The sequence below is a fragment of the Camelus bactrianus genome, chromosome 16 (assembly GCF_048773025.1).
Source record: "Camelus bactrianus isolate YW-2024 breed Bactrian camel chromosome 16, ASM4877302v1, whole genome shotgun sequence".
NCBI classification, from domain to species: Eukaryota; Metazoa; Chordata; class Mammalia; order Artiodactyla; family Camelidae; genus Camelus; species Camelus bactrianus.
The window spans coordinates 33772634-34016426 of record NC_133554.1 but is presented as its reverse complement, the minus strand read 5'-3'; the positions used below and the strand labels follow the sequence as shown (position 1 = coordinate 34016426).

Genomic DNA, 243793 nt, shown 5'->3' with positions numbered 1-243793 from the left:
CCCTTCTCCACAGGGAAGGGTTGGAGTGATAAAGCCACTGAGAGATCACTTGAGGCTACGGATGATAATGTCACTAACATCAGAGGACTTGGACCTTTGGCATGAACTTGGGATTTCTCTTTCTGCATCTCTCCAGCCCAGAGACGCTTCCAGTCCCCACATCTCCCTCCATCCCCATTCCATCTCCCCTAGATCTGTCTGACACTCCCCTACATTCCTTAGCTCTGGCCCTCCCCCTACCAGGCGGCCCTGCTCCCGCTCCCACATTCCCTCTGGACACTCCCCTGGAGTGGAAAAACCACCCTCATCCTTTTCCTGCTCTGAGCCCCAGGATCGGACATGCTGGTCATTCCTGTTTGGGATGGCCAAAGAGATAACGCCTGGCATGGAACCCATCTGTCATCACAGGACTCTCAAAGCTGTTTTAGGTGAGACCCCTGCCCACACTCATGTCCACTCTGGCCCTTGAACTCCTGGCCCTGGATGCTTCCCTTTCTCCAAGAACGAGATGGGGGACCCAGCAGCCAGCTGGATGGAGAGCAATGTAACTGTTCCACTTCCATCCAAGTCTGCTTCCTGTTCCTTGCCCGACATCTCCCAACCCCTGGAGGCTCTGGGCCACAAGGCAGACCACCGAGAGAGGTTGGGCAGCTCTGAGAGTCACAGCTCAGGAACAAACACTGCCCTAAGGACAGACAGGGACAAGTGTCCTCTCTCCAAACACTGCAGAGAACGTTGCTGTTACAGCTGCTTTTGTTCAGGCATGTCTGGTTGTCTGACCAACATCTGCCTGGAGTTTGTCTCTTTAAAGACACAGCTGTGGCCTGTGACCTCCAGTCCAAGCTCTGCCTCCCATGAGCTGTGTGACCTTGGACATCCAGGTTCTTTCTTAAGTCAAATGAGAAGTCAAATGAGGCCAGGAGAATGAAATGAGTCTGCACTTGAAAGGATTCATAAGCTGTCAAGTTCAGCTCAAGTCCCTTCCTCTAAATCTAATTCTGTACTCCAAATTCTTTATCCTTTTCCTTAAAGAGGGCTCCAAATTGTACAAGCTTCAGGCCCTACCAAACTTAGATCTGCCCTGAGTCTGGCACAAATGTTAATTATTAGCATAAGTGGTCAAGAAGGGCTCTGGGGTCAGATAACACAGGATTAAAATCCGAGTTGTGTTGCCTTCAAGTTGCTTAACCTCCCTGAGCCTCGGTTTTCTCATCTTATAGCAGAGCTAACACCTCAAAGATTGTTGTGAGGATTTAATTTAATAATATTTGTAAAGCACTTAGCATAGTTTCTGCTGTACAAGCACTACTCTATGATGCTTTTTGTTTGTTTGTTTTTATAAACTCTCAGAGATAGGGGCTCTAAAATGAACTTCAAGGGAATGAGCTGCTAAGGACTGAACTCCTGGACCAAAATAGGAAAGCTCCGTTTGCCTAGAAAAAGGAATGCTCAGGAGAAATGGGTTTTTGTGCTGCAATAAGGGAAATCTGCGTTAGACTCAAGAAAGTACAAGTATCTCTCGAAGCTCCTTTTTCAGTTCGATTCTTTTGCAGATAATTAGACCTTTGGGCCCCGCCCTCCTACCTCCCCCTGGTGCCACCCACGATACACCTGTAGGGGCGGGAGTCCTCGCGCAGTCTCAGTTGGAGCCTGGGTGGGAGGAGGGGACCTTTGGGATTCTGCTGGGCTGGGCCCTTAAGGCAGGGGTGGATGAGAAATGGGTACAGTCTGGGCCGAGCTCTCTGGCCACGCACTGCATTTTAAGGAGAAGGGACTTATTTTCACATCGACGGGATAGAGATGATACAAGAGGTATCAGAAATTACATCCCTTCGGGGAAAATGCTATCTTGTTGTTAATTAACATTAGCGATGCTTGGTTATTCCCATTGCTAAATATCTGTCTAGCTTTGCTGAGAGACCATTCCCAGCACGGATTAGGGTGGATGGGGGCAGGTTGGCAAAAGAAATAAATCTTGACAAGGACGACGAAGGGGCTGGGTACGAGGAAGAACGCCCAGAGACCGCTAGCAGCCTCTCAGAGACTCACAGCGCAGCGGAGGCGAGTAGGGCATTCCAGCCAGTGGCTTGCAATGTCGGTTCCCATATGCGCCAGCGCTGGGACTCTCCACCCTGACCCGCAGAGGTGGCCGCGTCCGGAACCGCCTTTCCAGCAGCCGTAGCAGCCGCAGCAAAGAGGCAGGACAGATCCCACCCCCGGCCCCGCCTGTCCAATCCATCTTGCTCGGGAGATGACGCTTCTCGGGAGAAGCAAGGGGCGGGGAGGGGAAATCCAAGCCTTTGGGGGCTCCCGACAGGTGTCTGGGGGAGAGGGCGGAGCCGGGTTAGGGAGGATGAGGAGGGAGGGGCGCTGCTGCCCCTTTAAGAGGCGGCGGCGGAGCCGGGACCTTTTCTCTTTCCCCGGAAGGAAAGCGTAGCCCGAGCCGGGCGCGCAAGGTGGGGAGGTGCGGGGCTGGGCGTGGGGAGGCGGGGCGCGCGCGCGGGGCCCCCCTCCCTCCCGTCCTCCTTGCGGTCGACCGGTCTGCCTGCCCAGATCCGCCGCCGAGCCTGGATCGGAGGCGACAGTGGGACCAAGTGGGCGCGGCCGGCACCAACTGGGGGTCAGGGTGCCCGGGGCAGGGAGGCGGTGACCCGGGACTGGGCAGGCGGGAGAATAGACCCTCGGACCGCCGAGGTTCTCTGAGAGCGCAGACCCTGAGCGGACGTGAACACGACCAGGGCTGGGAGCCAAAAACTGATCAGCGCTGAGGGGCTCAACGAAGCGGCCGGCCCGAGTGTTCTCCGGTGGCGCCGGGGAGCAGGTGAACAGGTCCTCACTCCCAGCTCCACGCCCTCACGCACTCTCGCCCGGAATCCCGCTCCCGCCTGCAGCCATGGGCCGCGGCCCCCGCGGCGCCGCCCGCATCCTACGCCCGACGCTCTGCGCTCTGGTCTTGATAGTGGCCGCCGGCGGCCGCGTCGGCTCCGCATTCAACCTGGACACCCGATTCCTGGTGGTGAAGGAGGCCGGGAACCAGGGCAGTCTCTTTGGCTACTCGGTCGCCCTCCATCGGCAGACGGAGCGGCAGCAGCGCTACCTGTAAGTGAAGCTGGCAGGGGTGGGGTGGGAGGGAGAGAGTTTGTGTACCGGGCGCGGATCCGGAGCTGAGTCTGAGCCCTGGGCCCTCTGGCTTCCAGGCCCGCTGGCTTCCAGGCTCGAAGGCCGCCTGCTCTTTCGAGCGAGGATTAAGGGGGCGGGGGCCTGGGCAGCCCCACTGCTACCGAGGCTTGGCGGGAAGTGGAGGGATTGGTGCAGGATGGGGGGGCAGTCATCATTGGCAAGTGCCGACCAGACCAGAACCTGTCTAGACTCAGCCCCTCAGCCTTTCCAACCTCCCTGGAGAACAGAAGTGGAGTCCTCGTTTCCTGAGCTCCCTCCCATTCTGGGAACCGAGTACTCGGTGTACTGAATGCCTCTTGTCTCCAGGGCTGGGAGCTGGGGGGAAACTGCAAGATAAAACACCTAATGGATCCCTCTTCCCCCTTTCCTAGGAAGAACCTATGGGCATATGCATTTAAGCCTGCCCCCACCTCGCACTTAGTCTGCAGCCACACCAGCCACACCCTCTGCAGAACTAGACTTGGAGGGCCTTCTCAACTGCTTGGCGGTTGGAGAGTGAGGTGATGGGCAAGTCTGGGCGTTTGGAGCTGTCCAATCGCTCCTTCTGACCCCTTGAGGATGGGGAAGCAGAAGTGAGATGAGCAGCTGTCCCAACTTCTGTCGGGTCTCCTGCACCCACCCCAACCCCCAGCAGTGATGCCCTCCCACCAGACTTCTTTGCATTCCACAGATTCATGTTCAATCTTCAACCCTGAGTGTTTGTTTTGGTTGAAGAGGGAAATGGTATTTTTCTCTTTCTTCTGTTCTCCTTCTCCAACAGCTGCAAGGAGAAAAAGGGGAAAGAGCTAAGCGTAAGGGAGAGAGGGGAAGGAGACACAGCCAGCTGCTAGCACAGTCCCCCACCCCCCACTCCCATACACACTCATTCCCAGAGGGGCATGTCCAGGTTTCAGGAGTTTCTCTGCCATGGGCTCAGTGCGCTGAGGTTGGCAGCTAGGGGAAGAGGGCAGCTGCTGGGGATGAGACTGCTCCAGTAGGGAAGGTTGTTAGGACAGGCCAGGCAGACCCTCTTTGGGTGGTAGCTCTAATGGTTGACCTCCCGAGATGTCAAACCTTGCTGAGCAAGAGGACATGGTAAGGTAAAGGGTGTGTTGAAACCTTTCCCAACTCTGGCTGGAACCTGCAGAAACTTGAGGAAGTTGAAATGTCCAAAGTCCATCCAGACTCTGCCCTGCTGGCCCAGCCCCTGCCCAGTCTACCTGCCTACTTGGCCTCAATTCCATCTAACTTCTGCAGAGTCCAGGGTCACCACACCCTTCCCAGTTCAGCCCCAGCAGCTGCAGTCTGGCCTTAGCCCATCCTCCATCTTCTGGAGACCCTAAGTTACCATCAGAACAACTTTCTGTACTGGTGCTCTTTCTGTCCCAGCCCAGAAAAAGATTTTCAGAATTTTAATGCTGAATCTGCAAGATATAAGGCAACACAGTGCAAAGAGAACATCAGAAAAGCAAGAGTAAATAATGCAAAGCTGGAATAAATAGTGGATTCTGTAATACTCTCCCCTTCTTTTTGCGATGTGACCTTGAGCAGGATATTTCCCTTCTCTGGGCCAGCTTTCCCCAAGGAGGGGTTGGGCCAGGATCTATATATTCCTTCCTGTCTCTTTTGGCCTATAAGAGGCAACTTGGCATCATGGAGGGAGAAGAGGCTCTGGAGTCCCATAGCCAGTTTCCCGTTTTGGATCTGTCCCTAATAACTGAGTCTTACTTTCCTCACATGTCAGGGGAAGGGGAACAGTGCACCTTCTTCATGGGGTGATAATGGGGCTTTAATGAGACAATGCATGTAAAACACTCTGCATCTGCCTATTTCTCTAAGGAGCAGCTAAGGGTTCTCGTACTGAAGCCGGGACCAGGATGCCCCCTCACTACCCAAGGGCCTCTCTCAGGATTTCTTTCTGGGCAGCTAAAGATGGCATTAGCCCTGCCAAGAGCCCAGAAAGTTCTAAAACTAATGAACCTCGGAGAGGCAGGTAGATATCGATAGAGTTCCTGGTCACTGTCTTGGGTATCCTCAGTCTTTTCCCAGGGTGGTTCTACATCTTGGCTCGTCTCCTCATCTCACTGAATTCTGCCTGTGACCCTTTGGGAGAGCCAGCTGGGCCAGCTGGGCTTAGCTGCAGGCAGCTGTGTAGCCAGATGTGAACAGCTGCCAGAGTGCACAGCTCAGGAGAACCAGCAAGTCAAGTTGCGGTCTTACATTCTGTTAGCTTTAAAGTCCCTTTGGGAAAGGGTGAGGGTTCATGGACTTCACTGAAGGTTTTCATGAGATTCGGGGACTCTGGAAAGTACATGCGAAATCATATGTGTTTGTGCATTGTTCTGGGGCTCGGAGGAGGGGAGAACATAGCTTTCATCATATTGTCAAAGAAGGCCTTATTCCGGAAATGGTTAAAAGCCCAGGTGTGTCTTTGTTTCCTGTCACTTTCATCTCTAGACTGAGGTTCCATGCCCACAACATCGGAGGCTTACCCCAACCCAGGCCCCACTTCCCCAGTTTCTGAAGTAAGAGGTCAGGATCAGGACAGAGGACCAAGGTGCTTTGGGCTTCTTGGCCAGATACATGAGGACCCCAGGGGAAGCAGAGGGACCATTCCTCTGGGAGATGATCACTGACCCCCACTTCTCCCAGCACCTGTTCTGTCATTCCCTCCTGGGAATCCAGGTATCCTGGTGTCCTGGTCTGGCCTGACTTTGTGGGCTTTGGGAGATAACTCTGGGGCCCTTGCCTGGAAATGGGAGTCTGGGAAGCCTGGGGCTGGGGTGGCCACGGCTCCTGGAAGATGATGTCATACCTGAGGTAGGCAGGAACCAGGCTCACTTGCTCTCCTAAAACATGTTTCTCTGGGCAGGGCAGGCGCCTGGCAGCCTCCAAGGCTCGTGCCAGAGGAAATGGGCATAGCAACTGTGGCTGAAAGAAGGGTTGGGTGCGCAGTGTCCTCTTCCTTTGGCTCTCTCCAGTGACCATGCCAGGCCAAGGAGCTTAAAACCGGGCAGAAAGTAGGGGAAGCCTGATCTCGTAGAAAATGAAGTGAAAGGGGCTTGGTCAGAACCAAAGAAAGAAAGAAGACGATGTCAGTTACAACAAGAGAAATTGAGGTTAGATGACACAAAGAATGCCCTAAGGGATCAAATGTGGAAAAAATACTAAGGAGCCAAGGAAAGGGAGAAGAAATGAGAAAAACAGCCTTGTTCTTTATTACCGAAGCTTGGGCAAGGCCTCTTTCTCTTAGCTTCTCTCATTCTCTCGCTTCCTTCAGCTTGTTGCTGATTCTAGGGCTGAGTCACCAGAGGGGAGAGGGGGCTGGGTGGGCAGCAGTGTAGGATGGAGAGCGCTGCAGTTCCAGCTACCACAGGAGCAGCCTCTGGGGACATGGCTAATTTGGGCAGCAGGATTGGCACAGAGCTGGGATCCAGGCATCGAGAGCTGCCCCCACCCCAGGGCTTGGAGCTGGAGCAGGCCCCCTCCTCAACCAGCTTCCTGGCCTAAGGAATAAGGCATGGGGGCCTGATGCCTGAGTGCCAGCCTCTCTGGCCCCTCCGTGTTAACTGAAGTCTTCCTACTTGGGCCACCCCAGTGCCTCCCTGAGATGAGAAGTCTGGGAAGTGGAATCTTACAGGCCATTTCTCTGAGTTTCACCCCACCCCTGTGTCCCTCAGGGGGCCTTCTCTGGGGTGAGCCAACCTGGTGCACTGACACCCTTGGGCCCCCTTCCCCAGCCTCTGATTCTACTGTTTTCTATTTGGCTGTTCTATTAGCTTTGAAGAATGGTGGGGAAGGGGTGAGGAAGTGCTTCTCTGGAACTTGGAGCCCAGGGGCCTCCCTGGAGGCCAGGAGGGGCTGTCTGTCTATAGCCAAAGGAGAGGGTGAAGAGGCAGCTGTTTAAAGGCCCTTAAGAGGTCATTTCACCATCTCCCTACCTCCTGGAGGGGCACCTGACCCCACCCAGCCCAGCCCGACTTCGGGAGAGAAGTTTCCTTTCTTCCTTGCTCTAAGAGCAGGGCAAAGCATCCCACCTAGCATCTCACTTCTGACTGTTGCTGGGAGGGTGGCCTCAGTGGTGGTCTGGGAGGGATCAGCTTCTAGACTCTGATCTGGACCAGATCCAGCAGCAGGAGCAATGTTCTCATTTGCATAGTTATTTACATCTCATTTGCACACCAGTGAGGTCTTTCCCACCCTCTGAATTCTCCCAAACCTGGCTGTGGCTGGAGGAAGCTGGACCTGACCATCTGCACGCCCCGCTTCCCCCATCCACTCCCAGTCTTCTGGCTGTAGACCCATTGGATCCCGGGCTGGGAGCCAGAGGGCCTTAAAGGGCCTCTGAGCGAGCCAAGTAGGAGCTAAAAATACTCCAGGGGGCCTGGGGGAGGCTCCCTGTGGAATCTCTGGGGAGGGAGGGGCCTGGGATGCAGGGTTGGAATTAAGGCCCTGTGCCACTGCCCATCACTGGGCACAAAATTGATGTGGGATGAGGGCCGAGGGGGTATAGATGGTAAGGGGATTTATGTCAATCCAATTGCTGTTCATGCCCAGCTCTACCTCCTCAGAACCTCAGGAGGCTAAGAGGAGGGGTCCCTTAGGCCACTCCCTCTAAGATGAGTAAGCTGAGAAGGTGTGGCCACCCTGCTTCTCGGCCACTTCCTGCCTCCACATCTTGGGCCTGGAAGCAGGCATGGCAGCACTTCCCTTGGACTGCACACCCTGGAATGCAATCTGGGCTCCTCAAGGCTCCCTTGCCCACTGAGGCCTGGACCCATCCCTTCAAGGTCATTGTAGCCATCTCCAGCCAAATCTGAGCTCCCGCCCTGGAATGACTCTAGCTGCCAGTACCCTACCCCCACCTTAGTAAGTGCCTGGTATCCTTAGGCCGTAGAAGTGTTACGTCTGTCTCATCCTCTGCCCACCCTAAACCCCTGAACTGGTCAGCTTTTTGCTGTCTGCTCCTGGCCCCGTTAATTGGTAGGGTGGAAATTCCTGGGTCCCTGCAGCAAGGCCTGAGGGTGTGCTAGGACCAGTCCTGGGGCCACAAGAGAGCAGACGGACAGTGTTCATGTTGGCCTCAGCTTCACAGTCAGAAGGCCCTTTTGAAGAATGAACCCATTTGTTCCCCCAACAACCCTGGAGGTTGGTGGGACAGCTGCTGTCCCATTTTACAGATGAGACACTCAAAGCTCAAAGAGGGAAGGGCAATCATCCCCTGAGGCAGAGCAAATCTAGAAACAGGCCCTTTGGCTCCCAGGTTGAGCTGTTCCTTTCCCACAGGCAGCAGCTCCCCTCTCTTACCTGTCAGGCATACCAGGAGCAGATGTCCACAGGTGGACAGGTGGCAACTCACTCGGCACCCTCCCCAGCCCAGATCCAGGACAACTAATCGGCCTGGCCGCCACATTGACTCCCTGCCAGCCTTCCTGCCAGAGCTCCTAGCCCTGCTCTGCCTAGAGAAGCCACACCCCTGCCTCCAGGAACCCTTCCCCAGGGTGAGGTGTGAGGTGCAGGCAGAGGTCCCCTTCCCGCCACCCCTAGGCAGTGCATTCCTGACACCCAGTAGGCGGAGGCACCCAGGCCCTGGCACGCCCAGGCCCTGCCCTGCTCACTCCCTGCAGCCCTCACTCTCAGGTCCCAGGCAGGAGCTGCAGGCAGGGCTGTTGTTCTGCACGTCCAGACGCAGGCAGGAGGCCCGGCGCCCAACTTCTGAGCTGGGAGCCTCAGGCCATAGCCCTGCTGGATCCTGATGGAGGGGCACCGAGGAGGCTGGGCCCAGCAGGATTGAGGAGGCAGTCCTGGAAGAACATCCAGCGGCTGCAGGCAAATGATGCTGAGAGAGCAGGGGGTGGTAGAGTTGGGGTCTCAAACTGGGGTGCATGTTAAATATGCAGGTTCCAGGGCTCTACCCCCAGATTCAATTCAGATGGTCTGTGGTAGGCTGAGGAATTTGCCTCTTTGACAAAAATCCAGGAATTTTTGATGCTGGTAGCCAAGTCTTTTGAGATATTTCAAGGCCGACCACCTTTCTTCCTCTCCTCCAGCCACCTATCTGGTATGGGATGGGCTGCCAGGGCCCCAAGAACCCTTACAGGAACTTGCAGTTGGGGTCCCTCAAGATGGGTTCCACTCAAGCTGGGGCAAGGTGACTGACAGTACCCACCTATCCCCACTCTCACGCCCATCAACCAAGAATCTGCCCTGGGTCCACATTACGCAAAGCATCAGGTACCCAGCACCCCACCCCCTCCCCATACCTCGTATATCTGTCTCAAAGTGGTGGGGAGTAGACATCACCCAGGTCACTTAGGGCCCTGCTGACCCCAGCACCCAGTCCTGGTTAGGGGTGAGTTGTCACCTCGTGCTCACATTCTTTAGTGCCGACCCCTAGATCTAAGTCCTCACATGGCTTGGAACCCAGGCCTCCAACGACCCACCTCACCCCACCTTCACACACTGTCTCCTCAGGCCACGGGAATTTGAACCCTCCTCCAGTCTTGCTCTCTTCCTGTCTACCTTCATCTCAGAGGCCAAGCATTCCTTCCCAAACCCAGATCTGATTATGTCACTCAGATGCCAAAACAGTCCTTTCAAAACCTAGATCTGGCCAAGTCACTCCCTTAATTATCCCTCCATGGCTCCCCTTCCCACTCTGCCCTCTTGTCCCTCCCCATGTTTCGGGACTCTGGCTGTACCGAGGTCCTTGCAGATCCCTGGCTCACACTTCCTGGCTCTTGCACATTCCAGAACTTTGCCCAAAGTGCTCCTCCTCCGCCATCACCTGGTGTGCCCTGGTCATCATCCTCAGACTCAGACCGAGGTCCCCTCTTCTGTGGGCCTCCCTGATGGTCGCCCATGCATAGTCTGGGCTAGTTTGTTCCCTGCTTTCCTCTCATGAGGCATTGCCTGAAGGTGTCTGTCTCCTTGTCTGCCTTCTACCCTGGGCACTCCTAGAGGGCAGGGGTGGGGATCCATTCATCTCCAGACCACAGAGTCTGGCACAGAGCAGATGCTCGGTAAATGCATGTTGAGCAGCAAGTTGTTTGAAGCGGGCTTTGGGGAGTTTGAGGCCGGCTCCACTTACCTCCTTGTTTCCAGGCTCCTGGCTGGTGCCCCCCAGGACCTCGCTGTACCTGATGGCTATACCAACCGGACTGGCGCAGTGTACCTTTGCCCACTCACTGCCCACAAGGATGACTGTGAGCGGATGGACATCGCGGAGAAAAGTGAGGGGAGGGCCTGAGGATCAGTGCTGGGTCAGGGGCCTGGTGGAGGGGGTAGCACAGAGAGAATGGCTGGAAGAGATAGGAGCCTCACCTGTGCAGTTTCAAGTCCCTTCTTGTCCAGCTGGGAAGAGGGAGCCCTAGAGGAGAGGGGGACCATGTGGGATCGGCGGAGCTCAGTCTGTGATGGGCTGGAGAAGGGGAGGAGGGGGTGTGCCCTGCTGGAGGGAAGAATCCTGGAGGGACCAACCCCTGCCCTCTGGAGGCTCTGGACGCTGGGAGGATGGGGTGAGGTGCCCTGGCTCATGATTCCTCCTGTGCCCACAGGTGACCCTAACCATCACATTATTGAGGACATGTGGCTCGGGGTGACTGTGGCCAGCCAGGGCCCTGCAGGCAGAGTGCTGGTAAGTGAGCTCACTGTCAATCCTGCCCTCCAGCCCTCTCCTTCATCTCCCAGAAGCTGAGGACGGAAGCAGCAGGCAGGAGAGGGATCCTCGGTGCACACACTGGAGCCTTGAAAATGTCCATTTCTGTGGCTGTTTGTCTCCACAGACATGTGTGTCCTTTCATCCTGCACTTATGGTGGGGGGGTCTGGCTGTCTCCAAAGGCCCGGCCTGGGTCCCGTCTGAATCACTCACTCACCCCCACCCCCAGGGGGTGCTCACCCTTTGTGGGAAAGAGCTGAGGGAACTGAGAGAGGGAAAGGGCAGAGAGGGCCTCGGGCAGTGTGGCCTGGGTGCGCTCCTAACGGGGAGGCTGGCTGGCGGAAGAGGCACAGCCCTGCTGCCCCAGCTCACCCGGCTTGGGTTTGGGGGCCACTCCCTGCTGTCAGTTGTCACCTCCTGCCTGCATTCTTCAGTGCCGGCCCCTGAGAGCTCAATTTTTGAGTCCCAGATAGACAGTTTGTTTTTCATTTTTTAAACTGATGTAATATTTATATACAATGAACACACAGATTTTAAGTTTCAGTTGAGTTTTGACAAATTAAACATCTGTAACCAACATGTATTAAAGAAATAACATATTTGCATCATTCCAGAAAGTGCACTCCTTTCCAGTCAGTGTCACCCCAGAGCCTTCACTGTTGTGATTTCTGTCACATTTGAACATTTGTAAGCTCCAGGTTTGCACCAGTTCCCTAAAACACCCTTTCTAGTCTCTGTTATGGATGGTGTGGGTCTCAGATTCCACTTAAGAAAGTTCTAGATCCTGGGTCCTTCAGCAGTTTTCCACGCACCCTTCCATTCATTCCGTACTTTTTCATGAGCACGTACTGCATGCCCCACGCTGTGCAAGCACTAGAAACTCAGCAGTGACTTGGGACAGACTCGGACCAGAGCCTGGGTTTGGCTCACAGCTGGAAGAGCACATAAAAGGCAAACAAACGAGAAGATAGCCTGGGTCTGGGTTTCGCCTGGCCCTGCTGTTTTTACAAATACCCTTTTCTGATTGATTTGTCCAAGAACTATTTTTGGAGCACCTCCAATGTGCCAAGAGAAGCGACAGCACAGCCTGGTGCTTAAGAGCTCAGACTCCAATATCCTCTGCCTCTCTAGATGCGAGATCTTAAGCAAGTTACTTAGTTTTCTGTGCCTCAGTTTCCTTATCTAAAATGGGGAAGATAATCGCCCTTGCTCCATAGAGCTGGTAGGAAGCGTAAAAGGATTAATGCGTGAAGAGCTTAGACTTGGGTCTGGCGTGTAGTAAGTTCTCAGTGTTAGCTGCCCCTATCGTGGCTTTTCTTATTTTCTGATAGTGGTCCTTTCATTAAGAGGGCAGCAGAGAAGCAAGTTCATAACCTGCTATGTATCTAGCTCCTTTTATTTATTTATTTTTATTTTTTGTGGGGGAGGTAATTAGGTTGATTGATTGATTTAATGGAGGTACTGGGGACTGAACCCAGGACCACCTCATGCATGCTAAGCACTCACTCTACCACTGAGCTATACCCTCCCCTCATCTAGAGCCTGAACCCCACAATCCTTCATCCTTTTCCCATTTTGTTTTGCCAGGCTGTCTAAGCCACTCTCAAATCCAGTAGCTTTTGGTCCTCCAAAAAAAGCATTCCTAACTTTCAGAGCAGGTTTCTGAATTCTGGAAAGTCAGTGCCCGTCCAGGCATCACTGTGGCAAGAAAGAAGAGCCAGGAGGCCTCTTTCCACTCCTCTCCCACAAAGCCAGGCACAGGGCCATGGAGTCGCTGGCCCTGGGTCCCTGTTCTGGGCTCAGCTGTGTGTGCTGGGGGGTTGGGGTCCCCAGGTCTGTGCCCACCGCTACACCCAGGTGCTGTGGTCGGGGTCGGAGGACCAGCGGCGCATGGTGGGCAAGTGCTATGTACGGGGCAACGACCTGGAGCTGGACCCCAGGGATGATTGGCAGACCTACCACAACGAGATGTGTAACAGCAACACCGACTACCTGGAGACGGGCATGTGCCAGCTGGGCACGAGCGGCGGCTTCACCCAGAACACTGTGTACTTCGGCGCTCCTGGTGCCTACAACTGGAAAGGTGGGCATGGTGCAGGGGGAAGAGGAGGAGCAGAGACCACCACCCCTGCTAGCCCCTGGGGCAGCCTGCCAGAGCGTCCACACCGGAGGGCAGAGGAGAGCACCCCTTTGCTAACAGCAGCAACCATTACGACCTCCGCTATTTTAAAGCACTTACTATGTGTGCCAGATGCTTTACACATATGATCTTAATTAATCTTAAATATTCTACAAAGCAAGTACTATTATATCCATTTTACAGAAAATTGAGCCTCAGGAAAGTAAAGTAAATCGCTCAAGGCCAACAGTAGGTTCTGAAACCTGAATTGGAACGCAGGTCCGTCTGACTCCAGGTTAACTATTTAAAAACTTATTAAAAAATAAAACACATTCCTGGTACAACTACTAAATGGTACAGTAGGATTTGGTAAAATAACGAGTAAAAGTGCCATTCCTCTCCCCTATCTCCCTTGTCCCATTTCCCAGTGTACACTGCTAAGTGTCTTGTGGATCATTCTAGTCTTATTTTAGAATATATAGATATCTTAAGAAACACACACACACACACAAACAAAATCATATTAAACTTGCTGTCTGCTACTTCCTTTTCACTTATCAATAAATTGTGGGCATTTTTTCATGTCAGTACATATAAGGCCATCTTTGGGGCAGGGCTGCAGAGTACTTGCCTGTATCAAAACCCATGCTTGTAATGACCACACCACACACTGCCCCTCAGGAGTCTGGTGGCTTACACCCCCTGCATCTCTGCCCCTCGTTCCACCACATAGTGTGCAGCAACAGTGACCCCTTTTTCCTTACTGCACCCTACTGCTGCAGAATCAACAGGCAGAGGGAGCCCAGAATCTTGTCCTTTGTTTTAATTGCGGTATAGTTGAGGTATAATATTATGTTAGTTTCAGGTGTATAACATTAGTGATTCAACATTTAAATACATTACAAAATGATCACATGATAAGTCTAGTAGCCATCTGTCCCCTTACAAAGTGATTACATTATTACTGATCATATTCTGTGTGCTGTATATTACATCCCCGTGACATTTATTTTGTCCTCTTGACTAACAGGTAGCCTGAGGTTTAGTCATAGCTCTGGGCTCACCTGAGGCCAAGGCCTCTGCTCACTTCTTTAGTCTTGCCTCCCACCCCCTGGTCTTTAGAACCTTGGCATTCAGCAGCTCTGAGGAGCAGAGGACAGGTAGGCAGCCTGAGTTTGGGGGCAAGATTAGGAGATGATGGTGTGGAGTCTGACTTCAATGTCTAAGGTGGGGGAAATCTCATCTAGTTTCCAGGTGTCAGGATGACTGGATTCCAGCCACGGCTGGACCAGCTAGCACTCCATCCCTCAGCCTCACTTTTCTCATCTGCAAAATGGGGGTCATCATTTTACCTCACAGAACTGTTAAAGAGGAAGTGGTTTGCAAGTGGCAAAGTACCCACAAATAAATGGGGTTATTATTATCCTTATCTGGGAGACTTATACTCTCTCTTCTCAAATCCCTGTGAAGGAAACAGCTACATGATTCAGCGGAAGGACTGGGATTTATCCGAATATAGTTACAAGGACCCAGAGAACCAAGGAAACCTCTATATTGGTGAGTCCAGTCATGGTGGCCCATTGGGTGGGGAGGAGGAAGGCGGCTCAGTCCCTGGCACCCTGGCCCTCTCACCTTCAGTGCCTGATGGAAGAATGAGGCCAGGTGCAGTGTGACTAGTGTTAGTTCAGCTCGCACACACTCGCTGACCATCACCTCTGTGTACTCAAGATAGAGTCTCTACCCTCATGGAGCTCACAGTCCAGTGTGCAGGTAGGACTGGAGGCTGGGCAACCAAGGTCCACTTTCTTGGCCAACCTAGAATAGGGAATAGAAGATAAAGGGGGGACTTGGGGGGATGAGTCCAGAAGGGGACAAACCTTACTGGGGCCTTGACTGACCATCTTCCCTCCATCCCAGGGTACACAATGCAGGTGGGCAGTGCCATCCTGCACCCCACGGACATCACCATCGTGACAGGTGCTCCGCGGCACCAACATGTGGGCGCTGTCTTTTTGCTGAGCCAAGAGGCAGGTAGAGACCTGCGGAGGAGGCAGGTGCTGGAGGGCACGCAGGTGGGCGCCTATTTTGGCAGCGCCATTGCCCTGGCAGACCTGAACAATGATGGGTGAGAATCCAGGGACGTTTCTCTGGGGCCAGGGAAAATGGCGAGGTGGGTTGGCTTGCCCAAGCCAGGGTGGAGAAGTGGAGGTTTGCAAATATGCATTTTTTTGCCATTGTTTGCAGGGATTTGCAAGTCAATTTTGCATGTTGATTTGCAATCACATTTATGAGATTCTGGGTGTTTGCGTGTCAATTTCATGACACCTGCATCTCCTTGTCTATGCCTATCACTTGTATGGCCCTAGTGGATGTGGGCTGTTTGGGTGCCTGCATGGCTTCTCCACAACATGTGTTTTCTATTAGATGAGTCACTTTGACACTTCCATGTCCTTCCCATGACCTATGGCCAGAGGCGCCATTTGTACATCGTGTGCCCTGGCACAGTTTTGCCGGCTAAGTAAGACTAATGCTGCATGTCCCATCTCCCCCTCCTTCTCTCTTCTGCAGATGGCAGGACCTTCTGGTGGGTGCCCCCTATTACTTTGAGCGGAAAGAGGAGGTAGGGGGTGCTATTTATGTCTTCATGAACCAGGCAGGCACCTCCTTCCCGGCCCACCCCTCCCTCCTTCTTCATGGCCCCAGTCGCTCCGCCTTCGGCTTCTCTGTGGCTAGCATTGGTGACATCAACCAGGATGGATTCCAAGGTATGAGCCAGCACTCCTACCCCAGCACCCGCTGACTGAGAGCCAGCTGCATACCAGGCTTGACAAAGCTCGAAGACGAGACGGGCTACGGCCCAGTTCTGGAGAGCTCACAGCAGTGCTGGGAAGATGATGTGCAGAGGGGGTCCTCAAGGCAAGCTCGATGAACCTCCTGGAGGGGTGGACCGACCATTGGGCAATGAAGGCTGGGCTGAGTGTGCACAATGGAGGGAACAGAAGGGGCGCAACATGAGTATGGTACACTTGCCTGATGTGCCCAAATCTAATGAATGCGGGGTGTTCACATCAGAGATGAGGCTGGAGAGGTAGTATGGAGGTGGGGTAGACACTTTGAAAGCTGGGTGGAAAGACTGGCACTCTCTATTTGGGTAATGGTAGAGGGACGTCCAAAAAGGTTTGGGGGCAGAAATATGATATAATAGCTTGGTACCTTGAAAGATGATTCTGGAGGTAGATGTGGGATGGATGGAGGGAAGAGCAAGTCTGGGGGTTGTTAAGATAAGGAATATAGTATATCAGGTGTGGGGTGTTAAGTGCTGGGACAGGGAGGAAGTCCCAGATACAGGGGGCGTCACTAATGCTCTGCAGGACTTGGGGACCAATCAGACCTGGTATGTCAGGGAGAGAGGAACAGATCAAGGGGTCGAGCCTGGCTGCCACAGGAGCACCTGGCTTATCTGGAAGTCACTTCTCTGACAGCCTCAACTTCCCAGAACATAGCTGAAAACTAAAAGGAAGGCAGAGGAGCCACTGAAGAGCCAAAGCAAGTGCTGGAAAGTTCAGTTAATGGAGCCTAAGAACTTACGATACAAGATTTGTCCGGTTGTCACTCAGGACCTATTACTCTTCCTTTATATACTTTTCTAACAAGCTTGGCTTTCTAGTCACCTAGACCTTATCGGTTCAAAAGCAGCAAACTAGCAAGTTTAAGAAGAGAAATCATTTTGGATTTATGTGTGGAAATAATGGTCAGAATTTTTTAAAGTCTGGACATTTTAACAGTGTCGTGATTAAAATCCAAGCCCCTAGTGTTCGACATGGGCTCAGACAGCCTCTTCCCTACTCATTATCTGTGAGGCTTTGGGCTTTCTGAGCCTTTTTCCTCATCTGTGAAGTGCAGACTGTAGTAACTACCACCAGCGCTCTTGTGAGGATTGGAGAGATGAGTGCTTAGTAAATACCTGGCAAAGTCACCAGCAGGGAACACCTGCTTTTGTGACCCTGCTGGTAAATGTCATTAGAAGAACCAGGTGTTCAGAGGGGGTGGTTGGTGGGGGAGAAAGAAGGTACTATAATAAGAGAAAACAAACAACAACCAGTGGTCAGGAATCCGGGCTTTAGGCCTGCCTGAGACATTATCTTGCTGTGTGACTTTGGGTAAGTCACCTCCCTCTCCTGGACCTAATTTCTCTCATATAAAAGGAGGTAATCAGGCACCCAATGGTCCCAGTTTTAATCCTGTGCCACAGAGCTCTGTTCCCTGATGCTCTGAGCACTGCCTGGCATGATGAGATCAGTGCCATGCTGGGCTCATGGCTGTGGGACCCACAGTATCCACAGTACCATGACCCATGTACTATCTCTCTTCCCCAGACATTGCTGTGGGAGCCCCATTCGAGGGCTTGGGCAAAGTGTACATCTACCATGGCAGCTCCGGGGGGCTCCTCAGACAGCCCCAGCAGGTATAGATGGACAGGGATTAGGGGGCCTTCCTCCTTTCCCTCACCCATCCCTCCCGATTCCCCCTGGGCCCCACTTCCCAGAGCCTACCCCAGAGCCTGTCCCCACCACTTCCCCCTGCTCCCAGATAATCCACGGAGAGAAGCTGGGACTGCCTGGCTTGAACACCTTCGGCTACTCCCTGAGTGGGCAAATGGATGTGGATGAGAATTTCTACCCGGACCTGCTGGTGGGGAGCTTGTCAGACCGCATCGTGCTGCTGCGGTGAGCCAGGGTGACGTGGTCGGAGCCTTTCTATCCTCCAGCCCTGTCTGTATGGAGCCCCAGCTCTGTCCACCTTCAGCACCAAGTCCATGCAAGCCTGAGCCCCGACCCCGGCCTGGCCTGGGGCAGGCCAGAGGCACTGATGTCTGTGTGTGTTCTGTGCAGGGCCCGGCCTGTCATCAACATCCTCCACAGGACCTTGGTAGCCAGGCCATCCGTGCTGGACCCGGTGCTCTGCACGGCCACGTCCTGGTGAGACTCTCAGGGCCCACTCTGCCCACCCATTCCTCCTGATGTATGGGCAGGCTAGGGGGCACCCTGGCTCCCCAAACCCTCCCTTGGCAACTCTTCAGAACCTACTGTTAAAGGGTTGATTCTTGGGTAAGCATTGCCCTCCCTTCACACCTCATTAAAAAGCAAAATTCTGTGAGGAGTATGTAGCTCAGTGGTAGAGCACGTGCTTAGTATGCACAAGGTCCTGGGTTCAATCCCCAGTACCTCCATTAAAGAAAAAAATTTGAAAAACTAAAAAGCAAAATTCCTTGCAGGAGGTAATGGGTAGACTGGGGGCAGTAGAGCATGGTAGGTGGGATTGGGAGCTCTGGACTGCTTGGTTCAAATCCCAGCTCTCCCCACTGCAGTGGTAGTGGTGGACTCTGGGGAGTGAGATCCTAGAAGAAGAGAGAAGAGGAAGACACTTAGGTGGATAGATGTGGGGAGGAGAGAGAGCCATCTTCAGCAAATTATTAGTCTGAGTCTCAGATTCCTTGCCTATAAAACAAAATTAATAATAATAACCAGTTCACAGGGTTATGATAATCAAATGAGGTAATGTACAAAAAGCCATTAGTATGGTGCCCTGTATACCGTTAAGTGCTCAAAAAATATTAGTTGCTAGGATGGTGATGATAACGATGGTGATGAGCCCAAGGTCGGTTTGTGAATGAGGATACTGGATCAGAAGGCAGAAGGAGACAGAGCAGGGAAGCAGAGGGCGGTGGGGAAGGAGATCTGGGCTGGGCCAACAACTGACTAATGACTTCAAGCAACTCCTTCTGCTCTCATGGCTTTAGTTTCCCCATTGGTACCCTCTAACCATGTTTTCTATGGCGCTAATGAAAGTGGGGAGAGAAGGAGCCAGGGGCGCCCCATACCAGCTCTGTGGTAATGCCCCTGCCTTTCCCCTGAAGGGCTCTGTTTCCCCTTGACCAGTAAAAGGGATGAGAGCCAGGACCTGGATATCTGGGTCCCACTGTGACCAAGCCCTCCTGTATGTCCCTCACCCCTCAACAGTGTGCAGGTGGAGCTGTGCTTTGCTTACAACCAGAGTGCCGGGAACCCCAACTACAGGCGGAACATCAGTGAGTGCTGGGCGGCAGGGTGAGGGGGGCCGTGCTCACCTGGTCACTTACTGACCACCCTGTGCACCTGCAGCCCTGGCCTACACGCTGGAGGCCGACCGGGACCGCCGCCCACCCCGGCTCCGCTTTGCACGCAGCCAGTCAGCTGTCTTCCATGGCTTCTTCTCCATGCCCGAGATGCGCTGCCAGACGCTGGAGCTGCTCCTGATGGTGAGGGAGGGGTGAGGGGCAGCATATGCTCTCCACGGTCCCAGGAGGAGGTAGCCAGAGTTGCCCAGGCTAAGGGTGAGGGAATGAGGTCTCCCCAGAGACAGGCGGTGGGTCAGCCTGGAAGGTCATAGGTAAGTAGAGGGTATAGTGCACAGTCCCCAGCCCGTGGCAGAGAAGAGATAGAGACCGTCGGAGTGGGATGGGGGCCAAAGTGAGGGGTGTGAGACTCAGCTCACCTTGGAGGAAAAGTGGCCCATTAGTGAGGGGCAAGCTCAGGCCCTCTCTGGGACATCAGGGTGAAAACAGAGAGCTCAACCTGGGGACCCCAGGAATAAAGGGAGGCTCAACCCTCCCCCTAGAGGGATCTCTGGAGAGGAGGAGTCCCATCTCCTCACTTGTGGATCAAGGCGGTAGGAAGGGGGTCAATTTGGTGATCAGACCAGAGGGGGTTCAGCCTTACTGGGGGTGTTCAGGGTGGAGGAGGGGTGCTCAACTTCTCCCTAGGGGCTTAGGATGTGAGGATTCAAACTTGGTTTGCAGTGCAGAGCTGGATTCATCTCACCTTGCTTTCCCAGGACAACGTCCGAGACAAACTCCGTCCCATCATTATCTCCATGAACTACTCTTTACCTTTGCGGATGCCTGAGCGCCCCCGACTGGGGCTGCGGCCCCTGGACGCCTACCCAGTCCTCAACCAGGCACAGGCTCTGGAGAACCACACGGAGGTGGGTGGGGCCGGGGCCGGAAGAGCGGGCGCCGGGAGAGCGTTGGGTGAGAGGACGCTGTGGGTGGTGGGCCCTTCACACCTCCGACCACCCCCAGGTCCAGTTCCAGAAGGAGTGCGGGCAGGACAACAGGTGCGACAGCAACTTGCAGATGCGGGCGGCCTTCGTGTCGGAGCTGGGGCAGCGGCTGAGCAGGTGCGCTGTGGGCCGCGCTGATTGGCCAAGGGTGCGGCGGATGTCATTGGCTATCGGGAATTGAGAGGCCAGGCCCTATTGGTCAGGGAGCCCCGAGAGACCAGATAAGGTCTGATGGAAGGGGCCTCAGAGCTCTCCGAGAGGGGCTTTCTTCTGAGGGGCGGGGCCTAACGGGGGGGAGGACCCGGGGGCGGGGCTTTGGGCTCAGTCCGGGACTCTTCCCTTCTCAGGCTCCAGTACCGGAGAGACTTCCGAAAACTGCTCCTAAGCATCAACGTGACCAATACCCCGAGCAGAGAGCGAGCTGGGGAAGACGCCCACGAGGCGCTGCTCACCCTGGAGGTGCCTCCTGCCTTGCTGCTGTCCTCAGTGCGCCCCGTGAGTGCCCTCTGCCCCCTCAGAGCCCTGTTCGGGCTCCACCGTGGATTTACATCCTTACGTACCTGTCATCTACATGTCCCCCCACTCCTCTGGGCTGGGCTTCCTCAGGGGCCTGCAGCGTCTCTGCTGCTAAGGGAACCTAGTTCTCAAACCTCTAGGGCTTCAGGCCCTGTGCCACAGGAGAGGGGAGGGGCAAGCCCTATTCTGGCCACCCAGACCTGATTTGTCTTCTTTCTTTAGCCTGGAGCCTGCCAGGCCAATGAGACCATCGTTTGTGAGCTGGGGAACCCCTTCAAACGGAACCAGAGGGTGAGTGCCAACCACACCCTCCCAGCCTTGTGGGTCCCAGGCTGCGCATCTGATGCATTCCTTATCCTTGCTTCTGCCTTTCTGCTTCCCAGGCTTCCTTGAAGCAAGGAGCCAGAGAAGGGGAGGGGGAGATACCCAGAGACTGTGAAAGTGGGGCCACTAGAGAGCTATGCATACAGCTAGAGCAGATGGAGGTGAAGAAACCAATTTTGTTGAGTACCTACTACGTGCCAGGTCCTAAGCCCAATATTGTGCTTCTTTTATATGATATAATTCTCACAATCTTCTGAAGAGACACATGCTGTTTTACAGAAAGGAAGCACAGGCTTAGAAAGTTTCAGTGATTGCTCAAGGTCGTGTAGCTCAGAAGTATCAGAGATGTCACTAACAGGAAAGAAGGGGAAAAGGGAAACAGATGGGGCAGGGACGGTGGAAGAATGGAGACATACGGGAGGTGGAGACCTCACCCAGAATGGGAGGAGGAGGCTGGAGAACCAACTTCCTAGCGTGGTAGTATCCCCTCTCTCCCCCTTGGTTTCACCCCTGCCTGGCCGCAAACACCCCTCTCTGCCTCCCTGACCCTCATGGCAGATGGAGCTGCTCATCGCCTTCGAGGTCATCGGGGTGACCCTGCACACAAGGGAACTCCAGGCACAACTGCAGCTCTCCACGTGAGTGACCTCGAGAAGCCAGTCTGTATAGGGGTTGAGGGGTCCTGAGGCCCTCCCCCAACCCCAGCCTCAACTGAAACATCTTCTCCCCTACGCTCTGCATTCCTTCCTCAGCTCAAGTCACCAGGATGACCTGTGGCCCATGACCCTGACTCTGCTGGTAGACTACACACTCCAGGCCTCGCTCAGCATGTGGGTACCACTCCCCCAACAGCCCGCTAGACTAAGCTAGGGCTTCCCTGTCCCCTAAGGTGTCTCTCAAGCTCCTCTGACACACCTCTCTTGGCCTGGTATCTCAGGCTAACACATAACAACATCACTATCATTATTGTTACTATTATTGTTATTATTATTGCAAAGCAGGTAGCAGTGGAGGGATCAGCAACCCTGGGGCTAAGGTGTTGGTGTGGCCCGATAATTACATGGGAGCTCATCGTGCTAAGGGTCTTATCTACTTCATCTCATTGACTTCTCACAACAGCCCCATGATACAGTGACCCCACTTAACAGATTAACTCCACTTTACAGATGAAGAAACTGAGGCTCAGAAAAGATAAATAACTTGCTTGAGGTCATACAGCTAGTGAAATGCTAGAGCTGGGGTTTATCTCAGGTCTGCCTAATGTCAGAGGAGCTGTAGTTAACCTTGGTGCCCACCTTCCCCTGCCAGGGCTCCTCCTGTCCCCTTTGACTCCTGCATCTTTCTTACCCCTAGGGTGAGTCACCGGCTACAAAGCTTCTTTGGGGGGACAGTGATGGGCGAGTCTGGCATGAAAACCGTGGAGGATGTGGGAAGCCCTCTCAAGTACGAGTTCCAGGTACCAGTGGGTCCATGGTCTGAGGGCGTGAGGGTTGGGGTTGGTGAGATGCAGGTGGTTTTCCAGGAGACAGTGGCCATGACCGACCCCAATGTGTACCCACAGGTGGGTCCAATGGGGGAAGGTCTGGCAGCCCTTGGGACCCTGGTCCTGGGGCTGGAGTGGCCGTACGAAGTCATCAATGGGAAGTGGCTGCTGTACCCCACGGAGATCACCGTCCGCAGCAATGAGTCCTGGCCCTGCCAGCCACCTGGAGACCTTGTCAACCCTCTCAACCTCACTCTCTCGGTAAGGACACCATGGGATCCTTCACTCCCATCTCACTTCACTTGCATGCCTCAGGGCACAAAGGCCAGCATCTTCCTCCTCCTCCCCTCTGGGGGCTACCTCTCCCCTTGCCCTTTCCTCTCCTCTCTTCTGCTCTCACTCCTCCCTCCACCAAATCGCCTTTTCCCTCTAGGTTCCTGGGGACAGGCCACCATCCCCACAGCGCAGGCGGCGACAACTGGACCCCGGGGGAGGCCAGGGCCCCCCGCCTGTCACTCTGGCTGCTGCCAAAAAAGCCAAGTCTGAGATCCAGCTGGTGAGTAGCCAGGGCAGAGTTGGAGAGGCTTGTGACCCCCCTGTCACAGGGCGTGTGGGCACCTGGGGGCACACGAAGCAAGGGAGAGAGGTGCTACTCACCAAGAGACCCTGGTCTGATGAGGGAATGCGGCCTCTGCCTTCAGGAGCAGAGCCCCTAGTCAGTGGGGAGACACTCATCTCCTACCCTCAGAGGGACCCCACTGCCCTTGCCTTCTGTTGGGGAGCAGCCAAAACAGTTGGCCAAAGGAAGAGACACTGGTTTTATTCCCAGGAGCCCCAGCCTGTTGGGGATGACGTAGCTGCTCAAAGCCCTGGACCTTAGGGCTGGGGAATGAGAAGGAGTAAGATGAAGGGTGGGCAGGGAGTCCTGGGTGGTGCAGGGCACCCTCTGTTAGAAGGGAGAGGAACGGGCCTTGGTAGCAAGTTGAGGCCTATCTGGATGGAGGGGTAGGAGTGGCATCCCAAGAGGAGGGAACTGGGGTGAACAAAAGGGGTTGGAAAAGGAGTGTCTGGGATTGGGCCCCGTTTCCATGAGCAGGGATCAGGTTTCCTGTTCTCCATGCCCCTGGCATCTAGATATGCTCGGCTCTTAAATGTGTAAGAGCAGGGTTGGCAGGGAGTCTGCATGAGTGAAGGGATGAGGTCAGGCTCCTTCAGGTCAGCCATGGGTGGGACAAAGCCAGAGGCCAAGCGGGGAGAATCTGGAGACCCAGCCTTGTCTCATGTCCTGTGTGCCTTGCCCACCTCAGAGCTGTGGCAGTGACCGCACCCGCTGTGTGTGGCTGGAGTGCCCCATTCCTGATGCCCCCATCATCACCAACGTGACAATACAAGCACGAGTGTGGAACAGCACCTTTATCGAGGTCAGTGCCGGGGTCTGGAGGTCTCCACTGCCACCCACCCGAGTGGGGAGAGCAACAGGGAGAGGGTGAGGCCACAGTTGCACGTGTGTGCCCGAGTGTGTCAGTGACAGCACTGAGATTTATGCATGATAGGTTGTATGCCGGTTCTTCTGTGCTGTGCCAGCGTGAAATTGTGTGCGCACATGACATCATTTTGGCTCTGGCCAAGATGACCTTCTCTCGTGTGTCCTTCGTTCTTTTGTGTGTCCATTACTTTTGCACCTCCCTGCCTTAGCTAATGCTGTTCCTTTCCCCTGGATGCCAGTTCCTATCTGTTATCTCTGCATGTCAACCCCTGCTCATCCTCCAAGATCTCTCAGATACTTCACCACCAGCAAGGTCTTTTCTGACTTTTCCAGCTGAAGATGACCTCTCCCCCTCTGGACACCCCCAGAACTTTCTGAGAAGCCATGCATGGCGCTTACCACGCTCTACTCTGGGTTGCAGTTCCAGCTTTCTCATGGCATCTATACCAAACCTTTTCTATAATTGACCTGATTATGCATCTTTTCAGCTTTGTGGGCCAGGCAGTTTCAGTTGTAGCTACTCAATTTTGCGACTTAGCACAAAGCTGCCACAGACAATACGTGGATGAATGGTGTGTCTGGGTGCCAGAAATACTTTATATACAAATCCAGGTGATGGGCCAGATTTAGCCCAAAGATGGGACCTAGACTGTGTGACCTTCATTGTCTCTGTTGTCCCAGCATCCTGCACAGGACGTGATGCACAGATGAATGAATGATGTGTGTATGTGTATGGAGGAGAGACCTGGTGTCAGGTCCTCTGGGGTGCTGCTTAAGGATGCTGTGTAGCAGGAGGGTGTCCTGGGGTGGGGGGCTGCTTAGGACCAGCAGGGAGGCTCAGAGGGTTTAGCTGCTTTTTTTTGACTCATTCTTTTCCCCTTCCAGGATTACAGAGACTTTGACCGAGTTAGGGTAGCCAGCTGGGCCACCCTGTTTCTCCGAACCAGCATCCCCACCATCAACATGGAGAACAAGACAGTGCGGGTGAGTGAGCGTGTTAAAGAGACCCCAGTGCCTGCCTGGCTAGGGCGTGGGGGCGCAGGGCATCTTCTCAGAGCACTTTCACACACTGTAGCTATGTGGTTCTCAATCTTGGCAGCACATTGGAATCCTCTGGAGGACTTCCGGTGTCTGGACTGCACCACTGAGCAATGAAATCTGAGTCTGTGGAGGTGGGACACAGTATTGGTATGTTTGAAAGTACTCCCCAGTGATTCTACTGTGCAGCCAGGGTTCAGAATCTCTGCTGGAGCTTATTTGATCCACACAGCATCTCTGTGAATATGTTCCATCTCTGTGGAAACTCGCAAAAAGAGTTCCCAAACGTGGGGGAGGGTGTAGCTCAAGTGGTACAGCACGCGATTAGCATGCACGAGGCCCTGGGTTCAATCCCAGCACCTCCTCTCAAAATAAAGAAGTGAATAAACCTAATTACCTCCTCCCTCGAAAAAACAAAAACAAAAAAGTTCCCAAACTTGATCCTGAGTTACATCGGGAAGAATAAATATGACAAAATTGCTAATAATATGCTGTGAAAAAGATAGAAGTGGAGATATGTAGGAGATTTGTATAGGAGGTGAAAGAAGAAAGCTCGCTACATTATGGTACATTTCCTAAAATAAATTAAGGTAGTGGAGGAAGGGCCAGAAAGATCAATGGAACAAATACAAATTTATTTTATTATACAGATGGCATTTTTAATCAGTAGAAAAAGGTAGATGATTAAGTAGTATTGGGAGAACACATTTGGAAAGAAGAAAGAAAGCCCTGCCTCACACCATAAACAAAAACACATTTGAGTTAGATTAAATATTTAAATACAGGAAATAAAATCTAATATACCAGAAGGAAATTCAGGAAATAATTTACTGATGATCTTTAATTATGCAGAGAGGGAGTTCTTTTATTAAACCCAGAAGTCACAAAGGAAAAATTTGACAAATTAGACAATATGAAATTTTAAATCTGTAAACAGCAAAACAGACGGTAAAAAAAACTAAAAAGGCAAATGATATATTGCTCTTTGAAAAGTTTATAGCATTTATGACAAAGCGTTGATAGATATATTTTTAATATGTAAAGATAAAGGGCAGCATAAAGACAAACAGGCAGTGCACATAGGGTGAAAGACAAGTGTTCAACTCAATAGTAAAGAAATAAAAATAGCAGTAGTAAAATCTTTTTCCTATCAGATTAGAAAAATATTAAAAAGAATAGTGCTGTCTGGTGCTGATGAGGAAGAAAGAAATGCTGTTGATTGGAGTATAAATTGATGGATTATTTTTGGAGATGAATTTGTCGATATCTATTAAATTTTAAAATGCACATTTCCTTTCATCCAGCATGATAGTATATCTTGAGGAGCTAATAGGACAAGTATGCGAACATAAATAAATGGGGATATTTTAAAGCATTGTTTATAATGGCATAAAATTGGAAACGATCTTAATGTCTTTCAGTAGGAGATTGGTTCAATAAATTATGGTACATTTCCTCCAGTGACTATGCAGTCATCAGAAGAGTTAGGTTGATCTTTATTAATTGACATTGAAAGATGATGAAAAAGGTCACAGACGAGTGTGTATAGTACACACGGATCCCATTTATGTGGAAGAAAAAAGAATATATGTTTAACATATGCATTTAAAAATACAGAAAGAGATTCAATGAAATGCTGAAGATAGCTATTTCTATAGAATAAAATTACTGGGAACCTTCAATTTTCTTTATATCATCTATATTTTTAAAAATAATCAAAATAATTTTTAAAGAAGTAATAGTCATGTATAGTCAGAAAAATACTTTTCTATATATAAATATATATAAAATATAATATGTAAATATTGTAATATGTTACAATAATATGTATTATATATATATCTTCATTGTAGGGAAAGAAAAAATGGTACTATATACTATGCATTTTTTGGTGTTTTGTTAAATATTTATGGAGTGCTTGCTGGGTATCAGGTATTGCTCAAAATAGTTTACTCATATTAAATGCATTTAATCCTACCCAGCAACCTATGAGGTAGGTATTATTATCATAATCCCCATTTTACAGATGAACAACAGAGAGGTTAAGTGACTTGCCCAAAGTCACACAGCAAGTGAATAGCACAGCAAGTGAATAGCACAGCTAGGACTTGAACCCAGGTAGTCTGGCTCCAGAACCCATGCTTTTGGCCACTCTACTATACCATGAGGTAGGCATTATGATCCCCTTAGAGAGCATGAAATGGAGATTCAGAGACGTGAAATTACTTGTCCAAGGTCCCACAGCTCATGAGAAATGGAGCTGGTACCCTAGCCCAGATGTGTGGGTCACAAACTCAGACTCCAGGCTGCCTCCCAGATCTGAGGCTGCTCCTTTGGAGTCAGCTCTGCACCCAGGAAAAACCAGGGAATGGAGGAATTTGCTGCTGTCAGTGGGCGAGCAGGGGCTTTTTCCAGTCTCTGAGTGACCCCTACTGGCAGTAGGTCAAACAGCAGGGTCCTGGGCCTAGCTGGAACAGAAGGATGAGTGAGCATTGTGCTAAGGGGCCCCTTCTCACCTCCTCCAGTTCTCAGTGGACATTGACTCTGACCTGGTGGAGGAGCTGCCGGCCGAGATCGAGCTATGGCTGGTGCTTGTGGCTGTGAGTGCCGGGCTGCTGCTGCTGGGGTTGATCATCCTCTTGCTGTGGAAGGTTAGGACACCCAGCCCCGCACTGGGTCTCCCCCTCCAGGACCTCCTGCCAGCAGACCCTCACCGACTCCCCCTTCATCTCATTCCTCACTTCCATCTTGTCCCACCCTTCCCCCATGTCCTCCCTACCTTCTCCCTGGCTTCCAGTCTCACCCCCTGCCCCATCCTTACCATACCCACTGGGATGCTCGTGCCTGGGTTAATGGGGGGACCTGCAAGCCAGAAAGGGGAACCAGGAGCTCTGGTTCCTGCCACGCCACCAAACTGGGGCTGGGACCCACGTATCCAGGCTCCCCGGCCCTAAGCCCTAGTCCACGAGTGCTGCTGGCAAGGACCACCCCCAGCTCCCCCTGATGGCCCCTCCCTACCTCCCCCCCTCCGCAGTGCGGCTTCTTCAAGCGAGCCCGCACTCGCGCTCTGTATGAAGCTAAGAGGCAGAAGGCGGAGATGAAGAGCCAGCCGTCAGAGACGGAGAGGCTGACCGACGACTACTGAGGGGGGCAGCCCCCCACCCCCGGCCCACCTGGGTAACGCGGCCTCTGGGACCCCCTCCCCAAGCCCCCAGCTGGCTGGGGCCTCTGATTCTGTCCTGTCTGCTCCTCTTCCTTTATGGGCCCTCTCTGCACCTCACTCTGTCCCCAGCACCACCCCAGAGAGCAGGCCACTCTGTTGGCCTCCCGTCCACACCCTGGGAGAGCTCAGGCTGTATGCTCTCACCAGCCCTCCACTGAGCCCCTCAAGGACTTGAGACCCCGAGAGGGATCCATTAAAAAACCCTTCTCTGCCCTCCTCTGCTCTCTGGGGATTGGAACTGGGTTTGGGCCAAGGCTAGGACCCACCTCTGTAGGCCACCACGCAAACTTGAGAGTGATTCTACAGGGAAGGAGGGGACTAGTAGAGACTGCACTTTTCCTCTTGTGAGCCACCCTCAGGGTGACAAAGTGACCCTCCCAACACTGTGGTAAGGGTAGACCACCACCCTCCTAGCTACTCCGGCAGCAATCTTGGCGACTGCCCCTCTGTCTCCATCTGCCTCTCCCTCTGCTCTCTGCCTTCCTCAACTCCTCCTTCCTCTGGGGCCTGGGGTGGGGAACCTCGTCCTCCCCGTCTCAGCACAGGGAGCTGGCGTTGTGTTTGGGTCCGGGGTCCTAGCTTGGCGGACCTCTGGGTGGGGAAGGAAGGGGCTGGGCATATCTTCCTGCTGGCTCAAAAGCTGGATGCTAATGGCCTTCGTCGTCTCCCCCACCTCCAGTGTGACTTTTTCAAGCGGACCCGCTATTACCGCATCATGCCCAAGTACCATGCCGTGCGGATCCGGGAGGAAGAGCGCTACCCACCTCCAGGGAGCACCCTGCCTACCAAGAAGCACTGGGTGACCAGCTGGCAGACTCGGGACCGATACTACTGACACCATCCCTGATCCCACCCCCTGTTCCCCCTGTGTCCCTTTCTTCTATTTATCGTAAGTTATGCCCCGACAGCCCGCAGGGGCTGCTGCCTTTGGCTGGCACCAGCAGGCTCAGGCACACACACCTGCTCAGGTGCACACATGTGCCGCCCGGTCATGGCCTTCTCCCTGAGGGAGGGCTGGGACCATGGACCTTGCATGGCTGAGCACCGCAGCCCTGTGCCCTGGACACATATGCACATGTGTGGGTCGCACTGCTTGTGGACTGTGTATGTGCACTCTGGATGGTGCGTGGACCTACATGTCCCAGCCTCTGCCAAAGGTGCCAAAACCAAGCCAAAGGGGCTCCACCAGAGCCAGGAGGAAAAGGCCCCCAATGTGGTGACACCTCCTCTGTTCACACTGGACCCATCATGAGCCATAGTCACTGAACTGACTCTGCCCTCGAGATGAAAACTACTGACAGGGAGCCAGGCAACCAGGACCCCGGCTGCAGCTCCCAGGACCCATGCCAGAGAGTGGGGCGCCTACCTGAGGTTGTCCCTGGGGCTGCTTGCAGGATCTGGCATGTGCAGACCCAAGAGCAGGATGAACTGGAAAGAAGGTCCCCAGGATGGCTTTCTTTCATGCATCACTGCAAAACCTTTGTCCTCAGCCTCAGCCGATCCGAGCACTAGCAGGAAATGCAGCCATGAAGAAACAAAGATGGACATGCTGCTAGACAGCCTCGACACACTGCTGGGACTGCCCTGGGAGCATGTTGGAATCCTCAACAGAGGAGGAGACCGGTCCTGAGCCAAGGAGATGTTGGAAGGATACAGAGGAGAGACCACTTCTCATCCACATTAACCATCCCAGCCTCTGAAGGCCTGGAGCGACCCCCACAAGATCACAGAGGGAGCGACACTTGAATGTAGAGGAGGAATGGAGCCCTGTGCCTGCTCTATCAGCCAGATTCCACTCTGCCCCCAGTGACCACGGGCTGGGGACCGAGAAGTGGAGCTCTTGGCTGTCCTTGGCTTTCAGAGCCAACTTGGCTCTGCCTCCTCCCCTGTGACCCATTAGATGTTGAGGCTGGTTCCAGAAAACCTCTCCTGACCCCTGCCTGTTGGCAGGCCCCCTCTCCAGCCTCTACCCCCTTCCACGGTACTGTAGCAGGGGAGTTCCCTCCCCTCCTTGTGCCTTCTTTGTATATAGGCTTCTCACGGCAACCAGTAAACAGCTCCCAGTTTGTACACACCGCAGCTGCCTCCATCCACCCCCACCTTTGCAGCCCCATTCAGTCTGATGGATCATGATATCTAGCTGACCCCCAGGTGGACAAAGCCAGGTGCAGGGGTCTTAGACACTGGGAGGGTGAAGTTCTGTGGAGGAGATACCTGCTTCTGTTCCCAGGGGTGCCCCTGTCTAAGGGGTGGTCATAGACACGTAACTGAGATCCAGAACATCTGAGGAGGGGAAAGACCTGAGTAGACTGGATGGAATCCAAAATGGCTTCTTGGTGGACAGTGCACTATCTCTGGGGAAGGAGGAGGGCGTAGAGGTGGTGGTGTGAGGGTCTGGAAGAGGCAGGAAGCGTCTTTGCTATAGAAACCGGTAGTCCTGGGTAATGATGGAGGGAGGCTGGGTGCCTGGCTGGAGAGATGAGAGTCCTAGTCTGGAGGCTGAATTTAGATAAGAACCTGCTTTACTGCCTCGGTTTCCCCATGACCACCCCTAGGCTCCATGATGAGTAGATCAGAAGGTGAACCAGTGACCCAAGACTGGGAAAGCTGAAAGGTCATAGTATCCATTCCCCAGCCTCCGGGCAGGAGTACCTGGAGCGCTAGTCTGCGGCTGTTCCTCCAGGAGTGCTCTGTACCCAGCCCACAGCCACCATATCGGGTCCAGTTCTCCACTGCCTTCTCTGTGCCAAGGTTATCTCTGCCACACAGACCTGGGGGGTGGAGCGAGGCTGTTTCCCTATGACTTCTTTGTCCTAAATTGTGGCACATTTCTTCTGTGAATTGTTCCCAAGGCTGTGACCTTTGGCAAGACAGAAAGCTGGAAATTACTACCCAGAGAAACCTGGAGACAGATCCTTGGGTCAGCTACTCAGAGTGCACAGACCCAGGCCGCTGTCCCGGGCCCCTCCTGAAGCTGCCTTCCGGTGGCAGCTGTCTGCCCTCCACCCTCTCTACCAGAACCCGCCTCCCGCTTTCTGTGCTGGGATTTGTCCCTTCCCAGGTTGACTGACAGTGAAATGTCCAGTTTCTCCAGAAAAAACCCCAGCCCCTACCCAGAGCTCCCAGAACCAGTCATTGGAAACTTCAGTTTGTTTTCCAGAATCTGAGTTATTCACTGGGTCAGGAATAACACACGTGTGGGTTGTCAAAGCAGAGCTCAGTCCATCTCAGTCCAGTCCTTTGCAACCACTTCCTGTGGCCAGCTTCCCAGGGGCCCAGCCCATCTCCTGTTGGATGAGAACTCACAGTCTGCTGTCCCTCTCTCTCTCTCTTTCTCCCTCTCTCTCTCTCATACACACACACACACACACACACCCCGAGTAAGTCATTTTCAGGACTGGTTCAGCTATACTTTAATGAAAGATACCAGCAGAGATGCAGCAGTGCCCACTTCTTATGAAAGGACCATTTATAATGCCAAGCTTCTTGAGCTCCTTGAAGCTGTAGCACCTCCAAACTGTTTCAGAAGAGGTCTTGGCTGTTGTATCACTGAAAGAACCCATAAAGTGATTCTCCCTCTTCTGGGCACGTGGCTGGATTGCACTTCCTGGGCCCCCCTGGTTGGATGAGGCCATGTGACTAATTCTGGCCAATGAGTAGTCGGCAGGAGAGAAGTGGATCAGTTCTGGGCCGAGATAGTTAACTGCTGGATGAGACTCTCCCAGTTCTGCTTCTGCTTCTGCTGCCGCGGCAGCCTGTGTTAAGATGAAGCTTCTGCCAGCCTGAGTCCCCGAGAGCCCCCCAACCAGCCAGTGTCTTACATGTAGTGGGAAATTTGGGGGTTCATTATCTCCCACCCCCCAACCTAGCTTGACTGATACACCACACCGCTCCCATTACCATCCTGCGGAGTCTCTGCAGGAGGAGTTTGACCCAAGCACGGAGCCCCTATTATGGAAGTCTAGCCCTAAGGGAAGAGTCATAGGAAATCTCTTACACGTAGTCTCAGAGATTACAGCCTTTTCCTTGTTACTTTAATTTTGACAATAATAGTAATACCTGCCATTTATTGATTATATACTGTGTGCCAGACACAGGGCTCGGCTTTTTACATACACTTTTCTGTATACTCTTCCGGGCAACCTGAAGACTGCACTCACCAGCATCATCAATGACTTAACTGCTAGCTGGGTGGATGTTTGTTGGTCCTCCCTGATATCCTTGTGGCATAGCTCCCTGATGACCCCCAACTTCTTTTTTCACCTTCATTTCCCTTCACTGTGCCAGATGCTGAGACAGAGCAGTGAATAAGACAGACATAGCCCTGCCCTCATGGAGTTTAAAGTCTAGTTGGGAAGACAGGTGAGTCAGCAGATGATTAACACTCAGCGTGATAAGAGCTAAAATGGTGCCAGATCAGGAGGCCTAAGGAACTGTGGAAGGAGCCCATAACCCAGCCCATAACAGTGCATCAGGGACCTGAAGAATGGGCAGGTGAAAGAGAGAAGAAAGAATGATCCCGACATAAGAGACAGCATTGCAACAGCTTAGAGCTTGGAGACAGGTTCAAGGCAGTAGATAAGTATGGCTGGGAGCTGAGCAGGGGAATGGGAAGAGATGAGGCTGGAGCGGCAAGCCAGAGAGCTTGTGTAAGAACTGGAAAGGCTCCAGTAAGAAGTGGTGAGGTGGGAGGGTGTAGCTCAAGCACTAGGATGCAGGAGGTCCTACGTTCAATCCCCAGTACCTCCTCTAAAAATAAACAAACAAATTTAATTATCCCCCTCAAAAAATAAAATAATAAAATGTAAGGACTGGGAAACTTGAAAAAAAAGTGGAGCACCATCAAAAGGCTGTGAGCAAGGGAACTAAACACGTTCAGATTTCAGTTGAGAATGACCCCTGAACCTGCTTCTTCATCTATAAAATGGGGATAATAATAGCATCTGGAGAATTAAATGAGATAATACGTGCAAACAATGTCTGGTACCTAGGTTATTATTCATTCAGCTAAGAAAGTCCCTTCCATTGTAAAGCCTTGCCCATAGTTCAGTGTTGACTATAATAGCATTTTGTTATAACCATTTGATTATTTACTTATGCTGCTCTCTCCCTAACTGGGAAATGAAACGACCCAGGAAAAAGACCATGTCCCAGTCCGATCTGTGTTTCTCGTTTCCAGCACAAAGCCTAGCACCTATTAGGCACTTGGTGATCGTGCGGCCAGGACCAACAGTGAAAAACACTTCAAAGGGCTAAGTCCGAGGACAGGACATACCACTTTCTACCACAAGAGGGCGCGCCATGTTCCCACGAGAGAGCCAGGCTGCTGGGGAAGGGTGGGCTCCCGACCTCCAGCACAAATCACCTTCCAGGACCTTTCTCGAAGGAAGCCTAGTGCGAAAAGGGTTGCTTGCTCAGGTCGAGTAGAAAATAATAAAATAAAAGTGTTTTGAAAACTTCACTTGTAGCACTGATGGTAGGGGTTTCCTCCGCCGAGCTAGGCGTTAGTTAGGGTTTTGACTGCGTGTTTTTTAACCAGAAAAGCAAAATGCCGTCTTTTCCTGAGCCGCTTGAATCTTTGTGCAAGCGTGTGGCTGCACGTCTACATAAAGGATTAACATGGTCTCGCATCCTGATCCCGAAGTTTGCAAACATTCACAGTCCCAGCCACTGTCATCCGGACTGGGAACCCACCAGGCCTCCTGAGAGAACAGATGGAGATGAGAACAAATGAAACAGGCCGCTTTGGGAGGAAAGGGATGCATTGAAAGCTACCCGGGCGATCTCAGGGAGGACTAGTGAAGGAGATTCGGGGAGGGAGCGGGGAAAGGAAGGAGTGTGAGAGGAAGAGGAATAACGGGCCTCTGGGGAGGGAGGGGTTAACCCAGGCTGCGGGCCCGGAGGAAGAAAGGGCGGAGTGACACCCGGGAGGCGGGCTCTCGCCGCGGCCTCTCGACAACAACAGGCCGCTCCAGGCAAACACGGGGTTAAGGGGGCGGGCCCAGCGGCAGCCACGTGCCGGGGCGAGAGACTATTGGCTCTCCAGGAGTTGTTTGTGAGCCGCCATTGGCGCCGTCGGGGCGCCGCGACGAGCCGAGGGAGGAGGCGGCCTCAGCGGCGCGGTGCCGGGCTGGGCCGAGCCGAGCGTCGGCGCTGCCCGCGCGAGGACCGGAGTCTGAACCCGAGCTCGAGGCGCGGCCGCCACCGCCATGCGTTGGGTCCGCGCGCTGCTGAAGAATGCGTCCCTGGCAGGGGCGCCCAAGTACATCGAGCACTTTAGCAAATTCTCCCCGTCCCCGCTGTCCATGAAGCAGTTTCTGGACTTCGGTACGAGTGGGTGAGAGGCGGCTAACAGCGGGGGCCCGCAGAGGGGGTGGGGGGTGGAGATGAAGGGGTCCTGGCCGGAAGGGTTAATGCGGAGGATAAAGGAGGCTGAGTGGCAGGGAAGTGTTGCTTGCAGGGATCCAGGCAGGAAAGGGTTAACAGGGAGGCAGGGGCTGGCCGGCCTTGAAAGAGTTAAGGGCACCCCGGCTGAAGATGCTCTCGACTGGATTGTTAGCGGGGAAGTGAGGGCACTGAAAAGGAGGGGTCCAAGGTGTCTTCCCAGGCTTTGTGAGGGGTCTTGGAGAGGAATGGGCAGTGAGGCAGTGATGTTAGGGCAGGAAGGGAGTAGGATGTATCCAGGCACTAAAGGGTTACTGGAGGTTGTTCTGGTGACTGGAAGAGTGAGGGTCAGAGAGAGAATGGGAGCGATGCTGGTGGGAGTAACAAGGCAGGGTTGGGAGGTGCAGCCATCTGGAAGGAGACGTGGCCTAGACATGGGGTCAGTGAGGGAAGGGGGCACTTTCAGAAGAGTCAACAGGAGAGGCCCTGACTAGTACACCTCAAACCACTGGAGGATCTGGCCCCCAGCTGTCCCAGTGGACAAGGACACTTGAAGATCAAATCTGCTGCGGCCTGGCCGTCTGTCCCCCGCTGAGCAAAGGCCTGGGGCACCATGAGATGGAGTCAGGCGGCTTGTACCCACCCTTGGCTGCCCTGGGTTCCTGGGCCCCGATCGCATTCTGGGGTTAGCTCTGGAACAAGAGCAAGACTGTGCCAGCGTGGCGACTGAAACAGGCATTGTGTGGTTCCTATCTGTTCATACAGTATTTCCATGGTGCCAGCTGGGGATTAGGAGGGAATACCCAGGTCTCTCAAGAGTTGAGGAAACAGTGCCTGGCTCAGGTTACAGCTGTGTCACTGATGGGAGGGGGTGGGGAGGTGGCAGCCAGAACATAGGGCACCTGTTCCCCAGGACTTGTCTGCCTGCCCCCCTGCCTTGTTTGCGCCCTCCATGTAGGAAAGCCCAGTCCCAGCCCCTAGCAGCTGTCCAGTCCTGACTGGACCCCCATTACACAGCTGGGAGGGACTCACAGTAGGGTTTGGTCCACTGGGAGTTTAGTGGGGGAAACAGACCTTCAGAGGATGACAACGTGCCCTGGGTGACAGAGTTGGAAGCAGAACCTGGACCAGAACCTCCTGACTCTGGGCCATGGCCTCATTCAGTTCTCCATCCCCTCTTTATCGTGAAGCCAGGGCAAAGACTGAGGTATTGGACCCCAGTTCTCAGGCCCTGTCTACCTCACAGGTGGGTGGGCATTAATGTATGGGCAACTCTACCGTAGCCCTAAAGACCAGCTGGGCCAGAGATGACACCGGGACCCTGCAGCTGTGGAGGTCCAGGCATAGCTCCCCTCGGCCAGGGGGAGCTTATCCTAAGGTAGGGATGGGTTTCCCAGGCTCTTTTGCCCAGCTGGACCAAAGTTCGTGTCTGCTCTGAGGAAAAGAAAGAGAAGTGAGATAGCTTGGGCTGGAGGCAGCTCCCAGTTGGCCCGGGGTGGCCCTGGCCTCTGTGGCTGAAGGCATGCGGGGTTCAGCTGGGGGTATGGGGAAGATGCAGCCTCCCTAAGGGTTAGGCTGGGTGGTGCGGTGGTTGGTGCACCGTAGGGATCAGGAGAGACGCCTTGTCCTGTGCCCCTGGTCTCTTCTCTGAACCCTCAGGAAATGAAAGATTTAGTCAACCTGACCCCCAAGATGTCCTCTGGCTCCAGTGGTTTGCGACTGTGTGGGCTCACCCTTCCCTCTCCCACCAGGGTCCAGCAATGCCTGTGAGAAAACCTCGTTCACCTTCCTCAGGCAGGAGCTGCCTGTGCGCTTGGCCAACATCATGAAAGAGATCAACCTGCTTCCTGACCGGGTGCTGAGCACACCCTCAGTGCAGCTGGTACAGAGCTGGTAAGACCCCTGGCTAGGTCTCTGCACCTCGCATTCCATCGCCAGGTGCCCCCTGCTCCCAGCAGCCTTGAGGGAGGTGGGGACAGCGAGGCATGGGCTCGGAGCGGTAGAAGTCCCGAGGTCAAGTGGGAGTCCTCGGCCAGGGCAGGGACAAAGACCAAGCTCCTGGCTTCCATGTCTGTGGGACAGGTCCATACATACCAGCTTCCATTCTCTGGAAAGCCAGGATCCGCCAGGTTCCACCTAGAAAACCATCATTTTCACAGCCAAAACCCCAAATCAGGCTAACGTCAGCAATTGCCATCAGCCCTGGTCCTGAAACCGCAGCACCTGTTGGATAATATTTACCTGGGTTAACTGTGGGAAACTGAAACAGGAAGAAGCGAGTCTTCACATTATATAATCCAAACAAGTCAGCCGGTTTGGGATGTTGGAAAACACTCAAATAGGCCCAGAGATGGCACAGTACCAACCCCAGAGAGCTTTGGATGGGCAAAGATCGAAAGTTTATTGCACAGAGCAACACTAGCAGGGAGAAATCCTCAGTAAACAAAAACCCTGTCCAGGGATAACTAACTGAATGGCATTAGCCAAAGGCCAGTCACATGAAGAATATAAACAACAATTTGCTCTGTCACTGGGCATGTAAATGGCTAATGATGGTTGGTCTTCAGTGGCACGTGTGCAGAAATCTTTTGCCTGTTCTTCTGGCTATAGCTGTGGTTTTCTTTTGGGTTTAGGGTGTCCACATCTACTTGGAGCCCAGTGCTGTGCTGGGTCTAGGAGGTCGGCGGCGGCAGCTGCCCTCGGGGAGCCCACCATCTCACAGGGAGAATAAAAGAGGGCAAACTAAGAGCTACATAGTCAGTGGTAGGAGCAGTGAGCTGCTAAAGAGTTCGTTTTATTTAAATTAAAATCAAAATATTATTTTAAAATAACATTGACTTTTTTTTTTTTACTTCGTTGCAGAATTATAACATGTTCACTTTGACATTTGGAGAACACAGAAAAGTAGATAAAAGAGAATGCCAACCACTACCCTCCACCCCTTAAACAAACACTGTTAAGGTTTCATAAGGTTTGACTGGTGCCTTTCCAGCCTTTTTCTATGCGTGGATATGCAAATGCATAACTCATTCTAATTAAATGAGGATAAGGGAAGGCTAGGCACGTGGTCTGTGCACAATGAATTTTAGTTGAATCAGAAAGTTGTGGGGCCTACTATATATAAAATAGGTAAATAAGGATCTACTGTATAGCATAAGGACTTACATTCAATATCTTGTAATAACGTATAATGGAAAAGAATCTGAAAAAGAATACATGTATATGTAACTGAATCACTTTGCTATCCACCTGAAACACTGTAAATCAACTGTACTTCAATTAAAAAAAAAAAAGCCCCTGCTTGTGCAAAGGTGTGGAGGCAGGAAAGGGCCGAGCTAGAGCATCTGAGCACAGGCTTTGTGGACATAGTGCTGTTAGTGCAAGCTGGCAAGGGAGGGACGGGGAGGGCAGAGCCCGATTTTCATGTAACCCAACGAGGTCACCCCTTGCTGGGCCCTGTCCCTTAGAGGTCCAGGACCTCTGAGCCAACCGGCATTTCCTGCCATCGGGCAGTGTGGAAGGCATGGGGAGGAGACAGAAGGTGCCATCTGTTGTCCCCAGCCTCCTCCAGCTCTATCCAGCTGAGTGACCTAGCTGCCTCTCCAGCTGGTCCCTGACTCTGGGGCAGGGCTTCTCAGGCCTCTCCTTGGACAGTGTGTTCCTAGGAGAGTCAGAGGATGCAGGGAGGGAGGGCAGGGAGCTGCTGAACTGCCTGTGATGCCCTGGGCCCCACAGAGCCCCTTCCTGAAAATCAGTTACATGTGTGGGGGCTTGGCCTGACCTCATTCTTCCCTCAAAGATGGGAAGTGAGTAATGTCAAGCAACAGCAGGAGGGAGTGAAGTTAGACAAGAGAGAACACTTCCCAGTGGATGGTTCCACTTAGAGGAGAGCAGGCCAAGTACTGCTTGCTAGAGGGTGCTGACAGTGAAGAGACAGCCTGCTGAGGTTGTTTCCGGAGAATGGGCATCAGATGCAGCGAGAGAGACTGTGGTCTGAGGGAAGGAAGGACTTCCTGACAGGGACAAGGCACCTGACTGTGAGAGAGGGCAGACCTCCCTCTCTCCAGGAGAACCACCTGCCAGCCTGGATGATGGAGGCAGTGGAGGTGGGCAGAGTTTGCATGAGAGGAGGGGGACAACCTACCAGGGAGACTTACAAGAGGGCCACTAGCCTCAGAATCTAATGAGTAAGGAGCGAAACCTCTCCTTTGGGAAACGGGCAAGTCCTGTGCCAATGCTATTAGTAGTAGTAGTGGTAATAGTTAATATGTGGTAACAGCTAATGGAGTTTCTACTCACCTAGGGGAGAGGTTGTAGGCAGGAATTACTGTGGGCAAATGAAGAATTCCTGGCTCCGTACACTCTTGATAAATGATTTCAGGTGGATAGACTTGGTGTAGTGGGATCCTGTTTTGGAGGTGACTGGAAGGTAGCGGAAAGCCCCGAATGTGGCTTCGGTGTGCCTGACTGCAAGGCTTGGCTTTGCTGCTTGCTGGACGCTTGCTGTTTGCCCAGGCACATGGTCTCTCTGAGCCTCGGCTTTCCTCTCTGTAAAGTGGGGTCCATTCTGTTTGTAAAGGTCCGATGTCACTGCTGGATGTGAAAGTGACAACTCTAAACACAAATGATGTGCCTGAGCTTGTGGGCGGCAGCACCTCCAGGTTTTCTTAGCCCGTGTAGTAATGGTCACGATGACAATGACAGAAGTGGATATACGTGGAGGGCCTGCTGGCCGTCAGGACCTGTTCCAAGTGTGTCCCCCTAATAACTCATTTAACCTTCACAACAAACAAAGTTATGAAGTAGGCCTTGTTATCCCCATTGTATAGATGAGGAAACTGAGGTTCTGAGAGATTAAGAAACTTGTCTGAGCTCATTCAGGGCATCAGTGGTCGAGCCAGAATTCCATCCCAGGCTGTGTGATCTGGAGGCTGCCATCTCGAAGGGAAAGGGAAGTGCCGCGTGCTGGGGCAGTGACCTGCAGTCAGAGATCTCTGAGCTCGTAGAGCAAGTCAGTGGGAAAGTAGATTTTCTTTACCGAGATGGGTTTGACGGCTGGTGTCACGGGGGCACAGAAGGAGTAACCTTGACAGTGCTCAGGAGAGAAAGGAGACAGACAGCCTGAAGAGGGGTGTGCAGTCCGCAGGATGTACGTGTAAGAAATGGAGTTGCAGAGTAGAATTAGATGACAGTGAGTCACTCCTGTCACCTACAGGGTCTTTGCAGGGCTTGCAGGGAAAGGGGCGGGAGGTGGTATGGCCAGCACCTTCTCCTGCACCTCTCTTGTCTATCAGCAAGGTGTGTGCACCCCAAACCAGTCCTTGTCCTGGAAAAGAATGACCACGCACGAGTTCTGGACACCTAGGGCCTGTTCCGCGCCAGGCCCACTGCTGGGCCTTTAGCCAGATCCTGCCACTAAATCCCTCAGATACCTCTTACCTAATCAGAGTGGAGACTAGCCACCCATGTCATCACTAGTCCATGCTGCGGTCCTACCAAGTGCCTGCTGCTTCCAGCCCCACTTCACAGATGCAGACGTGAGAGGCTCAGTGGCCTTTTGAGAGCACAACCAACAGCAGGACCCAAGTCGGCCTGGCTCAGGGCGGCGCCCGCCACCCTTCCACAAGCAGCTCCCACATCGGTCAGCTCTCCCCCCTCACAGGGCCTCCGCCTTGCTCACAGCCCTTGTCCCCCGCAGCTGTACACACTAGTGCACGGTGCATACACACGCACACACCCACAGACGCACACTCACTCCCCTACTCACTCAGTGCTCCCTCTGCCCCCACACAAGCCTGTGCACCCCTCCTCCCCATCACCACACACTCATTCCAGCATCCCTACGCCCACACCCACATACACTCACACTCTCTCACACACACACACATGCACTCTCTGCCTCTCCCCTAATTCCACCCCTCCTACCTCTCAAATCCAGGGCTCTGGACTAGCTAGAAATCTCTAGAAGGCAGGGTTCGAGGCTTCCACGTTACCTTGAGTCAGGGGAGGAAGTTCCAGGTCTCACCCCAGAGTCGTGGGCAGCCTTGCTCACCGCTGAGGTCAGCAGGCCAGGCCTTCCCTAAGGCGTCACGTTGGGCCCCACTGCCTGCTCTGCCTGGCCGGGGGCAGGAGACGCCTCTGTCATGGCACCACTGATCCAGACCAACCGTGTCTAAGCTCAGCTCTTTCTCTGGCCCTCTGGGGTGGGCAGCCCAGGAGCCAGCATCACTACCTCCCCAGTGTCTTTCCCTTTTTAGGGCCAAGATCTGGCCCAAGGATGAGGTCTGGTCTGCCAGGCCCATGGTGAGCTTCAGTCCAAGGCGAGGTTCCCCTGGAAGAATCATTGTCATCTTCTCTCTTCCAAGAGGACACCCAGGTCCACTTCCCTGAAGGAATGGCCCTGAGAGGGAGACAGGCGGAGGCTTTGAACCCTGCCTCACAGTCCGGAGCCGGAGGCCTGAGGCTGGCAGCTCTCCTCATAGCCGTGCTCGCAGGCACTGCCTGGTGCCAGTCTATCCTGGTGCCCTTTGCTCTGCTTCATTGGCCATGTGACCCGGCCCCCATTCTGCCCTTCAGGGTTCATTAGGCAGCCACAGAGGGGCGGTGCCAGCAGCTGGAGCTCTCACCCTACCCAGGGCGGGGCCGGGTGCAGGGAGTCTGTCCCTGCCCTACTCCCGGCCCAGCTGCTCAGGCCCCCCAGCTCCCACCCCCTCCCTCTCCGCTTGGCCCCCACTCAGCTGGTCTCCTCCCTTTCCTTCTCTACCTGTGTCCAGCATTGCATCCTTGCAGGTCCTCTTCCCAGATCCCTTCTCCCTCTAAGAATCATGTGAGCATGAAGCTTTATTGTGGGCATGATCAGGGGACGGGGGATGTGGAGTGACGCAGGCCTGTGAGAGAGAGTCCCAGCTCAGCATGTGAACTGTAAAATGGGTGGAGCTGTAGCGCCCACCCCACAGGGGATTGTGGAGGTTAAAGTTGGGGAACAGGTAAGCACAGAGCAGAGCCCTGGCACAAGGCCGGTAAATGCTGGCTGCCCTCACCATCGACACCAGCAGCATCACTGTTAGGACAGGTGTAGACAGTGAGCACTTGGCCATGTGATGTAGACTTGGCATCAGACCAACCTGGGTTGAATCCCAGCGCAGCTGCTTACTGTGTGGCCTGGGGCATATTACCTGCCCTCTCTGAACTGGTTTCCTTGTCTGCACAAAGGGGAAATACCACATGTTTGTGAAGGCTACTGGGAAATGAGAGACCCTGTGCAGACTGTGAACGCAGGTGGGCACTGACAGTGACTGGGTAAGTGCCAGCTGTTGTTAGTCTCCAGGGAGCCCGAGGTGAGGCCGTAGGAGGGCCACTCTGATTGTCTGATGGGGAGAGGGTACTGAGGGGAAGCTGGTCTCTTTTGCTCTCTGGGCTCCCCCTGCCGTGAGTGTGATGCCTCCCGCCGGGCGCTGTGCCCGGCCCTGGGTGGGGAGGGCAGGCAGGACCAGCAGGGCTGGGACAGCCCCCTTCCTGCCACTGGTGGCTGTCCAGAGCATGAAAGAGTCAAACATGGTGTGATTCAGAGCCTGTGCCCAGTTGGGAGGAGTGCGTCACGTGCCACCTGGGGACTCAGAGGGTGCACTCAGCTGTTGACACTGTTTGAACCACGGCTCATGTCAAGAACAGACATTTAGAGAGTGCTCGCTATGTGCTGGGCACTGTGTTAATTATCATATTTCTCACCAAAAAGTAGTGATAGCAGTAGGTACAAGACCCTCTCTTTTTCTGATGAGAAAACTCAGGCCCAGAGAGGTTCCATGACTTACCCAGAGCCACACAGCTCAAAGTTGGAAAAGCCCAAAGCTGGGAGCAGAGGCAGCTCCAAAGCTAGCTCTTCCACCCTCTTCTCTACTGGCTTGAGCAAGAGAGGGAAGAATAGCAGTTAGGAGGTGAAGGGGCAGAGCGCTTCGGGCGGGGGGAACCGCGGGCCCAGCGGGTGAGCACTTGGAGCAGCCCAGCACTACGCGGTGCAGGAGCACTGTGCGCATCGGACTGCTTCTGACTGTGGGGGGCCCTCTCCAGAGAGCCCGTTAGGCCCCAGGGGCCCTCCACACTCAGGGTTCTCGCAGCCCCTCCTTCCTGCTGGCTGGCAGTGTTTCTGCCCGAGAGAAGCTCAGCTCTCTGCCTTCCCCAGCCCGAGCTGCGGGCCGAGCGTGTTAGCAGGGGAGCCGTGGGAGTCCTGCCACACATTGCGGGGCAGGGGACAGTGGCTCCAGGTGGGCGCTGTCTGGCCAGCCCCGGCCCCTTTGGGCTCTCCATGGGCTCCAGTCCCACCCAGTGTCAAGCTGGGCATGCCCACCCCACCCCCGAGCCTTCCCACCCATTTAAAATCCAGTTCCCTAGGCAGACTGCACAGCTCCTGGGGCCCAGCCCAGACCTGCCCACTCAGCCCGGGCCCAGAGGGTGTGAGGCTATTACCTCCCTCACTGAACGCCTACTGTGTGAGGGCCCTCCACTGGCCACGCCGCCACCTGTGCCCCACGGGATGCAGTGACAGCCTTGCAGAACTGACATAAAGATCTGTTTCCAGGAAGGGCCCAGGGAGGTTGAGTGCCCTGCCCCAGCCTTCTCTCACTGCTGGCCTTGGGCAGGCCCTCCCCTGCTCAGCCTGTGCCTCAGTCTCCTAATCCAGGAGACCAGTGGTGGGGGTGGTCACTCAGCCCCTTGGAAGACTGCTGTTGTAGGATTCCAAGGCAAAAGTGCTCTAAGAACCTACAAATCAGAGGTTTCCTTGCATAGCCTACTATGTTGTCGGGGAGGCTCATGTTCAGACTGAGTGGAGGGAGAAAATCGGTGATGCAGCTTGTCTGCTGTGCAGCCCAGCTCAGCGTGGTGCCCACTGGAGGCGCAGAACAGAAGGGGGGTTGGGCGGGAAGGGTCCCGGCCCCGAGCTGAAGTGATGTCCCCTCCCCTTCCCACACACAGGTATGTCCAGAGTCTCCTGGACATCATGGAGTTCCTGGACAAGGACCCTGAGGACCATCGTACCCTGAGTCAGTGAGTGAGGCCCTGGCCGGGGGGGGGGGGGGGGGGGTGGGCAGGTGTAGGTCACAGCCCTGGGGGCAGAAATGGATATCCAGTCTGACGGGGAAACAGCCCCCGTCCTTGGTGTGCCCTGAGTCTGCTGGGGGGTCCAGGCCCTGCCCCTGCAGAGCTCCCAGGCTGTCAAGCAGGCGGTGGGAGATTCGGGGTGGGTTCTGGGAGGAGTGGGCTCAGAATAATCAAGTGGGTGAAGACACTGTGGAGAGGAAGTCAGAGTGGGGAGAGTCTGAGGGTGTCCCAGGGCTGGGGTGGGGTGGCGGCCAGTGTCTGTACCCTCCACAGGTTCACCGATGCCCTGGTCACCATCCGAAACCGTCACAACGACGTGGTGCCCACCATGGCGCAGGGCGTGCTGGAGTACAAGGACGCCTACGGCGACGACCCCGTCTCCAACCAGAACATCCAGTACTTCCTGGACCGCTTCTACCTCAGCCGCATATCCATCCGCATGCTCATCAACCAGCACAGTGAGCGGGCGCGGCGGGCACATTGGCTGTTCAGATGTTTACAGAATGCAAACTTCTGTCACCTCTCTGTGTGTAAACTCTTGTTACACTCAGAAACGGGTTGTTGTCTAGAGTTTCTCATTCCAGAAGTCTTCACTATGATAAGTTCCTCATACTCAAATAATTTCAAACCCAAGATGGTAAAAATTATTTTTAAACGTATAGCAAAAGAGGGGGATAAATGTAACATGGGATGTGTGGGGACAAGACTTCAGAGAAGAATTGTTCAGGCCTACAAAGGTCCAAAAATGGCCTGAGCCGGGGTTAGAGGGGTCGGGGCCAGATGGCAGGAGGGTTAGGAATAGAAGTGGAGAGCTGGGGAGCCAGGGCACGAGGCAGCAGTGAGGCAGGCTCTGTGCCCCCACCAGCAGCGCCCTCCCTTCCTGCCCACAGCCCTGATCTTTGATGGCAGCACCAACCCAGCCCACCCCAAACACATCGGCAGCATCGACCCCAACTGCAACGTCTCTGAGGTGGTGAAAGGTAAGCCGTCCCCACCGTGCCTGACCCACAGAGGTGCCCCAGTGACCCCTCCGAGCTTACCTGGCCAGAGGGTGACCCATTCCCCAGGGGGAGGGGGCAAGATCTCCTTGGGTATAATGTTGGTGACACCTTGTGTCTGTGCCAAGAGGACTGGCTGCTGGGGGGAGCCCCCTGTTCCCTGAATGGCCCCTGTCTTCTTTCAGATGCCTATGATATGGCCAAGCTCCTGTGTGACAAGTATTACATGGCCTCACCCGACCTGGAGATCCAGGAGATCAGTGGTGAGTAAGTGAGGCTGTGTCTGTCTGTCTGTCTGTCTCAGGGCTGGGGGCACAAGAGAGGAAAGTGAAGCGGGAGTCAGGAAATGAATTGTTGCCTGGATGAGGGAGAAGCCAAGCTATTATTGTATTATTGTTATTACTGGTTTATCTGGGAAATATTTATCAAGCAGTAAACAGGCAAGGTCCCTGTTCCCACAGAGCTTACATTCTTGGTACTGGGGAGGTTGGGGAACGGGGGCCCTTTAAGCAATGAACGAATAATAAACAAGGTAATTTCAGATCATGATAAGTGACAGGAAGGAAATAAAACGGGGTAACATGACAATGAAAGGCAGGGCCCAAGAGTTGAGCATATCACTTCCCTAAGTCTCCTGGCTCTTCCCGGCTGCAAGGGAGGCTGGGAATTTAGTCTCTAGCTGGGCAGTCCTGTACCAGTTAAAACTTTAAGGGACAGAGGCGTCTGTTACTAAAGGAAGAAAAGAAATAATGGATACAAGAGGTTGGCTATAGGGTGTTCCTACTTTGGATGGGGTAATCGAGGACCAGAAGGACCAGGGTGGTGGGGTGGGAGATTGAAGGTGTGATGGGTGAGAGAAAGAGACAGGTGTGCAGGGCCCATGGGCCACGGACAGGAGCTGGAATTTTGAGAGCAAGAGGAAGCCACTGGAGGGTATGAAGGATGGTAATGACAGGATCTGACTTCCATTCTAAAGATATTTAGAGGTTGGAGGAGGCAGGAGAGGACACAGGAAAAACAGTTAGGAGGTCATTGCAGGATCCAGGCAAGGGGAGGGGAAGGTAGCAGAGATGGAAAGAAGGAAATGGACTGGATCTTGGATCTTAGAGGTGAAGGGGCCAGGACTTGCTGATGAACCAGGGGCAGAGGGGAGAGGACCAGGGACCTGGAAATGACCTCTACCCTCCCCATCACCCACCTGCTCCTCAGCCACCCCAGGCCTGCGTGCCAGAAACCTGAAGTGTTCATGCCCCTGTACCTGGACGTCACGCTGCCCATATCCTAGCCTTCCCTTAAGACCTGGTTCAAGTCCAGCTCCTCAGAAAAGCCTTCCTGGATCTCCCAGAGAAGCCAGTTAGGCACCCGCCTGCCCCAGGTGTATCTCTGTATATTGCACGTTTGAATTACTTAGGGGCAGAGACCAAAAGGCAGGCCACTTAATTTCAGGGTCCCCAGGGCAAAGCCCAGGACCTAGCACACAGCTCTAGGTACAACAGCTAATGTGAAAGTCAGTTGTGCATTTCTCTGTCTAGACTTGAATTTCCAAAAGTGTAGGGCTGAATTTTATTCATCTTTATGTCTCCACTGCCCAGCACAGGACCTGAGATCCTTTCATTTATTGATCCATTGCTCCTTTAGTGAGCTGCTGCTGCATACAAAGCACTGTGCCAGGCAACAGGAAAAGACACTCAGTCCCTAAAACCAAGAAACTCTCTGAGATAGACTGATTCTTGGGAAGTAGGATGCTGGTGTCAGGAACATCTGGGCAGCCCCATTCCCTTTCCCCTAGGTGAAAAAGCATTCCAGGAGATTCTGGTAGCCAGATGAATGCTAGTAGACTAGATATAGAATAGACAGATACTATCGGAGTAGATGAATGATGGATAGATGGATAGATGAATCGAAGGATGGCTCTGTGCTCTGAATAAATTGATAGATGAGAAAGATAGATGTTTGAACAGATGCATAGAGTGAAGGATGGTTGGATGGATACTGAATGGGTAGATAGAGGAATGAATGGATGTTGAATGGATATGATTGATGAATGGATGGATGGATGGATAGATGGATGGATGGACAAACAGACATTATATAATGGATACTGTATGGGAATGGAACAGATATTGCATATGGATAGATAGTTGAATGGACACTGAATGAATGGATAGATGGATGGGTGAATGAGCAGATGGATGGACACTGGATGGTGGTTGAGTGCTGGGGGCTACATTCACCATTCACTCACCTCTTAACAATTTCCTGATCTTTGGTCTTGATCTTCCCTGGCAGCATCCAACTCCAAACAGCCAATTCACATGGTCTATGTCCCCTCCCACCTCTACCACATGCTTTTTGAACTCTTCAAGGTGAGGAGGCTGTGGGGTGGTCCTTTGTGAGGGATGGGGGGCAGTCAAGGCTAGGCTGCACTCACCCATCTCCTACCTCCTTCCCTGCACAGAATGCCATGCGAGCAACTGTGGAAAGCCATGAATCCAGCCTCACTCTCCCACCTATCAAGGTCATGGTGGCCCTGGGCGAGGAAGATCTTTCCATCAAAGTATGTGACCCTTGACTTTGGGGTCCAGAGAGTGTGGGGTAGAGACTTTTCTCCTGCCAGGAGGTGGGCTTAGGGAAGACCCTGGGGGTAAGGAAGACCATGAGAAGGTCAGGGGTGGGGTGTGGAGGAAACTGAGATCTGGAGAGCCCCTGACATGTCCCATCTTCCCCAGATGAGTGACCGAGGTGGGGGCGTCCCCTTGAGGAAGATCGAGCGACTCTTCAGCTACATGTACTCCACGGCACCCACGCCCCAGCCTGGCACCGGGGGAACCCCACTGGTGAGACGGCTGCACTCCAGTTCCACCACCTCCCAAAGAATGCCTGTTGTTTTTTTCGTCTCTTTTTGTCAAATTGTCTCTCTTCCCCATCTCTTGCTTCCCTGTCTCCCATGGTCTCTCCATCCTCGTGTGGCCATGTGTGATGTCAGTCTGCTGGGCCTCCCTGCTCCTCCCATCTCTCCCCAGTCTGCACCCACCTCCCTATCTGCAGGTGCCTGTCTGTTACCTTGCCTCAGTTCTCCCTGCCCCTCTATCTCTCCATAAGGTTACCACCTCTCTCAGTATTGTTCAACTCACCTCACCTCCCTGTCCATACCCAACGGAGTAGGCAAGGCTGGGTGTGGGAAATTGAGACTAAGAGGAGTCTCGTGATCTGCCCAGACCCCTGGCTTCCAGAGCTCCTCTCCCTGCCCTGCCTGCTGCTCCCTACCCCCAACATGCTCTGCAGCCTTCCTCCCTCCCTCTGCCAGTGATTTCCCTCATTCCATGGCCCACATCTTGCCTCAGATCCGTCCCTTTCTCATGTCCCCTCCCCACCCCATTTCCAGGAGTCCCACTGCATGACCCCAGCTCAGCATTCCTCACTCAGCACACCATCCCTGCAGCTCCAGGCGCCAGCGTCTCATCGCTCTCCCTTCCTGCCCCTTTGCAGGCTGGCTTCGGGTACGGGCTCCCCATTTCCCGCCTCTATGCCAAGTACTTCCAGGGGGACCTGCAGCTCTTCTCCATGGAGGGCTTTGGGACCGACGCTGTCATCTATCTCAAGGTGAGGGCAGAGCCTGGCTGGGGTTGGAGGGGAGGCTTGCTGACAGGTCAGGCAGGATTGGCCTTTTAGGTGTCTTTTCCATCCCTCCAATCTTTCCCTGATTCCGGACTGAGAATCAGAGCAAAGCTGCAGTTCCCCAACCACCAGACCCCCAAGTTGGCAGGCAGTTTCAGGGAGTCATGGCGCATGACTACGACCCCTGTCCTGGGAACCTTTGACTTGTCAGACTCAGAAGGAAGGTGGGGAACCACAGAGAACTTGTCATTCAGCTCAGGGGGAGACTGAGGCCCAGAGTTGGTGACCTTGTTCAAGGTCACACAGCCCAGCCTCCTCCCTCGCTCTCCCTTACCCTTGGAGTGAGCACCCTTTTTGAATCGGCAGAAGTGAGCCACAGGAGGGACAGACCCTTTCATGGGTCTTTCTGGGTTAGTTGTCTCAGCCAGTGTCTGGCACCTGGGTGGCTGATGTGTGGGCCACAGTCAGTAGTCACCAGAGCTCACGTTGGGGCAAGGGTGGTCTGCCAGACAGTGGGCAAGGCGCAGGGAAGCGGGAGAGGCTAACCCTGCTGCCCTCCAGGCCCTGTCCACGGACTCAGTGGAGCGCCTACCCGTCTACAACAAGTCAGCCTGGCGCCACTACCAGACCATCCAGGAGGCCGGCGACTGGTGTGTGCCCAGCACAGAGCCCAAGAACACTTCCACCTACCGTGTCAGCTAAAGGCCATCCACTCATCTGCACCCAAGAGGATGGACTGCTGTCTCTGGGACCGGCCACCATGGTGACCCTCCCCATCCCCCCCAGGTGGGGGGAGGCTCTCCTTGATGACCAGCTTCTGTCTCTGTGGACATCACTGTGGTGATCCGTCTGTGGTGGCCCCTAAGTGCCAATCTTTGTGTCCATGGTGACCCCTAGTGGTCTCCCTGGGTTCAGTCTCTGTGGACCGTGCCTAAGGATTGGGGGATGTCTCCATCCTGATCGGGTGTCCCAGTGATATGTTTCCATGGCAGGCCTCTGCTCTGAGCCCAGAGCTGCCACTTCTCTGCCGGGGTCCTAGGTCTCCCACACTGCCTCCCACAGCCCTGACCTCCCAAGCGGATGTCCTGGCTTGCCTTATTCCCCTGGCCCTTGCTGGTACCCTGGCCCAGGTCCAGTGTCAGTGTTAGAAAGGGACTGGGTACCCTCCAGATCTGGGGTAGTGAGAGGTCCCTGGCAGGGACCTGGTCCTGCAGTCTCTCCCTCTGCTCTGAGTTTAAGGTCAAGGTTAGGAGGGAGGGGTCTCTCACCTGGGGCTCACCCCTAAAGCTGAGGAACCTAGGAGGACCCAGAAGTCAGCCGCCCAGCCAAGCTGCTCAAAGCCCGCAAGTGGCCCCAGCAATGTTTCTGCCACCTCCCAAACCCTTCCCCTGCATGTCTTCACATGCATACACCTGCCTGCCCCAAACCCACCAGGTCCCCCTAAGTCCAGACCCCAACTCCCACTGTGCCCGGACACACACGTGCTCAGGGTGGCTTCCTCCCTAGAATGTTCTGTGTACATAGTTTTATAGCCCCGAATGCCCCCACCCTTCCCCTTAGCACACAAGGGGTTAAAGTTGTGTGCTCCTCCCAGTGGCTATAATGGTGACAGTGACATCCACAGTAAAGAAGAGATCGAATGAGACAGTGGCTTGGCTACTTTCCTGGGGGAGGGAGATCCATATGTACAAACACACGCAGTCTGCAGTCCCTGTGACCAACACAGGACGTGCTCCAGGCACCCATCGCAGCTCAGGACACGACACACACATGCCACAGGTACAACAGCGGCTGTCACCATCCATTCAGAACACTTGACAGTGCAGCACCCAGTGATCGGCCTGTTGCCCCACACACACACTTGGGGCCCAGCCCAGCCCCCAGCTGGGGCAGACTGAAAGGTCTCTGGCACATCGTAAGCGTTTATTGAAATAAACTGAGTAGTGCCTCCCCCTCCACATGCACGTGGGCACTTGGATAGCTCCTGGTGGCTTCAAGGACCTGGGAGCTTTCCACCCTCCCCACCAGCCCCTCCTCTGGGCCCAGATGGTTCTGGTGCCCCCATATCTCAGTTCCCTGCTGAAGCCCCTCTCCCAGAACAGACAGTAGAGAGGAAGGAGGAAGGGACTGAGACCCAAGGATGGGGTGGCCCTCAGGTCACAGCCCCTGGGCAGGAATGATGAGAATAGGCATGCATTGGGGCCTGTCTACCACTCCAGGCAGATGGGAGGAGGTGGAGGGATGTTTCTCATCAGAGGCCCCCAGCCCTACTGGTAACTCCGGCCAGTGCTCCAGAAGGTGGGCTAGCTGCTGGCCAGCACCATACCTGGATGCTCCCTCCCTACAAGGACAGATGCCATGTCTGCAGGGATAGACTCCACCCCGACCCCTCCTTGTGTCCCGCGGACCAGAGCCTGCACTGTCTGCCAGTTCTGGAGCCCACTGAGGCCCCAGTGGGGACAAGGACAGATGGGAAGGGTGAATGAACCTTTCCAATTTAGTGACTTCCAGGGGACCTCCTAGATTTTGCCTCTGCCTGGCTAGGGTGCGGATTCACCAGTTCAGTACTGCCTAGTCATTGGTAGGTGGTGTCCTCAGTCCCCATCAGCTCCCAAGTTTACTTTGTCCTCAGGGAGGGCGCAGGCAGCCTCTGAGGGAGCAACAGAAGTGGGCAGGGCTTGAAGAGTGGGTCAAAGACCAGGCTTTGAATGGGCCCTGGGAGGGGCAGACCTATAGGGGTGTCATCTCACCACTGAGACCCACAGGACAGGGAAGGGGAAAAGGAGGAGCTTTTCCTCTTCCCTTCCTTCTAAAGTCCTTGCAGAGGTGATGTGGGATAACCATGCTGCTTTCTCTGCTCTCCTGTTGAGGAGTGCAGACTGGGAGTCTACCCTGAGTGCAACCAACTTGCCGCAGTGCCCAGCGGCCTCCCTGGGGAGCAGACCAGAGCTCTCCCAATACCCAGTCACCCTGGAGGGTTGGAAAGGAACTACTTTCTCTACCTGCTCCTGCAGGGATGCTCAGCCTACCTCTCTGAGCCCAGGGCCTCTGGAAAGCAAGCAGGCCTCCTAGTTCACTGGCTGCCCCAGCACCACCTTGGCCTGAGGGCAGAGGGTCAGAAGGAGTCAGGTGCCTCTGGGCTTCCAAACTTGATTCTGCCCTGGCTTCTCTGCCCATAATCTGCCACGTCCCCCAGGAACCCTATGCCAAACAGTTCTTTAAATGGGATTTATGACTGGGCACTTTCCCTGGGGTCTCCCTTTCTCAGGGACCTGGGTCCAGACAGATGACAGGGTGAGAGGGCGTGTTCCTCCTGAGAGCAAGGGGCCTGACCAGCCCAAGCCTGGTGCCCTGGCCCTGCCTCCCAGGGTGGCCTGTGCCCGTGGGGCCCAACAGCTGCCCGTGCCGGGTGCCAGCGCCTCCCCGCCCCCCTAGCTCTTCTTGGCCTCCTGCTCCCTGCGCCGGAGCTTCTCACGCTGCCGCGCAGCCTTCTCCTGGGCCTTGCGCTCCTTCTCAGCGGCCGCCGCCAGCTCCTTCAACTTCCGCTTCACTAGCGCCCGGTCATGCGAGTTGCTGAGCCCCAGGCTCTGGGGGAGGAATCCAAGGGTGAGGGAAAGAGCCCCAACCCCCCTGGCCAGCCCAAGGTGGCCCAGGTGGATTCTGGAACTCAGCCAGGTCGCCACCTCCCAGACTCACTGATGGATCAGAGCCCTCAGGGCAGGAATTTGGAATGGGAGTGGTTGGGAGAGAGAAGGATGGAGGGTTCCAGGCCCTTTGCCCCTCCCCTTCCTCTACTCAGGATTTCAGCCTTAGCGTGACCCTGCCTGACCCCCTGAGACCCAGAGATGGGGAGCAACGTGCCCAAGGACACACAGCTAGTCAGTGGCTAAGGCCCCTCCCCACTCCGGAGACTTCCTGGGAGACCCTCACCACTGCTTCCCCAAACAACTCAGCAGAAGGTGCAGAACAGGCCAGAAACCTCCCAGCAGAGATCAGCGCACCCCTAGCCCCACCACCCCGCCCACTTCCCTCCCACAACCACCAGCCTCCAAGACTGAGAACCAGATGAGCTGACCGGGGGAAACTCCTTAAGAGTCGAGAGTCAGAGGATATGATAGTCTGAGAGGTCAAGGTTAACCTGGAGACTTGGGCTGGAGCTTGAAAGTCAAACTGAAGAATTTGGCTGGGGTCACACTGGGGACTCCAAGTTAGACTCGGGGGCCCATCACAGAGTAAAGATCAGGCCAAGGGCCTTGCCTAGAGGTCAGAGGTCAGGGCAGTGGTCTTAGAGGGAGCGGAAAGGTCAGGATGAGGGGATCCCAATCCTTGAAGTTTGCCTCAGGCTCCGGCTGCATCGGGGCCCTTCCACTCAGACCCACCTTAAGTTTGCTTCCGTCCAGCTGCAGTAGCTGCGGCCCATCCACCTGCCGTGCAGCAAACTCAGCGGCATACTGCTCCAGGTTGAGGCTGTGCAGCCACTGGCCTACCTGCTGACTGGTCCAGTGGTAAACAGTGGGGAGAGGTTCATCCAGGAACTGGGATGGAGACCAAGGAGAGTGAGCGGGGAAGACGTGGCGTGTGCCCTCATACCTGGCAGAGTCAGAGGTCAGGGCTTGCTTACCTCATCCGAAGACTGGGACAGTGTGTGGTAGGGGTAGGAACACTTGGTCGCCTGCCGGGGACCACTGGGGATCTTGGGGCTGCTGCTGGGGGGTGTGGAGTCATCACTCAGGGTGGATTCCTAGAAGGGAAGGGAGTGCATTCCACTGAGGAGTGCGCTGAGGAGAGCGCTCACCTCTAAACCCAAGGGAGTCACCCTTGACCCGCCACCCTCACCCAGATGGAGCTGATGTCCAGGCTTGGCACCAGGCTCAGTGCCCCTGAGCACGAACCAGGAACTGGAGGACACAACTCATGGGAGGCATCAGGGTCTGAGGCCTCAGGGAGGATGTGGGGCTAGAACTGAGCCAGGCAGAGTAGTTAGCGGGAATGGAGGAGGTCAGACTAGGTATCGCTTCCTAGATAGCTGACCGGGGTTCCCCAGGCGGGGTCAGATGTCCCTGTCTTGCACCTCCCCTGTGGCCTCTAGCACCCTGGCCTATAAATGCCTGGTTAGAAGTCCTTGTCCCCACTGGACTGTGAGCTCTACAAGGGCCTGGGCTGTGTCTGTTCACCATGGTATCCCCAGGGCCCAGGCCAAGGGAAGGAAGAAAAAGGGAGAGATGGAAGGAGGGCATGGGAGGAGGGATCCCCTTCTCCCCTGAGTTCCCAGCTTTCTGATCTCCTCTGCCCCTGTGGCACATGAGTAACAGAACGACAACAAGCGTAGGCTGAAGGACATAGGGCCTGGCACCTAAATCCAGTTCGGTCTGTGGGCAAATCCCTTCTCTCTGGACCTGGATTTGCTCATCTGTACAGTGGGGGCGAGCGTGCCTGCCCTCCCTACTTCACTGAGCCTTTGTGAGAGTAAAGCAAAAACATGCATTTGGAGTTTTGTAGACCGTGGAGCCTGGTGAACAGAAGCAGATGCTCACTGTTGCTTCTGTTACGTGGTATCATTTCTCCCAAAGGGTTGTGAGCTTTCTGAGCACTAGCTAGGTTGGGGTCCTGTTCACCTGTTTCCCCCAAGCCTCACTGCATGTATGTAGCTCAGCTCCTAAGACAGGACGTGGGGCTAGAACTGAGCCAAGCAGAAGTTAGCAGGAAGACAGGAGCCCCCAGGCTGCATGTATAGTAGGGATGATGGTGCTCAGTGATGTGTGTGGAATGGAAGCAATGAATGAACTACAACATATGAATGAGTGAGCAAGTGAGTGTATGAACTCAAGAGACTGGATGAATTAACGAATCTCTGAATGGCTCCATGGATGGACAAATGGACTCCAGGGATGCCTGGTCGCAGCCCAAGCTGGGGTGAAGTATGCTGTTAAGCCACCTGAGTCGAGGGGCCCGTATGGGGGCTAGAAGGCCATGGACTCACCTGAGAAGCTGACTTCTTAGGGCTGAAGCCCTCGTGTTTAGGGGAGCAGGCCGGGGAGGTGGTGCTGCCAGAGGACGCCGAGCCCTTGCCACTGTCTGTGAACCAGGAAAAGGGCAGGAACGGGGAGCCCCCTGATCTGCTGGACCCCTCCACCGACTCCCTGTGGAGAGAGCACCCTGCGTGGGTGTGGACACCAAGGCGAGGGCCAGGGCCCGGGCCCACAGGGAGCCATGGGCAGAAGCTACGGTTGAGGGGCTGTGGGTGCCTCTTACCTGCTGCCCATGGACAGGCGGTTGCTGCCCTTCTCCTTCCGGCTCTTGCTAGTGGATGCTCGGCGTAAGGTGACCCTGTGGAAAGGGCAAGAGGGAGGGGGACAGTGCTGCCCCCTGTGCTACCCCCATTCCCAAACCTTTTGTTCTGGCCCCTCCTCCACTCACCCCAGGTCCAGGAACTTTCGGCGAGTCTTCTTATCCAGGCCAATGGTAGGGCTGGCGGGCTCAGGTGGGCTGGCATCCCGGCTGTCATCTTTTGAGGAAGAGAAGGAAGGAAATAGCCCATGTGGTGGCTTGTCTGCCTCCTTCAGCTGCCAGTGAGGTGGTAGAAATTCTCTTGACTTAGAATCAGGCAACCTGGCTCTGGCGCCCTCCACTAGCCGTGTGATCTAGGACAAGTCATCACCTCTCTGAGCTTCCTGCATCTCAAACATGGGGATAGTAACTGCCTATTTCATGGAACCTAACAGGATGTTGATGACAGCCTTATACAAAGCATAAATCACTCTGAAAAAGGAGGGACCACTACTCCACTGTTAATTTTATCATGGCCAACTTTTAACCAATTTCCAATCATGGCTCCCATGTCACATCCTCAGAGAAGCCTTCCAGGATGCTCCCAACTGGTTGCTTTCACCCTGATACATGTTCTCCTGCCCTGCTCACTGTTTCTCGCGTAGCACTTACTACACCTTGTAAACATATATTTAATTAACGGATAAATTGGTTTCTTCCCCCTCTAAACTATAAGAAATTATTCGTTTCTTCCCATGAGGACGAGGACTGCATCTGCTTGCTCTTTTGTGTGTCCCAGTGTGCAGCAGTGTCTGGCACCTATTAAGGCGCTCAGGAAACGAGTGAATGAACCGTGGCCTTCCCCCACCCTCCCCCAAGCCACCCTGTCCCTCGGGTCGGCCATGCGTGCACTCCGGCGCCCACCCGACCGCTTGCCGGCAAGGGGCGCCGCGCCGGCCGCCGCTCACCTTCGCTGTGCGGCTCGGCGCGGGGGTGGCGGCGCGCGAAGCTGGGCGAGCTGTCGGACGAGGGCGCCGAGCGTGGCGGCGAGCACGAGGCGGCGGCCAGGCCCTCGTGCGAGGCGGTGTTGTGCAGGGGCCGGTAGCGTGTGCGCGGCGAGGGCGGCGGCTCGTCCTCGTCCAGGCTGCGCCGCAACCCAGGAGGCTCCAGACAGAAGGAGCCCCCGGCCGGGGACCCTGGGCTCGAATGCAAAGGCGAGCGCAGCCGGTGCAGAGGGCTCCCGCAGCCGTCGGTCACCTGGGGGAGGGGCAGCTGCTCACCGCCAACCCGCCTCCCCTTTCCCCCGAGGGGAGCCGGGACTCCTAGGTCCTTCTGGGGCCTGGAGGGAGGGTTTCTTCGTGGATCCTGCCTCCTTCACTTACTAACTGTGTGACTGTTAGTGAACCTCTCAGAGCCTCAGTTTCCTCATCTGGAAGATGGGGATAATACCTTCCTTGAGAAGATGAAATTAGCCAGAAGTGAACTACAGCTATTATTTTTTAGCCTTATTAGTCAGAAGTCTGGGGGTGTGGTTTCCCCGGAATTGTGGTTTGAAGGGATTATCCAGGGGCAAGAAGGGTGGGTGGGTTATGTGGATTGCCCCAACCTTGCCTCCGGGCCCATCGGAGCCTTCACCATCCTCTGCAGAGCTGGCACTGTCCCGAAGCCTCGAGCGGGAGGGCCGGTGTCTCCGGCCCTTAGCCAGTAGTTGGGCCCGGGCCTTGTGTAAACTGCTGTCCAGTCTGACGGTCTCTGGTACAGCCAAGTCCAGGTCTGCAAACCGGGGGAGTGGGGCAGAGACCAGACACATGAGGACAGCAAGCCCAGAGGCCCACCTCAAGCGGCCACCTGCACTCACACCCAGACATTCAACAAATGTCTCTGAGTGCTGGGCACTGGGAGTACAGATGAGATGGAAAACCAGGTCTCTCACAGTCTCCTGGGGAGCTGGACACGTCTGCTCATATACACAGCAGCGTGATGGAACCACTCACAGGCACAGAGGAGGACAGGGCGGCTCTGTTTGGATGAGTTGGAGGAAGAACCACCAAAACTGGGTCTTAAGGTCTGGACAGGAGTTTATAAGAAGAGGTTGGCAAGACTGGTACATGACATGCTGGGAAATAGGGAGGCTGGGGGCAGGGGCGGGGCACCTCCAGGGCAACGGGAGGGCAGGTTTGTGGAGGGAAGAACAGGAGAATGAGGCCTGAGAGAGCACGGTCATCATGGCTACTGGTGAAGAAGTGTCAAGTACACACCAGGATGTACATACATCACCTCGTCTACTCAAAACAGCCCCTGGACTAGGGACAGCTATTACGCACATTTTACAGTGGAGCAAACTGAGGGTCAGAGAGCAGTGGTCCAGGATTTGAGCCTGGCTAGTCTAGCTTCAGGGTCGCACTGAGACAGCACTGCTGAGCATCTAGAGTGCTCACGGTTGAACTGGAGCAGAGGGACCCCCCACAAGCCAGTGGCAGCAACAGAGAGGAAAGCCCACAGACCCCGAAGCCTGTCTCTCCCACCCTGGGTTCCGTGGCCCAGGGCTAGGTCCTGGATGAGGACAGGGAGGAAGAATATGCAAACCTAACGGATCATGCCTAAACCCTATAGAGTCATTTGCTCCACGTGAGAACTCAGCCTTCGCTTTGCAGTGTCCCTGAGCTTGCCACTGGGAGTCTCCAGGCAGAAAGGTTTCTTCCCAGACCTTAGCATGGGTTGAGACCTTTCTTCACCACTCTGTCCACCATGATCTCAGGGATGCCACCCCAAAACTCATGCCCGCCCTGCTTTGCCTGCTCCTCTTTCTCTTGTCTGCAGACACCCCCTAAGCCATCCCAGTGGCTGGACTACCACCCATGTCTATTTCCAGCCTGATCCCTCCCCTGAACTCCAAGCCTGGGCACCTCAGCACCTGCCAGGGAACTTGCCAGGTCAAAAGCACCCAGGCACCGCAAACTCAGCCTATCAAACAAACCCACCAACTTGCCTCAAGTGGATTCTCCATCCCCTGGCTCAGTGAAAGGCCCCTGTCCACCCAGTCACCCCACTCAGACAGCTCTGAGCTACCTTTCCCTCAGACCAGACCCGGTTGGTAATTCATGAATCCATCTGCCTATGTGACACCCCCACTTGGATGTCCAATTGGCATCTTTAACCCAGATGTGAAAATTGGACCTCTGCACTCCCCAAGCTGCTCTTCATAGTCTGCCCCTCTCGGTGAATGGCAGCTCCATCCTTCCAGCTGCTCAGGTCAGACCCCTGAAGTCACCCTTGACTCCTCCCCTCCCCTCCCACCCTACAAACTGATCCACCCACAATTCCTGTTAGTTCTACTTTGGAAATATATCTAGACATACTGAAATATTTATGGTGAAATGACATGATGTTTTGGATTAGGTTCAAAATAATCCAGAAGACTAGGAAGGGGATATAGATGAAATGAGACTATCCGTGAGTTGACGATTGTTGAGGTTGGGTGATGAGTACATGGGCGGATGATGGAGTACATTGTGCTAGTCTCTCTGCTTTTGATTTCCCACAATAAAACACTGTTTACAGGTGTCTGTGTACACACGCTTACACACATGCATACATGTGGGGAGAAAGAGGAAGGGAGGGGAGAGGGAGAACTCACAGCACCCCTGCTCTAGGTCACCATCACCTCTTGCCTCGATTATTACAAATCCTCCCAGTGAGTCTTTCCTCTGCCTCCCTTTCCCATTTACAGTCTATTTTCAACACAGCAGCCAGAGTGATCCTGGTAAAACATGTCAGCTTGTGTCACTCCTCTGCTCAGAACCCTCCAGTGACCTCCATCTCACACAGAGCAAGAAGCCTCCAGACTCAGGCTGTTAGGTGACTCTCCCCGACTCTCCCCATCTTGCTTCCTCCACTCCAGCCACCCTGGCCTCCAGGCTCTTCACACAAGCCCATCCTGTGCCTCAGGGCCTTTGCATTTCCTGCAAGGCCCTTGGCACAGAATTCTGCATGGTTCTCTCTCTCACCTCCTTCAAGTCTTTGCTTAAAGGCTTCCTCTCATCAAGGACTCCCCTGACCCCTCAATTTAAATACCCCCAGAACCCCCACTGCTAATTTTTTCCTGTATCATTTATCATTCTCTAGCATACCATTTATTTTACTTATTTAATTTATTGTCTCTCTCCATCCATTAGAATGTCAGCTACAGGAAGGCAGAGTTTTGTCTATTTTGTTCATTGCTCTAACATAGGCATCAAATAGTGTGTGTGTGAAAGAGACTGTGTGTGCATGAGTGTTATAAATGCTTTACAACTACTATTTCATTGAAAACTACCCCCAACCCAAGGAGGAAGAGACTCCGGGAATCCCCAGGGCAGCCTGAATTTCCCTGAAGGTCTATGAAGAGCAGGCCAGGGTTATAGGGAGTCTGGCTCCGAGACTTGGTGTGTAACTAACCAAGCTCGCTCTACTGCCTCTGAGGCCGAGATGGGAGCGACACGTGAGTCCAAACTCTTATTTTACAGATGGGGAAACTGAGGCTCAGAAAGGGAAGTTTGGCCCAGAGTTCAAAGGGACTTAAGGACAGCAGGCAGGTCTCTTGGCCAGAGCTCTCGCTGCTCAGGGGGCTGTGGCGGAGGGTGAACTGATGGGCACCCTCTACCCGTCCAGCACCGGGCTGGTGCCCAGCCACTGGGGCCAGGGGGATGGGCCCTTTGCACCTGGATCTGGGCCACATCAAGACCATGGTCTTACCTTGAGGGGCTAGGGAGCAAAGGGACTCCTAAGTGGCTTGGGGGATTTTCATGCAAAGTGGGGCCAGCCTCTCCTCCAGTCCCTTGCTCTACTGGGCCCCCCTCACCTCCTTCCATCCCTCTCCCATCTCTCTTTCCCCCTGGGAGTTAGCCCGGCCCTGGGCAGTGGGAAGCCATGAATATTTAATTGTCTTTCTCTTCAGGAAGCAGGCCAGGCGAGCTGCTACCTCAGCAGGTCCAGGAGAAGGAAAACAGGAAGGTTTGGGGTGTCGGGTGAGGGGATTGGAAGCTGAAAAGCCCAAGGACGGGGTAGCTCACCTCTGTCAGGCCAGGGGTCAGGCTGGGCCTGGATGGGGTTGGAGAGACTCAGTGTCTGAGGCCCAGAGGCAGTTCAAGGCTGGGGGAGTCCCCAAGGCAAACCCTTCACTCCACAGGCCCCGGGGAGACCGGGGAAAGCAGCGTTCCCCAGGAGCCGGGAGGGGGAAGCCACAGTTCCAGGCATTGCCAGGGCTTGTGGCTGTCACAAGGGAGAATGGGGTGAGTGGGGGAGGGGGAGGAGGAGAGGGTAAGGAAGGTGGAGATGAGAAGGCTGGGGAGGAGAAGCTGGGGGCCCCATGGCATTCGGCACATAGGAGCCCCTCCCGGCTGAGTTCTTTTAAAGCCTGCACATACAGTACCGGCTTTCTGTCTCCACCTCTCCCTCATGTTCCTCCCTATTCTTTTGCCCACTGACTCCTCCACCAAATCCAGTCAGGAAACAGCCTTTCCACCCCAGTGCATGCTGGGAACTCTGCCCCATCAGTGGTCTTTCTCTAGTCTACACAATAGAAAGACTGCAGCGGGTAAGTGATGGTGCAGGAGGTGTGTCCATGCACCCCAGTGTGTACAGAGGGTCAGCCTAGGGGTGCTGACGCTGAGTGTGTGTTATGCATTTTTTATTTTCTTGCACACTCATCACTGCAAGGTAAGTTCCCTTATTTATGTGACTTGGAGGTAATGTGTGTCAGCTGTGCTAGGGGATCCAGGTGTGCAGCACAGTGACTGTGAGCAGGGAGGTAGGCAGTCGGGATTTCTAGTCCTCGCTCTGCCACTAACCTGCCCTGTAACCTTTAAAGCAAAGTCATTTCCACACACTGTGTCCTTGGCTCACTGTCTGCAAAATGGGCACACTTCTTAGCAGTATTGTGAGGGTTAAATAATGCAGCACATGTGAGATGGGGGTGCTAACCTGGTACCTGGCCTGAGACAGGCACTTGATAATGGGCATCCTTATTATTATTGTTGTAGTTGGATATCACTCAGACAATGGTGACAAAGAAGGCCACAAGACACACACACACACACACACACACACACACACACACACACACACACACACACACACACGACTCCAAGGGACTCCTCCCTCCCAATGCCCAATAGCCTTGGCTAGAGATAGAGCCAAACTGAACTTACCGAAAACCTCATCCGCAGGTTCTCGGAGCTTTGAAGAAGCCATGACTCAAGAGAGCTGAAGAGGACAAGGGAAGAGAGAAAAAGACCTGGATAAGAGGTTCCATTTGGTGGAGGGAGGCAAGGGAGGTGCCGATGACCACCAGCTCTGGGCCTTCTGGCCTCTCATCTTCCCTTACAACTCTCCCTCTGGCCCCTGGAAGAGAAGTCATCTGAACCATACCCCAGATGTGGGGTTGGGGCAGGAGGCAGAAGCAGAAGGGTAGGGGCAGAAGCAAGTCCAGGGTGTAGACACAGGCTGAGTCCTGTGGTCCGGGTTCAAGCTGATTTGCTCCACATGGGTCATGGAACTTCCCCCTTCACTGTCTTGGGCCTTTCCATCATTAACATTCCCTAAAACTTTTAATCATCATAAATTGTCCAACATCAAATTTGGGAGAAAACTTGGAGATGATTAAATCCAATCCTCTCATTTTACAAATAAAGAAGCAGATGAGAGAATGACTGACCTAAGATCACATAACAAGTTAATGGCAAAATCTGAATCAGAACCCAGTCTCTTCCATCTGCTCATCTATCTCCCTCCCTCCTTATCCATGCACCTACTTGGCCATTCACCCATCCATTCATTCGCCCATTCATCATCCATCCAGCCAACCGTCTATCTTTCCAACCACTCATCCAGCCAACACCCAGCCCCACCCAACCATCCACCCATTTTTACATCCATCAGTTTATACCATCCATCCATCCATCTTCCCATCCATCACCCAGTCCTGCCTCCCCCGACTCCCATCACTGGTGTGCTCACCACCTGCCTTCCTGAACATGAGCTGTTCAGGAAGCTGGCATCATCAGCAGGGCCACTGTTTTCTTGACAAACTCACAGTTCTCACAGTTCTCACAGTTCTCGACAGACTCGCAGATGCAGAAGGGTATGAGAAGTACTCACAGCAGAACAGTGGATAGCCAAATCTCTGTGATGCGTCAAATTTGTTCTGGGAAGACGTATGGATGGGTAGGGGGTTTGTTTTGTTTTGTTTGTGGGAAACAAGAAAGGAAGGGCAGGTGGGGAAGCAGGATAGATGTAGCTGAAACAATTCGGGCAGGCTTCCTAGCAGATGTAGGATTGCAGCATCCCTAAACCAAGGCCTGCGGGTTAGAGGGGAAGGGGAATGCCAGATGAGGGGAGAGAGCGGAAGCTCAGGGGCAGGGGCACACTGCAAGGTTGGGACATGATCTCTAATTACTTCTTTTTTTTTTAACGGAGGTACTGGGGATTATCTTCATGCCTGCTAAGCATGTGCTCTACCACTGAGCTATAACCTCACCCTCTCCAATTACTTCTAACGCTTAGGTCCCCATAAGAAGGGCAGGGCACTGGACTAGGCCATACCCTTGACAGTTATAGGGAAGCTAGGCCACATGCCTGCTGGGTTCTTTTCCAACTCTCCTCTTCTGTTATTACATAGATGTCATCTCATTGTGAGTTGGCCAGGCTTGGCGTTCTTTGTATCCCCACTTTACAGATAGGGAAAACTGAGATGCAGGAGATAAGAGGCAGAACTCAACCTTGACCCCAGTCTCCTGCCTGTCAGCTCTATCCTGGGTGGTAATCTGCAGTCCTGAAGGCTGCTCATTAGAAAGGACATTCCTAGGAGAAGGGACAGGGGTCAAGGGAGGAGAGCAGCTCCATACTTGCTAGGACTGGATAAGCTTCAAAACTACCCCCACCCCAGGCTGGAAGCAGGAAATGAGCTGCATGAAGGGGCCTGGGATATGGGCCCTCCAAGAACACTCCTACCATTCTTGAACTCTGGGTGCTAGTAACAAAGAAGTTCTAGAATCTCTCTTCCTGTCCTGAAGAGGCCAGTGGGAAGAGAGGCTACCCCTAAGAACGAACCAAATTCCCTCATTCAATCGCAAAGCCTCATCTGATCAGGATCCAGCTTCCACCTCCTCCAGAAGACTGTCCTAGATGGCTCTCCTTCCTCTTATTTGTCTACATAATTTCTAAATCCACCCTCCCCCACCACTAGGAAATGAGTAATTTTTCTTATTTCATTGATTCCCTAGCTAGGTCATATCTCCCCCACATGAGATGAGAACTCCAGGAGAGGGACCAGTATCCCCATCAGACTAGGGACTCCCTGATGACAAGAAATGCCTCTCCCATCAGAAGGGAGGCTCCCCCAGGGCAGTAGCAGTGCTTCCTCCCTTAGTCGACCGACCAGAGAATGGAGAGCCCTGGTGTTCTTTATTCAAGGTCCTAGTCTAGGGTGGAGACTCTCTTGTGGATGTAGTCCTCTTTCAGTTACCCTCTGGGGTGAGCTGGAGCTTCTAACTCACACCAGCGCCCAATCTATCCTGAGTCAGCACAAATTGAATCTTTCTTTCTCACCCTTCAACAACTAACTCCCTGGGCTGTGTATGGGGGGGGGGGGCCCTCCCTACACTGTCCCATGGGAAACTCTGGGAAGCATCACATCAGGAGGTCACCAGGCCCTTCCCACCCAACCCCTCCTTCTTCCAAAACTGCATCTTGGAAAATTAAACAACCCTCATTTACACTCCTACAACACTACTCATCCCCGCTCCCCCCCCCCCACACACACTCATCCACACACATTCAAAGCAGGTAACTGCGGCAAGGTGGAAATGAACCTATTTTCTGGACACAGTCTGGGCTCGGACTCTACCAGGCCAGAGTCCACTCCTTCCTCCCAAAACTTCCTCATTCCCAGAGGAGGAGACGGAACACCAACAACCTTTGACCCTTCTGTGGGAGAAAGGGAGGCAGGTGAACTCCTGGGATCCGGGGAAGGAGAAAGAGAAAGAAAGGGGGCACAAACCCTGGAGAGGGAGTGGGGAGCAGGTCAGAGACAGGTTGGTGGAGAGTCCATTCACAGAGCTGCAGAGAGGAGGAAGAAAGAGCAAGAGAAGAGCCTGGAGCTGTGGGGCCAGGGGACACAGCAGTAGAGACAGGGCTCCAGCAGCCCTGAGTGAGGCCCAAGGGAGAGGTGGAGAAGACGGCACCAGCTGCCTGCCTGCCAGGACAGGGGCGGCCCCTGGAGGGGCAGGAAAGAGGAAAGGGGCCCTGGAAGAGAAGGAGCCCAAGAGAGAAGTGCAACTGCGAAAGGAAAGCTCAGGGAGGGATGGACGGCAGAGGAGGCAGTAGGCGAGGTAGGCGAGGCAGTGTGGAGCTAGAGAAAGTGGTGATCCCCTCCCGTAAGGCCCAGGCTGGGGGCATCTGGCAACAGTCGGATCCTCCTCCAAGCACCGCTGGAAATGGGGTGGGGTGGAGGACAGGGCACATTCTGCACTCCCAGGGCCCCTGTCCCTCAATCAGAGCCAAGTGGCTAGTTTCTGTCCAATCCATCAGTCCAACTCTGCACCAGACAAGATGGAGTTAAGCTCTCCCCCTCCCCCAACACCAGTTTTTTTAAAAAATTAATTTCTGCGGGCGGCGGGCAGAGGGAGAGGATTAGGGACACAAATCCTATCTCCATCCCGTCCCCTGACAGCCCAGCACCCCAGCTCCAGGCGGCCCCCCTAGGGATAGGGAAAGAAAGGCCCTTGTCGCTTCTCCCCAACCAATCCCACTCCGGGTCCCACCGCGAGCCCAAGTGATCCCCAGCTCCGCTTCCCTATCCACCTCGGGGTCCTTGGGGTCTCGGCCTCTCACCTCCAGCATCTGTCATCTTCAGCGTCCGGCGCCTCGGGAACCCCTCAGGCCCATGGTGCTGGGGGCGGAGGCCAGGCGGGAGATGGGTGAGGGACTGTCACCCCGGCCGCGGGGGGCTCTGGGCTGGCTCCATCCACTCCATCCCGGGAGTAAGGGTAGGGGTTGGCGAGGTGGGTCCTGGAGTCGGAGGGTATGTGGGGGGAGTGGAGTTCGGAGAGAGAAGGAGAAGGTTTGCAGGAAGCAGGAGGTGCGGCGGGCGGGGCTGGACCAGGAGACCTAACGGGAAGATGCTCCGTGCGTGTGTGAGTGAGAGAGAGAGAGAGAGAGAGCGCGCGAGAGGAACGACCGCCCCGCCCGCTCGCCAGGCCCAGCCGGACGCGGGGTCCCCCGCCTGGCAGGCGGATACTCGTAGCGTCGTATCCGCGGGGATCCGCTGGGTTCACCGGGGAAGGGGCGATGCGGGGGCGCGTGGCGGGGAGGCCAGGCGCCCGGGAGACAAAGAACGGGAGGGAGGGAGGGGCGGACGCGGCGGGAGTACAGGGGAGGGAGGAGGCGGCCCCGCGCCGAGGCCGGGCGAGAGGATTCTAGCTGCCGCTACTCCTCGGCCGGCCGGTGGCAGTCGGGCAGGTGGGAGCAGACAGAGAGGTGGCCCCATCTTAAGACCCACGGGGCTTCTGACTCCTCTGCAAGATCTGTGAGGGTTCCTGATTCAAGCAGTCAACAGAGCAGTCGGGTGTGCCGAGGCCCAAGGGAACCAAGGGGAACAGGACCCATCCGGTGTAGGCCCTCGGGGCTTGTGGCTTTGTCAGGGTGGATGGACAAGTCCGGGGGCCCTAAGGAGCCCTGGTGCTGTAAGCCCTGGTTCACAGAGGACACTTCAGCCCCGGGAGAGCACATTGGAGGGCACCCAGTCTGCGGGCTGGGAGGGCAGTGTGTGTGTGTGGAAGTGATCCAGGAGGATTCCTGGAGGAGGTGATGTGCTGGCTACTTCAGGCCAGGGAGGGCAGATGTGTTAGTGGCGCTTGGCTGGGGTTGCGCGGTGCAGGAGAGTTAGGGGATGGATGTGTCAGAAGTGGGGTAGTGGTGAAGGGAGGGCTTGCACTTTATCCTACCAGCCTTAGGGAGAAAAGTAACAGATGAGGGAGGGGCTCAGATTTGCATTTTAGGACAAACCCCTGAGCTCCTTGGAGAAGGCAGCCTGAAGGCTGGGGCATCCCTCAGGAGGCTGTTGAGAGGTGGTGGGGGGTGGGGGTGGGGGAATGAAGATCTATGATCACAATAAGAACTACTCGGGATGTAGAACTGGAGAAATTGACAGGATCTGGGGACTGGCTGGCCACTGCCCGAGGAGGGGACTAGATGGCTGCAGGTCTTGGCCTGATGCCCTGGAGATGGAGAGGCGGTGGGGGGATGAGGTCAGACTTGGACTCGGTGAACTGGAGGTGGTGGCAGGCCAGCCTGGGGAGATAATGTAATAATCAACACTAGCTACTATACTGCGCTGGTTCAGGAGGTGCACTGGTTAGGCACTGCACTAAGCACTTTCTCAGATTATTAATGTTGCCCTCATGATAAACCCATGAGGTAGGTGTTTCTATTACCCCCTTTGTTTGTTCAAGAGTGAGTGGTGAGGTGGGGCAAGGGGGTGTCCAGAGCTCAAGGGAGAGGCATGCAATCTGTAAGGACAGAGTTTCTTGATGGCCTGCCAGAGTCTCTGAGGCCCAGGAAGAGCTGTGGGAGGTGGCATGTTGAGCCAGGATGGTCTTGGGACCATGGATGAGGGCAGAGCTCATAACCTTTAGGTGCTCAGGTATCTAAGGAGATGTGTGTGAGTTTTGGCATCTCTGGCTGCCTTCAGAATCTGCTGGCAGCCATGGGTTGCTGGCTAGATTATGGAGATCTGGGGAGGAGAGTGGTGACTCTGGAGGTCTTATTGGGGCTGTGTCTGGGGTCTTTAAAGCAGACAGTTTGCAGGCATTTGCTGAGATCTGGGTGGTAGGTTGGAATGGGGGTGTTGATTGTTTGGACCCTGTAGGGAGTGGGGAGATGATGTGTATGTAGCACCAGTGCTGGGGCGGTTTCTTTGGGAGGGTGTCTGTAGGCCACAGAATCCAGGAGGACCCCCTGTGTTCCTAATGATGCCCAAGCTTCTGGGAGTTGAGAAACCTCCTTCATCTGATTTCCCTCCCCTGTGGCAAGTGTTGGGGCTCTGGCAAACCCGCTCAGGCTCCTAAGAACTGGGGAGGTGGCAGGGCAGGGCTGGGGTAACGCCTCACACAGGCTTGCCCATGGCCACTTGTCACAGCCCCAAACACAGACATACTTCACAAGTGAGTCACATCTCAGGCCTGAAAAACTCGCAACAAAGCTACACACATCTCCAGCCCCACACCACTCAGGCTTAGACATGGGGGGGCTACTTTCCAAAAGGGTTCTGTCTTTTGGAACATAGAATGGCCCAATACATAGGACAGATGAGGTTAGGACCCCATCCTGGATACTTAGCCCCAGTGATATTAGCAGACTCCCACGTCTGCCTCCCCATCCAGGAAGGTTCAGCCACTTCACTTCTTGGGAACTTCTTGGCTAGGTTGCCTGTGCAGGGTCTAAGTCACCTCTAACTCTGTAGACATGACCTGTGACCTTGTGGTTTGGTGGTTTCTGATCCTGGGATTTGGCCGCTTGGCTGTCTTCCCAGAATTGTTCCAAGGAAGGACCATCCACTTGTAAAAGAAAATGCCTTGAGAGACATGGCCACCATTTCCAGATTCCCGGGTGAGTCTCAGGTGGGTGGCAGGACTGGACTGGTCCTATACAACCCTGAGGTATAGAACGAGGGGTTTTGAGAGGAACCTATGAGAAGCCAGAATTTGGCTTGACATGAATGAGACTTGTGTAACAGAGCCATCCGGAAGGGAGTGGCCACCACAGGAGCTGACTGTCACTGGAGTTCTGGTGAAGGCCACTCATCTCGGGTTTGTCAGAGACCCACCAAGGTGACCCTGAAGGGCCCTAATATTGGGACTTCCATTCTTTAGGACAAGGGGGACTGGGGGAACCCACTTGGGGGCCAGGCCACTGAACACGAGTGCCTTGTGTGCACTTCAGCTCTCACACAGCACACAGTACCTGGAGCAAGGGAAGGCTGGTGTTGGGGGATGGTCCTGCTGCCCCCACTTTCATCTCTCTCTGGGACTTCTTTCAAATGTTTCCCTGGAACCCTGGCATCTGTACTCCCAGACCCACTGGTATTAGAACTGGTGAGTTAGCAACCAGACCTGCTGGCACAAAGTGGGAGATTATGACTACTTAAGGCCTTTCGGGCGACCCCTAGAGGATTCTCTAAGACCCTGGGGATAAAACTGCTCTATCACCTCCTACCACCAGCTGCCACCTCCAGGAAATCTTTGATCCTTATGAGTACCTTATACAGGGTACCTTGTGAGAGAAAGGCCTAGGTACCTCCATCAGGTTAAAGGACTTCTCAGGGGAGGGTCCTGGGGCCCAACTTACCATATCTAACCCATCCTCTAAATTCCATTAAAGGTCTTGTAAGAAAAGTGATGAGTCTAAGGAACACTCCAGAAACCCTGGGCTTGCCCAGAAGGAATCAATAAAAAAACAAAACAAAACATGGGTGCTGATGCGGGGGGGGCGGGGGGGGCGGCGGCGGTAAATGGTGGCAGAGAGGGAGTTTTCGGGAACAGGGGCTCTCTATAAAGATCCTCAGCGTCAGATGTAGCACTGGCAGGAGACCCCTGAGCTCAGACTGGCATCTCTGCCCGCCCCCAACACGAGTCAAGAAACCAGGCAGCGAGGCTCTAGGGACTGCTTTTATGGGGACGACCTGACAGAGGGCATGGTCCGTACAAAACCGGGAACAATACATACATATATATATTATATACAGAGACGCAGTCCTGCGGAAGGCGGGGCGGTGCCCCCGGCTAGGGAAACCGGAAGCTCCCCGCGGCCCCGCCCACCGGCCCGCCCCCTCCATCTGCCGAGGCCGAGGAGGTGAAGTTCCCGGCCTCGGAACTATGACAGCCAGCTCTTTCAGGGGTTAGGCGCACGTCTGGGGGCAAGAAGGGGTTGCTGAGAAATACTGATCGATGGCAAGGTCTATTTACAGGGGACGAGGAGAAGCCAAAACGGATGGGACAGGGGTTGTCTGTTTTTTAAAAAAAGAACAAAAACCCAGGCTGAGGCAGGGGGCCATAAGAAAGAGGCAAGATGAGAGATGGATTCTGAAAGGGGAGGGGACCTGGGGGGGGGGTCTCACTTCCCTTGGTCCAAGCCCCAATTTGGGGTTAAAGTGGGGAAACGGAGTCGATTTCACTTAGAAAGCAGGCTGCCAGCAGAGCAGCCCTGGTCTCCAAAAGGTGAGTAGTAAAATTTTGCCCTCCGGTCAAAACACTGGACAATGCGGTGTGGGTGGAGTGAGGCTGAATCTCTGATGTTAGTACAAGGCTTCCAGGTGGGGCCCTGGACAGGGCAGGACAGGGCCTGACTCTCCAGTGAGAAGCGCTCCCCTTGCCTAAAACCAGGCCCCCTAAGCTGATCTCCTCTCCTCTCTTGCATTCCCAGGCTTGGCCAGGGAACCTGGACCCCAAAGAGGCCACAGAACAGTTCCAGGAGGAGGTTATGGCTATTTGGCACCTGGGGGAGGGGAGGCACAAGGAGAAATTTAGGGCTGCTGCCCCAGTAAAAGGGGGAGCTGGAGACCAGGTGTCCTGGACTCTCCCCCTTTCACAAAGGATACATGAGAAATCAGTGCAGGGCCAGGCCCAGCCTCCAGGCTCTGGGTGGATTCTATCCCTCCTGTTTGGACAGACAGAGATGGGAGAAGGTGTGGAGGCAACCCCTCCCAACAGGAGGTCAGAATGCAACAGAACAGCACAATGATGGGGGAGGGGGTAAGGACTAAGAAGGTAGAATCTCAAGTCAAGAGGCCCAGGGGCCCCTCAGGAGCCCCATGAGTAGGGAGCAGCCTCCAGGTGGTGAGATGCTGGGAGAGCCCCCAGCCCTGCTGCAGTCCAGAGACAAAGGCTGGAGGTTGTAAAGTCTGGCAGTTTGGTCTGCAAGTCCTTGTGTCCATCCACCACCCAGGCCAGCCCTTGGCATCCCATGGCCTCTCTGCCTCAGCCCCATGGGCAAGAAGGAGGCCATCCTTCCAGCCACCTGTCTGCCTGGGCCACCTTAAGGGGGCCTGTGACACAAGCCCTCTGGTCCCTGAAGCTGGGGAAGGTGGGGTGGAGGGGTGGGGGGAGTCGGGGCACCTGTCCCCAGGCTGGTAGGGGGCGGGGTGAAGTATTGAGGACAGGGGAGGGAGGACAATAGGAGGGGATTAATATTGTCCGGTCAAGGAATGATTCCTGTTAAGTAGAATTGGAATTCCTCAGTGTTTGCAGGTTTCCTTCCAGTTCCGAGATCTAGAAAACAAAGAAGAGAGAGGGTCAGGCCTGGACACTGGGCATGGGCCCTGCCCCTTCTGCCCTCAAGACAGAGATATGACCCTAAGTTCTCAGCCAGCAGCATGACTCCCCCCTCTCCCTCAAGGATCCACAGATCCTGCGGTGCTAGAGGTGGGGCTCACGTGCTGCTCCCTCCTGCCCGCAGTGCACCTCTGGGCCTACCTTGTCCAGGAGCTTATCCATCTCCTCCTTCCTCGCCAGCTCTGACTCCTCCAGAACCCGGCGCTGGGCTGTCTCCTTTTTCAGGAACTCAATCTCCCTGGGGATCAGTGAGGGACAGACGGCAGGTAAGGGTCTGTGGTTTGGATTCCATCCAGAGAGCCCAGAGTCCTCTGTCTTCTCCTCAGCCCCACCTGAGTTCTGCTCCTCTCCTTGTTCTCAGGTCAGGAGGTCCCAGGCTTCCCAAAGCCTCTGGCTTGTTGGCTCTGGCACCGTCATTACAAGCCCAGGCACCCCCACCACGGGGCCCTCCCACTTCTGTGCTTCTTGCCTCCCTACTTGGCTGGGATGGGGAGGAAATGCCACCCCAGGCCTCTTGCTCCTCCCCGGGCCCGGGAGCCCCGGCCTCCGGAGCTCCGGCCCCTGGTCACATACTTCTGCTGGTAGTCCTTGATGAGGCGCTTGGCCTTGCTGTACTTGCGCTCCAGGGCTTGGTACTGGGCCTGGGTCTCCCGCAGGTGCTCGTCCACAGCCTGGCACAGGCTCTGAGCCTCACCCCAGTAGCCCTCCAGCTTCTCCATGCGCTCCTTGTTCTCCTCCACACTCTGCTCCAGCTGGGCCTTCTCCACCCGCCAGCGCCCTTTCTCCTGCTCCAGGCTCTGCAGCTGAGAAAGGAAGGAACAGCCCTGGGTGGGTGGCGGGCAGAGGCTCTGGATGATTTTTGCAGGAAGGAGCCCACCGCCCCCCCAACTACTAACTCTCCTTGGCTGAGCCTGAGAACCAAAACCCAGAGAGGGAGGAGGTGGGGCCTCAGCTTCAGAGTTTCCAGCCAGGGGCCTTGACACAGTGCCTCACTCCTAGAAGGTACGAGGCCCAGGTTAGTCACTGACTAGCTCAGTCTAGGGGTAACACCACTTCAGTCTTAAGCCTTAGTCCTCCCATCTGTAACGTGGGGCTGATGCCTTGCCAAGTTCACAAAGGCTACAGTGAGATGGTAGATGTGAAAGAACAGGGCAGGTGAGGGTCACCATTGCCCTCTGGGCCCTCTCTGCAGCCCCGGTCCCACTGACCAGTCCCTACTCTATGGCTTCCTAAACAATTCTGGTTCCTGTCCCGGCTCCCAGACCACCCCAGTGCAATCCTGGGGCCTCCCTTCTCTCTATACTCACCTCCCTCACGGCCTCGTGCGGAGCCCAGAGTCTCCAGACCACCTCCACTCCCAGCTCCTCAGAGGCACCCTGCCTCAAACCCTGCCCCACCAGTACAGACCTATTCCTCCTTTCCTGACTAGCCCACCTCTGTCCACAGGTGCCATCATCTCACTGCCACCCCAGTGCTCAGCCTCAAGCCTCTGCCTGCCGCCTCAAGCCTCTGCCTGCCCCTCCAACCTTGTTGGCTGCAAACACCCCTTGCCCTCTGTGTCCCAGCCACACAGGTCTTCATGCAGATCCTCGGACCTGCCACATTCCCTCTTGCTGCAGGGACTTTGCCCTCACCGTTCCCTGTGCCGGGAATGCCCCCATCAACCCACCCACTGCCTCGTCATCTCCCACTAGTTCACCCTTCAGCTCTCCGCTCAGTGTGTCACTTCCTCAGAAGTCTCCCGTGATCCCCTCCAATGGCACAGCCCACACGCACCCTGGCTGCATCAGGGGCCATCAGCTCTAGGAGCTCAGTGGCCCTGTCCCCTCCTCCAGAGCCTGAGTCAGATATCGGTGTGCAGACTCTAAGCTGCACAGGGCAAGGATCAAATCTGTTTCTGCCCATCACAGGGACTAGATGGTTCTGGGTACCTACAGGGCACCCAATAGATGTTTATAAATTGAAACACCTTTGACTTGCTTCTCCCCTTTGTGCTCTGCATCTACCCGGGAACATGACCAGTCACCTCGACCTGGGAAACGCAACCCAATCCGCTCTTCCTATCTGTACCCTCTCCTGGTGCCCTCGGCAGCCCTGCCCACCCTTGCCAGGACCCCACCCGGGGCCTCTTAACTGGTTCACGGGCCTCCAAGTCCTGCCCACCCTCATGCCTCCCACTTTGTCGGCAGTGCCCTTCCCCCTAGGGCCCCCATATGGCCACAGGACCAAGGCTGGAGTCTTAGTGGGGAGTCAGGATGCTGTAAAAGGCAGTCCAGCTCTGCCTCCCCTTTCTCCCCCAGGAACGGCTGCCACGGCCTGTGGGCCTCCTTCCAAAGCCAGTCTCCAAGCTCACGCTTGTCTCCCTGCCAGGAATGCCCTTCTTCTGCCTCAAACATCTCAACCCTGCCCTCCCCTGGGGCTCAGCTCTACACTTTCCTCTCTCCACATGTGCTGGTCTAAGCCCACATGTGGGAGTGCACACGTCTACCTGGGTGCACTATGTCTGCGTGGCCCTGTGTACCCCACCTTTCCCCGCCACACTGGAAGCCCCACGGGAAATGGGACTCCTAATGTCCAGGCCCAGTAGGGGTCCAGGACAGACTTTTGATATGAAGTCTGTGTATCTATGCCTGCAAGCGTGTTGGCACCCAGTGTGCCTATGTGGGTGTCTGTCCATGGCACACATGTGTGATTGTGGATGTCACGTGTGTGCACCATCTGGTAGCATCAGCGTCTGTGAGAACGCGCATGTCCTGTGACACTCTTCCGGAGCGATGGTCATGCCTGTGCGTCTCACAGCAGACGGACACAGAGGTCTTGTCATGTGGAGCAACAGGGCCAGGGTCCCCGTGTTATGTCTAAACAGAGTGGGTGTCTCTAGGTATCTGGGTGAATGGGTCTGCGGGTACTGTGAGCCTCGGGCCCAGGCTGGTGTGTGCCAGTGCGTGTCTATCTGGGGGGGTCTGCATTTATCGCTGGACTTGTGTGTAGAGCACACGTGAACGTGAAGACACCCAGAGTACTAGTAGCTAATAGCTCACCTTTTAGACACTGCACTAAGGACCTTACATGGATTATTCCATTTCATCCTCACAACAATCCTATGGTGTTGGCACTATCATTACCCCATTTTATAGGTGAAAAGACTGAGGCACAGAATAGCAAGTGAATGGTGGAGAGACAGGTCCAGACCTTGAGCTCTTAACACTACCCTCCCTCACCTCAGAGCAGCTTGTTCTATGTCTGTGAGTGGTAGGTCAGCGTGTGCAGGTGTGTGTGTGTGGGGTCGTCCCCCCAGCCCTCAAACCTCACCCCCTCCCCTTACCTTTCTTTTCAGCTGCTGGATCTCTGCCTCAGTCACAGCATGCTTGATCTGGAGCTGTGGGGGCAGAGGCGCAGACACTCAGCTCTGGCTGGGGCAGGCAGTGTTGCAGGGCTGGGTACTGGCCTGCCCTTGCCCTCCACCACCCCAGGGACCCCGCCTCCCACCTCCTTGAACTTGTGCACCAGCTTCTCGGGCTCCATGTCCACAGGAGACAAGGCATCCTCATTCTCTGCCAGCTCGAACACCTCGATGGCCATCTCGCCGCCCGGGAACGTGGGGCTCAGCTCCTCATCCTCGTCGGTGGCATACTCTCCCGTCTGCGAAGGAAGACAGGAGGCTGTGCACCCTGCCCACCCCAGCCTCCCCCAGCCCTGATGACCAAAAGGCTTAGAACAGCCGCAGTCTGGCCGTGTCAGACTGGCGGCAACCCTGGGATGTGGTTTATGCCTCCTCCATCAGACTGGGGCCACACCAGGGGCATGGTCTGTGTCTACCCCCAGCAGCCCGGAGAGTCCCCTGAAGGCAGGGGTAGTTCCCCTCCGAAACTGAGACCTCTGAAGAAACAGCCTCTGCTTTCCCTCACCACCAGCAGGTCCCCTGAGGTCTGGGGCTTTCTCCTTCCTCAGACCAAGGTTAGGGGTATGCCTTTCCCTCAGAGCGGGGGCTCTTTGAGGGAACTGTTTCTTCCTTGTAGGACCAGGAGGGATTTCTGAAGACAGAGGATGTGACTCCTCCATCAGACTAAAGGTTCTTTGAGGGAACGGTCTGCATCGCCTCCCTCAGGCAGGGGGCTCCCTCAGGATAGCAGTGGCCTGGGAAAGCGGCAGAGGCAGATGGCTGTAATACTGTATCAGCCACCAGGGGGCGATGATGCTGCCAGGCAGGCAGAGTCCCTACCTCCTCGTCATCCTCCCCGTACTGGGCGTATCTCTGCTCCATCATCTCCCGCTGCCATCGCTCCTGTTCCAGGGTCTGCTGAATTAGCTGGGCCACCTCACTCTGCTCACCTGGCCGCTCCCGGCCAATCATAAACCTGCAGGGGTACCAGCAATGTCCCCTTTGTCTCTGTCCTTAGCTGGATAATGCCACCATCCTCCCTGCTGGTATTCCCCTCTCCACACCCAGGTACTCCCAGGGGAGGTGAAATGAGAGGGCTGAGTCCAAAGGCTGCAGAGTGTTAATAATGAATGGGGGAGCTGAGGGCCTTTACTGGGTTTCCTCCCCGGGAGAGGCAGAAGCCCACTAGCCCTCCTAGCCAGTTCTGGGGGAGGGGAGATGTCAGTCACTTTGGGCTGGGCTGCAGGGGACATGACTTCAGGAGGTGCCAGTGTAGGCACTCTTCCCCCACCACACAGGGGAAAACGAGGCAGGGGACTGCCAAAGCTGACCCCAGGGCTGTGGAGAGGTGTCTTGTATGAGCTCCAAGGCCCTGAGCTTCAGGAAGGGGCGGGATGATGGCGACTGGAGATTAGGATGGAGAGGAAATAGTGGAACTTCCAGGCACCAGCCCCTCCTCTCCGTGGCCACCCACATCCTGTTTCTCTCTACCACCCTTTCCTGGGGGCAGTGCCCCTGTTGGAGGGGGCAGGAAGTGGTCCCTGAATGTTATGGCAGAGAGGAACACAGGGAGCATTCTAACCCAACCCCCTCAATTGACAGGCCCAGGGAGGAGAGTCCACCTAGGAAGACACTCGCCAGAGAAGAGGGAAGGATGAACCCCAATTTGGATGGCATTCTCCTCACACATCTGGGATCTTCAATGAATGAGTCGCAACAGGCAGGGGGAAGGAGATTAACCCTAAGAAGTCAGTTTGGAGGTGTGCTGGACAGTGGGTCTTGAGCCCAAGAGCTGGTGGCTAGCAGAGGTCAGCGGCTGGAGATGGGAAGGCAGACGAGACAAGGGATATGCGCACAGCAATTCCTTCTGGCAGGGAGACAGTGGAAGCTTCTCTGTAAGCTGGGCCACCCAGAGCTTTAACTCGGTGTGGGCAGGTGGGCAAAGTGTCCAGATGAAAACTGAGCCTCCTGTGTGCTCCCACTCCCCACCGCCCCGGCCTCCCGGGCCTCACCGCACGCGGCCCTTGGTGTTCCGGAGCACGGAGGCTGCAAAGCTCTGGGTCACTCCCACCAGACTCGTTCCATCCACCTCCACCAGGAGATCATTCACCTGGATCCTAGGGGGAGTGACATTAGTTAGGGGCCACGAGGGGAACTATGGAGCTGGGCTTGCCATGGTCCCCTTCCCATCAGAAACTCGAGACTCAGTCCCCACAGGGACCTGACACTTTGTCTACCTGCATAAAATACATGAGGCCAGAGGATCAGGTATCAGCCAGGCTCACCTGTGGGCAGTGAGCCCCAGGCAAGCACACCAGACACAGGCATCCGGGACCAGGAAGCACTTCTCATGGTAATCACACACTAGTCCCCTCCTCCATCACACCGGACAGACCAGTGTGACATCCATAGAGCTCATCATGGCCATGCACACAGGTAAGGGCCCGCCTACACATAGCCCTCTTACACGTCCATTTCTGCAGAGACCTGCAGATTTCCTCCACACACACACAGTCCCAAAGGGTCACCTCCCCTGATACAGGTACACAGCCCCCAACACCTCCAGCTGTGGCTCAGAGAGCCCTTGTTCTCCACACAAGGAGAGAGATGGCGGTGGTCTAGCCTGGTCAGCTGAGGGAGATGAAGGAGTGGGAGGGACCCTTAGCCACCTCCTTCCTCCACTCCTACCTCCCCGGGAGCGCCAGGCCTCTCTCAGGGCTCCCACACGGAAATGGAGGAAATGGCCTGTTGTAAACAGCTCGCTCCCACATGCCCCACACGGGGGCATGAGCTCTGGGACAGCGGACACTCTCATATGCACACACACTCTCCAAAAGGCCAAGAGACGACCATGGAAAAGCCTCTGGAAAGCTCAAATTAGGGGGCAAGTGAAAGAGCAGGAATGGTCACCTTTTCTCTGCCCCCAGCTCCACGCCAACTGGGCTGCAGCAGGCAGAAGCCCCCGAGCAAGGCAACCCCACCCTGCGCAGCACAAGCCCAGTTCTCACAGGGATACCCACTCTTCTCTGTCACATGGAGGGGTCTGGGTTTAGAGGTACCACAGATACCCCTGAAATCAATCTTCAATTCACAACAACCCAGGAGGGCCCTAAAGCCATTCCCACATCCCCTCTGCAGTACACCCCCAGAAAGGTCACTGGGCTGCGCAGGACTCCAAGAGGTCCTCCCTGAGCCCTCTGACCCACAGAACTCATGCCCTCCAGCCTCAGATGCCAAACACAGGTACGCAGGCACGGAGCAGCCTCCTCTCCGGCACCCCCTCTACCTCTGGTTCTGCTAGCACCACTCACCTGGTCCCATTCGCTTTCTAGGCTCCAGCATACCTGCCTGCTTTCAGTCCCCTGCGTGGGACGCCTTGCACACCCACTCCCTCGGCCTAGCTAACTCCTGCTCGTCCTTCAGCTCTCAGCTCCTACATCACTTCCCTGATACCCAGAGAAGTCAAGCCCTCCTGTTGTAGGCTTTTCCCCCATTTCACCATTTTCTGTGTGTCCACTTAAATGTCCATCTGCCTCACTACACTACACATTTCCCAAGAGGAGGGCCCTCATCACTGATTCCTCAGGGACTGGCACCAACCTTATGACAGAGTCAGAGACTCCTATTTGCTAAACAAACAAAAAAGCTCATATGTACTCCACCAGGCACAGAGCCTCCACACCCGCACTCTCCCCACCACGGCCCAACAAACACTCACAACCAGGACACGCAACACCCACACAGCCCCCCAGTATGCAAGCCCCAGTGGGGTGAGGGCTCCATCCGTTTGGTTCACTGTCCCCCCAGGGCCTTGACCAGCACCTGGCACAGCAGTGCTCCACCGACATCTGAGCCCCACACAGGTAGTGGCCCGGCCCGCAGGACGGTGGCTGATCAGGGAAGCGGGGGCGGTACCTGCCATCCCGATGGGCCGCTCCGCCCTCAGTCACGGTCTTGACGAAGATGCCCAGCTTCTCCAGGCCCATGTCCGCCCCGGCCCCCATGCCAATGATGCTGATGCCCAGGCCCTCGGAGTCTGTGGAGCAGAGGGTGATGAGAAGCCAGTAAGGGGTGGGGGGCTCCAGCCAGGGGCTTGCAGGAGACAGAGACCCCCCACCCCCAACCCTCACTCTGGGGTACGTACAGCCCCACCTCAAGAAGCAGCCTCCATGCTTAGAGGATGTCCCACACCTGAGGAAGGTTCATGGTTCTGTCCACCCCCTCTTTCCCAAGCCAACTAGGATACTCTTGGGTCACTCCCTGCCCTCTGCCCCACCTGCAGCAGGGGGTGCTAAGGGGAGTACTATTTGTATGCAGATGAAGGTGTGGGGTAGTCAAGGGGACAGGGCCTTCCCCTCTCTAAGCAGTGTCATCCTTGCTCAGAGCCTCAATGACTCAAGACCTCCTGCTTTTCTCTCTCCCAAGGCCCACTCCTCTCTCCATAGCTGCCCCTGCCTGTTTCATGGGCTTCTGACATCCAATATCATGATCTTCCCCTATGAACAGGCTTTTCCCATCCGCCACTCCCTGGCGCCTGGGAGTCACCTGGATTCTTCCCTCCCCCTCATAGCCTCTGCTAAAGCCAAATAACCCCAAGACCCTGCCGTTCCCACCTCCCAAGGATCTCTCAAGTCCACCCACTTCCTGTACCGCCATCATCTTGTCTACCCCACAGTGGTCCCTCTCCATCCACTTATGACCCTTTGCCCCACATCACAGCCTGGTATGGAGCAGGATGGAGAGAGGCAGAGGGGCACCGGGCCCCAGCTGACCTCTGGAACACCTTTCCCATGCCTTGCATGCTTCCAGTCCATCTTAGAAAAGAGTGGTCTATGAGGAGTTGCTTACACACCCCTCTTCCCCCACCATCCAAACCCAGCCAGGTCTCTCCTCTCTCCCACATACTGCCCTGATCTCCTCTGCAGAGCTCAACTCAAGCATCACTTCCTTGGGGACCCCCCTGAGTCTGGTCAGGTCTCCTGTTCAGTGCAACCCCTCTCTTCCTTTCCCAGCCTCTATTACTGTGCATTAGGATGCAGTTCAGCATGACCGTTCCATCCATGCCTGTCTCCTCTGTCGGTCTCCCATCATTGTTTGGCCCACATAGCCCAGGACTCAGCCCAGTGTGCTCCTGGGGACCTGGTAACTGCAGAAGCATGTGGTGCAGCATGACAGACAGGGGTGGTGGTGGTGGGCGCTTGGGCTGGGCTGAGTCCACATGGCTCTGGGGCACTGACACGGGCCCAGTCAGAGGTAGAAGCACAAAGTCCCAGTGGAAGCCCGAGGGTCCAGGGCAGAAGCTGGCATCAGGGAGGAGTCCCCTCCCAGGTGACCTGGCTCACCCTTCTCCAGCTCCACAGGGAACAGCTCCAACCTCTCCACCCGCTTCTCCAGCTCGTACTCAGCAGAGGCTGCCATGGGATCCACGTCCTCGTTGCGACGATCGTAGTCCTCGTTGGAGTAGGTGCTGAACACCTGGGGAAGAGGCCATTTGTCAGAGGGGCGACAGGAAGGCAAGGGCTGAACTGGCGTGAAGAGGCCGCCAGGGCAGGCTGTGCCTGCCACCCACCGTGGTCCCCTCCTGCCGCAGGCCTCTCCCACCCCCGGACAGGTGGCGATGAGGCCTCCCCTCCAGCCACGATGACCCCAGCTCGGAGTGAAGGCCCTTCTAGCTCTGGAGCTGTGGGGCAAGAGACAAAGGGAGCATTGCCCATCCACACCACAATTCTCTTCTGCAGCCTTGACCACATGGGCATGGCCAGCTGGAATAGGAAAGGAAGGTCAATGCTGGAGAAATTGTCAGACGCAGGAACCCAGGTTTCCAGGTCCCCAGGTCACAGAGAGACTGACACACAACCCCTGTCCCAGACAAAGGCGAGGGTGCACATGGACACAGACGGCAGGAGAGAGAGGAAAGAACAAGCTGAGCAGAAGAGGGGAAAAGGAGGAGGGAAGAGTGGGGAAGAGGCTAGAGGATGCCAGATGGGGAGAGAGGGGGGTGCGGGTGTGAGACGTGGGGAGGGGTGGGGGAGGGGAGCAGGGGAGAGCAGGATGGAGAGAGGCAGAGGGGCACCGGGCCCCAGCTGACCTGAACCTGAAGTTGAGGCGGGGAGGGGGAGGAGGGAGGCAGGAAGGACCACCTCTGCCCTCAAGGAGGAAGGGCAGGCCCTCCACCTGAGCTGCCCCTATGGCCTTGCCTGCCTGGCCAGGCCTCAGTCTCCCTCCAGAGCCACAACTCTCTGGGGTCTCCCTTTATCCCCAGCACACTATGAGGTCCAGCAGAGGTCCTGGCCCAGTGCCCTGGAGAGAGTAGGGAGATCGGGGAGGTGGCAGCCTCGGACACTGTCCACAGCAAACCTGGCCTCATTGTCCCCTTCACTCCTCTGCTGTCTCTCAGCAGAAAGGGGAATCTCCCAGCCTGACCCTCCTGCAAAGAACAGGGAAGGTAGGACAAGGCTCTGCAGGAGCGCCCAATTCGGGGCCCAGGCAGGGTGCCCCCAGTGGGAAGTTAATGAGCACCATTTGGGGTACCATGATGTGTTCCTGCTTCATTGCCCGCAGCGACAGGTTGGCACCACTTGGAGCCAAGTGGGGGCGACGAAGGGTGGCAGCAGCTCTATCAGATGGCTGGGCCTGCGGCCTGAGGAGCTGGAGTGGGGCACCGTCTCCACCGAGGCCCCTGCCAGGGCCCCTCTCCTCCAGGAGCAGACCCCATAGGCACCCAGGCGGGCAGTAGCATTCTTGTGTCCCAGTCTTGGTTTGGTGTCACCCCTCAAGCCCCACCGCAGACGCTCACTCCTACAAGGTGGCTCCTAACTGGGAAGGGCCTATGTGGTCACTTAACTCACTGGCCTCAATTTCACAGCATCAGAGAAAGCTGCGGTCAAACCCTTAAAGCTCCTCATCAACAGTGCAGTGGTGGGACTGCCCTCTTGACATCTGGCCGGTGGCCCCCAAGCTCCTGGGAGGGACGGGTCACTTTGCACATAGTGCAAGATGCCAGGTCCACTGCCCAAGGACACAGGGGTTAGCTCGCGGCAGGGCAGGATGATACTGCGACCAGATGGGCTCTGGTGGGTGGGCCACTGTGACTTTGTCCCCATTGCACAGGTGCCCCAGGACAAGGGCTGGCGTGTGCCTAGACCCTGCAAACCAGCTTTGGCCCACTTTTGCATTTCAGTCCCCTGACCCTCACCCTCCCATTTATCAGAGAAAGTCCCTTCATCCCTCAGTCTGTGTGGTGGCTTGGGTAAACCAAATCCCTCCCCTCATGCATGAGCGCATGCAATTACACATACACACACACACAAACACACACACACTGTGTGACCTCCAAAACACCCCCACAGCTTGTTCTGGGCTTTGCCCTCCCCTCTTTTCTCAGCCTATCAAATCCTGCCCCCTGCAGGAAACCCAGGCCTCTGGCTTAGAGGCCCCAGACCACTCCTCATGGCCTACCACCATGTATCCAGCCTATCAGAGGGCCCTGGACCCAGTCTCCCTTCTCCAGGTGACAGTCTGGAATTGAGCTCTCTGTCCTCAGCAGAATCCTCCGTCAAGGCAACAACTGGGTCATCTGAGAGGCACCAGACCCTGGACTTAGTATCAATGCAGGGGTTGGGGCAGAGAGAGGGAAAAACTGGGTGAGAGGAGGGAGTCCCCAACAAGGTCAAAAGTCAGACATACAAAGGTGGCGCTACACACCACAAGCTCCCACACTCAGGCGAGCAACAGTCACCAGGGAGTTAGGGAGCACTGCTCCAAATCATGTGCTATTTTTTACCCAAAAATCAGGGTAAGGTGTCAAATATAGACAGTCAGAGGTCCAGGACTGAAAGACGAAACTCCACCTCTGAGGGGATCAGGCAGCTCAGGGAACTGGTTGTGGTGGTGGTGGGAGGTCCTGATTGTCACAGTCGTCCCCATCTCTGTCCTCAGTGTCCCAAGAAACCCCCCATAATGCTCAATTCCCTCCCTCCAGGATCCCAGCGTCTTCAGAAGGGGAGAGGGGAGGGGAAAGGGCTTGTGAGGTCACAGCCCTGGTGAAGGGGCTAGCCCTGGAGGGGAGTAGCACTTTTCAAGCCTCCTGGGGTGGGAGATGGGAGAGGAACAGAGGAACTGGGGCAGGTGAGAGGAAACGTGGGTAGCTTCAGTGTCCAGTAGTTATGGCAAGTGCGATCAAACAGATGAGGGTTTGGCTAGGGAAGGGTAAAGGCTTCCTTCCCCGGGCCACCCCCAGGAAGCCAACTTGGGCACATGAAGCACAGCTGAGCCTGGGGCGGTAAGAAAGAGCCATTAGGCTGAATGTGTCAGCCAAGAATGGAGGGTACTAAGAAGGAGGGGGTGGTGCTAGGGTTCTTCATTCTCCCAGGGGATATCCCCCCATCATCAGCACTGTTCTGAGGATCTCAGAGCAATGGTACAACCCACAAACCAATCACCAATAGTGGGGGGGGGGCAGCTGAGGCACCCCTCAAAAAGGGACAGCTCCCACCCCTCCTTCAGGGAATCCAGAGAATGTGGCAAGAGCGCCTGCGGCCTGCCAAAGCCAAGAGCAAAAGCAGGAAGGCTGCTGCCAGGCACCTGGGGGTTTCCTAGCCCCACCTCCTTCTCTTCCACACCCTGCTGAAGGCCTAGCCTCCTCAAAACCACAGAAAGTGCCTGCTCGCTGTGGAACCCTACACCCCCACCTTGGGAGCTGGCCCAGCACAGACCCCAGGGAACCGGCCTCCAGTCACATGGCTCCAGCCCAGCTCACCCTCACAGACATGCTTCCCTCTTTCACTTCTGCAAAGTTGGGGTGAGGGCTACAGGCAGTCAGGAGGAAGGGCCACAGTGGGTCCCCTGCACCTTCGTTTTGGGAAGTTCCAGGTTCCTCCCCCACCCCTATGCAACTCCAGTGTAGGGGGAAAGCAGGGGGTGTTTCTAAGCTCCCCTGGCCTCTCCTACCCAGAATGGAGTAAGGACCAAAGTGGGGAGGCTTTCCTGAGGACATACACACACACCTTCCCACCGACCAAGCCGTGGCCTCTAGCAGCCTCTGGAGGGAGAATGACTGGGAAAGGAAGGCAAAGCAGGTGTCCCAGGGTGTGCGTGGGGCAGGGCGGGTGCGTCTAAGCGCTGGGCAGGGCAGCAGGCAGAGGAACCTGAGGGCAGGTCAGGGCAGGTCACCCTGTCTCAAGCCTGAAAATTTTCCCCTTCTGACAAACACCTGGAAGTCCCCCATGCCCCCCTCGGGGTGGTAACTTATGGGAAGGGGGCTGGGTGGCAGGGCTGACTCAGCCTGCCAAACCCGGCTGGCTGGTTGGCGAGGTGGGGGCGACAGCGTGCACGTGGCGGGGGCGGCGCGGGGGCGGGAGGGGGCTCACTTACTTGGATGGGCGCCGTGCTGAAATGGATCTTCCGGCTAGGGGCCGGGTCCTCTTCCTCCGAGAGCCCCGGTATCTCCACGCAGCCCGATTCGGGCTCGTAGGGGGGCTCCCCCTCATCCTCGTCTTCTTCGTCGTCCTCCTCCAGGGCACTGCCCCCAGAGTCCTCCCCCAGCCCACTGTAGGCGCTCACGTCCACCAAGTCAGCCTCCGAGAAATCCTCCTTCTTGGACTCGTCCGCCTCCTCGGGGGCCACGTCCGGGGCCCGGCCACTGCCTACCCCTCTCTCATGTGCCGCCACTGTCGCAGCCTCCTCCTCCTCCGGGGCCGCCTGGGCCTTCGGCTCCTCGGGCGCGGGGCTGGCGGTGGTTGCCAGGACGCTGCCATTCTCCAGGGCCGCGTGGACCGTCACCTCCGCCTGGATCACCTCTGCGGGCGCCGCCTCGGCCTCTGACTCCCCGCTCTCCTCCACCTCCACAGGCTTAATCTTGCGCACCTCCCGGGGCTTGGGGGGAGGCCGGGCGGGGGCCACTCGGTGCTGCGGGGGCTGCTGCCCCCCGGGGCCGCGTTCCTTCTCGGCTGGGGCATCCCCCGACGGGGCGGGGGGCGGCGGGGGCGGCTGGAACACCCGGGACCGCTTGCTGACCAGCTTCGAGTTGACCTGGGGAGCCCCGGCGCCCGCGACCCTGGGCAGCCCAGGCCCGCGGTGGAGGCCGGTCCTCGAATCGGCCTTCTCAAAGACAGCACTGAGCTGGCTGACCGTCGGCGACACGGCGTCAGTGTCCAGCTTGTCCAGCGCCTCGGTGCTGCCGTTGAAGCGCACCACGACGTCCAGCTTCCGGTCCTGCAGCCCGGCGCGCTCCTGCCTCAGCAGCCGCCGCGCCGCGGCCTCCTTGTCGCCGCCCGCGGCCGCGGGGACACTCCGTTCGAACAGCTTCCGCGTCTCCTGCAGCCGGGACGGCGGGTGCGGTGGCGGCGCGGGCTGCGCGGAGGGAGCGGGCTTGGAGTCGAAGCGACTCACGCGTTCCGACACGCTGGTGCCCAGCTTGAGCAGGGCGCTGTGGTCCACGTTCTCGTTCAGGCTGCTGGCCCGCGGCAGCGACAGGCGCACGCCGCGCTCCGGCGCCCGCAGGGCCTCGGTGGGGCCCGCGCCGCCGCCCGCCTCGCCCGGCGCGCCAGCCGTCGTGCCCATCTGCAGGAACATACTTTTGATACGGTGGACGTTGGAGCCATATTTCTTGTGGTGGGCCGCCTTGGGTGCCTCGTCGGGCCCGGGCGCGTCGGGAGGCTTCAGAGCCTGGATGCCCGCCTCGTAGGCGCTGCGGTGCGGGGAGGCGCTCCGGAGGGGACCCCCGGGCCCCCGCGGCTCCGTCTTCATCATAGTGGGGGGAGCCGGGTTCACATCCCCACGCTTCCCGCTCCCCCCTTCCAAAAGGCGGCTGGCCAATTCGAGACCACCGCCCCCTCCTCCAGAAAAAAAGGAACTCCGAAAGGCCTTTTTTAGGCTCCCCTCAAACCAAGCTGCCAAAAACAGTTAACCTCGCTTTAAAAAAAAAAGGGGGGGGGGAATCTCCGAGCGCCCTGTGTGGGTCGCCACCCCCAATCAAGCTGCTAAAGACAGCCAGCTCCTCTTACCAAGCCCGAGCGGCCTGGTATGGTCGCCCCCACCCAAATTAGAAAAGCGGCCGCCGGGGCCGGTGGGACCGCGCGCCCTGCCCGCGAAGCAGCGTCGGAGGCGCCGGCTCACATCGTCCGAGGCGGTGTCAGCGGGGCTGGTAGCCCGGGCGCCCCCAACCCCGGCCGGGGGCCTTGGTTCTCGGGGGGCCCGGCACCCAGGCGCCCATGGCTGTTCGGCCGGCCCGGACTGCTCCGCCGCCGCGCCACCCTCCCTCCCTCCCTCCCCCCCGCGCCCCGAGCCTCGGTCTTTCTCTGGCTCTGCCCGAGCGGCGGCTGCCCGAAACCGAGCGGCTGCCCTTCTCGCCGCCGCCGCTGGGGGACTGGCACGTCTGGGTCCTAAAGGGATCGGATTTCCGGGGCCCGGAACCTGTGAGCCCTCCCCTTCCCCTCCTCTCGACTGTATCTCCTCCCCTGCCCCTTCCTCGCCACAGCCTTCCGCTGACCCCAGACTCTGGCCAGTCGTCTTCAACCCTTCCATCCCAGCCTCTTACTGCGGCTTTTCAAGACCCACATAACCGCACGCCCACAAAATACTGGGGGGAGGCAATCCACAGTGGTCTCAGTGTGGCCCTTCACCCCAGAAGTGAAGGGAGAATAGTGGGGAGGGGCACAGGATCATTTCTTTCAAGATTCCTCGAGTTCCCTAGTATGGTTCAAGGCTAACAGCATCGCTGGGCTTTTTGAAATTTTTAAAAATTCAGATTTCTGAATCCTTCCCCAAATTATGAAGCAGAATCTCAGAGGCTGGCCCCGGAACCTGCATTTTAACAATTTCCCATAGGGAACCTTTTGCACCCTTTAAGGTGTGAAACCTTGGCCCAGTTTTTCTGGCCTTGTGGTGGAGGAGGAAGGGGAAGGGAGAAAGGAGATGATCCTTCTCTCTCAAGTGGCCATTCAGACCTGGCCTTTGCCTTCTGGAAGTCTGAAGAAGTGTCCTGTCACCTACCTTCCCTGCACCCAAGCTGGAAAGCTGGGGGCAGAATCCCTGTCTTTATGCCTCTACTGGGCTTTCTTCCCTCTCAAACAGAAAGAAGGAATTTTGGGGGAAGAATTCTGGAGGCTTGGGGCCAGAATATCACCAGTGAGAGCTCTAGCTTGTGTCTCTGACCTAAAGGATCCTGGCCACGGTGTGTAAGTGTGTGTAGGGAGGGAGGAGGAAGAGTGGTGGTGACCTACACATCCCCTGTCCTGGCAACCCAGAAAGCTGTTTTGATGCTCCCCCCAACCCCTACATACACAACAAGGGGCCTGGGATTGCCCTCTATCCTTCCACAGCTGCCAGGGCCTCGGAGTGAAGGTCTACCCCCAGACCATGACAGGCCCAGACGCACTGCTTCACTCCACAGATCAAGAAAATGTTGAATATTGTGGACCCTAGGACCCAGAAAACAACTCAGGCACAAAGCCTCCCCCAACTCCCAGCTGCTTCCTGCATCTCAGGCCTTCCTGCGGCCTCTGCCTCCTCCCTCCCCCCGCCCTCTTCCCTTCCATCCTCTTCCTCTTCTTCCCAATTTTCCCACTCCGTACCCCCCTTGCCTAGAAGGGCTGTCGAAAAGAAATCCTCTCACCTCCACTGTAGGGGTGTGCGTGGGTTTTGTGGGATATAAACTGGTTAGCACGTGCAAAAGAGTGTGGGGGATGGGGTGTGGGAAGCCGCCTGGGAACCCTGAATATTGGGACAAGGAGGGGCCAGGAACCACAGGACTGGGTCTTGAGGTTGGCAATTCTGAGGCTAAGGGAGAGGGACATTTGGGTTCTGGGCAGGAGCTTTGGGACTTGGATTTCCAAGCTCAAATCTGGGACTTGAACCCCTCCCCCAACAGCCCCCCCCCTCCGCCTCACTGTGGAAGTTGGGTGAGACAAGTCTCACCTAGTTAGGGGTTGGGAGGTTGAGCAGAGTGTCCTCAGAAGCTCTTGTGTGGACTGAGGGAGGGTGCAGGCCCCTGGGTGTTCTGCCCAGAATCTCCCACACCCTTCAGTGAGTCATCTTAACTGGTCCCAGCCCAAGGGGTCTGTGCCCACGCTTCAGGCCAGGTGAGGAAGCCAGCTTCTAAGGATGAGAGGAGCTGAGAACCAACTGTCAGGCCTAGAGACCCTACCCCTCACCCACCCCCACCCCCACCCCCAACCCCCAACAACGTCTCCAAGCAGCAGCTTGGAGTGAACTAGAATTACTGGGATGCTTGGGTTTCCCTTGTCCAGAGACTTCCAAGAGTGAAACCCCTTTTAAGTGCTTTGGGATGCAGGAGGGTCAGAGCCAGCCCAGAGCTTGGGTGACTGAGGCTAATGAGTGGGATCATTATTTCCAGGGCTCCTGGTTAGCTCCGTGACACCCCCAGCCAGGATTCCTGAAGAAGCTTTAATGGAGCAATGAGTGCTTTACCGTCACTCCTTCCCCTGGGGTCTGGCGCCAAGCCGGCTGGCCCGTGAGAGGCGTGGGGAATGGGGTGTTACCTCCTCCCCTCCATCCAGTCCAGTCCTTGCTGAGGTAGCGATCCCACCTGCAAGGAGGGTGAGGAGGGTGGTTACTTGTGGGAGGGTTACACCCAAACTGATGAGTGTGAACCTAATTTTCATTCCTTAGGCTGCGATCCTCACCCTCCTAGCTCAGTGCCCTGGGGCAATCTTTCTCTCTTCATCGTCCTTTGTAGAGTTGCCTGGTGTTTTTGAATGGTAGTTCCTTCCTTACCTCTGCCATGGAATAGAGGGTAGAGTGGTCCCCACAGTTGGCCCGGGAGCCAGGCTGCCAGAATTCAAATCCTGGCTCCACCACAAGCTGTGTGACCTTGGACAAATCCATTTCCGTAAACTGAGGAGAAAGTGGCTGGAACACAGAAGACAGGGTGTGTGCCTTTCCCAGTTTTTGCTAAAAAGGCTGGAGGCTTCTACAGGGAGAGATAATCCACCCCCAGCCATCTTCCTGATAAAGCCTCTCTCTGTTTTCCCACCTACCCCTAAATCTGATGAGGGCCCTCTGAGACTGTCCCTTAAGGCTTGCAAGTTTTAAACACCAGGTGTTAACTGCAAAGACGGGTGATGAAGGCAGAGAGAGACCTGATTTGTGATATATCCCAAGCCCTCAGCGCCCTGGGCTCAGGCCCGGGCTGGGCGCCAAGGCTGGCTTCTCTTCCCAGCCCTGGGGCCTTGAGACTCAGCGTCTGAAGTGGTGTTTCCATGGCCAGGGTCATCTGAGCAGAGGCTGGCCTAGCTGAGCAGAGGCTGGCCTAAACCCTGCTCTTTGGCCGTTTTGTGGTGAGCCAGTGGTCCCTGCCCCAATCACTCTCCTTCATCTGGTCACCTGTGCCAGGGATTTGGGCTGATCCGAGGGTGCTGGGAAGGCGTGCATGAGTGTACATGCTTACATATACAGAAGAACTCAAAGCCAGGATGTCAGTGTTGGAGGGCCTTCCCTGGCCTTTGGCTGACCCCTTCCCAGGGGGAATGAGGAAACTGAGACAGTGGGAAGTGACTTACCCAGTTTGGGAGGAATGAGACCAGGGTTCACAAGGTCTGAATTGAATCTGAGCTCCACCCTTTTGCTGGGTGACCTTGGGCTAGTCATTTCTACTCCCTAAGCCTCAGTTATCTCAAATTGCTCAAACTTGAATGTCTGAGTGTGTCTCCTGACCATGGACGATCCTGGGTGTCCCCAACTCTGTGGAACAGAGCAGAACATGGGTTTTGACGTTAAAACATCTTTGTTAGAATCTCCAGCCTGCCTTTCCCAGTTAAGGGACTTCAACAAATTTTCTTCATCTGTCAAATGGAGATAATAGACCAACTTCACAGTGCTGTGAGAATTAAGCAAGTTTTAAATACATAAAGCGTTTAGAACAGCTGCTGGCACGAAGTAGGAGCTTGGTGAGCTGGCTGTTACTGATTACATGTATATCTTTAACACATGTGGGTATATCTTTAACACACGTGTGCATGCGAGGGGAAGTATGGCTGAATTATGGGCACCAGTACTCGCATCTCTTGCATCTCTATGTGTGTCTTTCTTGGACTTTTGGACCTCTGGTTTCCTTTTAAGGTCCATTATATGAAATTCTGACACATAAGCACCCCCTGCCTGTAGCTCCTCCAAATATTTTGGGAATGAAGGTGACCTTTCTTCTCTACCTCCCAAAGGGTTTTTCATTCCCTCCTCTTAGTGTCTCAAGTCCCCCATTGCCCCTGCAGGGAGAGAGGTCCCTTGGGGTCCTCCCATAGCTGGGAGACTGCCTTGCCTGGATCCCTCTGCTCTGACCCCCTTTCTTTCATTCACCCTTCACCCTTCGCTCTAGTGCTAGTTGGAAAGTTCAAATACATCTTGGGGATTCAGGAGGGAGACCAAGAAGGAGTCGGGGTGTGTGTGTGTGTGTGTGTGTGTGTGTGTGTGTGTGTGTGTGTGTTGGAGGGCGGGGAATGGGTAGGACAGAGGAGAGATTTCTCCAAATCATCAGTTGCTTTAAAAGAAAGCCTATATTTAGCCAGGCTTGGAGGGCTTGTAAATATGTATTTTGCAAAGCAGACAGCCATAGCCATGGGAGCGCCAGGGAGGTCAAAGAAAAAAAAAAAAAACCGGAAAGATTGGGCAATATAATTTTGTCATCAGCAGATTCGAAGAACTCTTTCTCCTGCCTGCTGCAGCTGCTATTATTACACATCCCTGTGTTTTGATGATGGTTTCTATTTTTCATCTGCTCTGTGGATCTGCAGTGGGTGCCCAAGGAAGAGACTGGCTGTCAGAGTCAGCCTCCTCCATCAGCCTTTGCCTCACCTTCCCAGGTCAGGGGAGAGAGCATCCTGGCCCTGGACGCTCCACCAGGCTCGGCCAGGCGGGCGTGCACCTGGCACAGGAGGAGCCTCTGCAAGGAAAGCCAGCTCCCTAGTCTCCCCTAGTCAACTCCATGCACTTCAGGTGGCCTTGGGGGTGAGAGCTGGGGTGACAAATCTTGCCATTTCTGGGCAGTTCTACTTTAAAGAACTCTTCTTTCAGGGGAAAATATATATATGTATATATATACACTTTTTTTTTTTTTACTTCTAGTTTGAAAAGTTTCTTTAAAAATACAAAAAGTTCAGAGAATCACATAACAAAGAGAATTTACAAATGCTATCATTGGGTCATGTTTGCTTCAGGTTTTTTTATGTAAAAGAAACAGAACAGGAGAGTTTGGAGTTGAAGCCACTTTGTCTTTCTCTGCAGTCCCGCTGCCCGCCCTACCCACTCTCACCAACTGAGAATGCATGCTTTATAGCCCATAATTTTTTAATTACCATTTTTAATTGTTAAACACACATAACACAAAATTTCCTGTTTTGACCATTCAAAGTGTGCAGTTTGTTAACATTAAGGACATTCACACTGCTTTGCAACCATCGTGATTATCCATCTCTGCAACTGTTTCATCTTCCCAAACTGAAACTCTCTACCCATTAAACAAAAACTCCTCATTCCTCCATACCCCCAGCCCCTGGCAACTACCATTCTACTTCCTGTCTCTATGAATTTGACCATTCTAGGTATGTCATATAAATGGAAACATACCGTATTTGTCCTTTTGTGACTGGCTTATTTTGCTTAGCATAATGTCCTCAAGATTCATTCATGTTGTGGCATAGGTCAGAATGTCCTTCCCTTTTAAGACTAGCGCATAATTTCATATTTTCCTTACATACTTAAGTATTCACAAAGCAGCATATAGTAATGCTTTCTGTACTGTTAAAATGTGTATAATGACCATCCAACGGGTGGGTATCATTCTGTGTCTTTTTTCACTTGATACGCTTTTCACAAATGGAGCCACACTGATACATATAGCTTTGGTTCATTCATCTAAACTTCTGTTTACTATTTCATCATGTGAATAAGCCACAGCTTATCAGTTCCTCTACTGACAGGCCTTGGCGTTGTTTTTGTTTTGCTGTTATAAGCAGGGCTGCAGTGAACACCCCTGTGCTTGTCTGAACCCATCTCTGGAGTGTACACCTCGGAGCAGGAAGCCACAGCTGCAGGGCAGGCACCCTGCCTACTGGGCTGGCGCTGCCGGGCTGCTCTCTAGCGGTCCTGAACCACTTTACGCTCCTGCCACCAGCATTTGTACAAGATGTCCTGTCTAACCACATTCTTGCCAACATCTGCTCTTGTTAGACTTCCTATTTTTGCCAGTCTGATGGGTGTGAAGTAGTCTCTCATTTGACTCTGCATTCCCTGCCTCTGAGATGGAACATCATATCTTGTTCATTGGCCATCTGGGTTTCCTCCTTGTGAATTGCTTATGCTCATGTCCACTGCAGCTGTTGATACAGAGAGCCCAACTAGAAGTGGTTAGGAATTTTATTATCTCACATAACAAGGAGTTCTAGGTTTGGTTCATTCAGAGGCTCAACTGTGACACTGAGGAAGAGGTTCTTTCTATCTTTCCGTAACACCATCCTCATCATGTTGACTTGCCTCCAAGACGGGCCCCCTCATGGTGCAAGATGGCTCCGGGCAGCTCAGGCAGACAACAATGTCCAGAGGCAGAAGAAAGTGGATGCTTTCTTCTCAGTGTCTTTTTCCTAAAGACCCCGCAGGAGATCTCCCTTTTGGTCTCACTGGACAGAACTGCATTTATGTCCACACCTAAAACAATCATTGATTAGAGGAACCGTATTATCCTGCTATATTTAGACCAATCACTGTTACCCCTTTGGGAATGGGGAAGGTCCAGCCTCACCCAAAGCCTTGATCCTTGATTACTGAATCAGGGTTCTAGTAACAAGGAAGAAGGGAAAGAATACCGTCTAGGGTGGCACTCAAAAGTTCTGTGCTTTTTTTTATTGACTTGTAGGAGGTGTTTATATACCCTGGATACTAACCTTTTATCTGTTTCATGTGCTGCCAATATTGTCACCCAGGCTGCTGGTTGTCTTTTAACTTCATTTGTAATGTCATTTTCATAGAAGAAAGCGATTTTTTTAATGTAGTAAAATCATTCAATCTTTTGTGACTTATGTCATTCATCTAAGAAAACGTTTCCTACCCTGACCTCTCCTATCTTTTCTTCTAAATGTTTTAAAATTTTGTTTTTTACTTTTAGGTCTTTAATCCAGCTGAAATTCATATTTATGGCTGATGTGAAGATTGCTTATACGAAGGGGGGAAGTGTAGCTCAGTCGTAGAGTGTGTGCCTAGCATGCACAAGGTCCTAGGTTCAATCCCCAGTACCTCCATTAAATAAATAAATAAACCTAATTACCTCCTCCTCCCACCAAAAAAAAAAAAAAAAAAAAAAAAAAGACTGTTTATATGAGAAGTCAATTGTCACAGAACTTTTTTTTTTTGAATTGTCTCTTCTCGCTCACTGAGTTGCAATGCCACTGCCATCATAAATCAAATTCCCACATATGCCTGGATCTGTTTCTGGGCACTTTATTCTATCGATCTCTTTGTCTAGCCAAGCACCAAGACCACACTGTTTTAATTACTATCGCTTCCAAATAAGTCTTGGTATCTGTTAGGGGCTAATTCTTTTTCAGAATCGTCTGGTCTCTTATTAGTCCTCTGTTCTTCCACATGAATTTTAGAATCAGTTTGCCTAGTTCTCTGAAAAAATCCTGTTGGAATATTTAGTGCACTTGCATAGAATTGATAGATTTTTATGGAGAGAATCGTCTTCGTGACACTGAGGCTTCTCATTCTTGATCTTAACACATCTCTCCATTTCTCGATTTATTCCTTTTATAGCCTATAGTTTTTATAGTTTTATAGCATATAGTTTTTCTTCACAAATATCTTTTAATAACTTTTCTAAGTTTTTTTCTGGGCTCTGTACAGTTTTCATTTTATTGTAAATCATTTCTTTTTAAAAAGATATTGCAGTTTCTAATAAACGATTGCTCATGTGTAGACATACGGTTGAATTTTGTATTTTCTTTAAATTTGGATGTTAAACTTTGCCCAACAACCTCGCTGATCTCTCTTAATAACTCTGACAACATGCCTATGGGATTTTGGGGGCTTTCTATATAAGTACTCACACCATCCACAAAAAAAGTCAGTGATTTTGTTTCTTTTCTTTTTCCTAATCCTCTGTCATTGAATGGTGGCTGCTGCATCTGACTTCTCCTGGCTCACAGGCTGTGCCACTGGGCTGGCCCTAGGCAGCTATTGCCTTGCACTGTCAGTTATAAATAAATAAAAGACCCCTTACTTTCTCTAGAGCTTTACAGTTTACAAAGCACTTTTGCTTCCATTATCTCATCGATGATCCTTATTGCCTCCACTTTACACAGAGGGAGTGTCTGGATAGGAAGGGCCCTGGGCTCCAAGTCCAGAGATGGAGCTGTGCAGAATACTGTGCTGTGGGACCTCTGACAGTCCTTCCCCTTCCCAGTTTCTCCTGTAAGCTGAAAAGTTTGGCCAGGGATGGTCTCTGGCATTCTCAGACCCATGATGGATAGCTTTGGGCCCTAATGAGGCTCAAGGAACCCCTTTGAGGACTGAAGTTCACCAATAAAAAGAGGAGGAGGATTCTGGGTATACTTAGGTCCTCAGGCTGGTGCCCCCAAATGTCGTGGGGGTAGGGAAAGATGAAAATATCCTCGCAAGTCGGAGGGATGATACAGATGACAGGGAGGGTGGGGAAGACGGCATTGTGTCCAGCCCCCTGCCTCCATGCGGCTTCTCCTCCTTGTTTGGAAGAACATCCTCTGGACTCGGAACGGGAGGATGAGGCAGAGCTAGAGGCTGTGAGTCCCCTCCTCCGTCGCCTTCTCTACCGTCGCGCTCAGCAAGGACCTCTGACGCGTATCCCTGCCCTGGGCGGGGCGCTCTGGGGCCATCCGGACTGGTTACACGGCTCCGGCCCAATATTGCGCAGGCGCAAGTTAGGGCTGGAGCCGGCGAACGCGCCCTCTCGTGGCAGATTGACAGATCGCACCCTTTGTTGTAGGGCTGGGGGCGGCGAAGAGGATGCAGGAGAAGGATGTGGGTGGAGTCTGGGAGGCAGATGCGACAATCAGATAAAAATGACGAGAATCTCTTTCCTTTGTCCCTCTTGACGACATCTAATCCTCCGTTTTAGATGCAGATGAAGAAAATATGGCCCTTAGAGATCAAGAGACGGGTTCATAGAGATGGGAGTGGAATGAGCCAGAGTTGGGAAGATGATATATTATTCAATCAATCATTCATTTATTCAGTAAACATTCATTGAGATGGGGAGAGAAAAGGACAAAGAACTTAAAGTATTAAACTGAGACACTGATGGGCCAAGATGAGGCAGAAACCTGGGGAGACAGGTGCGGATGGCAAAGCAGTAGAGACAGAGAATCAACTAGCTGAGGTCAGGGCTGGGGTAGCAGAAGTGAAGTAGAGGCATTAGAACCTGGACTGGGCTCGTAGAGACAAGGCTGAGAGACTGAGATGCAGAACTGACCCCCCTCTTCTCCCAGATGGATGCTCCAGCTGGGTAGGACCAAATCAGGACCTCAAGATGGGCTCCTATGACCACCTACGAAGTGGTCTTGCCAAAGAAAATGGAACCTACACCTGATATGGCTCTTGATCCAACTACAATTTATGAGAAATAACAATGTACAGGAAATACAATTTGGAAGAAGTACAGCACTCAGAGGAACATGTTAAAGAACACCGTAGAGATGCCATCAGCAAAATCCAGACTGGAAAACTATACAGCAAATTACATGGTTACCCCAAGGAAAGAGAGAGAGAGAGTTAGTTGGAGGACGAATCTATAGATTTAAAGAGATTTCAAAAGGACCTATCAATTGCAATGTGTACATATTATTTGGATCCTTATTCAAACAAATACACTGCAAAAAGAAATAAGACATTTATGAGAAATTGGAAATTTGAACACTATAGCTCAGATATTAAGGAATTATTATTACCCTTAAGGTAAAATCATGTGATTGGGTATATTGATTGTGATTATGTTAAAAAAAAAAGTCATTATCTTTCATAGATTCACAATGAAATATTGAGGAAATTAACTGGGGGGGAATTGGGAGGGGTGCAGATGAAACAAGACTGTGAGTTGATCCTTGTTGAAGCTGGGTGAGAGATATATGGAGGCTTATTGTATTATTTTGTATACTTTAGTTTTATCTTACATTTTCCAAAATAAGGTTTAAAAAATACCCATGACCTCCCCCTCCCTATCCCCAGGCCTCAAGGAACAGAAGGTCCTGAGGGTTCCAGGAGCAGGTTGCAATCCAGACAGCTCGGAGGTGGGGCGGTCCTCTGGTGGACCTGAGGAGACTTTCAGGGGACTTCCGGTTGGCTCCTGGCAGAGTCCCTGGTTCTCCTGGTTTTGGGGAGGGGGAGACGGGTCAGTAAGGAAGGCTGGCCTTGGCGGGCCTGGTGGCCACTGGGTTTGGGCAATACTGAGGCTGAGGGTGCCAGTGGGTGGCTGTAAAAATAGCAGCCAGGAGAGGGAGGGGAGTCACATGGAACCAGGGAGGGGCTGAGGCCTGGGCAGGTGGCCAGGCTCTGGCACCTCGGCCTGCTCCCCCAGAGCCCTCTGACTATCCTCTACCTCAGACTCTTTCTTCCTCTTGCCCTCCACCTCTGAGAAGGCAGAAAGGTGCCAAGGTGACTCTGGGACGTACCTCGCTCTGTCTGAGAGCCTGAGCGGCCACTGACTCTGGAATCTGCTGGCTATCCACGACGGAAGGGATGGCCAGGTGGGGAGGGAGGAAGGGACAAGGATTGAGTAACCTGCCCACTGGTCACCCCAGTCTGCAGGCCAACCCCTTCCTCCTCAGGCCCATTCAGGGCAGGTCCCTGATGTCCTTGCCTGGGGCATTTGGTTGCGGGGGTGAGGTGGCAATCCCTTTTGTCTCAAGGCCCAGGAAGAATGCCTGCACAGGCACCAAGAGTTTTGGGACACATGGTCCCCTGCCTCCTTCTCAGGACATTTGGGGAGAGTGCCCCCCTGCCTGCTCTGAATGGGAAGCCCAGAGAAAGAAGGATGCCCTGCCTCCTTCACACCTGGACTGAGATCCTTTGGCAGATGCAGGGAGGAGGGGGCAGTGATGCTCCCCCTGACCCCCACCCTGACCCCCACCAGGACATTGGCAGGACCCTGGGTTGAGTCAAGCACCATGCTAAGAGCTTGCCATGCATTCAGCTGTCTGTCAGGTGGCCTCGGGGAAGTTACACACCCTTTATGCCGCTTCTCATCTGGAAAATGGGGACAAAGATAATACCTGCTTCATGGAACTGCTGTGGGGATGGGATGAGTTACTATATATAAAACCTTCAGCATAATACCAAACGGGGCAGCTCCCCCGGGGCAGAGGCCGCTCATCACTGCCCCTTCAGTGCCTGGGACATAGTAGATACTTTGTAAATATGTACTGGATTCATGATTTTGTGGATTCCTCAGGAAGACACCAAGAGGCCAGCATTATTCTCGCCCCTTTGTAGTTGTGGAAAGAGAGAGGCTGATGGATTTTTTTCAAGGCCACATTCTCCAGTGAGGGGTCAAGGTGGGATTCACATCCAGGGCTGTAGGCCTGCAGGCCTGGGCCACCTCTTTTACTCCCCTGTCTTGACCTGGCTGGTCCCACCCAGGGCTCTCTACCCAGACCAGGGGCAAGTGCTGGAGTGCCTGGTCTGAGGACTGGGCTGGGTGAATGGGCACCCTCATGTGCTCTTAAGGAAGCCATCGCCTTGCCCCCTACACCTGCTAGTTGCCGGGCCCTGTGGCAGGTCCAGGGATAAAAGGATGGTAAGATCCCAGTCCGCCCTGAAACACTGTGTGATTGGGCTGTGCACAGGGGCTTAAGGGGGTCCCAGCCTAGGGGAGGAAGGGAGGCCAGACAGGCTTCAGAGAGGAGAGGAGGCCTGCGCTGAGTCCTGAAAGGTGAATGGAAGTTTGCTGGTTGGGTGCAGGCTAGAAGGGAACTCCAGGCAGAGGGACCTGCTTGTGCAAAGGTGTGTGGACTCAGGAGAGAGTATTAGTTTGTGGGCAGCAGAGTGAGGCTGGGCAGAAGCCTGGGGTAGTGTGTGTGTGTGTGTGTGTGTGTGTGTGTGTGTGTATGGGGGGGTAGGTGAGGAGAGTAGAAGGCGGAGGGATTCTAGACCGGATGGCCCGGTACAGGAGAGGCCTGCAAGCCTTCAACAGGTGGGGAATTCAGGACAATGGGAGCCATTCGGGCTCTAAGAGGGGATCAAGGCAGTCAGGTTGGTGGTTGAGAGATAGACTCTGGCCCCCAGGAGGGGATGATTAGATGGACCTTGTCACACGAGGAGGGTGGCCACCCTAGATTTAGTGCCTGCTCTGGGTGGGGAGGGGGAGGGCCCCGCTGGCTGAAGCCAGCGCAGCTGCTCTGGGACACCTTCCCGTCCCTCCCTCCTCCCTGCCCCCGGCTCCTGTCTCTGTCACTCACAGGGCAGGGCCGGGCTGGGGCAGCCATGGCAGCCACGCTAATCTGGATTCCTCTCCTTGTAGGCAAGTTGGGATCTTCTTCAGGGCAGAGGCCCGGGATGGGGGTGTGGGAAGTTCCTCAGGGGAGGAGTCAGGGGTGGGGATGAGGCCAGGACCAGAAGGACTTTGGGGTGTAAATTCCACAGCCGGTGGGAGCTCCCGGGAACTAAGGCTGGGATCTCTGAGGGGTGGGGTGTCCTAGGCCCAGCCGGGCCTAACCGCACAGGCCCAGAGCGTCGTGGGCCCTTTAATGGGCTGGCTGGGCTGGCTTCTTTCTGGGTCCAGGCTAAATTTGGCCCTGGGAATGTGTGGGGGCTGTTGGGGCAGGTCCTCTCCCGGGGGATCCCCTTCACTCAGTTCCTACCCGCCTCTAGTGTGGGCCCTATTCCCCCTATATGTTGTGGGGGAGCCCCAGAATGGCTACCTGCCACCTCCAAGGGGTCCTGCCCTCCCTCCCCCAACTCCACTCTCTCCAACCTCCCGACAGCATGGGTTCTTTTCCAAGTGCTCTTAATACACACACGCACACGCACACGCACACGCACACTCAGACACACACCCCTCTCAGCCAGACATCAGTCCCTTCCCACTGTGACCCCCGACTGAGGGCCTAACATGAGGAGTGAAGGGGCTTCCATGAATCAAAACCAAACCAAAGTCTGGGTCTTGTCACTGATTAAAGTGTGTGGCACAGCCAGGACCCCACCGCATCCTTGCTGGGATCCAGCAAAGCCATCTGCCTCCTCGCTCACATTTCTCCTGTCCCTCGGGGACGCCAGGGGCTGGGTAGACAAGGCGAGCTCATTCCCTGGCCAGGACTGAGGTTGGTTTTTACGTTTGGGGCTCATGAGTTTCCACAGGTCTCCTGGCAGGGCTGGTGGGCACCGAGGCCCAGGAGACCACCCTGCACCCGCTTGTGGGCCGCGTCTTTGTACACACCCTGGACCATGAGGCCTTCCTGCGCCTTGCTGAGCATGTCGGTGAGAGGGGCCTGAGGGGCGCCAGGGTGGGTAGGGGTGCCTGGTCCAGGTCTGGAGAAGGCCCTCGTCGTGTCTCCAACCTTCTCTCCTTCCTTCCACCAGCTGTCCCACCCTCTGTCCCTGTCACCTACCATGCCCACCTCCAGGGACACCCAGACCTGCCCCGGTGGCTCCGCTACACCCAGCGAAGCCCCCATCACCCTGGCTTCCTCTACGGCACCGCCACCCCAGAAGATCGTGGACGCCAGGTCATCGAGGTACCAACAGGGACCCTGGTGGGCTGTGCCACTTGCAGCAGGGATCCAGTGTTCATTCATTGACATAAGTCACGTGCCTTTAATTTGGGGCGGTATCTCCGTCCTCTCCTGCCTGCCCAGCTGTACCACGTTTCTCCCCTAACCCTGGCTCTCAGCCCTCTACCCCATCCTCCAGGTCACAGCCTACAATCGGGACAGCTTCGACACCACCCAGCAGAGTCTGGTGCTATTGATTGGGGATCCAGAAGGTACCACCAGCCCTGCCCCACCCCACCAATGCCAGTCTTGGAGGCTCTCCCCTGGAAAGGGGTGTAGAAGGGGAGATTTTGGAGTACTGGGGAGGGGCAGGGCATCCTGGAAAGACTCTGGAGCTGTATTCTTGGCTGCTCTGCTGATAGGCTATGGGGCTTTGGGCAAGTCGTTGAGGCTGTGGGTGTGGGGGAAGAGCTTTTGAGGCTTGTGATGTGTGGGGTATTGAGGAGGAAGGAAGGGAGCTGAGGGGATACAGGGAGGAGGTTACGTTGGGAGGGCTTGAGAAGGATCCATGCAGGGCTGGGGGCAGAGCTGGGGGATGGGTGCAGCCTCAGGCACCCACTTGGCCCTCCCAGGCCCCCTGCTGCCATACCAGGCTGAGTTCCTGGTGCGCAGCCATGATGTGGAGGAGGTGCTGCCCTCAACACCTGCCAGCCGTTTCCTCACAGCCCTGAGAGGGCTCTGGGAGCCTGGGGAGCTCCAGCTGCTCAACATCACCTCTGCCTTGGACCGTGGGGGCCGAGTTCCCCTTCCTATCGAGGGCCGCAAAGAAGGGTAGGCATGCAACCCAGGAAGGCTTCTTGGAGGAGGAGAGGGCAGCTTGTCTTTTGTCTGGGTGGTTGGCATAGAACATGGGTCTCCCTAATTTCCAAGTGGGGCTTTACCCACCTTTTTTCATGCTCACCATGCCCATCTTCACTTCGCAGCATCATGACACTGTCTCCTTTCTTCTGGTCACCCTCTCATCTCTTGTCCTTCCTGGGCCCAAACCCTAGTTACCCTGAACTCTGCACTTCCTTGTGCCCATTAGGACATGAAATATCCATCCTTGTTCTTTCCTGGCGGGGACAAGGCCACCAGAAGACTGAAGTGCTCTGTGTACTCTCATCATAACCCCAGATCTCGGAGTGGTCGTAACCCCCAAATCTCCAGTGCCCAGTGATACCCTCCAATTTGCTGATGGTGGTTTCTATCTGGGCCCAGGGTGTACATCAAGGTGGGCTCTGCCTCACCCTTCTCCACCTGCCTGAAGATGGTGGCATCCCCTGACAGCCACGCTCGCTGTGCCCAGAGCCAGCCTCCTCTTCTGTCCTGCTATGACACCTTGGCACCTCACTTCCGCGTTGACTGGTGCAATGTGTCCCTGGTGAGAAGGGACCCTAGCTCCAGGGGTGGGGTGGGGCATGGCATCATGGTCTCCTGCATCCCACCTTACTCTCCCATCTCTCTGTTTCTCTTAAGTTGTTTCTCAGTTAGACACACACACACACACACACACACACACACACACACACCCTGAAGTTCTACCTTCTTCCACAAGAGGGCGACAGAATCCATGATCTGGACGAGGGATCGCTGTAGCTCCTGGAGCCCCAGAAGTGCCCAAACCAAGAGCCAGAACAGTCGCTCTCACGGGGCAGTTCTGAATCCCTTTCTCCACCAAAGACCTCTGTGTGACAGCTCTGTTTTTTCCTCTGAGGTGTCACCTAGCAAATCGACCTGCAATAAGGAACCGACAGTTCTCACCCCCGTGTTAGAAACCAAAGACGCTCATTATTGCTCTTTGGGATCCTGAGCTGAGGTGGTTAGGGCTCCTAGAGATCCTATTCCCAGGCCTAGGAACCTTTCCTGAGACTTGACCAACATTACGGGGACTGGTAATCCACATTCTTGAGCACTTGCTCTGTGCTAGGCACTATGCAATCAACAGATTTTATCCTCACAACCGCCCCGGGAGGTAGGTACCACTATTAGCATCTGACTTTACAGGTGAGGAAACCGAGACACTTCAAAGTCATTGCATCACAGCACTTGCCCGAAACAGAATTCAAACCCACGCAGTTGGACTCAAGAGCTGTGCCCTAACCATTGTACCGTCTCCTCGGATTTCTCTCCTGGCTCCTAGTCCTGCTTGGTCACAAGAGCTGGGGGAGGCCAGGCAGGAGGAATCCCTGTGGTTGCACAGAGTAGGGTGGCCCCAGAACTCCTGCCCTGTGCCCTGGGAGTCTCCGTGTCCAGCCACCCACCCCTGGCTCAGCCCTGGGCTCTCTGAGCAGGTGGATAAATCAGTTCCAGAGCCTGTAGACGAGGTACCCACTCCAGGCGATGGCATTCTGGAGCACGACCTGTTCTTCTGCCCTCCCACCGAGGCCACAGCCCGAGACTTCCTGACCGATGCACTGATCACCCTCCTGGTGCCCCTGCTGGTGGCTCTGCTGCTTACCCTGCTGCTGGCCTATGTCATGTGCTGCCGGCGGGAAGGACGGTGAGTGTGGGGAGCTGAGGGCAGGGAGGGCACTGGGGCTGGTGCTCACATTGGTGGGACTTCTTGTGGCACTTGTGCTGTCTGGGGACCCAGACCCCTCAGGGAGGAAAGGAGTGAGGAGCTCCTGGCCTGGCCTGGCCCCAGGAGGGGTTGTGGATAATAGCTAATCCTCTCCTTTGCTTTCCCACAGGCTGAAGAGAGATCAAGCCACCTCTGAGTGAGTATGAAAATCTGGGGGCTGGGTGGGAGCTCCCCTGGGTTATCAAGCTGGACCCTCTGACTTCCCTGAGCAGCACAAACAAACCAGATTACTCTGGAATGATGGGGACCATCCTTGACCTGTGAGCTCCAGCCCTGAGCTGGCTGGGTGCTGGCTTAACCTATCCTGACTTGGCGTTCTCATTTTCTGGTCTCCATGGAAGAATCTAATGTGAAACAGGAGAGCCAGGCTTCAGGGATCTGCTGCTACCCTGGGGTGAAGGGTTTGAGAAGCAACTTAAGAGGTTTCCAGCACACACACGCACACACACACATTCGTACACAACCACATAACTACACTTCCAGGTGAGTCAGACACATGGGGGTTCTAGGCCACGTTCTGCCTTGCAATTTCTGTGAACCTTTCTGGCCTCAGTTTCTTCACCTGCAAGCGGATGTAGTTGAATGAGCTAATGTCTATGGATGCTTTCAATTGCTCCAGCCCTCCCCCTGGCCTTACTTCCATCTCACCTGTATTTTGCCCAGGTTCCACCCCCCCATAGCCTTACCTCTCCTCTGTGCCCCCATACCTCTTTGTCTCCCCACCTCCCCTGAACCCCAGAGATTACAGGAAGCAGGTGTGAAATAAGTCAGGCTCCTTTTATTCGCACCACACTGAGCCCATGGCAGGCCTGGAACCCCGGCCTGCTTGCCCAGCCTGCCTGGTTAACTGCGGCGGCATTTGGCCATCCTGCGAACCCCCTTGATGAGCCGCTTGTGGCCCTGTTTGGAGCCCCTGAGCAACCGGCGCTGCCCAGGCTGGCGCTGTCCAGGCTGCCGCCGCCGCTGCAGTCTCTTAGCCTTGAGCCTGAACTTGGAGGCGTTCTTTTTGACCATGAGGAAGGAGGCCGAGGCCCCCTTGCCTGTCACCTGCTTGAGCATGCCCTTGTCCACTAAGCCCCTGAGCACTCGCTTGAAACGCCAGGCGTTGCGTGTCATGTTGTAGCCCCTGGTGGCAATGGCCTTCTTCAGAGTGGCCAGGGAGACGCGATTGCGTGCCCCCTTTTCCGCCACAATCCCCAGGATCACCTTGGATATGCTGGGCTTCCGGTGGGCTTTGGTGTAGGCACGGCGCCCAGCCTTGCTTTTGCCAGGGAGCCCCGACATGCTGGCCTGCTGGCCAGGACCCAGGACACTGTTGGAGGCCAAGGGTGCAGATGGGAGCGGCAGTGAAGTGTCTTTCTGCATCTCTTCCTGGGGCAGATGAAGGGAACTGGGTGTGAGGACCTCCAGGATGGTGGCTGGAATTCTCTACTGGGTTGCTCCTTGGTGGCTTAGGTGTGTCCCAAGTCCTGGTGCCCTTAGAGGCTTCCTTGTAGGGCTCTGGCCCGAGCCTTGCCCTGGGCAGCCAGAAGGAGGACCAGGGATGCTCACCCACGCTGGCCTCAGCAGACTTGTGCCTCAGGTGCAGGGGGTGGTGAGGTTATCTCTGTGGTGACCTCAGGAGGACAATGTGAGGCCATCAGAATCCTGTGAGGGTCACAGTGGCCTCATTGTTCCCTCCAGGGAGGAGCAGACAGAGATGCCTGGTAGTGTGGGCATCTGACATGACAGGCAGCCTGGGAAGAAGGGCTGTGGCTGAGTGAGCCTGTGGGTGGACCCACATGGTGTGTGTGTGCCTGCCAGCTGATTTAAGGGTGTTCTGATATTCCCAGTTGTTTTTTTGTTTTGTTTTTTTTTTTTTGAGTAAAGGTAGATTTATTTAGAGAGATACATACTGCATAGAGTGTAGGCTGTTTCAGAAGGCAAGAGAAAGGCCATGAGGTGTTGGGGTTGGGTGCTCAGGTTAAAGTAAAAGTAGATACACACTCCATAGACAGAGTACGGGCCATCTCTGAAGTTGAGGGACCGAGAGAGGCTGCCACGTGTCATGGTGTTGCCAGTTTTTATGGGCTCAGTAGCTTCATATGCTAACAAGTGGGAAGATCATTCTAACCACCCTGGGGAAGGGACTGGGATTCCCAGGAATTTGGCCACTGCCCACTCTTTGACCTTTCACGGTTAGCCTTGGAGCTGTCATAGTGCCTGTGGTAGTGCCATTTACCAGGATATATTACAATGAGCATATAATGAAGCTCAAGGTCTATGAGAAGTCAAATCTCCCACCATATTGAGCCTCAAGGCTCACTGAGGGGTTGAATCTTCCACCATTTTGGTGTTTATTGCTGTGTCATTCCTTGAATGGCTGTGCCCTGCTTCTTTCCCTCCTGTCTCATTCCACCCCCTCAGAGATTTTACTCCCAAAATCTTATGCGGGTGCTACTTCTGGGCTGAGTAGGAGCGTTGCCCCTGCTTATCAGGGAGTAAAAATCTCTGAATGACTAACCTAGGGGCCCCAGGGGCAGGACAGCCTTTTGTTTTTGCATCAGAGGGCAATATGGGCTAGAATCCTCACGTAGCCATCATCGGATGTGAGACTGTTGCAACCTGGAAGACACAAACTTTACCAAGAAATTAGAAAAAGTTTAAGAAGGAAGAGTAGGCTTATCACTATTAACAGTAAATGAGACCAGATGTCTTAATGTACAGGTTTTTCTGTGCCACACATTATCGATCTGAAGATAAGCACTCATAGGGGCCGAATTTTTCCTGGGCCAATAACCTCAGTTTTAAACCCGCCGTTTTGACCCCACCATCTCAACTCACTGGGTTAAGAAGTGCAAACATTTTTAGAATCAGAATTACACCGACATTTATGAACTTTTATGGGGACTAAAATTTCCAAAGTGAACAGAAATGTAGTTCCTTGATCTATCCAAGTTGATTTAATTCCTCAATCAACATTGATACAAAGCAATGAAAAGGATTTGCTTTTTTTTTTTTTCTATTTTCATTTTTATTTGGTAGATTTTTCCCCCCATTGGGATCAGTGATTTTTCTATGTAAATTTTACAAGGCTTAATTTTTTTGGCCTGAGCCAAATTTGATCAATTTTATCTTCTGCCGTTGTGGGTGTTCTCTTCTGACCAGCTATTTCCACCACGTCTAGCTTTCCTGGGGCAATTTTCTAGCTCTGATGGTGTCAGGAAAATCTGCTTCCTCTATCAATTTTGAATCAATAACCAATTTTACCATGTGCGATATTAGCCCTTGTTGGTTTGGATTTTCTGTTGATTTATTTCTACAAAATCCAATTCTTTTTTCTTTTTTTAGCTTTCTCAAGGCCTGCTATTTTCCAAAGTATCCACAAATTGTGATTCTGCTCCCTGTTTTTTGCCTATGTCAGATTTTAGTGGTCAGAACATCCTCCAGCTCAAAGACCCGCCCCTGGGATCTGTGTGCCTGAGGCAGGGCTGTGGGTGCCTGCGTGCGTGCGTGCGTGCGTGCGTGTGTGCATGTGCGTGTGCATGTGCGTGTGCATGTGTAGAAATGCCTGCCTGTCCATTTGTCTGCCCAAGTGCTGATGTGGAAGGACTATAGAGGAAGGCACTGTGGGTCTGGCTTCTTCTCCTGCTCTGGAAAAACGTCCCCAAAACATTTTTCCACCTGTGTGTGTTGCCAGAGTAATGAGACCCAGATGTGGGGCTGGGGGTGGGAAGGGGCCCTTGAACTACCCCCACCCCCACCAGGGGAGCATACCTGTCTGGCTGCCTCTGCTTCCATACTCTTCTCGCCCCCTTTCCCTCTCAGCCTCCCCTTGCCTGGGAATGGAAAATTGTGTTTTGGACAACTCAGTTTGCCAAATTCCAGACTCAATAGCTCATCTTGACCCTCCCCTAGCCTTAAGAGGATGACTCCACCTCCTCCTGCTGTTCCAGGAAGTACTTGGTCCTACTCCCCTGGGAGGAGTGTGGCTCATTCAGCAGGAAGCTAAAAAGTCTTTCCTGTCTAATCTTTCAGGCTCTAGCTGGAGTCTGTGCCCACTACTTGAGACTTGGACATGGGTGGGGATTATCTTCCTTCCCCAACCTGATCAGTAATCCAGTGCTAAGCATGATTGCTTCCGCCCTGCCTGGGAGACCCCCCCCCACACACCCCTTTAAGAAAACCAGTTCTTATGGTTTGTACTGAAAAGTCTGTGCCGTCTGCCTGACCCAGCAACCAGGTTGTCTAAAACAAAACATTTCCAGGCTGAGCCCCAAAATGTGGGTGGTTTCATGTGAAAGGGTTTGAACATATCCCTCTCCTGGAGGCCAAGTTCAGCAGTAATCACACTAAAATAAAACAACACCCACGATATTAATAGCAACTGAAGTTTCCCCATAATAATAATAATAACTACCATTTGCTGCATGCTGACCGGTAGACTTGTAAATGTTTTTCCTGTATGAACTCATTTAATTCATACAACAACTGCATGACAGTGGAGGAAATGGTGACACAGAGAGGTTAAGGAACTTACACAAGGTCCCACAGCCAGTAAGCTGTGGAACTCACATTCAAACCCAAAGCTGATCCTCATGCTTAACCATGCTTAAACCCTCCTTCTCAGAACGAACCAAAGTTGCCTCTGGACAGCAGAAAGCAAGCCCATGGGAATGTCCCATGAGAATGAGGCTCAGCCTTCTTAGGAGAAACTCAAGCTAGAGCTCAGGAAAGACTCCCTAATGGGTGTGGTGGTCGGTGCATTTGGGAGCTGCTGGGGTTTCCAGGGCGGGGCCTGGTTCCACTTCAAGGAGCCTTGGTGTGAAACACATACAGGGAGGAAGACTTAGTATCCTGAGCTGGGCAATGCTGGGGGCAGCCTGGGGCGGGGCAGGAGAAGGGCAAGGTACAACGGGAGCGGAACACGGGTCTGAGGATCCGAAAGATAAGCAGTCAAAGCCTTGCAGGAAAGAGCTCCGGCAAAGGCTAGGAAAAGGTGGAGGAAGTAGGTCGGCCCGACTGCTATGGGGGTGGTGGGGAGGGAAGGGATGCTCAGGGTGAGGAGAGAGTATTAGAAGAGGGAACCGATTGCTAGAAGGGACCCAGGAGGTCATCAGAATATAAAAACAAGATAAAGCCCAGCAAGCAATGGCCTCTGGAAATACATATCCTCTGTGGGTATCTATTCAAGTCTTAGTAGCTCAGGAACTCTTACCATGTGCCAGGCACTCTTCTAAACACTCAGCCTGCATTTTCTCATTTACTCTCAACAACAACCCTAGGAAGTAGGTTTTATTATTATACCCATTTTACAGTTGAGGAAACTGAGGCACAGACTGGTTAAGCAACTTGCAAAGGACATCCAGCTTTGAATCCAGGCTGTCTGCACCCAGATCCCATGCCTTAGTCACTGGACACTGAGCTGGCACCATAGAACTTTCTGTTTGTCCTTCCCCACCCATCATGTGTGTGCATCTTCCCCCACATCACAGGTGGGGAAGACTGGGGTGGCTCCGAGGTAGTGCCAAGCTGGGCCCCAAGTAGGGGCTGCCTCCCAGAGCTGATGACTGCTGGCCCTGTGCCCACAGCATCCAGATGGTCCACCACTGCACCATTCGAGGGAACACAGAGGAGCTGCGACAGATGGCAGCTAGCCGAGACGTACCCCGGCCACTCTCCACCCTGCCTATGTTCAACGTGCGCACCGGTGAGCGGCTGCCCCCCCAGGTGGACAGCGCCCAGGTGCCCCTCATCCTGGACCAGCACTGAGGGGCCTGCACAGGTGGGTCCGCAGGGAGATGTCAGCCTCATTTCTGGGAATAAGGTGGCCTCCATCTCAAGGCTGGGGCAGGTAGGGGGATGGGAAGAGATGCACCTCCACCTCCACGCTGCCTTCTGGAGGGCTGAGGGGTTCTGGAAGCAGGAGATCCAGGCTCCAGATCCCCTGGAGGGGGAGCCCCTTTGTAAGCTGTGTAGGGTGATATGGAGACAGGGTTGGGATTCAGGACTCCGAATGTCCAAGCTTGGTGGGCTCCTCATGGACAGGGCCAAGGTCCACAGGACACTGCACAGCCTGCAATCCTTGTTGAGCTTAATGTCACCGGCTTAGCTTGGCCCCATGTGAGCCCTGGAGAGCTCGGCTGGCCAGGAAGCAGCCACAGCTTGTTTTCCCCAGGTGGCCACCACCAGCACAGGCTGGCTCTGCCCCTCCCCCAAGGGCACACTCAGTCTCAATGCTGATGCTCCCTTGGGAGGACAGGCCAGAGACTAAGCCCCAGAGGGGCCATAGTTAAGGAGGGGGCCTCTCAATCCCTTTCTGACTCCTCACACTAGGCCTGGACCCTCCCCCACTGACCTGGCGCTGACGCTCAATTATCCCTTCTCCCCATGGTGGGGGTTGGGGGTGCGGGGGGGGGGCATGGACCAGAGTTTTCCCTCACCTGGAGGCAAAGGCCCAGCCTTGGGGCTGAGGGGAGGCCAAAGGGGCCGGAGCAGCCCACAGTCTAATGGTGGTGTCCCCAGGGCCAAGGACCCTGAGGAGGGCTGAGTATCTGAATATGGCATCCCATTGTTCAGAAATGTATAGGCGAGGAGTCATGAGGGCCCCAGGTTGCCCGTGGACCTCCTCCCCTTTGTCTCACTTTCCAGAATCCTTACCTTTGTACTGAATCCATCCACTTCTCATGGCCTCCACAATGACCTTCCCAGGCCAGCACCAGGATCTTGCTCCCGGACCTGCACAACAGCCTCCCTGTGGCCTCCCTGCCTCCTCCCTGCTCCTTCAGTCTCGCCTCCAGCAGCAGTCAGGCCCATCCTTTAAAAGGAACAGTCAGGGAGTCTCGCCTCTCTGCCCTCAACCCTCCAGCGCTTTCCCTTGACACCGAGTGAAGCCACACTCTTGGTACAGACCCGGTCCATCCCTCTGACCTCATCCCCTCCTTCCCTCCACTTGCCTGCTCCAGCCACACTACCTCCTAACACACCCTTGTTGCAGGGCCTTTGCTCCTGTTGTTCCCTCTGCTGGGAACCCCAGGCCCCTCCATGTCCACATGACTCCCCAATGAGTGCAGTGCAGACCCAAATGGCAGGTCCTCAGAGAGCCCCCTCCGGCCTGGCCTCCAGGGCACCCCGCACAGCCTCCTTGCTCTCTGAGGATGTGCTTTGTATGGGTGCCTCCTTGGGGTCAGCCACAGCTCGGGAATGTAAGCTCCAAGGGGGCAAGATTCTGTGTGCCCCCAGTGGGCGCAGTGCCTGCATGTGGTAGGCGCTCAGGAAGGAGAGGCCAACAGGGCTGGGCTGCTCAGAGCCCTTAAGGAACTTGACCTCCTCTCTGGGCAAAACGGGTGAGCAAGGCCATTGCTAAAGCTTCCACTATTATCTTCTGGGTCCTCTCCCCACCTCGATAGCCACTCTCCACCCGCTAGTCCGTTAGTTAATCCCAGAGCATCCGTGGAGGCAGGAGGAGGCTTCGCCAAGCAGTGCATGTGCTCAATAAACATTTGTTGACTGAAGGGCTCTTTAGGTAACCACCCCCTACCACACAGGCTCTCTGACAGGAGAGTGCCTCTGACCTCCCATTCACAATTTCTTCCTTTCCTGGGGGCCCCTCGTCTGGCCAAAACCAGGACCTGCACCGAGTCTGCTCTGATTGGAGGCTCCGTGCAGTCAGCCCGCTGTCTGGGGTGGCTCCTGTTTGATCCTTGTCCTTGTGAAGCGGGGGCTCCCGTCTCCCTGTCTCGTGCTCCCACCTTGGACCTCTGTGCTCTTCCCATGCCGGCCAAAGATGGGAAAGTCCGAGGCCAGCCCCGCTTTGGACTTTGCCTTGGGATATTGGCAGCGCCTCCCTCCCAGCTCAGCTACAGGAGCACACGGGAGCCTGGCTGCCAGCCGGGGAGGAAGTGGCCCAGACAAGGAGCTGGGAGGATGGCGTGACTGCGGAGGACAGCGGGCTGTGCCCGGGCACAGACACCCGCCCGACTGCACCTGGCAGCACGTGGGGACGGTGTGGACACACTCAGCTCCCCGTCTACTCCCCGAGGGGCAGGATTCCATCTGGCAGCCACACCCCAGCCCCTCACAACCGAGAACAAATAGCAGCTGTCCCCTCCATCCTGACATTTGACCTCACTCCTCTGTCCCCTCCAAGTGCCACAACCACACTGCCCACATGACCCCATGTGTCCACCTGCATCCCAGACCCAGCCCTCATGCATGGCCTGACTCTAGACATTTCCTCACCACCTCAAGTTGGTGAGGAGGCCCTCTGCCAGAAGTGGGGACACAGGGCACCCCTACAGCTAGCCTCAGCCCCCTGTGGACTCTTCTCCTTTATTCTTGAGACACGTGTACACACGTTTCACAGAGAGCTCCCTTGATGTATCTGTTGGGATTTGGAGTCATAGTGAGCAGGGCTCCGATCATGGCTCTGACAGTTTACTCATAGACATTAATTATAACTGTCTTGGGGCTTTTGTGAGAATTTGAGAGGACCAGGAGAGCGCCTGGCAACTGGCAGCTCACAAGAATGGAGACTTTAATACATACAAGCACTCCCATGGTCACCCCAAAACCAGAGGTTCATGAAGTTTCCCTGTCCCCTAAGATTCCAATTAAATGAGCTCAGTTTCCATTCTGCAAGTGGAGGCTGAAATTCACCTGGTCCTCGGCTCTGATCTGCTGTTCCATCCTGCTCTGTCGGGTATGGCAGCTACTGGCCTCCTGTGGCTGCTGAGCACTTGACATGTAGGTTCCAAATTGAGATGTGCTGCAAATGTGGTGATGAAATGATAATAGTTGGGGATATTGGAGTCAGTAAAAATATCTTATTAAAATTAATATCTCCTGTTTCTTTTAATTTTTTAATATTGCTGCTAGAAAATGAAAACTTACATATGTGGCTCACAATATATTTTTCTTGAGCAGTGCTGGTTTCATTTTCCTTCCTCTATCTCCACTGCAGATTGATCCAAACCCAGAACTCAGCCCGCTTCCAGAACACCCACTCACACCAGGCCTCTGCATGTGTCAGGGTTTTCCGAAGACCTGAGGAACGAGAAGGGTTTGCCTCACAGCAGTGAAGTCATCTCACACTTGAATATGTGATCTCCTTGTTCTAAAATGTGCTTTGGTCCCCACCCCACCCCATCTTCCTTTTCCTCCACTGTTTTATGCAGAGAAAACCCCGCTCTCTCCAGCACCCAAGTGCACAAACTCACCTTCCTCCCGGCCTTGCCGTGCACATCTTCTGCAAAGCGTTGGACTCTCTGTGTATGTAAGGGCCTGATTACCCTCCGAAACAAGGGCCATCCTTCTTCCCGGGTCTTGTCTCCTGGTCCGTGGACATTTCTCAGACCAGGAAATGGATGCAGCAACAGAGCTGCTCAGCATCACCGGGGTCCCAGCGGCCCTGGACTTCAGGATGGTGGCCTCCTCCAGCACGCAGCTCCTCCTCCTCTCCCTTCACTCCTCCCTGCTCTATCTGTCCCTTCATCCTTATCACACAGACCCTCTGGTGCCCTCTGTCCTGCCTACATGCACATACGGCCCAAATGCCTAGACACACGCATTCTCACAGCTCAGAGAGCATCTCTCCGGCTGCGGGTGTGTGTGTGTGTGTGTGTGTGTGTGTAAGCTGTCTCCACATGCACAGATCCTGCCCACCCCAAACACCCACTCATGTGCAGGGCCCCTCTGAACACAGACGTGTTTGCTCCTGGGTGGGTGCGTAGTCACAGGACGACTGAGGCAGACCCACCTCGCTCACCACACAGACTCCCACAGTCGTGGCCTTGTCTCTGAGAGCCCCATGTTCTCACGCGCCCCCACTCAGCCCCACCCGGCCCTGCATGCCCCCTCACCTGAGGCTCCCTCACTCCAGCTAGAAACCCCTCTCAACCTCACCCAGCTCTGTCTAAGAAGGTCTTGGAGGCACCTGGGAAGTTGAGGGTTAAGGAGTTGGAAAAAAAAAAAAAAAAAGAGGGAAAAGCCACCAAATTTCGGTTCTAGAAAATCCTGCCAGGAGTTGGGCTCCTGCCACAAGAGACCCAGGCTTCTGAAAAAGCAGCAAAAGTAAAAAACAATTCCAAATGAAGTCTCCTCCTTTTCTAGAATTATCCATCTGGATTTGACTGAAAAATCAGCTACAAGGATGTGGCCCGTCCTCTCAGAGAGAAGGCAACAATGAGCCAGCAGAGCAGGGTGGGGAGGCCACGCGGCGCCTCCGAGCGGGCAGCGGGTCTGGGGGAGCGGGCGTGGGCAGCTGTATTTAGGGCAGCAGTGATGTCAGGGGAGAGGAGGGCTTCAGTGGGGAGTGTGATACAATGGCCCCTTTGTCCCCCTCCCCTCCTGTCCGGCGTACACACTGGAACCACAATCTGGCCCCGCATCATGTGACACTGGGAGGGCCGCACAGCGGGGCTCTGCCACCACTCCTGCCCTGACGTGCGTCGTCCCCTTGTGTGCCCTCACACGTGCGTGTGCACACACTGCCTGCACATGCGCGTGCCCACCAGTAGATTTGCACACATGCAGTGTGCGGCGTAGTCACTGCTTTAGCTAGAGCTTTGCTGCCCAGCACCTTCGCCAATAGCTACGAGTAGCTAATAAGATAAATTACAATAAAATTTAAAATTTAGGGAAATGGGTATAGCTCCCCTAGGTAGAGGGCATGCTTAGCATGCACAAGGTCCTGGGTTCAATCCCTAGTACCTCCATTTAAAAAAAAGAAATTAAAAAAAAGTTTTAAATTGAGTCCTTCAGTGGCACTATTCACATGTCAGGCACTCGATAGCCACCTGCGGCTAGTGGCGACCGTACTGGACGGCACAGATAGAGAGCACTTTTGTCACTGCAGCAAGCACAGGCCCAGAACCTTCCATCACTGTCTGCTCCCACGCGGGGGCTGGTCTGCAGTTGCTCGTCCTCTCACACTTGCCCACACCTTTTCACATCAACGCTCACACCTCCACACTCTCACCTAGAGGGGCCACCTCTCCACCTCACCTCCCCTGTATCTTCGCCCGGACCCTGCGCCTAGCCCTGCATCACAGCACCTGGCCTCCGACCTCAGCTGGCTCCGCTCGGCCTGGAGAGAATAACACAGGGTGAAAACACGTCAGCCTAACGGTGGCACCGAGGTCTGGTCTTAATGCCAAGGTGAATTTCGCAGATGTGGATGGCTTTGGAAACTCCAAGGCGAACTCAGCCCCGGGGTTAGGCAGGAGAATGAAGGCACAGTGAGACATGTGAAACATAAAGGAAGGCCTGGAAGTTGAGAAGGGTGGTGCATCACGGGGAATTTTGTTCACCCTTTTTGGCTGGTATGACAGGTGTGGGCAGGGGAGGAGACAGTGACTGTGAACAGGTGGGTAGTGGCCAGGTAAAGCCTTTAATGTTAGGCTGGGGGTGTCTCTGGATCCCCCATGGAGGCAGATAGGGATGGGGCCAAGACAGCCAAGGGCCCCAGGGAGCAGGAGGTCCAGGTGGATGGGAGCTACCTAGGCTGGTGTCAGGCAGGCATCACCCATCAATCAACAGACTGATCAGAGGCTCACCAGGCAACTTCGGGTAATGTGCATATGAATAAACTTTTGTTTACCTGCCACAATTTCTAACTCTCTCTAGGCTAATTCTATGCTGTCCTGAATGTGGTAGAAGAGTGAATGATGAATTATTCAAGGCTGTAATTAACAACCATGACAACTTAATAACAGCCACAGTACTAGTATCAAAGGTGATGACCTCTGTGGACTCGTCCATCTCTCTGTGGACCCAAGGGTCTTTCCTGCCTTTGAGGCTTAGGCCCTGAGACCTTGGGAGAGAGGCAGGACAGCTTCTCCCTGTTTCTAGGTCTCTGGGTGCCTGGTCTGCTCTAGAGTTCTGACTCTCTGGATCCTCTGTGTCCCCTCGGACCTCACACTGCTGTCCTCCTTCCCTGTGACTGGGGACCTGACCAGTCACCTTCCCTCTGGGCACTTCAAACTCTCAGGCCAGCAGGGAGGGACAGGCAGAGGGAGAAGGAAAGGGAATGGAGAGAGAAGGAGGAAGAGGAAGCCAGAGGTTTTTAAAAGGAGAAGAAAGGGGCAGGAGGCAAGGGCTGGGCGAAATGACATCCCCAGGCCATTCCAAACCCTGGGATCTTATGTTTTGGGGACCTAAAAGGCCAAGGGAGACCTGAGGGGTCAGGGCCTATTGCTTTCGTGGTGGCACCAGGTACACGCCTGGACAGCAGCTCTCCAAGGTCCTGGGGAGGCTCTGCTGAGGGTCAGTGGTTTCCTCTCTCCTTCCCTGGGGAGCCCAGGAGAAGGAGAGGAGGCATTTCCCCCTCCAGGTCTTCTCCGGCTCTCAGGGCAGGCTCGGTACAGCCTCCTTGTGCTGCACTGCTGGCTGCTCCCTTGGAGGAACTCAGAGAGGGCGGGCGAGAAAGGAGACGAGGACAGATGACCCTCTGAGTTTCCCCAGGGAGAGGCTTTTCTGGCCGGGATCGAGGCCCTAGGTACTCCTTGCTGTCCCTCCTCCCTCGCCCAGCCACGGGCCTCCCAGTGCCCCTGGGGCAGTGCCATCCACAGCCCTCCAACCTTGCGGGGTGCTCACAGCAGAGGAGGGGCAGTAAGAGTTGATCGCATTGACAGGCTTGGGCATGAGGCTTGGGCAGCTCAGAATCTGAAGGGAGGCGTGTGTGTGTGTGCATGTGTGTGCGAGTGTGCATGTGTGTGCACGTGTATGCGAGTGTGCTGCACAAGTGGGTTGCCTGTATAGCACTGTGAGGGAAAAGAGGGGGTGGGAGAAGATTGCAGGAGAGAGTAGAGAGACAGGGTTAAGGCATGAGAAAGGCAAGAGGAAGGGGGAGGGACCATCGAGGATGCTAGATGAGCAGGGGGGAAGGGGCATAAACCCAAGGAGAGACGACCAACCACCCCAGAGCTCCCTTCCCAGGTCTCCCCTCCCCCGACTCCAAGGTAGGAAATTAGGAGGCCACTGCAGGTCTGTTTGGGTCATTTCCACATGCTTTATTCCAGCAATCAAAATAATTAAAAACATCTCAAATTATTATACACATACAAAATAGGTACAGAGTCTCTTGCTTCCTCCCACCCTTAAGGGGAAAAACTGCTTTGTGCTTTGGGAAATTGTGCTCTGAAACCCAGTGAGAGAGGACGCAGGACAGACGGAGAGAGAGGCCATGAGGATGGGATGCAGCTGAGAAGGAGAGGGTTTCAGAGGAAAGGTGGGGAGAAAGAGGCCGGAGGTGGTGAGAGGCGGCCGAGGGGATGAAGAAGAGGGTGGAGAGTGAGTGGCTCTGTCTAGAGCCAGCACTCTCTCCCTTCACGATAAATAGCACCTTTAGAAAATTCACAGGAGTCCCCATCCACAAGGAAAAAAAAAACAAAGAATAAAAAAAGACTTTGAACAGAAAGGAACATTTGCTGGCCTGAGGGGGGTGCATCTCGACTTCTATAGCACCAGTGATTCCCTCCCCACCCCACCCCATCACAGAGATGTAGCACCTTTGATATAAAACGGGGAGCCCCTTCCACCCTGCCCCCATCCCCGCCCCCACGCAGTTGCCCCGGTGACACACAAAGACAAGAACGAGGTAGTCCTTTAGGAACACAATTACACAAGGAACAGAGCAGTCTCTCCCACCAGCCAGGCTGCACAGGGGATGGACACGTTTCCCAAATCCGATGTTTCTGCTCTGTCTTGGCCCCTCTGACTTTCCTCCAAACCCGGTGGTGAAGGGCCAGTGGTCCCCTTGGCACACTCCCCTCAAAAACGAAGAGGAGTATGTTGCAGGGGCCATGGGGATGCCAGATGGTAAGGCTTCTTTGGCAGTCTGTGAACTCCAGGTCCCCCCAGGGTTTGGGGGTGCTGGGTGAAGGGAGTGGGCTAGGAGTGTGGGGGCCACTTGGGTGTTTTAGCATTGCCTTTGGTTGCTGGGCAGACAATGCAATGTTTCCTGTGTCTTTTGGGGAGACTCAGATTTGGGGAGCAGTGGAGGGGAGGCCCCAAGTAGGCATGGAGAAAGGAGCAGAAAGGGCAGCGTTGGGGTGTCATAAGCCCAACGGGCAGAAAAGGACTTACCCCCACATGGGTCTTCAAGCAAGTGGACCAAGCTTCCTTTTTTAAAAAGTTATTTATTTATTCTTTTTTTTTTTTTTTGGTAAGGTTGAATGCACTTTTGGTTTTTGGTCATGTTCAGTTGGTCAAAGATAAAAACTAAGTTTGAGAGATGAATGCAAAGGAAAAAAATATTTTCCAAAGTCCATGTGAAATTGTCTCCCATTTTTTGGCTTTTTGTGGGGTTCAGTTTGGGATGTTTGTCTGTTTCCAGGGTCAGGGGCGAGTGGACTGGGTGGGAGGGAGCCAGGTTGGAGTGGAGGGAGTTTACAGGAAGCAGACAGGGCCAATGTCGATGCCGAATTCTTGGTCTGGGGCGCCAACGTCCAAGGGGGCCACATCGATGATGGGCAAGCGGGAGGTCTTGGTGGTTTTGTATTCGATCACTGTCTTGCCCCAGGCTCCGGTGTGACTCTGGGGTGAAGGGGAGACAACGGGAGAGGGGTGTCATCCAGTGGGGCTGAGTTGGGGGAGGGACTGTGGCCGGCCTGGAAAGCCAAAGGCCAGAGTGGGGGCCCGCTGGGCTCACCGTGCAGCCGTCGTAGGTGACGCTGTAGGTGAAGCGGCTGTTGCCCTCGGCCCGGATCTCGATCTCGTTGGAGCCCTGGAGGAGCAGAGCTTTCTTGAGGTTGCCGGTCTGTTGGTCCATGTAGGCCACGCTGTTCTTGCAGTGGTAGGTGATGTTCTGGGAGGCCTCGGTGGACATCAGGCGCAGGAAAGTCAGCTGGATGGCCACGTCGGCGGGGTCGGAGCCCTGGCCGCCATACTCGAACTGTGGGGGCAAGAGAGGGAGGTGTGAGTAGCTGTGCTGGAGCTTCTAGTCCTGGCCGCCCTCCCTGGAGTCCCCTGAGAGAATCCCCATGAATCCCTGCCCACAGGCACCCGATGTCTGAGTCAGTATGACAGACCCAGGTCTCCTGCCTCCCAACCCAGCTCTGTGCATCCAACTGAGCAGTGGTCTGGTCCACCCATCCACCCAGGACCTACCCTCAGGCCCTTCTGAGCCCTGGGCCAGCCCATCTTATAAGAGTGGCTACAGGGTCCAGTTCCCGCACCTGGAATCCGTCGGTCATGCTCTCGCCGTACCAGACGTGCCTCTTGTCCTTGGGGTTCTTGCTGATGTACCAGTTCTTCTGGGCCACGCTGGGCTGAGTGGGGTACACGCAGGTCTCACCTGTCTCCATGTTGCAGAAGACCTTAATGGCATCCAGGTTGCAGCCTTGGTTGGGGTCAATCCAGTACTCTCCTGTGGCGGGGCAGGGCGAGATAAGAGTCAGGGGACACTGGGGATGGGGGCCCCTCAGGGCTCAGCCCCGTCACGGCAGGAGCAGGAGGCGCAGCCCGTGGCGCTCACCGCTCTTCCAGTCGGAGTGGCACATCTTGAGGTCACGGCAGGTGCGGGCGGGGTTCTTGCGGCTGCCTTCAGGACTGCGGATGTTCTCAATCTGCTGGCTCAGGCTCTTGAGGGTGGTGTCCACCTCGAGGTCACGGTCACGGACCACGTTGGCATCATCGGCCCGGTAGTAGCGGCCATCTCCCCCGGCCTTCTCTTGAGGTGGCTGGGGCAGGAAGCTGAAGTCGAAACCACCGCTGGGAGGACCAGGGGGACCAGGGGGTCCAGGAGGGCCGGGGGGACCCTGTGCAGAGAGGGAGGACAGTGGAGTTACCGGGGTTCAGCACTTTCGGGGCTGGAGGGCATGGGCAGACAAGGTGGAGGGCTACGTACAACAGGGCCAGCATCACCAGTGCGACCACGAGGACCAGGGGGACCGATGGGACCTGGGAGGCCGTTGAGTCCATCTTTGCCAGGAGCACCAGCAGAGCCAGGGGGACCCTGCAAGGAGGAAACTGGTTGGAGAAAGCCTACCAGAAAGCACGGCCCCACCCCTGCCCTGGCAGAGAAGCCCACCATACACTCTGCCTCCTCAGCCCCATTATGGCTCATTCTTACGGCCGGGCCAGGAAGCTTTGTGGGGTGAAGGACAGGAAGGGGGAGACTGAGGCCTGTGTGAGGTTGTCCAGAACCTCTCTTCCCTTCTTTCATCCCCTGCCCCAGACCCTTTTCCAGAGAGGCCAGAGACGCCTGTGGCCCAGGCAAAGGGCCCCGAAGTGAGCCTGGGCTTGGGACCCAGAAAGAGCAGGTAAATAGAAGACATGACTCACGCGGGGACCAGCAGGACCAGAAGCTCCGGAGGGACCTTGCTCACCAGGAGAGCCCTGAAGGAGAGATGCAAAGGCAGTTCAGGCTGAGTGTGGGTCAAATTCAGCCAGCAACCTCTCCCCGCTGGCCACCTCAGCATTCTGGAAGTCTAGCCCCAGGGTGCCCATAGGCTGAGACCCCGCCCCCCACAATCCCTTTTTGTGCACCCCTCACCCTCTCAGAAACTACTTGGAAATGCCCATGACTCTTCAGACCCCAGTCCCCACTAGGGAAGAGAATGCCTGTCCAGAGAGGGAAACTGAGGCAAAGTGCCTGCCACCGACCCATCACACAGCAGGGCTTGGGGAGATGATGAAAGGAGATGCAGTGGCAGCTGGGGGCTGGGGAGGGGCTGGGTGTACTCACGGGAGGACCAGGGGGACCCTGGAGACCAGAGAAGCCACGGTGACCCTTAATGCCTCTGTCGCCCTGTTCGCCTGTCTCACCCTTGTCACCACGGGGGCCTTGGGGTCCCTAGAAGAGAGATGGGGACAGGCTGTCAGGTGGAAGTTCCATTAGCACTGAGTGGGGTGCAGTTCACATGTGGACAAGGGTTCTGAGGACATGAGGGCCAGAGCAGCGCACTTACAGCGGGACCACGGGCACCAACGGGGCCAATGGGACCAGCAGGACCAGCAGGACCCTAGGGAGAGCAGAGAGAACATTAGATCCTGGTCAGGGAGAGCCCAGCTGAGGGCTGGCACAGCCTGAGATGCAGGATGAGACCTGCCCTCAGCCAAATTCCTCTTTCCTCACATCTTTTCCTACCATAGCCATCTCTCCCGAGCCCCAGATGAATCTTCATATAGATTCAGGCTTCAAGTAAGCTGGGGCAAACCTCACTCCCTGGGGGAGACAGGGTACTGTCCAGTGGGAGGGGCCTTAAGGTGGAGCTGTGGCTCAATTTTTTCAGAGAGGCCAAGGGCCCAGACATCCTGGTAGACTCCCTCTCCTCCCCTGCCTAGGTGAAGTCAGGTGTCCATCTGCAGGCCCACCGACAGGCCTGGAGAGTCCCTGGCCTGACCAGAGGCAGCAGGCCAGAGCCCAGCGACTTACAGTCTCACCACGATCGCCGCTCTTGCCAGCAGGGCCGACAGGGCCGGGGGCACCAGGAGCACCAGGAGCACCAGGGGGTCCAGCAGGGCCGGTCTCACCACGGTCACCCTGAGCGGGGAGAGGAGAGAAATCCAGGTCAGCCCTTGCTGAAGGGGTCAGGTCTAGTGGCAGGTGGGGCTGTGGCCCTGGTGTGCAGCCGTCTTACCTTGGGGCCAGGAGAACCATCTCGTCCAGGGGATCCTTCAGCACCAGGGGCTCCCTACAGAGAGGGAGGAGAGGTGAGCATCAGGGGGAGGGAGGCTCAAGCAAAGGCCAAAATGGCTACACTGAGGGCACTGGAATGGGGCTGGCAAACTCACTTCACGTCCAGACTCGCCAGGGGGTCCAGCCAATCCAGGAGGGCCCATGGGGCCAGGGGGGCCACGTTCGCCGTTTGGTCCAGAAGGACCTTGTTTGCCGGGTTCACCCTGAGGGAGAAGAAAGGGTCAGGCCAGAGAAGGGGTGGGAGAGGGCCCTAGGGCCTCCCAGCTCGTCTACCACATCTGTCCTCGCTGACGCCACCACCCTCATCCTGTGCCCTCCAAGTCCTGCAACAGTTCATCCAGGGGTCCGCAAGGTGAAGGGGCACTCACAGAGGGGCCGGGAAGACCAGGGAAGCCTCTTTCTCCTCGCTGACCGGGCAGGCCGACCACACCACGTTGTCCAGCAATGCCCTGAGGGCCAGGAGTGCCAGGAGCGCCCTGTGGAGGGGCAGACGAGGTTAAGATGAATTCTGGCGGCCAGGGACAATGCCCCATCTCTGGATTCCTCAGCCCCAACACTTACAGCAGGTCCATCAGCACCAGGGGCTCCTTTCTCGCCAGCGGGGCCAGGGGGACCAGGAGGACCGACTTCACCGGGACGCCCAGCAGGGCCAGTCTCACCACGAGGACCTTTGCTGCCTTCTTTGCCAACAGGGCCGGGAGGGCCAGGGGGTCCAGCATTTCCCTTGGCGGGGAGAAGAGGGGCTGTCAAGGTCCAGTGGATTCTGGAGCATCACTGAGAACTGTCAGGCCCACCACACTCCTGACAGCCTGTGGCCCACACCCTCCCAGACCAGCGGAGTCTCCACCACAGACACTTACAGAGGGGCCGGGGGGACCGACTCGGCCAGCAGCACCAGGGAAACCAGTAGCACCCTGTCAGAAGAGGACAAACAAGTCATCAGAGGAGAACAGCCCCCTTACCTGGCTTAGCCGCCCCTACCTCCAAACACAGGCCAGGGAGAGCCTCAGTGGAGAGTCAGAGCAAGGTACTCACAGGGGGACCAGCGCTGCCACGAGCGCCTTTGGGTCCGGGAGCACCAACACTACCCTGTAAGAGAGCATAGAGGTGTCAGGGACAGGCAAGTCCTGGGTCCAGCCTGCCAGCAGTTTGGAGCCCAGAGGGTGAGATACTCACAATGGGGCCAGGGGGTCCAGTGGGTCCAGCAGGGCCAGGGGGACCAGCGTCGCCTTTAGCACCAGCATCACCAGGTTCACCTTTAGCACCAGGTTGGCCGTCAGCACCCTGGGGGAGGAGGGAGTGTGGTGAGCAGAGGAGAGGGCTGTGCCAGCCCAGGGAATCGGGCGGTTCCACAGGGCTGAGGAAGGACAGGAACTCCAGGCGGGGAGATGCTTGAAAGGGAGACAATTCCACCTCCACCCTCCTTCCCTGAATCTCCCAATGCCTCTGTCCTCATCCAGTCACCCAAGGCCCCGGGTCCGCCTGGAGATGGAATATGAAGGGGATCTTGGTACTCACAGGGGGGCCAGCGAAGCCAGCAGGGCCGGGGGGACCAGGCTCACCACGGTCTCCCTAGAAGAAAAGGAGGCAAATGGAAAGATGCCCTGATCTGGGAGAAGGCGGGATGGGGTCGACTGGAGGGCAGCAGAGAAGCCTGAGGAGCACTCCCCAAGGACCATAACAGGTGGGGGCCAAGGTGGAGGAGGGACAGAAAGAGGGCCAGGGTGCAGTATGAGGGAGAGAAGGGCTGAGTACGGAGCCTTAACCAGGTCTTCTGTACTTACGGGGGCACCACGAGCTCCAGTGGGACCAGCAGGGCCGCTAGGACCAGTTTCACCCTGAGAGGGAGGGACAAGAGGCTCAAGGTCAGGGGTCCACACCAAATGGTCCCAGTAGATGACTCCAGGAGAGTCCCCCTCCCTCCTGGTTCCGCCACTTCGGGTCACCAGCTTGGAAAGGCAGGAGCTGCCTTGCCCTCAGAATCATGCCCAGGCTTGCTGGGGAAACTGTGTGTCAGGGAAGAAGGTGGGGAGGCAGCCACCTCACCTTGTCACCAGGGGCACCAGCAGGGCCAGGAGGACCAATGGGGCCAGTCAGACCACGGACGCCATCTTTGCCAGGAGAACCATCAGCACCTTTGGGACCAGCATCTCCCTAAAGACAGGGGAAAGCCTGAGACTTCCAGTGTTGGGCAAGGAGGTGACCTATAGCATCCTGCTTGTGTGACCCCTCTCCAGCTCTGCCCTGCCCCTACCTGTGCCAAGGACTCAAGATCTTTCAGTGGAAAGGTGTCTGTGTGGGGATTCTGGGGGAACCTAGGTTAAGTAGCCCCACGCCTTGCGTGGAAGGATGAATGAGGGAGCCGTTATGTAGGAGGCATTCCACCTCTTGTTGCCATGGTAACACAAGGGAAGGGAAGGGCCTGGACTGCAGGTAGAGGATTCATCAGCCAAGAGGCCAGAGAAGAAGAAGGGAGGTTAAGGAGAAGAGGGAAAGGCCCCAGGGAGGGGAAGGAGAGATGCAGAGGAATCCACAGCAGAGAGATGGGAACCAACAGGGCTCAAGGGAGGGGGAGTTCAACTTACTCTGTCACCCTTAGGGCCTGGGAGACCAGCTGCACCTCGTTCACCAGGCATTCCCTGAAGGCCAGGGGCTCCCTGGCTACCGGGGGCTCCAGGAGCACCAGCATCACCCTATGTGACAACCAAGAAGACTGGAGTGAGGCCTGGGGTCTCGGAAGTGGGTCACAGCTTTGAGCCCCCTCTCAGTTTCTCCCAGCCTTGGTTCTGAGGCCAAGGACAAGCAGTAGCTAAGAGGAAAGCTCACAGCCCAGAACCTTAGGCTGCACATGGACCCCACCCCAGTCTTGTCCCCAGTCCCTTCCCAACATCTAGTTGGCTGTGGTGACAGCCAGGCATCCACCCCCCACAGGAAGGGTGAGGCCTGGTCCTCATGCTGCCCTCACCTTAGCACCATCATTGCCAGGGGCACCGTTGGCCCCGCGGGGACCTGCAGGACCAGGGGGACCTTGCACACCACGCTCGCCAGGGAAACCTCTCTCGCCCTGGAAAGGAAGGACAGGGCACATGATGGCCGCTCCAGAGGCAGGGCCAAGCGCCGGACATCTTTGTGGAAGCAGCAAAAGGCTCTACTTACTCTTGCTCCAGAGGGGCCGGGGGCACCCAGGTCTCCAGGAACACCCTGAGGAGGAGGGAAGGACAGACAGTGAGTGAAATCCATCTTGGCCCTCCCAACTACAAAGGACTCCTGTCCTCCTCCGGGGGGCTGGCCCCCGGGGTCTGTGATTAGAGATCGACCCCCTCCTCAGCACTAAACTGGGATAATCCCTTTACTTCTTCTTAGGATGTGCCAAAGCCCACCCCTCTCCCCAAACTTGGGGTTGAGGGAAAGTCAGAGTATTTAGCAGCTCTAAAAAGAAGTCACCCAGACCAGCAGCCATGCAGCTTCTTCCAGGGCCTATCGGGCAGAGATGCAGCTCCCTGTTTCCCTCTGTGTAACGCCCTTCATGATGGGAAGTCCCTCCTCGTGTCTAACCTTGATCCCTCTAACTGATGGCTGTCCGATTAGCGAGGAGGGTTGGACTCTCCCTCTGTATTCCCTGCACTCCTCATCTTTCCAGCTGGCTGCTACCTCTTACCTGTTCACCAGGTTTGCCTGCTTCACCAGGAGGACCAGCAGGGCCAGGGAGACCCTATAGGTGGGAAAAGGGGGGAAGGAAGAGAAGGATTAGAATCTGGAAGAGTACAAAGGGGTGTTCCCCGCAGCCCTCTCCCAACACCCTGACAGTCATGAGGCCTCACCTGGAATCCGGGGGAGCCAGCGGGGCCTTGTTCACCTCTCTCACCAGCAGGGCCCTGCGTAGAGGGAATGCCATGGTCAAGGGAAGGCCCAGGAGAAGGGGCACAGGGGGATGTCTCCCCTTTCCTGCTCCGCAATGCCCCCTCTCTAGGCCTCCCTGTCAGGGACACTCACAGCAGGTCCGGGGGGTCCCTGAGCTCCAGCTTCTCCATCTTTGCCAGCAGGACCCTGTGGGGAGACAGTGAGAAAAGGCGTAGGGTGGTGAGGCAGTCGGGCAGCTGAGGAAGAGCGCATAGGCCCGGGGTGGGGGGGCCTGGGCCTGGGGCTCTGACGCCCTGGTGGTGGGCTGCAGCCTGCTGCATCCCCCCTCCTGCAGGATGTCGGGAGGTGACGTGGGCAGAGGCAGAAAGGGGACAGGGACCAAAGAGATACTTACAACAGCGCCGGGGGGTCCAGGAACACCTCGCTCTCCAGCTTTGCCGGGCTCTCCCTGTGGGGAAAGAGAGTTAGGGCTGAAGGGGCTAAAATGGGAAACTGGGGCGTCCTGGGTCCCACCTGCTTACTTTGAGTGGAACTTTTTTAACACCTTTATTGGGGTATAATTCCTGTACAGTGAACTACACACACTTCAGATGGACAATTTGGTGAATTTTGATAGATGTACACACCTATGAAACCACCACTGACTGGAATTTTTTAAAGGAGCTTTTTATTACTTTTTAAAAATTAACTGCGCTGGCAGCGGGGGAAGGCCTTTGCTGGCTTCAGCTGCTCTGTCTTTTGGCCTCTCCCTGAGCCCTCTCCTCTTAGACCACCTGCCTTTAGGCTTCTCTCTCCACCCTCTCCCCCCTTTCTTCTCTCCATCACAAGCCTGTGGTGATCTGAGCTGCAAAGGGCTTTAATCTCCTCTGATATCTCCTTTTGAACCTCAAAGAACCCACCAAGATTTAGGGGTGACTGTCATGTAAAAGGCCCATCCTCTCCCCATGTATGTATGTATGTGGGGCACCAACAAAACTTATTTGCAGGGATACAGCAATGGCAGTGGAGCCAGGAGAGGTTTCTCATTTATTTTATGGATAAAATTTATGGACTGAGGCCCAGAGAGGGGCAGTGAGTGACAAACAGCAAGTCAGTGGCAGAGCTGGCCCCAACGCCAGGACTCTTCTCCCCACCCCCACCCTGAGTGTGTCTGTCCCCGGCTCTGAGATTCTGCGTTACACCTCGCTGAATACTCACAGCAGCACCTTTAGGCCCAGGGAAACCCATCACACCAGCCTGACCACGGGCACCAGGAGGGCCTGGGGGTCCGGGGCGGCCATCTTGACCAGCGGGACCCTGAGGATGGAAGGTACAAAAGTAGAGGTGAGGACGGAGGGTGGGAGGTCAGGAGAGTGGTAGGGGGCCACACAGGAGAGTGATACTTACAGGGGGGCCAGTTTTGCCATCAGGACCAGGGCTGCCAGGGCTTCCAGTCAGACCCTAAGGGGAAGGCAGAGAGATGTGAGTAGGTTGGGGGACAAGGGTGGAGGACACTCTAGAAGGCGGATCTGTGGTCCTGCTCCAGAGTGCTTCATCCCAGAGCCCACAGAGAATGGGCAGGGTCCTGGGCCACGCTGGGCAGAGGGCTAGGGTCTCACCTTGGCACCAGGCAGACCAGCTTCACCGGGGCGACCAGCTTCACCAGGAGAACCTTTGGGGCCAGCAGGGCCAGGAGAACCACGTTCACCAGCGGGACCCTGGTTGGGGGAGCCACAGCAACAATTAGGGTTCAAGTCTGGGCCTCTTTGCCAGGGGCCGGCGTCTTCTTTCCTGGGCAGTGGACTGGGTAGGCGGGGCAGCGCTTTGAGGGGCATTGGTGGTGGTGGGAAGGTCAAGGTGAGGCTGAGTGTGAAGAAGGAGGTCTGCAGCCCCAGGATGGGGCACTGATGACTGGGTGGTGGGAGAGGGAGTGGGTGACTACACCTGGAAGAGGAAGGTAAGGTCCAGGGAGGAAGAGAGGTTACCTTGGGACCGGCGACACCATCTGCACCAGGGAAACCACGGCTACCAGGTCCACCCTGTAGGAGGAGAGGAGGTCAGTGAGCTCAGACACGCAGGCGCCAGGCTGCACTGGGGGTGGAGAAGGGGGCACTTACACGCTCGCCAGGGGGTCCAGGAAGGCCAGCGGGTCCAGGTTCACCTCGGGCTCCTCGCTTTCCTTCTTCGCCAGCAGGGCCAGGGGGGCCTTGAACACCAGTGGGACCCTGGGGAGGGTAGAGAGCTGGCTTGAGGCTGAGCCTCCAGCACCAGGGGCTCCCATTCCAGCTTGGGCCTCCCCCCAGGGGCTCCCAGGACAGACAGATGGAGCTGCAGGGGACTTACAGGCTCTCCCTTGGCACCAGTGTCTCCTTTGTTGCCAGGAGCACCAGGTTCACCCTGTGTCGGGGGAAAGAGGATGAGTGGAAAGTGAGGGATGCTCAGTTGGCCTGGATCTTCATGCTCCCCAGACGAGGGTCACTCCAGCCAGCAGTGCATGGGGTGGGGCAGGAGGGACAGGTGGTACTTACGCTGTTACCCTTGGGACCAGGGGGGCCGCTGGGGCCCTGGGGTCCAGAGGGGCCTCGGGCACCAGGGAAGCCAGGAGCACCAGCAATACCAGGAGCGCCCTGCGGGAGGCAGAACAAATTGAGCCCAGGAGTGGAGGTCATGGGATGGAGCAGAGGAAGGTGGGTACCAGGGGCAACTCTGAAACCTGCAGGATACTTACATTGGCACCTTTAGCACCAGGCTGTCCATCAGCACCGGGGTTTCCCTGTGGAACAGAGAGAGGTGGGTGAGAGACAGGCAAGGACTCTGAGTTGAGGAGGGTCACAGGGCACTGAGGAGGTAACACTTACAGCAGGGCCAGCAGCACCAGCAGGGCCAGGGGGGCCAGGCTCACCACGCACACCCTGGGGACCTTCAGAGCCTCGGGCTCCTTGGGGACCAGCTTCACCCTGGATTAGAAGAAAGAGCATGTCAGGAGCCACCCTGGGAGCCCAGCCTTACCTCCGGATGACAGGGAATAAAGTGTCGAGACAGAAGATCGAGAGTCAGGACTCCAAGATCAGAGAAGGGGACCCCAGGACAAAGGTGTTGGGGACTGGGCATTTCTCTTGCCACTCTGGGTCCCTCTGGTTTGAGGAGCAGGGAGACACCCACCCCTTGGCCTGTGGGATCTGTGCTCAGAGGAGGAGGGTAGGGCGTCTCACCTTAGCACCAACAGCACCAGGGAAGCCAGGAGGACCAGCGGGGCCAGTGGGACCCTGAGAATGAAAGAGAGATGTTAGCAAGAAGATGGCAGCTTCAAGTCACACCCTGGGACAGAAGAGGTCTTAGGGTTCAGACCTGCCCCCGGAATCAGCCCCAAGAGCTGGCACTGAGACCCCTCCCCACTCCCAGGCGCTGAGGTCTAGGGTCTGTACTCACAGGGGGTCCAGCAGCACCAGTAGCACCATCATTTCCACGAGCACCCTGCAGGAGAGAGGGGAAGCCAGGGTTACCTTCACTGAGCACTGCCCAGTCCCTTTAGTTCCTGAGGAACCCCTTCCAGAACCATGGGAGCCCCCAAGGGGCCAGGAGTACTTACAGCAGGGCCAGGGGCTCCAGGGCGACCTCTCTCACCAGGCAGACCACGGGGGCCCTGACAACAAAACCAAGAGAAGCCAAGTGAGATGGGAGACACAACCCTCTCCTCCAAGTCCCCGTCTTGCCCCTACACCCTGCTTCATCTCTTCCTTCTAGAACTGGACACACTTACCATCTGACCAGGAGCTCCATTTTCACCAGGGCTACCAGGTTCACCCTACAGAGCAGAGAATAGCGTTAGGAATTCATTCGTGAGGGGACCAGGGGCCAGGCAGAGGACCGCAACATTCATACAGCCACTTACCTTAGGACCAGCGGGACCAGCATCTCCCTTGGCACCATCCAAACCACTGAAGCCCTAAGATAGGAAGAAGGGCCAAAGTGAGATCCTATGGAGATGGTGGATCACCTTGACACCCTCCCAGACCTGAGGAGAAGCCTCAGCGGGCCATTACAGCTAACCCGCTGTGTCTGAGCTAGACTAAACCCCAAGTGGCCCAAGATCTCACTCCATCCCTTTATTGGGATTTCTTTCCCAATGAAGGGAAGTTCTTCTGGATGTCTACTCTCTCTACCCCTTGGAACTTATGTAGCTGCCACCCCATCAGGACACCAGGATCCTTTGGGGAAAGGGCTGGAATGGTGGGATGCTGGGACTTTGGGAACTTAGATGATGCAAAGGGGACTCACTCTGTGTCCCTTCATTCCAGGAAGGCCAGCTGTTCCAGGCAATCCCCGAGCACCCTAGAGAGAAAAGACAGACAAAGGCAGAGCCATTAGAAGGCAACACCGTGGACACAGCTCCCAAACGAAGTCCAAATGCAGCAAAACTAGGGGGCCAGCCCCACCATCCTGCTCACCTGAGGTCCAGGAGGCCCACGCTCACCAGGGCGACCAGGCTTTCCAGCTTCACCCTGAGAGAGAGAGAGAAAAGGTCACTGTGCCTGTGTCCCCTGAGTTGGAAAACCAGGGAAGGTCCAAGCCCTCCTGGGATTGGATGATTGAGAGTCAGGCTTAGGGGCTCAGAATCTTATCTTGGTTTATATCTATCGTGAAACACTTGCTTGGTGAATTTTGAGTCCCTCCAAAGGAATTTCTCTATTTCTGTCACCAGCATCTTAATCTCACCATATGGAGTGCAAATCTGAGGTGCCCAGAGTGGTTAAGCATAAGAAAGTCATTCACCCCAAGGGACGGGGTTGGGGACTGCTTTAAGGTGGCTGGGATGAGGGGAGGGACAGCCACCCCTGTTAGGAAGATTGGGAAACATCCCAGGAGGATGAAGATCTTTGTTCAAGAGCAGTCCCATGCATCAGGGACAATGTGCCCTCCTTCCTCTGGGTATCAGCTCTAAAGGTGATGGGGCACTGGAGTGGAGATTATAGGGACCTAGCCCATGGAGGTGGTGGGGGTCAGGTGACCTCTCCTCACCAGGGCTACTTACATCATCTCCGTTCTTTCCAGGGGGGCCAGGAGGACCGCGGGGACCCATGGGACCCTAGAGGAGACAGGAAGAGAGGATGTTAGGATAACCAAGATAAGAAAATAAGAAGGAGAAGGCTGGGATCAGAAGGAGGAGTCAAGAAAGATCCCAGATGGGGGTCCTTCAATAGGAGAATCCATATGTTTGCAGAGGAAGGGTGTGTTTGCATAGAGAGTACAAGTCCGTGGCACTTACGGAGGATCCAGGCTCGCCAGGCTCACCAGGGGGGCCTTGGAAACCTTGGGGACCCTGGAGAACAAGGAGAGCAAGATAGGGTAAGAAGGGCAGGTCCCTGCCAAACTTTCCCCCCATCTCACCAAGAAATCTCTGAGCACTTTCCCTACGCTCATCCCAATCCTCCCTCCAAAAGACCGAAGCCCAAGGTAGTGTAGACATCCTGGATACTCACAGGTGCACCAGGGGGGCCAGGGAGACCACGAGGACCAGAAGGACCCTACAGAAAGAAAAGAAAGGGAGGCCACAGTGATGCTTGTGTAGGAAAGGTTATCTCCCATGGTCCCTGTTCGAACCACCCAGTTGCCTTGCATCCTCTCTGGATTTTGAGGTCTCAAAGGTCATCTCGACCTCCTATATTATCTAGGCCACCCCGGATGCCAGATGCCTTCATTAGCCCATCTTGTCTGAATCCCCATCTGCTCCTCTGTCATCTACACCTCCTGCTGGTAGCTCACCATGGGGCCGGGCACGGAAATTCCTGTTGATTTCTCATCATAGCCGTAAGACATCTGGGGAGCAAAGTTCTAGAAGAGAGAGTGCATGAGAAAGCAAGGTCAGGATGGTGAGCTGAAAGGCAGAAGATATCACCAGTAATGGGGAAACCGATGTCATGTGCCTCCTGATGTGATGCGCTATGCAGACGACATTATGTGTGGCATAGTCCTGCCCAAAACGCATCACTTGTATCTAATCATGACACATCCAACCAATCCAAACTGAGCGACAGTCTGCAAAACAACTGGCCTCTTCAAAAAATTTCAGTGGCATAAAAGACAAAGCCTAAGGAATGTTCCAGATGAAAGGAACATTCATGACAGTGAAATGCAATCTGTGATCCTGGATAGGGGGAGAAAATGCTACAAAGGACGTTACTGGGACATTGGTGAAGTTTGAATACGGACTGCATGTTAGATAATAGTATTGCATCAGCTAGATTTCCAAAATATAATTATTGTTCAGTGGTCGTGTATGAGAATGAGAGAATGTTCTTGTTCTCACGAAATAACATGCGGAAGTATTTAGGAGCAAAGGGATGTAACATCAACAACTTCTCTCAAATGGTTCAGAAAAACATCCTGATAATTATATGTGTACATATAGACTGATAAAGGAAATGTGATGAACCGAAGGAGATGTGTGAGTTCTTTGCATTATTCTTGCAACTTTTCTTTTTTTTTTCTGTAAGTTTAAAATCATTTCAAAATATAAAGTATGCCATCTGCCCCTCAAAAACCCCAGCAAAGAAAAACATCCTGGGCGGGGGGGGGGGGAGGCGGCGGGATGTGGTGATGCCCAGCACACAAAGCCTTCCACGAACGCCAGGACTATCCACTTACTCCTCCGAGGCCGGGGGGTCCAGGAGGTCCGGGAGGTCCAGGAGGTCCGGGAAGTCCAGGCTGTCCAGGGATGCCATCTCGGCCAGGGGGGCCTGCGGGTCCCTGCAGCGGGAGAGGGCGGGCGGGGTGAGCGCAGGCCAGAAGCCACGCCCACCTCCAGCCCCCAACAGCCGAGAGAGGGCAACGCTTACCCTTGGGCCTCGGGGGCCAGTGTCTCCTTTGGGTCCCTATGGGGTTGGGGGAGAAGAAACAAAAGAAGCCGAGTTAGTGAAGGAGAACTGTGAAGAGTCCCGGGCGGGGTGGCGAAGTTGAGGGCAGAGGATTACCTCGACTCCCGCGGTTTCTTGGTCCGTGGGTGACGCTAGGGAGGGAAGAGACGCGGCTTAGAGGCAGGGTTTGCTCCAGATGCTCCCGGCGGCAGTGGCCTTGCCCGCGCGGGGCAACAAAGTGCTCCCCTCCAGCCTCACCCGCCCCGCCCCAGGCCCGGAGCTATACCCTCGCCATCGGGGCAGACGGGGCAGCATTCGCCCGGAGGGGCTTTGGCGCCGGGACAGTTCTTGATTTCGTCGCAGATCACGTCATCGCACAAGACGTTGCCGTTGTCGCAGACACAGATCTGGCAGGGCACCGGTTTCCATACGTCTCGGTCATAGTACCTGAGGCCGTTCTGTACGCAGGTGACTGGTGGGACTGTGACAAGAGGGGGAAGGTGGGGGCGGTCAGCGGCTCGTGAGTCTTGCACCTCGGGGCTCCAGGTACACCAACCCCATCATCCCTTCCCCTCTGTCTTAGAGGCATATTTAGATTTGCCATTTCCCGCCCCCCCCCCTTTTTTTTCTTTTTTGGTTTTTGTTTTCCCTTTCCCCAAATCCTTAGAAGCTCATCTGCTCCTCATCAGCGTCAGTGACAGGGCCGAGGCGCCTGGCCAGGGCGGCTATAACTCTTTCCAGTTCTTAGGAATTTAAACAAAGCTTTAGTCCGGGGTTGCTTCCAATCCCAACCTCAGTCCATATGCGCTGAAGCCAAGTGAAATAAAAAGCCATTGGGTGGGGGAGTAGGGGTGGGGAAGTGGGAAGAGAGAAACAACAGTAAGCGCTCCATCCAAAGGTCAGGCTTGTGGGGTGTGGTTTGGGTGGAGACAGGAGGAGGGGATGGGAGGAGAGATGGGAGGTCCAGCCCAGATTCCGCCCCATTCCCGGGGCAGGTGGGATGGCGTGGGCGGGGCTAGAAGGATGGAAAGGGTCTGGTTGGGTGGGATCCCACCCAGAGACTTGAGATGTACCCGAAAAGTAGGATACGCCCTAATCTCCGGCGCCCAGACATCTCAAAGGGCCTCTCTCGGGGACAATCTCCATTTCCCAAAGCCAGCCAGTGCCTCTGGTCACTCCTTAGCCAAAGAACTAGAAGTCCGCAAACAGTAAATGCAATAAGTTAACCACGCCCACCACGGAGCGTCTACCCAGACGGCCACTAGATGGCGGGCAACACTAAGCAATTTCCCTCAACTGGCCACTTCTTTCAGAGACAGAGGTTACCCCATCCCCAGGTTTATTTTCCAGGTCTAGGGGTGGGGTACACACCCGGCAACCACCCGGGTCTTCTCGCTCTAGCTCCTGAGCGGGGAAGCGCTGGACAGGGAGGCGTAGTGCCTAGTGTTGATCAGCAGAGGGCGCAAGGACCCTGCCTGGCCAAGTCCGCGCCAAAGTTTCTCATGCTCCAACCCGCCCACTCTACGCGCCCCCTCCCCTCCCCCCTCAGCCCAGCACCTCCGCTGCCCCCGGAACACTGTCTATCCTGCAGAGAGAGCAAACAATCTTTCCTTATGAATCATCCCATAGCCTTCGTGATTGCTTTTACATCTTGGGCTCCAAATTCCCCACTCGTCTCCCCAATCCCATCTTCGATGTACTTTCCCCCCACCCGGGGCCCAGACCCCATTTTCCCCGCTGTACTTCACAGTGCGAGTTCAAGACTCCTCGCGTGCCAGCTCACGCGGTGCTGCATCTTCCTCTCCCACTCTCGTGGGGAGGTGTTCATCCACACCCCCACCCAGAGTGCACTGCCTTCTATCCCAGGACGCCAGGAAGAGCCCTCACCGTCTTCCTTCCATCCCTGAGTCTCCGGAGCATCCCGAGTCTCAGTTTAAGCGGCGGACCCTCAGGACCAAGCGCAGGACAAGATACCAAACAACCCTGGACTCCCAAAAGTTTGGGACTTACTGTCTTCTTCTTGGCCTTCTTGGCCTTCTTGGCCCTCCTCTTGGCCGTGCGTCAGGAGGGCGGTGGCCGCTAAGAGGAGCAGGAGCCGGAGGTCCACAAAGCTGAACATGTCTAGACCCTAGACATGTAGACTCTTTGCGGCTGGGGTGGGGGTTAGCGTCCGCTCATGCGTGGCCTCACACTCCGCGTGCCTCCTGCTCCGACCCCGAGGAGAAACTCCCGTCTGCTCCGACCACCGGCCCGGGCCCTTTTTATACGGTCCTGATGGAGAGCGGGGAGGAACCCCGCCCCTGGGAGAGGGGGAGCCGGCTGCCCGTCCCCCAGCCAATCAGAGCTGCCTGGCCCGGCCCCCAATTTGGGAGTCGGAATGGAGAGGGGGAGGAGGAGGGAAGGGAAGGGAGTCCACCGCACATCTCCCCCCTTCACAGCAGCTCAGCCTCCCCAGCCCCCCAGCTCAGCCTGGGCCAGAGATGCTGCCGCTAGGGTGCGGCTAGGTCCTCAATGTAGTGTGGGCTAATGAGTGGGCAGGGGCATCTCTTCAGCTTTCTTCCTGGGTCCCCCAGTCTGGGGAAACTGGAACTGGGGAGCTGGATGGGTGCCTTCCAAAGATGGAAGGATTGGGGGTGACTGAGAGAGGGTCCCCTGGTCATGCCCCACTCACCCTCCTGACATCCTTGGCAAGAGCTAAGGGATGGATATGAAGAGACAGGCTAGGGACCACTCTAAAGCAGGAGAACCAGAGAACTAAAAAGATATGCCTGTTTAGGGGTGTCTTCTGGTGTGGCTGGGGTATAGAACTTAGAAATATTTAAGGAACAAATTAGAGGTTCATTTATAGGAATTAAGAATCAGATACTTGGTGGTGGGTGCTGGCAAGAGGATTTTTATTTTGAAGATGTCGTTTTTTTTCCTGCCAGGTCTTGAGGCCCCAAGATGGACTCAAATGCTCTCCCCTAGCATGATTGAGAGATGGGGTGGGGAACCCGAGTCACTGGGTGAGAAATTTGACTACGAGTTCTTTCCAGGAGGAAGCTCTGGTGTTGAGTGATGGGGCAGCAGGCTGGTGATGGGGAATTGCTAAGACTCTTCCACCGGAGGGGGAGTAAGTTTGCACGAGGAGGGCTGTGCTCTTGGCAGCTTAGAAAAGGGTCTTGTGTTAGGGTCTGTTGTGGTTGTGGCTGGGTTTGGTTACAGACCCTCCTACCCAACACAGTCAAACCGGAGAGAACTCCATCAGAGAACACTTGACCAGAGAGAGGGTGCTCCTTCTGGGAGCTGCGTAAAGCCCTGTCTCTGTCTGTACCTGGACTCAGGGTTGGGGGCTTATTGGGGAATTTGGGTGTCTGGAGGAGATTTGCCTTGGGGGTTTGGTATGGAATTACAGGGAACGATGAGTGACTTTATTTTAGAGGATGTTTCCCTCTGCCTTACCTCTTTCCTGAAAACCTAGGGCATTGCTATTTGTACCTGAAACCAGGAAAGAATCATCTATACCCTGAAAGGCAGTGGAGACCCTAAGAACAACAGGCTACCTTTGGAGAAGATGCCTCTAGAAGCCAGTGTCCTCTCTTCTCCAAGTCGTAGCTTCCCAACCATGCTCTACCCCCAACCCCAATCTATCCAGAGCCTGGCCCTGCCAAAATCCGTGGGCCCAAAGGAAGGCAGTGAGGGTCCCTTTGCAGCACCCCATCAACTCCAGTCCCTCCTGCACAGCTCCCCTACCCCCATCACTTCAGAGCTGCAAACGTGGAAGCGGGGAGTCCCGCCTCCCCCAAACCATCCAAGATTCCATTGCCTCCCCCCGCCCCTCTCCACGCCCTCCCCCAGCTGGTTTTGTGCAACGAAGGCAAAGGAAAAAAAAAAAAAAAGACCAAGAGAACAGAAGGGGAGGGAGCCACGTCGGCTGGCCGGCTGGCCGTGGGCAGCCAGGATGAGCGGTGCGGGTGGGGCAACAGAGGGAGACTGCAGGGGCTATAATTAAAGGGAAAATATAGAGTTTCCAGAGAGGCAGGGCTGGAGACAGCAATGGAGGGACGGGCCTTCATCAATTATCCCCACCATGTGGCAGCAACTTGTGGCCCAGGATCTGCCCCCGCCTAGTGCCAGCTACTGCAGGGCAGGATAGGGGGCTGAGGTGCTGAGATGGCAGTTCCTGCACCCTCCAGTGTGGATCAGGGACAAGGAGCACCCCCCTCACCTCAACAGGGGACAAGGGTCCTGCCCCTCAGAGTGGTCACCCTTTTGGAGTCGTTGTCTGGGGCAGAGGGTCACAGGCTTGGGGTGAGGGTTGGTGCGACCTGCCCAACCCCTGCTTGCTGAGTTTTTGCAGCCAGGAGGGCTGCTGCCCACAGCCCTCTCCCCAGATGCTCTCTGTTCAGGCTGCTCCTGGACCACCTTAAAGGACAGATTAAGAGATGTGGATTGAAAGTTGCTACATCTTGGGCCTGGGGTTCTGGAGAATGGCTAGGGACCCCTGAGATTGGGGGGTGAGCTTTGTGTGTATGACAGCCACTGCCCCAATGTCCGGTTTCAGACCTCCATCCCAGGGGCTGCAGGCAGAAGGTTTCCAAGCATGCTTTACACGTGGCAGAGAGCTGAGGCCCAGGGCCCCCTCTGCCACTTTTTCACTTGAAATGCGTGGCGGGCACCCAGCCCGAAGATGTGTCTTTAATTTCTGTAGCATGACAGCGAGAGGAAGAATGTACTTGGGGTCTCCTCCCAGCCTGGCTGGGCCTCCTTGGCCAGAACTGAGGGCTTGAGACTTGGAGGGAGGAGGGAGGAGGGAGAGGGCTGAGGCCGGAGAGGGGAGGAGACGCCACCTCATCTTTAGGAAACTCTGAAGCCCTGACTTCTTGTGGAATGTAAGACTTTGTCTGGCATTTGGAGTGGGGGGAGCAAAAGCCAAAATCTGCCCCCCCACCCCTAAGAAATGGTAAAGTCATCAGTGCTTAGGGAAAAAAAATTCCTCAAGAAGAAAAACAGAAGGAGGAAAGTGCTGAGCTCTGACTTCTCTCCCTCTCCAAATTTCCCCGAGTGCCCTCCCTCGACGCCGGAGAGTCAGGCCTGTGCTCCCCTTCCCCCTGGAGCCCCTCAAGCCCCGAGTCTGGACTCCGTGATGTGGGGTAAGGGAGGAGAGGCTACCCAGGTGCTGGCGCACCTGGCAGGCAGGCTGGTCAGACGGTCCTAGCTCTCTGCCCCCTGCTGAGGTCCTGTTGCCCTCTTTCCCATAATTGCCCCTCCAGAATGTTCTTCTGCCCCCACTCTGGCTCCAGACTGGTGACGGAGAGAGGGTCTTTGGGAGAGGGGTTGAGGAGAGAGAAGGGGAGGGGGCCTAAGAGTGAGGCTGCAGTGGACTCGGTCTCCGTGCGTCCCCATCGTGGAGCCCTGCCCAGTTGCTATTGAGGATCCCTAGGGGCAGAGTCTGGGGACAGATCCCAGGTGTGGGGGTTCTCTCTTCTTCCCTTTCCTCAGCATCGCACTGCCTGGGTCCTTTGGTCCTTAGCTAAGTTCCTTAGCTTCCAGGCACTGCTCTGCTCTTTCTTGTCTCAGCCTCAACCCACGTCCTTTGACCTGGGAGTTCCCTCCATCTCTTCATCCTTTCCAGGTTTAGAAGGAAGATGATGAATTAAGCTTGTCCATGTAGGGAGTTAGGTGCCTATGAGACATCCAGTCAGAAACATGGAGGGAACTCTCAGGTGTCTGGGTCTGGAGTCCAGAGAAGAGACAAACGTGGGGACCTCCCCCCACCAACCTACTCAGGATGTTGGTGTAGATGGAGCTGTCCCCAGAGAAAGTATGGAGGGAGGAGAGCTGAAGGGCTGAGACTAGGCCTTGAGGACCCTCGGGGTTTAAGGGTTGGGAGGGGGAGGAGGAGACTGCACAAAAAACAGGACAAGAGTAGGAGGAGTAGGAGGGCAAGGAGGAAGTGATCGAGGGTGTCATGTATGCAGAGGGAAGGTTGTTCTGGAAGGAGGAAGAGTTCTATGTTGCAGGGAAAATTAGTATGAAGGGAGCATAATGGTCACTGGATTTAGCAACATGGCAGTGACTGGTGCCCTAAGTGTGAGCTGTTTCAGTGGAGTGATGGGCAAGGAAGCCAGACTAGAGTGGGCTGAGGAGTGAGTGGGAGGCCAGGAAATGGGGTCAGAGTGCAGACAACTTGGAGGAGGAGTTTAGCTGTGAGGGGGAGGAGAGCGTGTGGACTTCCCCCCTCCCTCCCTCCTTTTCTTTTTCTTTCTTGCCTCACATCCCCCCACCCCACTCCTGTCTGTCTTTCTGTTCCCTACCTCCCTCCTCTTTCTCTCTCGTGGAACTCTGCTTCTTTTTCTACTCTTCCTTCTCTGGAGCTTCTCTTCCAGACCCCATTTGCCTTTCTCATTCATCCTTTTCTCAAATATCCACATCCAGGACCAGCCTTTATTTCATTTTCTCCATAGAGTGAGCCAGTGGTCCAGGCTCTTGAGGAGAAGGATTGATTTCTATTCCTGCAGATCCTGTTACATTCTCTGGGACCCCTCAGTCCAAGAGAGGGGAATTGGGGCAAAGAAACCAGGGAAGGAGCTGGGACAAGCTGGGAGAGAAGGGCTGGGGTGTGGTCCTTAGGTGACATTAGGACGCCCAGGACCACTCCAGCCCCACCGGGTCCACAGCCAGGTCCCAACTGAAAATAACGTGCTGGATGGGGACGTTGTCAGGCTTGGGGGCCATAGCCTCCCGTCTGTTCTGTGGTGATCACAAGGGAGGGGTCAATGCCCATCTTTCCTGCTGGAGCACAAGCTCCCGGGACAGGGACCTGTCAAAGTCATTATTGGATCAATGGCCCCATTCAGTGTCTCAAGTCAGAGTAGAGTCTCGTTAAAGTTTGAGTGAGTGAACTAACGGAATTGTTATTTCTCCTTTCTGGTTTCATTTAATTCTGCCCTTGCTTTATCTCATCCCCACTTCTTTTCTTTTTCTATTCTTTTTTTCCTATTCTTTTATTTCTCCCTTTATCACACTCTTAATCTTTTTCCTTTTGGTGTATTTTTCTTCCATTTCTAAGTTCTTTTCTTTCCTTTCCTTTTCTCTCCTCTGCCTCTGTCCCATTGTTCCACCCCTCCACCCACACACCCCCTCCCTCCCTCTTTTCCTCTCATGTTCTCTTTTAATATTCTTGGTGCTCCATCCCTTCCTGGGGGGCGGTGGCTGACTCCTGTGGGCATGCGCTCCAGCAGAGGAGAGAGCTGCAGCAGCCTCGGAGGGGCGGGGTTAAGGGGGGGCTAAGGATTGCATCACAACCAGATGTCAGTCTTGCTGAAGTGTTTAGGAGATAAATGCAAAGGTTTCTTGGAAGCTTGAATTTGGGGGGGGGGGGGGAGAGTGAGGACGCAGCCTGTGTGAGCCAGAGGCACCTGTCCAGACCCTGATCTCCTCCCTTCATCCCCACCCCCTCCCCTCACAGGTAAGCCTCGGCCACAGAAATCTGGAGTCTCTCCCTCTTCTACATTAGCCACCAGTTCTTCCACCTGGCAAACCTGGGAGTCTGGAGTTTCCTGGGCGGGAGGGTGAACAGGGGCGATCCCACTGCCCCAGCCCTGGGCAGAGCACCCCTCTGGACAGAGTCTGGCTTGGACAGGGAAAGGATCCAGAATTATTCATTCAGCATCGTTATATGCCAGGCACTTTGCTGGGCACTGGACATACAGTGCCTGCCCTCATGGGGCTTACATCTGGTAGAGACAGACACGAATGAAATCACATAAATAAACGTGTAATTGCAACAGTAGAGGTTATGAAAGAAGGGAACCCAGAGAGCCCTGAGTGGCAGGCATCCCAGGCAGGAGGAAGCATGGCAAGCTCTAGATGCTAAGAGAACCCAGAGAAGGCTCATGTAGCTGGAGCACAGGGAGCCAAGGCCAGGCAGGCCGAGGAAGCCACATCAGGAGTTTGTCTTTATCCTTACAGCTTTGGGCCCCAGTAGGAGGTCCAAAGCAGGGAGGGTCACAATCAGGTCTGCATTTGTCAAAGATCACCATGGTCACTCAGTGGAGCAGGTACTGGAGGATGGCTGTGGTGGAAGGTGGCTGCTGCAGGCAACCAGGTGAGAGCTGATGAGAGCCTGGGCCAGGTTGAAGGAGATGGAGACAGAGAAGGGGAATGGATTCAAGAGGTCTTTGGGAAGCAGAATTTACAGGCATTGGGGTTGGATGAGAAAATCTGGTGAAGAGCAGGGATGACTCCTGGTCTTCTGACCAGAGAGCCTGGATGGTGTGGTACCCTGGAAGAGAAGAGGCTGGGCGAGGACCCTGTTTAGGGAAGAAGATCCTGAGCTCAATGCCTGTTGCAGACACTCTAGTTAATTGTATTCAGTGGATGGTTATTGCAGACCGCCTGGGGCCAGCCCTGGGCTGGACAGAGCTCTGGGGACAACAGCTCCTGTCCTCAGGGAGTTCAGAGTCAGGAAGTAGGGTAAAATAAATATAAAAATGTCTTTCACCCAAGGCAGCACTGGCTGTGCTTTTGAGTAAGTTAGTTCATCTCTCTAACCTTCATTTCCCCAACCTGTGAAATGGGGTAGTAATAAGATCACCTTGCTGGCGCACCCAGCAAGGTAAATGGAAGCCTCCAGAGAGATGCGAGGGACGGTGAGAATGCCAATGAGAGACAAGGCAGGTTTTGTGGAGGAGGCTGCTTCTGAGCTGGGCCTGAGAGGGTTTGAAATGCAGGATTGGGATGGGAGGGAAGGCATCACCAAACCTGGGAAGCCTGACACACACAGAGACAGAGGCAGAGAGAGAGAGCCTTGGGCAGAGGAAATGTGGAAGACAAGGCTGGAAAGAAAGGCTGGGGCCAACTTCTAGAGGCCTGGAATTCAAGGAGAGAAATTTATAATCAATTTGGTGGCCACAGAGAGTCAGTGACCGCTTTTAAGTAAGGTATACTAGTGAGCCTTTTGCCAAGTTCTTGTCCAGAGAACCAATGCCTTGAAGGCAGAAGAACTCAAATGAGAAAGCTAGGGCCTTTGGGAGGAGGGGGAGACGCAAGGAAACCGGATGGAATTTGTGGCTCTTAGATCAACAAGAAAATATGGTGTGGGAGCAGGCAAAGAGGTAAACCAGATGATCCCTCCAAAGTTGGAGTTCAACTTTTTACTAGATTCCAGAACTCTGTCGTTTCAAGGTGAGAATATCATAGAACAATAGATGTTCAGTTGGAAGGAAATGGTGAACTCATTCTGCCTTGTCCTCCTCTCCTTGCACAGAGGAGAAAACCAAGGCCCAGAGAAGGGAAGTGACCTGCTTAATGTCACACAGCTGAGATTCAGAGGTCAGAGGTAAGATCTCTGCTGTACTTCAAGATCCTGAGTTTGGGGAGGGGAGGTGGGAGTTGGGGGTCAGGGGTCGAGGGGGTGGGGAACTGGAGGGGCCAGTGGAGCAACTGGGGATGGGGGCGCCTGCATGACACAGGGATCCCACATAATCCCTGCCCAGGCCTGGGAAGTTGCTCTCCAATTCTCTGCTGAGCCATGTGGCCAGAGGGGGGAGGGAGCCTGGTGGGCAGGGTGGAACTGCCACATGGAAGAGGCTTGATGTGAACCATCTGGCCTGGGCGGAGTGTGGGCTGCAGAGAGGGGAGGAGCAGGAGACGGGAAAGAGGCCACAGTGGGCGGGTGGACAGCGGGCTGGGGCTGGGAGTGGCCCGGCCTGGAGGCCCCTACCTTCCAGCCTGCTGCAGTCCAGATGCCTTCACAGCCCCGGCCTGGCCCATCCAACCCGCTGACCTCATTCCCAGCTCCCCTCCCTCGCAGGCCCCCCTCTGCCTGCCACGTAGACTGAAGCCTTTAGCTGCATCTCCTGCTGGGGAGAGGGAGGACAGAAGGACACAGGCACCCTGAGCCCGGGACTCTGCCAGATCAGGCAGACCTGGGGGAGCAGTGGTATTCCCTGAGCCCCCAGATCACTCTGGGCCTCAGTTTCCCTCCCCAAGCATGAGGCCCATAATGGAGGGGAGCATGACGTGAAGCACATTGGAGTGGGCGAGAACCAGGGGGGAAGTCATCAGGAGGGTGACCTGCTTCCTCACGACAGGAGGGTGTCATTCTCAGACCCAGGAAGACATAGGGCAGGACATCTTCCTTTCCTAAAGTGGTTCTCATCAAAGGGAGTTTCCTGAAGGTCTGCGTGCGGGCATCTTCTGTTCTACGGAGACTTTCTCGATCCTGCTGCATTGGGAGTGCGATTTATGACCAGGATGGCAGTGGGGAGGCACGTTGTCTCGCCTCCCTCAGGCCCCTCTCAGTGACCTCTCCTCCCATCCTGGATCCAGTCTCCAGGCCAGAGCCTCTCTTGGGCTCTGCCTCTTGACCTTCTGCCTTCCCCTCGCCTCCCTGCCCCCCGGGTCCTGGGTCCTCTTCGACAGCAGAACAGGGGGCTGTCCCACTGCAGCCGCCTCTCCTCCAGGCGTTCCCGGCCTGTGAGTCATCGGGAATGTCTGCTCTGGTTGTAGCTTCCTCCCAGGCTGTGGACCCTCCGGCCCCCCCCCCCAGGCAGGGGGCTCTGGACGAGGGGGAGGAAGGCTGTGTGTGAATCTGTGGCGAGGCCTTGCTTCCCCCGGTGCGGTGAGGATGGGCTTAAAAGAACTCCCCCAGACTCCACCTTGCCCATCGCAGATAGAGTGTCTCGTCCTTTCTCCCATCCCCCAGGTGGGGAAGCAGGCAGGGCAGGCAGGAAAGACCAGGACTGTGGGGGGGCTTAGGCGGCTCCCCTCCTCTGGGTCAGGGCCAAGCTGGGAACCTGCCCAAGCCTCTTTCGGAAGGGCCCGCCCCACATTCAAGGCCGGGTCTGGCAAGAAAGCTGGAGAGAGGCCCTGCTACCGCGGAGGACTCCAAGGATGACACGTCCTGGCTGGGTTGGGGAGTCCACGTCCGCAGGAAAGGGGGAGGCTGGTGCCTGGCCCCTTCCCACGGGGCCCCTGCACCCTGTGAGGCTGCCTCTGGTCCTCTCCTCCTCTCCTTCTCCCAAGCAACCCTGTCCTGCCTCCTCCTTCTCCAGCCTGAAGAAACAGCTGTGGGCGGAGGGGGGATGGAGGGGAAGGGCTGGAGTTAGAAAAGTTCCCATCTTTACTCCAAATGTGTCTGCTGCCCCCTTGTCCCCCCCACCTCCCCCTCATCCCTGGATTAGTTGTATAGAGACCAGATGTCTAGGACCAGACTTGCCTGGTGACTTTGGGCATTTTTTTTACTTCCCATTGCTGAGCCTCAGTTTCCTCATCTGTAAAATTGGAGCCTAGATCAAAAAAGTCCCTACTGGTGAGGTTGGACTAGGATTCTGTCTCTTCCCAATCAGATACCCGGGCACTCACACACATCCTCACCCATGCCCACCGGCTCACATGCTCTCTCTCACACACATGCATTCATCCACTGTCACACCTGCATTTGCATGTGCACGCACTTCAGCTTACTCTGGGGCCAGCAGATCCCCCACAGCTTCTCTGACAGAGCCCTTTCTTCCCTCCCACCCATCACACTGCCCCCGCCTTCCTGCCCCTTTACATTTTCTCCTCCCAAGGTCACTGGCAGGGCAAGGGCAAGAGGGAAGAGTGGGCCGTGAGATGTGAACCCGGAGTGTCACACCTCTGACCCCTGCCAAAGACCACTCCCGCCATGCCCTCAGGGCGGGGCTGGTTGAGGTTGGGTGGGAGGGAGATGAGATGGAAGAGGAGTGGAGCAGAGAGGCTTCGCTTCTCTTCCCAGCTGAGCCTTATTAACATTTACTTGCAAAAATGTCCGTCCATCCTGGGGCCTCCCCTGAAGTGTGATGATTTTAGCAGCTTGCACTGGCCGCCTTGCCCCAGGCTGCACCCTTCTAGGAACTCCTGCCTGAGGGAGACTGGTCAGAGCTCAGAAAGGACAGTTCCAGGGGATGAGCTATCTGTTGGCCAGGAAAGGCGTGGGAACTGGGCGGCAGAGCACACCCCGCAGACCCAGCCCGACCAGGAATAATAGCAAATGCCTCTACCAGGCTATGCCCTAAGCACGCCACACGTTTCAACTAACGTTCTCCTCACAAAACCCTCTGAGGTGGGTGCTATTATTGTCTCCAATTTCAGAAGAGGAAAGGGAGGCACAGAGAGGCTTGAGTCAGTTGCCTGAAGTCACAGAGCCAGGAAGTGGCTGAGCTGGGCTTCAAACCCAGGCAGCCTGGCTCCAGAGCTCACAGGCTTAACTGCTATTCATGACAAGTCCAGGAGACCCAAGATGGATGCAAGGAGTGCTCTCCCACCTAGTCTTAAGAAGTGACCATTTGCACAAACACACGCTCCATCTGTGTGCATGGAGGCTAAGGATCACAACATCGCATGGCTGGAGCTGGACCACAGGCACCGTCACAGCTGGAAAGCACTCAGGCGGTGGTGCCACCTCCCTCCCATCTGCCGAGGAACTGTTGTGAGCTGACGGCACCACACACATCATCTCATCTAATCCTCATAGTAGCTCTGGGGGTTGGGAGGTCAGTCTTAATACCTTGATTTTACAGATGGAGAACCTGAGACCCAGAAGGGACAAGGCATTGTCCCAAACCCCCTTCCTAGAGCTGAGAGGGAGCCCACATGCTCCAGCAGCCAGATCAGACTTCTTTTCATTGCCTCGCGTGGACACAGGAAAATCATACCCATGGTGCTCCTGCACAATCCAGGCTAAGAGTTACCGGGCATTTTCTGTGTGCCAGATAGTCAGTAGCAGCTCACTGAATGACTACAACAATCCTATGATGTTGTTTCTGTTAATATCCTTACGCTCATTTTGCAGATAAGGAGACTGAGGCTCAGCGAGGTTAAGCAACTTGCTTAAGGTCACACAGCTCGGCAGTTGCAGAAGAGATCAGGATCCAGGCTCTCACCACTATGCTATAGCCCATTCTCTAATACTGACTGGCTACTACCCATTCAGTCAGTCAGTCAGTAGCCGCTACTGACCGCCTGTTGGGCCCAGCACACAGAGATGAACAAGCCTGGCGCCCCAACCTGCCCCTGCCGGGTACCACATGGCAGATGGAGACTGCACCCGCTCTCACTCTCCTTCCTTCCCAGAGAGTCTCCTCCCTAGCGAGCTAGGACACGCGGTGCCAAAACCAGTACGGGAGGCAGGGCAATGCAAATGGGGTGGGGGTGGGGCAGAAGGGGGCAGTGCTGGGAGGGGGCAGGGACACCATTCTGCATCTTCCCCCATTTTGGTCTCCTGCTCACATCTAATCTATCTCAGCTCTTGTCTTGGCGTCTCTGCTGATTCTCTCCGTATCTGTCTCTTGGTGTATATTCATTTGTCTCCTGTCTTTCCCTGTCCTTTTATTGTTTATCAGCTGCTGTGTGGGCTGTGGATCGAGGACTTGGTCACCCACCACCAGAGTGGACATCATGTCTAAGCTGGGCCCACTTCCAGGGGACCCATCAGCTCTGTCCCAGGACCCTTCCTCCTGGCCTTCTCTCTACAAAGGACCACAGTCCTCTTCTCCTCAAGCCTTCCTCCCAGGCTCTCTCTGTCCATTGTCTGAACACTAGCCTTGATATCACCAGTCTGTATGTCTGGGATGTGACCTGCCTGCCTTTCACATGGGGGGAGGAAGCCATGTCCCTCCCATCAGAGGCAGAAGCATGTCTCCATGTTCAGACTTAGGGCTCCTTGAGGACAGGGATTGTGTCTCTCCCACAAGACTGAGGTTCCTTGAAGATACAACCTGAGCTTTCCTCATGAGTGGTCCATAAGTGTTAGAGATTTCTAAGGAAAAAAGAACAGAATAATTTTACTTATAAATTTGGAAATGCAAAATTGATTTAAGATTTTCATTACAACCCCATTGTGTTCTTAATAACTTCACATTCTTCAACATTGTACGTGATACAGGGTTTGCATTTGGTTGATCTATCTTGGCAGTTTGTCTCAGACGATATATTTTTATATCATTTATGGATTTGGGGTTATTAATTTGCGATGTGTAATGTCCTCAACTCAAGTAAGGAGTCAGTGGTTCAAAAGTGGCTTTCTGAAGCTGAAAAAGAGTGATGAAAATAGTAACCCAGATACTACAACTGAGAGCAGTGTTATAAAAGTAAATAATGAACCAGAATCTAGTTCCCAAAAATGCAAGTCTCGAAGAAATCGGACGTGTATGATGATTTCACACACGTAGCTGAGAAAGAAAAGTGTAAATAGTGAGTGTGGGATATTGAATTCCGACACTGCGCTCCATTGGACTGGATATCCATCCCATCCTAATCCCCAGAGTGTTGTGTGTTATGAAACTTTGTCAAATAGTGGCATAAAGCCATCAAGCCTTTCACATCATTTTCAAACAAAGCACAGTGACCTTTCTGGTAAACCATTAGAGCCTTCTCTCTCTTTCTTTTCCAGAACAAGAGTAAAATAAGCTTTTCCAGGACAAAATTGATGGATTCCCCCCCACCCACCCACTGAAGGCAGGAAGGAAGAAAAACAAAACTACGTAGGCAGCATTTAAAACTGCATTCCTCTTAGTAAAACACAGATACGAGGAACTATCTGAGAAGCTTGTAAAACAGCTGTGTTATTAATGACACACATTTTTCTCAGAGAGAGTGCAGAACCAGCTTTTGGTAAATTTCCTTTATCAAATGACAGTGTTGGGCATCTCACAGTGTCAATGGTATGCGCTATGAGAAAATAGTTTTGTTTTATTAAATCCTGCTGTCTGAGACTCCTCATGAAAGTTGTATATTTTTACTCTTCTAAGTTTAGGGTTGGGCTATCACAGGCAGTGAACATACTGGCATCTGAACAAGCTGCTTGAGATCTCAGAACTGTTCTCAAGTGGCATAATAAATGACTTTAAGAAATGGTTTTTATCTCATCTCTCTTTCCTAAAAGAGATGTGGGCCAAGGGAGAGGGACGGTATAGCTCAAGTGGTAGAGCACATGCTTAGCATGCACGAGGTCCTGGGTTTGATCCTCAGTACCCCCTCTAAAAATAAATAAAACCTAATTACCTCCCCCCACCAAAAAAAAAAAAAAAGACAGATGTGGGCCCAGGTATGTAAAGTTGGTTACAATCAATGATGTACAGAGTCTAAACACACTTAGCTTATATGTCATTCGTACATCAGAGAAAAGCATTCAGTAACTGTTAGTTTTATCACTTAAAACCCACGCTTCAGGAAAAAAAATTCTTTGCTTATGTGGTCATTTTGTGAATCATGATCTGCACTGAAGATTGTTTGGCAAACACTACTGAGGGAGAACCAGAAAGGGCTCCCTTCGAAGGATGAAAAAAGTTGTACCCGAAAGCTAATTCCATCTGTTTCTGGAACTTTCCTCAACATTTTGGCAATGCCAGCTATTGCCCCCTAATATTCCTTTCCCCCCTTCTCTCTCATGGTAATAGTATTCCCAATTTTTAGCTGTTTATGTGACCACTCAGAGTAAAAACTACATTTTTTTAAACTTCTTTTCAGCTAGATGTGGTCATGTGACAACGTTCTGGCCAATGAGATGTGAGCTGAAGTCTGACTTTCAGGTCCCTATGGGGACATGCATTTCCACCCACTTCCCTCCAACTACTGCTTGGAACTTCATTTCATTGTGAGCCGCCTTGGATCCTGCCCATGAGGGCAAGACCTAAGTGTGGCAGAACAAGAAGACAGAAGGAGCCTGAGTTTCTGAACAAGCTAGTGCAGAAGAACCACCTTTCTAGCACTGGACCGCTTGTCTCTGGACTATTAGATGGAAGAGAAACAAACTGCTGTTTTGTTTAAGCCACTATTTTTATGGATCCCTGTAACGAATGGCCAAACCTAAATCCTACCCAATACACAGTTGAAGGAAATACTGAAAATAGTGAGTATGATTCAATCTCATTCACTGAGCATACTTCTCAGCATCCTATGCAAAGACAAAGACGGCAAGTTCAAGAGTTCACTTTTCCACCCTGAGATATTCTAGCTATGGAGGGAAAAGGTTCCCACAAGGAGTTTTGAAAAGAATGATGAGATAAAACCATTTTTCATGTCACTGATAATGCCACTCAAAACCACTTCTAGATCTTAAAGGTCCTGCTCAGATGGCAAGATGTTCAGCATCTGTGTTGCCCAGACATCACCAAAGTGTTACATTTCCTGTTGAGTATCAAGTTAGCAGAATTCCTTAAAACCAAACTGCAGTGCGACTGCTCCATTATGAGAGTTTGATTCTTTCTCAATACTTGATGGTTTTTGTTTCTGAGCAGGAGAAAGGAATCAGTGACATATTATTAAGATTATTTTTAAAACCACATCCAAATATGACATCAGAACTTAAAGAATTCTTTCCAGAATCAAATTCAACCAAAAAGAGGAGTATGTTACTCTCTTTCTCAAAGTGAAGCACTCAGTCTTCTAACTTTTGGAAGCTTTGTACCTGTTGACCAAGTAGCCAAGAGAATGGAAAATAGTCTTCAGGGAGAAATAGCTCTGTGAGTTCTAAATTCTTGTTTGGTCTGAATTCACAACCATCTAACAGCCACCAAATATTTGCTGCCATTTCTAATGACCTGCTATTGAGGTTTAGGATTTTCTAATTTAGTATGAATAAAGAGTAAGAAAAGAAACTGACAGGATGTGAAAATTCCTCATGGCTCCTCTTTGTCACACAGAACACAGAGACCCTGCTGGAAATTTTCAGACAGTATCCTCTCTCACTGATATGAAACAATTATCTTTCATACTACTTTTGTGAAGTTACATTTTTAAAATGACTTTAGAAACACAATGTTGTTCCTAAATTTGCTTAAACTTGGTGGTTGGTGCATTCCTCAACGCCCGTTAAAGAACTGCTAATACTAACAGTGTGAGAAACATTCTTCCCTACGGCCTAACGTGGCTGCATTCCACAGCAGATAAAGAAATCCCTAAAGGGAATCCAAGGGGCCCCCTAAGATCTGGCAGCCCTGCTGGTCCAGTGCAGGCCCATGTGCCAGCTGGACTGACTACCTCCATCACAGCCTCTCCCAGTGGGTCACAGGCTCCTGCTCACACAGTGCCCGTCTGCGCCATCCCAAGTCTGGTGTGGGAGGTCAGAATGTTCTCACCGTCCAGACAGGACCCAGAAGTCCAGGGAACTTCTCTCCAAAGCCACTCAGCTTGTGGGGGAGGGGCCAGGATAAGAATCCAAGCCTTTTTATGGCCCTGGAAAGGCTCTTTCCTCCGCACTTAAATGTCTGCAAACAACCTAAACTGCAAAATGATAATGGCTACAGTGTACCTGGGACTCACTGAGTACCAGGCCCCGGCGCTCACATTGCCTCAATCTTCTCAACAGCCTCCTGAGATACTCCATATGCGATATATCATTAGTTCCACTTTACAGATGAGAAAACTGAGGTTCAGAGAGGTTAAGTAACTTACCCTGTCACATTGCTAAGGAGTGGCAACGCCAGCCTCAAATTGAAATCCGACAGCCAGGAAGGGGCTTTTAACCCCCACAACAAAAGACCATCGCACTGGACGCAGAGTTCTCCATCCTTAAAAATCTCTCCTTCCACTGGCTCGGATCCAGCTGCTCTCTCCTCACCTGCCTCACCACCTCTGCGAAGCTGGGCAGCAGCCTCCCTACTCCTCTCTATGCCCATGCCTAACTGCTTCCTCAAAAGGCCAGGGCAGCCTTCCGAATGCATGCGGGCTCCTTCCACCTGGCTCTGCCCCTGGCGCAGCGGCCCCCCTCACCTGGGCAGGACCTGAGCCCCCGGCCACCTTCCTGGGCTCCGGGACTGGGCTTGTCCGGCTCCGCATGGATCCACACCCTGCTGGCCCGACACCACCGGCTCTTCCCACGTGTGACTCTCCGGCATAGACGACTCCTGTCGCTCATGCTCACACACGTCTGCCACGTGTGCCCCTCCCCGGCCACTCACTGTCCCCAGTCACTTCTGTAGATTCGTTTTCCTCCGAGTCTCTAAAATCCGGGGCTTTTCCCGCCTGTCCCCAACTGTCCTGTTTCTGGTCTACCTTTCTGGAATGGGTGCCCCACCCGCTCCAGGCCAACTCCCAGGCAAGCTGGGAGGCAGGAGCCCCCTTAACTCTGCAGCCTTGACAGGGCTTTGGACCACGAGTTCTAACGCTCTTGGAGGCCTTGGTGCTGGCGCCCCTCCTCTGCCCAGAGCATTCTCCTCCACCTGCTGCCCAACTCCTACTCTCCCTTATGTGTCTCCAACTCCTCATCCTGCCCAGACTCACCCTGTCAGGGTTCTCCCACAAGACTACCAGAGCCCATGCCCTGCCTGGCTGGTGGCCCCCTCCCATCCCACCCTCCAGTGGAGCCCTGGTCTGTCATCTTCATCCTGGCTCAGGGCCTGGTGCAGAGTGGATGCTCGGTGAATATGCTGGGAGAGTAACTGGAACTCTTGAGAGTTTGGGCCCTGGGCTTAGACTTTCAATTCAAATCCCAACCTTTCCTTCTTATAGCTGTGTGACTCTGGGCAACTTACTTACCTTCTCTGTGCCTCAGTTTCCTCAGCTCTAAAATGGGGCTAATAATAGATCTTTTTTGAGGTGGTTGTGAGAACTTAAAGCAGTATCCGGCATAAATAATATTTGGTACTTTATAATTACTATTAACCTTATTTTTGCTGTTAGTTTACTGTTTCATATATGTCTCTTCCACTAAACAGCAGACTTTTTAGGTGTGGGAGGAATCCTCAATTCCTAACTCCCTAGAGCACTGCCCAAAGCATGCCAGCTGTCCCTTGGGTCCTGCCCTGAGAATTCAGTATTCTGTGAAGCTCCCTTACCTGGCCCCAACCAACATCCTGACCCCTGGCAGTGTTCCCACCCTACTCCCCTGTCCTGAGGGCTGATGTATCCCTGAAAGCCTGGCCCTCTGCTCACTCAACTTCAGAACAGTCCCAAAATCCAAAGGGAGAGATTCTGTCTTCTACCACATCTCCCATCCTGCAGCCCCTTCTCAGAAATTTCAAAGCCCAGAGAGCTGTTTCTAGAGCTCTGGATTTGGAGAGAGGAACCCTGTTCAGGAAGCCATTGAACAGCTGTGTGACTTTGGACAGGTCGCTTTACCTTTCTGAGCTTTACTTTTTCCACACCTGTAAAATGGGAATAAACCCAGTCCTGCTTCCCTCATAGAGCTGTCCTGACGCTCAGTTGCACAAACTGGAGACAGGGTGCTTTGTAAACAGGCAGTGTGAAGAAATGCAAGGCACAGTTACTATGGAGTTGGAAGTGTGGATCAGGACCAAGCCTGCAGGCGTCTGTGGTCAAGGCTGTGCCAAGGGTGTGACTACTGGGCTCTGGGTCCTCCAGCAAACTGTTGTGAGGTGGGGTTGACTGGGGAAAAGCCTAAGCCCAAGCTTTGTCCAGAGTCACTCAAGGACTACTGCTTGGTCCCTGTGTCCCTGCCACCTGCTCTCACCACTTCTCCAAAGTACCTTCACATGCCCCTGAGGGCCCCAAGATTCCTACTGAATCCTGATGCTCAGAGGCGCTGCCATGTCTGACTGTCAGCTCCAACTCTCCTTCCCCGCCCCCTCCCCCCGCCCCCGTGACCCAGTCCAGCTGAATTAGGAATTTCCTAACATTAGTCATGAATCTTTCAGTTGCAAGTGCCAACAGCTTAACTCAAAGTGGCTTAAGCTGAAAATTAAATCTATTTGGGTTGTTTAACCAAAAAGTCAAAACACAACTGGGTCTCTGGGCTAAAATGATACCAGGAAGACTCAGTTTCTCGGTCTCTTTTGCTTTTCTTTGAAATGGCTTTTTATTCAATCCGGCTCCATGTGGTGGTCTCAAGCAGCTCCAGGTTTATTTTCTAAAACCTAAGCAACCCCAGAAGAAAAACAAAAAAGCCTCTTTCACAATAGTTTCAGAAAAAAAAAGTCCCAACGTTGACCTATATTAAGCTAACTTGAGCCCTTCCCTAAACCAATGACTGTGGCCAAGCAGATGAAATATGCTGATTGACCTGGGCACACGCCCACATCAGTGACACAGAAACCGAGACTTGGGGGAGGGGAGGGCATAGCTCAGGGGTAGAGTGCAGGCTTACCATGCACGAGGTCCTAGGTTCAATTCTCAGTACCTCCATTAAAAAATAATTAATTAAGCCTGATTACCCCCCCAAAAATAAACCAAAAAAAAAAATAAAATAAAAGTTTATAAAAAGAGTTGGGGAGGGGCAGTTCCCCTAAATAAAATCTGGATGCTATTTCTGGAGGAAGAAGGAATGAATATTAGGGAAGCCAGAAGCAATGGATGTCCAAAACATTCCACACCTTGGCTGGTAGCATATACACACACACATACATATATATTTATATATATATAAAATACTTACATATACTTATGTACATTCTTATATATTATATATACTTATATACATACACATAATATTTACAAACTTTTTATCACCATCTTGTCTTCTCATTTGGAAATCATTTCAAATTTACAGAAAAGTTCCAAGATTAGTACAAAGAGCTTTTTTTTTCCCTGAAGCATTTGAGGGTAAATTGCTAACATGACATCCCACCATCCCCAAGTACTTCAGCATAAATCCCACAAACAATGACATTCTCTGAAATAACCACAAGGCAACTATACAAATTATAGATCTATTACTATAATTTATTCATGTTTCACCATTTGTCCCAATAAAGCTCTTCATAGCAAAAAGACCCGAGTCAGTATCACGCTTTGCATTTGGTTGCCACGCCTCTTCAGTCTCTTTCAGTGTGGAAAGAGACCACATTGAAAGCAGTCTTTTCTTGCCGATCATGACTTCATAAATTTTGAAGGTTATAGGCCAGCGATTTCATAGAGTACCCTTCACTTTGGGTTTGTCTGTTTCCTCATGATTAGATTCAAGTTATGCATTTTAGGCAGGAATATCACAGGAGTAATGCTATGTTCTCACTGCATCTTATCAGGTGATTAGTGACTTCAGTTTGCCCCATTAATGATGATGTTAATTTTGATCTTCTGATTAAAATAGTGTCTACCACATTTATCTACTGTAAAATTACTTATTTTTCCATTATAATTAACAAATTTGGGGGGGTACTTTTGTAAGGTACTATGTAAAGTCCCATTCCTCATCCAACTTGGACCCATTAATTTTTGCATCCAATGATATCTCTTGGCTGAAATATTCTGTATTATGATAGTGCCCTAATGTTGATTATCTAATGCCATCATTCCTTTTGTCATTGTACTCAGTGGAAAAGCTTTATATTTCCTTCTTTATATCAGTATTAAGATTATTATTTTGATGCTCAAATTGTCCAGATTCTACCAATGGGAGCCTCTTCAAGCTGACAGCTGTCTTTTTTGTTTCTGATATGGGCTGAATCATGCCCCCCCCCCACCAATTTATGTTGAATTCCTAACACCCAGTGTGACTGTACTTGGAAATTTAGCCTTTAAAGAGGTAATTAAGGTTAAATAAGGTCATAAGGCTGGGAGTCCAATCCGATAGGACTGGTGTTCTTATAAGAGGAGGAAAAGACACCAGGATGGCCAAGGGAAAGGCCGTGTGAAGACACAGCCAGAAGGTGGCCATCCACAAGCCAAAGAAAGGAGCCTCAGGGGAAACCAAACCTACCAACACCTTGATCTTGGACTTCTGGCTTTCAAGAACCCTGAGAAAAGTAATTTCTGTTGTTTAAGCCGTTCAGTCTGTGGTATTTTATGTCAGGCCTAGCAAACGAATATAGTCCCTATCATTCTTTGAGCAATTGCTTACTTTCTGGCATAAGATGTTCCTGGCTCATTTTGTATTTTACCTGCCCCAGCCCTGGGGCCAATAATTTCTCCAAAGAGTTTTAGTTCTTTTTAGCGGAAAATGGTACTTAGAAACCAAGGTACGAGTGCTAGGCGCTCATTGCTATTGCAATGCCACTGTTCCCAAGACTTCTCAAGGGATGGACCTGGGGAAACACAAAAACCTACACATATTCAGGTCAGTATTTATTTCTTTATCTGTATATGTTGAAAATTACGGGTTCATACAGATACCTCCAATTCTAATCCAACACAATAGGATTCATTCTAGTTTTCTCCCTTTCCCTTATTTGTAACATCCTCCAGCAGCAAGAAACCTAGATTCCATTATCCTTAATATATTTATTTATTTGATCAGTTCTCCTATTTACAACCAGTTTCTGTCTCAGCTGCCACTTCATTCTTGGTAGATACTGTCCACTCTCTGCTTGGACTCTGTTATCCCGTTCCAGGCCACCCATCTGCATGGATGCCCTCCCATGCTAGTGAAGCTGACTCCTCACACTGGGCCACCCTTACTCTTCTCAGGCTGACACTTCACCCCTGGCCACTCTATATGCATGGAACCCTTCTTAACAATACTGTGGTTCTGACTTCCCATGCCAGATCGTCCCTGTGCAGGGATACTCTCCTCCACTAGGCTCTAATAACCTGCATGGACCATTCCACTGCATGGATGCCCTCACTCCCATCAGGCTGACTAATGATACCACCCACCCCAACCTCCACAGTGGATGCCCTCACTGCCCAATGCTGGCTCTGATTCTTTGCTCTGGACCACTGTGGCTCTCACCAGCACCACCACAGGCACTTACCTTGCTCTGGCTCACCCAGTGGCTATAGGGCTGAATTGTTCAGGTATGGAAGGAAAGGAAAAGAAGGAAATAAAGGGGAAATGAAAGAGGGAAGGGGAAAGAGAGAGGAAGAGAAATTTTAAAAATTGAGCTGTAGCATATTTGCTATATAAAATGCACAAATGTTAAGCTCATTCACACCTCAGTGAATTTTTACAAAGCAAAACATTGCTAACACCTTAGAAGTCTCCTTCATACCCCATCCAATTATCGCCCTCCCCAGGATAAACCAACTTCTGTCACTCTGGAATAACTTTTCTTATTTTTTAACTTTATGTAAATGGAAACATATAATATATTGTTTTGTTTGTGACTGGCTTCATTTACACAATATTATATTTATGAGATCTATCCATATTGTTGCATGTAGCAGTAGTTTGTTCTTTAGCGTTACTGTATAGTATTCCATTGAATGGATATGCAGCTATTTATCTACCCATTTATTATTGATGGCTCTTTATCACGAGGAGTAATGTGGCTACTAATAAACTTGCAATGCCCTTTTGGTATATATGTGTGTGTGTGTGTGCACTTCTGTTGGATATGTACTGAAGAGTGGAACAGCTAGATTATACAAAATGCATATGTTTAGCTTTAGTAGTTATTGTCAGTTTTTTCTAAAGTGGTTGCACAAATTTACATTTGCTCCCAGCAGTATGAGAGTTCCAGTAGCCACATCCTTGTCAACACTTAGTATTGTCAGTCTTTTTAATTTTAGTCATCTTGGTAAATGTGTAGTGGTATCTCATTGTGGTATTAATTTGAATTTCTCTATGTTGAATATCTTTCCATGCATTTATTAGATATTTGGATACTTTCTTTTATGAAAAACATGTGAAGTTTTTGTTCATTTAAAAAAGGGATTGTCTGCCTTTTTCTCTTATTTTGTAGGATAATTTTAATAAATTCTGGATATAAGAGCTCTGTCAGATACATATGTTGAAGATATCTATCACTCTGTGACTCGACTTCTCACTCAATGATATCTTTTGATAAAAAGAAGTCTTTTATTTTACTGAAGTACAATGTATTAATTTATTATTAGCTATGTGTGTGTTGTTGTTCAAGAATTCTTTGCCTAATGTCAAGGTCATGAACTTACTGTCTTTTGTTATTTTCCATGGTTTTCTTCTAGAAGCTTTCCTTTTCTTTTGCTGTTCACATTTAGTTTTTATAGATGCAATTTTAAGTTTTAACAAAGATATATATGAACATGGTTTAAGAGGCAAAGAATTTACAAGGCATGTAAAGAAAAGCAGCAGTCTCATACCTCTTCAGACTTAATTTCCTGCTCCCCAAAGTCAGTGATTTTCAACTCACTCAGCTGATGTTTTTGAGAAAGCTTCTCCTTATCACTAAATAACAAGTTTTGTTGCCAATTCTTGATTTTTCAGTTTTGGGCATTCTCTTTTGACTTCCTTGTATGGAAGATGAGGAGTTACTTCTTTTCAACTCCTCCCCTCTACTACACTCAGTCCCACTTCCAGTCTCACTAACCTCCCAACATGTAATGTTAATTTTGGTTAGGCCAATATTCAGTGTTTACTCTGATTATGCAATTGGTATTGGTGTCTGAACTGTGCAGTGTACTATGATCACTTCTGCTTTTTGTTCTCCTGGAGTTAATCTTGCTTTGTTTTTGCTGACATTCATTTAATTTTCTATGGAATGACCACTATTTCAACCTCAGTTGTCCAAATTCCCTGTCAAGACATTGAGGCACAACAAGTTTTCTGTCAGTTTCCTCTTCCTGAAGCAACTTCCTCTGCAGCCTTTTTGTTTGTTTGTTTGTTTTTTGTTTTTGTTTTTGTTTTTTTTTTTGATCAGAGGGAGGGGTGATTAGGCTTATTTATTTATTTGGTTATTTATTTATTTGTTTGTTTTAATAGAGGTACTGGGGATTAAACCCAGGACCTCATGTATGCTAAGCACACACTCTGCCACTGAGCTATATGCCCCTCAGACCTTTGATTCACACCAATCCTGACTAATCGCTCCCTAGCTCCAGTGAACAACTCTCATACTGGAACTTCCTTTCACCATCCTCTTTAGGATTCCCTTTGCCTTGTTCTTACATGTGATTCCCTCATTTCTTAAAGCTCATGTCTTCTTTTTTTCTTGTTTTATTCTCTTGTTTCTTAGAATGTACCCTCCAATAAGTTCTTGAGAAGGAGTACAAAGGGATATACTTCCTGAAACTCTGAATATTGTAATTGCCTTTAACTTACCCTCATACTTGATTGATAATTTTGCTTAGTATAGAATTCTAGGTGCCAAATAATTTTCCTTTAGAATTTTGAAGGTATATTTTGATTGTTCTTCACATGTGGATTAATGATTCATCTAGGACTAGTTCTTCTGTACAGAGTGAGGTAGGAGTCAAAGTTCATTTTTGTTCCCATATGGGTGTTAAATTTATCCAATACCACTTATTAAAAAGAACACTCTTCTTGCTCATCATACCATTGGACTATATGGGTGTGGGTCTGTTTCTAGACTTTCCATTGTGTTCCATCAGTCTATTTGTCAACAAGTTTGCCAATACTACCTGTTTAAATTATTGTAGCTTTGTAATAAGTCTTACTAACAGATAGTTTAAATCCTCCAACTTTGTAGTTCTTTAAGATCATCTTTGTCATTCATGGCTTTTTGCATTTCCATATACATTTTAGAATTAGCTTGTCAATTTCTACCAAAAAAATTCAGGTTTTTTTTATTCAGTTAAAAAAATAATAGATTTGAGATTTATTTCACATGCCATACAAATCACCCGTTTAAAAGTGTATAATTCAATGGACTTCAGTTTTTTTTTTTTGCAGAGTTGTGTAACCATCTCCACAATCAATTTTAGAATACTTTCATCACCCTTCAAGAAAAACCTCATGCTCATTAGCAGTCACTCCTCTCCCCAACCCCCACTCCCAACTCTCAGTAATCATCAATTCTATTTTCTGTCTTTATAGATTTGCCTATGCTGAAAATTTTACATAAATGTGAAATGGGTGGTCTTTTGTGACTTCTTTCATTTAACAAAATGTTTGTAAAATTCATCCGTGTTGTAGCATGTATCAGTACTTCGTTCTGTTTCATGGCTAAATAATATTTCATTATATGGATGTACCGCATTGTATTTATCCATTCTTGAATTAATGGTTATTTGGGTTGTTTCAATATTTGGGCTATCAAGAATAATGCCACTGAACATTCATGTGCAATGTTCTGTGTGGACATGGTTTCATTTCCTTTGGGAAATTAGAATTGCTTATTAAATATTCGAATTTCTGGGTCACATGGTAATATTATATTTATCCTTTGGAGGAACAGCCAAACTGTTTTCCAAACAGATTGCACCATTTAACATTCCCATCAGCAGTGTACAAGATTTTATTGAGGTTGAATTGAATCTGTAGATCAATTGGGGGAAGAACTGACTACTTTACAATACTAATGCTACCAATCTGTGAATACAGTATATGTCTATTTTTTTTTAAGTCTTCTTTTCCTCTCAGTAATATTCTGTAGTTTTATGTGTAGAATCATGACTATACTTTGTTGGATTTGTTTCTGTTTTTTTTTTTAATTAAAAAAATGCTACTGTTGATGTAATTTTTAAAATTTTCTAACTTCTTACTGTCCACTTACAAAAATACAATTTATTATTGTATACTGACCTTGTTTCCAAAACCTTGCTGAATTTATTCATTCTTATAGCATGTCCGTAGTTTTTTTTTTAGTTTCCAACATACATAATCATGCTATCAGTGAATAGCCACAGGTTTTTTTGTTTTTTATCAAGCCTCACATCTTCTATTTCTTTTTCTTGCCTTATTGCACTGGATATGACTTCCCATTACAATACTAAATAGAAGTGGTGATGGTAGACATCCTCAATTTGTTCTAATTTCAAGGAGGTATTTTTCAATACTTTACCATTAAGTGTGAAATTTGCTGTAGATTTTTCTGTTTGATATTATCAGATTAAGAAAATCTCCTTTATTCCTAGCTTGGTAAAAAAAAAATTTATCATAAATAAATGTATTTTTATGAAATTTTTCACATATATTGAAAAATGACTTTACTCCTTTATACTTTTAATGTGGAGAATTACATAATTTGTTTTCAAATGTGAAGCCAACCTCTCATTCCTGGAATAAATTCAAATTTGTCATGATGCATTGTCATGTTTATATAATACTGGATTTGGTTTCTATTATTTTGTTTAGGATTTATACATATGTTTTTACAGAAATTGTTCTGTAATTATCCTTTTTGCAGAGTCCTAGTTTGCTCTTGATATCAAGGTTATGCTGCCCTCATCCAAAAAGTTAGGAAGTGCTTTTCATTTTTCTCCTTTATTCTCTGTAAGAGTTTCTCTGTAAGAAAAATTTGTGTTCTTCCTTTCTTTTTTTTTTCAAAAGTAAAATATCTTGTATCTACCATTATTCTACAGAATAACTCAACTGCCACCTAAATCCCACATTCCACCTCCCTTCCTCCCCTTGGAAACCACTGATCTTTTTACTGTTTCTATAGTTTGCCTTTTCCAGATTGTTGGACTCAGTATGTAGCTTTTTCAGACTGGCTCTTTTCACCTAGTAATATGTATTTAAGGCCGCTTCATGTCTTTTCATGGCTTGATAGGTCATTTCTTTTTAGTGCTGAATAACATTCCATTATCTAGATATACCACAGTTTATCTATTCACCTACTGAGGACATCATGGTTCCTTCCAAGTTCTAGCAATTATGAATAAAGCTGCTGTAAACATTCTTGTTCAGGCTTTTGTGTGGACATAAGTTTTCAATCATTTGGGTAAATACCAAAGGACACAATTTGCTGGATCATATGGTAAGAGTATGTTTAGATTTGGAAGAGACCACAAAACTGTCTTCTAAAGTAGCTATACCATTTTCCATTTCTACCAACAATGAATGTTCCTGTTTTCCACATCCTCACTGATGTTGTCAGTGTTTTGGATCTTGGACATTCTAATAGGTGTATAGTTGTATCTTGTTGTTTTAATTTTCAATGCCTTAGTGACATGTGATGTTGAGCATCTTCTCGTATTCTTCTTTTCCATCTGTATTTCTTCTTTGGTGAGTTGTCTGTTTGGATCTTTGGTGCATTTTAAAATTGGATTATTCATTTTCTTAAGGTTGAGTTTTAAGAGTTCTTTATATATTTTAGTAACAGTCCTTTATCAAATATGTCTTTTGTAAATATTTTCTCCTAATCTGTGGCTTGCCTTCTCATTCTCTTGACAGTGTCTTTTGCAGAGTAGAAGAATTTTAATTTTATTGAAATTCAGCTTATCAAGTCTTTCTTTCATGGATCATGCCTTTGGCATACCTAAAAAGTCATCACCATACCCAAGGTTATCTCTTACGTTATCATCTAGGAGTTTCATAGTTTTGCATCTTACATTTAAGTCTATGATTAATTCTGAGTTAATTTTTGTGAAGGGTGATAAGTCTGTGTGTAGATATACTTAATTTCACATGGATGTCCAGTTGTTCCAGCACCATTTATTTAAAAGACTATTTTTGCTCCATTGTATTGCCTTTATTCTCTTCTCAAAGGTCAGTTGACCATATCTATGTAGATCTATTTCTGGGCTCTCTAGGTTTTTCCATTGATCTACTTGTCTATGCTTTCACTGATAATATACCCTCTTCATTACTATAGCTTTATAGTGAATCTTCAAGTTGGGTAATATCAATCCTCTGACTATGTTCTTCTACTTCAATATTGTTTTGCCAATTCTAGATCTTCTGCTTCTCCATATAAACTTTATGATTAGTTTATTGATGTCCACAGAATAACTTGCTGGGATTTTGATTGAAATTGCTTTGAATCTGTACATCAAATTGGGAAGAACTGATTTCATCAGTATTGCATCTTCCTGTTCACGAACATGGAATAACACTACATCCATTTAGTTCTTCTTTGACTACTTATATCAAAGTTTTCTCATTTTCCTCATACAGATCTTGTACATATTTTGTTAGGTTTCTGCGCAAGTATTTCTTTTGGGGGTGCTAATATTGTGAGTTCTTTTTTTCAAATTTCACTTGTTCATTGCTGGTATATAGGAAAGTAATTAACTTTTGTTTAGTAACCTTGTATCCTGCAAACTTGCTATAACCACTTATTAGTTACAGGAGGTTTTGTTTTTTGGTCAGTTCTTTCAGATTTTGTACATAGACGATCATGTCATCTGTGAACTTTTTTTCCTTCCCAATCAGTATACATTTTATTTCCTTTTCTTGTCTTAATGCATTAGCTAGGTCTTCCAATACAGTGTTGAAAAAGAGTGGTGAGAAGTGACATCCTTGCCTTGTTCCTGATCTTAACAAGAAAGCTTCAAGTTTTTCACCATTAAGTATGGTGTTTAGCTGTAGGGTTTTTGTTTTTAACTTTTTTTATTTAAGTATAATTGATTTACCATGTTTCAGGTGTACAGCAAAGTGATTCAGTGTATGTGTATATATATATGTATATACACATATATATATTCTTTTTCAGATTATTTTCCATTATAGGTTATCACAAAATATTGAATACAGTTCTCTGTGCTATACAGTAGGTCCTTGTTGTTTATAGATTTTTGTTGATATGCTTTATCAAGAGGAGAAGCTTTCCCTCTATTTCTAGTTTTCTGAGAATATTTATCATGAGTGGGTGTTAGATTTTGTCAAATACTTTTTCTGTATCTAGTAATAGGATCATGTGATTTTTATTCTTTAGCCTGTTGATATGATGGATTAAATTAATTGATTTCAAATACTGAATCAGCTTTGCATACCTGAAATAAGTCCCACTTGGTCATGGTGTGCAATTCTTTTGATCCATTGTTAGATTTGATTTGCTAATATTTTGCTGAGGATTTTTGCATCTATGTAATGCTTCTGTCATACATGAACATACATATATTTCTTTTCATATTCTTTTTCATAATAGGTCACAAGATATTGAATATAGTTCCCTGTGCTATACAGTATAAACTTGTTTATCTATTTTTTATATAGTAGTTAGTATCTGCAAAGGGTCTTGTTTTTTGACCCACTCTGATTATTTGTCTTTTAATTGAGGCATTTGGATTATTGATATTTAAAGTGGTTATTGGTATAGTTGGATTCATATCTACCACACTTGTTACTGTTTTATATTCGCTGCCCTTGTTCTTTGTTCCTATTTTTGTCTTCCGCAATTTTTCTGCCTTTTGTACTTTAAATGGAGCATTTTATATGGTTCCATTTTTCTTTCCTCTCTTAGCATATTAATAATATTTCTTTTTTTAGTGGTTGCCTTAATGTTTGCAACATACCCTTACAGTTAATCCAGGTCCACTTTCAAATAACTATACAGCTTCATGTGTGGTATGGGTACCTTATAAAAACAAAATAATCCCAGTTCTTCCCAGTCCCTTGTATTATTGCTGTCACTCATTTCACTTACACATAAGCATATATATATATATATATATATATATATATATATATATATATATATAGTATATATACACACACACATAAGCATATATAATCAAATACATTGTTGCTTTTATTATCTTCCACAAAATTTGTCATTTCTTGCTCCTTGTTCTATTCAGACTTTCAACAGATTGGATGATGCTTTATTCATTCTGCTGAATCAAATGCTAATCTCTTCCAGAAATATCCTCAGACACACCCCCAAAATAATGTTTTACCAACTGTCTAGGCATCCCCTAGCCCAATCAAACTGACACATAAAATCAGCCATCACACCACATCAACAGCATATTAGTCATAGTTGTTTTAAATTCCTGGTCTAGTAATTCCAACATCCTGCCATATCTGAGTCTGGTTTTGATGCTTGCTGTCTGTCTCTTCAAACTGTGTTTTCTGTCTTTTAGTATGCCTTGGATTTTTTTCCTGATAGCCAGATATGATGTGTTGGGTAAAAGCAACTGCAGTAAATAAGCCTTTAGTAATGTGGTGAGATGTGGGGGGAGGGGAAGCATCCATGGTCCTCTGAGGAGGTCTTAGTCTCTTAATGAATCTGTACCTCTGGATTATGAACTTCATAAGTGCTTTTTGTTCCCTCTCTTAGGTGGGACAGGATGGTTAGAGTGGCTAGAATTGGGTATTTCCCTTCCTCAAGTCAGTTAGACTCTAAAAAAACTCCAATAATTTAGGCTCTATTGAAATCATTTCTCTTGAGGGCAAGCCTTGTTAAAAAGAACAGAAAGCTCTGGCTATTTTAAATTGGTTACTTTTCCCCTCCTCCTGCCAGAAGCGTGAGAATTTTCCCCCAATATTTACTGTGAGAAACTTGTGGAGTCTTGGAAGTGAAATTCTCTAAAGAGTAGAATTACCATAACTGGGTCCCTGAAGTTTTTAATTCTCAGGCTGTTCACACTGTGTCTCCTGAAATTCATCAATTATAGTTTAGGTTTTTCCTACATCAGCACTGGTTCCTGCGCAGGTGTTTGCTCATGGGTTTCTGCAAGGATAAGCTGTGAGTTTTCAACACCTACCTGCCTGCCTGCTCTCCAGCTTGAAGGGCAGCAATCTGCCCCATGATGGATCCAAGGAAGAGTGTTGACTTTTTGTTAGTTTAGTTTCTTAGTTGTTATTAGGGTGGCCTTATGACTTCCTAGCTCCTTACATGTTGGACTACAATCATCTTCAGTTTTTAAAGGACATTTTCTCTTTTTTTTTTTTCTGCCAGTTTGCCAGTTATTTTTACAGTATTTCACATATATCATTTCATTCTCTTCTTGTTTCCGTAATTTCTGTGGAAATGTAGGATGTCAGTCTTAATGATAGCATATAGTTGGTCCTCCTTTTTAAAAAGACAGTCTGATAATCTCTGTCTTGGAGTATTTGATCATTTACATTTGATGCAATTATTAGTATGGTTGGTTCTAAATCTACCCATTTTCTATTTGTTTTCTTTTAGTCCTAGGTATTTTTTATTTCTTTTTTCTTCTTTTCCTGCTTTCTTTTTCATTAATTGACTGTTAAAAAACATTCCTTTTATCTCTACTAATGTCAATAGCTATGCTGCTTTTTACATCTGTTTACTGGTTGCTTTAGGGCACAGGTTAGCATATGGCCCATGGCCTATTTTTTACAGTCTATATAACAAACTTTATTTTTTAGAGCAGTTTTAGATTACAGAAAACTGTAAAGATAATACAGAGTTTCATATATCCTGTGCCCAGTTTCCCATGATATTAGCATCTTGTATTAATGTAGTCCATTTGTTAAAATGAATGAGCAATTAGTAATACATTAACTAAAGTTCATGCTTTATTGGGATTTCCTTCGTTTTTGTAAGTTGGGGTAAAATACACATAACACAAAATTTACTATTTTATCCGTTTTTAACTATTCAGTTCAGAAGTGTTAAGTATATTCACATCACCGTGCAACCAATCCCCAGAACTCTTTTCATCTTGCAAAACTGAGACTCTCTGCCCATTAAACAAAAACTCTCCATTTTCCCCCTCCCCTCAGCCCTTGACAACCATTTTACTTCCTGTAGCTCTGAATTTGACTACTCCGGGTACCTCACATATGTGGAACAATAAAGTATCTGCCTTTTGTGACCCGTTTATTTCACTTAACGCCCTCAAGTTTCATCCATGTTGCAGCATGTGTCAAAACTTCCTTCCTTTTTAAGGTTGAATAATATTCCATTGCATGTATATACCTCATTTTGTTTCTTCATTCATCTATCAATGGACACTTGTGCTTATCCATTCGTCCATCACCTACATTTTACCTAATGTCCTTTTTCTGTTCCAGGATCCAATCTAGGATACCAGGTTGCATTTAATCATCGTGTTTTCTCAGGCACCTCTGAGCTATTACAGTTTCTCCACCTTTCCTCTTTTATTTTTTTTTCTTGATAGCCTTGACAGTTTTGAGGAATAATAATCAGATAGCTTGTATTATATCCCTTTATTGGGATTTGCCTGATGCTTTTCTCACGCTTTGACTGGAGTTATAGTTTTGAGGGAAGATGCATCATATAAAGAGTACATACTATCAGCATGACTTATCACTGTTGATATTGACCTTGAGCACCTGGTTAGGGTAGTGTTATCAAGTCTCTCTAAAATTACCCTCTTCGTCCCTTTCCATCATGTTGAGTAGTCACCATGCCCAGCCCACATTTAAGGAGTGGGAAGTTATGAACACTTCCTTCAGAGTTATCTATGTAAATTATTTGGGGGATTTTTGCCTCGGAGATTTGTTAGGAACAGTTTTTACGTTTTTTAAAGGCTGAAAAAATTCAGAAGAAGAAGAATATTTTGTGATATAAGAAAACAGTTTGAAGTCCAAATTTAAGAGTCTACAAATAAAGTTTCATTGGAGCACAGTCAGGTTCACTGATTTAAGTATCGTCTAGAGCTGTTTTCATGCTACAACAGCAGAGCTGATTAATTGCAATGGGGACTGTATGACCTTCAACATCTAAAATATTTACTGTCTGGTCCTTTACAGAAAAAATTTGCTGACTCATGCTCTAAGGCTTACAATGTGCATCTTTAACTTATCACATTCTTCCTTCAACTAATATCACTTTGTGTAAAAGTTAGAAACTTAAAATACTGTAGTCCAATTACCCCCTCTAATATTTTGTGTCATTGTTGTTATACGTTTTATTTCTACATATGTTATAAACCCCACAATACATTGTTCTTCTTTTTGCTTTAAATAGTCAATTATGTTTAAACAATTTTTAAGTAAGAAAAACGTATTTTATATTTATTGATGTATTTTCCATCTCTAGTTCCATTCACTCTTATGTGTAGATCCAAATTTCCATCTGGTATGTTCTTCTGCCTGAAAAACTTTCCTTAACATTTTTTAGAGTGTAGGTCGACTGATGATGAATTGTCTCACTTTTGTGTGTGTGTGTGAAAGTTTCACTTTTAAGGATAGTTTTACTAAATTTTTTAAACTTTTTTTATTGATTTATAATCATTTTACAATGTTGTGTCAAATTCCAGTGTAGAGCACAATTTTTCAGTTATACATAAACATATGTATATTCATTGTCACATTTTTTTCTTCGCTGTGAGCTACCAGAAGATCTTGTATATATTTCCCTGTGCTACACAGTATAATCTAGTTTATCTATTCTACATTTTGAAATCCCAGTCTGTCCCTTCCCACCCCCCTATTTTTACTAAATTTGGAGACTTAGGTTGATAGTCCCTTTCCCTCCACAACTTTAAAAATTGTATTCTATTGTCTTCTGGCTTGTGTAGTCTCTGACAATAAGTCTATGACAATTTTATCTTTGTCTCTGTATGTAGTTTCCCTTTTACCTTCTGGCTTCTTTTAAGATTTTTCTCATTGTCACTGATTTTCAGCAATGTGATTACATTGGACCTCATTGTCGTTTTATGTCTTTATGAGTGGTGTTGAGACTCTTGGATCTTTGGGTTTCCAGTGTTTGTCAAATCTGGAAAAATTTTATTCAGTAGCTTTTGGTTTTCCCCTGTCTTTCTGAACTTTGGCTACAACTATGCTAGACACTCAATATCCTTCCGTAGGTCACTGTGGTTCTCTTATGTTTTCAGTGTGCTTCCTTTATTTCTCTCTATGCTTCCTTTCAGAAACGTTCTGCTGATAGGTCTTTATATATCTTTGAGTTTACTGATCTCTTCTCCCACAATATCTAATCTGCTGTTAGTCCCATCCCTTCAAAATATATTCAAAACACACTTAGGTTTTGTACTTTTCACCTCGGAGACTTCAATTTGTTAGTCTTATGGTTGTTTCTTTGAAGTAATGTGCCTTTATTTTCTTGGTGCTTTGAAGATTTTTCTCTTTTAAAAATCTCTGTTAAAAATCTTCCTTAAGGGGGAGGGTATAGCTCAAGCAGTAGAGCACATGCTTAGCATGCATGAGGACCTGGGTTCAATCCCCAGTACCTCCTCTAAAAATAAATAAGTAAAACTAATTACCTCCCCACAACAACAACAACAAATAAATTTTTTTTAAAAGAAGTTTAAAAAAACTTCCTTAAAAATCTTTAAAGGGCCCGCCCGCCCGACAGCGGCGCGGGGACCAGCCGGGATCGCCGCGGCCCAGGCGCCGTGTAGGGGCCGGACTGGGGACCATGCTGGGCCTGCGGCGCGCCTTCGCCGTGGAGCCACTCAGCGGCCGGGATGTCACTGGCGAGGACCTGGCACGTGGCTGCCTAGTGCCTGGAGTCACCAGCACCTACAGACCGGATGCTGCTCCAGGGTACTCGTCAGACTCCTGGGAGGGAGGTGGCAAGCTGAGAGGTCTTGAAAGGCAGATACCGCTTCTCAAACTGGCCTTCCAGGACTCAGGAGTGGAGATGGTGGTTGGGGACAGCTCCCCGGCCACCTCACGGGGGCTTTCTCAAGACTCTCTGAACTTTGAGCCCATGGGGAGCCCTGAGACCCTGGCTCTTGGGGCTGTGGAGCCTCCTGCCCACCTAAGATGGCTTCTGGCCAGCCGTAAGCTGGAGCAGGTGCTGGAGCGGGCCCCCCAGCTCCTGACTTCCCCTGCCAGCTTGTCACAACACTACCGCTCCCTGAGCCCACCCAGCCAGCCTGGGTGTGAAAAGCCTCTTTTTGGAGCAGGGGTACAGGAGGCCACTGAGGCAGAGAGTGACCTAGAGGCACACCTGGAAGAAGCAGAGGTGGTGAGGCCTGAAGCCCAGGCCTGCCTCCCGGGGCAGGGTCTTCGCTACCTGGAACACCTGTGCCTAGTGCTGGAGCAGACGGCGAGGCTCCAGCAGCTCTACCTGCAGCTGCAGACTCGGAGGGCCTCTGGGGATCCTGAAGAGGAGTCGGAGGAGTCGGCTGTGGCCCCTTCATCTCCATCCTCTCATGCCCCAGGCAGTGAGGTCCATGAGCCATGGGAGCAGCTCAGCCAGACTGAGGAGACAGGAGCAAAAACAGCTTCACCCCCAAAGGCAGGGGTCCGCAGCCCCAGCCCTCCCAGGCTGTCAGAGGCCCCAGCAGAGTGAGCTAACGCCTTCCCATCCTCCCAGGGACACAAGGTCAAGGTCCTCCTCAACCAGATCCGATGGAGAAGCCCTCGACCTGCTGAACCCGCTGCCCTTCCTGACGGCCCTGCCCGCAGGACAGCATCAGGGGGCCTCCGTGAAAGGCCTCCATGCCACCCCCTCCGGAAGACCTTTATGCCATCGTTAGCAGTTAAGAAGCAAAGAACAAAAAACTTTTCTTTGCACTGAGACCTCCTGGTGCCAGGATGTGACCCCGAGTGGGAGGGAGCCTTCTTCCTCGCCCTTTGCCCTGTTGTGGGCACTGCCTGGAAAAGATGCTGACACTTGCCCTTCTCTCTGAGCCTGGGTCCCTGAGAGGCCCCAAGATGTGGCAGCCCCCAGGCTCCTCCCTGGTTGCCAGAAATCTCTGGGCTTAGGCAATGTGAACTAACTTATTTATCTATCATCCACAGAGTTTGTTCATCATGGTGATCTGTACCCAAATATAGCTTCTTTGTAATTGCTCTGTTCAACTTGATTTCTTCTGTCAAATATAGAAAAAAGTTGGCCAGTAATATTGCTTCTGCCCCATGCTCTCTTTCCTCTCCTTTTTGGACTCCAGAAAAATATGTTAGATCTTTTCATTGTGTCACATGTAGCATTAATGCTATTTTATATGTTTCCCATCTTTTTCTTTTTTTCTGTCTGTGCTTCAATCTAGGTACTTTCTACTAACTGATTTTCCAGTTCACTAATCCTCTCTCCTGCTCCATCTAATCCACCTTTAGATCTATGTAATAAATTCCTAATTTCAGTCATTGTATTTTTTCCATTCGAGGATTCCACTTGATTCTTTCCTCTTTATTTATTCCAATTCTCTCATGAAACTGTCCAACTTTTAATCTATTTTATTCTACAGAGGAATCAGTTACTTTACAACTGTGTCTGATAACTCCAATATCTGGGTCTTCTCTGAAACTGTTTTATTTTCTCTTTATCTTGGATGTCAGGCATTCATTAGTCCACTTGGCATACATGACAATTAATTTTTCTTAATTTGAAGCAATCTCAAACTCGTAGAAAGATCACGAATATAGTACAAAGAAACTTCTCCCTGACTCATTTTAGAGTGGGTTGCCATCACCTCCCTAACACTTCAGTGTGTAATTCCTATGAACAAGGACATCCTCCTAGATAACCACAATACCACTATCAAACTCAGGAAATTAACATTGGTAGCTTCCTGCCCTCTAACCCACAGACTCCATTTGAGAGCTTCACCAGTGGTTCCAATAATATTTTTATAGCAAAGAATCCAGTACAGAATCAGATGTTACATTCGGTTCTCAGGTATCTCCAGTCTCCTTCAATATGGAACAGTTCTTCCATTCCTTCTTAACTTTAATGACACTTTTGCAGATTATAGGCCAGTTGTTTTGTAGACTGTCTCTTAATTAGGGCTCGTCCAAAGTTTCCTCATGATTAGATTCAGTTTATGAGTTTCGTGCAAGAATATCACAGAAGCGATACTGTTTCGCTCTCATTTCATCCTATCAGGTGATGCATGATTTTAGTTTGTCTCAGCGCTGTTGATGTTCGCTTTGATCACTTAAGTTGGTGTCTGTCAGGTTTCTCCATTCTACCACTGTAAAGTTACTCTTTCTTCCCCTTACAATTAAGTACTTTGTGAGGAAGTGCTTTGAGAATGTGTAAATATCCCATTTCTCAACAAACTTTCCATATGTTTATTTATTTATGTCAGTATGGAGTCATGGATTCTAATTTTATTCAGTAAGTTATAATCCATTAACACCATTATTTATTTTGTTGCTCAAATTATCAGTATCCAGCCAATGAAACTTTCTTCCAGCTGGCTTCTGCATCCTTTTGACAAGTCTCCATCATTCTTTGAATACCTTTTTTAAAGGACTTGAGGCATAATTTAGGTACCATTCAATTCACTCATTTTAAGTGTAAAATGTAATGAGTTTTAAGATATTCACATATATGTGCCCCCATCACCACAGTCAGTTTTAGAACATTTTCATCATCTCAAACGTAAACTTGTAACATTTAGCTATCATCCCCCTATCCTCCCATCCCCACTTCAGCAACCATTAATGTACTTTGTGTCTCTGAACATTTGCTTATTCTAGGCTTTAATATGAATGGAATCATACCATGTGTGGTCTTTGTGACTGGCTTCTTTCACTTAGCATATGTTTTTGAGGTTCATTTAAATTGTGGATGTATAATTACTTCATTCCTTTTTGTGGCTAACTAATACTCCATTGTATGGATAGAACACATTTATTTGCCTGTTCATCAGTTGATGGGTATTTGGGTTGCTTCCATCTTTTGGTTATTATGAATAATATTGCTATAAACATTCAGGAATTAGTTTTTATGTGGACACACGTTTTCATTTCTCTTGGGTGTACTTAGGAATGGAATTGCTAGGTCATACGGTAACTCGGTTTAATCATTTCTGAGTACGTCTTTACATTCCAGCACAAGATGATCCAGGCTTATGTGTATTTCCCCCACCCCAGCCCTGTAACCAGCCATTTCTCCAAGAAATCCTGGTTCCTTCCATACTGGACAGTGGTATTCAGAAATTAAGACAAGTGCTAATTATGCTCATCATTATTAAGATGTAACTGCTCCCAGACCCTCTCAGTGAATGAAGCTGGGAAATAGACATATATATATCCATAAATGTACGTGCATTGACACGTGCATGCATAATATAAACAACTACATACACACACAGCAACATTTATTTCTATATCGGTTTATTTTGAAAATCATAAGTGCTTACTTATACCTCCACTTCCAGTCCGACACCACAGGGTTCGTTCTAGTTTTCGTCCCTTTGCATATTTATAATACCTTTTGCCAGCAGTGAGAGGCCTGGTTCGTTCCCTCAACAAATTCACTCATTAGCTCCGTCCTGCTGTGGGTAACCAATGTTCCACTGCCACTGCTCCCCACCCCACAGACTCCTGCTCCTGGGCTGTGACACCCTGCCTTAGGCCACTCAAACCACCCCTTCCCCACCACATGGCTGTGCTCTTCACCCCAAGAGCTTCTGACATCCCTCCCAAGCTCCCCTCTGGAAGCCCTGCCCCACCCCTTCTAGGGATGCCCTTCTCACCCCCTGTGACTCCACCTCTCGGCCCTTGGCCACTGCCCTGGTCAGATGTCCTCTTCACCCCCTCAGGGTCCAATCTTCCTTACGGAGGGGGCCCCTAGTGGACATCCTCCTTTTCTTGTTTGGGTTTCGATGCCCTACACCAGGCTGCCATCCTCCTTAGATGCTCTCCTTTCTCTGCTGGAGCTCTGACATTTGGGCCAGCTTATCTGCCCACAGGACTGACCTGTGACCGACTCTCTCTCTCCCTCTCTGCTCTGACTGCCCCCCACTGGAGACGCCCACCGTCCTTACTTCAGCTGAGCTCCCACACCACGTGCTGGGCCACTGCCTTCCTGCCCCTTGCCCCAGGGACACCTACCTTGCTTGGCCCATCTAAAGACTTCTGGACTGAACTGTTCTTGAAGGGAATGGAAGGGAAGAGAAAAGAGAAAGAAAGAACAAGAAAGGGGAGGTGGGGGAGGAAGAAGAAGTGTAGAAGGAAGAGAAAAAGCTCTGCTTGGCAATTTTTATTGAACAGCGGATGTTGTGTGTGACGTTGTAGAGTTTCTGGTTGACGCAGTGAATTTCATTTCCTCCTGGCAGCCAGACAAACACAGGTAAGTCGTCCTGATGCAGTGAAGCTGATCTACTTTGCCCTTATTTCTGGGTGTGGCCCTTCCCAGGGTCTCAGTTGGAAGCTGGTTTGAGCCGGCTGAGGAGAGGATGGAAGCTCTTAGAAGAAATGCAGCTGGGGACAGGGCTGGGGGAAGCTATGCTCAGTGGTACAGTGCATGCTTAGCATGCACTAGGTTATCGCCATTAAAATAAATAAAAACCTAATTACCTCCCACCCCCCAAAAATTAAAAAATAAAGTAAAAACAATTTTAAAAAAAATTAAAAACAAAACGCAGCTTGGAAGAGGAGGAGTCAGGGTGCCCTGGGGGCTCAGGAGGAGGGCTGTGAGAGACACTAGGGCGCATCTGTGCACAGATGGGAAGGAGGCCCGGCAAGAGGGAGATGCGGGCAGCACCCGCAGAACAAGAAGGTGGGGGGCAGAAGGGTGTGCCCTTAGCCTGCAGAGGGTGGACTTTGTTCAGGAGTGGACACCACCTCACCCTCAGGCCCTCCAAGTGCACAGGAGGGCAGGTGGGACACTGCCTGCGTCTCTGTGGGCTGCGGTTTCCTGGAGTAGCTGGAGATGAGGTCACTATGAGGGGGCAGCCATGATGGGGAGAGGAGTGGAGAAGGAACAGGGTACAGCCTGGGATGGCGACTCAGTGACAGAGGGAGTTTAGTTTGGGAGGAGGGCAGTGAGGGCAGGGGAGCTTGCTGGGGAGGGATTTCAGTGAGAGGGAAGGGGCTGGGTAGAGGGAGGGGGCTTATTAAACAGGAGGGGCGTGGAGGTCTAGGCAGGGAGCACCTGACAGAAGTGACACTGTCCCCACTGACAGTGAGTGGCCCCCTCCCTGCCCAGAGCCTCAGCCTCATTCTTTTCCAGGGCTGGGGGCGGGGAACTACAGACTTTCTGCTGCATGGCGGGTGTGGGGTCCTCCGCTAAGCCTCTTCCCCCTGGGGTCCCAGGGCAGGCGGGTGTCCTGGGTGGAGGGTGGCAGTGGGCGTAGGGAAGGGGCGGGGGGCTCGCTCTCTCCCTCCCTCCCTTCACCACAGGGGCAAGCAGGGGGATGGGGAGCCCCGGGCTGGCTTTGTTTCTCATTTTGCTCTTGGCTCTTCTGGTGGAAAAATCAAAGCGCTCCCCTTGGTACAGCTGAGGCGGAGAGGGTGAGCCTGGCTGGGAGGCTGTCCTGGCAGCGAAGTTGAGGGGCAGGCGGGGCCTGGCTGGGGACAAACTGCCCCCCTTCTCAACCCCCTCAGCTTCGACGTGGCTCTCTGGGCCCAGGACTAAGTCCTGAGTCTGAGGTGGAGGGGGCTGGGGCCAGGAGGAGGCAAGTCCTGGGCTCCGGCTCAGCCTCAAGCCCATAGCTCCCTCTCTCCCAAGGCTGATCCCAGAACAGTCTTCAAAGGGTGATTTTTAAAGTCCCCTTGGAGTCCTAGAGGGAACCACTGGGAAGCTGTAGCAGGAGGCATTTGAGTCAAACTGGGACAGGCTTTCTCCTCACAGAGGGCTTTTTCCAGAGGGGAGGCAAGCTGTGTGCTCTGAGGGTTCTCTGGGCAACCGCTGGGCATTTCCGGAACACCTGAGGATGTGGGCAGCCTTGCTGCACACTGTCCATGTCCCCTTCACGACCACCCCGAGCTCAGCATTAGCCATCCCCACATTAGCGGTGAGGAACCTGAGGCTCCAAGAAGTCACAGGTTGCAGAGCCTGAAAGTGTCCGAGGCAGGATTTGAACCCAGGTGTCAAGCTCACTGGGTGATCTCTTTCCCCAGCACGGGGACTGCTGGACAGCCTTTCTCCCCAGGGCTCTCCCTGGTGGGCTACCCAGCCAGGGAAAGAGCCTTGATGGAATCTTTAAGGTGCTTTGGGCCATGCCCCCACCTCAGCACCGTTCTTGGTCCCTCCTACTGTCCCCAGCCCCTTATTTGGCTGTGAGATGCCTGGGGTTACCTCCCTGAATCAGTCCTCCTCTTGTAAAGCTAGCACCACCCCCACTCCATTTTTCCAGCCACCCCAGTCCCTGGCCCTGGCCCCCTCTCTCTCTAGCCTGATGGAAAGAGGAGCCCAGAGAGGAGCCCAACCGCTTTCCCTCTGGAATCTGCTGCCTCGGCTTTCAGATGGAGAAACCATCTGGAGTGTGTTATGGGCAGTGGAGAAAGCTGAGAGCAGGAAAATGTGAGTTGGCCCCAGCGGCGGCGGCTCCTGTCTGCAGGAAGAGGGGCTCAGTGCTCTTCAGGGGATGGGCCAGCAGCTTCCCCCACCTCCTCAGTCCCTGGAAGGAGCAGATAAGAGATGTGCAGAGAGAGTGGCCTGGGGAAGGCAAGGCTCAGGCTTCCAGACACCTTTGCGGAGCCCAGTTTGAAACTGCTGATCTTATCCACCCTCCCACTTTACAGATGAGATCGAGGTCCAGAGACGGATAGTGACTTCCCCAGGGTCACACAGCAAATCATGAGGGCAAGATCAGAATTAGAACCCTTCCACCCATATGCACACACCTATGGACATTGGAAGCCCCCAGAGACAAGATGGAGGGACATGCAGGAGCAAGGGGCCAGGCTAGAGGCTGGATGATTCTTCTCTCCCTTGCTTCAGATGAGTGAAGTGAAGGCGCACAGGCTAACGAGAACAGGAAAGAACATCCTTCATTCTTTTTGGGTCTCCATTCCTTGCCTCCCCTCCCATTCCTGCCCCACAAGCCACCCTCAGTCGGGCCTCTCGGCTCTTCCTCTGGGTCCCAGGAGACCCTCCTCCACATGGGGCCCCAGCTCCAGACGTGGCAGGGCGAGCAGGAGGAGTGAGGTTTCTCTGTTCCCTCCCAAGTGCTGCGCTGGCGGCTCCCGAAATAAAAATCAAATGTGGGCTTGGCAGAGAGAGCAGGGTGGGAGAAGCAGCCAGCCGACAGCGCAGAGCGCTGGGGCTTCATTCTTTCCATTGTAACTTCACCTCCTAACCTCTGGCATTTTAATTATTCTCCTACCCGCTTGTTCTCCCTGGGCCAGAGGGTGAGCTCACCCTTTGGTCTCTAGCCTGGGAGGGGGCGGCCGCTGCCTGGACCCCCAGTCCCCATCCTGCTCCCGGGAAGCTCGGTGGGGGGCCAGGCTCGGGGCACCGCCTTGCTGCTCCCTCCTGCTTCTGCAGTCCCTGGGGTGGGGTGGGGAGCTGGAGGGGCCTGTCTCCCCGGCGGCCAGCCTGGCACCTAAGGTTCCATGTGTGAATCATTACGTCTTCACACCCACTGCTCCATTTAATGGTGGCCACTGTCTTAAGCTGAGGCATCACCGGCTCACCACCCATTTTGTGGACGACGAAGCCATGGTCAGTGTGTGCAGAGAAGGGCCCAGAACCCAGGCTGGTAGCTCCCGGTTCTGCACTCTTTCCAAATCCAGGAAGAGGGTAAGAATAGCACAGGCTTGCTCATTTCCCTCATCCCCCAGAATGTCCAGTTTTTTCCCAATGGTAAGTCATTTAAAGCATTGTTTTGATATTAAAACATACAAGGACATCATATGGGGTAGGAAGTAAAATGCCTATGAATTTTTAAGGTGGAAAACAAGTTCTCAGAGCTCTCCACCTGAGGCTGTCCTCAGATGCCAAGGAGCAGCATTTTCCCCTGGGCCTGACCATGAACTGGCCGAGATGCTGGTCGTATCTACTTGTGGTCAGTTTGCTCAGACCCCAGGCTGCCACTGAAGATATGGTGGGTGCTGGCAGGCAGCCTTGAGCTGTTCTGGGAGGCAGAGGCCTTCTTCCACCCCCAGGCCCAGAGCTGGGGCTCCCTGCTGATTCTGGGTGTCTCCTGTGGAGGCCAACTTCCGCAAGGCAAGCAGCACAGATGGTGGGAGCCTCCGCTCTGACCCCAGGGCCAGCAGCCCAGCAACCTTAACCAAGCCCTCCTGCTCCAACCCCCAAGTCCTGGAACCTCCCTGAGCTCACTGCCTCGGAGGCGCAGCCCTGGAGGGGCACCCTCTGTCTTCTTCCTTCTTGCCCTGTAAGTTTCTCTTGACTGAATGTCCCATCAACAAATGATTCTGGGCACCTACTCTGCCTGTGCCAGGCCTTGTTGTGGGCAGTTATGGTCTCTTCTCTAGTGGAGCTTCCAGAAGTAAAGAGTCAAGTGCTGTTCAATGAGATGAGCTCTGTGATGGGGGAAATTAAGGCTCTGGCAGCCCCTGGAAGAAGAATTCCGACCCAGGTGCAGTGAGAAGAGCATCAGGAAAGATGTCCCAGGGTAAGTGATGATTGGGAGGAGCCCAGAGGAAGAGCCTTGCAGCAGAGGGAACAGCGCCTGCAAAGGGCCAGGGGCGAGAAAGAGCCTAGAGCAGAACCCACAGGAAGGAAGACGCTTTGAGGGGCAGGCAGGAACCTGCTACGGGGGCTGCAAAAGCTCTTGGGGAGGAGGTAGGGTAGGAGGACATGATCAAACATGTTCTAGGAAGATTTCCAGACGAATTGTGGAGGACTGTTTGGAAAGTGATCAGAATGGAGGTGGGGTGGCCACTTGGAGGCTGCCACAGAGGTCCAGGTAGGAGGTGATGGTAGCCAGGCCTTGGCCAGTGGCAGTGGCGGGGTTGGGGTGGAAAGAGATGGTCAGATTGACAGAGATTTGGGAGGAGAAGTCACAGGACTTGGTGACTGATTGGCAGAAGGATAAGGGTTGGCTCAGGTTTCTGGTTTGAACACCTGGCTGAGTGGTTCACTGTCGAGCATAGTGACTTTGAAATACCCGGAGGGATCCAAGTGGAGATGCCCACCAGGTAGCTGGACACATGGAGGCCCCCGAGGAAAGTGCACAGAGAAGAGGCCAGGCCCAAACCCGAGGGGAGATGCAGAAGGCAGAGCCTACAAAGGAGCTGGAGAAGGAGTAACCGGGGGAGAAGGAGGGAAACCAGGAGAACGAGGAGCATTTTAAAGGAAGCAGCTTCAGTGGTTACAGAGGTGAGGTAGGAGGAGGCCTGAGAACGGATGTGCGGTCTAGGGACCAAGAGGCTTCTGCCTCTCTGACCCCCAGCCTCACCCAATCTCTGTGCCCCTGCCTCCCCCGTCTCTGATCTCCAGCTTCCCCAGCTTAATGCCCCTTCTCTCTTCCTCAAGTGCCCCCCTTTACCTCACTCTTTCTCTCTGCACCCTCTTCTCTTTGACCAGAAGAAGGCTCAGCATCTTTCTGAGGGAAACTTCATGCCACCCCCACCCCACTCAGGTCTTGGTTTCCCTTCCTGACTCCTGAAATCACACCCCACCCCCAAGAACAACAATCATCACATATACTTCTCACCAGAGAATCACCCAGAGCTCTCAGAAGCTGGAGCAGAGAGGGGCACACACTGCCATCTGGCCCTCAGGGCCACTCACTGCCTCCTCTGATTGAGCCCCCCTGGGGTGCCCAGGCTCCAGCACAATTCCAGGCAAGCTTAGCCCCCAGGGCCTTATGGTCTAAAGCAGGGAGAAACAATGACCCCAGCAAACCTATACAGAGTAACAGGAGAGGCCCAGAGAACAAGCTATGTTAGATCCAGCAGACGGATCCAAGCAGGCTTCATGGAGGAGGTGACTCTGGGTAGGGCCTTGAAAGGCTAGCAGAATTGGTTGGAGCCAAAGGGGTTTCCGGAGGAAGGAATGTGATGAGAAAGGGCATGAAGGTGGAAAGGGGGACCCAACATTTGAGTGGCAGCCAATAGCTCCGGGTGGCTGGTGGCCCCAAAGAGTGGGGCCAGAGGAGACAGGCGGCAGCAAGGTGAAGGGGCTGGATTGCCAAGGGAGAAGACTTCAGATTTTGTCCACTGCTGCCTCTTGATCCAGGGCTGTCTGATCTGGTGCTTTTCCTCTTTTCATTGATTCATTCATTTGGGAAATACTGCTTGAGTTCCCACTCTGTGCTAGGCAAGAGTAGAAGATATTTTGAAGGACAGGATAAAGTCCCTGCCATCACAGAGTTTAAGTTCCCGGAAGGGACACAGACTAGGAAGCTGTAAATAAACACTAACATTTAGATCATGACAGAGGTTGTGAAGAAAACAATGACTGGTCACTGAAAGGAGAGGCTGGGGCCTGCCTCCCCTCAGACTGAGGGCTCCCCAGGGGCAAAGCCTGAGTCTCCTCTGTCAGACTGTGAGCCCGGCGCCTCCAGGGAAGGACAGAGAACGGAGCGTCTGGGAGCAAGAGCTGATGTGGCTTAGAGCCCTCCGAGGAACGGCTGCATCCCCAGCTCAGGGACCCTCCAGCAGGCCCCACTTGTCCCACATGCTGACCACTGGCGCCGCCTCCGTGGGGTCCCCTCCAGGGGGCCATGACCCGGAGCCCCAGACTTGGATGGAGACTGAAACCCACCGCCTGCTGCTGGAGGAGACAGGTACAGAGGGGTCTGCGGGGGCCTCCTTGGGGGGACCCAGGGACAGAGGGTAGTGGGGACCTGGAAAAGGACCCCTCTTCCCAACCAGACCCAAGTGGGAGGGCTTCCCTCTTCTCCTCTGCGTCCAACCCCCACCCCATTAAACCCTTAAATTAACCTCAGCCCCACCCGGAACTGGAGAGAGTGCCCCAAAATAAATCCTAAATTACATGCTGCCTGGGGGCAACCACAACTCTCCTTCCTCCCTCTCTAGCAAGCAGACCCGCCCCACCCAATGCTGGGGGGCCTCCCCGCCAGATGGGCTATTTATACAGCTCCCCTTTTTGCTGTCTGGCCTTCTTGTCCTTGGGTGAGTCCCAAGCAGGCTACACAACGCTCCAGGGAGGTGGAAGTGGGTGGGGAGGCTGTGAGACTCTCCAGGGTCTGACAGGGCCATGGGGATACAATTTATAGTCCAAATCAGGATGCTCTGGGTTGCTGCTAAGAATCGCACCCTAGTTATAGCATAAATCTGGACTGTCCTGGGGATACCGGGCAAGTGATCACCCAGGAATGTGGTCCAGACACCAGCCTCCCAGAACACTGCCTTCCCAGGGATGAGAGAGAGAGAGATTGAAGTTGGGAGAGACACTGAGAGAGACTGAGAGAGAGAGAGAGAGAGAAACAGTGAGTGCTGCCTTCAACCCCTGGTCGCCCAGGGGAGCAGTTCTGAGTAGGGGGCGCCCACACACACATCTGCTGACGTGGGCAAGAGTGGCTTCAGCTCCAAGGACCTCAGGCATGGCTGGAGTCTGGGGGAGGGTCTGGAGCAAGAAAAGGAGGAGCTGGATATGGCTATTTGGAAACCATTGGCTTTGGACAAGGACTTCCCTGGACAAAGCCACTATCTAAACTGGGAAGCTGGCTCCAGCCACCAGGACTGCTCCCCTCAAAGACAAGAGGGAGGGAAAAGGCAAGAGAGAAGAGAGTGGGACAGAGACGTGCACATGGAGATGGATAATGACAGAGGAAGGGAGGGGAGCTTCCGGAGCCCCAGGCCTGGCAGCACTGTCTCTACTGCGTGGCACCCGTGGGCCTGGACGCCTGCCCACTGCCACTGCCCTTCTGTGGTCCCCTCCCCCCCACCCCCACTCCTTGCCCCCTTGCCCCCTCTCCCCTTCTCTCCTGGAGGATGGGTGAAGGGCTTCCAGACAGCCTCAGGAGGGGGACTCTCCTGCTGCTTCTCTGTGCCCCACCATGCCCCCTCCCTTCTGCCCTGGGAGCAGGCACCACTCCCCCAGAGAGCCACCTCAAACTGCCCCTCAGGGGGCATTGTCGGAGCCAAGGATCCTCCCTCCCCTCAGGTGCCCCGTTGGGGAACAACAGTGAGTCCAGAGAGAGGGCAGAGAAAAAACGTGTCCCCTTCTTACTTGGGCTCAGCCCTAGAGGAGGTGGAGGGGACAGGCACTGAGAGGCAGGGGGTTGGGAGGGGAAGGAAGTGGAGGGGCTGGGAGAGCCTGAGAAGGAGCTGGCTTCCAGGCCTGAGTCCCAGGGGGAGGGAGCAAAATGGCCCTGGGATTGGGCAGAGCGGGTGGTGATCTTGCTGTCTGGAGGACCATGCACACATCCGAGTTGACGTCTCACGCGGGTGATTTAGGGGATGGGGTTCCTCCTCTCTGGGCTTCACCCATGGATTGTGAGTGATAAGAGGGAACAGGACAGCACGAGATGAGCTGACTGAGTCCCAGCCACCCCTGAGGGTTATTTGCGTTCACAAGTAAAGTGGATGCTGAGAACTGTGTCGAAAACTGGGCGGAGCAGTCTGGGGTGGGGGGTGGGAGGGGGAGAGGAGCAACAGAGGATTTCTCCAGTGCTGCCTGACGGGGCAGAGGGCCCTGTGGCACGGGGGCAGGTCTCAAGTCACAACAGCCCTCCTTAGAGGTGTCGACTTGCCTCCCTATTAAATTTGATTATCCGTCTGTGTACCAGTCCCCATGACCCCCACCTGCCCAGAAAACAGTGTTTATGGGGCTCGGAGCATTAGACCTGTCATTTAGTTGGAGGAGACAACCCAAGCCACAGTGAGCCTGATGTGGAGAAGCAGTGCCCAGCTTGTGGCAGGCACCAGCCCAGACACTTAGTGCCCTGTTTACCCTGGCGTGGGCGGCTGGCACAGGTGGGGCTCTCCAGGGAGTGCCCAGAGGCCCGGCCAGCAGACCCACCTGGAGGCCAGAGGCGGCCAGAACAGCAGCTCTGTGGTGCTGGGGGAGGGGCGCACGGAAAGGCATCTAGCCCCGCTGCACACTGCACACCTGGGCCTCGCGCTTCAGCACACAAGGCGATAGCTCCCCAGAGCCCAGCCGCTTCTCAGCTGCCCTGCGAGAGGAGATACATGGGATCCCCTCAGCAGGAGAAACTGTCGCTCTGAGGATTCTGGAAACGCCCCCAAAGCTCCCCCCAGGAAGTGGGAGGCCAGAGGAGGTGGAGGAAGCCCCAGGACTTCAGAGCCCTGGTCTGATGTGCCTGGACACCTCTTGATGCCCCAGGTCCCAGGGACCCATCCTCCGCAACAAAAGGCACACGTGGCTTCGCTTAAGTGTGCACCATCTCAGCCCCCACCCCCAGCCACTCACTACACAGATGTCGTCTCGACATTCCTTCTCTACCATACAGACCCAGAGACCACACCCCCACAGCCTGGTACCATACAGACCCAGAGACCACACCCCCACAGCTGGTACCTTATAGACCCAGAGACCACACCCCACAGCTGGTACCATACAGACCCAGAGACCATACCCCCACAGCCTGGTACCATACAGACCCAGAGACCACACCCCACAGCTGGTACCATACAGACCCAGAGACCACACCCCCACAGCTGGTACCTTACAGACCCAGAGACCACACCCCACAGCTGGTACCATACAGACCCAGAGACCATACCCCCACAGCCTGGTACCATACAGACCCAGAGACCACACCCCACAGCTGGTACCATACAGACCCAGAGACCACACCCCCACAGCTGGTACCTTACAGACCCAGAGACCACACCCCCACAGCTGGTACCTTACAGACCCAGAGACCACACCCCCACAGCTGGTACCTTACAGACCCAGAGACCACACCCCCACAGCCTGGTATACACGACACACACAGAGCCTTCCAACACTCTGCTTACAGGAGTCAGACACGGGCGCTCACCCCAAGACACCCCTTCCCTACATATAACCTACACTCCTGCAATGAGGACACACACACACATACACACACAGACTCACACACGAGTCCTCTGCACCCATATACTCTCCTTCCAGTGCCACCCCCACCAAAGGGAACCCAAGGGCGTCTAACACTTCAGTCCTGAGCGTCTCCCTCCCTCATCTCCATTACCCCCTCCCACCCCCTCTCCCTGTCCCCCTCTCCACTTCTTGCCCCCCACCTTCAGCCCTTCTCCAGGAGATGGGTGATGGGTGAACCCCTAGCTAGGCCCCTTGCCCTGAGGCCTCATTCTTTTCTCTTCCCATCCACGCATGGTGGGAAATGAGGACTGCAATCTGGGCGGTTCACGGCAGCTCCCACTCCACTGGCCCGCAGGCTTCAAGGAGTTGGGGGCTCCAGAGAAAGGGGAGAAGCAGCTGGCAGTTCCTGGGAGAGGGGAGCTCACTTCCTTCTGCTCACCATCCCCCCAGTGGACCGCCCACCCCTCCCCATTCCAGGCTGAGTCATCCTTACATCTGGAGCCTCAGCACATCTGGAAGAGCTGAAGCCACTGCAGGCAGCTCCACGTGGACACCCCTCCCCCGTACTGCAACTCACCCCCCTCCACTAGCAGCTGGGCTCCACCCCTCAACCCCCACCTGGGCCAGGCTCCCTGTCACAGAGTAGGCAGGCATGCACCCCAGTGCCAGCCTCTGCGACAGGACATCCAGCGACCTCAGGGCCTCTCCCAAGTAGCAGAAACCATGGCCACTCAGTGCCCACTCCCTGGGCAGGCAGGGCAGCACTGGCCTTGGGAGAGGCCAGGTCCCAGGTTGGGGGAGGCAGGCGAGCCGGGCCTTGAGCAGGCAGTGGTTTGGCCCAGCAGGCAGAGGGAGTTTATCCTGGCTCCCAGCCCCGAAGCCAAACATCCTTCACTAACCTCGCAGACACATCAAAGCTGGCCAGGAAGGGGCCCTTCAGTAGAGGAAACCTGCAGTCCTGGCGGCCTGACAGCCTGGCTCCAGGCACAGGACCACCCTGTCCCACTCGGCAGCCTAGGCTTGGGATAGGCTTGGCAGACTCGAGGAAGAGGACACTTCCATCCCATCCCTCTTCCTTACCCCCTCCCCAGGGCTGCCAACCTCACATCCCAGGAAAAAACACTTCTTCATTTGTACTCGCTCTCATGTGATCCACAGATTATTCAAGGATTAGATGAATCACAATTTGAAATGGAAACAGCTACTCGAGAGTATTTGCAATCGGCCTCCATCCTCTGCAATGAGGAGCCTCATAAATTCTCCTCCACCAGAAGCTATTCGTCTTCAAGAGAAAAGAATTCTCAGAAAAATCCTCCAGAATCATTTTCTCCTTCAGACCCTCCTGCAGGAAGGGCGACTGTGCCAGAAGGAGCTAACCCTGAAGTCACTGCACGTGTGGATGTTCCCAGCACATATTCTGTTACTGCAGGCAACTTTATGCCAACTGTTCAACACACGCACAAAACACAATGGGAATACCACAGCGTGGGCACTGAATTACCCTCTAAACCCACCGGCTTCACTTTTCCCAGGGCTTTCATCCTTGGGTGATGAAATTCAGCTAAACCAGCCGCTACAGTCCCCAATCCCCAATAATGACATGAGAAGTCTCATTTCTCTTGTAATGCAGACGTTGAAGATAGACCGCTCTGAGGCCTTCGTGCTGCTGGCCTGTGCCAAGCTCATCTCCAGAACAGGCCTCCTGATGAAGCTTCTCAGTGAGCAGCAACCAGTCAAGGTGTCCACGGCAGAGGGGGATACTGACCAACAGAAAACGAACACCTACATCAGTGAGAGCACAGAGGCCAGAGTGAACAGACAGGGCAGGAGTCAAGTGAGGAGAGGACAACGCCTGAGACATGGGGACCTGGACTTATCAGTGTAGGACGTGCCATTACAGTGCAGGAATGTGGACACGGAGAAAGAGGCTTGGACTGGGACTGGAAACATTTCAATAGGAAAATGAGCAGAGCCCTCCTGGTGCTCTGGAGAATGTTCAGTCTCCTTAGCAGGCTCGGGGGGTAAAAACTGCTAGATCCAGGGGTTTAACTGTGATGTTAGGCATCACTGGATGCTGAGCTCCATCTGGACCTGCAGGTGAGAATGTCACCTTACTATGTACTAGAGGCTATGCTGCAACATCTGTAGAGATGTCTGGAGGCGGAGTTGGGTGCTGATGCTTGACTGTAGTAGGTTCAACCTCCTCACGGATCTCTAGAGGCTGAGATGGGGCCACCCGCTCAACTGGATCAACAGGACAGTGTCGAGGGACAGGGCCCAGGATCCAGCAAACTGATATGGCCCTGCAGGCAGCTCTCCATCTGTATTTGTGTCTGGCTAGGAAACAAAGCCTCAGGCAATTCCTGATGAGGCCGGGCCAACCTCTGCGCTGCAGAGGAGGGCGTCAAGTAATTCAAGCCCCGCAGCTCTGCCCAGGGTGTTGGCCCGTGGGGAGATTCAGGTGGGAGTTTAGGGACTGTGAAATCCAAGGCTCGATCAGCCCCAGGGAGTCAGAGGTCAGCTGGACAGGGTCCAGGGACAGCTCCGGGGGCTATCTGCCTGGAATAACAGGCAAAATGCTTAAAATGCAAAGAGGAAGTGTAGAAACAAAAAGTGCCACAGGGACATGACACCCCATCCCCCTTCTTCCCCCTCCCCAGGGCTGCCAAGAGGGTGGTGTTTGCCAAGGTGAGGCTGGCACCAGGACTAAGCTTTGGCCCCTAGACCAGGGCTCCCTCCCATACTTGCCCCTCTCCCACCCTCCGGGCGGGAGACACTGATGGCGGCCTCACTTTGTGCCACAGCCTTTCGGCCCCAGCCTGGAAGAGGCATCTGTGCTACATTGTAGGGGCACCGACTTCACCCCCCAGGCTGGCTTGTTCAGGAAAGGGCCTTTCCACATGGGTAAGGGAGGATGGACAGGGCAGGGGGCTTAGGGGTTAGGGAAGAATGGAGCTTCAGAAAACAGAAGCTGAAGTGGAGTCGGAAGAGGAGAACTGGGCTGCAAGCCACCAGCCTCTCTCAGGGGACAGCAGGGGCCAAGGAGGAAGAGGGGCTGTGAGGCGCTAACAAGGGAGGGAGGAGGTGCTAACAGGGCGACTGGGGTGAGGGGGATCCTGGAGGCAGACCCTTAAAGGCTGGCCCGCTAATAAGGAAGCCAGGGGGCGCTGAGAGGGGGCTGCGGCATCCACACGGGAGGCTGGGTGGTGCGTACACATACGTACACGCGTGCAGACACACACTGCATGCGCCCACACACGCATGTGTGCACACAACTCCAGCCAAGTCCGTCCTCGGCTGGGGGCCAGATGATGCGGCTGCTTCGAGGAGCTATGATTTGCAAAGAATGTGATCTCTGCCCACCTCTCTTCCTCGCCCCACTGCTCACACTCATTCTTTGCCTAACTCCCAGGTCCCTGAGAGGCGATCAGTTCCACAGATGTCCCAGGCTGCACCTTCTCCGCATTTTAGTCTAAGTCCCCAGACCCTTTAGAAGCCTGCCCCTCGACATGCCCAGCCCACAGAGGGGCTACCCATTCCACTGGCCGTCCTGAACCTCAGCTTGTGTGGGACTGGGAAGTTCTTCTAAAGTCTAACAACAGTCCCCTGTAACATCTGGATGTGAACAGAGACACCAGGCTGCAGCAGGACCCTCTTTCAGGGGACCAGTAAGAGAAGAGCCAGCAAGTGGGGCCCCCAGGGGGTCCTCAGCCCCTTTCTTCTCTCTACAGGGTCCTATCTCAGAGAGTCACCATTGAGTGTGGGGTGGGGCGAGCTATAGAGAAGGGGACGAGCAGGGAAGACTTGGGGAGGAGACCCAGAAGCAGGGGACCAGGGCTAGGGGGCTCTCAAGCCTCTGAACCTGAGTTAAGTCCTTCCAATCTGAGTCTTAGCGGCTGTGCCACCCCAGACAGCCAAAGCTCATTAGCTCAGCCTTCCCCCTGACTCCCTACCACCCACCTCTTGGACGTGTTTCCCTTCCCACCCCTGGCTCTGCCCCGGAAACCTACATTTTGGAAGGATAATGGCTTCCAAATGCCATTTTTTGGTCTCTGCTAAGACTCCACAAAGGTGAGCATTAGCTGAGCTCCTCCAACCCACTCTTTAGGATAATAAGCTCCCTGCACCGTTAATTGTCAGGTGGCCCGTCTCCCTCCACTCTCCTGGCCCATAGCTTAGTGGCTCAGACCTGGGGTCAATTCCAAAAGTCATCTCTCCACACCTACACCCATCACTTCAAGAATGAGTGAGGGCTCAGTGGCTTTCAGTTTTCAAAGAAACGCTGGGAAGGAGACTCAGACCCTGGTCTCTTGGCCAAGAATTCCTATTGGCGACCTAGCGCGCATCCTGCCTCTCTCAGAAGGTGGACACTGAGCCGAGCATCCCTAGCAGTACACCCCGTAGGAGTTGCTCAATCCCCAGCGAGCCATCTTCCTCACTTGGGGGTATGTGTACACATGGGGAGGGGGCAGGAAGCCGAAGAGGTGGATTCTCCAAACCACACAGCCCGTGCAGATGGGAGCCCGGTCAGTCTGGAACAAAGCCCCCAACTGAGAGCCCCCCACCAAGGACTCTGGGAATTCATTCCCTATCCCCTTGGAGAAATCTGGCCCCCTGACCCTGGAAGGCCCCCAACCAGCTTCAACTCGGGTGACAACAGAGCCAGTGTTTACTTGGAACAAAGCGCATGGGGAAATGAAAGCTGAATCAGAACTGGGCTGGCCCCTGCAGCCTGGTGGGAACATTAGGACATGTACGCACATCTTCAAAGAAGAATGGCCAAGGGCATCAGACAGGCCCAGAGGAAAGTCCTGCGTCAGGGTGAGCAGCGAGGGGACCATCACTTCTTGCAGGAAGACCCGAGTCTAGGCAGGCTTTCTGGAGGAGGTGGTATGTGAGCTGAGCCTTGAAGGATGGATGAGAATTGGCTAGATTTCAAGGAGGGCATGGGGCAGGTGTGCTAGGTGCAGAGGAAAGGAGGGAAGCAGAAGGGCTGGGTGTGGGGCTGGAGAGCACGTGGACAGGACCGGGAAGCCAGCACATCAGAAGGACAGGCGGGGCCCGTTATGAAGGACCCCACCGTCTCCCTGAGATGGGACTTTATTCAGGCAGAAGTGGGGAGACTCTGGAAGTGAGGGAGTGAGAGAGTGACATGCCCCCACAGGGGCAAGGAGGAGACCAGGCTGGAAGCCCTGTTGAGAACAGCTTGATGCCCCTGGGAGCCACACTGCTTGGGGGCAGTGGCAGGGGGACAGCTGACAAGCAGAGTCCCCAGTCCCCCTGAGCTCTCAGCCCGAGGGCGAGGCAGGCACCCACCGTGAGGCCAACCCAGGCAGTGCTCAGTGGGCAGTCGGGGAGCAGAATTGGGGACAAGCCAGGAAGACAGGGAGCTGCTCACATCCCTGGACCCAGCACCACTGCCACGTGCGGCCCCGTGTCCTCCAGGAGTAGTCAACACCAGATCACCCTCTGAAGTCGGTCGCCTGGCCCACCCCCTCTGAAGTCGGTCACCCGGCCCACCCCCTCTGGCCAGGCCCTTGGGTGGAGGGAGAGGACTTAATGGCCAGCAGAGGGGGCCAGTGAGCCGGGCATTCGCGGGTTTGGGGGGACTGGAGCTGGACTTTGGTGGCCCATCCAGAAGGGCTGAGAACAGTTCTCCGAAGAAAGGAAGACCCTTAACTCCTGGGCACCTCATTCTGCCTCTGGCCCAGCCCCTCTCACGGGCGTTTTTTAAAAAGCGCGGGCGCTCCTTGCGCTGGCGCAGTGCTGCTTGCGCTGGAGCGGCCAATGCGCGGAGTGGGATTGTGGAGTTGGTTCCTTTCGCGATTCCCACCAGGAGTGACAAAACCTTGCTGGTGTGGGAGCTGAGCTCCGAACCCAGGACCGACGCCTTGCAGGTGATTTGGCCAGGGTGGAGGGAGGGATGGAGAAAGCTACCCTCCCCCCAGTAACTGGGAGTCCTGGGCCCGGTGATCCACTCCCACCCCCGCCCAAGCCTCGCGTCCCAAGGTGACCCCCGCACTTAAAGAGCTTATGAACTAGTGGTGAGGAAAAGATGCACAAACAAATCAGTAAAGAATAATGCTCTGCGTGGGGAAGGGAGCGTGTAGTAGTGTCAGGGGTGGGGGTAGTAGCGGTGGTTCGGCACGGGGCTCTCTCGGAACGCAGGGATGTACACACGCTGGTCTCTCTGACTGCTCAGGCCGGAGGTCGACTGGGCACTGAGCCTCCGCCCGTTCCCGGGCCCGGCCCGGAAAGGCGGGGAGCCGCGCCAGCAGCCGGGGCGCACCAGCCAGAGCCCTTACCCGCAGGAGCTGCGAGGGAGGGAAGGGAGCGATCTAGGGATCGGGGAAGGGATGGCTCCGCGGCGGCGCACGCGCGCCGCGCCCCGCCTGCCCTGTCCGCCTGATTCCGCTGGGGAGAAGGGAGAGGAAGGGGGCGGCCCTGATGGCCCGGGTGCGGCGCTCCCCAGGACGGCCCCTGCGCGCCCCGGGTGGCAGGGCGGGATGGGGCCGGCGCGATCTGATCTCCCTCCACCGCCAGGGCGGCGGGAAGCAGGCGGTGCTGTGCGCAGGCGCGCCCGGCTGAGCCCTCCGCTTGGGGCGGCCCGAACTGGGCTGGGGCAAGCGGAGACGGCCTCCAGCTCCCGCCGGGGCCTGAGCCGCAACTGCTAGAAGCCGGCGGCGGTTGTAACGGCAGCAGGCCTGACGGCGGCGGCGGTTGTAATGGCAGCAGGCCTACCGGCCCAAAGCCGGCACAGAAGATCTAGGCACTAGGCCGCAGCACTTCACACCTCTGATCTTGCTTTTGCTCACCTGTAAAAGGACGAGATTTAAAATGCCTCTTCTGCCCACTTCTGGGGGAGAAGGGAGTAAAATAATCGGTAAAAAAAAAAAAAAAAAAAAAAAAGTTTGAAAAATAAGCAAAATTTTTATGTAAGTAGCAAGATGTTATTATTTATAATGTGCTCCAGATCATTGATAGAGACCATATTCAAGCTGTTTTGGGCATGAAAGCACATCTTGGAAGTCATCAAGTTAAGTGCCAGTAAATCTAATGTATAGAAAAATCCTTGAAAGCGTCTGAGTGTTTTGTGGATAGAAATGCTTGAGATTCAGAGCAATTTGAACCCCTTAATTACTTCATAGATAATATAACTAAGAACTCATAAATACAATTGATTAACTTAAGATACTGGATGGATAGCAAGCCTTTAAATGATTCCTTACATAACTCAAAGAATTTTTTCTGAGAATTCTGAGAAGTGACAAGGTTATTTTAGGATCAAAATGCAAAACTTCAATTATTTACTATATAGGACTAACTCCTATATGTAGGGGAAACCTGGGTAATGGTGCCACCTAAATACCCTAATTCTTATTCAATTTGGAGATGGTGATCTCTGCTCCGTTTTCATTTAATCATTTCTTCTCACATCTTCCTTTATGTCCATCTCTCTCCATCACACACATGCACACCCCTATACGCTCTTCCTCACCAAATATATTTAATGCCTACTCTTCAGATCACAAATTCTTAGAACCCAACGCTGGGTAGCACTAATGTTGTAGAGCTGCCATTCCTTTCTCCTTCCCAAACCGTATCTGGAAGTCCCAGACAGAACTATATTAAGGCTGCAAATGAAGCCATTTGATTTTTCCCCCATTAATTTTTCCCCCAAGCGACACTGACAAACATGCGGAGGCCACGGGAGGCCGCGCCAGACGCGGGCACCAGGGGACTGTGGGTTAGTGTCCTCCAGGAGTAGTCAACACCAGGTCACTCTCTGAAGTCCGTCACCCGGCCCTCCCGCTCTGGCCGGGCCCTTGGGTGGAGGAAGAGGACTTAATGGCCAGCAGAGGGGGCCAGTAAGCAGGGCATTCGCGGGTTTGGGGGGACTGGAGCTGGACTTTGGTGGCCCATCCAGAAGGGCTGAGAACAGTTCTCCAAAGGAAGACCCTTAACTCCTGGGCACCTCATTCTGCCTCTGTGAAATGCAGCAAAGAGCTTTGGGCCCCTTTCCTCTGCCCGGAATAAAACATTTATTGCTTGTGTTTATTGTACACAGTAAAGGTAAACATTACTGTGTGCCAGACACTGAGTGGCTGACTTCATCCTCACCATAACCCTATTACAAGGGAGGTACCGTTATCCACCCTCACCCCCTTCACATGTGAGTCTAGAAAGGCAAACAGAGAAGTTTAGTTTCTTCACTAAGCTCACAGCACACACCAGAGTAAATGGCACACTTACAACATAACAGCTGAGCCTGACTACGGCAGAACATTCTGGGGACTTTAGAAAGAAAGGTCCCAGCCCATAAGTCATTTATGGGTATCAGTGTCCGGCATAGTATGGCAGGGAGGGGCTGAGAGGAACAGAACTCAGCCTGGCTCTCGCCCCTTACCCAGGGCCTGGCCCCCAGGGCCAGGCTGCACCAGGCCACACAGGCCTCTCACCACAGCTCCCAGAGAGGAGTGCCTCCATCCCAGGCAGCAGCTCCAGAGGCCCGACGTGTGCGGCCTCTGAGGCTGTCCCTAGGTGTGGGGTCTTGAGATCTGCGTGGTTTGGGTCCTGACTCAGCCCCCATGTCCCCTGGGACTTGGCCTCCCCGCCCCTCTAGACTCCAGTTGGCTTCTCTAAGAAGGGAGCGGGTGGGCCAGCTGACCTCCGAGGCCCTTCCAGCTGGGCCCTTGTAGGACACACAATCAGCTCCTTCTTTAGTGAATGGGCCAGGGAGACACGAGCGAGTATGAAGACATTTCAACTTTGCTGCTCTTGGGAAACCCCAGATGGAATTTGGCATGGAATCTAGAAGGACCTATTGACTGCATGAGGTCTCTGGCCCCCCACCCCCCCTGTGTCCCCGCACATCTGCGCGCACACATGCACACACGCCCCGCCCACTGCCAGATTACGTGTTGGGAGGAAGATGTTGTCCTTGTCCAGGACCCTCCTGCCTCTAGACAAGAAAAGGCCCTTGTCTGCTCAGTGTGGGGCCCCACTGGACCCCCACTCCAACCAGACCTCACCTACCAAGAACACTGGGGCCCTGGGAGCCAGGATGGATGTTGACAACAGGGCTTGGTGTTTCTGGCTTGACCTGCGACCCCCCGCCTCAGACCCCTCAACCCACCCCCACTTGCAGGAAGGAGGATAGAAAGGAAGTTTGATGTCATAGAAAAAAACTGGTGACCCAGAGGCAGGTCCCAGAGGCCCTCTGGACTCTGCCCGTGAGCCTCACTTTCCCTTTGGGGAGACATGGGGCAGGGGACAGAGTAGGGGTTCTTCTCTGACATTTTAGGGATGTGGGTAGGGTTGCCAGATTTAACAACAACACAGGATATCCAGTTACATGTGAATTTCAGATAAACAACAAATTTTAGTATAAGTATGTCCCCAATATTGCATGGGACAGATTTATACTTAAAAGTTATTCATTGTTTCTCTCAAATTCAAATTTAACGGCATTCTGTATTTTGTCTGGCGACCATACATATGTGTCAGGTGTGTCACAGAGGGAAGCAACGCCATCCTGCCCTCCTCCTGCTCCTCCTCAGGACACCCACTGCCTGGTCCCTTCACCTCGTCAGCCTTCCACATCGACCCTTCATGTTCCTCCATGCCCTTCTCAGCACCCTCATTTCACTCCCTAGGATACCCACCCCCCCACAAGCTCACCCATCTTCCTCTCCCTTAAGGGTGAGGATAGGTCCTCTGGAGGGCTCCAGGTCTGGGCAGAGTGGCAGAGGGTGTGGGGGAGACGCCTTAGGCCTTGGGTGTTGGTGCAATGGGGCCCTGGAAGCCCAAGTCAGCAACAACTTCACTAAGGAGGCAGCAGTGTGGGTGCTGAAGGGAGAAGGCTCCAGCACTCTTGGAACTGGGACTCCCTTGGCAGAGGGGTGGGCTGGGTCCTGAGACAGCTGGAGGGGTAGGAGGGAAGAAATGCTGCCCCCCATTGCCTTCTCCAAGATCCACCACCAGGAACTGCGAATAGAGAGGGCATTGTCCAGGGCCAGACTCCAATTCCACTTGGATCAGGAACTGGAAGATTCTGTTCTTAGGGGCCAAGAGATAATGAGAAACAGAGACAGGGGAAGAGGGAGACCAGGGAGAGATATACTGGGAGAGAAAGCAGGAGAGTTGGTGAGAAACAGACCCAGAGACAGGGAGCCACAGGACCAAGCCAGAAACACGTGAAATGGAAAGAGACAGAAAAACACTCCTCCACCAAGACAGACAGAGTAACAAAGAGAAGAAACAGAGATGGGGAAACAGGGAACATGCAGGAATGGAGAGAAACTGCGTGGAGACAGAGATGAGGAGAAAATGAAACAGGAAGACAGAGACTGGGAGAAATGGGGAGAACCAAGGAGAGGTTAAATATAAGACAGAGACAAGATATTAAAACTGGGGAGATGAGAAACAGAGGTAAGGAGAGAGCTTTGAGAGAAAAAGAAAAGGAAGCCAGAGGAAGACGCTGTCCTTTCCTACTAGGTTGGGGGTATTTCTCAGTGGCAAAGACAGATTTGAGACATAGCAGGAGATGTCTAAATACCTAAGAACTGCGCCGCTCCTGGAGCCCTCCACCTTTCCCCAGGTCAGGGAGCAGCACCCCACCCAGCATGTCCATTTCAACCCCGCCCCAGAGGCTCCATCTCTCCAACTCCCACTCTGTCTCCAGACGTCTCATCTGTGTTTGGGTACCTGGTTTTCACCCACCGAGATGGCCTCCTACCCCACCCGCCAGCCAGGTCCCCTGAGGAAGCTCTGGGAGGCCCAGCCCCAGGGCCCAGCCCCAGGTCCCAGCCCCGCGCCGCCTGGCTCCGGGGGAATCTCGTGTTGAGCGATGCTGCCACGAGCCGGCCGGATCCGGGAAGCACATCGTGCCTCAGGGGCTGGCCGCTGGCAGCCGCGGGTGGAATCCCGCCCCTCCCAACCGGGACCGCCTCGGCGGGGTCTTTCCAGGAATCCGGATGGGCTTGCTTGCCCACGCCTCAGCCCAGCCGCGGATCCGGGGACAAGTCTCTGAGCCTTGGGGCTTTAATTTCTCCTGTACTCAAGTGGAGGAAGTGTAAGAACACCTCCTCCCAGGATTCAGGGGGAGGAGGTGCGGGGAGATGGGGCACCAATGTACTAGTAGTGCTCTGCTCCTGCGTCTCTTTCCCTACAAATCACCCAGGCCGTCCCTCCATCCCTTCTTGGGAAAAAAGAAGAGAAAACAAAAGTGACACCTCGCCTCCCCTCTCCGGCAACATCTGCCCCTAGAAGTCCAGGCGGGAAGGGACTTCAGTGGTCTGGCTCCCTCTGCATCTGGTCGGCGCAGCAGTCCCTCTCTTAAGCCTGTAACTACTTGGGGGTGGGGCGGTTGGGGGTTGGGAAGGGGTAGCTCAGTAGTCTTGAAATGACCCCATAGGTTTTTTTTGTTTTTTTGTTTTTTTACCAGTTTGTTGCTTCTACCTCCCAGACTTCGCGTTCCTCTCCCCTTCCCCGCCCTTCCCCGGACCCGCCCCGTGCATTGGCTCCGCCCCCACCCCAAGGCGGGGACCTATAGGTGGAGAGTCGTGGGGAAGGTCGCGGCCCCGCCTCTCCCCTCCTTCTCAGACACGCGGAAGCTCAGTGGCCCCCCATGCCAGGATGTCTAACACCTGGGTCCCCGGCCTCGTACCCTCCTTGCTGCTCGGCCTGCTGGCCGGCTTCCAACAGGTGAGCGCTTGGGAGGTAAAGCTGTCGAACTTTCGGGCCCACTCTGGTGGGTCAGGGACCTGCTTCTGGCGCCGGATCACCACCTTCCATTGTCAGGATTTCCTCGTGATCACAGGCAATTAGCAACTTCCTTTCTCTTTTTGCCCGGGAGGCTGGGGCAGCGGAGGGAGGCCCTGAGATGGCTTGGTTTCCTTCACCTCGAGGGTACCCTGTAGTGGGACCCACCGCCATCCTACAAAACTAGCGCCTCTCTGTGACTGGGGACTTTGACCCTCATATTAGCCTTGGCTTGTTCTTCCCGCGGCGTCAGAAAGCGGGGACTCTCTGGAGCCTGAGGTCTGGACGCCTGGTCAGCCTTTCTCCCCAGCTCTGTTTTTCCCATACTGGGTGACCTTGGAAGAAGTCCTGGCCCTCTCTGAACTGTGTTTTCTTGTTTGTGCCCTAGAGGAAAGGAGGCTCCCTCATCCCCTTTCTAGGAGTGGGGGTAGGATTCCAGCTGGTGATAGGATTTGATCTGGCTGCCTGGCCCAAGGCTGGGGAGACCTCTGGAATCATAGGTTTCTGAGATTCTGAGAGTTAGGGTTTCAGCACCTCTTCATTCCTCCCTCCCCCAGTGATGGCGGTGGTCTATCCAGTTCTGGGATGGGAGATTACCCTAGAAACTGACATGGGTCTGTTAGAACACAGATTTTTTTCTTCTAAAAGTCCGAAGGAAGCCCCAGGCCTTCTCCCTAAACATTCACGAACTGTGCTGACTTTTAGAGCAGCTCTGCCCCAGAAGCCCTGGCACCTCCATCACCAGGTGGCACCAGGTTTGTGTCACCTCTTGCTGATTCCTCCCGGCAATTCCAGGGGGCAGGCACTGTTAATGCCCCCAATTCATATGTAAGAAAGCTGAAGTTGCCCAGCATTACCCCAAGGCTTGATAAAACACAGGCTCTGAACCACCTCAGATAAGACCACTCCCTATTTACAACAGGGCTGGGAAGAGAATCTGGGAGAGGATCCCCTACTCCTCCAAACAGGAGCTCAGGATTAATTTATTAAACCTGTTCCTTGTCTGTCTTTCTTTGTTGGGGGCCAGGAGAGGGGGGAGGAAGAGGGGCTGGGATCTGAGGGAAAGGGGATGCACTGAGTGCCTGGACCCCTTGGGCTGTCCGCAACTCTGCAGTCACCTCCATGTGCTGTGTGGCCCTTACCCTCTCTGGGCCAACCTGCAGGGGTTCATTGATGCTCCTGACCACACTGGCCAAGGCTTGTGCAAAGGAGGTGTGCACATGGGATTGCGCACAGAAAAGGGGAATCAGTCCAACTATTTATTGGCTGTCATTGGTATTCTTAGCTCTGCCATTATTGTCGTTCGCATTGAAATGTTATTTCAAAGTATAAAGATATGGTGGTCTTGCCAAAGTTGGCTTCTTGTTCTTGAACCCTGGTTGTTTGCACTCCACCCCCAACTCCCCAAGCTGGGATAGGGTGACAGATAACCTCCCATTTGTTGTGTTTCAGCACCTGCATTCCTCTCCCAGGGTCTGGGAGCAGCCAGAATGAAATGAAACCAGGTTGTCAGTGGATGCTCCTCCATTCATTCTGCCAATATCATGACTGTTGGTTTTCAACAGTGATGAAACAGACAAAAAATCCGTGTGCTGGTGGAATTTACATTCTACTGCGGAGACAGACAATTAACAAGATAGAGTAAAATATATTATATGTTAAATGTTGACAAGAGCTAGGCAGAGAAAGTAAGCACAGTTAAGGGAAAGGGAGTACTTTGAGGGAGTAGATGAGATTTTAAATCAGATGATCAGAGAGGACAGTGCTGGACCAGGCTTTCAGATACCTGGGGGGAGGATGTTCCAAGCAGGGCTTATACACATATTTGCTGTCAATCAGGTTAAATTCTGTAATGATAGCCTCAAGGGCCCACAGAACTAGTGCAGAAGAGGTAGGGAGGAAGGAGCTGCTTCCAGAGAGGAGGGTCTGCACTTCTCGGAGCCAGGAACTCCCCAGGCAGGGATCTGAAGGATGAATGGGCATTCAGCAGGCCCTGAAGGCTCAGGGAAGAGGGCTTGCCCTTGTATGCAGGTGTAAAACAGCCAGGCATGTACAGGGAACTCCCAGTGAGTGTCTGTGCCAGAGGGGGAGGGAGGCGGGGCTAGGGCTGGTCCCTGGAGTTGGGCCTCAGGGAGTGGTTGCAGGGGGCTTCCCACCAGGTTTTGGGTGGTCAGATTCGTGGACTGGAACTGCAGCGGGTTGGGAGGGACACTGGTGGGTAAGTTGCTGGTGTCCTGGCCCATCATGGGGGTGGATTAGAAGGGTGGTCAGAAGGTTTAAAGAGCTAGGGGTGAGCACATGTAGCGGGAGGTGTGGTGAGGAGAGGAAGGAGAGCTGGGGCCACTGGGTGGCAGCTGGGTCCCCAGCCCTTGACCTGCGGCACATGGAGAGTGAAGTGAAGAGCAGGTTTGGGGGAATAGGCCAGCCCACTGGGGACCTGTTGGCCGTGAGGTACCTGGGTAACATCTGGGTGGAGACCCCACCCCCCCATTTATGACCCCAAACCTCTACCTCTTCTCTTCCACAGGCTGCAGCCACATGTGGTCTCTTATTGTAAGTCTGCAATTTGGGCTGTAAATTCCAGTGTGAGGAGGAGATACCCCAAATCCTGCCCTGCCTGCCTCCATCATCCTCACCCACTCCCCTTCTAGCCAGAAACCACCCCTCCAATCCCCCACCCAGAGAGGGAGACTCCCCCACTCCACCCCTTCCCTCCCTCCCTCAACCATCAGTGGGCTGATCCGAAACCTAATCCCCATCCTTACTGCAGTCTCGCGCCTGTCTCCCCTCTAAGGGTACCCCTGGAAAGCAGGGCAGACACTTTTAATATACATTAATGCTAAGAGGCCCAAGCGCAGTGAGGAAGGGCTCAGGTGGGTGGTCTCTGGGCAGGAAAGTGTTTCCATCAAGCCAGCACTGGACGTTCCAGGAACACCCTGTCCTTCCCACCTCCTCCTCCATGGGCACCAGCCACAGCTCCTCCTGGAGTTAGCTCCTGGACCCTCCCCACTGCCCCTCTCTCTACAACTACTTAGAGGTATGTTGTAGCCCCTATAACACTCAATCCCCACACCTGCCCAGTGAGGTCAGCAGGACATTCATCACGCCCATTTTATAGATAAGAAAAGTGAGGCCCAGTAAGGAATGTAACTTGGCATGAGTGCACAAGGCTGGTAGTGAGATGAGCCTGAAACTCAGGTCCTAATCCCAGCCATAGTTTCCTCCCGCTGAGCCCTTAGGGGGGTCCATATCCCGACCCTGCTAGGGGTGTGGCTCGTGCCCTGAGCAAATGGGTGGGTTTTAGGGAAGCTGGGATCCTTCTGTCTCCCCACCTTGGTAGCAATGGTCTCTCTTGGCCCCCTACCCCCAGCACCTGCCCTAAAGGATTCAGATGCTGTGGTAACAGCTGCTGCCAAGAGTACCAGCCAGAGGTGTATGAGCTCTTCTCCGGCCCCTTGAGGTGAGTCTAGGGCCAGTTCCTCTGGGCACAGTTCTCCAAGGGGTCTGGTCCACAGGCCTGGACTGGACTTCCTGCCAAGGAGAGTGGATGGAGGTCAAGGGAGGGAGGGAGGTGCGAAGGGGCTGGGCTGGGCTGGAGACTCAGTGATGTTGGTGGTTCCTCATCCCAGAACCTCTGTCATCGTCATCCTGATCATCTTGCCACTCTTGTGCGTCTGTGACCTGGCTAAGCGCTTCTGTCGCAAATGCAGAAAGCCGGAGCAGGACCCCCCGATGGATCACGAGGGGACACCGGAACGGCCTTCCGTCGCTCCCCCCGAGAGGGTCAGGGAATCCATTTCTGAGCCCCCACCTCCCTACAATGAGGTAGGTGTCTGTCCCAGTCCCTGCTTTGCCCCTCGGCTGTCTGTACCTCCCTATTCAGATTTTTAGAGCAACAGGGACAGTGGGGGATGTCTTTACAGCACGTCTCTGGACTCTAGGGAGGGCTCCACAGCTAGCACCGGGTCACCCCTCTCCCTAGTAAACATGCCACCACCAGCACATGGGTGGCAATGGTCAGTGGCAGGCCCTAAAAAGACTCTGTGTCCCCTCGTTTCCTGCAGGTGATTCTGAAGCCCGTACTGGGCCTGCCTCCCATGGAGCCACCCCCTCCCTACAGCTTCAATCCTGAAGAATATGCCAGGGTACACAGAGGCATCGACAACCCAGCCTTCTGAGCCCCCTCCTGCCTGGAACCCTGCCATCAGCCACCTCCTCCCCAAGGCCTCCTGGATCAAGCCGGAGACTCCGGGGACCCCTGGAATGCCCCTCAACCCATGCTGCCACACCTCTGCCATTTTTGGCTTTAACTTATTGCCTTGCCTACCCCTGTTCCACACCAGTTACCTCTCTTGTCCCATGGACTGGTCTGGAGTGATAGTGTCCACCCCTCACCCCCCATCCCAAGTTAGAGGCTGCCAGGAGGAAAGCGTGCACAGCTGGAGGTGCCGGGCAGTGGAATGGGCTGCTCTGAGGAGTGGAGAGAGCTGTGCCTCCGGGAGGTACGAGTCTTGACAGATGAGATGTGCTGGAGGGCACTGATGTACTTTGGGAGGCAGGACTGCTTGAGCTCTGAGCCACCTCCAGTTCTGCCTGAGGAGACCCTATTGTTTCCCTCCCCTCCCCTCGAGACACGTGTCCTATTAAATTTCAGTTGATGGTTGCTGAGAGTCAGCCTCTGACTGTGTGGGGAGGTGAGCCCAGGCACTGCTGGGGGACTTGGAGGGGGTGGGGGTCCCTGCGCCTGAAATTCCACCATTGATGATTCATCCAAGACCGCGTTGATGATGAGCCTGGGAGGACACCACGTCTGTGGGCCACCTTCTGGGAGAGGGTCTTTGCAGATAGTTTGACCTCTGGTTCCTTGAGATCTCTGGCTGCTAAAGAGCCTGGATGGGGAGCTAGGGGTGGGATGGGCGTGACCATTGTGTGCTTCCCCACCCCGTCCTCCCTCTGTTTTCCCTGGGACACGGACACGCAGAGCCCAGCTCTCTGATCTCTGACTCTCTCATCACAGGGGTGGGGAGGGGCAACAGAGGGGAGTGGGGGAGGTGGCCATCTGTGGGGCAGGGCCTCGGAGAACGTGGTCCACTCCACCCTGGGATCTCCGGAGGAAGAAGAGGAGAACCTTTCAGTCCTGCCTGATTCTGGGTACTGCCACCTCAGCCCGACTTGCGGGGTTAACCCCTAAAAGGAAAGAGGCTTTCACCATTGCAGCACAGGAGTGTGCACGGGGCCTTCGTCCCCAGGGGGCCTGCAGCAGAGCGTGGAGCTGGGAGCCTGGCATAAGACATGCAGCGTGAGAAACACCCCTGTGCCAGCGTCTCAGGGGCTCAGGCAGGTCTGGGATCCTCCACCCCAACCCTGCCTTTGCCCTGCTCCCCACAGCCTCTGAATGCTGGCCTTCTTCCCCAGGCAGAGGGCACAGAAGTGATGCTGGCCAAAGCTCCAGGGGGGGCTGAGGTAGAACTGGCCCTGGTGCGCCGGCAGGGATGCCTCCTCTGGGGCTCTCCCAATAATGCCCTTTCTTGGGGCATCAGGACCCAGGTAGGTGACACGGCCGGGGTAGGGAGATGGCACAAAAAGATGTTAGAAACAAAGACGCTAGAAACAGGGGCTCTGGTTGGGGATTCCTGCTGGAGACAGAGCCCCAGAGAGAACAGTAGCTACTGGACAACATAGCTCCAGAGTTGGCAAGAGAATGACCCCAGCCATAGGCAATTTCCCTTCAGTTTCGGGGACTGATCACAGGGAGCAGAAGGCAGATATGTGAGTGCTTTGTGTAAACTCCAGTTAGAGACGTCCCAGAGCCGATGCCGCCCTCGCTATGGTAAACACCCACCCCGGTGAGAGGATGTTAAGCAATGGGCTTTGCAGAACTGGAAGAGGAGGTAACCCTCTGCCTGGACGCTGCCTGCCTTTCATCAAAGATGACATAGGGTCTTTAAATCCTTCCTAGCAGCAATAGAGTGGCCTGGAGGAAAGTGGCTGTCATGAAGCCCAACATGGCTGGGACCTGGTGGCAGAAATGAACAGTTCTGTGGCTCTGTTCACTGTTTGTGGGAGCAGAAATAGCATGATCTTCCTGGGGGGCAGTCCAACAGTATCCATTCATGCCACAGATATTTACAAAGATCCTACTATATGTCTGGCACTGGGTCGCCATTAAAATTTAAAAAGCACATGACCCAGCAATTCCACTTCTAGGGATGATCCTTCAGAAATGCTCATACAAAAGAGCTCGAAGAGATGTCCATTGCAGCATTGTTGCTGGGGGTAAATGAAAACACCCTTAATGTCCATTGATACTACAAAGAATGAAGTGGATCTGAAGCACTGACCTGGCACAATGTCCATTCATTTATTGTTACAGAGAAATGGCAAGTTTCAGAGCAGTCTATGATCTCAGTTTGTACATATATACATTATATATGTGTGTGTGTGTGTGTGTTTCCCCCTTTGTAAATGTATAAAGAAGATCTAGAAGAATATTAACTCAACCACACTTGCCACACTTTCAACAGTGGTTGGCACTGTGGGATGGAGGGATGGAAGTAGTCAATTGTAAGGGAGGTTTCCTATTTTGTGTGCTTTGTCATTGCTTACATTTTCCAAAATGAGCAAGCATGGCTTTCACAATTGAAAAAAGATCTCTAATGGAAAATATAAGCAGCTTTGGAAGTTAACAAAGACTCACCTTGTGAACTTTGATCGACAGCAATTCATGTATTATCAGCCCTGCTATGAGGAAGAGGCTGGAAGGACTCAGACTCGTGGCACACACATGACATGCAAGGGACCCAGGGCATAAATAATTGATGGACATGGGAAAGCCTGGACACCTGCCAGCCATGTGAGGACATGTGATGCCTGTATGTCACACCTATGCGGGACTGTGATGGACACTCAGTATATGTCAGACATCTGGCTGGTGGTTGGGTGGATGAGCAATTTCACAGCAACTGAGAATTCATCCCTGCACTTCGTTTAGCAGCTCAAACACAACGAAGAATAATAAAAGATGGAATCACTTAATGAGTGAATGAATGATTAACTAAGTGAACAGGTGAGTGAGTGAACAAATGTGAAGATCTGCCAGGACATTTGAAATGACACAGGCAGCCTGGTTACCACCAAGGCAGCAAGCCTCGTGACTGTGGACTTGACCTGTCTGCAGGGGCTCCCCCAGAGGACTGGGGAATGTGGGAAAAGCTCTGAGGCAGGGAGCAGGCAGGGTAGGGAGGCAGGGGGACCTCAGGCTCCTGGGAGGAGGGAGGAAGAGAAAGGGGATTCAGCTGCTGCGGGAAGCTGGAAAGAGAGATGACACCAAGAATCCTACTCACCTCGGGACTAGGAGTCAAGACTCCAGCCTCTGACATTTTAGCTTCGGCATCCAGCACCTCTAGGTCTCAGGCCCCGTTTGCACAATGAACAGGTGGACCCCATCCAGCGCTGGCAGGATGTTGCTCTCTGGCTCCCAAGTTGGGAGGGGCTGAGTAGCTATGAGAACTCAGGGGCCCTCCTTGACTCCAATAGCCTTTTCTCTACCACATCTTGATCTTGTCATTCCTGGTCACCTCAGACCTCCCACCCTGTGAACATCTCCTCCTAGTCCTCCCGCTCAGATATTTTATCAGCCCCACGCCCGCGAATCTGAGCATGCTGAGAACTCCAAGTCATCAGCCTTAGCTTCTTGCAGTGCCGTCAGCTGTGCCCTTAATGCCTTCAAGCCAGCGTGGAGTCCTGGATCCCCACCCTCTAGCCCCAGTTCTAAGTCCTTTACCCTTTTCTCCATCCATTGTCCTCACCTGGAAAAATCCCAAACTCTGTTTGGAACCAACTTCTGCTCAAGAACCAGTACACCTGTGCAACTGGACTCACTTCAAAATCAAACCTGCAAATCTCAAGTGGACCCTCAATGCCTTAGAAGCATTACTTCCTCACTCTTGAGATGACAAATTCACATCTTCTCCTCTGAATCTCCCAAGCTCCCAAACTCAATTTCAGGTCGCGATGCAATCACACTAGAACCACTCAATTCTGCCCCACCCCAACTGCCGCCCCCCACCCCGCCTCTGGCTGCTGTGGAAACTGCATTGCCTTCCTCCAACTGGACTCTACCCCTCATAGCGTCCCAGGACCTCGCTCCTACAGTGATTCCTGCCCAGCCACTTCTCCCTCATCACTGGACCTTGATCATGATCACCTGTGCATCATCGTGCCCCATGATCCTCTTAGAGAATCCCCTGATACTCTCATCCCTCCCCTTCTCACTGCACCCTGCTCCAGTCAGCCCTTTGTCCCCATCATTACACGAAACAGCTCTTGTCCACATCACCAGTGATCTACATCTGGCCAAGGGCGAAGGTCAGTTCTCGAGCCTCATTTACTCAGTCTCTGGGCATTTGACACATTTGGCCACTTCCTCCTTCTTAAAGAATTTTCTTACCTGAACTTCTCTGACGCCACCCCCTGGTTTTCATCCTGTTCCCCACCGCTGCTTTCAGGTTTCTTCACTCTCCTCCCCCGCCACTAGCTCTGAATGACAGTTGATCCGGGATCCTATCTTCAGTCCTCTTGTCTTCACCTTCATTCCCTCCCGTAGTGGGTCTCACCCAGCTCTGTGACTTCATAGACCATCTGATGAACCTCAGATCTTTATTTCTGGCCAAGACTTCTTCCCTGAGCTCCAGACTTAGGTAGTCAACTGTCTAACACCTCCACTGGGATGCATTTCATAGTCCCAGCTAGGTCCTAGTTTCCTCCCCACCCCAAATCCAGTCCTTCCCAAGTTGTCCCATCATAAATATACGGCACTACCTGCCAGCCTGCTGTTCAGGCCCAAGAACTGGCGTATTATTCTAATTTCTCTCTTTCCCTCACCCCTGGCCTCCATCCTGCCTCCAGAATAGATCCATGTCCCCTTCTCACCGCTTCACCAATACAGCCCTAGATCAAATCACTGTCAAGTCTAGCCCAGGCTGTCCCATTGCTCTCCTCACTGGCTTCCTGCCTCCTCCATCATCTCCATCTTGTGCCCTGCATGCTTCCTAAAGCATAAACATGACCTGTCACTGCCCTGCTTAAAGGCCTCTGATGAAGATCTTTAATTACTTAAGAATAAAGAATTTGTTCAGATGCTAGTGCTTCACAATATAACTTTAAATTAAATACAAATATCTAATAGAAAAAAAAAAAAAAGCCTCTGCTGATCACCCATTGTGCTTGGAATAAACTCCAAAGCCCTGGCTGTGGCCTGCGGGACTTACAAGGTGTAACCCCTCTCATCTTCTCCCTGCTCACTGCATTCCAGCCACGGTGACCTCTCTCCGAGCCTCGACTGTCCCAAATCAGCCTGGCTCAGGGCCTGTAGTGGCTTTCTGCTTGGGACCCCTCCCTCTGTACTTCTCTCCGAGACTTCACAAGGCTGCCAGCTTTTCATCATTCTGGTTCCAGTTAACCTGTCACCTCAAGGAAATATTCCCTGAACACCCCACAGAAAGCCGCCCCTCCAGGCCCCCTCTGTTACACTAACCTATTTTATTTTCCTCACTGCACAGCCTCATCCTGGAAATCACCTTGTTTACATTATGTGCTTCTGTGTTGACAGTCTGTTTCCCTTCTCTGGACCAGCGCTCCTCAGGACAGGGACCTGTCTTGTTGGCCGCCCCGTCCAGAGTCTAGAACAATGCCCGGCCAGGGGCAGGCCTCCTCCTCTGTGGACCCACTCACTACCTGCAGCCACCTCAAAAGCAACGCCCAAAAGGTCCTGCAAGACAAACAACCAGGTGAGGAGCTGCCAGGCCTGCAAATACCCACCAGTGCCGTCTGTTTAACACCGGCCCTCCATCCGCGAGGAGTCACTGTGTTCTTTCTCTCTCTACCTGCCTCCCATTCTTTCTTTTCGTCACGGAATATTCAGCACCTCCCATGTGTCAGGCATGATTCCAGGGCCTGGGTAAAGGCGGCCCACAAACTAGACACCATTCCTACCCTCATGGAAAACAGATTCTAATCAAACAATCCAACAAGTGAATCTGTGGTTACACAGTGGGCTAAATGCTGGGGAGAGAAAACATGCACGTAGCGTTAGAGAACATGGTGGGGCGGGGGCCTGCTTTAGATGGAGCGGTCAGGCATGATCCATCTAAGGAGGCGACATGGAACTAATTCCAGAAGGAGAAGTAGACTGGTGTGAGATAGCATGGAAAAGAGCACTCAAGACAGAGGGCCCAGCATGTGCAAAGGCCCTGTGGGGAAGGAGCTTGGTGGCTGAAGACACTTAAAGGAAATCCCTCCCCATGATCCTTAACCAAGGGTATATCCATTTCCTAGGGTTGTCAGAACAAATAAACACATCCTGATGGCTTAAAACAATGGACATGAATCCTCTCACAGCTCTGGAGGCCAAAAGCCTGAAATCAAGGGGTTGGCAGGGTTGTTCCTTCCGGCGGCTCTGAGGAAGAATCCATTCCATGCCCTCTTGTAGCTTCTGGGGGCTGCTGGCGATCCTTGGCAGTCTTTGGCTTGTGGCTGCCCTCCAATCTCTGCCCTTGTCTTCAACAGCCTTTTCCTCTGTGTCTGTGTGTCCTTCCCTGTATCTCGTAAGTATACTTTTCATTGGATTTAGGGCTCATCCAGGATGATCTCACTTCAAGATCCTTACCTTAATTACATCCGCAAAGGCCCTTATTCCAGATAAGTTCACATGCTGAGCTTCTGAGGGGAAATGTCTTTTGGGGACACAATTCAACCCACTACAGAAGTCATAGCCTTAGACATTCTCACCCGGAGGGTACCTCAGAGATCCTCTGAAACAGTGTCTTTCAAAGTATAATCCCTAAAAAACTAGTTCTAGAGTGTATGTTTAAAAGGGGGAAGTAGCATTCTGTGTCCAAATAAATTTGGAAAATGCTGCATACAAATCTCACTTAGCATATTAAAGGGTTGAAAATTCACAGCAAAGAAGCCACATTATCATTATTTAAAGCAAAACATCCCTAGTTTATTTCACCATAAAACCCCATTTTCCTTCTCATAATCTCTGTGGAGTTCTGAGATCCTATCCTCCCATGGAAATTTGAGAGAAATACTGACGTAGTCCAACCTTGTCTTACTATAGACGCGATGATCAAAGTCCAGAAAAGAGAAGTGACATATCCAAGATCACACAGCTGGCAGGGTCAGAAGTTGGATTTAAAACTCAGTCTCCTTATTCCTCAAAAAACTAAAAATAGACTTACCATATGATCCAGCAATCCCACTCCTGGGCATATATCCAGAGAGAACCTTAATTCAAAAAGATACATGCACCCCATTGTTCATGGCAGCACTATCTACAATAGCCAAGACATGGAAACAACCTAAATGTCCATCCACAGATGACTGGATAAAGAAGTTGTGGTATATTTATACAATGGAATACTACACGGCCATAAAAATAAAAATAATGCCATTTGCAGTAACATTGTTGGACCTGGAGATTGCTATTCTAAGTGAAGTAAGCGAGAAAGAGAAAGAAAAATACCATATGATACCACTTAAATGTGGAATCTAAAAAAAAGACAAATGAAGAAACAGACTCAGAGACATAGAAAACAAACTTATGGTTACTTATGGTTACCGGTGGGGGGGAAGGAGGGGAAGGGATAAACTGGGAGTTCAAGATTTGCAGATACTAACTACTATATATAAAATAGATAAACAACAAGTTTACACTGTATAGCACAGGAAACTATATTCAATATCTTGTAACCTATAATGAAAAAGAATATGAAAATGAATACATGTATGTACGTGTGTGACTGAACTATTATGCTGTACACCAGAAACTGACACAATATTGTAAACTGACTATACTTCAGGAAAAAAAAAACAACCCTCAGTCTTTAAGAGATGAACAAATTCTTGAGCGCCAGGGGTTAGGGATGATGTGAAGGAGGGAGTGGGTGCGACTATAAAAGAGTAGCAGGAGGGGATCTTTGTGTTGGTGGAATAGTTCTGTATCCTTGATTGTGTGGTGGTCACACAAATCTACACAGGTGATTAAATGACACAGAACTATACACACATATTGTACCAATGTCGATTTCCTGATTTTGTGACTGTATGTAAGATGTAATTGTTGGGCATTACATAAGATGCAACCACTGGGGGAAACTGGGTAAAAGGAACTTGGGACCTCTGTACTATCTTTGCAGCTTCCTGTGAATCTATAATGATTTCAAAACAAAAAGATTTTACAAACTCAGTTTCCTGCCTCCAGGTTCAGGACTTTTTTTACCTTGTTAAAGTTTATTAGACCAAATATAGTTTCAGTTTATGTACCCAGGGCCCAATACAAAGGACAGTTTATTGCTTTTTATAGTTTGCCGTTTATATAAACTGCAGTAATTTAGATGTAGAGGGGGGTGATTTGCAGACACTCCATTGCAATGATGAATGCAAAGTTGGATGCATCTTCTTGCTCCTTCACGCCTCACCATGACTTTCTTGTAGCCAAGTGTGTGGCTCTTACTCACATAGAGACAAAGGGACAAGAAGAAGAGGACCACAGCTGAGTTTCTTAGTTATCTAGATGTACCTCCTTGGAGCAGGAATATATGTATTTTATATATACACACATATGTAATATACATATTGACATACATTATATTATATTATATATATAGACAAGATGTGGACTTTATTTAATAAAACAGTCAACTGGCTGGATTTGGCTCATGAGCCATAGTTTGCTGAATTCTGAATTAAAACATATAATATAAATGTCTTACTTTTCCATCTCTGATCTCCTACTCAGCTTGCGTATGCTTTTTGCTTTTGCTGCTGTCTTGTTTTTCCAATTTCTTTTCAATTTTTTTTTATTGTAGTAAAATATACATAACATAAAAATTACCATCATAACCATTTTTAAGTGTACAGTTCAGTGGTATCAAATACATTCATGATTTTTGCAACCATCTCCGCCACCCATCTCCGTAACTCCTTCCACCTTATAAAATTGTACCCATTAAGTAACAACTCTCCATTGTCTCTCCCTTCCCCCCAGACCCTGGCAACCATCATCCTGCTTTCTGTCTGTATGATTTTGACTACTCTAAGTACCTCTATCACATAAGTAGATTCATACAATATTTGTCTTTTGGGTCTTAGCATAGCATCTTCAAGGTTTGTCCATGTTGTGGTATATGTCAGAATTTCCTTCCTTTTTAAGGTTGAGTAATATTCTATGGCATGTACATACCCCATTTTGCTTATCCATTCACTCATCTGTTGATAGACAGGACATATGGATTGCTTCCACATTTTAGCTCTCATGAATAATGCTGCTGTGAACATGGGTGTACACATAGTTCTTTAAGACCTTGCTTTCTGGGGGAGGGTATAGCTCAGTGGTAGAGTGCATGCTTAGCATACATGAAGTCCTGAGTTCAATCCCCAGTACTTCCACTTAAAATAAATAAATAAATAAATAAATAAACCTAATTAACCCCAGCAAGAAACAGATTTTCACTAAAAAAAAAAAGGTCGGGGACGGTATGGCTCAAGCAGTAGAGCTCATGCAGTAGCATGCCCAAGGTCCTGGGTTCAATCCTCAGTATCTTCTCTAAAGTAAATAAGCTTAATTACCAACCCCCAACCAAAAAAAAAAAAAAAAAAAAAAGAAGGCTTCGCTTTCAATTCTTTTTGGTATATACCCACAAGTGGCATTCCTGGATCATATGATGATTCTATTTTTAGTTTTTTAAGGAACTGCCATACTGTTTTCCACAGCAGCTGTACCATTTTACATTTCTACCAACAGTGCACAAGAGTTGCAGTTTCTCCACATCCTTATCAACGCTTGTTTTCCATTTATTGGATAGTAGCCATACTAATGGGAGTGAGCTATCTCATTCTGGTTTTGATTTCCATTTTCCTAATGATTAGTAATGTTGGGCATATTTTCATGACTTTGTTGGCCATTTGTGTATCTTCTTTGGAGAACTGTCTACTTAAGAGCTTTGCCCATTTTTTAAAATCACGTTTTTTGGGGTTTTTTTCCCCCTAAGTTTTTTACTTTTTTGTTGTTGAGTTTTAGTTTTGTAATATATATTCTGGATATTAATCCCTTATCAGATGTATGATTTTAAAATATTTTCTCCCATTCAGTGGGTTGCCTTGGTACTCTATTAATTTGTCTTTTGATGCACAAAATTTTTAAGTTATCATGAAGTCCAATTTGTCTATTTTTTCCTTTTATTGTTTATACCTTTAGTGTCATATCCAAGAAATCATTACCAAAGCCAACATAATGAAGCTTTTGCCTTATGTTTTCTTCTCAGAGTTTTATAGTTTTAGGTCTTACATTTAGGACTGGGATCCATTTTGAGTTAATTTTTGTACATGATACTAGGTAATGGTCCAACTTCACTCTTTTGTATGTAATATCCAGTCTCCTCAGCATCATTTGTTGAAAGACTGTTCTTTCCTCCATTGAAGGGTCATGGTTCCCTTGTCAAAAATCATTTGACCATATATGTGAGGGTTTATTTCTGGACTCTCTATTATGTTCCATGTCTGTCTTTATTCCAGCATTATACTGCTTTCATTACTGTAGCTTTGTAGTGAGTTTTGAAACCAGGAAGTGTGAGTCCTCCAGCTTTGTTTTTGTTTTTGTGGTTTTGTTTTGTTTTGGCTATTTGGAGTCCCTTGAGATTCCCTATGAATCTTAGGATGGATTTTCTATTTCTGAACAAACAAATAAGCATCATCGGGATTTTAATAGGGGTTACATCGAATCTGTAGATCAGTTTGGGTAGTATTGACATCTTAATGGTATTGTCTTCCAGTCCAAGAACACAGGATATGTTTCCATTTATTTGTGCCTTCTTTAATTTCTCTCAACAATGCTTTGTAGTTTTCATTGTACATGTCTTTCAGCTCCTTGGTTAACTTCTTTCCTAAGTATTTTAATCTTTTTGATACTATTGTAAATGGAATTGTTTTTGTAATTTCCTTTTTAAATTTTTCATTTCTAGTGTCTAGAAGTGCAACTGATTTTTGTGTGTTGACTTTGTATGCTGCTAATTTGTTGAATTTGGAAACAAGCAGGACCCCGTGGGGCTCTGCTGGGTACAAAAGCCTTTCTGTGTCCCCGACTTCTTGTTTGAAGGAAAAAAGTTTCAGTCTCCTAGACCTTCCCTGAATTCCAAAGGTCATATCCAAACAGTTACTGATTAGGGGAGTGAGGGAATGCAGAAAGGAACAATGGTGTAGCCATGGGGCAGGGTCCTGGGTCCTCCTTAAGAAATATGCATAACAATCTGATATACATCTCTACAGGAACTAAGGCCCCCACCCAGGTGGAGAATAGTAACTTCAGGCAAAGTATAAGCACAAGGACTGGCTGGAATCAGAAGGCAGATTCTTGGAATTCCACCCTGTTACCTCTGTCACCAACCAGTCAGGATGGCCACACACCCTGCAGACCTCTCTCCAAATTTTGCCTATTAAATCTGTTCCCCCCAAACCATTGGGGGTCTTTTGAGCATAAGCCTCCCCATTCTCCTTGCTTGGCCCTTGCAATACCTTTCTCTGCTCCAAACTTGGGTGTTTCCATTTGTTTGGATTCACTGTGCATTGGGCACATTAACTTGGGTTTGACAACAAATTCATTTATTAGTTTTGACATTTTTTTTGGTGGAATCTTTGGGGTTTTGTACCCATAACATCATAACATCTGTAAACAGAGATGATTTTACTTCTTCTTTTCCAGTTCAGGTGCCTTTTCTTTCTTTTTCTTGCTTAACTACTCTGGTTAGAACTTCCAGTACTATGTTGAATAGAAGGGGCAAAAGTGAGTATCCTTTTCTTGCTTGTGATCTTAGAGGAAAAGCTTATAGTCTTTCAGCATTTAATGTGGTGTTCCCTGTGGGTTTTTAATGTATGGCTTTCCTTATGTTGAGGTTGTTTTCCTTCTATTCCTAGTTTGCTGAGTATTTTTATCATGAAACAGTGTTGAATTTTGTCACATTCTTTTTCTGCATCAATAAACATGATCGTGTGTCTTTTTCTCCTTCATTCTGTTAATGCAGTGTGTTTCGCTGATCAATTTGTGTATGTTGAAGCACCCTTGCTTTCCAGGAATAAGTCCCAGTTGACCAAAATGTATAATCTATTTAATACACTGCTCGGTTAGGCTTGCTGTATTTTGCTAAGAATTTTTGCATCAACGTCCATAAAAGGATATTGATCTGTAGTTTTCTTATCATTTCTTTGTCTGGCTTCGGCATCAGGATAATGCTGGCTTCATAGAATGACTTAGTAAATGTTCCCTTTTCTTCAATTTTCTGGAAAATTTTGAGGATTGATATTAGTTCTCTTTAAATATTTGGTAGAATTCACCAGTGAAGCCACCAGGTCCATAGTTTTTCTTTGTTGTTAAGAGTTTTGATTACTGATTCAGTCTCCTTACGAGTTATCGATATATTCAAATGTTCTGTTTCTCCATTATTTAGTCTTGGCAAGTTTTGTGTTAACTAGAAGGGGAGGAAGGAAAGCAACAACAATTGCTGTTCTCCTCTTTGAACCTCTAAGATCAGAAGCAGAAGTCAGCATTCAGCACAGATCCTTGATATTTAGAGGGCAGGCTCCCTTTTGCCCACTTTGGTTCCTGCAAACTGTGCAAGCTGCTCTAGGAACAGGTACACAGCTGCCTACAACTTGGTTGAGGATGGGGGATGGATATGTGCTACTGTGCTAAGAGCTGAAATTGACTGAAATTAACTGCAATTTACTGTCTGAGCCTTCCTCTGGAAGTTGCAAGCCATTAATAGATTCCAGAGTTCCAAAACAGTTGTATCAGACAGATTCTGCCAGTGCAATTGTTGTCTAGGTGAGGAGATACATTCCTGTTGCTTCCTACTCCATCACCTTCCCAGAATCCTTTCAGCAGGATTATATTTTAATAATATGCATTTGAGAATACTCAGTTGTGTTAGCTGTGATTTGACCAGTAATTTATTTCAAAACTTGCTTTAGTTTCCTGCCAACATTTTCTCAGATCAAAGGATGTTAAGAACTTTGATCAGAGACTCAAGAAGACCTTTTTGTGTTTTGACACAGCAAGAGCAGAACTTTCACCAACAATTAAATTCCAGACTTGTCATACTGCACATTTTTTCCACATGATCATTTTCTTGGAACTCTCTCCATCTGCTTCCCCTGTAATGACAGTGGGACTGGGGAGCAGCCATTTTTCACAAAGTGGTTCTACCTCTGGCCACAGCTCAGGGGTGGGCACTGATCCAACCTGGGCCTATAAGAGCCCTTCCGTAAGACTTTCGATTTTGGGGCTTAGCGAGTCTGTCTGTTATCTCTAGATTGCTGAGTTATCAAAGCTGTTAGATGGAGAACCTAGTGCCCCTGCGGCCCATGTTAGCCACTATGTGAAGAAACTATTCCTGAATGCAAGCTTCTACTGCTCACTGCATGACAGACCAATAAACTGAGAGATGGGTTGTTGGGGCAAAGAAAAGTGACTTTATTCAGAAAGCTAGCAGAGAGAGAAGATGGTGGTCTAGTGTCCCAAGCAACCATCTTACACAAGTTAGAACTCAGGCTCCTTGTATACTGAAAGGGGACTGGGTGTGGATCATTGTTGCGGGCTTCTTGGCTGGAATCCTTTGTTCTTTCAGCTGTCCACATAGGTCTAGTCACAATCTTCCCATAAACTTCCAACAAGACAACTGTTATTTTCTGTCTGCAACTTTTTATCTCTATGTGAATGGGAAAGTGTTACACCTGTAAAGGTCAGAGCCTTGAGAATAGGCTATCATGTATATTTCAGGTTATAGGCAACTTTCTTTTACAAAAGGTGCAGAGCCAGCATGACTCAGCACAGGCAACAGAGCACAAGGGTTAGAACCAAAGGAACAGATCCAACATGGAGTCAGGTTTGTTCTTCTCTGTTACAAAACCTGGTTGAGTGAGAAAGAAAGAAGCCAATGTTCAGAGGGAAATGGAGATAGGAGACAGAGATAGTCCTGATGGCCATCAGATACCTAGCTCCATTTGTTCCTGAGATCTAGCTGCCTTCCCATGGCCAAGCTATTCCACCCTTCTTTGGAAACCAGTAGGTATTCACCCCACATTTTGCTGGCTGGTGTGAGTTTCTTGTCACTTGCACCAGAGAGCCCTGTGTAGCCTGCTAGACCAGCTCCTTCATTTCACAGACAAAGAAACAGATTCTGAGAAGAACTCTGACTTCCCTAAGTCTGCCAGGTTAGTGAGTAGCTAACTGGAATTAAACCCTCAAGTCTCCTAATTGTAGCTCCCATGTGTGTCTGCACAGCTGCTGCAATTGTGGTGCCCTGTGTCATTTTCAACGCCTGGTGATTTCCAATGTCCTCAGTTGGAGAGAAGTGCCTCCATCCCTCCCCTTATCCACAAAACAAAGGGAAAAAGGTAAAAATATATCATCAAAACATAACTGGAGACCTGGGACCTGGGGGTGTTGGCACAGGAAATTGAGAATGAGAGGAACAAAATCAGACTTGTTGGAGGTGCAAACTAAAATGACACCACACTATCTGTGGCTGAACTCACACAAGGAAGACTGGATCAAGGGCAGTCTTCACCTCCTCACAAAACGCTCATGCAGGATTCAGATTAAACTGAGATAACAGATCTCCGAGGCAAAGATAAAGGAAGATCAGAGACCCACTCCAAGTGTTGACTGCCTGTGGGTCCCCAAGCCTTCCAGACTTCTGAGATCACCCTTACCTCTAATATAAAATAGGATGACATGAAGGGGGAGGCCAGGATGCCCCTTCTGCTGAGTTGCACGATTCCTCGCCAGCCCCCTGACCCTGCAGCTGACAATTTCCTCTTGTTCCTTCACCCGACCCTAGACACAACCCTCCTTCCTGCTTCCCACATGCCAAGCACAACTGACAAAGTTGTGTGTATGTGGCTTTCCCTAAAGGTTTGGGGTAACGTGGGGTTACCCTGTTAATAGGCCCTGACAGCTCTGCGAGAGTTTTGTTTCCCCCTGGGCCACAAGCTATGTGAGGGCAACAGGCTGGTCACTGCTAAATGGATGACTCAGTAGCCTGAATGGAAATGTGTAGCAAGATGATGTGTCTGTGGCCAAGCAAGAACTTGCCTTCACAGTGTTAGTTAGATCCCAGTGACCTGCCCTACTGAAAGCTGGTTTTACAACCCCAGGAGGCAAATATTCAGGAAAGAAGTGGCAATTATTCAGGAGACAAGTTGTTTGGTGAGACCCCATTAGAGCTACTAAGGACAAGGCAGATCTGTACCCAGGACAGACAGAATCCCTTGGCCACCACTCCAGGAACCCAGGGGGATCCAAGAAGCCACAACGGCTGACACCTCCTTGCTCATCATCCCCTGGTACCCTCTGAGCCTCTCACAGTCAGTTGGTACTTCAGTGGCTTCCCAGGGCAGCAGGCAACTTCTAGGCACCTCCCAACCCTGTCCAGAGAGTCACATCTCACGTGAGTACATGATGTGTATCAATCACCCCTGACTTCAATCCTGTAGCCCTCCCACCTGAGGAACACCTCACCTGGCCTCTCCCTAGGCCCTGCCTGGGCTGGGCTTCTCTTCCTCTCCTTGTGTTCCCAACAGAACCCCCAAACTCCAACCCACAGCCCCTCTGAAGATGATTTTAGCTCCTTCTATCCGAGACGTTCCATTCCTTGGCGGACTTGCCTTCCACAAAAAAACAGGTTCATCAAGGTGCTTTTCTAATCCAAAGAGTAATAATCATTTCTTTAAAGGCAATTCTGCCTGATTCTGGACCAACACACGCAATTCAGAAACCCTAACAAAGATTTTTAAATAACGAAATGTGCCCTCCCCTTGCATCTCCACAACATCAATTGGATCCATGTGTGTGGTCATTCTACTTCCCACACCCCAAACTGGGACATATATTCTGATAATTACACAGAATCTTTGAGATCAGAACAATCCTAGAAAGTCTAGGATGTACTGTCATCGAATCTGTTTTCCATGTATCTACGACTCACACCCGAAGTGGTAATGGATCTATTCCTTGACTCTCCTTTGCCGGGAAAACCTGAGGGATCCCAGAGTAGTCAGAGTCTCAGGCACAGGAGAACACCTTGGGGAGCCTTCAGAATCCCAGGAATGAGCCGTGAGAATCAGCTGGGTTTAATTTCAGTGGTTCCTAGGAGTCCCTCAGAACTCCTCAGTGACAATTATCTGTTCCCAACAGTTTCCTCAGAGGAGGACTCCAGCTCAGTCTCTGTTTGGGGGCCCTTCCAATCCTGGCCATGGAGGGTAGGACACCCATCTGGCTCTGGCATCCTGCAGTGAGCAGTGTCCAGACAGCCTGTGAGCAGGGGCAAAATGGCTGACGGGTTGGAGGCCTGTTTCTCACTCCTTCTAGAGCTAGCCAAAATCAAGCCTTGATGCTCTGCTGTTCTTCTTCGCTAAGATTTAAACATTTTACCTCCTTTTCAGAAAAGAGTCTTAAAGCGGAATTTCTGTACTCAGGATAGACTGTTTCCACAACTTCCTGTGGCTGGAAGGCAGGTTTGAAACATGAGGTCCATGGACCCGCGATAGTTTCCTGGACAGAGTTTAGGAAGACTGTGAACTGAAATGGGAAAAGGATTACATTTTGATTTTCACAAACCTCTAACTGAAAGTTGGCTTTTCCTTAATTACGAAGGTAGGTGACAAGCCATGGCAAAATCGGTACCTGTGGGTTTGTCACATTGAAACCACAGATGTTGTATGTCACCTCAAAGTTATTGCAAGAATCTTGAAATATCATTTACACCTGGAACTACTTTAAAATTAGGTTAGTTATTAGATTCACTATCTCATTGTCTAGTATTTTTATTTTAAAAGCTCATATATTATTTTATCACAATTTTTCTGAATATTTTGATTATTGCTTTTTTTAGTGTTTGTTTAACGGGGGGAGGTAATTAGGTTTATTTATTCTTTTTTTTTTTTAATGGAGGCACTGGGAATTGAACCCAGGACCTCATGCAGGCTAAGCATGCACTCGACTACTGAGCTATATCTTCCCCTCTGATTATTGCATTTTAATACAATTTATTTCCTTTGTTCCAATGCCTTTTATTTTATACATTTAACGTACATTTATGCATTATTCTGAGAAGGGGTCCATGGACTTCACCAGATTGCCAAAGGGGCCCAGGGCAAAAAATAAAAAATTAAGTCTCCCTGAATTCTGGGGAGACAGTCCAGGCATAAGAATATTTCTGGAAAAAAAATTCTGCATTTTTTTAGGCAAAGCAAAAGTTGTTTGTTTGGGAAGGGGCATCAGTTTATGCAAAGATACCTCTGCATTATAATGACGAAGGCCCCAGAGGTCCAGCAGTGACATCTCTACGGGGCAGTGACAAGCCTCTTTCCCTGTGCTTGCTACCCATACTGCCCGCTCCATCACACGTCCGTCAGTTTGCTCAGCCTGTGCCATCACATCCCCATCACACGCCTTCTACATCTTGTCTGTCACTTGGTTTACGTGTGTCTACGTGTGCATTGCACGTCCCTTGAAGGCTTGTCACATTTGGTCCAGTGCCTGGCATGGTGGGTCACATGTCCCCACCTTGTGTCAGCTGCATGTCTACATACGAATTTCACATGTTAGTTTCTTCGCCATTGGGTAATATTTCCCTCATAGGTCCAGCACATATTTGACATGTAGCTATCAGGGTAGTTCACATATTATTCATTCATTCATTTATTCATTCATTATTGAGGTCCTACTATGTGGTGGTCACTGTTTTAGACTCAGTGGATACAACAATGAATAAACAAAAAAGCCCTGCCTTCATGGAGGCCAAACAATAAACACAACAATAACTTGATATTCAGTTTAAAATTATTATTATTCAACATATCACAACAACATAGTAGTAGGCACATAAATAGATCAATAGCGTAATGCAAAGCCAGTTATATAGGGTGCCGGAAGTGATGAGCACCATGGGAAAAACAGGGCAAGGTAAGGGGGAGAGGGCTGAGGGGCAGAGTGGAGTAGTAGGGAGGCCAGGGTGCTCCTGGAAGAATCATTCAGGCAAAGACTTGGAGGCAATTAAGTGAGCTTTGCTGATATCAAGGAAACGTGTTAGAGGCAGAGGGAACAGCAGGTGCCAAAGCCCAGAGATCAGAGCACGTGTGGAGTGTTGGAGGAACGTTGAGGAGGCCAGGGTGACTGCAGTGGAGGAAATCATCAGGAAACAACAGGACTGAACCAGTTTCTCAGTCTCAGTGAACTCACAGTTTCCCTGCTGCCATCAGCCTTTGATGTAAGTTAGTTCACATCCAGCTGTGACACAGACTGCACCTGAACAACTGTCATGGACAACACTGTGGTCTCGGGTCAATTTCCTACATTTTGATAGATTTAATCTATCAAAGCAACAAAACCCTTCTCTCTGCAAAGGTAGGTAGAAAATGAAAATGGGCCAGAAAATGAAAGTTGTGCCACCCAAAGGAGGCAGAGGGATGTATGGGAAGGGTCTCGGCTCTGCCACTTAACAAGCCAAGATCACCGTGCTGGTCTCCCTGAATCTGTTTCCACATATGTGAAATGGGGGGACAACAACCATGATTATCAGGCTAGGACGCAAAAATAATCCCCAGCTCTCAGCCAGAGCCTTGCGGCACTCAGGCTGGCTAGCACGTGGCCACATCCTCCACATTCATTGCCCACGTGCAGCTCAGGTGCCAGGTAAAAGTTCTGCATGGTTTCTATTTTTAATCCTGAATTCTTCCACTTAGAATAATGCTTCAAATCTTTCTGGAACAAAAACCTGGAGCCCGAATCCTAAACAAATAAAGCACGTGAATTTGAACTGGCACAGTTCATCTTGTAATCTTTTGAAAGAACATATACAAATAAATGCCCACTTGTCCCGCTTGGGTGCCTGGCCGCTGCCCTCTGGGACTCCTTTTCCTCTGCTGCCATCACCTGGAAGGAAGAGGGACTGCAGGGACACAGAGACACACAGACCAGCAGGGACTCCTTTTCCTTCCTGCTGGTGAGGAGACTCTGGGTGCATACCCCACAGAGGCCAGCAACACATCTCGCATGAAGAGGTGGGTATTATGGCTTGGAAAGCTGGCTTAGGACCATTTCAGCAGTCAGCAAGGGTTCAGCATCAAAGGACAAAGTCCTAACAATGACAGATCTAGTCCACTTCCTTCCTTAAAAAAGGAAACAAAGAACAGGTCAGTTGTGTGTTTTTCCCAAGGCTGAACTACACCTTAGGATAGTCAGGATTCAATCCCAGAGCCCGGAGCTCTAAATCCAGGGTTGCTTTAGAGCCTGGCTACTCAAGAGTCTAGTCCTTGGGCCAGCTACCTCTTCTTAACCCGAGAGCTTATTAGGAAAATACTGGATCTCAGGCCCCACCAGAAACCCGCTGAATCGGCTCAGCATTTTAACAGATCCTGCAGGCAACTGGCACGTGTGTCAGAGCATGTGAAACACTGAGTTTGAACACTCTGCCTTCCAGCTCTCCTAGGAGGGTACGTTAAGATGCTTTTGTTTCCCCAAATGGAAATCACAGCATTGTTTTTACCTGCTTATAAAGGTTTTACATGCTCCTGTAAAGAAACTCAGACAACACAGGGAAATTTAAAGCGGAAAGTAATAAACATTGTGGTATGTAAATATCCTTTTAAACATCTACCATGTGTGCACAAACACACACTTTAACAAAAATCAGATTATATTCTGCGTACTATTTGGTAGCCTCCGCCTTTTACCTAAAAAGTTTCTTAAGTATGATTTCTCTTTCGAGTAAGTAGTTGCTCAGTGAATATTTGCTAAATGAAAAGATTGATTAAAACAAGCCATGGGAGTATTTGTTATCTATCGCTGCATTAAAAATTACCCCCAAACTTAGCAGTTTAAAATAACAAATATTTATTATCTCAAGAGTGTTTCCGAGGGTCGGGATCTGGGAGTGGCTCAGAGGGGCGACTCTGGCTCTGGTCTCTCGCGGCATCATTGTCAGGCTGTTGACGCGTCCAGTCATCTGAAAGTTGTGTCACCTCCCACCCCAAGCCCTCACTGTCTCTCACCTGACCTTGTACAATAGCCACACATCCTATCAGTTCCCACATCTAGCCCTACCCGCCTCTCAACCATTCTTTGATTTACCAGCCAGAGTGAGCTTGGAAAAGGCAAATCCAACCTTGTGGCCTCTCCTTAAAATCCACCCATGGTTTCCCATGGCTCTTAGAATAAAGTATAAAAAATTAAACAAGAAGAGGACCACCAGGCCCGGGGTGGTGTGGCCCAGCCAACATCCCCACCCTTGCATCCTTGCCTTGTCCCTTCGCTTTCTGTGGTCCAGCCACACCATCCCTCTCAGCCCCTCCTGTGTGCCTCGCTCTGCCCCTCTGGAGCTCTCCCAGGATGCGGAGCCCTCTGACCGGCCTCCATCCAGGCCCTTTCACCACCACACCTCCAGGAGTGCAGTTCACACACAGACCACCCACTCAGCGGCTACTCCAGCCTCCAGTCCTTTACTCCAGTGCCCAGAGAATGCTCACCCTCAATAAAGACTTGTTGAACTTTCATATCTCTGATATCTTTTATGCTTTGCACTAGTGGCAAATATTTCCCCCAGATTGTGATTCCCTCTAACTCTGCTTATTGTTTATTTAACCTTCAAAAGTTTTACATTTTGATGTCGTCAAAACAGTCTTTGGGGATTTCTCTAGTGCTTTATGCACCAAAAAGTTTTGTAGAAGAGCAGGTGCCTCAGCTAAGGTCCAGGTCTGAGGAATTCAGATTAGAAGGAACAGGACGCTGGCAACCTTGAACTGACCGAGGGCGCTGCACAGGTGGGCGAGGCCAGGTACCAGGCAGCTCGGGGTTAGAATGTCCCAGGCGTGGCATTCCTGGCCTATCATTTTTCTACACTGCTCACCACCCCGTGACGGGTCGGGCCCGTATTAACACCCAGCACATGTCAGGGAAAAGCAGGCCGGGGCCTGCCGTTTGCCGGGTGCTGTGTGATGCCCCGGGGAACTGAATTTTTAGGTAAGACTTGAGGGAGGGAGTAGTAGTTTGTTTGGTGCAGGCTCTGTGTGTGTGTGTGTATGTGCACGTGTGTGCACGTATGAATGTGCCTGGCAGAGGGTTCAGGTAGAGGGAAATAGTATCTCTAAAGAGCCCCAGGTGGGATATGTTCAGGTGGCCTTCTTAAATCCCCAGTGAGGCTGCAGTCACTGCTCCTTCATCTAAAACCCACCGATGGAACAAGGGGAGGGTGTTATGACCCAGATGTGTGGCCGTGTTCTTGAGGGTCTCAGCCCAACCTCAGCTTCCATGGAGGACAGGGCCGGCCAGCTCTGGTCCTGCCATGTTTCTCCACACCTGCCATGAGAGTTAAGGGTGAAACCATGAGTAAATCACAGCAGTGTCCCAGGTGAAGTCCTGTCCACAGGCGTCCTTGGCTCCCTGGCTGGCTGTCCCATCCTTGGCTGTGAGAAGGGGCAGACTTTAGACAAACGCCTGTGAACTGCAGCAGTTCCGGGGCAGGTGCAGCTCAGGGGTGCCCAGTGCACGGCCCAGCAAGGTGCCATTGGGAGGGGAGTCTCTCTGTGTCTTCTGGGGACAAGTCAGAATATAAGGGCAATACTATGACGCCCAGTGGTTGGCAGGAGCCAGCCCTCGTGCTTGCACGTTCCTTATACAAACTTAAGTTGTAGGTGTGACTCACTCTCACCTTACAGATAAGAACCAGAGGCTCAGAGAGGTTCTGTGATTTGTCCAAGGTCACTCAGCTAAACTTGGGAGATCCAGGACCCAGTTTTGCCTGGCTCTAGAGCCTATAAGGGGACCTGGGATGGCCAGGTAGATGTCCAAGGGCCAGGGGTGGGCATGCGCGAGGCAGCATTGTGACCTCAATGTCTGGTACCTGGGGGAGGAGACTGATGGCGGGGACTTTGATTCCAAAAAGGAAGAGCTTTGTGGGGAGGCAGAGATGCGGCTCTGCAGACCTTTCTCATGAAAGCACCTCCTCAGCCCCGTTGCAGGGCTAGAAGGAGGCTATTTTAGTAGCAGCAGAACTGTGTGGGCCCCAAATGAATGGCAAGCCATGTATGGACAAAGCTGGGGGAATACCGAAATGGGGCTGTTAGAACCAAACGTGACATGCAGGGAAGGTTGATGGGGTTTGGGCTGTGTGACAGCTGGCAGGAGACCATCTCCCAGGAGGACACAGGGCAAGGTGCCAATCCAGGCTGGGAGGAGTAGGGGCGTGCTGACAAGGAACAGAGAGAGTCTGCCTCCCCTTGCAGCAGGAGCTCTGCCGCCTGCCTGGAGGAGGGGGCCCTGGAACGTGGATTGGAGACAAGTGGGGAGAAGAGTGAGGTGAAGCAACTCAGGTAGTAATTGCAATAAGCACCCCTGGACCCCCAAGCTGGTGAACTGAACAATTCCAGGAAGCGTTTGTGTGTGTTTATAAACGTCCTCCCTTCCAAGTTGGAATCAAGACTTATTTGGCAAAGAATGTTGTCTCAGGGAAGGAGACTGACCGCCCAGAGGCGGGAACGCTGAGGTGAATTTGTTTGCCAGAGCTCCAGATTCGGCTTGTTTGTCCACGGCTCTGCTATTTTCCTAAGATAAGGGAGACCTGCATTCAAACCCCAGCTCTTCCGCTTGGCTGGGGGACCTGTAGCAAGTCACTTAACCCCTACGGGCCTCCTTTTCCTCAAACGAAACATGGAGAACAAACACATGAGTACCTATCTCAGACAGCTGTCACGGGATTGGATGAGGTAACGTGCATGAACGCCCTAGCTCAGTGCCCGGTGTGCAGCGGGGGGGGGGGGGGGCGGCAGGCAGCTACTGCTATCTATCATTAACAGTAACAAAGTGAGGACTCTCCTCTCACAGTCACGGGTCCCAAGCCCCCAGGGCAGAGAAACTCAACTCTATTTTAGAAGGCAAACTGCCTTTATTTTGAAACCGGCTCTAGGAAACAGGCTGAGAAATGGCGGTATGTGTTTCTAGATTCCCTTCCTCTTGATGCAGGCTGAACGACTGCTCATACACATGGTCCATTCTGGGATCCGAATGTGTGTAGAAGGTGTCCTTCATCTACCTTGTGGGGAACACAGAGTTTTTGCGTTTGGGTAACAAGCCTACCAAGAGATACAGGAGGGCCTTCGCCCAAACTCGGTTTTACAAGGCAAACTGCATTTACCTTGAAACCGACTCTAGGCAACAGGCTTAGAAAGTCCCAGTACTATTTTGCAGGATTGGCCCTGAGAAGGAGGCCCAATTGTCGAGGAAACTCAGAGAACAGGATGACAGGAGGGCCTCTAGTCTGGGCCAACCCCAGGTGCTGCCTGGGAGGGAGGTACCATTTCAGAGGGCTGGGGCTCACCCCCCGAACAGCCTCAGTTTCCCTCTGTCATCCCCGCTCTAGTCACCTGGCCCCAGCCTCCCCCACTGAGGCCTTAACGTTGTCAAGACAAGCCCGCAGCCTGGGACAGCTGCGGGAGGGGGAGATGCCCGCTCAGACCGGGCTGAGGTACCAGGTCTCAGGGGGAACAGAACCACTCAGCCCACTTAGGGCCACTGAAGAGCAAAGGGCACATGGGCAAAGAGTGAAATGGTGGATGGTCAAGGGCTTATCACTGCACATGCATGGATGACAAGAACGGTTAAAATCAACACTGCTGAGCCCTCGGCGGGGATGGACCTAGGAGGTGACAACCACTCTGTCGGGCGGCTCTGCAGGCCCACACGGCCCTGGAATAGGACCCAGGGGCAGTGGTCCTAGTGAGGCAGCTCTCAGCTCGACCCGAGGGAGGACTTCCTGACAAGGGAAGTCCCAGAGGATTCCACCCACCACGAGAACGATGCTCCCTGGTTCTGGAGGCCTTCAGAGATGACCTGAGGATCTAGAAGGGAAGTTTCTCTCCAGTAACCCGCAAACCCTCCCATCACTTCACTTTAATCATTTATTCGGTCACTCACTAATACGGCCAGGTGACAATGCAGCTTAGCGGTCACAAGCATGGGGTGTCAGAGTCTGACTGCCAGGATTTATATCTGGGCTCTCTGTTCCACCACCCACTAGCTGGGTCCCCTGGTAGGTCACGCAGCTTTTCTGAGACTTACTGGTGAAATGGGATGGAGGAGATCTACACCACGGGGCTGGGGTGAGCTTACACAGAAAGTTCTTAGCAGAGGGCCCAGCACATGATAAGCACACATAAATGTGGCTACTCTGATTGTTAATTATGAGCATTTACTGTATGCAGGTACTTTGCGGGGGATTTCTGCAGCCCGGTGCTCCTCTCTGGCCACCAGGGGTCAGCTCAGACCAGTGCATCAACCATCACAGTCCCTCAGAGCCTGAGAAATTCACTTGACAACCCCCTGCTCGCTGTGGTCCTAGTTCCAACGACACTGGCCTCATCCTCCCTGGTCCTCCATCACCCCTTCTGCATGATGAGGTCAGAGGGCAGGGCTCGTTCAGTGCTTCCTAGACCTCGGCTCACATGTGCTTTAGGTACATAGCATGTGGATACATCAAGTAACATTACTCTTTTTCACTTCATTATGGACCAACTCAAACTTCCTCAAGAGCTGGTAGTGGCTGAGAATGGCATTTGAGAACAACAGTCTAGAAATGGGTATTTTTCAAAGGTGGGTAATGTACACACTCCTTTATAAAGGAAACTCTCCTTGCAAGACTCCAAGAGTATGTCCACAGACTCCCAACACCAGTGGTCCCCATGGACAGCACCTGCAATATACCTACTTATTCCATAAAAATGTCTTTTAATTGTGAGTTTCATGGCAAAATTTTAGTCTCTATAATTAGAAATACATATATATACATACATACATATATATGTTTTTTAGATTGTATCTGCAAGCACCTCAGTTTGAGAAGTGGGTCTAGATGTCCATTAAGCAATTGTTCTGTTTCTCACGGGAGAAAAGCTTAAATGAAAGCCAGTGGGATTGAAGCAAATTGTGAAGGAGAGCTAGTCTCAGTGATGGGAGGTGCCAGGCAGCACAGCCCAGGGCAGTGACAGGTCTGCTCCTTAGGAGAGGGACAAGGAGTCACCATCCTGGAAGGTGGGGAAGAACAGTCTCAGGGGCAAAGGAGTTAGAGGGCAGAAATGGCTTTAAGCCCTGGGCATTCTCAACTGTGTTTCCCTGCGTCTGTGAGATGAGAACTTTGACGGGAACAAGATGAAACACGCAACTTTTCTTCCCGGAGTCATTTCACGCACCCTTCCTTTCAAAAGAAATTCCTTGGAGGTCTGGGGGAGAAACTCCAAGGGAATGCCAATAATTCTGACATCACAGCACTGCCCTAGTGACCCATGAAGAAATACCAAAGCTAGAGATGGTTTCCTGAGCTGGGTCAGACCACCGGCCTGGATACAGGCACGGCCCACACATCAGAGTCCCCCAGGCCGCTGGGCTCCATGCTGCTGCACCCGGCCTCCCCAGCTTGGGACACAAGGGGGGATGATGGAAGGGACAGGGCCAGAGAGCTTGTGTGCCCAGCAGGGCATTGCAAAAAAGCTGATCACAACTGGCAGAGCTCTGAAGTTCACAGCTGCTAGGACATTTTATCCGTCGGCACCATGGGCATGGTGTCTACCACCTACCAGCTTTTCCAGGTTATAAAGATATTTGAAACCCGAAAAAAAATTATTAACTGCAAAATACAGAAAGAAACCTGCAAGCTAAAAGCAACAGATGCTTCATCACCTGTCTACAAAATAGAACAGGACGTTAGCTAGTCAGCTGCAGCTCAAGTCCGACACAAATTACACTGACTGCAGGATGTGGGAGGAGTCTGATGGGCTCACTACGATGTGGGGCGAAGCCTATGAATTTACCAGGTCTCACATTCACCCCTCTCGGCTGGGCTAGCCAACCTGGCTCCCCCTTTCCTCCCTTTTCTTCTTGCCTCTTCTTGATCTCCCAATTTCTATTTCACCCTGGCTGCCACTGTCCATCAGGCCAGAAAAGGTGCCCCAGGAATCTCCCACCAGCCTCGGCGAGCAGCTCAGCTCCTACCCCCACCCCCGTGAGGCATCTCAGGAGCCGGCCTGCACTCGGGCCAGCAGAGCCCTGCCCTGCGCTGCGAGGGACGGACCCCAGGCTTGCCTGGGCCGGGCTATCGTGGTTGGAATCTTAGTTGAGTCAGGAACCAGGTGGGGGTGTCACATGGCTGTTAAGAACAGGGGCTCTGGAATCTGGCAGACCCGAATTCAACTCCCATGTCTACTGGGTGACTCGGGACAAATTACTTTTGTCTCTTTGAGTCTTAGTTTCCTCACATGTAAAATCACACCCGTCATTATTAAAATTGGGTATGAATTATCATGTGAAAAGTATTGTGCCCATAGCAACAGTCTTCCATAGGGGCACAGAGGGCAGCTGTGAGGCTTTAGACGGGATGATACATGTTAAGCTTTCACTTGCTGTGAGAACAATAGTAACCACTTCTACGGAGCATCTCTGGTGTTCCAGCCACACGCACTTTCCCCGGCTTTATTTCAGTGAGGTCTCCCATCGACTGCAGGCTGAGGTTCTGTTGATGGTCCCTGTGTTGCTGATAAGCAAACTGTAGCTCAGAAACTTCAAAGACCATGCCCAGGACTGCACAGAGCTGGGATTCTAGTACAGGCGGGTCTAACTCTAACTCTGCACACACCGCCCCCAAACGGTAGCTTTACAAATCGTTCTGCAATGGGCAATCCAGCAGAACATTGACCTTAAACCCAGAAAACCTGGCTTTGAAGCAAGGCTCTTCCTCTCCTGTAGGTGTAAGAGTTTTAAGCAGCCTTCCAGCCTCTCTCAGCCGGTCCCCTCACGTGTGAGTGGAAATAACAAGGCCCCCCAGGTTCTGCCGACGGGATAGGATTACAGCCAGGCTCAAATCAGATGCTGGATGCAAGTGTTGAGTGGGCCAGCAATCCCTTGGCAAGCACATCGTGATGACCCTTCTTTACCCCCTGTCAGCTAAGTGTCTGTCCAAGCTCCCCTTGAATACTTCCGGGGACAGAATGCTCACTTCTTATTCTAGTAGCTCATTCTGGTTACAAAGTTCTTCCCTTTGCAAAGTCTGCAAGGACTTGCCTGTAACTCCATCCCACCAGCCCTGGCCAGGACCTCCTCTGCCCTGCCAGCTGGAAGAACCTTCACAGTCTCCCACACTGGAGGCTGAAGACCCCCACGGCTGTGTCCTTGCTCCTGCCATCCTGCCCTGGACTCCCCAACCACAGGAAGAGACAGATAAAAGCAGGCATGTTCTCGGTTTGCATGGGCTCCTCCCCTGCTTACCAGACTCACAGGCCAGAGACGGTACAGATCAAAGAAGGATGTGGAAGACACCAGAGACACTGATGGCTGCTCTGACCGCTCACACTTCCTGAAGCCCCTGCCCTCTGCAAATACCTGCAATGCCCTGGCTGGTCCTGCCACCTCGGCTGGCACTTGGGCTTTGGGGCCAGGATCATGTGGACTTTGTCCTGTTGGTTTCCCTTGTTCACCCCACTCTCCTTCCCCTGGCACTCCCCAGCCACCCTTGTGCTCGTACCTTGAAAGACTCCAGGAATCCCCCATGGCCCCCACTCTCAAACTTGTCCTCTTCTGGGCCCAGTCCCAGCATGGCCTGCGTGTGGGCGTGGAGTTCATCGTGAAGGTTGTCCAGGAGGGCTGCCCTCGTCCGGTCTTGGAAGGGAGAAGGGTGGGGGTGGTTAAGCTGGCACTGAGAGCAGAGATGTGCCCTCCCCCGGGATGCTCCAGACACCTGGCCCAAGGGCTGTGAATCTGGCCAGCTGCATCCCAGCGACAGTGCGGACCTACATCCAGGCTGGGCTCCATGCTCACAAATGCTGCAGCTAACACTACAGCTCCGTGCCCGGCCCCCTGCTCCCTTCTCTCTGTCCCTTCTCCCTGGGCCATCCCGCCCTCCCATGGCTCTGCCCTGATGACTCCCAGCCCAGATCTCTGCCCCAGGCACCACGTCCATGTACCCAACTGCCCATAGCTCCTCTCCATCCAGGTGTGTATCCAAGGCCACATCTACAGCCGCCAGGGGGCGCCATTCACACAGACCAGGACCAACCCTTTGAGCAACACAGCCTTTGCCAGTGCCTCCAAATAGCAGGTCCAGACAGTGTTCCCATGTCAGCAAAGAGCTCAAGCCAAAGGCCCGGGTGGCTCCCCACAATCCCACTTCTCCACACTCTTATATACAAGAGTCCATCAAGTCTTCCTGACTCTGAGCACTTCCTGTGCTGAAGCAAGCTGCCACTCTGTCTCTTGGACTCCTGTAATAGCTTCTAGCTGGCCCCCTTCCTGCCCTCCTGCCTTCAGGCTACCCGCCACCTCTACCACCTCCTCCTGTACTTTATTAGGGCCTTATCACCTCTAGCTCAAAGCCTGATCTGACCCAACCAGCATCTGCAGCTGGTCCTCCCACCATTCCATCCCCATCATGAACCCTTCTCTCAAGGCCACGTCCAACCCTCTGGAGCTCCCTCACGAAGTCATGCTCTGAATCTGCCCGGCCTTTGTTCATGCTGATTCCCACGCCTGGAATAACCCTCCCCAATCTTTCCTCGTGGCAAAAGTCTCGTTAGATATCCAGATTAGGCAGCTCCAAGACCACCTCCTCCAAAAAGCCTTCCCTGAACACACCTTCCATTCCCCACAGGCAGAAACAGCCACTACCCTGAGCCACAGCCCCTACTGGCCTCCGTCATAGTCCAGGACACTCTATCATACCTGTCTCCACCAGCCTGTGAGCTCTGTAGGGGCAGAAACTGTCTCACTTATCCCAGTTTCCCAGGGAACAGAACAAAGCACAGTACACAGTAGGTGCTCAATAAGTGATCAGCAAATGGTTGACTAGACCTAAAGTTTGGATGGAGTTCCCACAAGAAGAAAGAGCTCCACATCAACACAATGCTGAAGGCTTAGAGGGGCAAAGATGGTGCTTCCCACCTTAAATAGCCCCCAAGAATAGACCCTCGAGAAAGGCTGGCCCAGTGGGCAGGAGGAAGACCAGAAACCTCGTGCTCACCTCCAGCTTCGCAAACTTGTCTGACTTGCAGCATTCTCTGCGTTGGTGAGCTTGGTGAGCAGAAACTCCCTGAACTCTGGGCCCTGGAACACACAAGATGCTCCATCCTTAGCTGCTGCCACAGGGCTTTAACCACAGTAAGAGGCAGGCAGTTCAGGGGGCCTGGGGGGAGGGTCTACTTCTGACACCGCATCACCTTTAGCCCAGCCCAAGCCCACCTGCTAAGATGCCAACATGGAAACCAGCTCCGCTGGTGCTGGCAAATCCACCTTCCACACCCACCATAGCACTTCCGGGAGTGGAGGCCACTTGTGCCCAAGGCGCCTGGGACTGGCGTACAGCATAAAACCCTCCTTTGAGCAGAAAGACAACCCCAGTGTCAAACACCCTGACAAGAGGCCTTGTGCTGGGCCAGGCTGGCAGTACAAGGAGAGGTGGGGACAGGCACCAAGTAAAGGAGGTTCTCAAGCTCCCAGCCCAATTCGGCCCCCCTGCAACCACTGCCACTCAGGCGTGGCAGCCTGGAGTCTCAGACATGAGAGAGGCAGAAGGAGAGTTTCTTACCTTCTGGAAAACGGGGGCTGGGCAGAGGTGGGCCAAAGGCAGGCACATATTCCCGGGCAGTGACTGCAACCTGAAACACAGGGACTCAGTGTGGGCCACCAGAGGGGAGACACAAGCTGAGGATGAAAAGCGTTCTGAGTCCTGGCCCTGGGGGAGCCCCCTTCCCACGCACATCTACTCCCCTTCCCAGAATACAAAGAAAGTGTCCCCTGGGCCAGCGCCAGTGAACCCAAGTCACTGTTCCTAGAAGTGGGGCTGGACTGTGCAGAGCCATCCACACACCCTCATCTGCATTCCAGGAGGTGGGAAGCAAGTTTGGCAAGATGATGGGGCGGGGCTGAGGAGCAGCCTGGAACCCTAACTAATGCAGTACAAGAGCCCAGGAGATGCTATCTCTTCACCTCTTTCGACGGGATGCTCATCCTACAGAGAAGGCGCAGGGAGAATGGTCAGCCCTGTACTCCTGATGAGGATACAGACGCCCAGAGCCGTGGAGCCCTCCCTCCAATGGCACACAGGAGATTAGCCCCGGAGATGAGCAGACGATCCAGAGCTCTCTAACCCTGCTCGGGGGTTCTCTCCCACAACACTGACTCCCATGACTGGCCATACATCAGAATCACTTCAAGTACTTAAAAATAAATACCAGTTACATGGGCTCCACCATAAACCTACTGAATCAGCAGCTCTGGGGTGGAGTCAGGACTCTGCAACTGTTTGAGGCTCCTGAGAGCATCTGTGTGGTCAGTAGACTGGTGTTTGGGAGCCCTGGCCCCGCACACGGGGTCGGTCTGGGTGAGGCTGAACTCACAGAGCACCAGGGCCCAGGGTGGGAACTGGGGGCAGAGGGACATGCAGGTGCTCTGCATGGGCTTGCAGGCTGGGGGTGGGGTGTACACCTCTGGCCACCCTGGTGAGGGAGGAACTAATGGAGAGAGGGCACCAAGGTGTTCTTCGTGAGGTCTCCCAGGCTCAGGACAGGTCCCACACCTCCATCTCCCCTCTCTGCCTGGAGATGCCCTGGTTTCACCTGTTCTCAGCCCACGAGGCTGCAGGCCTCTCTGGAGACTCTGCCCTCTCCCTTCTCAGGGAGGCTGCTGATGTGAGCGCAGCCCTGGTGCGCTGCCAGCCTCCTGGGCCCGGCCCGTGACGTAGGGCAGATGCAGAGTCTGCCAGAGCGGGCGAGCCGGCACCTCGGAGCCGGGCCAGGCCGGAAGGGCCCTGCCGGGATCTGGAGTGCAGGGGAGCGGGACAGGGCTGGTCAGTACGGCTTTCTCTCCCCAAGCCCAGGGCTGTCCACATGGCCCACACTGTGGTGCCCAGAGTCGGGAAAAAGCTGATGTGATTTCTGGCTGCTTCCAGCTGCCACACCGTCCCCCTCCACCACCCACCATCACCCTCGGCACAACTCAAGAGTTCCACCCACAGAGCCAAAATCAGGAGGAGGGGACAGCCTTGGAGAGGCTGCTGATGGGACCAGGCCAGAGGCCAGGTTCAGCTCCCCCATCTTCCCACCCCGACGCCGCCTCCTTCTCAGGCTTGCACTAGAGTGTTCTGTGCTGGCTGGGTGAGTGGCTTCGATATGCTCTGAAAGCGGCCTGAGTCTCCCAGCTGGACGAGCCCACGAGCCAACTGCCCCACAGCAGTGGGGTCAGAAAGGCGGGGGACGGGATATTCCCTTTGCTGGCCGTTCTCTAACCCCACGTGCTCCCTCCCGTCCAAACGCCCGGGCCTTTGTGGTTCCCTCCTCTTGGGGATGGTTGGGTTGCTGGGCTGAAAGCAGAAGCTGCCTGAACACAACCTCCCCTTCCTACTTTCTAGACCTAGCCAGGGCCTCCTGGCAGGGGCTGGGAAGGAGAGAGGCAGCAGGTGACTCTGGGGAAGAGGCTCTTCAAGACCAGAAAGTGGAAGGAGGCACGGGTGTGTAAGAAGGATGTTCCAGGAGCGGGGGTGCCTCCAAGGTCTCCAGACTTGATAAGGTCCCCACGCCTGCCGAAGGGTGGCCTGGAAGCCCTGGAGGACCACGAGGTCACTCAAGCGACAGATCAGCAGTGAGGGGAAGGGGGCACACAGCCAGGAGCCGGCCCCCTGGTCAGCTTCGTGTAAGACTCCTGACATCTTTGCAGGACTTCAGGAGTCGGGGCTGGGTGAGCTCAGACAGGGAGGGAAGGGCGTCCTGGTGAAGGCTCAGCTGGAATTTCCTTCGAGTCTGGCAGGATGGGGATGAAATGTGTGTCTGAAACATGATTTGATGTGATGTCTCATGCACACCCCAGATGGTGGGTCCAAGTTCCCACCTGCTGTGACGGCTCCATGAGGAAGGCCACAGTCAGACCCGGGCCGGACTCTGGCTCCACTGTTTCCAGGCTCTGTGGCCTCAGATGTTAAGAAACTTAAGCTCTTGGCCTCAATCTTCCCCCTGTAAAATGGGGCTAACAGGAGGCCTATCTGACTAGAGGCTTGTGAGAATTTAAGAAGACTGCTTTTAAGGGCCTGGCACAGAGCCAACACCCAGTAAGGAGTAATCATTGTCACTCGGTGCTTTTTTAATTTTCCCTGCTGTTCTGCACCTAATAAAGGATGAAATACTACAGAGTTCCCCCAAACCACTTCCTAATCCAACACACACACACACACACACATCCCTCTTCCTCAGCTCCTCCTCCTTCCTCTCCACAGCATGTCAGGGCTGGAAGGAGCTCAGAAGTTGTCTACTCCAACTTCCTCATTTCACACAGTTGGAAACAGAGGCCCAGAGAGGGAAGGAACTGGCCCAAGGTCACACAGCAGTCAGAGGCAGGGCCAGGACCAGAACCCCAGGCTCCCAAGCCGCTCTGTCTGAGGTCCTTTCCTGTACATTCCCACCCCTGTCCTTCCCCCTTCCTTCTCCTTCCTGTTGTTTGTCCTCCCCAGTGGGGGCCTCCTGGGGCACTGCTCAGTCCCTGGGGAACTCTCACCCTCTTTTGCCACAAGCCCTAAGCCTGCAGGGGTCAGCTGAGGTCCACGTTACCTGGACCCCCCGAAGGGTCTAACCAGGTCCTCCTCAGTCTGCCCATCACTGGATGATGCACAGAGCTTTGGGGGGCACCTTAGAAGGCTGATCCCCCTCCCTGTCCTCTGCCCTGACTCACAGGTCCTGCCTTCCAGCTTGGATGTCTGCCTGGCAGGTAGAGTTCAAGGTCCCACATCCCCGTGAGCTCTCCTTCTCACCTCTCTGAGGACAGTGCTTCTCCCTGGACCAGAGACTGTGGCTGGGGAGACTTGGTAAAGACTTCTAGCATATGTGCTGGCGTAAGGTGGTGCTTCTCTGATTTTTCTCTATTTTCCTAACTCTACTAAAGTTCTTGGGAAAGGGAAGAAGCCAGTTTAGCTGGACTCCATTTCCTACCAGGAACTTAAACACTAAACGTCCACAGGAGGCCTCATTCTGCCAGCAGATGCCCAGCGGACGAGCCCCACGCACGTCCGAGACTGCCTGGCAGGGCCCGGGAGCCCTCCTATCACACAGCTCTATTCTGAGCATCCTTCTCTGTTGTGCTTTCCCTCCAAGAGCCGTTAAATGAACCAGGTGGCTGGTGACCTGTGCTCACAGCCTCTTCTGCCCCTTCCCTGAAGCTGGTTCTGTACGTCACTTCCATGTGCCTGCACAGCAGGCACTGAGTGACTACACTTGCTTCCACCAACAAAGTAATTAGGCAGCTGATTGACAGGCATGCCCGTGTGGGTCAAAGCCTTCAAGGAAACCCAAACCATGGGTTCTCCAACTTTTCAGCTAAAACTGCTCAGTGACAGAGGAGCGTGAACACGGGCCTGTAAAAGAATCAGTTCTCCTCCACAGGACATAGTGTGGAGTTTCTTTTGTGTTTAGAAGCCTCCTGTTTGGTTTTTAAGCGGATGTGACTTTTGCACTTAATATACCTGGATTTGTACTGATAAAAAAAGTCATATAACAATTATAGAACATTGTTTTTCTTTCCCAGAATATTCAAACCAAATTGATACTTTGTAAAGACGGCCATGAAATGCTATGGCCTCCTGAACCCTGGAACCAGCTTTGGCCTAAGTTAATACACAGGAAGCATTGCAGGCCTCAGGGTTTCCCAAGAACTCCTTTTCGCTCTCCCTGACAACACTGGCTCCTAACACTGGGGGACGCAGGGAGTTCTGAGAATTTGAGCTACGGCCTCTCTCCTCTGGAGACACAAAGCAGCACGTGAACTCCACAGTTTGTACCTATCTACCAAGGGTTCAAAGACTATCTAACATCCACTTTAAAACCCCTGCCTCAGTCTATGTCCCTTGGGTCCCCTGCCCCCCCACCACCACTGTGCGACAGAGAAACTGTGGCCCAAGAGGTTGGAATCGTTTCTCACAGTTAAGGTGAGGGATAGTGACACAGCCATCAGGAGGTGTGGGGTGAGGGCCCGAGGCGCATCTGCACCAGTGAGGCGTCTGAGAAAGTCCACTAATGGGTCAGGAGCTGAGACTCAGGTGCTCACAAGCCCACCCCACCCCCGCCCCCAGGAGTCTTCAAATGAATGTGGCTCATTTGCCCAGAACAGCTAAACCAGAGGGCCCCCCAGGGGCCAGGGTCTACCAGGACCCCTGCCCTCCACTTCTCATCATGAACATTTCTCCTTTTTCTTTTTTCCTTTTGTCTGTTACTGTCTTTCTTCCTCTCCTCTCTCCTGACAGTCCTCTCCACTTTCTCTTTTTTTCTCTCCTGTGGCTCTGCCTTACCTTAATAAACAGCATTACCAGACTCCAAGTAGGGACAAGGGAGCCTTCTCAACCCTTGAGGTAAAGGCTGTCCCATCTGGAGGCAGCAAGATGGACCAGGGGACCTAAGAAGGTGCTCTCCAAGAGTCTAGCTCCCAAATCCCAGAAACCCAAGAACTCATGGGAAATCTATCATGTGTTGGAGAGTGGCCTGAGGAGCCCCTGAGAACTGGTGTTCCTTGACATCACTGATTCCGTAAAGTGTGGTGAGGTGCCTGGGCCCCCCGCTTCCTCCAACGAGATCTTCTCCTTACCTTGTAGGATGGGGTCTCCATGCCCAGGTTCTCAGCCTGCACGACAATGTAGGCATGTAAGAAGTTGGATGCAATCATATCTGGGACAAACGGTGTGTTTTCTTCTTGGAAGATGATGGCCACAATGTCATTCCCAATGTGTCTCTTTCTCTGGAGCTAAACAAAAAGTGTTCCATTGTTATAAGCCAGTTAGGAACATCCTGAAAACAGAATAGAACAGAATACAGGAAATTCTTCATTGTTCTATCTTTATACATAAACCTGGAACACTGAGACCTCTCTCTCCAAGGGGCTTTTTCTTTCAATCTTTAGAAGCCACTAAAAAGGAAAAAAATGAGGAAGAGGCCTAAGCTGCTAGGAAGAGGCTAGCAAGCCTCTGACTGAGCTCTGCAGCATGTAGAGAGCCCTGACTCGGGACTGGTGATCTAGTTAAAAGGTAATGCCAGGTTTTACCCTGGGAGATCCTGAATTGGATCAGGGAGAGACACAAACACATGTGGAGCCCCTGGAGAACACTAACAAAGCCACCAGGCAGCAAGTGCTGAATCAGCCACTGCCTACGTAGTGCCTGACACTATAGGAGTAGAGAAGAGGGCAAAATCAGAGGCCTGATGGTAATCTGAGAAGGCTTCCTGGAAGAGGAGTTTGGGTGAGGGGGGAGCACTTGATGGACATGTGGATGAGCAGGGAGGAGGGAGCAGATTATCCTATACCAGAAGGGAGAATAACCATACTTAGAGAAATATGGACACCCTGGCTTGGTGGAGGTCATGGGGGAAGACAGATATCCAGCCCGATTCAGCTTTCCACGCTCGGCCAGGTGCTGTCACAGGCGATCCCAATCACCAAGCATCTACCGTGTGTCAAGAACCATGCTGGGCTGTTCACACGCATGATTTCAAATGTTAAGGCCCTCCTGGACGCCAAATCCTGGCTCAGTGCTTACCTACACATTTGTTCCTTTATTAAGCACCTACTGCATGCAAGCCTGATGTTTCACGTGGAGTTTCCCACTTACTAAGCACCTGCTATATATTAAGTCTCATGCCAGGAACTTTTATAAACTGTCTCACTTATTCTGCACCACATCATCTCATTTCTTGGCAAAAGGAAATGAATATTTATTCAGTCCTTGCTGAGAGCCAAGCTCTGTGCACGTCCCACTTAACTGAGGTGACACTGAGAATGAGCCAGGCAGAGACCAGCCCTCAGCCTCAGGCTGGGGCAGGGGGTGAGGGGGGCCACGAAGGAACAGAGACTGAAGGTGAAACACTGAGAGAAAACCCTCTTTGGAAACAAAAGGAATCCTGCTTCTATTTGCTTCTGGAACATTCAGTAGTTATTTTAGAGCCAAATCGCAGTCTCCTTTGCCAATTTCCTTTTTTCCTAAGAAGCCAGGCACTGTGTTTACAATATGACTTCTGTGCTCCCTTCCAGTTCTCTACTCGGAAACATGGATCCGTTAGGAAGCCTGCCACAAGCCAGGCATTGTACTGAGCCCCATATTTGGACCCTTAATGTGATCCCCACAACAACCCTCTGACGTCCTTGGTGTTATTCCCATTTTACAGATGAGGCAAGTGAGGCCACAGGGTTAACCAGTTTGCCCAGAGTCACAAACCCCTAAGTGGCAGAGCTGGCTTCAAGCTACCATCTGCGGACCCTGTCATGTACTCTTCACCACCACCCTACACAGTCTGGGCACCTGGGCTCTGCTCTCAGCTCTACCCCTGATCACTTGGAAAACAGTTTTTTAACCATATGGAGCTACGATTTCCCCACTGGTCACAGGGAGATAACCAGGGGCCCCATCCTGTCTTCCACACAGGCTGCTGACCTACGGCCTTGGTGAGATAACACAATAGCATGGGCTTTGATAAGAGGAATGAAGCTGAACAGATGGGCCTCTTGATTGTGAAAATAGGGAAGGGGGCCTCGGTCCCTCGGGGAGACCAGACCAGATGCAGGCTCTCACCTCGCACACCCTGGTTTCCCGAAGCCCTCCCGAACCTGGTTACCTGCTGGGTGTCTCCCTCGGTAGACGGCAGCTTTGTGGAGACAGGAAACACGGTCTCCCTGTCCCGGAATACTGTGTACAGTGATTCCACCCCTGTCTGTCCGTGGGTCATGTCCAGGCCTCCTCCGAAACTGTTGGTGAAACATGCAAGTGCCAGGGGAGGGAGGGGGGAGGGAAGGAAAGTGGGCAACTTTGTAACAACCAACCACACCCTCTCCTCTGTTTTTTTGTGTAAAAAGGGCCTGTATTCTAACTGAAGCAGGATGGCACTCCAAGATATTTAGTTGGCCATCCTCTCGGTCTGCTGGCTTTCTGAATAAAGTCGCTATTCCTTGTTCCAACACCTCGTCTCCCGATTTATTGGCCTGTTGTGCGGCTAGCAGAATGAGTTTGGACTCAGTAACAATGGCCCCAAAGCACAAGACGAGTGATGCTGGCAATTTGGATCTGCCACAGAGAAGCCATAAAGTACTTCCTTTAAGTGAAAAGATGAAAGTTCTCAACTTAATAAGGAAAGAAAGAAATTGTATGCTGAAGTTGCTAAGATCTACAGTAAGAACGAATCTTCTATCCTTGAGATTTGGGGGGGGCAGGTAATTAGGTTTGTTTGTTTGTTTATTCGTTCATTCTTTTTTAGAGGAGGTACCGGAGATTGACTCCAGGACCTTGTGCATGCTAAGCATGTGCCCTACCACTTGAGCTATACCCTCCCCCTACCCTTGAGATTGTAACGAAGAAAAAGAAATTTGTTTTAGCTTGACTGTCACATCTCAGACTGCAGAAGTTATGGCCACAGAGCATGACAAGTGCCTAGTTAAGATAGGGAAGGCATTAAATTTGTAGAATATACGAATGTGTACAAATTTGAGAGAAAGGGACCACATTCGCATAACTTTTATTATGGTATATTGTTATAATAGTTCTGTTTTATTCTTGGTGGTTGTCGTTAATCTCTCACTGTGCCTAGTTTATAAATTACGCTTTATCATAGGTATGTATGCATAGGGAAGAACATAGTATGTACAGGTTTGGTACTATCCATGGTTTGAGGCATCCACTGGGGATAAGGGGGAGCTACTGTAATACATTTCTGTTATGTTAAGCCATACAGCTTCTGGCACTTGGTATAGAAGCCTGAGGAAATTGATACAAGTTGAAAGGGCTCTTTACCTGTTCTGGACACTAGGCCCTTATCAGATGCGTGATTTGCAGATAATTTTGTAATAGAGGAGAGCAGATCTGACTATGCTGGATCTGTTCCTTTAGTTTTAACCACTGTGCCGTTTTCTAGGTTTATTCTTGCTAGCTCTGCACCTTTTGTAATACATTGTTGCCTTTAGCCTGTCTGGTAAACAGGAGAACCTTTTCTCAAGGTTCTGACCTTTAAGGATATTAACACTTCTGCACTTATACAAAGACAACAAGTTGCAGAATAGAGCATAATCTTTGTTTCGTTGGAGGTTTACAGGGACACCATGACCTGACCCACATGGACAGCTGCAAGAACAAAGAATTCCTGCAGCAAGAAGTTTATAACAACTAAACCCCACCCCCATTTTTTTGTGTGTAAAAGGAGCCTATATTCTGACTGGGGGAGGATGGTTCTCCAAGATATTTAGTCGGCCATCCTCTCAGTGGGTCTGCCTGCTTTCCAAATAAAGTCGCTATTCCTTGCCCCAGCACCTCGTCTTCCAATTTATTGACCTGTCGTGTGGCCAGCAGACGAGTTTGGACTCAGTAACCCCCAGACCCCTCCTGCCTGTTTCTGGGTCTCTGGACCACAGGATGATGGTGCTGCAGCTGCTGACAGCCTGCTCTCCTCCCCATGCCCCCCAAGCCAGTCTCCTGAAGGAGAAGAGTCCAGCTCTTCCTAGCTGGGGATCTCAGCCTGAATTGGAGAGACAGCAGAGGGGCTGCATCAGAAGAGCACTGGGCCAGGAGTCCAGCGGTTCCTGGCACACTGGCAGTGGGTGCTCAATAAACATTTCTTGTTTGGAGAATCACAGCATTGGGGTCTGGTCTCCCCTGGGTGGCATGGTGAGGGTGCAGGTCCTTCCCTCCCTCCCTCCCTCTGCACCCATCTCCTCTCATCAATAAGTGTGGAGGTGGGGGAGGGGCCACAGTTTAGCCTCTAAACCCTGGGGACACAGGCTGGTGTGCAGGCAGGGGAGGGGTGGACTCTCCCTGGGAAGGGCTCACTCTCCGTGGGAAGGGCGCGTGTCCGGACAGGCATCTCTCCTGGCTTGCTGGGGGAGGGAGGGGCAGGCAGGCTGGAGGGTGGGTGGGGCCCCAGCTGTGTCAGCCTGTGAGTAGAGTCACCCAGGCCAGGAGCAGGAGGCGAGGTGACTCAATTGGCAAGGCCTTGCTATCCTCCCAACCCGCTCAGGGCAGGTCAGGTCAGGGGTTGCTCGGAGACCCAACTCCAGAATACAAGAATCCTGTTGCTTGGGGCGCACCCTGATGGGCTCCTGAAGCTCTGAGATGGAACCCTGGGGGGCTGGGTGCAGGTAAGGGGGGGGTGACCCAGGAATAGACATTCTCTGGAGAGGTCCTGAACCTCCTTCCCCTCCCCGTCCACCACCACGGGCCCCTGGTATCTCACCCTGGCCCGTGCTATTTCTGGCCCATTCTATCTGTTTTCTTGTCTCCCTGTTTTCCCTTTGACATTCCATCCCTGCCCACACGCCTTGCAGTGAAGTGTGGCTGGAGCTGCCTCTGTAATTAAGAGCCCTCCCCTGGCCAGCCGGGCACACACCCACAGGAGCAGGCCATGGGCAGCCTCTGGTGTCGAGGCTCCTCCCCTGGACAAAGGGCGGCAAAAAATGGCAAGAGCACCCCACCCTCACCTCTGGGGCCTGCACTGTCCTGCCCTGCTCCTGCTCCCGCTGATGCCAGGGCCCACTCCAGCCAGAAGCCTTTGGGAAGCACTTCTGCCACCAGTATCCTCTCCCCAGGCCTGAAGGGGACCCCCCCTCAGCAAGTTCCCCCACCCAAGCACCAGTGGGCAGGGGCAGCGGTGCAAAAGGAGTCCCATGGACAGAGATCTAAACAAGTTATGAGCCAAGCTAACTGTTAAGTAAGACACCGGACCAGTATACCTCCACAGTGACCTGAAAAGCCAGATAGAATTGAGAATTCTGACTCCTTCTCAGAACGCAGCAGCCTCTGGCAGCCTCAGGGAAAACTGCTCCCTGGCCTCCAGCCCCTGGGCCATCCCCTTCACACTCCTGGCTCCCCTCACACCACAAAGGGCCTCCAGCATGCGTGTAGGCACCCCAGCTCTCGTGTCCCTGGCGTGTGCGTCCCTTTCCCACAACTGCTCCTCGTCACCTTTTGCCTGAGTGTGCGCACACCAAGCGGTGCTGCTGTCCGAACAGGAGGAAGAGCCCAAGTAAGAGACCCCCCAGGCCCCAGAAGCAGGGTCGGTGCCGGGCACGTCCCCGGAGTGTGGTCTCCGAGGGGAGAGGTGCGAACTCTGTGTAGGCTCATCCCCTTGGCCCTGTGTGGAGGGGCGCAACCCCGGGACGACTAGAGCAGGGGCCTTCTTAAGGGCAGGACCCGGGACAGAGGCCCCCGCCCCGAGTCTAAGGCTGGCTCCGCCCCGTCTGCCACCAGGAATGGCTTAGGTCTGTGCTCCTTCCCCGCTGCTGCGACGCCAGGGGAGAGCGGCTGTGTGCTGAAAAGGGACCAGCGTCGGCCTGAAGTTTAGCATCGCATCTGTTCACCAGGTCTCCCCATATGGAGGTGGCCATCCCCGCTTAGGCTGCAGAGGAGGGAAGAAGGGGGTGTGTGTGTATCTGAGTGGGCTGGGGAGAGAGCGCTGACACAGCCTGCATTTGTGTATCTGGATCTGTGTCCCTGCGTGTATATCCCTAACGTGTGAGCATGGAAGTTTGTATGTGTGTGCGTGCATGTAGTGTGTGCAGATCTATATGTCTGCTTGCCTCTGGGAAAGGGGACCCCACAGAGAAAGGGCTGGTTGTGAACACACAGCAGAAACTCTTGCACCTCCTTATATGGCCCAGAGGCCTCGTGGAGGGTGAGAAGGGAGGTGAGCAGGGGAGGGCAGCCTGGCTTCCCATTCACCTTCCCCAGGAAGCACCTCCCCACCTTCCCACAAGCTCGCCTCAGTGGATCTCTCTTTGCCAGTAACTCCTGTCTATGGGATGACTTGGGTGCCCTTTCTTTCTTTACTCTGGGGCCCCAGAAAGCTGCAAGGTTGAATTAACCATATGTGTTCTTGGGCCCAAGGTGTCTGTTTCCATGGAGCTCTGGGCAGGAGAAATGAATTGAAACCACAGGGATGCGAATTGAGGCTAGACTTCAGGAGTTTACCAGTGTTAGAATAAGGAGACAAGGGTATTCATATAAGGGAGGCTGGAGAATCTCTTTTCCTGGAGATCTGTCAAACAGAGAAATCCCTGCCTTTAAAAGCTTGGAGGCAGGGGACTGGGTACGATGATCTTTTCCTTCAGGTTCAAGCTACAGAGGAGACCGTGGCCACAGTGATCTCCTCCCTCTCCCCGGACACCTCCTTGCCCCATGAAACAGCTGATTCTAGTAAACATCACTTTCTGATTCTTTTCTGTATCCTACAGATGAATGAATACTCAGTGACTACCAGGCAATAGTAGGTGCTTAGTAAATGTGCAGAGAACCCCTTGGTCTGGGAGGCATAGCTCTTAGCCCAGTTATTCCTGCTGCTGTGGCGGTACCTCCACCCAGTCCCAGCCTGAGCGCTGAGCTGTGGGGCCAGCTTGTTACAGCATGTTCCAGACTGACATTCAGGGCGCATTCTGGGGAGACACACAAACACACAGACACACACACACAGGCTTTATTCTGAAGCCTTATTTCTGCTCCTCCAGCCCAGCCGGGCTCTTCCACTCCTCTGCAGTCAACCAGCCCTACTGCCTGTATGCTGAAGTCAGGAGAAAGAAGGGGCTAAGCCAGGCTTAGGATGGGAAGTGGGTGTGTGTCTGTGTGTTGTGTTTGTGTGGGGTGTGTGAAGTGGGCAGGGGAAGATGGAAGGTGGGACAGGAAGTAAGTGAAGCCCTGGTAGGGGCAGGGGCCTAGGACTGGGAGCTCTTTTCCTCCCAAGCTGGAGACTGCATGGCAGGGTGGCAAGTGGGTGGGTGGAGCAGGGATAAGGTGGGGAGAAAGATGCTGAGATAAACTGGAAGACGGGGAATAAGGGAAACAAAACAAAGGGCAGTGGCCCTGGCATGTGGATGGTAACTGATCAGGGATGTTGATGTCTCCCTGGCCCCTTCTTGGATGGCACAAGCCTCAGAAGTGAGACTCTCACCATCATTCCTTTCTCTGGTGGAGACAGTCAGGAATGCTGCTGATGCACCTTCCCCCAGTGCATCGTGCATGCTAGCTTTGGAAAGATAAAGCTTTTTTAAGGAGGGACCCTTTCCGGAACAACCACCTGTCTGATACCGATGCTCCCAGAGTGACTAAGATGACCTATTTACACTTAACTCTCTGGAAGCCCTTGGAGGGTTGGAGTCATTTTGATTTTCTGTGTCACCAGTGTCTAGTCCAGTACCTAGCATACAGCTGGTGCTCAATACTTACGTGTTGATGAATGAGTATCTATAAGACCCTTAGCACGCAGTACAGCCACCAGCAGGCATTCATTTCATCGACCACAGAAAGGAAACACCCTTGTCTATTGGGAAGCTCTTTCTGATTACTGCCCCAGGCTCTTCCACTACTGAGGGGCCTGCTGCCCCACTTCTTTTATGCCAGTGATGATTTCCTTTAGATCTGCTGCCTCTGGGATTTTTTTTTTTTTATAGTAACTCTCAGTCGTGCAACACAGTGCTCTCCTCCTTCAGAGGGAGATAAGGATTTGAAAATGTGGAAGCAAATAACAATAATAATAATAAAAATTTAAAAGCCTGTGGCAAGGGGTGTAGAGCTCAGTGGTAGAGTGCATGCTCAGCATGCAGGAGGTCCTGTGTTCAATCCTCAGTACATCTATTAAAAAAAAAAAAGAAATGTGGAAGCAAACTGAATGGGGGAAGAGGGCAAACAACACAAATAAGGGAATTTAAAGGAAGAATCAGAGGCGCCAAAGGAGGACAGATTAGACTGCTGGGCATGAAGGGGATGTTGGGCGTTGCTCTGTGCTGAAGCCTCACTAAGTTCCGGGTCACGTGGGCGGGGAAGCAGCTGGTACGGTGGAAGCAAGAACTGGTCTTCTTTCTCTCCACAGGGTAAAATGCAGGCTGCACTGCCAGACACTCTCCTGCTGGATGACAGGGTGCCATGTGGGATGAGGCAGGGTACAGGCCTGTGGTGGGGTCACTCCAGAATTCCTCTCCTCACTTCAGAATTCTTCATTTCTTCTTCCTCTTGCCTCCACTTCCTGTTATTTTCTTCCCTTTCTGTTTACAAATAAAACTGACCAGGGCCGCAGAAATAAATGGTGTTCTAGGGCTTCGTCCTTGTTCTATCCAGGCCCGGGCCCCTGGTTCCCTGACTGTCATTTGCAAACCAAGAAGACTGTAATGAAGAAGTTCCTATATTTTTGGAATTAGTAAAGCATTCCTTGTGCAAAGACTGTGTTAACGTATTCATTATTAATTCCACGCGTATTTGAGTACCTAACAGAGTAGGAGTGTGTTCGGGACTAGCAGACAAAGCATAACTGTTGTTCATGAGGCGTTCATAATCTAGCTGGGGAAGCAGAGACATATATGCATGATGGAAACAATGAATGGATACATACAATGAATATAATGGTAATAAAACCTATAATTACTGGTTTGAAACAGTACCAGGATTTAAGTTATTCCTCCAAAGCCAACTATTTTTGAAGAAAGCTCAGGAGTAGGTCATGGGTGGGGCTAAGGGTCTGGTATATTGCAGTGGAGAAGGTAGTGAAGGGGAGGGGAGAAATGGTGCCAGGTGCCAGTGATTTGGGGGTACTTTGGGAGAATAGACTAGAATCTAGATGATTAAAAAAGCTTCAGGATCTGCTTTGCTCAGAAGGTGCTGATGTGGAGTAAAACCTGCTTAAGGACACTGCAAAGACAGAAAAGGGACAGTTGGAGGAATGCCCTATAGAGAGCCACCATCAGTCCTGTCTGACTAAACTAGGGTTTTATTGAGCCACTCATAATCCTACTCTGAGCTTTAATTCCTTCAGCTATAAAATGAGTGATTTGACTATTCAATGATTCCCAGACTTTTGGATTTCACAGACCAGTAAAATGCCAAAGAAAAAAAACTAAGACTGTGAAGTTTCTAACTTCTAATTTTAAAGCCCAAGTATTAATCAAAACAACTATCCTTTATCAGTATCTCTTCATAAGACAATTTTTAGCATCAAATTGAAGGAAGGTCATAACTTGTAGGATAATACAAAGAAATAGATTTTGTTCCGTGGAAAAAAGATGTAAACCTTGATTATATTGTCCTTTTCCCATTTTGCTGAGAACTAGTAAAAACTTCATCACAGCGCAGCATGGGTCTGAAGACCATTGTTTGGAAACGTCAAGGGATCTACTCTATTTCCCTGGTAACATAGGATAACACAGGTAACGCCTGACTTTTAGGATGCCTAGAACATCCCTTCTCAGGCACCATGAGCTCCAATGTTGGTGCCCTAATTGGACCAACTTTTTCCAAACTTCTCTCTCCTTCTCACTTTGCCTCCCAACTTCCACATCATCTGACCTCCACCAGATCACATACATAATTCATCAAAATCATGAAGGAAAGTCAGGGAATTCTTTTTAATGATTTCATGTTAAGATAGTTGATAGATTTAATGAGCTATACCTTGATATATTTAAAACTCATGCAAACACTCTTAGGTCAAAGGATTTCATCTTTAGCAGTTACATTCCACAAAGAGTTGGGAAATTTAAATTTTTAAAGTTCCGTGGGTATTAGTGGTAACTACCTAGTGCTCTAGTTTTCTGTGGGAATTTGAAAATGAAGCCATCTGCTATAAAGACATCTGCACTACTTGATCCTGTGAACTCACTCTTTGGACTCTACCCTAAAAATACACTTGAACAGAAGCACTAAACCCCAGACCTAGAGGCTGCGAGGTTGGCAGAGGGTCACTAGAGGCCAAGAACCGCCCGGAGCGGGAAGGGCGAAGGAGAGGTCAGAGCACCGCCCTCGCTCCACCCCCGCCGAGCTGGCCCAGCCCCTCTCACCTGCCCCTTTAAAAAAACAACAACAACAACAAAAAAAAAACAGCGTGGGCGATCCTTGCACAGGCGCAGGGCTGCTGGCGCTTGAGCGCGCACACGTGGTGACTACTAGTGGGATGGCGGAGTTGGTGCCTTTTGCGGTTGCCACCCGGAGTGACAAAACCTTGCTGGTGTGGGAGCTGAGTTCCGGACCCAGGACCGAGGCCTTGCAGGTGAGCTGGCCAGGGTGGAGGGAGGGTTGCAGAAAGCCGCCCTCGCCCCAATAACTGGGAGTCCCGGGCCAGGTGACAACACCCTACCCCGGCACGAGCCTGGCGCTGCAAGGTGACCCCCCCGCACAAACAAATCAATAAAGAATAATGCTTTGGCTGGGTGTGGGGTGCGGGTGGCGAAGGGAGCGCGTAGTAGTGGCGGGGCGGGAAGGCGGCGGTGGTTCAGCCCGGGGCGCTCTCGACCGCTCGCGCGCACGCACGCTGGTCCGTCAGCCCGCTCGGGGCCAGAGGTGGACTCAGCGCTGAGCCGCCGGCCCAGGCCCACAAAGGCGCCGCGCCGGCAGCTAGGGTGCCCGGGCGAGAGCCCTTACCCACCGGAGCTGCGAGGGAGGGAAGAAGCGATCGGAGAACGGAGGGGGCCGCCCGCGCGCACGCGCGCCGCACCCCGCCTGCCTCGTCCGCCTGGCTCCGCGCAGGAGGACGGAGAGGGAAGGGTCAGGCCGGATTGCCTTGGTGCCGCGGGTCCAGTAATGTGCCCCTCGCGCGCGCCCTGGGGGCGAGGCGGGTTCCGGAGTGCTGCGATTTCCCCCGCCCTCGGGCGGCGGGAGGCAGGCGGTGCTGTGCGCAGGCGCGCCTGGCAGAGACCACCCCCGCCCTGCTTGGGGCGGCCCGAGGTGGGGCGGGGCAGCGGCGAAGGCCTCCAGCTGCCCCGGGGCGGGGAGCGGCAACGGCAGGGGAGCCGGCGGCGGGCGGAACGGCGGCTGCCGCTGTGGAGGTACGAGCCCTGGTCAGGACCCGCTTCCCTACCCCAGCCGTGTGCCCGACCATGTACTCAATCCACAGGCCCCTGGTGCCCGCGTTCGGCGCGGCCTCCCGTGGCCTGGGCATGTTCGGTCAGTAGCGCCTGGGCCCTGGGACTGCACGGGTCAAGAGGTTGGGGTACCGAGTGTGGAGGAAGGGTGATGGGGTATGAGGAAGAGAATGGTGGAGGCAGAGTGAAGAGGAAAGTTACAGAGCTCCGCTGGGCCAAGTGGTTAGTGGTGGCAGGTGGGAGTGTAGCAGAGTGATGGGAGTGCAGATTGGGGAGTAACTGGGGACAGCTGTGGTGTTTAGGTGCTGGGTGGAACAGGTCTGTTGCCATTGGAGGTGAGGGGTGCAGAGTAGCTGGCTTCGTAGCATGAATTAGAATAGGAGCAGGGTGAGACCTGATGTGGAATAGAGGGGGGGAAGGGGCTAGGGGCTGTGATTGAGTAGTGGGACTAAGGACAGGTCTTAAGTGAGCGAGGCATTGTCTGCTCAGAACAGTGATGTGTTTGTAGTGTGCTTTACAGAGAGGGAGAGACCCAAGAACCTGAGGGGAGTGCCCTGGGGAGGTGTTCAGGAAGGGCAGCACCGAAGGATTGTTCCCCCATTGTCTACTGGGCCCCTTCTTCCCCACCCAGCAGAAGATGAGGAGGCTCTGGTGAGAAAGGTCTTTGTGAAGAGAGGGGCAGGTCCAGGTCTCTAGGGGCTGTTACGGTTTTGGAGGGCCCAGCAGGCTTTTGGGGCTCCAGTGCCCCAGTGGTAGGGGATGGGATTGTCCTGGTGTCTTGAGTCCCTTCCAGTGTTGGCTGCTTTGTTCCTCTCCTGTTGCCTCGATGTCTACTTTTTCTTTTGTCAACACCTTACAGAGTCAGGTCTTGAGGCCAGTGCCTCACACAGGGGCTCCCCTAGGCCAGCCTTCTGAAGACATGGGCGGGAGTGGGTTGGGGAGGGTCAGCCCAGGTCAGATTGATCTAGATCAGGGGGAAGCATGGAACGATGGGGACCAGGGCTAGGGTGGCTCCCTTCTCTTTTCATGATCTTCCTCTAGTAGGGGCTCCTCTGCTGGTTCCACTTCCCCCAGGGAGCCTGCAGTGAGAAGGAAGCCCACTCCCAGCCTGGGCCAGCCCCAGGAGTCCAGCCAGGGGTGGGACCCAGCCTAAGGCTGGCTCTCCTACCACCTAGCTTCTGGAGCAGATTGGACGCCTGGGACTGGTCCCCTGGTGAGGGAAGAACCGTCTTGTGCGTATCCTCAAGGAAACACTTGGCACTGTTGCCTTCCCTGGGCAGAGACTTGTAATGATTTTCTTGTCTGCCTCTTTGTGTCCTTTTTTTTTGGAGGAGTTGACTGCATCTTCCCATCTTTTGGGCAAGAAGGCTGGATGAAAAAAAGAAAAACAAATAATGCTTTGACTTTATTTGTATTTAAATTTTTATGAATATACTTCTACACTACATCCTATCTAAAATTGAAATAGAGATATAAGAAAGAACTAGCAATGTAAGAGATCCACAGTAATGTGTAAGTTATTTAGAGAGTTAATGAGATATTTACACTCAGAGAAGCTTGCTAATGCAGATGATGCTAAAAGAGTGCTAATTCTTTTAGTTGTTTATAAAATGTATAGAGGTATGTGTGTTCCTTCTCACAGGGGTTAGTAACTTGGGGAGCAGGGCTGCTACAGATTCAGGTCCTACTTCAGTGGCAGGTCCGTCTTCTCTCTTCAGGTCATATTCTCAGGCAGGAGCTACAGGATGATATTAAAAAAAAATAACAGTAAGAAAGAATATGCCAAGCAGTGTGCCTAGTGTTGTGAACTCAAAGATGGGTAAGACGGAGCTCCTTCTAGCAACTCCTGATCTCACAGGGAAAATAAACATAAGCTCAGACCATCATGCGCAAGCACTGAGTGGATGACAGGGTGCTGCAGAGGCGTGGAAAAGGGAGCTGTGAAGTAATAGACCTATGTTTCTCCTAAAACAGTCGTTTTTCTCCTGTTCACTCCCCAAATAGTTGTTTATTTTTAAAACTGTCTGACTTTGCTTAATGTCCATGCATTGGCTTTAAACATGATAGACAATGCACATGAGCAGGTCTAGTCCATACATTCAAGGAGTTTATACTCAGGAAATGGGCTGCAAAAAAAAGCTATATAAGAAAAAAAGAAGTGGAGAGGGGCAGTGAGAGCTCTAAGTTGGTTTTGGAGCTCAGAAGAGGGAAGAAAGACTTCAAATTGAATCAGGGAAAATGTTATTAGAGCAGTGCTGTTTGAACAGGACCTCAAAGAGCCCCTGTATGTCATCAGACAGACATCTTGGGAAGAATAAATTTGCAAAAAGAAGGTAGGAGAGAGGCAAAACACGGGAAACATGCTTTGAGTACCTGGAGAGTACAAGTAGGAAGAGTAGGAGATTAGGGCCAGGTCATCTAGGGCTTCGAAGGCCACGCTGAGGGTAACAGGCCAGGCTGCCCCATTCCCACAGCAGTGCTCTCGGACAAGACTCAAGCCTGCAGCAGAATCAGTCACTTGGAGGGCTTGTTAAAGCACAAGTTGTGCCCCACAGTTGCTGGTTCAGTTGGTCCAGAGCAGAGCTGAGCATTTCTTAAGTAAGTTCCCAAGTGAGAACCACTTCGGGAGAGTTAATCTGGTGACCGTACAGGATGGCTGAGAAAGGAAGAGACTACAGGTGCAAACACCAGTCAGAAGACAGTTACACCCACCCAGTAGAAAGGAGAGACTAAGAATCAGTGGAAGTAAGATAGCCAGCTATAGTCAAGTGTGGGTGTTTCAAATAAAATTCAGTATTTTAGTATAATACTCAATTAGTTCAAATTACACATTAATAAGAGGAGTAATCCCTTTCAAGTCATGTGAAAGGCTATCTTTTATTTCTTCTGGTACTGAATTCGCATAGAAAATCAGAATTAAACTGGGAGGTATGTAAATAGGAGAGTATTCCTTTTCACATTAAACATTATAATTATATGTGGAGGTAAAAACTTTGAGCTTATAATCTAGAATTTTTTGAGACCACAAAAGTTTATCTAATCAATTCTGCTCTGAGGAAAGATTACCTCCAAAATCTACCCAGATCTATACAGGTGTATGTTTTGTTTATGAACATCATGAAAGTGAGCCTCTTAGGACAGCTGAGGGCAGGGTTGGGGCTCTGGAAGGTTTAAATAACAATTCATAAGGTTTAGAGGTTATGTAGAAGTGACTTATTCATTATTATTATTCTAACCTCTACTAGTTACTCCTGCTAATTAGATACCTAGTAGCTAATTGAGGCAGTATTTTCCTTTTCCTTTTCCTAGAGATTTATCCTGCAATAAAATACAGCTTATTGAAAGCGGTGTATTTGAATCACTACCTTTTCTGGAGTTTGTATAAGTTACAAATATAACTTCATTGTGTTTGGGATTTTTATAAAACTTAATTTTTATAAAATTAATTTGCTACTCACTTTGAAACAAAATTTTAGCATGGAAAGCTACTACAATTATGTAGCTAATCCTTTTTGTCGCTAGCAAAGATTTGTACTCAGATGACACTTGGCAATGTCTGGAGACACTTCTGGTTATCCGAACTATAGATATGCTGCTGCCAGAGTGGACAGAGGCCAGAGATGCTGCTAAACCCCCTACAGGGTACTAGAACTATTGGGCCCAAAATGTCAGTGGTACTGCCCCTTCGCTAGAGAAATAAGGATCACTTAACACAAATATTGAGAATTTACTGTTTTGTATCTAATGCACCATGTATATAATCATGAAAATATAAATCATAAACAGCTATTTTCCACAGTGAGATTTCTTTAGTGTCTGGAAGGGATAATGAGGTTATGTTTCATAGTATATAAATCAGAATTACTGCCAAAGGATAATGTTCTGAAAGAATATTGTTTTTTGTTTTTGCTTTTGTCTTTTTTTTTTTTTTTTTTTTTGTAGAAATCTTGGTTGCAACTTAATCATCAGTCCTGAGTTTTGGAATGTTCCAGGCCTGGCATGCAATGCAGTTTTTACACAACGTGTAAGTGAAATAGATGAATACATGTAAAAAATTATGTGTTTTGGTTATTCATAATTGTTTAGCTGGGTGTAAGCTCATTATGAATTCCAGAAATTATGTCTTGAGATCCATTCTTTTTTTTTTTTTTTTTTTTTTAATGAGAAAACTAAGGTACAAAGAGGGCAAGAGACTTGTCTAACTCACATGATGGAACACTTTGCTTTCCCTAGTACTGATCTTTGGCACAAGCAATAAAATAAAAGGCGCCCAACAGAAACACTCAAATTAGCATTGTCATGGAATCCCATTGTTGCTG

General features: G+C 52.4%; 9 protein-coding genes, 2 long non-coding RNA genes and 1 pseudogene across 27 annotated transcripts; 6 read left to right on the top strand and 6 right to left on the bottom strand.

Annotated features, from left to right (window-relative positions):
- The first annotated feature begins 346 nt into the window (after positions 1 to 346).
- On the top strand, positions 347 to 28925 carry ITGA3 (integrin subunit alpha 3). Of its 3 annotated transcripts, none has more exons than XM_074343020.1 (27): positions 347 to 428; positions 2892 to 3099; positions 10264 to 10391; positions 10716 to 10795; positions 12651 to 12900; positions 14407 to 14493; positions 14854 to 15061; positions 15505 to 15701; positions 17313 to 17401; positions 17527 to 17663; positions 17829 to 17915; positions 18957 to 19024; positions 19098 to 19234; positions 19810 to 19959; positions 20057 to 20154; positions 20385 to 20532; positions 20776 to 20844; positions 21436 to 21515; positions 21630 to 21707; positions 22231 to 22333; positions 22439 to 22621; positions 22794 to 22916; positions 23668 to 23781; positions 24732 to 24830; positions 27410 to 27535; positions 27919 to 28061; positions 28787 to 28925. In XM_074343020.1, the coding sequence occupies exons 1-26, from the start codon at positions 362 to 364 to the stop codon at positions 28027 to 28029; spliced, it is 3225 nt and encodes a 1074-aa protein (XP_074199121.1). In that variant the 5' UTR covers positions 347 to 361; the 3' UTR covers positions 28030 to 28061; positions 28787 to 28925. The 3 variants fall into 3 exon arrangements, with proteins under 3 accessions (XP_074199121.1, XP_074199123.1, XP_074199122.1); XM_074343021.1 differs by lacking the exon at positions 347 to 428 and adding an exon at positions 2361 to 2456; XM_074343022.1 differs by lacking the exons at positions 27410 to 27535; positions 27919 to 28061; positions 28787 to 28925 and adding an exon at positions 24946 to 26568.
- A 5244-nt stretch (positions 28926 to 34169) lies between these two features.
- PDK2 (pyruvate dehydrogenase kinase 2) lies at positions 34170 to 49848 on the top strand. Its single transcript, XM_010949162.3, has 11 exons — positions 34170 to 34434; positions 36243 to 36384; positions 43462 to 43533; positions 43861 to 44045; positions 44478 to 44567; positions 44771 to 44848; positions 46875 to 46951; positions 47044 to 47142; positions 47315 to 47422; positions 48075 to 48188; positions 48765 to 49848. The coding sequence occupies exons 1-11, from the start codon at positions 34317 to 34319 to the stop codon at positions 48903 to 48905; spliced, it is 1224 nt and encodes a 407-aa protein (XP_010947464.2). The 5' UTR covers positions 34170 to 34316; the 3' UTR covers positions 48906 to 49848.
- On the bottom strand, positions 37265 to 40963 carry LOC123615078 (uncharacterized). Its single transcript, XR_012499510.1, has 2 exons — positions 40485 to 40963; positions 37265 to 39612 (listed from the first exon to the last, which is right to left on the bottom strand). It is a non-coding gene; the product is annotated as an uncharacterized LOC123615078 (long non-coding RNA).
- Positions 49849 to 50087: 239 nt separating the features above from the next.
- SAMD14 (sterile alpha motif domain containing 14) lies at positions 50088 to 64784 on the bottom strand. The gene is made up of 10 exons (XM_074343023.1): positions 64341 to 64784; positions 60659 to 60713; positions 56077 to 56243; positions 55439 to 55727; positions 54621 to 54708; positions 54456 to 54530; positions 54184 to 54343; positions 52825 to 52944; positions 52583 to 52738; positions 50088 to 51790 (listed from the first exon to the last, which is right to left on the bottom strand). The coding sequence occupies exons 2-10, from the start codon at positions 60699 to 60701 to the stop codon at positions 51635 to 51637; spliced, it is 1254 nt and encodes a 417-aa protein (XP_074199124.1). The 5' UTR covers positions 60702 to 60713; positions 64341 to 64784; the 3' UTR covers positions 50088 to 51634.
- Positions 64785 to 68160: 3376 nt separating this feature from the next.
- Positions 68161 to 84461, bottom strand: PPP1R9B (protein phosphatase 1 regulatory subunit 9B). Its single transcript, XM_010949152.3, has 10 exons — positions 82590 to 84461; positions 78560 to 78692; positions 77133 to 77253; positions 75230 to 75334; positions 74058 to 74193; positions 73325 to 73477; positions 73161 to 73214; positions 70409 to 70638; positions 69977 to 70073; positions 68161 to 69772 (listed from the first exon to the last, which is right to left on the bottom strand). The coding sequence occupies exons 1-10, from the start codon at positions 83964 to 83966 to the stop codon at positions 69719 to 69721; spliced, it is 2460 nt and encodes an 819-aa protein (XP_010947454.2). The 5' UTR covers positions 83967 to 84461; the 3' UTR covers positions 68161 to 69718.
- A 12107-nt stretch (positions 84462 to 96568) lies between these two features.
- On the top strand, positions 96569 to 113731 carry SGCA (sarcoglycan alpha). 4 transcript variants are annotated; one of them, XM_010949124.3, is made up of 10 exons: positions 96569 to 96711; positions 97548 to 97667; positions 97770 to 97924; positions 98100 to 98172; positions 98533 to 98731; positions 99161 to 99323; positions 100234 to 100442; positions 100633 to 100659; positions 106094 to 106287; positions 109465 to 113731. In XM_010949124.3, exons 1-9 carry the CDS (start codon positions 96675 to 96677, stop codon positions 106272 to 106274), a joined length of 1164 nt encoding a protein of 387 aa, XP_010947426.2. In that variant the 5' UTR covers positions 96569 to 96674; the 3' UTR covers positions 106275 to 106287; positions 109465 to 113731. The 4 variants fall into 4 exon arrangements, with proteins under 4 accessions (XP_010947426.2, XP_074199116.1, XP_074199115.1 ...); XM_074343015.1 differs by having other exon boundaries at positions 96615 to 96711; positions 97539 to 97667; positions 100327 to 100442; XM_074343014.1 differs by lacking the exon at positions 109465 to 113731 and adding an exon at positions 107154 to 109392 and having other exon boundaries at positions 96617 to 96711; positions 97539 to 97667.
- On the bottom strand, positions 101282 to 109532 carry LOC105064237 (histone H1.9). Of its 4 annotated transcripts, XM_074343016.1 has the most exons (4): positions 109395 to 109532; positions 109161 to 109269; positions 107163 to 107319; positions 101282 to 103141 (listed from the first exon to the last, which is right to left on the bottom strand). In XM_074343016.1, the coding sequence occupies exon 4, from the start codon at positions 101886 to 101888 to the stop codon at positions 101367 to 101369; it is 522 nt and encodes a 173-aa protein (XP_074199117.1). In that variant the 5' UTR covers positions 101889 to 103141; positions 107163 to 107319; positions 109161 to 109269; positions 109395 to 109532; the 3' UTR covers positions 101282 to 101366. The 4 variants fall into 4 exon arrangements, with proteins under 4 accessions (XP_074199117.1, XP_074199119.1, XP_074199120.1 ...); XM_074343018.1 differs by lacking the exons at positions 109161 to 109269; positions 109395 to 109532 and adding an exon at positions 108077 to 108203; XM_074343019.1 differs by lacking the exons at positions 107163 to 107319; positions 109161 to 109269; positions 109395 to 109532 and adding an exon at positions 104280 to 104686 and having other exon boundaries at positions 101282 to 101894; positions 103027 to 103141.
- On the bottom strand, positions 113488 to 131087 carry COL1A1 (collagen type I alpha 1 chain). The gene is made up of 51 exons (XM_074343012.1): positions 130848 to 131087; positions 129124 to 129318; positions 128955 to 128989; positions 128820 to 128855; positions 128629 to 128730; positions 127747 to 127815; positions 127464 to 127508; positions 127250 to 127303; positions 127016 to 127069; positions 126432 to 126485; positions 126262 to 126315; positions 125876 to 125929; positions 125744 to 125788; positions 125573 to 125626; positions 125413 to 125457; positions 125196 to 125249; positions 124842 to 124940; positions 124712 to 124756; positions 124512 to 124610; positions 124327 to 124380; positions 124101 to 124208; positions 123969 to 124022; positions 123603 to 123701; positions 123391 to 123444; positions 123202 to 123300; positions 122399 to 122452; positions 122137 to 122190; positions 121965 to 122018; positions 121802 to 121855; positions 121300 to 121344; positions 121109 to 121207; positions 120729 to 120836; positions 120190 to 120297; positions 119928 to 119981; positions 119662 to 119715; positions 119320 to 119427; positions 119179 to 119232; positions 119004 to 119057; positions 118705 to 118866; positions 118512 to 118619; positions 118239 to 118346; positions 118085 to 118138; positions 117880 to 117987; positions 117413 to 117466; positions 117190 to 117297; positions 116787 to 116840; positions 116350 to 116457; positions 115978 to 116260; positions 115679 to 115869; positions 115153 to 115395; positions 113488 to 115037 (listed from the first exon to the last, which is right to left on the bottom strand). The coding sequence occupies exons 1-51, from the start codon at positions 130954 to 130956 to the stop codon at positions 114891 to 114893; spliced, it is 4398 nt and encodes a 1465-aa protein (XP_074199113.1). The 5' UTR covers positions 130957 to 131087; the 3' UTR covers positions 113488 to 114890.
- A 2441-nt stretch (positions 131088 to 133528) lies between these two features.
- On the top strand, positions 133529 to 145876 carry LOC141573524 (uncharacterized). The gene is made up of 3 exons (XR_012499308.1): positions 133529 to 133969; positions 138088 to 138159; positions 142187 to 145876. It is a non-coding gene; the product is annotated as an uncharacterized LOC141573524 (long non-coding RNA).
- A 17558-nt stretch (positions 145877 to 163434) lies between these two features.
- On the top strand, positions 163435 to 165042 carry LOC105064404 (uncharacterized protein C8orf58 pseudogene; annotated as a pseudogene).
- A 23833-nt stretch (positions 165043 to 188875) lies between these two features.
- TMEM92 (transmembrane protein 92) lies at positions 188876 to 194210 on the top strand. Of its 2 annotated transcripts, none has more exons than XM_045512155.2 (6): positions 188876 to 189129; positions 189231 to 189490; positions 192075 to 192100; positions 192918 to 193007; positions 193258 to 193372; positions 193612 to 194210. In XM_045512155.2, exons 2-6 carry the CDS (start codon positions 189422 to 189424, stop codon positions 193723 to 193725), a joined length of 414 nt encoding a protein of 137 aa, XP_045368111.1. In that variant the 5' UTR covers positions 188876 to 189129; positions 189231 to 189421; the 3' UTR covers positions 193726 to 194210. The 2 variants fall into 2 exon arrangements, with proteins under 2 accessions (XP_045368111.1, XP_010947388.1); XM_010949086.3 differs by having other exon boundaries at positions 188958 to 189129; positions 193177 to 193372.
- Positions 194211 to 207050: 12840 nt separating this feature from the next.
- Positions 207051 to 230668, bottom strand: LOC105064397 (rap1 GTPase-activating protein 2-like). Of its 8 annotated transcripts, none has more exons than XM_074343009.1 (6): positions 230273 to 230668; positions 228255 to 228410; positions 223222 to 223291; positions 222658 to 222740; positions 221167 to 221300; positions 207051 to 207510 (listed from the first exon to the last, which is right to left on the bottom strand). In XM_074343009.1, exons 1-6 carry the CDS (start codon positions 230381 to 230383, stop codon positions 207483 to 207485), a joined length of 582 nt encoding a protein of 193 aa, XP_074199110.1. In that variant the 5' UTR covers positions 230384 to 230668; the 3' UTR covers positions 207051 to 207482. The 8 variants fall into 8 exon arrangements, with proteins under 8 accessions (XP_074199110.1, XP_074199111.1, XP_045368093.2 ...); XM_045512137.2 differs by lacking the exon at positions 207051 to 207510 and adding an exon at positions 211428 to 216690; XM_045512133.2 differs by lacking the exon at positions 207051 to 207510 and adding an exon at positions 211428 to 212773 and having other exon boundaries at positions 230273 to 230667.
- Positions 230669 to 243793: the final 13125 nt, after the last annotated feature.

What these genes read in the sequence shown, in the direction of transcription:
- SGCA (XM_074343013.1), top strand. Translation starts at nt 96,675, where the DNA reads ATGGCAGCCACGCTAATCTGGATTCCTCTCCTTGTAG. An exon ending in ATTGATTGGGGATCCAGAAG is followed by an intron (nt 98,173 to 98,532) that starts GTACCACCAGCC and finishes TGGCCCTCCCAG; the next exon opens with GCCCCCTGCTGCCATACCAG. An exon ending in TGCTGCCGGCGGGAAGGACG is followed by an intron (nt 100,443 to 100,632) that starts GTGAGTGTGGGG and finishes GCTTTCCCACAG; the next exon opens with GCTGAAGAGAGATCAAGCCA.
- PPP1R9B (XM_010949152.3), bottom strand. Translation starts at nt 83,966, where the DNA reads ATGATGAAGACGGAGCCGCGGGGGCCCGGGGGTCCCCTCCGGAGCGCC. An exon ending in ACGGGGAGGATGACGAGGAG is followed by an intron (nt 73,478 to 74,057) that starts GTAGGGACTCTG and finishes CTTCCTTCGCAG; the next exon opens with ACGGGAGAGTATGCCACCGA. An exon ending in ATCAAGGACTACCAGCAGAA is followed by an intron (nt 70,074 to 70,408) that starts GTATGTGACCAG and finishes ACTGATCCCCAG; the next exon opens with GGAGATTGAGTTCCTGAAAA.
- TMEM92 (XM_010949086.3), top strand. Translation starts at nt 189,422, where the DNA reads ATGTCTAACACCTGGGTCCCCGGCCTCGTACCCTCCTTGCTGCTCGGC. An exon ending in GCCACATGTGGTCTCTTATT is followed by an intron (nt 192,101 to 192,917) that starts GTAAGTCTGCAA and finishes CCCTACCCCCAG; the next exon opens with CACCTGCCCTAAAGGATTCA. An exon ending in CTCTTCTCCGGCCCCTTGAG is followed by an intron (nt 193,008 to 193,176) that starts GTGAGTCTAGGG and finishes TCCTCATCCCAG; the next exon opens with AACCTCTGTCATCGTCATCC.
- SAMD14 (XM_074343023.1), bottom strand. Translation starts at nt 60,701, where the DNA reads ATGGCTTCTTCAAAGCTCCGAGAACCTGCGGATGAGGTTTTCG. An exon ending in CGAAAGTTCCTGGACCTGGG is followed by an intron (nt 54,531 to 54,620) that starts GTGAGTGGAGGA and finishes CCCTTTCCACAG; the next exon opens with GGTCACCTTACGCCGAGCAT. An exon ending in CTAAGAAGTCAGCTTCTCAG is followed by an intron (nt 52,945 to 54,183) that starts GTGAGTCCATGG and finishes CTTCCCTTCTAG; the next exon opens with GAATCCACCCTGAGTGATGA.
- PDK2 (XM_010949162.3), top strand. Translation starts at nt 34,317, where the DNA reads ATGCGTTGGGTCCGCGCGCTGCTGAAGAATGCGTCCCTGGCAGGGGCG. An exon ending in CATGCTCATCAACCAGCACA is followed by an intron (nt 44,046 to 44,477) that starts GTGAGCGGGCGC and finishes TCCTGCCCACAG; the next exon opens with CCCTGATCTTTGATGGCAGC. An exon ending in CGTCTCTGAGGTGGTGAAAG is followed by an intron (nt 44,568 to 44,770) that starts GTAAGCCGTCCC and finishes GTCTTCTTTCAG; the next exon opens with ATGCCTATGATATGGCCAAG.
- COL1A1 (XM_074343012.1), bottom strand. Translation starts at nt 130,956, where the DNA reads ATGTTCAGCTTTGTGGACCTCCGGCTCCTGCTCCTCTTAGCGGCCACC. An exon ending in CTGGTCTGCCTGGTGCCAAG is followed by an intron (nt 123,445 to 123,602) that starts GTGAGACCCTAG and finishes CCTTCCCCTTAG; the next exon opens with GGTCTGACTGGAAGCCCTGG. An exon ending in TCGGTCCCCCCGGCCCCTCT is followed by an intron (nt 118,867 to 119,003) that starts GTAAGTGTCTGT and finishes CTCCCCGCCAAG; the next exon opens with GGAAATGCTGGACCCCCTGG.
- LOC105064397 (XM_074343009.1), bottom strand. Translation starts at nt 230,383, where the DNA reads ATGACCCACGGACAGACAGGGGTGGAATCACTGTACACAGTATTCCGG. An exon ending in TGGAGACCCCATCCTACAAG is followed by an intron (nt 223,292 to 228,254) that starts GTAAGGAGAAGA and finishes CCTGTGTTTCAG; the next exon opens with GTTGCAGTCACTGCCCGGGA. An exon ending in CAGCCCCCGTTTTCCAGAAG is followed by an intron (nt 222,741 to 223,221) that starts GTAAGAAACTCT and finishes TGTGTGTTCCAG; the next exon opens with GGCCCAGAGTTCAGGGAGTT.
- LOC105064237 (XM_074343016.1), bottom strand. Translation starts at nt 101,888, where the DNA reads ATGCAGAAAGACACTTCACTGCCGCTCCCATCTGCACCCTTGGCCTCC.
- ITGA3 (XM_074343020.1), top strand. Translation starts at nt 362, where the DNA reads ATGGCCAAAGAGATAACGCCTGGCATGGAACCCATCTGTCATCACAGG. An exon ending in TGGTGCCTACAACTGGAAAG is followed by an intron (nt 12,901 to 14,406) that starts GTGGGCATGGTG and finishes ATCCCTGTGAAG; the next exon opens with GAAACAGCTACATGATTCAG. An exon ending in CGCTGGAGCTGCTCCTGATG is followed by an intron (nt 19,235 to 19,809) that starts GTGAGGGAGGGG and finishes TTGCTTTCCCAG; the next exon opens with GACAACGTCCGAGACAAACT.